We start from the raw sequence: 229,273 nt of genomic DNA, 5'->3' as shown, positions 1-229,273 counted from the left end.
CTCTCTCTCTGTCTCCCTCTCCGTGCCTGTTTCTCTGTGTGCAACATTTGGTGACTGTCTGCTGTTCTAATGCAAATCTTTGAAAACGTATTCTTCCTTGCACTGAACTCAGTAAAGATGGCGTCAGTTAAGAATACACTGTCACAGAAAACTGTAATTTGTACAGTAATTTTTGCAATATGTAACAATATGTAGCTTGCAATATGTAACCTGCAATATGTAACTTTTTGGGTGACCTGACCACATTAACATAGACATTTGAGTTATAGATCTGTCATTCTCATTGAAAGCAAGTCTAAGAAGCGGTAGATCTGTTCTATGTACGCTACTTTTGTGCTTCCCGTTCTTAAGTTTCATTCTTGCGTTTTTTACTTTCAGTTTTGTACACCGGCTTCAAATAGCTGAAAAAACAATATTTGGGGTTATTGAAAAGATATTTCAAATCAAATTTTATTGGTCACATACACATGGTCAGCAGATGTTATTGCGAGTGTAGTGAAATGCTTCAAGGTGTTTAGATGGTACAATGATTTTCTACACATTTAGGCAAACTATCACAATTTTAGCAACTAGGAAATGGAAGAGCGATTTCTGCATATTGCACCTTTAAATGTTTGAACATTTTGCCATGTCCTTTTGGTCTGTTTTGTTCTGTAGTCACTGCCAGTTTGGAAGCCTTTTTTAAGGCCTCTATAAGTGCAAGTGATATAAGACACAAATATTAATTAATATGCTGTAATGTGTAAACACTTTATCAAGCAGCCAACCTGCTTGCACCAATCCCTTGTAATTACAGTAAAATACTGTGAAATACAAACCTCTCCCCTCACTCATTCATTCATTCATATTTTAATTCCAATTACGGTAGCATTTACTTTTTTTTACAATATAACACAGTCAATTTTTACGGTGGTGTAAAATACTTTGATACCGTATTTACAGTGCCTTCAGAAAGTATTCATACCACTTGTCACGCCCTGACCTTAGTTATCTATYTTTTCTGTATTATTTTGGTCAGGTCAGGGTGTGACGAGGGTGGGTATGTGTGTTTTGTCTTGTCTAGGGTTTTTGTTTCTCTATGGGGATTTTGTATGTCTAGGTATTGTAGGTCTATGGTGGCCTGAATTTGTTCCCAATCAGAGGCAGCTGTTTATCGTTGTCTCTGATTGGGGATCCTATTTAGGTTGCCATTTGCCATTTTGGTTTTGTGGGTTCTTGTCTATGTGCAGTTGCCTGTCAGCACTCGGTTATTATAACGTCATGTTAGTTTGTTCTGTGTTCTTCGTTTAATTAAAGAAGAATGTATTCATATCACGCCGCACCTTGGTCTCCTCAATACGACGAACGTGACACCACTAAACTTATTCCACATTTTGTTGTGTTACAGCCTGAATTCAAAATGGATACCCCATAATGACAAAGTGAAAACATGTTTTTAGAAATGTAAGCAAATTTATTGAAAATGAAATACAGAAATATCTCATTTACATACATATTCACACATGTTAGAATCACATTTGGCAGTTATTACAGCCGTCAGTCTTTCTGGGCAAGTCTCTTAAGAGCTTTGCACACCTAGATTGTACAACAAAAAAATACATAAAACAATTATTTGATAAAATATTGCATTTGGCCTTTACTGCTATAGATCATCAAAATGCATTGAATAACACATTCATAAATGACCAAAAAAAAAAAAAAAAAATGAATCAATCATAAGGAATAAGGTTTTGAAGTGTCCGTCCAATATCTAGGAGATATACGAAAGCTCAGGAATTATTTTAGTATTTTTGGACACATATTTAACCCCTTATTTTTGTTGGCACAAACCTACCTCCATATTTCCATTCATTTGTATGGGTTACCTTCAGACGAGTCAGGTGGCACTTAAGGGGGTCGTAGAGCAAAACGGAGAACGTGTTCATGAGTCTCCCCTTTCAACAGTGTGGTCATAATAGTTTTTAGGCCAAACCGTTTGGACGCTACGTACGTTTTCGTGAGAAGACACATTTTCGGGATGTCTCATGGTCTAACAAGCACCACTGTAGCTCGCCCACCTTCCACCGCAGATGCGGATGTGGTGGATTGTAAAAAAAAAACGGACGGATTTTGATGGGGATTTTTTAAATAATGTTGCTTAGATTGACACACGGATTCGTCAATAGATTTGAATAACTTCACCATATTCAATGTCTGCTTTTTTTTTTGGTACCCATCTACCAATAGGTGCCCTTCTTTGTGAGGCATTGGAAAATCTCCCTGGTCGTTGTGGTTGAATCTGTGTTGTATGTGTGGAGTACAGAGAGAAGGTAGTCATCCAAAAATCATGTTAAACCCTATTATTGCACACAGAGTGAGTCCATGCAACTTATTATGTGACTTGTTAAGCACATTTTTACTCCTGAACGTATTTAGGCTTGCCATAACAAAGGGGGGGTTGAATACTTATTGGCTCAAGATATTTCAGCTTTTCATTTTTTTATTAATTTGAACAACATTCTTTTAACATAATTCCACTTTGACATTATGGGGTGTTGTGTGTAGGCCAGTTGAATCCATTTTAAATTCAAAATGTGGAAAGAGTCAAGGAGTGTGAATACTTTCTGAAGGCACTGTATATTACAGTTGGTGTACTGTACGCCACTGAGCCTCCTCTGTCTCTTGTCAAAATCATGGCAACCCCTTTACAGTGAACTTAATACCTTGACCGGGCTCTGCCGGTGTGTGACTGTGAGATAGTGAAAGAAAATGGGTACTACAGGCTGCAGGGTTAACACTAAGACAGGAAGCCTGATATTTAAGCAGGACAATGCCACCAGGGCAGAGTCCTTCATCTTACTAAAATAGACCAGTGGCAAAAGGCCACGTTGAGAACTGTATGTTGCTAGTGGGCGTTAGAGGGCTGTACGGCTCTGTGACTGAACCCGAGCTTTACTTTACGCACACACACACGCGCGCACAATCCTACATACAGACACACACACCTACACACATACACCTACACACTTATACACACTCCGCTACACTTGCAAGTGACATCACTGCGGGAAGGGTCTGATGTCAGGTCCCAGAGCACAACAATGTGAGGTGTTAAAGGATGTTAACATTTCAACAGCCGCCCCAAGGCCATCTCGCAGGGAGCATTAGCTCATGGTGTGTGTGTGTGTGTGTGTGTGTGTGTGTGTGTGTGTGTGTGTGTGTGTGTGTGTGTGTGTGTGTGTGTGTGTGTGTGTGTGTGGTTCTAGGGCCTGTGCCAAGTGTGTAGTGTATATGTAATGCAACAGGTTTATTTAATGGTACATGTCGTTTACAGGGCTATTTAGTTTGGATTGTTGCTTATATGACACTAGTTGGCTCGGTGTGTTAGCCAGTGGAATACGTGGGAGGGACTGATGTCGTGACAGAGTTGTGTTTATATGACTATGTAAACATACTTATAGAACAGTGTGTTTTTCGCAGGTTGATGTTTATTGTCATGAGTCTTGCACTGGAGGCAGAACTCATCTGTTTCCGCTAGATGGGCCAGGTGCAAAGTCAGTTGGCTATATTGTAAAAATTCATGAAAACAAACAATAACTTTTTGGTCTTCATTTAAGGTTAGGGTTAGGCATTATGGTTACCAGTGTGGTTAAGGCAAGGATTAAGGTTAGGGTTTTTGTATTACTTTGTGGCTGTGCCAGCTAGTGACCACTCTGCAGAGCTGCCTCCAGTACATGAGTCATCTCAATAAATGCCAACCTGCGCGTTCTTCATTACATTGGGTTGGAAAGATGAGTTTGGTCATCAGTTTAGCTCTCAATACAAAACAGATTTGTGTATTATTTTATGTGGACTGCCTGTGATGCAGACAGTTTTGACGGTCTCAACAGCTCTCTCAGACCTGACTGACCTACTCCCCAGACATGTCACTCTCATCAACATAATCCATATCCACCCCTCTCCATCTGCTCGCTCCCTCTTAAATGGAAAGTTTGGGAAGAATAATGTCATTGGTTTTGGCCAGGTCATGAGAACATTAAACACTTCAAAAGCATGAGTTATACTGAAACGGTCTAAGCCCAAGAGGGCTGGCTTCTGGCCAGGTCCATGCCTGATCAGGCACTTTCCTTCTCCCTCCTTTATCTCTCTCTTTCTCTCCCTCTTAATTATCGCTCTCTCCCTCTTTCTCTCCTCTCCCTACTCTCTTTCTCTCCTCTCTCTCCTCTCCCTTCTCCCTCCTCTCTCTTTTTCAATTACAATTCAATTCAATTCAAAGGACTTTATTGGCATGGGAAACATATGTTTACATTGCCAAAGCAAGTGAAATAGAAAATAAACAAAAGTGAAATAAACAATATAAAATGAACAGTAAACATTACAAACAAAAGTTACAAAGGAATAGAGACATTACAAATGTCATATTATATCTATATACAGTGTTAAAACGATGTGCAAATAGTTAAAGTACAAAAGAGAAAATAAATAAACATAAATATGGGTTATATTTACATTGGTGTTTGTTCTTCACTGGTTGCCTTTTTCTTGTGGCAACAGGTCACAAATATTGCTGCTGTGATGGCACACTGTGGTATTTCACCCAATAGATGTGGGAGTTTATCAAAATTGGATTTGTTTTCAAATTCTTTGTGGGTCTGTGTAATCTGAAGGGAATATGGTAGGAGGTTAGGAGGTTTCCACCTCATTTTGTGTGCAGTGTGCACATAGCCTGTCTCCTCTTGAGAACCAGGTCTGCCTACGGTGGCCTCTCTCAATAGCAAGGCTATGCTCACTGAGTCTGTACATAGTCAAAGCTTTCCTTCATTTTGGGTCAGTCACAGTGGTCAGGTATTCTGCCGCTGTGTACTCTCTGTTTAGGGCCAAATAGAATTCTAGTTTGATAAGTTTTTTTGTAGATTCCTTCCATTCTGTCAAGTAATTATCTTTTTGTTTTCTCATGATTTGGTTGGGTCTAATTCTGTTGCTGTCCTGGTGCTCTGTTTGTGTTTGTGAACAGAGCCCCAGGACCAGCTTGCTTAGGGGACTCTTCTCCAGGTTCATCTCTCTGTAGGTGATGGCTTTGTTATGGAAGGTTTGGGAATCGCTTCCTTTCAGGTGGTTGTAGATTTTAACAGCTCTTTTCTGGATTTTGATAATTAGCGGGTATCGGTCTAATTCTGCTCTGTGTGCATTATTTGTTGTTTTACGTTGTACATGGAGGAGTTTTGCAGAATTCTGTATGCAGAGTCTCAATTTGGTGTTTGTCCTAGTTTGTTAATTCATGGTTGGCCAGCGGACCACAGACTTCACAACCATGAAGGGCAATAGGTTCTATAACTGATTCAAGTATTTTTTGCCAGATCCTAATTGGTATGTCAAATGTAATGTTTCTTTTGATGGCATAGAAGGCCCATCTTGCATTGTGTCTCAGATCGTTCACAGCTTTGTGGAAGTTACCTGTGGTGCTGATGTTTAGGCCAAGGTATGTATAGTTTTGTGTGTTCTAGGGAAACCGTGTCTAGATGGAATTTGTATTTGTGGTCCTGGCAACTGGACATTTTTTGGAACACTGTTATTTTTGTCTTACTGAGGTTTTTTGACAGGGCCCAGGTCTGACAGAATATGTGCAGAAGATCTAGGTGCTGCCGCAGGCCCTCCTTGGTTGGGGACAGAAGCACCAGATCATCAGCAAACAGTAGACATTTTACTTCAAATTCTAGTAGAGTGAGGCTGGGTGCTACAGACTGTTCTAGTGCCCTCGCCAATTCATATACAGTGGGGAGAACAAGTATTTGATACACTGCCGATTTTGCAGGTTTTCCTACTTACAAAGCATATAGAGGTCTGTAATTTTTATCATAGGTACACTTCAACTGTGAGAGACGGAATCTAAAACAAAAATCCAGAAAATCACATTGTATGATTTTTAAGTAATTAATTAGCATTTTATTGCATGACATAAGTATTTGATACATCAGAAAAGCAGAACTTAATATTTGGTTACAGGAAAACCTTGTTTGCAATTACAGAGATCATACGTTCCTGTAGTTCTTGACCAGGTTTGTACACACTGCAGCAGGGATTTTGGCCCACTCCTCCATACAGACCTTCTCCAGATCCTTCAGGTTCGGGCTGTGCTGGCAATACGGACTTTCAGCTCCCTCCAAAGATTTTCTATTGGGTTCAGGTCTGGAGACTGGCTAGGCCACTCCGGGACCTTGAGATGCTTCTTACGGAGCCACTCCTTAGTTGCCCTGGCTGTGTGTTTCGGGTCGTTGTCATGCTGGAAGACCCAGCCATGACCCATCTTCAATGCTCTTAACTTAGGGAAGGAGGTTGTTGGCCAAGATCTCGCGATACATGGCCCCATCCATCATCCCCTCAATACGGTGCAGTCGTCCTGTCCCCTTTGCAAAAAGCATCCCAAAGAATGATGTTTCCACCTCCATGCTTCACGGTTGGGATGGTGTTCTTGGGGTTGTACTCATCCTTCTTCTTCCTCCAAACACGGCGAGTGAGTTTAGACCAAAAAACTCAATTTTTGTCTCATCAGACCACATGACCTTCTCCCATTCCTCCTCTGGATAATCCAGATGGTCATTGGCAAACTTCAGACGGTCCTGGACATGCGCTGGCTGAGCAGAGGGACCTTGCGTGCACTGCAGGATTTTAATCCATGACGGCGTAGTGTGTTACTATTGGTTTTCTTTGAGACATGTGGTCCCAGCTCTCTTCAGGTCATTGACCAGGGCCTGCCGTGTAGTTCTGGGCTGATCCCTCACCTTCCTCATGATCATTAGTGCCCCACGAGGTGAGATCTTGCATGGAGCCCCAGACCGAGGGTGATTGACCGTCATCTTGAACTTCTTCCATTTTCTAATAATTGCGCCAACAGGTGTTGCCTTCTCACCAAAGCTGCTTGCCTATTGTCCTGTAGCCCATCCAGCCTTGTGCAGGTCTACAATTTGTCCCTGATGTCCTTACACAGCTCTCTGGTCTTGGCCATTGGGAGAGGTTGGAGTCTGTTTGATTGAGTGTGTGACAGGTGCTTTTATACAGGTAACGAGTTCAAACAGGTGCAGTTAATACAGGTAATGAGTGGAGAACAGGAGGGCTCTTAAAGAAAAACGAACAGGTCTGTGAGAGCCGAATTCTACTGGTTGGTAGGTGATCAAATACTTATGTCATGCAATAAAATGCAAATTAATTACTTAAAAATCATACAATGTGATTTTCTGAATTTTTGTTTTAGATTCCGTCTCTCACAGTTGAAGTGTACCTATGATAAAAATTACAGACCTCTACATGCTTTGTAAGTAGGAAAACCTGCAAAATCGGCAGTGTATCAAATACTTGTTCTCCCGACTGTATATATATATATATGCACAGTTGAAGTTGGAAGTTTACATACACTGAGGTTGGGGTCATTAAAACTTGTTTTTCAACCACTCCACAAATCTCTTGTTAACAAACTATAGCGTTGGCAAGTCAGTTAGGACATCTTCTTTGTGCATGACACAAGTAATTTTTCCAACAATTGTTTACAGACAGATTATTTCACTTATAATTCACTGTATCACAATTCCAGTGGGTCAGAAGTTTCCATACACTAAGTTGACTGTGCCTTTAAACAGCTTGTAAAATTCCAGAAAATTATGTCATGGTTTTAGAAGCTCCAATTGGGTCAATTTGTGGATGTATTTCAAGGCCTACCTTCAAACTCAGTGCCTTTTTGCTTGACATCATGGGAAAATCAAAAGAAATCAGCCAAGACCTCAGGAGAAAAAAATTGACCTCCACAAGTCTGGTTCATCCTTGGGAGCAATTTCCAAACCCCTGAAGGTACCACGTTCATCTGTACAAACAATAGTACGCAAGTTTAAACACCATGGGACTACGCAGCCATCATACCGCTCAGGAAGGAGACGTGTTCTGTCTCCTAGAGATGAATGTACTTTGGTGCGAAAAGTGCAAATCAATCCCAGAACAACAGCAAAGGACCTTGTGAAGATGCTGGAGGAAACAGGTACAAAAGTATCTATATTCACAGTAAAACTAGTCCTATTTCGACATAACCTGAAAGGCCGCTCAGCAAGGAAGAAGCCACCGCTCCAAAACTGCCATAAAAAAGCTAGACTACGGTTTGCAACTGCACATGAAGACAAAGATGGAGAAATTTCCTCTGGTCTGATGAAACAAAAGTAGAATTGTTTGGCCATAATGACCATCATTATGTTTGGAGGAAAAAGGGGGAGGATTGCAAGCCGAAGAACACCATCCCAACCGTGACGGGGGTGGCATCATCATGTTGTGGGGGTGCTTTGCTGCAGGAGGGACTGGTGCACTTCATATAATAGATGGCATCATGAGGCAGGAAAATTATGTGGATATATTGAAGCAACATCTCAAGACATCAGACAGGAAGTGAAAGCTTGTTCGCAAATGGGTCTTCCAAATGGACAATGACCCCAAGAATACTTCCAAAGTTGTGGCAAAATGGCTTAAGGACAACAAAGTCAAGTTATTGGAGTGGCCATCACAATGCCCTGACCTCAATCCTATAGAAAATTTGTTGGCAGAACTGAAAAGGCGTGTGCGAGAAAGGAGGCCTACAAACCTGACTCAGTTACACCAGCTCTGTCAAGAGGAATGGGCCAAAATTCACCCAACTTATTGTGGGAAGCTTGTGGCAGGCTACCTGAAACATTTGACCCAAGTTAAACAATTTAAAGGCAATGCTACCAAATACTAATTGAGTGTATGTAAACTTCTGAGCCAATGGGAATGTGATGAAAGAAATAACAGCTGAAATAAATCATTCTCTCTACTATTATTCTGACATTTCACATTCTTAAAATAAAGTGGTGATCTTAACTGACCTAAGACAGGGAATTTTTACTAGGATTAAATGTCAGGAATTGTAAGAAACTGAGTTTAAATGTATTTGGCTAAGGTGTATGTAAACTTTCGACTTCAACTGTGTATATATATATATATATATATATTTTACCTTTATTTAACTCGGCAAGTCAGTTAAGAACAAATTCTTATTTACAATGACGGCCTAGGAACAGTAGGTTAACTGACTTGTTCAGGGGCAGAACGACAAATGTTTACCTTGTCAGCTCGTTGAAGAGAGTGGGGCTCAAACTGCATCCCTGTCTCACCCCACGGCCCTGTGGAAAGAAATGTGTGTGTTTGTGTACGTGGATTTTATAATGTCGTATGTTTTTCCCCCAACACCGCTCAGTACATTGTTTTCACTGAGGAAATGTACGAGTCTTCTGTTAATGATAATCTCTCTCTCTCTCCCTCCTAATTCTCTCTCTCTCTTTCTCCCTTTCTCACACGCCAGCGCTAAGGGACTAAACTGATTATACATAATGCAAGTCTCAGCCCTCTTCCTTTAAGACAGTTTTCTGTACTGTAGGTCAGCGTAACCATTGAAAACTGCAGCCACCCACTAATCTTTCCGTCACTCTGGCTGTCTGGCGCTCAAATGAAAGACTTGACGCCAGTTCTCTGACCAAGTGAGGAGAAACATACCGTAGGGGTGGTTTTCACTCTGCTGCACTCCCTCGCTCCCTCCTTCCGTTTTCCCCCTATCTACCGGAATCATTCTTCCTGATTATATGGTATCACCGGCCCCTTGCTCGCTGTCATTACTCATTTAGTTCTAAATGAATATCCACTGCAGCACCGCCACAAGTTAAACACTGCCTTAACCACCTCAGTGAACAACCTGGATGATTACTGTTACTGAGGACTGAGGAGGGGGAAGGAGGTATTGACTGACTGGCCATGTGGAACTATGCAGGGTTCTTTCCACTCTGTGTGATTACTGTGTTAATAGGCACGGCATGTATCTGCTACGGCATCTATAACTATATAATAAACCCCCGAGTTTTTTCCTGCTCACGTCGCAGGATTCGATACACAGTATGATGCCAATCACCTAGTAGCTCTTCTGCAATGTCTCATGCGTTTCCCGTGAAGATGAGTCTCAGTAGTACATTAGAATGGGCCTTGACTCAGGATGAATAGTACAGTAGGAGTCATAATACATTCCAGTAGGGCTTGTCATGAGTGGACCCTCAGTCATCAAGTTAAGACACCTTGGAAGAACAGGAAAGGAAAGGGAAACCGACGGACAGACAGAGTGCTGGGAAAGTTGTGTGGTGGATCCATCGTGACTGACTAAATCATCCCAAACAGGTTAACAAAGGATTTTTAAGCCTTGAGACAATTGAGACGTGGATTGTGTATGTGTGCCATTCAGAGGGTGAATGGGCAAGACAAAAGATTTAAGTGTCTTTGAGTATGGTAGTAGGTACCAGCGTGTCAAGAACTGCAACGCTGCTGGGTTTTTCACACGTAATTGTTTCCCATGTGTATCAAGAATGGTCCACCACCCAAAGGACATCCAGCCAACTTGACACAACTGTGGGAAGTATTAGAGTCAACATGGGCCAGCATCCCTGTGGAATGATTTCGACACCTTGTAGTCCATGCACAGACGAATTGAGTCTGTTCTGAGGGCAAAAGGAAGTGCAACTCAATAATAGGAAGGTGTTCTTAATGTTTTGTACACTCAGTGTATAGCGTAGATAGGATATACCTCACATTCATCCCAGGTTCCACCACACTGGCTTGCATCCTGTTGTTTCAAGATTATTTGAATGGACTGGGTCTATGTGAGACTATCACTCACTCTCTGTTGTGGAACTGCTTATCTCTGAGACACGTTGGCTCCCCTCTCCTTCCCTTATAGAGGGTACCTAACGGGCAGGATGCACGGCCACAGGACGTAGGGGTCAAAGGTGAGTCCAGTTCAACCAGGACAGGAAATGCTGATGTCGTTGTCTTGTAAAGTTAGGAACATGGGATACTGCTGTAAGCGAGGATTTAACTTTTTATTTAAGCACAAGGTTAGAGAGTTTTTACATCAAGGATTGACGTTGGATGTTGAACGGTATGTATAACAAAATGCATTTTGAATGAATCTTCTTTAGGGTTTAGTCAGAACTCCAGAGTCTGTCCAGGTTTTCCACTCGTGCTTCAGTTCGTTCACGTCCAATGTGTCAGCACACAACCGGTCTGAGAGTGATGTTTGGCCACTTTTCATATACTGCCTGACTGGCTTTGAACCATGTAGCCTTCAGCTCTAATTTAGAGAGACAGCGAGGGGGCCTTAACCATAACAACCAGAGACCTGGAAGTGCCGACCCTCAGAGCGACCCTACCTCACACACACAGTCTCCCGGGGTAGCTGTGTGTGTTGGAGGGCTGTTACATCATTCTGAGAGCCAGAGTGAGGCAGGGATCAGGTAACTGTAGATACAGCAACAGAAACGCGTGTGATTGGGTAAACAGGCTGTTATTTAGCTGCGTCATGTTATTAAAAGAAAGTGGAAATCTTCAAAATCCATCTCAGTGAAGAGCTGTTAAGACGTTCCTGAATGGTTGAGAGAGAGAGATGGTTCCACTGAGGTCATGGGAAGTAAAGCTGTGGCTTAATGTGAGTTAGGAGGCTCTCATCTGTTTCTGCCCCCTCCATCCCTCCATTCTATACTGAGGATGCATATAATCCTGCAATCTGACTTTCTCAGCACCTGGCGCAGAGCTCTCTCGCTCTCTCTCTCTCATACATACACTGTGTTGGCCAGTCTCTTTCATTCACATTCCCTTTCACTCTCTCTCCTTCTCCTTCCTCTCCCTTCTTTGATGTGAAGCAGCAGGATGGGGGTGGTTCCGCTGAAAGTATTTAATCACCATGGTAACCAGTAACTGTGTGTGTGTACCGCGTGGTTGGCGTGGGGATGTGTGTTCCGTGTAGTGGAACCGTCCATTTCTCACCGTGTCTCATCGCTGTTATAATGCACAGGAGAGCGTCAGGAGAGGGCTGGGCCCTGCAGGAGGAGAGCTGTTGGAATTTACTGGGCCTGCCGGGCTTGCTGAGTCACGGAGCGTACAAGTTCTCATTGCTCCCATCTGACACAGCAACACACAGCTGGGTCTCACTGTCAGACCTTTACAGCCCTTCACACTCACAGAACAACCTCAACCCTCAACCCAACCCTGAAGAAACTAGCAGGAGAATACAATTCCCCCGGCCTACAGCGTCTGCTCAGTAAATTAAACGGTTGCATAATGCTTTATCTCTTTAGGGAGGTCAACGTTGTTGTTAGGTGTTTCATCATCACCATCATCCTCTCACTTCCTTCGCTCAAACAGGATAATAGAACTCTCCCCCCCTTGTTTTCACTGGTTTTTAAGGGTTAATAATAATAATACTACTTAATAATAATGATGCTAGGTGTAGTTGTGTTTTTTTAAACTGCTGACACACTGTACATTGTTGCTGTATGTGCTCCAGGAAGTGAGGCAGAGAGACGGAAGCTTTTCATTTCCTAACTGTGTCCTCAGGTTACACTGCTGCCTACAGCTCCTTAATTAGCCCTCATTAGTGGAGKGACGGCATCTGATGTGATGCGGAGGAGAGAACATGCTCCCTGATAACGGATAACGGATCTCATTTACTGGGGAATTGGGATATTAGGCACCACAGTGGGAAAGTTGTTATTTCTTATCCAAAGGTTTATGCAGGCCTGGGGATTTAGGAGCTATGGGGATTGGTTGGTTCTGGGGGGTGCATTAGACTGTACTGACTTACCTGTGTGTCTGGTTGGAGGTCACAGTTCTAATTAAGAATCATATTTTTTAGATAGAAGGAACATGATGAAATGATGTATTACAATGGTGAGGTCTTAGAACAATGGAGAGGTCCTTGATGTCCTCTCCTCATGTCCTCGTGTAAACAGTCGTCCTGTCTCTGTGGGTTACAGCGAGGGAGGAGTGTGGTTCAGACGGGGAGGACGATGGCAGGACGGACGCTCTGGTGGAAGAGATGCTGCAGCAGGGAGACACGGCCGTCATTTACCCAGAAGCGCCGGAGGACGAGCCACGCCAAGGGACGCCCGAGGCCAGCGGACATGACGAGAACGGTTCGTACAAACACTCACACCACCTGTGCATCTACTCTCCACTGTTCGACGCTGTACAGGGCCAAAGTACTGGTTTTCTTTTCTCACTGGTAGTTAATTGATTGATACATCATTTAACTGATTAGCCAGAGGATTCCACTCACACACATAGCGTCCCAGGTCTGAACTAAGCACAGCAAGAGCAGTGCACAAAAAAAAAAACGTCACACTTTTCTACCCCTACCTCCCAAATGTGGACTCTACACAATAGCGCTTTACACACAACGCCTCCACCTCTGGGACTGCAGGTTTTATGCCTCCAGGAAAAACCTTGTGTTGTTCTGACTTCCGTCTCTTCCTCTGAAGGTGTTAACCCCCCCCCATCCATTAACACAAACACTCTCTCTGCTGTAAATGGACACACACTGGGCTCTTTATGAGTTAAGGGCTTTTGGCTGTTACCTGTCAGCCTCACAGGAGGAAAAACAGCAAATAGCAACACGTCTGTGTGAGTGATGAGTCACTAGTACCTACCTGGGTGATAATGTGTGTGTGTGTGTGTGTGTGTGTGTGTGTGTGGTGTGTGTTGTGGTGTGTGTGTGTGTGTGTGTGTGTGTGTGTGTGTGAGCGAGAATAATTGTGTGTGTGTGTGTTCACATCCTGAGAGGTTCACCTGGCCAGCAGGGAGGTTTAATACATCACCTGTTAACAGGTAATACTTTACCTGTGTGGGACCCAGTGGAGCATAACAACCCTGGGGACCTGGAGCTAGGTGTGCATGATGTCTTCTCACCGTGTTCTACCGTGTTTCCAGACGCCTTTTACCCAACGTCTGGGCATTCATTTGAAACCAATGGGTGTTTTTTTGTTTTTTTTAAGATATAGGCCTTGAATTGCAATATTGTAAAGACACAGACTAGTCATGTTACTCATGTAAACTAGGACCGTTGAGTGCACTTTTCCGACTCCGAGAGGAGGAGTGTTGTGACACCTGTTACGTTACTAATGAATAACCAACAGTATCCAGCCAGCAGGTGAGAGTATGTTGCAGCATCTGTCATGTAGTTAGTGTTTACAGACCCCTGTTAGTCTTAACAGAGGATCGGTCAGTACCGGGTGAAATAMGTGAAACAGCAGTCCAGAACTCCTGTGTCTGTCTGTCAATCAACCACATCAAAGAATCCTTACTCTATTGACCCTCTGATTAGTCTACAGACCTCTCCACACCCACTCACATGCTCCCTCCCCGTCTCTCTACTCCCCCCCACCAGGCACTCCGGATGCGTTCTCCCAGCTCCTCACCTGTCCCTACTGCTCCCGCGGCTACAAGCGCTACACGTCCCTGAAGGAGCACATCAAGCTGCGCCACGAGAAGAGCGAGGACAACTTCAGCTGCTCCCAGTGCAGCTACACTTTTGCCTACCGCACACAGCTGGAGAGACACATGACGGCCCACAAAGCTGGTAGAGACCAGGTACTTATAGACACAACCCTATACATAACACTTATAGATAGATACACAACTATACCTGCTGTTTGTTAACTACTAGCTACAGCACTGCGTAGTGTGTAGTAAAGATAATGTACACTCTAAAAAAAAAACGGTTGTTTTTACAGTAATTTACTGACAGACAGTTACCTGTAAGTTATGGTAAAAAAAAAAGTACATTGTTACCGTAAATTCCAAAGAAACTTACGGTAACATAATTCTTTACAGTAATTTAGGGGGCTCCCGAGTGGCGCAGGGGTCTAAGACACTGCATCTCAGTGCAAGAGGTGTCACTACAGTCCCTGGTTTGAATCCAGGCTGCATCACATCTGGCTGTGATTTTATTWAATTTTTTCCCCAACCTTTATTTAACCAGGTAGGCCAGTTGAGAACAAGTTCTCATTTACAACTGCGACCTGGCCAAGATAAAGCAAAGCATTGCGACAAAAACATTGGGATTGGGAGTCCCATAGGGCGGCGCACAATTGGCCAGCGTAGTCTGGGTTTGGCCGGGGTAGGCCGTCATTGTAAATAAGAATTTGTTCTTAACTAACTTGCCTAGTTAAATAAAGGTTAAATTAAACATTTGAAGAAAAAAAAAACTTACCGATTATTATGTTACCAATTGTATTTTTWATTTTTTACACTGTACACTCTTAGAAAAAAAGGTGCTATCTAGAACCTTAAAGGGTTATTCAGCTGTCCTCATAGGATAACCCTTTGAAGAACCCTTTTTGCTTCCAGCTAGAACCATGCTGGGTTCTATGTAGAACCCTTTCTATAGAAGGTTCTACAGGTTCTACATGGAACTCAAAAGGGTTCTACCTGGAACCAAAAAAGGGTTGTTTTTTCCATTGTTTTTAGCCATTGTTTAAAGCGGTTGTTTCATGAATTGAAAGTAGCACAAAGTGCCTGTTTCCATGAGTGTGTGACTGAAGTGAACTGACCATCCCCCTCACCCTCTCCCTTTGTCTGACAGAGGCACGTGACGCAGTCGGGGGGCAACCGCAAATTCAACTGCACCGAATGTGAAAAAGCATTTAAGTACAAGCACCACCTGAAGGAGCACCTACGCATCCACAGCGGTGAGTGGACCCCTCAGTGTGTGAGTGTGTGTCCACGTGTGTGTGTGTGTGCGCATGTGWGTTTGTGAACGTGCGTGTGTATTTTGTTATGTGGGAAAAAGGTTGGGGTAATTGTAGACGTGAGTTTCTATTGGCCACACCATCCGCACCGATGTTTCTGCCTCCATCCAACAAATATTTATGTTTAGTAACTCTGTGTATTCATGTGTCCTTGATTGTGTTTTGGAGCATTGTGCTTCGTCCTAATGTGACATAATTGTGTTTCTTTTGGCGGCTCCGGCCAACAACTAGAGAGTATTTCCCAATGGACCCATTATCCTCAGCCTTTAAGCGTCATTGAAATGCATTAGTCCCTTTTTCCCCGAGGAGATTGATTCATTTAGCTCTGTTCCTAATGGAGGTCATGTGTGTGTGCGTTGTCTGTGCATGGCCGTCTGCCTCTACAGGAGAGAAGCCGTACGAGTGCTCCAACTGTAAGAAGCGTTTCTCCCACTCGGGCTCCTACAGTTCCCACATCAGCAGTAAGAAGTGCATCAGCGTGATCTCGGCAGTCAACGGCCGCCCCCGGCCCAGCGCCAAGGCGTCCCAGTGCCCYTCCCCAGCCATGCCCGCRTCGCCCTCCTCCACCACACGCACACAGATCTGGGATAAACCTTTACAGGAGCAACTACCCCTCAATCAGATCAAGAGCGAGCCAGTTGACTATGAGTACAAGGCCATGGTGTTGTCTCCAGCAACGACGGGAGGAAATGGTCATGGAGGAGGGGTGTTAAACGGGGGTGCCGTGGCCCCCCTGCAGGGTGCGGTGCAGGCTGTGATGCTCCCCACCATGGGTCTGGTATCTCCCATCAGCATCAACCTGGCAGACCTGCAGAACATCTTGAAGGTGATTTGTAAACTTGTAATAGGACTAAAGTGTACTATGTATTTAATAATTTAATTGTAGTTCAAATGCAACTTTTTTTTTTAAGGGGGTAGATCAGCTTTAATATTGCAAATAGATTGTAGCTTCCATCAATGTAATTGTCTGCATCATCAGTTGAAATACAACTTACAATTCATGAAATACTTGTAAAGAGCTGCTTGTTGCTATTTGTACAATTATTTGTTGAACAATGAACAAACCATTATCATCTTCATCTTGAAGGTGGCGGTGGACGGTAACATGATCAGACAGATGTTGGAGAACAACGCCAAGGCAGCGGGGACCGGCACAGGGGCGACGGGTGTTCCTCACCAGCAGCTCATCTCAGCCATCAGTCTGCCCATCATCGGTCAGGACGGCAACGCCACCAAGATCATCATCAACTACAGCCTCGATCCCAGCCAGACCCAGCTCACTGCCCAGAACCTGAAGAAGGAACCTCAGACCCTGGCTACAATGCCAGGCCAGCCCCTGGCCGAGGCTGCCATAGAGCCCTGCAGCAAAGCCCAGCAGAGACTCCCAGAGGACCTGACACTCAGCAGGCCCCCCAGGAGCAAAGAGGAGAAGATGGAAGAGGAAAACGAGAAGGAGGAGGGGGAGGAGACCACTAAGACCTGTCTGCTCTGTGACGACTGCCCCGGTGGTCTGGACGTGCTCCACGCACTCGAGCACTGTAAGAAAGCCTCAGGCCTCAAGATCAATGGGGACAAATCAGAGTCGGCCATCGCCTCGTTACTGTCCGAGGGGGTCGGGAACCAGCCCAAGAACCTCCTGTCCCTCCTCAAGGCCTACTTCGCCTTAAACGCTGAGCCAACCAAYGAGGAGCTCAGCAAGATCTCAGATTCAGTCAGCCTGCCCACCGACGTGGTCAAGAAGTGGTTCGACAAGATGCAGAGCAGTCAGGTTTCACTAGGAGCTCCGACACCTCCGTCTGAGGAAGAGGGACCCTTGTCTGAGAGTCCTGGGGCCACAGTTGTGTCCCCTAAGGTAAGATCGGAGCAGGACACAGAGGGTCCCACCATGATGCAGTCCAGCCCAGCCGAGGCCACTCCGGCTGAGGTCAACGGCTCCATGCGCTCCCCAGCCTCCCCCACACCACTAAACCTGACCGCCGGGGGGCCCGTCCCAGCCAAACCCTCCTCCTCGGACAGCACTGATGGCCCTCTGGACCTGTCGCTACCAAAGCCCACCCGAGAGGAGGCCGCAGCCGCCGCCACTTACCACGCCGCTGTTTACTCCCATCAGGACGAACCCCTGAACTTGACGAAGACTTGCACAACAAAGAAAGAACTTCCGCTCGCCTGCGCCGCTGGCCACCACGTGACTGGTCAACCTGTGTCCCTGTACACCGCCAGCCCACAAAGTGCCAACCCCATCAGMATCATGACCACTCAGCTGCCCAGCGGGACCATTTATGCCATCACTGACCAGGGCCGTGCAGGCATGCCCTGCCTCCGGGCAGTTACCACCAGTAACAACCAGACTATCCTCATCCCACAGCTGGCCTATACCTATACCACTACAGCTACAGCCAACAGCCCTGCAGGGACAGAGACACAGGAGAAGACCACACTGCAGGTCAACGGCATCAAGGTTGGTTAATCAATTAATCATTCAAATGTATTTATATAGCCCTTTTTCACAGCAACAGTTGTCACGGTGTGCTTTTCAGTAACCCAGCCACAGGCGGCTGGTGGCACCTTAATGTGGGAGGATGGGCTCAAATAGGCTGGAATGGAATAAATGGAACGGTATCAAACACAGCCTCACGTTAGCCATTCCGACTCGCAAAAGCCAAGGCTTGTGTAAGGCCACTTACTTACTTTACTTATCAAACACAGCGTTTCCATGTTCTTGATACCGTTCCATTTACTCCATTCCAGACATTGTTATGAGCTGTCCTCCCCTCACCAGCCTACTGTGAACCCAGCCTGGACCCCCCAAGGTCAAATCAGCGGCACAGTTTACATTTACATTTTGGTCAATAACAAAGGCCTAGCAGATGCTCTTTTCAAGTCAGTTGCAAGAAAAGCATCTGCTGTGTCTGTATGACTACACATAGATAAAAGGGTTCCAAAAGGTTTCTTCGGCTGTCCCCATAGGAGAACCCTTTTTGATTCCAGGTAGAACCTTTTTGGTTCCAGGTAGAACCTTTTTGGTTCCAGGTAGAACCTTTTTGGTTCCAGGTAGAACTCTTTTGGGTTCCATGAAAAACCCTCTGTGTATAGGGTTCTACATGGAACTCAAAAGGGTTCTACCTGGAATCAAAAAGGGTTCTCCAAAGGGTTCTCCTATGGGGACAGCCGATGAACCCTTTTAGGTTCTAGATGGCACTTTTTTTCCCCCGAAGAGTGTACTATGGGAATTTGTTTTGCCAGTTAGAGAGAAAACTACATGAAAACAGTCTAGCATGATTGGTATTGCAGGTGCGGTACTGAGAATCATGTTTTCTTGCCTAGTCTCTCCGAACAGTATGTTGCTGTTTGTTCCTCTCTGACTGACTTGGCTCATGTTTAGTGAGGGACGAGGTACTGGAAGAATAGGAAGTTCTCAGTATAATCATTCCTCCTATATCTCATTCTACCTGTTTCATCTGCTTTGAGTAAAATAGCAAGGCCTAGAACAGATGCCTCCCTCAACACTTCAGCGTCTATAGCCCCTTTAGTGCTTCAGTTCTCTTGGATCTGGCCCACTGCAATTTAGCCATACTGAGAAGGTTAAGCTCCACCTATTGAGCTGGAGATATGGGAACTCTCCTCAGTCTCAGCTGAATGAGTTTCTCTCCTGTAGCTCTGGGTGGAGGCGGTGGTATTTTGGCATCGCTGTCTTTGTCTCCTGTGATGAACTGTTTAGCTTCAGCGCTGGGAGGAGGAGGGTTAAAGGTGGACCGGAGTACTCAAGGGAGGAGTTCTAGCGCTCCTCTCTTCCCTCGCTCTTGGTGAAAGACGGAGAGAGAGGTGGAATAAAATTAAATTGGGTTTCAAGCTATAGTATACTGCCAACACAGTTATTGCGGCTCATGATATGTGAATGTTCAAAATGTGAAATTAGTTAAAGTATTAGTGTCAAAATGTTTTTAAAATGTCTAACACATCCCGGATGCATTATATACAGAAAGTGCCATTCTGAATTCTGCCAAAAGACTCTCATGCAGTAGTATTAGAAGTAAGAGCCAGGCCACTTAATGATCCATAATGATGGATAGAAGAGCCATCACTCCCCCAGCCCAGCACTAAGCTGCTGCAGTCACCGAGCCAAAAGACATGAGGCAGCACTTACTGTAGAGACCTATTGATTGGTAGGAATCTGTTTAAAGGCCCAGCCTCCTGTCTCACCATTGATTTTTTGTTGTTGTATTATGCTTTCCTGTTAAGTGGACTGGCATAGAGCATGCCTTGTTAAAAGCCCTCGCTGTACGTATAGGTATTATATATCAGTTCCTTAACGATGTTGATGCTACTGTGCTGTACTTCCTCTCTCTCTCTCAGTGTCTCAGTGTTGAATACTCAGTTGTAGTATGCGTCCGGAATGGCACCTTATTCTCTATATTAGGGAGATGACGATACCTGACGAGTTTGGTCTGCTTCGTGTTGTCATTGTTGCCATGGGAAAATGATTATGATACTGGTATCATCCCGGCTCTACCTTTTGTGGTGCACTACTTTTGACCAGAGGTCACTATGGGCCCTGGTCAAAGGTAGTGCACTATAAAGGGAATAGGGTGCCATTTGGGACACATCCATATGCAACCTACACCCAGGAAGGGATGGGCGCAGTAAAGGGTGTTTCTGAGGGGTTTTTACTCACCATTGATGAGTCATGATGATGGGGTTGACTGGTTTTCAGGGTCAACACCAAGGTGGGATGATTTTCACTCAGCCAATAAAAAGTGTTACTAGCTGTTTGGTTCTGATGAGGTTATGGTACCTTGAGAGCTATAGAAAGAAGGTGGTATTAGTCAGCCTACACCATCACTTCATGACATGCCGTAGCACTCACGTCTGTAGCCATGAAGTGCTTTGAAAGGCTGCTCATGGCTCACATCAACACCATTATCCCAGAAACCTTAGACCCACTCCAATTTGCATACCGCCCCAACAGATCCACACATGACGCAATCTCTATTAGAGGTCGACCGATTATGATTTTTCAACGCCGATACCGATTATTGGAGGATCAAAAAAGCCGATACCGATTAATCGGCCGATTAAAAAAAAAATGTAATAATGACAATTACAAAAATACTGGAATAAACACTTATTTTAACTTAATATAATACATCAATAAAATCAATTTAGCCTCAAGTAAATAATGAAACATGTTCAATTTGTTTTAAATAATGCAAAAACAAAGTGTTGGAGAAGAAAGTAAAAGTYCAATATGTGCCATGTAAGAAAGCTAACGTTTCAGTMRCTTGCTCAGAACATGAGAACATATGAAKGCTGGTGGTTCKTTTTAACATGAGTCTTCAATATTCCCAGGTAAGAAGTTTTAGGTTGTAGTTATTATAGGAATTATAGGACTATTTCCCTCTATACCATTTGTATTTCATTAACCTTTGACTATTGGATGTTCTTATAGGCACTTTAGTATTGCAAGTGTAACAGTATAGCAGCTTCCGTCCCTCTCCTCGCTCCTCCCTGGGCTCGAACCAGCAACACAACGACAACAGCCACCATCGAAGCAGCGTTACCCGTGCAGAGCAAGGGGAACAACTACTAGAAGGCTCAGAGCGAGTGACGTTTGAAACGCTATTAGCGCACGCTAACTAGCTAGCCATTTCACTTCGGTTACACCAGCCTCATCTCGGGAGTTGATAGGCTTGAAGTCATAAACAGCGCAATGCTTGACGCACAACGAAGAGCTGCTGGCAAAACGCACGAAAGTGCTGTTTGAATGAACGTTTACGCGCCTGCTTCTGCCTACCACCGATCAGTCAGATACTTAGATACTTGTATGCTTGTATGCTCAGTCAGATTATATGCAACGCAGGACACGCTAGATAATAAGTAGTAATATCATCAACCATGTGTAGTTAACTAGTGGTTATGATTGATTGCTTTTTATAAGATAAGTTTAATGCTAGCTAGTAACTTACCTTGGCTTACTGCATTCGCGTAACAGGCAGTCTCCTTGTGGAGTGCAACGAGAGAGAGGCAGGTCATTATTGCGTTGGACTAGTTAACTGTAAGGTTGCAAGATTGGATCCCCCGAGCTGACAAGGTGAAAATCTGTCATTCTGCCCCTGAACAAGGCAGTTAACCCACCGTTCCTAGGCCGTCATTGAAAATAAAAATGTGTTCTTAACTGACTTGCCTAGTTAAATAAAGGTATATAAAAAAATATATAAAATAATTTTAAAATAATTTTTTWAAAATCGGCAAATCGGCGCACATAAATACCGATTTCCGATTGTTATGAAAACATGAAATCGGCCCTAATTAATCGGCCATTCCGATTAATCGGTCAACCTCTAATCTCTATTGCACTACACACTGCCCTTTCCCACCTGGACAAAAGGAACACCTATGTGAGAATGCTATTCATTGACTACAGCTCAGCGTTCAACAACATAGTGCCCTCAAAGCTCATCAATAAGCTAAGGACCCTGGGACTAAACACCTCCCTCTGCAACTGGATCCTGACATCCTGACGTGCCGCCCCAGGTGGTAAGGGTAGGCAACAACACATCTGCCACGCGATCCTCAACACAAGGGCCCCTCAGGGGTGCGTGCTCAGCCCCTCTTGTACTCCCTGTTCACTCATGACTGCACGGCCAGATACGACTCCAACACCATCATTAAGTTTGCTGATGACACAACAGTGGTAGGCTGGTCACCGACAAACGAGACAGCCTACAGGGAGGAGGTAAGAGACCTGGGCGTGTGGTGCAGGACAACAACCTCTCCCTCAATGTGATCAAGACAAAGGAGATGATTGTGGACTACAGGAAAAAGAGGACCGAGCACGCCCTCATTCTAATCAACGGGGCTGCAGTGGAGTAGGTTGAGAGCTTACAGTTCCTTGGACACGACAAAACCTATTCCCCTCAGGAGACTGGAAATATTGGCATGAGTCCTCAGATCCTCAAAAGGTTCTACAGCTGCACCATCACAAGCCTGGTATGGCAAACTGCTCGGCCCTCGAGCACAAGGCACTACAGAGGGTGTAGCGAACGGCCCAGTACATCACTGGGGCCAAGCTCCCTGCCATCCAGGACTTATACCAAGCGGTGTCAGAGAAGGCCCTAAAAATTGTCAAAGACTCCAGCCACCATAGTCATAGACTGTTCTCTCTGCTACAACAAGGCATGCGGTATCGGAGCGCCAAGTCTAGGTCCAAGAGCTTCTAAACAGCTTCTACCCAAGCCATAAGACTCCTGAAACCTATCAAATGACTACCAGACTATTTGCATTGCCCCCCCCCCTCTTTTAAACCACTGCTACTCTCTGTTGTTATCATCTATGCATAGTCACTTTAATAACTCTACCCACATGTACATATTGCCTCAACTAACCGGTGCCCCCGACATTGACTCTGTATCGGTAAACCTGTTATTAGTCTCGCTATTGTTATTTTACTGCTGCTCTTTAATTACTTGTTACTTTTATTTCTAATTCTTATCCGTATTTTAAAACGTTTTTTTTTTTTTTACTGCATTGTTGGTTAGGGGCTCGTAAGTAAGCATTTCACTGTACAGCCAGAAGAGGACTGGCCACCCCTCATAGCCTGGTTCCTCTCTAGGTTTCTTCCTAGGTTTTGGCCTTTCTAGGGAGTTTTTCCTAGCCACCGTGCTTCTACACATTTCTTGCTGTTTGGGGTTTTAGGCTGGGTTTCTGTACAGCACTTTGAGATATCAGCTGATGTACGAAGGGCTATATAAATAAATTTGATTTGATTTGATTTAAGGTCTACACCTGTTGTATTCGGCGCATGTGACAAATAACATTTGATTTGATTTGTTTTCCTTGAGAAACAGAATGACAAACCAAAAAAACACCTCCACCAAATCACTTCCATCTCTAAATTGCCTGTATTATTGTCTTGCACATATTGTTAACCGTTATAATCCAAGAATGACACTTCATGACACTTCTCCTGGCCTCTCTATAACTGTATTACTGTACTACTGTAACAATTGATACTTAAAAACAGTAAACATTATATTACATATATCCACACATATTAGATCTGACATAATACATTATAAATTATATAATTATATGTTCTCATGTATTGATATTTGTTGTTCAGGAGGAGCGTCAGGACACCAGCTCAGAGGGCGTGTCCACCATGGAAGAGCTGAACGACTCAGACTCTGCCCCTTCCAGGAAGAAAATGAGGAAAACGGAGAGTGGGATGTACGCCTGCGACCTGTGTGACAAGATCTTCCAGAAGAGCAGCTCTCTGCTCCGACATAAATACGAACACACAGGTACATCAGGGACTAGATCAATCAGACCTGGGTCATGTTCTTTAGGGTGCAACATGCAGCGAATCGCTTTGCAACTGAAAAATAAAATGCTCACATAGTACCTCCCCATTTTAGACGGTTTTCTTCCATTTCATACCTACTGAACATCAGCCTCACTGCACCTCCCCAGAGAGACCTCAGGAAAACATGAGGCGAAGTGAAACTGAAGGGGGAAATTTTCAGTATATTGCAGAAGGGCGGTAGACACCACCATTCCAGCAGCTATTACCCAATAAACACACACACACGCACTCCACCAGAACTCCCCCTGCCAACCACATTACCTTCCGGTATGAAATGTTGAAGGGATGTTGCATCAGAGCTCTGTTAGTAATTTTAAATGAGAACATGGGTAGTGTTGTGGCCAAGCACAGGTCAACCCACTCCGAGGCGTTCTGTCTTTACGACTTTGATAACTGCCGTAGAACCACCGTTTTTAAATCTAAATTCACTTTGTCCTGTTTTTTGTTGCGTTGTTTGCAATATTTACCATGGATACGTGATGATAAATAATATGGGTTTCACCGACCTTTGGCGCAATAATCCAAACCATTTCACGAGCACAACAGTCTGGGGAATTACAACAGTTTGACCTGTATTTTTCAAGGAGGGTGCAACCACTGTTACAAGCCCATACGGTGTTACTCTGTGATTTCACTCAACAATAATCCTGAGCCTGAATGTTTTATCACTCTGTTTCAGATACCTTTTTATTGACTGTTTATTTTCTCCCGTGCTACAGGCAAGCGACCCCACGAGTGCGGTATCTGCAGGAAGGCCTTCAAACACAAGCACCACTTGATAGAACACATGCGTCTCCACTCTGGAGAGAAGCCCTACCAGTGCGACAAGTGTGGCAAGCGCTTCTCTCACTCGGGCTCCTACTCCCAGCACATGAACCACCGTTACTCCTATTGCAAGAAAGAGGCGCAGGAAGGAAGTCAGGGAGGTATAGGGGAGGAGGTGCTGGAGGAGGAGATGGAGAGCCCTGTGGGGTTGGCCCTGGGCCTCGGAGGGGAGCAGCAGGAGCAGTCAGACAGCAGGCCCACCTCCTCCCACCTGGACTCTGACGAGCGAGGGAGCAGCACCAGGGAGGACGAGGAGGAGAGCGAGGAGGAGGGAGAGGAGGAGGACATGGAGACAGCGGCAGGGGAGGAGGTGGAGGGGGATCCGGACAGAGTTCTGGATATGGATGATATACAGGTGGTGCGGATAGGAGACGAGGGAGGGGACGAGGAGGACGAGGCGGAGGGGGAGAAGGAAGAAGACACTGGTCGAGAGGAGGGAGAGAATGAGGAAGAGCAGGGAGTGGAGAGAGTAGTGGTGGGGGGTGAAGGGGAGGAAGGAGAAGAAGAGGGAGTAGTGGGGGTTGAAGTAAAGGAGGAGCAGGAGGAAGAGGAGGTTACAGGGAAAAAGGCAGACACAAGGCAAGAGGAGGTACAGGAGAACAGGGAGAAAGAGGAGGAACATGAAGGTGAGAAGGAACAGGCTGAGGAGCAGGTGGAGGAGGAGCTGTCTGAGAAGGAGGAGCTGTCTGAGAAGGAGGAGACAATGGACACAGAGAAAGGATTGACCTCGGAGGACAAGGAAGAGTCAGGGTCGAGGGCGGCGGAGGAAAGCGAGGTCATGAAAGAGAATGAAGGTGAAACAAACAGGAACACTGTTTCAGAAGACAAGAACCAGACACCGACAGGAGAGAAAGGTGATCCGAATTAAAACAGGGAGATACCAGACCCGTGCTTCTTCCTTAATGAAATGGAAGGATCCTTTTTCCCCATGACATTGGGGGAGAGGATAGAGAGCTAAAGTTTGGATTGCTCTGACGGACGCTGCATTTCAGTTCACTACTGTGTATGAATCCAGGTGTGCCTGAAAAAATACTAGTGGCTTTTTCCACAGGAGGAGAAACATTTTCAGTGTTAGAAAATGTATTTGTAAAAAACTAAAACACAAATTTTAACAACAAAAAATGCATTATACGGACTTTGGAAGCTAGAGCCGACACGTTTTAGATAATGTTTTATTACTAAATCAACCTTGGGTCATTTCTTTTTATCAGTGTTACTAATTTTATCCCTCATATTTTAACCTTTAAAAACCTGTACAGTTAGGAGAGATTTCTATATCTTTTTATTGCCAATGAACAAAAAAAGATCAGTATTTTATTAAGTTGGAGGAAAAAAGATCCTGTGCACTACAAGTGGCTTGGTTTACTTACGGCACTAACAGTTGTGTTGTCTACCCTTCAGTGTTATGGCACTAGACTTACAGTATACATCATCAGCATGTTAGCTGGGGATGTTAGCATACCTTTTGTTGTACATGGATTGTGAGCCTTAAAGAAGAAAACGATTGTGAGATGAGTTCATCCATGATGATATTCCAGTAGTTGATTACCTTATAGATGAAGAAGAAGACAAGGGGGAGTATCGAAGGAGTCTGCATTGATACATTGTTCTAAAATGTTCTGTTCGTTCGTTTGTTCATTTCATCAATCTGTTATCATCAGTGTTACATGTACAGAATCAGATCAAYCAGAATAAGAAAGAAGAACAAATCGTCAGATCATTTGCCCCCTGAATCCTATTCCCACTCCCAGCCTTATGCAAAACAAGAAGACATGATGCGTATCAAAAGTGCCATTGAATACTGCTGTTTTTCCTTAGCAGCTGTTGTCAGGTTGTGTCGAGGCCCAGATTTGATAGCAGCTCAAACATGTCAACTCTTTCAGACGATATCCTGTTGATTTTGGCTCACTACCACTTGTCCTGATGTTGTAGATTATAGCGTTACCATGAATTATAATTTAGACATGAATTACATATTTGAGATAAAAGATCTGCCTCTTTTATAATCAGAGCAATCAAAGACTAAAAGGACTTACAATGTTTTAACGGAACGGCGAAACGTGATTTTGAAATATTTCCTGCCTTGAAATGTATAATTTCCCCCAGTCCAATTCCAGTGCACTTGTTTAACACTTGTGAAACGCTCGCGCTCTCTTCAGGTAACAAAAGTAGGCAAATATGATCCCATAATGGTTATTGAGACAATATTTTTTACCTGTCAGTATTATTTTGTTGTTTTGTTGTTGGATTGTTTTGTATGTTCATGTTAAAATGTGTGTACTGTATGTTTTCAGAAAAGGCAGTATTTTTCCCATTCCCAATGATATGGGTTATCTGTTTAGTTATAGAAACATTTTATATTTATGTCTTTTTTTTTATTTTATATTTCTTTATAGTTATTTATTACACAATGTAGTGTACAATACTGTAGTTTGTATTAATACAATAATATATTTTAGTATGAAAATCATTTCAAATGTAAGCTGACTACAACAAAGGTGGGAAAAGAAAAAAAAAGCTCTGGCATTTTGAAGTATGTTTTAGAACGAAAACACATGTAAAGTTGTCAACACACCCCACAAGCCTGAAATTGAAACATGTTACCTTTCTAAATCCATTCATTCTCATGTTAGTTTTTACCTTTTGCCCACTTTAATATGAAGCTACTGAAACTTTTTGAGAACTAACTGTATGTCTAATAGCATGAGTGTGCTGTTGTATTGAAGGATGACCCGTAACCATGAACCTGTCCTTTTGCCAAGCCAAAATAATATTGACATTTTTTGTGTTTTATTTGTGCCAATTTGTTACTTTGTATGTATACTACGTCAAGGCCACAACCTCTTTTATATGTACTTGTTTTAATCCATGATCATTTTTATAGTGATAGTTTTTGTTTGTTTTTTCTATGACTCCCCATCTCACAATAAAATACATCAACTACATCCCCCTGGTTTGATCATCTATTTTTTCATGTATTTGCTTGCATAATAAAGCTTTAGGCCAGCAATCAATCCGATCGRGTTTGGAGACAATGCGGCTGTTAAAGTTTGCGGAGATCGTATTTCAGGTAAACACTGCAGATGTCGGCTGAATTGGAAATTACCTTTAAATGTCAAATGCACTATAGTGCGGTTTCGGATTGAATCCCGCCCTTAGGGACATATGCAGAATTTACCGTGAATGCAGTCTCCGCAAACGGAGGAACAACACCTTTAAATTTCAATCTAGCAATAACGCGGATCTTCCTCAATACTTCTTGCGATACGGATTGAATCCAGCTCCTAATAAAACTCGCCGCCTGGAGAGATCAGTCAGATTCCCTTCTGGGGTGTATTCAGTGAGGTGAAACATTCAGACCGTTGCAAGCAGATAGAAATGTAATGAATAGAGCTAACATGATCCCCCTATTTAGCTGACATGTATGTTCTAAACAATACATTTCTATCTGAACGTTGTGTAACGATGTGTGACATTACACCCTGCTGAACAGAGCCCAGACCAGCCCAAGGTCATTTCTATTGATCCCGATCAGGTTTCCTTCAGGGAGAGGGAGGGTCTACCCTTAACATGAATTAGTAATGGTATGGACCCAAAATCTATAGTCTGATGAGGAGGTGAACATGATACAATACTCTAACATGTCTATTACTGTTACTCTTCTCTACCTCGGGACTGGAGAAGGGATACTTTCTGAAGGGATTTTGGTGATTTGGTCCATGTCTAGATCCTCTACATCTTTCTCCATGGTAAAAATTGAGAGCAGGTGTGGGTGTGTTTGTGTGGGAGGGGATTCAACAATTCGCCAAGCCTCTCTTTGTCTAGGTTGATAGTGGGTATGATGAATGTGGAAAAGAGAATGTGTGTGTGTGTGTGTGTGTGTGTGTGTGTGTGTGGTGTGTGTGTGTGTGTGTGTGTGTGTGTGTGTGTGTGTGTGTGTGTGTGTGTGTGTGTGGGTGTGTGTGGTGGTGTGTGTTGTGTGTGTGTGGTGTGTGTGTGTGTGTGTGTGTGTGTGTGTGTGTGTCAGAGAAAGTAATCTGTCATATTTGGCAGTGTTGATTGTGTTGAGTAGGTAGGGGAGGGAGGTGGAAGGCGTGATAATGTCTAATAGTACCACACTACCATAACATTATATACTAACCCTCACGATTTCACACGAAATTCCACCCTCAAAAAATATTTGAAACCATGTTTTTGAAACACAGATGTGATGACATTTCAAATGAAGTTTCACCTGGATTTTCACGTGATCACCTAACCTTTTACAAGTGGATTCTAATTTTCACACACGATTTCACAGATGATGCCTTGCAAACAAAAATGAGTCGTTAGGACACACACGCAAACAGTGTGTTTTCAGCGTACATATATATTTTTGGTACTTTTACCCCTTTTTCATGACATAAAATTGGTAGTTACAGTCTTGTCCCATCGCTGCATCTCCCATAAGGACTCAGGAGAGGGCCGAGAGAGCCACGTGTCCTCCGAAATACGACCCTGCCACTGCACGCTTCATTCAGAAGCCAGCCGCACCAATGTGTCAAAGGAAACACCGTACAACTGGCGACCGAAGTCAGCGTGCAGGCGCCCGGCCCGCCACAGGTGTCACTAGAGCGTGATGCGACAAGGAAATCCAGGCCGGCCAAACTCTCCCCTAACCCGGACGACGCTGGGCCAATTGTGCACAGCCTCATGGCTCTCCTGGACACAGCTGGCTCTGACACAGCCCGGGATCGAACCCATGTCTGTACTAACACCTCAAGCCCTGCAATGCAGTGCCTTAGGCTGCTGCACCACTCGGTAGGCTATTTTTGACACACATTAACATACATGATTACATTGTGTATGTTTATTTATACAGTAATTATTATTCAACGTGTCCTCACCTGGGATTTGAACTCACAACCTCTTGTTTCAGTGCAATGTTCCCTCTAAGCTGCGCGCATGCTCAGCCGTGTACCTCCACCAGGACTGCCGCACGGAAGAAATGCCAGGCAGCACAGCGATGCAAGAGATTGAACTTCACTGGGTTCGCCCAATTAGTTTGCACTATATAGATCAGCGCAACTTTCATTGGGGACAGGCGGGACATGTCCCCCCCACATTCTGAAATTGCATTTTTGTCGTCCCCCCAGTTTAATCCTTGGCATGTGATACAAAACAAGGCAACGGTGTGCTTTAGGACTATGCGGACACCTCATTACAGCTGTAGGCTGTAATGATAATTATGTCCCCCCCACTTCTAAAACCAAAGTTGCGCCCCTGATATAGATCAACCTGTTTTCTATGATCTAGTCAACATTGTATCCGCCCCTTTTCAATGCAACAAACCAGAACAAACAAACTTTGCAAGATTGAGTCTGTGATTTTGTTGTAGGCAGAGCCAGAGTGCAACTGAGTAGAATTKTATTGGTGGGGGGTAGCCCAGGAGCAGTCTTTCAATCACCTGTGAGTGAATGAGCTTTTCAGATCAGTTACAGATCAGAGCGCAGGGCCACGCATGTGCACGTTTGTACATATTCTTTGCTAGTTAGTGAGTTATTAGCCCAGTTATAAATAAGTATAGGTCAGCAATGTGGAGTTACTGCTTCCTACAAGAGCACAACATTTGTAGGCTACATTTCAAGCTGTCTTTGAAAAGCCAATCAGGTAAAAATCGTATCTCTTAATTTATGGGGCAGTGTTGTCTATTGAGACAGGCTTGAATATGGAAATAAGCTAATAGGCAGAGGGGTAGCCTACATTGTCTAATTATCTATATGGTAATACTAATGAATTGTATTTCGTTAAGTGGTTTCTTGCATCATACAACTTAAATACAATGCCATTTACTGTCACATTTGGCCCATGGTGTTACAGACCAAGTAAAAAAATCATTAATTAATGAATTAATCCCTTCATAATGTTTATTTTTATTTTTTAAGTCTCATGCAATGTAGGCCTGCATTGAACACCACGTGTAGGCTACTGTAGGCTATATCATAGAAATCAAAAGCTATTTCCATGTGAAAATGTTATGCGATTTGCTCCATTGGTTTTGTTGGTAGGCCTACATTATGCTCAAATAGCCACAATAGCCTATTGACTACTGTGCAAAACTGTAAGGGTACAGCCTCAGTGTTCACTGTTAACGCACGGCGGAAGTTGCACAAACTTCTCACAACATTCAAGTTTCTGCTCACTAGACCTAAAAAAAAGAACATTGGTTCACGACATTTTAATCTTCCTGCTACACCACCATGTGTGTCAATGACTGATTTCACCTGTATTCCTACACAAATCACATTTTCACATGTGAAACAGCCCAACAAAAAGTCACAAAAACTGACACGAGGTCAGTTGTTCACATGTGAAACCATACCGTATGTTTAAATGTATTAAACTGTATGAGATTTTTCGTTCACATGTTAACACCACCTTTTCACGTGAGGAGAATAACGTTTTGTTATGTGAAAATCGAATTTGCACTTTCACGTAAAAATCTCTCACGTGGAATTTCTTTTTCACATTTGGAAAACTTTCACATGTGAAAATCTCATTTMCACTCTCACACGTGAACAATTGTCACAGTGGAATTGCATTTGGACGTGAAAAAAAAGTTGAAATTATCAAGTTGCTTTTACATGTCACATTAACTTCACATAAAATCACATGATCACACGTGTTATCACGTGAAATTCATAGGTTTTTTCTGTAAGGGAACATATTATCACATCAAACTGCCTTCAGTAATTTAGACCATTTTGAATCAGTTTTACGATTTTGATATCAATAGCAAACATAAAATGTAAGCCAGTAAAATCACAAGGTATCAGATCAGGTTGTGCCGGGCCATTTCATAAAAGGATTTCAGTCATATCTGAGACTTACCAAGCTCAGGTATTGCCATAGGTCCAGTTCTGCTGGGCTCAAAGAAAATGTCATTTAAGAGCTATATCTGCATCCCAAATGGCCCCCTATCCCCTACATAGATCCCTATACACGTAGTGCACTATATAGGGAATAGGGTGCCATTTGGGACCCAGCCATTAGAACTGCTAAGAGGATATGGTGTGCTAAGGGCGGTAATGGAGCAAAAGCCTGATGAACTATCATAGCTGCTGAGTTTCTGACTTGGAGCCAAACCCAGACTGAGTCTCTGACATGGTGCCAAACCCAAGGTCCAGCGTCCCAGGGGAAATTTAAAGAGAAGCCAACAGGAGAGAAAAAATGGTGCTCAGGAAAAAGCACAAAAATATTATGTCCATTTACTCAACCACTACATACCGGAATGTACGGTATACAATGCCATGTGTGTGTGTGTGTGTGTGTGTGTCTGTGCGTGAGTTTAATCATAGTAAGTGCCACTGCTATAAGACGGGCAGATTTTTGATAGAAAATGAACATTTAAACTGTTGAAAAGGAATCAGCACAGTCAGACTACTATCTCACTGGCTTGGACTAAAGGTTGTATCCACTCCCTTCTCTACAATGTGGTCTGTCAATAGAGGGCATTTACATGTGTAATAAATTATAATGTACATTTACATGTACAGTGCCTTCAGAAAGTATTCACACTCCTTGATTTGTTCCACATTTTGTTGTGTTAAAAAGTGGGACTCAAATGCATTTAATTGTCTTTGTTTTTTGTCAATGATCTACACAAAATACTCTGTAATTTCAAAGTGGGGGGAAATTCTAACATTTGTAAAAAATTAAATATATATCACTAAGAGCTTTTCCACACCTGGATTGTACAACATTTCCCATTATTATTTTCATTCTTCAAGCTCTGTCAAATTGCTTGTTGATCATTGCTTGAATACCATTTTCAGGTCTTGCCATAGATGTTCAAGAAGACTTAAGTCAAAACTGTAACTCGGCCACTCAGGAACATTCACTGTCTTCTTGGTAAGCAACTCTAGTGTATATTTTGCCTAGTGTTTTAGGTTATTGTCCTGCTGAAAGGTGAATGAATCTCTCAGTGTCTGGTGTAAAGCAGACTGAACCAGGCTTTCCTCTAGGATTTTGCCCAAGCTTAGCCCCAATCCATTTATTTTTTATCCTAAAAAACTCCCCAGCACCCATAACATGATGCAGCCATCACTATGCTTGAAAATATGGAGAGTGGTACTCAGTAATGTGTTGAATTGGATTTGCCCCAAACATAATACTTTGTATTTAGGATAAAATGTTTTTTTGCAGTATTACTTTAGTGCCTTGTTGCAAATAGGATTCATGTTTTAGAATATTTTTATTCTGTGCAGGATTCCTTCTTTTCACTCTGTCAATTGGGTTATTATTGTGGAGTAACTATAATGTTGTTGATCCATCCTCAGTTTTCTCCATTTACAGCCATTCAACTCTGTAACTGTTTTAAAATCACCATTAGCCTCATGTTGAAGTCCCTAAGCAGTTTCCTTCCTCTCCAGCAACTAAGTTAGGAAGGGCGCCTGTAGGAAGGGCGCCTCTACAAAGGGCGCTTTGTAGTGACTGGGTGTACTGATACGCCATTCAAAGTGTAATTAATAACTTTAACATGCTCAAAGGGATATTCAATGTCTGCTTTTTACATTTTTACTCATCTACCAATAGGTGCCCTTCTTTGCGAACCATTGGAAAACATCCCTGGTCTTTGTGGTTGAATCTGTGTTTGAAATTCATTGTTCGACTGAGGGACTATACAGATAAATGTATGTGTGGGGTAGAGATGAGGTTCAATAGTCATTCAAAAATCATGTTAAACACTATTATTACACAGAGTCCATGCAACTTATTATGTGACTTGTTAAGCGAATTTGTATTCCTGAACTTAATTAGACTTGTCAGGCGGTGGGTAACTGGTGCAGTGAATCAGGCGCAGGAGAGCAGAGATGAGTGTACAAGGTATTTAATTCCACAACAGCACCAGAATACAGACAATACTCTAAGTGCGGAGAAATACCGGTCATTCGAAAATAACGGGCGTACATACATAACCCGGCAAACATAACCAGCCGACAAGAACCGACATGAACAATCAATAAACACGCACACTAACATGTGGGAAACAGAGGGTTAAATAATGAACATGTATTTGGGGAATTGAAACCAGGTGTGTAGAAKACAAAGACAAAACAAATGGAAAATGAAAAGTGGATTGGCGATGGCTAGAAGAACGGTGACGTCTACCGCCGAACGAACAAGGAGAYGGACCGACTTCGGCGGAAGTCGTGACAAGACTTGCCATAACAAAAGCACATTTTTACACCTGAACGTATTTAGGCTGGTTTTTATTTTTTATTTTTTTATTTAGGCATACCAAAAGGTTTGAATACTTATTGATTCAAGACATTTCAGCTTTTCATTTTTTATTAATTTGTAAACATTTCTAAAAACATAATTCCACTTTGACATTGGGGTATTGTGTGTAGATCAGTGACATAAAATGTCTATTTAATCCATATTAAATTCAGACATGGGGTGTGAATACTTTCTGAAGGCACTGTATGCACACAAGTAATATTTGTTTCATCGTAGCGGTCATTGTCTCATCAACAGAGGTGGCTATTTGAAGAGGACCTCTCTCTTCTAATATGTTGATGGAGATGAGGGCAATTGGATTGTCATTGTGCTGTGTTTAACTACTGACACCTGAAGGGCTCTCCCTCCCTCCCTCCCTCCCTCTCTCTCTCTCTCTCTCTCCCTCCCTCCCTCTACCTCCCTCCCTCTAACTCCCTCCAGGAATACATGGATTGTGTAGTAGAACAATCCATTGTTATTATGACTTTGTATCTATTAGATGATGTACAGTATACTGTCTGTACGCGTGTCCTTGTTGTAAGTGGTGCTCCCAGGAATCTGATATCACACACACACACACAATTATAGAGTTTGATAAGATCTGGTGAAATCTAGCAAAATGTAATTTACGCAGGGTTGTAGAAGGCTTTCTGCCCATGCTTGTCATTGCTCACTGGCAATATTCCTTTTATTATAGACCACATATTCCTTTATCTCTGCTACTTGCTAGCTAAGACATTTAAACAGCCACGGCCTCTCTTGCTCACCCGCTCTTTGGTAGTATGTATGAGAACAAGAGAAATTCAGTAATTGTATGTTTCTCTGTCTGTTTGGTGAGTGCCTGTAGTTTGCCTACCCTCCTGTATAGAATACTTTATAAAAGCCTTTATTGCACTTGAGAGGATGTTTGTCTTGCGCGTATGCAAAAGCGACTGTCAATAGACCACAGCGCACACAGATATGCATAGTATAAAGCACACCCAATACATGGGAACTCCAGGAGTAGCGTACAGACCAGACCGTCCTCCATACTCAGGGTCTGATAAATGATGCATTGAGTTTGGAGAGCTGTACGGTGACACTGATACACTCTCACTCTCCTCATCCATTACACTTACKCTCTTCACACGTGCTCCATCCATTTTGGGGCTCCAAACCAGAACTGGCATTTCACCACTTCCCCTGCAGTTACCAGTCAGGGACATTTAAACTGTTAGATAAACATTACAATTAACCACAACCACCCTGCAACCCTGACTGGCCTAGTGGTGTGAGGCCTCCAGAGTACATCCAGCCCACCCAGCTCTCCTCTCTCTACAGTGTGTGTGTGTGTGCCTGTTTGTATGTGTCTGTCTGGCTCCAGGTGTGTGTGTGTGCTAGGACTAGGACAACACAGCAGAGCGCTCAATCATGACTGGAATAATAAGGCACTGCAGCTCCGCAGAATTCAATTAAATGTTCTGCCCCTTTAAAGGGTTTACCGCCCACAGAAACACACACGGACGTAGAAACACACACACACACACACACACACACACCACACACACACACACACACACACCAACCACACACACACACACACACACACACACACACACAACCACACACACACACACAACACACACAACACACACACACACACACACACATCACATGGATTGCATCTGTCCTTTACTTGACATCACTTATTTCTTCATAACATATCCTCTGTTTAACCTATTGTGTTTTTCACCTCCAACCCCCTCCTCTTCCCTCTCCTCCTTCTCTCCCTCCTTCCCAATCCCATTCTTCCCTCTACCCCTTCCCCCTCTGTCTCCTCTCCCTTCCTCCCTTCCTCCTCCCCTCTCTCCTCCCTCTCCTCCTCCTCCTCAGGGATGCTAAGACCTTAGCATGTCATCTCTGTCCCTCCCAGCTTATTGGTGTGCTGTAGGTCAGGGGATAATACCATAAAAGGGCATGGCATGACAGCTATGTTCACTCCCACAATACCTCACTAACCCTCCTGTCCTCTGTTCAAATTGGACCCTATTCACTATAAAGTGCACTTCTTTTGACCAGGGTCAAAGAAATGCACTATATGGAATAGGGTGCGATTTTAGACGAACAAGGTAATGTACTCACTGGGCCAATAGGCCTGGAATGACACCAGATAATTGTCCTATTTTAACAGGGTCTGATAAGGCACAGCAGTGAGAACCATTCTGTCAGGTACTGTAGCCCTATCCCTAGCCCTAAACCTAGCTTCATGTCCACAATTTCCACAATACAATTTCAATTCAATGTGTTTAATGCAGGCCTGAGTCACTTCATTGAATATATATATTGTTCCCTGGATGGCAGATAGACGGCAGCATAGTGCAGCTGATGAACAGAATGGCCGAAATAGAACGCAACTGCTCAGCTACAGCGGCCGACACGCTACTAGCTAATTTTGCAGTCTGGTAGACTGGTAGATTTATTGTTAAAAAGAAACGTAAATCTATTGACAATGAAAATGATGGGGAAGAGCTGGAGAACAACGTGACAGCTATGAACAAACAACCACTGGAGAACCAGGAAAATTAGGAAGATGGAGGCGGGGAAATGCTGCTAGCTAACGTAGCTGACGTGGCAACGGTGGCTAAGAGAAGTATACGGTCGATTCAAGAAGAACACAGAAAGTTCCAAGAGAAATGGACAGACAAGTACTGCATGATGGGACTAGCTCACTTTGTCTTAGTTGCCAGAAGGCAGTCAATTGTTTTAATCGAGCAAATTTAGAGTGACATTTCCAGTCACACCGTGCCCACTTTGACAAAACATATCCGCCACAAAGCAACCTCAGAAACAACTAAATAGCGCAACTCAATGGACAGCATAAAGGACAACAACAAATGATGGACAGATCTATCACTGTTGCAGAGAAAACGACAGAGGCAACATATGAGATTGCTTGGATACTTGAGAGAAACAGACGCGGAGATTGTCAAATAATGTTTTTTTCTCAAACAAGGAAGCTATTTTAAAGCAAATTAAGGAACTGCAACTCTCAGAKTCGACCATAACAAGACACATAGAAGACATCYACGAGGACATCGGTGAGCAATTCATTACTGATATATCTGTGGCGCCGTGTTTTAGTATTGCGCTTGACGAAAGCCCTGGTGTAAGTGACATTGCCCAATTATGTGTTTGGGTCTACTTCCCTCAAAACGAGTCGTTCAGAGAGGAACTTTTATGTTTACTGCCCCTTCGGGGACAAACACGAGGAGAGGATATTCTGAAAGCCCTTGTTACATTCTTTGCTGAGGATAATATTGACTGGTCAGATCTGGCATCTGTGTGCACTGACGGCGCCCCAAACATGCGAGGGAAGGAGAAGGGACTCATAGGCCTGATAAGAAAGAGAGGATATTTCTGAATTTGCTATGTTTCATTGTATCATTCATCAGGAAGCACTTGTGGCTAAACTCAAAGACTGTGACTTACAGAATGTGATGCAGCAAGTCGTGTGCGTGGTGAACATTATTATTGCGAGGACACTGAATCACCGGCAATTCTGCAAGTTGCTGTGGGAATACCAGACAGAATACGGCGACTTGATATTTAACAATGAGGTGAGATGGCTGTCTCGTGGAAAAGTTTTGGAAAGATTTCTCTCCTCCCTCAACCCATGAATTTGTTGCAAGCAAGGTGCAAGAYGAGCCAGAGCTGGATGATCCACAGTGGATATTAAAGCTGGCTTTTTTAACCTCTTGACGCTAGGGGTCAGATTATTATTATTTAAAAAATAAAATAACRTTCCCAAGGTAAACGGACTATTTCMCAGGTCCAGATCGTAGAATATGCATATAATTTACAGATTAGGATAGAAAACACTCCAAAGTTTCCAAAACTGTCAAAATATTGTCTGTGAGTATAACAAAACTGATTCTGCAGGCGAAAACCTGAGAAGTGATTTTTTGAATTTTAAATCTGTGTTTCCTGGCCCGTCTTTCCTCCATTTAAAGGGGTATCAACCAGATTCCTTTTCCAATGGCTTCSTCAGGCTGTGACCAGGCTTTAGACATAGTTTCAGGCTTTTATTTTGAAAAATGAGCGAGATTTTTCAAAACTAGTCAGGTGTCCTCTGATTAGTACCTGCGCGCGAGAGAAARTCCATTTTCTTTCTCTCTTTTATTGAATAGGTTACGGTCCGGTTGAAATATTATCGATTATGTTTGTTAAAAACAACCTGAGGATTGATTATAAAAAACATTTTACATGTTTCTACGAACATTACAGATACTTTTTGGAATTTTCGTCGAACGGTACGAGGCTTTGGTTTTCTGAACATAACGCGCAACCCAAATGGCGTTTTTTTGTTATAAAAGTAATATTTATCGAACAAAAATAACATTTATTGTGTAACTGGGAGTCTCGTGAGTGCAAACATCCGAAGATTATCAAAGGTAAGCGATTCATTTTATTGCTTTTCTGACTTTCGTGACCATGCTAATTTGGGGCTAGCTGTTGTAGCATTGATTGATACACTCACAAAAGCTTGGATTGCTTTCGCTGCAAAGCATATTTTCAAAATATGACACGATAGGTGGATTAACAACAAGCTAAGCTGTGTTTTGGTATATTTCACTTGCGATTGCATGATTATAAATATTGTTAGTAAAATTTTGCGCCCTGCAATTCAGCGGTTGTTTAGGAAAATGATCCCGCTAAAGGGATCCGTAGCGCAGAGAAGTTAACTGACATCACCTGCCACCTGAACACGGTGAATCTCCAGCTCCAAAGGAAAGCTAAAACGCTGGGGGAAATACTGCGTGTGGTCACAGCATTTCAAAATAAAATCACCACACTGTTCATAACTGATAGACAGTTTGTTCATTTCCCAACACTCAGAGCAGTCACCACATCCAACCCAGACATACAGCAACATTTCAGCTATGATGCATTTGTACATGTGTTGGAAGAGTTGAAGTTGGAGATTGAGTCAAGATTCAAGGATATCAAAATCAAATCAAATTACCCATGGTTAGCAGATGTTATTGCGAGTGTAGCGAAATGCTTGTGCTTCTAGTTCCGACAGTGCAGTAATATCTAACAAGTACTCTAACAATTCCACAACCACTGTACCTTATACACACAAATCTAAGTAAAGGGATGAAATAAGAATATATACATATACATTTATGGATGAGCGATGACCGAGCGGCTTAGGCAAGATGCAATAGATAGTATAAAAATACAGTATATACATCTGAAGACTGAAGTTTACATACACGTAGAGTCATTAAAACTTGTTTTTCAACCACTCTACAAATTTCTTGTTAACAAACTATAGTTTTGGCAAGTCGGTTAGGACATCTACTTTGTGCATGACACAAGTAATTTTTCCAACAATTGTTTACAGACAGATTATTTCACTTATAAGTCACTGWATCACGATTCCAGTGGGTCAGAAGTTTACATACACTAAGTTGACTGTGCCTTTAAACAGCTTGGAAAATTCCAGAAAATGATGTCATGGCTTTAGAAGCTTCTGATAGGCTAATTGACATAATTGAGTCTATGAGGTGTACCTGTGATTATTTCAGCCTACCTTCAAACTCAGTGCTCTTTGCTAATCATGGGAAATCCAAGAAATCAGCCAAGACCTCAGAAAAAAATTGTGACCTCCACAATGTCTGGTCATCCTTGGGAGCAATTCCAACCACCTGAAGGTACCACTTCTCATCTGTACAAGCAATAGTCTGCAAGTAAAACACCCATGGGACCACGAGCACGTCAGTCCGCTCAGGGAAGGAGACGCGTTCTGTCTCGTCTAGAGATGAAACTCCTTTGGTCGAAAAGTGTAAATCATCCCAGAACAACAGCAAGGACCTTTGAGATGCTGGAGGAAACATGTCAAAATGTCCTATATCCACGTGAACGAGTCCTAATTCGACATAACCTGAAGGCACTCAGGCAGGAAGAAGCCATGCTCCAAAACCGCGCCATAACAAAAGCCAGACTAACGGCTTTGTAACGGCACATGGGACAGAAATCATCTTTTATGGAGAAATTCCTCTGTTGATGAAATAGAAATTGGAACTGTTTGGCCATAATAACCATCGTTATGTTTGGAGGAAAAAGGGGGAGGATTGCAAGCCGAAGAACACCATCCCAACCGTGAAGCACGGGGGTGGCAGCATCATGTTGTGGGGGTGCTTTGCTGCAGTAGGGACTGGAGCACTTCACAAAATAGATGGCATTATGAGAAAGGAAAATTATGTGGATATATTGAAGCAAAATCTCAAGACATCAGTCAGGAAGTTAAAGCTTGGTCGCAAATGGGTCTTCCAAATGGACAATGATACCAAGCATACTTCCAAAGTTGTGGCAAAATGGCTTAAGGAAAACAAAGTCAAGTTATTGGAGTGGCCATCACAAAGCCCTGACCTCAATCCTATAGAAAATGTGTGGGCAGAACTGAAAAAGCGTGTGAGAGCAAGGAGACCTACAAACCTGACTCAGTTACACCAGCTCTGTCAGGAGGAATGGGCCAAAATTCACCCAATTTATTGTGGGAAGCTTGTGGAAGGCTATCCGAAACGTTTGACCCAAGTTAAACAATTTCAAGACAATGCTACCAAATACTAATTGAGTGTATGTAAACTTCTGACCCACTGGGAATGTGATGAAAAAAATTAAAGCTGAAATAAATCATTCTCTCTACTATTATTCTGACATTTCACATTCATAAAATAAAGCGGTGATCCTAACTGACCTAAGACAGGGAATTTTTACCAGGATTAAATGTCATGAATTGTGAAAAACTGATTTTAAATGTATTTGGCTAAGGTGTATGTAAACTTCCGACTTCAACTGTACATATGAGATGAGTAATGCAAGATATGTAAACATTATTAAAGTGGCATTATTAAAGTGACTAGTAATCAATTTATTAAAGTCGCCAATGATTTCAAGTCTGTATGTAGGCAGCAGCCTCTCTGTGTTAGTGACAGCTGTTTAACAGTCTGATGGCCTTGAGATAGCTTCTATTTTTCAGTCTCTCAGTCCCAGCTTTGAGATGCACATGTTTTGACCTCACCTTCTGGACCCTCTGGAGAGCCCTGCTGTTGTGGGCGGTGCAGTTTCCGTYCCAGGCGGTGTTACAGCCCGACAGGATGCTCTCAATTGTGCATCTGTAAAAGTTTGTAAGGGTTTTAGGTGACCACCCAAATTTCTTCAGCCTCCTGGGGTTGAAGAGGCACTGTTGCGCCTTCTTCACCACACTGTCTGTGTGGGTGGACCATTTCAGGTTGTCTGTGATGTGTACACTGAGGAACTTTCCACCTTCTCCACTGCTGTCCCGTCAATGTGGATAGGGTGCTACCTCTGCTGTTTCCTGAAGTCCACGATCATCTCCTTTGTTTTGTTGACGTTGAGTGAGAGGTTGTTTTCCTGACACCACACTGAGTGCCCTCACCTTCTCCCTATAGGCTGTGTCGTCATTGTTGGTGATCAAGCCTACTACTGTTGTGTCGTCTGCAAACTTGATGATTGAGTTGGAGGCGTGCGTTGCCACGCAGTCATGGGTGAACAGGGAGTCCAGGAGGGGGCTGAGCARGCAACCTTGTGGGGCCCCAGTGTTGAGGATCAGCGAAGTGGAGATGTTGTTTCCTACCTTCACCACCTGGGGGTGGCCCGTCAGGAAGTCCAGGACTCATTTGCACAGGGCGGGGTTGAGACCCAGAGCCTCAAGCTTAATGATGACCTTGGAGGGTACTATGGTGTTGAATGTTGAGCTGTAGTCAATGAACAGCATTCTTACATAGGTATTCCTCTTGTCCAGATGGGATAGGGCAGTGTGCAGTGTAATTGCATCATCTGTGGACCTATTGGGGCAGTATGCAAATTGAAGTGGGTCTAGGGTGGCAGGTAAGGTGGAGGTAATATGGTCCTTGACTAGTCTCTCAAAGCATTTCATGATGACAGAAGTGAGTGCTACAGGGCGATAGTCATTTAGTTCAGTTACCTTTGCCTTCTTGGGTACAGGAACAATGGTGGCCATCTTGTAGCATGTGGGGACAGCAGACTGGGATAGGGAGAGATTGAATATGTCCGTAACCACACCAGCCAGCTGGTCTGCGCATGCTCTGAGGACGTGGCTAGGGATGCCGTCTGGGCCAGCAGTCTTGCGAGGGTTAACATGTTTAAATATCTTACTCACGTCGGCCACAGAGAAGGAGAGGGAGAGCCCGCAGTCCTTGGTAGCAGGCCGCGTTGGTGGCACTATATTATCCTCAAAGCGGGGAAAGAAGGTGTTTAGTTTGTCTGGAAGTAAGATGTTGGTGTCCGTGACATGGCTGTCTTTCTTTTTGTAGTCCGTGACTTCCTGCAGACCCTGCCACATACGTCTCGTGTCTGAGCTTTTGAGTTGCGACTCCACTTTGTCCCTATACCAACATTTTGCTTGTTTGATTGCCTTGCGGAGGGAATAGCTACACTGTTTGTATTCATCCATATTCCCAGTCATCTTTCCATGGTTAAATGCGATGGTTCGTGCTTTCAATTTGCGCGAATGCCGCCATTTCTCCACTGTTTCTGGTTAGGGTAGGTTTTAATAGTCACAGGGTGTACAACATCTCCAATGCACTTCCTTATAAACTGGAGTACAATGAGTTTTTCAACTTCATTGAGAACCTTTCATGTGCCAGTGTCATCTCTGACCCCAGTCATCACGGCCCTTTGTCCTGACCATGCTGGAATAGAAAGTGAGATAGTGGAGCTGCAGGAAAATGACACATTGCAAGGTAAAAGATCAGGTGTTACCCATTTCTGGAGCCTTGTGTCAGACACAGAGTATCCACTTCTGAAGTAGTGTGTGCAAAAGGTGACATCACGCCTCAGCCGGCTCGTCAGGCTCCCATGCCTCGGCCGGCTCCCATGCCTCGGCCGGCCTGTCAGGCTCGCCCAGGTGAGACACCGGATGGCGCCCCTAGAGAAGGGGTACTGTCACGCCTGCTCGTGCTCCCCCTCTCTGGCGCTCGAGGGCGCTAGGCTGTCCATCATTATGCACACCTGTCACCATCATTACGCGCATCAGCGCTTCATTGGACTCACCTGGACTCCTTCACTTCTTTTGATTGCCCCCTCTATATCTGTTTGTTCCTCAGTTTGATCCCCGTGTCAGCATTAATGCTGTTTTGTTTCCCCTGTCCAGATGTTGTCCGTATGTTGTTTCATGTCCGTTATTTATTAAATGTTCACTCCCTGTACTTGCTTCTCGTCTCCTAGCGTCTATCCTTCTACCAATAAACCACAAACAATTTACAAACAAAACCATCACCCGCAGAAAGGAGTACAATAGTCAGTCAGTCCCTTAAGGGATAGGTGGTACAGATTCACCCCAGCTACAGGCAGCCCCAGCCGGGCAGACAAACGTTGATACACCCCTGGCTGGATCTTACCCAGGCTCATGGGTAGGCCTGTGCTGACAGGCAGCASCGTGGGAACCATACTGCTTCTCTGTGTCAGCAGTTCATCAGGGACATTTAGGGATCCAAGGTGGCTCATCTATCACCAACGTTAGATTACATTTACCGTCCCATTTCTTCTGCCAAGTACACTTCGCCAAGACCTGCTCTTGTCTGTTGTTGTTCGGTATCATGTCATTTTGTATTTCTTTGTGGACCCCAGGAAGAGTAGCTGCTTCAGAGACAGCTAATGGCGATCCTAATAAAATACTAAATACTAATAAAACACAGCTTGATACATTTTGGGCCATTTGCATTTTACCCCAGGTAATATATGGATGTTCAACACAGGAAGCATGGAAAATAAAAAGGTAATACTGTGGGCCTTGGCTGAAAGTAGTACACCACATAGGGAATACTTTTCCAGACGCAGACCAAAATTAACCTCAGAAGAACCTGAGGCTCTGGAATCTGGTAGTTTTGTTTTGGGATTCAGCAGTAGCACTGGCAGACMGAGGAGCAGACCAGGGACCTCAGAGGTGGGAAATACCCCTAAAGATCTTCCAAAAACAGCCTTTCCTCCCGTTTCATAAATCTTTTGATCTTTCAAAGCGAAAGGCAGCTTTGATTCATCTGCCTGTACTGTACCTGTTTTAGTATGTCCCTCGTGTTGCCGACTACGTCTCCTTTCTCAAATTAGATTCAGAAGAACCTCTGCTTTATTCACAGTGGGATCGACTTCAATGCCTCGCTATCTCTTCCCGTGGCAGAAAGTACAGAGAGAGAGAGAGAGAGAGTAGAGATGAGAGATGAGGAGAGAATGAGAGCGAAGGGAGGAGAGAGAGAGAGAGAGAGAGAGAGAGAGAGAGAGAGAGAGAGAGGAGAAGAGAGGTGATGGAGAGAAAGAGGCCAGGCTGCTGCTTCCCTGCATTTGTCTCAGTATCGTACCTTTCAATACTGCCAATGGCCGGCCTGTCAGAAAGGTCTTCCCTGGATGTGCATCTTATTTCCGTCACACTGGTAGCTTACTATTCCCCTGAGTGCCTGGGTGTTTGATGGGATTTCCTGAATGAAATGTATATTTTATTACGTCATCGTAAAAGGCTTTCATCATGACATAAGTATAATATGTTTCTATATCACAGAAAGTTTGGGGGTTACAATATAACTCAATCAATTTGTTGCAGATTGGTTTCATTTATTGTACTGTACATCCATCTCCCAAATGGGAGAATATATCTGTGTTGGAGGTCTGTGCTGAGACCTCAAGGGATGCATCACAAACGGCACCCTATTCCACATATAGTGCACTACTTTTGACCAGTGCCCTTTATAGGGAATAGGGTGGCATTTGGGACATAACCAAGGTGTTGGTGATTGGAGATTATGGAGTGGAACCCTGAGGGGACATGTTGCATTTGTCTGCTGAAGGAGGTGAAGGAGGGATGGGGGTGAAGGAGGTATGGAGGTGATGGAGGTCATGGAGGCGAAGGAGGGGATGGAGGGCTCCATCTTTTCTCTCCTCACCTGATCAAATGGCCCTCGTCAGTCTGACAGCTCCTTGATTACTGCTCTTGATTCAAGCCTTTTGGGGAAAATTAGTGAGAGGGAGAGAGAGAGAGGGGGATGAGAGAGGAAAAAGAGGGATGAGAGCGAGAGGAGCGACAGAGTGGAAGGGTGGAGGGGACATGACACCTCTGTTGAATAATTAATAGCAGACCGCGAGCCGCAGGGAAGAGATGTCCTCTCACAAAACACTCCACCTTTCTGACGTCCCTCCCTTCCTTCATATAGCCCTCTCTTGCTCTCCTTCCTTCTCTCCCTCTGCCGGAGGAGAGGGGGTCAGAGTTCAGCCTGGGCGTTGTTTCTCAGGGGGACCAAAAGGACAGACACTCCTCAGAGAGAGAACAAGACGAGACACTATAACTCACTTAGCCGCCTGCCACCTCAAAAAAACGCTCCATCCCTCCTCTTCCCTCATCTCCTCTCAATACATCCATCCCTCTAATCTCCCCCTCCTCCTCTCAGGTGAAATTGATTATGCAGGTCCTTAGTCACCGGTCCTTCAGCAACTAGTCAGTCTGCCAGCAGCTCACCATTCATCTACAGTCACTGCTGTAATTTGCCACTCACTCACCTCACCTTCCCTGTGATTCATAGTTACACTGCTGCAGATGCTCAGTCCGGCTGTTTTTACTTCGCTCTCTCTGGGGAACAGGAATGTGTCATCACATCATCAACATCATTATCATCATCATCATCCTCATCTTTGTCGTCATCGTCATTCCAGGATATGCTCTTGTTTGGCATGTCAATGTGCCATATCTGGCCCTGGTTCACCATCCTGGTCACTGACTGTTGCTTTTTTTGACCAGCTCTAAAAATGTCTCCTGTTTTTTTCCTCATTCATGTGATACAGATCGTTGTTGCTTGACACTGATTGTTGCCCTGAGCTGGCTTTTGTAGAGACAATAAGCTCCCAAACAGGCAGCAGAAAAGTAAAGCCAACCAGTGCCAATGTTACATATTCATAGCTGGCATTCAAACAGGAGAAGATGGCTGAGAAACCTAACAATACAGCTGGTTACATTGACCTTGTCTTTGGAGTTGTTGAATGAGAACTCTGTGGTCGATTTATTCATTCTGTATCTGATTGTGGAAGAGACTGGAAGTCGTTGGCTGCAGCGGGCTGCTGGTTGGTTCCATGTAGCAGCATACACACACATGATCTGCTCACACACACACACACACACACACACACACACACACACAACACCAACACACAGAACACACACACGACTCTGCTCACGGGCACATTCTAAACTTCACACACAACACACACACACACACACAACACACACACACACACACACACACCCCCAACACCACCCCCACAGCACGATCTGTCACAGAGACACGACACATATCTGTGCACACACACGTCACAATCGTGCTCACACACACATGCACGCACAGCCTCCATCCATCTGTTGCCGCTTGTGAAAGAGAGCGATTGAAAACACATTTCTGTAATTTGGCGTGTTCTTTCAAATGGAAATAATCTGCAGTCCTGTTTTTCTTTCCAAAGGGAGGCACCCACCTCTATCGTCGGGCGGCTTTCAAGGTAAGATTAAGAGTTTTTTATTGCTCAGGTTTAGCTATTTTCCTGAGGTAATTCTTCTTCCCCTCTCAACTTGATTTTGAAATGTTCGGGGCACAATGCATTTATAAACCTCACTTCTGTCTGCTTAAGGCAACATTCATCACGCAACGCAGGGAGGGAGGGAGGGAATTTGCAAAACACTTTTCTGTCAGCCCTCCAGAACAACAGGATTACAATAGGGTAGAACAAGGCCCTAATCAAACAATAAATAATACATTCCTCTACTCCTCCCCTCCCTCCATCCATTTAGTAGTCCTTCCCTCCTCCTCCTATATAGACATAGAGGACGTCTGATCCAACCTCTACTGTGTGTGTGTACGTGTGTGTGTGTGTGTGTACGTGTGTGCGTGTGTGAGTGAGTGACTGGATTTACATTTAGTTACTAGCCAACCACACCTCAGTGACTCAAGAAAGGACAATGTCATGTCATGAATATTACAGTGAGGACATGACATCCCATTTGCTGACCCATAGCATTGACACATTGCAGAGGTCAAGTTTTCCCTGAAGAGAACACACTGGTGTAACTGTTTCCAGCAGTCTCTCCTCAATCAATCAATCAAATGTATTTATAAAGCCCTTTTTTATATCAGCAGATGTCAAAGAGCTATACAGAAACCCAGTCTAAAACCTCAATCTCTACTGAGGACACGGATGTCTTTTCTTTAAATGCAAGACATTGCATTCCACTATGTGTTCAAGCCTCGTCTGGGACAGGCTGACATTTAGAAGCAAACATGGCCGCTCGTGCTGTTCAACGTAGTACTGTTCAAGTACACACAATGGCAGACCCAAACACACAGATGGCTGAGAGCGAATATTAATGCCTCATATCGTCTAACACAACTCCATCACACACACACACTGAACACATCATCATAAAAACGCACAGCTCAGACTGTAGGTTCAAACTCACGCTAGAGTTGAGTTCTACCGAGGTCTGACTGGCAAAAGAGAGAGAACCCAGACTCCAGCCGGTTCTAATCATGGTGGAACCGATGTGAAACTGACAGAACCGTGTTGCTCCTGCTCTGTTCTGTGTTCCCTCTCATCCTCTCCTGTGTGTGTGGCACTCCGGACACTTTTTGGGGAAATGTAGGTAGTTAACCACCCTACTGTGAGCGTGCTATCCTGGCAGGTTAGCGTGTTGTCTGAAGCCCTCCTCCTCTAAAGGGTGGACAGGGGGACTGGCAGTGTCGGGCGGATATCCACTGAACATGATCATTTGGATAGCCACGCTAGCTTCACCCTCATGAGGGTCCTAGCAAGCTACCAATCATGCTAGGTACACTGCTAGGTATCAACAGCCAATCCAATAGGGTTCGGAAGCTATAGTGTGCTTCGATTGGTCAATAGCGATGCGATACCGCAGAGCTTTCCCCAACGTAGGTCCCGCCCTGTTCACGTCCCCCCGCCCACTTCATTACCCTCCATTGAAAATGAATGGGCTACCATTGTTTCATCACCCTATGGGCCCTGGTCAAAAGTAGTGCACTATAGGGGACAGGGTGCCATTTGGGACGAAGCCCTCGCTGTTATCCTGGTGGCTAGTCAGCCACGCAAATTGGCCAACACAGCAGAATTCTCCCTCACGTCTCTTCACATCATTTAGCCTGTAGCACTGTCCGACGGCTATCTGGGTTTTACAGCAAAAGCACTATTTTCTCATGTTCTCTCTGAGACTGAAGTGTGCGTGCGAATGTTCTCTGTGAGACTAAAGTACGTAGTACTGCTCTGTCGTCCCAGCATGCTAGCTGAGAGCAGGTCACCCTGGCTGTGAGAGAGTGTGTTTAGCACAGACAGCCCAGTGTGTGAATGTGTGTGTGTGTTTATTTGAGTCTGCAGGGCTCACGCCCATCACTGTCCTGTGGTGAGCACAGACAGGCCAACACTCCCTCTCATCACTCTCCTCTGCTGGGCGCTGTGTGTGTGAGAGGCAGAGAGGGAAAATGAGAGCAGAGAGGGTGAAAGAGAGGGAGCGAAGGAGAGGGATAGAGGGATAGAGAGAGGAATAGAGAGAGAGAGGGCATGTTAGAGCTAGCTGGTGGCATCTGAGTTTCTCTATTATGACACCGCCACCCCACACGGACATAGGAAACAAGTGACACACCAGGTAACGGCATTATACTGTGTAACAGTAACACAGTGGGTGGGAGCATTCTGGCATAGGTTAGCCCCTAGCTAGGGCTCCAGTCCTCGCCCACCGGAGACCTCTTACAGGGCAGTGCTTGYAAGGAGGTCGCTTTCTTTAAGGTGTACTTAAATAAAAGATGACGTTGTAGTGCAGCATGGCACGAGAACAGGTTCTACTATTTCCTTTTCTATGCCAGAGAAAATGGAATCAGTTTTTGTTGTAGCCCTTTGCACTCATACCTGTATACGGGTTGAAAATGGCAGAAGTTGCCCCCATCCCTCCTGCTAATTGGGCACATTTGTTGTTGATTGAATGTTGTACATTAAGGGGACTATGTATTTTGAAAGATGAGACGTTGAGGATTATAATAAATACCGCTTTGATGCCATACAAGCTAGCCAAACACCTGAGTCCAAATCTGCAATTCACATTTCCATATCATAAAACTCATGTCATGTASAGTGTCAACGTTTATGATCACTATGTGTGATGTACATGGCGTCAWACCCTGGGTTGTTCAGAACAGAATGAGCCTGTTTGTTTATTGTGAAGAAAATGTGCAGCACCCGAATGCACTCATGACTCCTTTCTATMTGCGAAAGGCTAACACTACAATATGTTTTACAACTGAGCTAGTCAAGCTTTCAAATGATGCCCACCAAACCCAGATTGCAATTTATAATGGTCCGTTTTTGGATTGCGTAACAGTAATTGTGTGATGGCGGGAATGCAAGGTTGTGTTCCAAACAAAACAACGACAAGTGCGCTTGCTGTGGTTCCTCAACGGCACAGCTAAGAGAGCAAAGAAAGTATGTTATTGTAAGGGGTCCGTACTGGCGGCAGGGAAGTCAGGCGCAGGAGAGCAAAAACTGGGTTACAACGGAGCAGTTTATTACACAAAACCACCGGRATCCAAAACAAACAATCAATGGGTACAAAACKKGTCYCACACCAGATAAACGTGCACAAGCACTTACAATAAACAATTCCGGACAAGGACATGGGGGGAACAGAGGGTTAAATACACAACATGTAATGTGGGAATTGAAACCAGGTGTGTGGGAAGACAAGACAAAACAAATGGAAAATGAAAAGTGGATCGATGATGGCTAGAAGACCGGCGACGCCGACCACCGCCCGAACAAGGAGAGGAACCGACTTCGGCGGAAGTCGTGACAGTTATAGTTGAAGACTCTTCTTTGAGTCTTAAAAGTGGATTGAAATTGTGTAGGAAATGGGCACACTTTGGACAGGTGTGGTGCCACTTGGAGATACTAGTTAGTCCTCTCACTCAAACCCTTGTCATGTTTTTGTCTTATGTTGAACCTACAGCACATTTTCCAGGAATATTTGTATCATGCTACTGAACGTATCCAGAGTATTTTCAGATTTCGTTCTCAACAAACACAGCAGAAGTACAGTACATGTGAAATGCACATAAAATCAACAGTGTAATGTTTGGATTCAGTCTTCAACTGATGTGTACTCACCATTGGTCTAATAATGTTCCCATCATCTCCAAACTGTTCCCTTTCAATTGTTACCACATGATGCATATGCTTTTGATATTTCTTCTGTGTAAGAAACATTTCAATTTAGCCCTATCCATAAAGGCCTATTCCCATGAYTGTAAAGGGTTAATGGTTATTACATTCCACTAAAAATACAGATAACGTTTGAGATTGCTTTGACCACTGAAATGATGCTTTGTGTTAATTTAGGTATGCTTTCTTTAGAACCACTGCTTTTTATAAAGCAATACACTTCCCCTGACATTATTCACTACTCCGTATTTATAGAAATTGACATATTGTGGAAATGAATTCCCTTGACTAAATATTTTAATAGTATTGATGTCACAGTATTTATATATAATCCGAGAGTTTTCTCTTGGGTCATGCATGATATATCTGTAATACAGTGGGGCAAAAAAGTATTTAGTCAGCCACCAATTGTGCAAGTTCTTCCTCTTAAAAAGATGAGAGAGGCCTGTCATTTTCATCATAGGTACACTTCAACTATGACAGACAAAATGAGGAAAAAAAATCCAGAAAATCATATTGTAGGATTTTTTTATTTTTTATTTTTATTATTTTTTTATCCCCTTTTCTCCCCAATTTTCGTGGTATCCAATCGCTAGTAATTACTATCTTGTCTCATCGCTACAACTCCCGTACGGGCTCGGGAGAGACGAAGGTCGAAAGCCACGCGTCCTCCGAAGCACAACCCAACCAAGCCACACTGCTTCTTAACACAGCGCGCCTCCAACCCGGAAGCCAGCCGCACCAATGTGTCGGAGGAAACACCGTGCACCTGGCCCCCTTGGTTAGCGCGCACTGTGCCCGGCCCGACACAGGAGTCGCTGGAGCGCGATGAGACAAGGATATCCCTACCGGCTAAACCCTACCTAACCCGGACGACGCTAGGCCAATTGTGCGTCGCCCCACGGACCTCCCGGTTGCGGCCGGCTGCGACAGAGCCTGGGCGCGAACCCAGAGACTCTGGTGGCGCAGCTAGCACTGCGATGCAGTGCCCTAGACCACTGCGCCACCCGGGAGGCCCACATTGTAGGATTTRTTATTAATTAATTTGCAAATTATGGTGGAAAATAAGTATTTGGTCAATAACAAAAGTTTCTCAATACTTTGTTATATACCCTTTGTTGGCAATGACAGAGGTCAAACGTTTTCTGTAAGTCTTCACAAGGTTTTCACACACTGTTGCTGGTATTTTGGCCCATTCCTCCATGCAGATCTCCTCTAGAGCAGTGATGTTTTGGGGCTGTTGCTGGGCAACACGGACTTTCAACTCCCTCCAAAGATTTTCTATGGGGTTGAGATCTGGAGACTGGCTAGGCCACTCCAGGACCTTGAAATGCTTCTTACGAAGCCACTCCTTCGTTGCCCGGGCGGTGTGTTTGGGATCATTGTCATGCTGAAAGACCCAGCCGCGTTTCATCTTCAATGCCCTTGCTGATGGAAGGAGGTTTTCACTCAAAATCTCACGATACATGGCCCCATTCATTATTTCCTTTACACGGATCAGTCGCCCTGGTCCCTTTGCAGAAAAACAGCCCCAAAGCATGATGTTTCCACCCCCATGCTTCACAGTAGGTATGGTGTTCTTTGGATGCAACTCAGCATTCTTTGTCCTCCAAACACGACGAGTTGAGTTTTTACCAAAAAGTTATATTTTGGTTTCATCTGACCATATGACATTCTKCCAATCTTCTTCTGGATCATCCAAATGCTCTCTAGCAAACTTCAGACAGAGGAGCTTCTTAAAGAAGTTACAGGTCTGTGAGAGCCAGAAATCTTGCTTGTTTGTAGGTGACCAAATACTTATTTTCCACCATAATTTGCAAATAAATTCATTAAAAATCCTACAATGTGATTTTCTGGATTTTTTTCCCTAATTTTGTCTGTCATAGTTGAAGTGTACCTATGATGAAATTTACAGGCCTCTCTCATCTTTTTAAGTGGGAGAACTTGCACAATTGGTGGCTGACCAAATACTTTTTTGCCCCACTGTACATGCATGATATGTGTAATACATGATTGCATTCTTTGAGAAGGATTGCATTATAGCCTGAATAAACAATTTTAACAATATCTATTATTATGGGTGTTTTCATCTGTTGAATCGAAAATATTCGAGTGATATTAAGTAAAAAAAATCCTGAGGACTGAAGAAAATGTTCTCCACATGACAAGAATCTTGTATATTTTGGCCAGTGGTGGACAGTAGAAGCACACCTGAGCCAGCACCAGTCTCTCCCAATTAACCATTCTGACACACACAGGCATTATAACCTCAGTACCATCTGAACCAACGAGGATCCGATTATTCTCCGCTTTTTTTTTCTCTTTTCCATCATGGTTTTCATTTCCTGAAACTGCAAAGAAAAAAAAGTCTGGACGAGACCATGGAACATCACATGTTTTTGGTTTACACAGGAAATCAGATGCAGTTGTGGGGAGGGCACAGATTTAGGAAAAATAGGTACTTTAATAATTTTTATAGGTAGTAGGAGTTTACTGCCTTTCTATATATTGATACTCTGGCCAGTGGTGTTGAGGATAAATCATACTGCAATGAGGCTATCAGGATGGAGGGAAGAGGAGAGAGGGAAGAGTGGCGAGGAGAGAGGGGATAGAGGCAAACGCCAGACTGCATAAGAACAGGAAAGGTAGGTTGCACAGTTAAGATAATGTTGGTAAAGTTTCATATTATCCTCAAATATTGACAAGAATGGGGACAAAAATAAGTCATCGTGATTTCCAGTATGATCACGCTGCTAGGCCCCCCTCCTCATCTTCCATTGGCTCATTTCATTTAAGAAACACGACCAGGCTGTTTTGAAGGTACGTCCTCGTTACCTTCCTTATTAGAGACTAATTAAGCATCAGACAGAGACCATCTGTTTAGCACTCCACCATGTGTGTGTGTGTGTGTGTGTGTGTGTGTGTGTGTGTGTGTGTGTGTGGTGTGTGTGTGTGGTGTGTGTGTGTGTGTGCGCGCTTCAGAGGGAAAAACAAGGCTTTCGTCACCTGGAGGTGAACTAGGCCATAACAGCAGTGGTAAATGTTAGCGGCTTGAGGGGGTTTTCCTCAATGCTTTTTACAACCAAATATTGAGTCACTCTCCTCATGGTGTGTTGACCACCAATGGAACGGAATAACAGGCATCAGTTTGAACTCAGGTTTTAAAATAAACAGCAGTGGTCGGTTGGACCTTAGGATCTAAAGTTGGGATAACGTTTTTGTTTCCTTGGCTCTGGGCTGTGTGAGAGAGAGGAGGGAGAAAGAGAGTGAGAAAGAGACAGGAAGAGCGAGAGGAGGATGAGGAATGATCTGGGCTGAGTCACTCTCTCTCCATGGTAACATAGCTCTGTGATTTAGTTTCTCCCTGTGCGTCCCTTATGTGCACCTGACTCCCTCCCCCTTCCTGAAAACACACCAAGAAATCTGTATTGTCAAGTTAATTTACGTTGTATATACACTGGTGAAATTATCAAGTTGTTCCTCCTCCTCTATGACCGACTGGCATATCTTAGAAGAAAAACACATTTGTCCAACTCTGAGATCATTCAACCTCTCCCCAGCCATCCATTAACATTAGGCCTGTTTGTTGTTGTTAATAAAATAAATCCATGTATCGTCCCACACACAGGATAGGTACAGTGGAATGTGTTGTTTTTCAGGGTCAGGCATAGTATGCCTCGGGAGCAAATTTGGGTTTGGTGCCTTGCTCAAGGCACTTCAATAGAGTTTTCAATTTGTTGGCACGGGTATTAGAACAGCAACCTTTCGGTTACTGGTCTAACGCGCTAAACGCTAGGCTGGAAGCAGAGTCTGTAATGATGCCAGGTGGCAGGCAGTGGGAGGGCAAAAGCTCTTGACTCAGGTCCAACTACTGAATTTACATCTCTGTGTGGCACAATACACACACACACACACACACACACACACACACACACACACACACACACACACACACACAAATCCCGCACACACACACACACACACACACACACACACACACACACACACACACACACACACACAGTGTAGGAAGGAGTTGATTGAGTAAATGATTAGATGGAGATCTCAGTACTGTCTTTCGTTGTGCCTGTGATGTAAGTTGACTGACCTGTAGTCACAAAGTATGCCTGCTAATTAGCCTAAAACCTTAGCCTAAGACCTACAAAACAAAATGGTGGAGGCTGAACTGAAGGACAAGGGTGTTGTCCCAACAACAGGGCCCCAGGTCAAAAAGTAGTGCACTACATAGGGAATAGGGTGCCATTTCAAATGCAACCCGAGTGCACTGTTCTGTTAGTCACAAAGGCAACTATAACAGGCAGGAAGGAGGCTCGTCTACACATCAGTCTCCATCCACTTGGCATAAATCCAGTCAGGCTTTATGTACTCGTCTAGGATAGCGACTACATCTGGGTGAATAAGGACAGCTCTCCACAAGGACTGACTGAGGACTAAGCTAGTTCCCATAAATCATTTTAGCTTTTCACCTCAAGGGTCTTTGATGTTGCTTTTCTTCAGTTGTATCCCAAATGGCACCCTTTTCCCTATAATGTGCATTCCTTTTTAGCAGAGCCCATGGCACTATATAGGGAATACGGTGCCATTTGAGACACACTTTTCAGTCCCTGGACAGGAAACTCTGGCTCCAAGAAGCGTTTTCTTCCCAACCAGAGAGTGAAGGAATGAGAGAAGGAGAGACACGAAACACAGCAGGAGAAAAGGAGAAGAGACAGGAGAGAAACATAGCTCTTTTGTGATGCGCGGACGAGCTCTGGAATAATCCCAAACATAAATAGAAACGTGAAAAACAAAACCGAAACAGAAGCACAGAAGAATACATGCTAAGCCTTATTACGCTTGTCATTGTTCTGAGTTTGTGGTCTTCTATGGATTCTGGAGAGAGGGATGCCATGAAGAGAGGGAGGAGAGGCAAAGAGTGTAAGAGAGAGAGGGAAGAAAGGGAAGAGGGAGAAGGAGGAGGCACCAGAAGGACAGGAGAGAGGAGGCTCCACACCAAATGCAAATATTGTGAAACAAAAGGTGCTAAACCTCAACTGTGCCACTTCGCACCTTAAGCTTGCTGTTGAATTAACACTTATCGTAAAACATTATGTTCCTGTGGAAAGGGCCTAAGCAACGACAGATGGTTGAGAGCATTAGGGAGATACCTTCCAAATCCTGGCTACGTCCCAAGTGGCACCCTATTCCCAAAATAATGCACTACTTTTGACCAGAGCTCTATGGGTCACGGTCAAAAGCAGTGGACTATAAAGGGAATAGGGTGCACAGTCTGGAACACAGCCCTTGGAACACAGCCCTTGTATGCACAGTCTGATAGAGACATACTTTGAGATAGAGACATACATACTTTGTAGCTTAGCCTACAGTATATACAATCACTGTACAGAGTATCCAGTGTCAATTCCACACATACAGTATTCTGTATTAGTCCTCAACTGGCTATGCCATCAATAGCAGCCACAGGGAGAACATGGACGGACGTGAAAACATCATCATAAGGCACTTTCTTTGGTAACACTTTATTTGGATAGTCTACAGACTATGAGTAACATTTCAACTATCTACTAACCCTTATTTTAACCGTAAGCAAGCAGTACCTATCCGGACTATCCAAATAAAGTGTGACCTGTTCTTAGGACCTTTTCTTCCTCATCTATTTGACCTTATCACATATAGTACTGTATGTAGACACTGGTATGGTGCTGGAGATAATAAATATAACGTTAAAAAGTGGTGGAATTTCAAAAGAGGATGCAAAGAGTGGAATCATTTGATCAACTTGAGGTAACGATAACGTACATTGCAGGCAGTTGCTCGGTTTTGTTCCATTCTACTGGTCTGATGTATAATTCACTCCAATTCCCTTACCGAGACAGACTCTTACCCTAAGCAGCTTGACATGACGTGAACCTTGATACCAAGACAGACTCCCTGGCTATGATACAAAAAGTCACTCATGCATAAGAGACCTGCATTAAYACGGATTGGATGAGCCACGATGCTACCCGCACCTGGGACTACATACAGCTCTTTTTTCCCTGTCTCTTTCTGTCTTTCGGCACAGTAGTATGGATTATGGATGGTACACAGGTAAACAGAGAAGAGATGGAGGGAGGAGAGTTGGGAGGAGGAGAGAGGGGTGAAGAGGAAGAGAGAGGAGAGAGAGGTGTAGAGGTAAAGAGAGAGGATAGAGAGAATCTTAGTGAGTGGGTGGTAGAGTGGGAGGTATGGAAAGTCGTGTATCAAAGCCCTTAGAAGGTAGACCTGGACAAGCTCAGTAGACTTCACAAACAGACTGGAGATTTGGAGCTGCTACAGTTCATCTAACAATGTGGCAGGCTAGTAGACACACAGTAGCGCTAACATTGTTGTATTCAGAACTGTGTGTGTGTTGGTGTTTGCGCATGCATGCATGTCTGAAGAGACAGCGAACTGTGCCACTGAATAAAACAATGCGAACTGAGGAGACATCGGTTTCTTTTTGGGGACGTTTCAAAGACAGAGACCGCATGAACTGAGAGACTTCCTGCCCTCCCAGTGAACACAACAGTATTGGATCCACAATGAGCAGAAACAGAGCCAGCAGTACTAACAGGTTTTGGTGCATGTTGTTCTGTGACTGTGTAACCAACTTCATATAGCCACCCAGAAGAAAGGTACACGGACACTCACACGTCAGGTTGTCTTGGTTTTTGGTTTTTATCTGCTCTCAGGATATCCCTCTCAGACTCAATGCACAAAGTGATCATATAGTATAAAAAAACAAAAATACAGTAAAACATACCTGCAGTAAAAGATATCAAACAGTGATGACAGGCATTGACAGGACGGTCACAGCAACTGGTTAGGTAGAACACAAGATATCTTTTAGATAGGAGCAACAGTAATGATACATGCCCTCAATGTGAAGTGACATTAATCCATAAATACAGAGCACAAGTACAACCCTTTTCATATACAACTTTTAAAGTTAGTAAGAAAATAAACATTCACTTAATATTTCAATAAATCACCTGCTAGCAATAGCTAGCGTGACATTACAGTGCATTGACTGACGGTGCTAGTTAGCTCGTCATTAGCACGGCTAGCTAAACCAGCAAAAACTTGGTTAACTTGCGGAAATAGGCTTGAAATACATTAACGGCAACATAAATATATACATAGTCACATTCGCTATTGACTTAGGGATATATGAACCAGTTGTGTTATACACTTTAATCAGTTTTTTTATGTCCAGAGGCAGGAGACACGAACCTGCTCTCAGGATATCTCTCTCAGACTGAAGAGCAGGCACACCAACTTTCCAAATAGGGGAGAAGCACTCAAAACTCACTAGCTGTTCTTTCAAGGAAAATAAGTCTGAAGACCTCTCGTATTGCCAACCTTACTAAAATGGAAGCAAATATTTTTATGAATTCGACAACACATAATAAAAGGAAACTTTATTTACATCACACCTTTTTTTGTAAGTGAATGGTTTTACTCACTACTCTGCCCGCAAACTGCGGTGTTCTTTGATATCTACATTGAGCGCAGTGCGGGTGAGGTTGATGGAAACATTTTCACTTTGTCACAACTGCACCAAACTTCATCTAATTGGCCCCCATTTCTCTTCCATCACACTCGCAGACATGCACCGGGTCGAGAAATGGTGACATGACAGTTCAGATCGTGACATCCAAAATAGAAACAAGCTTATTATTACATCGTCCATTTTACACACTGTCACTGTATTAACATTCAGCACCACTGACCTCACTAAACACAGCGGTGGTGTTCGAATAACGGTTAGCTTTAAAAACATGGACACGTTACCGGTAGAGCATTTCATGTGATAGGGAGAAGCAGCCACAGGAGTACCTGACCTTTAATAGCCATTAAAAGGATACATAAAAAATCCCTTGGCATATTGGGCCCTCATAGGGTAGTGGGTCCGAATCTCTGTGTGTGTGTGTCTGCATAAACAGAGCTCTGGGACTGATAATGACAAGGCCATGTGATGACATTCAGAAACATGGTCTAGTCTGGTCTGTATGCTTGCATGGCACTGAGTTGGAGTGATGAGACAATCATGATATACACTATATATACAAAAGTATGTGGACACCCTTTCAGATTAGTGGATTCGGCTATTTCAGCCACACCTGTTGCGGACAGGTGTATAAAATCGAGCACAAAGCAATGCAATCTCCATAGACAAACATTGGCAGTAGAATGGCCTTTCCAACACGTCAGTTCTCAAAATTTCTGCTCTGCTAGAGCTGCCCCAATCAGCTGAAAGTGCTGTTATTGTGAAGTGGAAATGTCTAAGAGTGGTGGGCCACACAAGTTCACAGAACAGGACCAACTCTCACTACAGGGTTCCAAACTCCCTCTGGAAGCAACGTCAGCACAAGAACTGTTGTTCAGGAGCTTCGTGAAATGGGTTTCCATGGCCGAGCAGCCTCACACAAGCCTAAAATCACCATGCGCAATGCCAAGCATCGGCTGGAGTGGTGTAAAGCTTGCCGCCATTGGACTCTCGAGCAGTGGAAACGTGTTCTCTGGAGTGATGAATCATGCTTCCATCTTCCATCTGGCAGTCCAACGGGTTTGGCGTTTGCCAGGAGAATCTACCTGCCGCAATGCTAGTGCCAACAATACAGTTTGGTGGAGGAGGAATAATGGCCTGGGGCTGTTTTTCATGGTTCGGGCCCCTTAGTTCCAGTGAAGGGAAATCTTACCGCTACAGCATACAATGACATTGTAGACGATTCTGTGCTTCCAACTTTGTGGCAACAGTTTGGGGAAGGCCCGTTCCTGTTTCAGCATGACAATATCCCCGTGCACAAAGAGAGGTCCATGAAGAAATGGTTTGTCGAGATCGYTGTGGAAGAACTTGACTGGCCTGCACAGAGCCCTGACCCCAACACCATCAAACACCTTTGGGATGAATTGGAACGCCAACTGCTAGCCAGGCTTAATCGCCCATCATCAGTGTCCGACCTCACTAATGCTCTTGTGGCTGAATGGAATCAAGAACCCGCAGCAATGTTCCATCATCTAATGGAAAAGCCTTCCCAGAAGAGTGGAAGCTGTTATAGCAGCAAAAGGGGACCAACTCCATATTAATGCCCATGATTTTGGAATGAGATGTTCGACGAGCAGGTACTTTTGGTCATGTAGTGTATGTAGTCTGGAATAATAATATTTAATACAGAACCTCAACTTCATAGTAGGTAATTGAGGGTGTACTCCTCAGACCGCACTTTACTCAGTAACATTAGTTACATGGGCGAGCAAACTGATCACGACAAAAAGCGCAACATTTTCAGCACCCTGACATGACTCAACAGCAACCCACGGATCCATCTGGGAGTTTCAGTAACACCCTCTACACTGTAGAGGTGACAAGAACAGACCTTATTATCAGTCTTTCAGCGCCCTCTGATGGAGGAAATGTGCAACATACCCTTAAATAAAGCATATCAACATATACAYAACAGAAACAGACGCAACATGGAACAATTCCAAATATTTGACTGAGTTACAGTTCATAAGGAAATCAGTCAATTTAAATAAAATAATTAGGCCCTAATCTATGGATTTCACATGACTGGACAGGGTAGCAGTCATTGGTTGGTGTGGGAGGGCATAGGCCCACCCACTGGAGAGCCAGGCTCAGCCAATCAAAATGAGTTTTGCATCACAAAAGGACTTTATTACAGAAAGAAATACTCCAGTTTCATCAGCTGTCTAGGAGGCTGGACTCAGATGATCCCACAGTTGAAGAAGCCAGAAGTGGAGGTCCTGGGCTGGCGTGGTTACACATGGTCTGCAGTTGTGAGACCGATTGGATGTACTGCCAAATTCTCTAAAACGTTGTTGGAGGCTGCTTCTAGTAGAGAACATTAAATTCTCTGGCAACAGCTCTGGTGGACATTCCTGCAGTCAGCATGCCAATTGTGCGCTCCCTCAAAACATCTGCGGTATTGTGTTGTGTGACAAAACTGCAAATGTTAGTGGCCTTTTGTCCCCAGCACAAGTGCACCTTTGTAATGATCATGCTGTTTAATCAGCTTCTTGATATGCCACACCTGTCAGGTGGCTGGATTATCTTGGCAAAGGGAGAAATGCTCACTAACAGGGATGTAAACACATTTGTGCACAACATTTGAGAGAAATAAGCTTTTTGTGCAAATGGAACATTTCTGGGATATTTTATTTCAGCTCATTAAACATGGGACTTACACTTTACAAGTTGCGTTTATATTTTTCTTCAGTATACATTTCATACAGGTACTGGATATACACACGCATAAACATACGTGTTATTTTATCTGAGAGAACAACATACCAGACTTACCTGTTTGCTGCATGTCATTTTCAGGGTTTAGGCATTGTATGGAAGCACGGTGTCCCCCCAAAATGGTACCCGATTTTGTGCACTACTTTTAAACAGGGCCCATAGGGTTCTCTACTCAAAAGCAGTGCATTATAAAAGGAAAAAGGTTACGATTTTGGGACATCCATTTAGACAAAATGTCCCATTTCAGGTGATAAAGAGGCGAAACAACTTCCTCAGATTTACTTTAAGTGTTTATTTCTCCAATATACTTTATATCACAAAGGGAGTCTTTATAACACAGACTACCGTCTTCCTGTATATAAAGTGTACATCAAAGCAAGGCACTATACATTGTTGAATTCAAATAGAAAGATCCTTCTCCTTCTCCTTTTATTTCTGTCAATTCATGCCCGTAAAATATAACACTTCTCTTCAATCTGAGCACCTGACCGATGCAGGACATCCTCATCGCAATAACAACAGATACAACAGAATGCACTAGATACAGGATTTCTTCAATAAAATGGCGACATGTACAGTCTCTGGGGGAAAGGAGCATTATTGTCCCACTACTTAACATATGACAACCTCAACATGAATAACACAAACATTTATTTCATTTCTTAGCTCACCGACTGAATACTCAAAAGGCTTTTTTATTCCTATTATATATGTCAATATAAATATAAATTATTTTTGGAAAGACAAACACACCAAAGAAACAGCTTACAGAAAGAGTCTGTTCGGAGTGTGTCGAGCAGAGTGGTTTTCCTGCTCCCAGAACAACTGGCAGACCCTGTATGGTTGATACTGTAAAGGCATGGTCACACACACACACACACACACACACACGGACAACCACACATACTGTGTAGATTTAACAAGCCGGGTGCTGACATTACATAAACATCCACTCAAGAGTCCATTCACTCACTCACACACACACACACACACATCTCTGAACTATCTCCATTTATAATTATAATACAAATCAACAATGGGAACCAACAATACAAATAAAAGAAAAAAAGACTACAAGAGGCTTGTACACCTCTGCTGATCTTTCACTCCCTCCACCCACTGCATCTCTCCTCCTTCCTCCCTCCATCGTGGAGAAGGGTACTCAGAAGAGCCTGTTTCCGAGCTCTCTCCAGTCCAGAAGTGAAGGCGTTCTTGGTCAAACTAAAGAGTTCTCAGTGGCGGGTCCTCGTTCCAATCGAACCCCGATGCACCTCAGCGACCGACCGTCGCTTGCTGATGATGATGCTGCTGTCCGGTGGTTAAGCGTTCTGTCCAACGTACTAAAACAATCCTTTGGCTTTCTTCACATTCACCTGCTTCCAGCCTGGCAACAGCTCGTACTCATCCCTTGACATCTCCAGCCCTTTCTGCGAACATTGTGAGCACACAATAAAGACGAAATCTACCAACCACCACAACAACTCCTGTGTGAGATCACTTCAATGTGTGAGCTGCAAAAAACAAATCCATCATTCATAGGCCACACCATGATCAGTGATCCAGTTCATCACTCCAGCAGCTTCCTGTATTGAAAATCCACACAGCTATTACTTTGCGAGTGGAAAGTGACCAAACCATGCAAGAGAGGTTCAGAGTGAGAGATTGTGTTGATCCACACACACAGTGAGGAGGGAGGTGAGACAGAAAGCAACACACACACACAGGATTATGATTCATCTAGTTCATCAGTCAAAGTGAGGATGCTGTGTACGTGTCTGGGGCCAGCTGTGCTCTCAATTTAAAGAACTCACCTTCCCATAAGCCCCTACACCCTGGAAGGTGAAGTGAACAGTTAAACACATGATGAGTCAGAGAGAGAGAGAGAGGACAGAGAGGGATGAAGGAGGATACATTTACATAAACAGACAAAGTTAGACTGAAAAAAGTTAGACTTTTATGGATTTTAGAGAGGTCCGTTTTAGACTCGTTTCCCTTGACTACCATTATACAAAACTCCATTGTGATCCATTGTCACCCACACATTGGAGAGGCTCATTATTGTCCGCAAACAACACAGAACCACAGACTAAGTGGACATATAACATGACGGAGCCAAGGCACACCTAGAGAGGAAGCCGTCATAATTCTCCAGGGAGTTGGTGGTAGGTGTGGGAGTGGCCTCACCTCAAAGTCATCATTGTCTAGGTAGATCTCCAGGCGTAAGGGGTCCACTCCCTCGGGTAGGGGCCGCGCCAGCAGGTCCGCCAGGGGGTAGGTGGTCTTACACAGCCGTGCCAACACGTCCTCTACCAGGATGATTTGGTTACACACCTCCGCCTCCTGGGACACACAGCGATATGAATAGAACGTCACGCTCAGTACACACACTTTCCAAATCAATCCCATTGGGGTTGGCAGTAGCCTCGAGGCAGGCCAGTACCCCGATGGTGGCCGGGTTCGAAACATAGGGCTGACCGGGGGACAATCTGTCTGAAATAAGCCATCAACAGGAGGAGTTGGTGTCAATGTAGAATCTAGTTCTAATGGCCATTGAGGTTTATTTAAGGTGGGTGTAATAGGTATGGGATGGGCGACAGCCAGGTGACCTACCCTTTCAGTGATCTCAGCGATGTCCTCTCTGTGTTCCCAGCAGGGGAACATGTTGGTGAAGGTTAGAGGTTCAAGTCCCGCATGGATCAGATATGACTTGGGAGGCTTCTTCTCATTCTTCTCTGTGTGTGTGTGTGTGTGGGGGGGGGGGGGTAGTATCAATGTAATGGTTAGTATCAATCAAACAATTCCACATTCCCCCCTCTAGAGGACATACCTAGAAACACTATGCCAACAGTAACACTATCTTATAAGGGCTTATTTGCTTTCTTTCGGCATCTTGTCCATAAAGCAGTGTAACTAACTACCACCTGACAGCTGTGGTGCCCAATACCTGTGCAGTACTGCAGCACCGTCTCCATGGCACACTTCCTGTCCGCGTCCCAGCGGATACGGGCAGAGCCGGGGCTCTCGCCATCCTGGGGCCACCAGCCCTGCCACAGGTACACCTCATGGTGGTTGTCTACCAGGAACAGGCCTTCATGAAGAGGAAGTGATGTCAAAACAGGGCTACAGGAAGTGACGCGGTGATATACACATACGGACAGAGGTCAAACCTATGTGGATTGTAGTAGTAGTCTCTAGTCATGCATACCTATGTGTGTGTGTGTGTGTGTATGGTACAGTACCTGGTTGTGAGGCATTGTAGAGGTCCTCCTGTAGGAAGGGCAGTGAGTTGACCGCCTCTGTTACTCTGGCTGGGTAGAAGAACTCCACAGCTACAAACTCTCCAGACGTGCTGCTCAGCTGGTAGAGACGAGGGGTGAAATTGAACTTCCCTGGATCTGGGGGTCAAAGGTTCATCAAATCACAACACTTTCCCATTCTAATAATGCTATTTCTATGAGAGAATATACAACAATCAAATTATTACAGTCTACTAGCAAACGAGTACATTGCAATTACACCATTGGAATTCAACATCAAAGACAGATTTATGAGTAAGCTCAGAATGAAGTCATAGGCCTTCCTGTGCGCGCGATTCCCACTAACCTTGTATCATGCAGTCGTAGGCCTTCCGATCTCTCCTCCCCAGAGCCTCCCAGAATCCCGTAGGCTCTGTCCCCTCGTCACACTCATGGATGGTCACCTTGCTGCTGCTGTGGAGCCCCGCCTCCAATGGACACCTGCAGACACACAGGCACATGGACCACTGCTATCATGCTGTTAGAAACACTTCTGACCCCATTCTGAACACTGACTCATACAGAACATTGTTAAACTTACTCAAATTGATCAGCAATAATACACATCTATACACTTCAAAACATTCCTAATCAATAATATCTGCCCTTATACTGACCCCTAAAATCAACTGGACAGCAACATATCTAGGACATAAACATGTCTTCTTATGCATCTAGTTATGAATGTGTCACCGCTCACTGCTCTTTGATCTTGTTGGCGGTGGTGCTCCCCACGTCGCGGGTGTGGAGCTGAGCCTTGCAGCCGTGCCACAAGTACATGGTTGCCTTGGAGACACTGAGCAGCACCATAGAGGTGCGGGAGCGCAGGCTGCTGCAGTGACACGCTACCTCCAGCAGGTGGCCCTCCACAGGGACCTCACCACGCACACAGTACAACCGCCAGTCATCTGATGGGGCAAGAGGGGTTAGAGGTCAGGTCAGGTCAGACAGATAACATTTCTCTCTATGAGGAGAGAACAGCAGGAAACAAATGGGACATAAATCATGCATTTGGAGAAAAACATGTTTTCATGGGATCCATTGGTGTTCCACACAGACACAGAGAGACAGAGAGACAGAGAGACAGAGAGACAGAGYYGGAAGAAAAGAGTTGGATGATGGCAGGAGAAAGGAGGATAGTATTGATGAGAAGGAGAGGTAAGGATGGTGAGAAAGTGGATGGTAAAGATTTACCATCTTAATTTGACCCTGCTTATCACAGCAGGACAATAACAGAAAAAGTTAATGATGTGGATTATATTGAATGGACATTTTTGTAGGGGTTGACACATACTTCGTTAAGGCAAATCAAGTCAGCGATTTTAAAGGGGAAATTACAAACTTTAGAAGCCTTTTTAAATCAATTGAATACACTCCAATTAGCACTTTCCAGCGCCGCAGGAAAATTCTGTGACAACAGAGTGATTAAATGATGATAGCAGATCTGTACGCAATAAGTATGGACAGTGCAGCTTACTCTGAGAGTTCTCCTCCTCCTCTTCTCTCTTCCCTGCATGGACCACCATCCCTCCATTAAAGCACTGCAGGAAACATGGAGGCTCTTTCCCCTGCTGCACCTGGACCTGTAGGAGCAGAGGAAGAGAGTGGTTACGCGCACACACACACACACACACACCACACACACACACCACACACACCACACGCGCACACACACACTACCTGCGCTCCTCTCTCCTCGTCCAGTTCGACAGTCATCAGAGCGGACGTTCCCTTCTCGTTGACGGTAGAATTCCGTCCCTGCCAGAAGAAATAGGAACACTTCTCCTTCCCAGCTCCTGCACTCCTCACCGCGTCCGGATTATGTCTCTTCCCAACTAAGGTCAGACAGACACACACACGGATTCACAAACGCCGATAAACAACTTTTCACATCATGAATAAACACCAGGGAGACCTATAAACAGCTGTGACACTTCTGTCAAACCAATAAATGATGGGGTTTAAAAAAAAAAAAATTAAAGGGCAAAAACAAAGCAGGGAGTTTTGSAGTATTTCCTGCCTGTCTGCCTGTATCGGTGTCTTATGTAAGGAAATGTGATACCCCATTGCTGTAATCAGCTATCCTCTTCTGCAGCCCATACATTGATACTCTGTGCAGAAGAAAAGTAGCCGTACTGCTGCTAACCAGTAGAACTCATCCCAGCTTCTCATCTCCACTTCTGTCCTACTAGTAATGACAGTTTGTTTGAAGTCTGAAAGAACATGGATTACTACAGCGAGCGAGGCTTTGGAACAGCACAGTCTGTGTCTATGAGTTTAGGTAATGGTTAATTATTACCCTAACGTAGCGAGGTAGGGGGGGGGGGGGCGGAAGAGAAGCGGGGAGGAAGGGTGATGGGGGCTCTCTCCTTACATGGTCTTCACATGGAGAAGATGGGTGTTTAAAATCAAGGAGGATATGTCCCTCTGCTAAATAACGTAAAATCCCTACCTAAAGCAGTGCAGGTGTGTCATCAAAGAGGGAATAAGCACGATGGAAAGAGTGATAGCAGCAAGAGAGAGTGAGCGATAGAGAGAGAGCACGCTTTGTGGTGTGTGACAGTGTTGAGATGTCGGTCAACGGTGGCTCGAAACTAACCTGCTGTGCTCACCATGTACTTCCATTTCACCACGTACGTGTCTTCCTCGTGGAACTGTCCGATACTCTGCTTGGGCAGCCGGCTGTAGGATAGAAGATAAACTTTATTTCACAGTAAACAAATTGACAACAGAATTTCAGCATGCTTATAGGGAAGGACACTCAACAAGCACAGCACTTACACAAATGACTGATGATTGGCTGAGAGAAATTGATGATAAAAAGATTGTGGGGGCTGTCTTGTTAGACTTCAGTGCAGCTCTTGACATTATCGATCATAGTCTGCTGCTGGAAAAACTTGTGTTATGGCTTTGCACCCCCTGCTATAATGCGGATAAAGAGTTACTTGTCTAACAGAACACAGAGGGTGTTCTTTAATGGAAGCCTCTCAAATATAATCCAGCTAGAATCAGGAATTCCCCAGGGCAGCTGTTTAGGCCACTTGCTTTTTTCAATTTTTACTAACGACATGCCACTGACTTAGCAAAGCCAGAGTGTCTATGTATGCGGATGACTCAACACTATACACGTCATCTACTACAGCGACTGAAATGACTGCAACACTCAACAAAGAGCTGCAGTTTCAGAGTGGGTGGCAAGGAATAAGTTAGCCCTAAATATTTCTAAAACTAAAAGCATTGTATTTGGAACAAAACACTCACTAAACTCTAAACCTCAACTAAATATTCTAATAAATCATGTGGAAACTGAGCAAGTTGAGAAGACTAAACTGCTTGTAGTAACCCTAGATTGTAAACTGTCATGGTCGAAACATATTGATGCAGTAGTAGCTAAGATGGGGAGAAGTCTGTCTATAATAAAGTAATGCTCTGCCTTCTTAACAGCACTATCAACAAGGCAGGTCCTACAGGCCCTAGTTTTGTTGCACCTGGACTACTGTTCAGTCATGTCGTCAGCAGTAAAATTAGATTGAAAAAAAACAGATTAAAAAAATACCTTATGGAACAGCGGGGACTGTGAAGCAACAAACATAGGCACAGACACATGCATACACACACACGATAACATACGCACTACACATACACATGGATTTAGTACTGTAGATATGTGGTAGTAGTGGAGTAGGGGCCTGAGGGCACACAGTGTGTTGGGAAATCTGTGAATGTATTGTAATGTTTTTTTAAATTGTATAAACTGCCTTAATTTTGCTGGACCCCAGGACGAGTAGCTGCTGCGGGATCCAGAATAAATACAAATACACTGAAATGTGTATTTTTCCTTTATCACAACCCCACCACAACACACACATAATATGCATCCCAAATGCATTGTATTCCCTATACAGTCCCTATAGGCCTTGGTCAAAAGTAATGTACTATGTAGGGAATAGGGTGCCATTTGTATAGGGTGCTACACACCCCCCCACCTGTAATCGAACTCCAGGATGTGCCATACGTCCACGGCAGTGGTACTGATCTCAAAGTGCCTGCGGTCGTCCCCCGCCACAGGGCCGTAGCCCCGACCCACGTCCACCCCATCCAGCACCGTGCGCACCGGGGTCTGGAGTAACGGCAGCATCAAGGACGCATCGTAGGACCGCGTCGTATTCTGTTCCGAGCTCTGTTGCTCCTGGAAAGGAGAGGAAAGCGACAAAACGGGTTGAGGAAGCCATCGGGACGTTGAGATGCGTGTGGTGGAGGAGAGGGAGTAGAGGGGGAGATGGGTAATGGGGTGTTGGAACAGAGTGAGGTTTTGTTCCCTGTTGTCTAATAGTGTATAATTTGGCAAGTCTTATATGGAATTCTTGAGAAGCTACAGGATAAACACTGAAGAGGAGATGAACAAAAAAACAAAACTATTAACAACTATTTGGCGCTGTACCTTGTGTTCGTTGAGGTGTTCGTGGCCGTTTTTGGTTGTGCCTTTCTTCTTGGAGTCTGTCCAGTCCAGGAACTTCTCCTTGAACAGGGTGGTCTCATTGTGTTGTGTCAACCTCCCAAATACAGCCCAGTCCGGACGGCCCTGGCCCTTCCTGCACACCACAGAGGGAGAGAGAGGAGAGGTAGAGAGGTAAGAGCTGTTTGGAGCCTTTTATATTTTATTAAACCTTTATTTTTCAAAGCAGCTCAGTTTAAAATTGTTTGCAATGACCATCTGGCAAGTCTGTTATTAAAGAAGCCTACAAACTGTCCATGGGCATAGAGGCAGGTTGTTTAGAGTAGAGCGGAGTGATGACATCCTGCCCATGTAAGGCTTGTGTTCTGCTGAGCCTGGCCTTCGAGTTGTTTACACATACTGTAGTGGAATACTTAGCTAGGCTCTCCATAGTAGAGAGGTATATGGTGTTGGCCCACCTGCGCTAACCGGAGCGGTTTTAATACGGACGGTTTGAAGTTACCTCGCAACTCAAGTAAAATCCTAACCCTCACAGGGTCGTGGAATRACACTCTCAACCATACATGAGAAATGTGTTACGTTCCAGTACGTGCAACCTACATATCAGGATTTATTGTCAATACTCTGTATGTGAATTGGCTAGCTCACTGTACGGTTTGGCTTAGTGTGTGTGTGAGAGAGAGAGTGAGACAGAATGTGTGTGAGCCACCCAGTACCTGGGTATGAGTGAGTTGCACTCTCCAGGGTCCAGGGGGTTGATGTCACAGCAGGTGTAGTCGAAGGTTCCGTTCCACAGGTGTTTAGCCAGCTGGAAGGCTACTTTCCTCTGGGCCAGAGTCACCTCCTTACCGTGCCAGACATACACCTCACTGCCAAAGTCCAACACCAACACCTACAGGCCAAGGGTCACAGAGAGGGGCAGTCAGCACCAGTACAATTATGTACTTTCACTTTCAGCTCAAAATGGTCATTTGAAAGTGAGGAACTCACAGGTTAGAGTAGTGTACCTGTCATTGTCTAAATCTTGACTTAGGAGATACAGCAGTCTGATCAACCAGGTTTCTTTTTCCATCTCGGTCTTAACTTGATCGGAATCCAGTCAGAATGAAAATCTATATCCTCATACCAAACAATGTTAGTAGTAATAGTAATGTCTAACCTGTTTGGGGCTGAGCAGGGTGCATCGGGGAACCTTCCCCCAGAAATCGTCATCGGGGACCAGTTTGTCATCCACTAGGCGGTAGATGCAGTTGGTTTCTACGATGGCGCTCTCATACAGCTCATCCTCGTCTGGCGTCCCCGCGGCTACAGGAAGTGTTCAAAACTGATGATGCATTCAAGGAATAACTGGGAATCATTTGTGGGTAACATTTCAGTTGAGGGGACCCATAACACATTCAAAATAAAATAAACTTACCTACATAGCCATGAATGTATCAAGCAAAAAGGGACCCCAAAACATGACTGATTGAAGTATGTTTGCCAAACTAACCGACAGTTTGCCGTACACCGGTAGCTGGTAGGTAAAATGTTAATTCCACAGTTATATTCCATTAACTACTTCATCCTTACACTGGTAGCTGCCCTGTCCGCCCAGAATCTTCCAAAACTCCTTGGCAGCATAGCTGTGTGTGTTGATGCCCTCCTCGATCAGCTCTACATAGTTGGCACGGCAACCCAGATCTCTCTTGGTCTGAACGAACTGGGCCAACTCAGCAGCCTGAGAAGGAAAGACAGAAAAGAAGCAAATGGTTAATTCTAGGCCCAAATCAAGTGCAATTCATTGTGCTACATAATTAATAGCTCAATGATTCTTGAAAGGGACAATCTTTTTTCCCACAAATATTTGTCTTAATATTAACATTTGAAGTATATATTTTGACAGTTTAAGCATATGTTGCAGAACATGGATTAAAATATTTCAGAATATTAATGACGGCGATACTCAAAAATACATTTTTGCCTCTAAAAATAAAAGATCAATACAAACATTTGTAAAATACGGAAAATTGTTCAATTTGAAAATCCCCAATAAAAACATAAGCATTCTAATCAGATCTTTCAACACTCTGACGGAGTGGACGTGGTATACGGTATATTCAAGTGGTATACACAGTAGCAATAYAGTTATTCCTTAGTTGATTTAACTCTAAGATCTAATTAAAATGAAACATATTTGAACCAAAATGCATATTCTATCAGGCATTTTTCAATCGAGTTGACAGATCACGGTTGTGACCATGGTGATTCCAATATCGTTTGTTTAAATCTATCAAAAGTAGAGAACTTTCCAGACCATCAGTGGTCTTGTTGGACTACATGTAATGAGGATATGAACAAGGGGTCCTTATGGTATAGCTGACCCTTTGCATTCCTGATTCATTTAGAATTTTAGACTAATCTCAGGACACATCTTTTAGGAATCACAGTTTTGGGAGAAATATTATTTAAAAGTCAGAGGGATAGTGCTACATAAGATTATTTTTCAGTTAATATCCCATTACRTTTTGGTGGAGTTTGAAATTGGGATCTTTTTCTCCGGACAAGGGCATTTCCAGGCATAGAAATTAATAATATTTTGAAAATTCCCAAAACAAATATTTTCCCTCATAAAATTCCCCTAATTGTAAATTTTAAGCTCAAATAATGCTACAAAATCATTTGTTTAAAAAAATTAAAAMAATTCCCTGCCGCACAAGGATTTTCCCGACTTTCAAGAATTCATGAGCTATTAAGAGTGAGGTGAATAGATGTCATCTTAAAAAGCATATCCTGAGATAGACCTCTTATGCAAGTGTTGTGAACAAACCCCCATTGGGTTTTAGTCTGAATTATCATGGTTTTTTTTGAGAGAGAATTTCAGAATCAGGTCAGTTTTCTTTCTGGTCAATCAGAGCTAGAGTCTGTTTGAAACAATAGCTGTAGGTCTGCGTTTGTCTCAGTGAGAGGCTTCCTGTTACGTCAGCTGTTCTCCCCTCACACACACACACCACTTCCTGTGTTGCTACGCCAACGCTACTTCCTGCACGTGACTTGAAGCAGCACACGCCTAATAATAACAGACCTTTAAAAACCCACTGACAGGGTTACACGCGTTCATCTGAGCATACCTACACAACGCTAACACTCTGTGGACAGCACTGCTTACAATTACATGTAACCTATGACAATGTGAGTGTATTTGATGCGTTTGTGATAGGTATGTATAGCTGCTGAACACAGCAACAAGATCAACAGACCTACCTTAGCCTTCTCGATGACGTTGGCGAACTCTCCAGTCCAGACAAAGCAGTGATGAGGAGTGATGAGCAGAAAGCAATCGCCGCTGTTCAGAGAGGACACTCTGGGCTCCACTAGTCTGGTCTGGACGTGCCGTCGGCCTGGTTAATATAACAGACGGACACGGATAGATGTGGTATATTAGTGGTTGTTTTGATTTTGAATGGCAGTTAAGAATACATAACTTTATACATGAAGAATGCATCCAAAATTGTTTATTGGATTTGGTTTGCCCAGGGTAGAGAGGTGACCTGGGTAACATGATTAAGCACCACAGCTGCATGGAAGTGGTGTGGAGGCCTAAAGGAACCAAAATAACTACAACAAACACCGTCTGTTTTTAAAATATCCTCTGAAAAGGAAAGGACACCCTGGAAGAGCATCCTTCGTGGCTTTGTGTAKAAATGTGGCTATTTTCCTCTGTGGACCTCGGCAGCACTAGGAAATGGGTTACTGTTGTTACAAATACTGCATGCCTGACCCACATGCAATAAGCAGCAAATAGGCACAATACACAACAGTTTCTTCCTTCCCCAGACAACAAAAACTGCCAGAACAAAATAATAAGCTAATTTAGACGATTAGCGTGCAGCAGTCAGACAACGGAAGCACAACCAATTCCCTACACAATGGACTACTTTTAACCAGGGCCCATAGGGCTCTGATGAAAAGTAGTGCACTATATAGGGAATGTTTTGCTGCTTARTGTTCTGGATGGTTAGCCTTAGCATGCTCGTTACAGTGTGTCTCCGCGATTCACGGAAGACGGAGGGCTTTCCTCGTCGGTCTATTCCAGGAGGCTGCTCTCAATATCTGTCTAATCTAGGCCATCCGGCATCCCAAAACGGCYCCCTATTTCCTACATAGTGCACTAGTCAAAAAGTAGTGCACTACATAGGGAATAGGGAGCGATTTGAGACACAGKCCAAGAAATTGGTCTCCTTAATGTGACAGTACGGTGAGAGAACGCCTTCGGTCTTTGTGAAGGTAAACCATCGTCAGTATGTTGCAGATAAATGAGTGTACTATTGGAAGCACTTGTTGTAAAATACTGTCAGAGAGACTGTTGAGTATAATGTATTTGGGATTCCAGCTTAGCGCTTAGCCTTTTAAACTGTTCCGTTTAGCATTGTTGATATGCATGTCTCTCCTAAGAACTACTAGCAGATGGTGGTGGGTGGTTAAAAGGTGAAAGCAGCATTCATGTCACCATCTAATCAACTCTTTTCAGAGGGAGGTGTGTGTTTGTGTGTGTGTGCGCGCGCGCAGCCAACCCCATTCTTTCCCTGGGTTTCTTATCATGACTGATCCCAGAGTTGACTTTTAGTGAGCCGAGAGGTCATCTGTCCGTCTCACCTTTGACCTGCATGAGCATGAGTTTCTTGTAGGGCACGGCGCTGTTGTTGGACATCTGCTCGGAGATGTTGACGCTCCGCAGGTTGACGCTGCTAAAATTCTCTTTACTGGCCAGCCCAGCCAGAGCCACCTCCGAGAATCCACTGTTCTTACTCACTGGAACAGAGACGGACCCGTCGGTTAGAGGAGTTATACACAGAAGACACAACTTTATGAACAGCGACAAAGACTGACCAGGTGAAAGCTATGGTCCCTTATTGATGTCAATCAGTGTAGATGAAGGGGAGGGGACAGGTTAATGAAGGATTGAGACAGTTGAGACATGAACTGTGCTTGTGTGCCATTCAGAGGGTGAATGGGCAAGACAAAATACTGAAGTTCCTTTGAACGGGTTATGGTAGTAGGTACCAGGCGCACCGGTTTGAGTGTGTCAAGACCTGCAACGGGTTTTTCCACGCTCATCAGTTTCCCCTGTGTATCAAGAATGGTCCACCACCCAAAGGACATCCAGCCAACTGTGGGAAGCATTGGAGTGAACATGGGCCAGCATGCCCTGACTAATTGAGGCTGTTCTGAGGGCTGTGGTTGCAGCTCAAAATGATGAAGATGTTCCTAATGTTTTGTACACAGTGTAACACACACACAGTGCCACCTCTGAGAAACCAGAGTTCCTATTCACTGGAATACAGAGAGACCGAGTAGGAGGAGATATATAGATGCATCATATACACAGTAGACTTATAAACACACATATTGTACATTACACACAGAGACCGACTGCACACACACACACACACACACACACTACAGTTGAAAACTTTATACATACTAAAATGTAATGAGATTAAAGGCAACACAATACTCTCGACCCTGAAATACAAGAGTGTTCCTAACTTTATTAGAACAACCCCCAGAACCTTTCAGGGCCACCGGTCTCATGGAGTGTTTTTATTATTCTCCTAAGAGACGGGAAGAGGAAGTTGCGAGTAACACGTATTTCAGTTTGTAGCTTTAGTGACGCTGTTATCCCCGACACAGCCCGCTGCAGAGGTTACCCTACTCACAATGGTAGAAAAACAACAGTGAACTCTTGAGGATTGCTTTGAACAATACCAGGAAACAAGGCTGCGTACCGAGGCAAGGCTGCGTACCAAATGTCTATGGGCCCTGGTCAAACGTAGTGCACTACGTAGGGAATAGGGTGCCATTTGGGATGCAGAGACAATGCGTTTAAATGTAGATCCCCTTTTACGTCTGCTATCCCAGGATTCATTGTGTTGAACTTATTTATAGAACAGAACTACAAGGCCTGATTTGAATCAGTTTAAGCAGTGTAGTTTAGGGAGGAGTTACGAATATAAACATTGAAAGTGTGCTCTGGAGAGCTGGCTGTCGTGGGACGTACAGGAGAACACTTTCCCATAGTGCTGTTGTGGTTGTGATAACGTGAGTGTCAGTCACGTATATTGTAGAACAGCCTCCCATAGCACTACAAAGTCCACAAGCCACCTCTGCATAGCCTGGTTTTAACTTAATTTACAACCGAAACGCCAGGCTTCTTTTTTTCCTCATCTTCACAGACAGCTGAACCTCTTGCCAACCCTGCTCTCATTCCAGGACCACTAGCATGACCTAGGCTACGGGTTGTTGTGCTGACTCACTCTTCTCCTCCTTCATCCTCTTGCTCTCCAGCAGGCCGATGTTGAGTCTCTGCTCCGTGTACTCTTGTCTGATGTCGTCTCTGGCCGCCAGCATCTTCAGAGGGTTCCTGGACGACTGAACGTTGCGCACCGGACGCACGGACCGCTTGTGTTGCACCATGGCGGAGGTCAGCCTAGGGAGGGGAAAGAAGAGCGGTCAGAGTTCAACAGGAAGCAGGTGCCGGGTTTTTACAGTGTTGACTCAACCCTGACCTCTGCACTGTGTGTGTGTGTGTGTGTGTGTGTGTGTGAGAGAGGGCGCGCGCACGGGCGTGCTTACTTGGGCATCTGTGTACCACCGAAAATGTCGTCAAAGTCATCGTTGATGTCCACCTTGCTGTTCATGTTCAGGGGCATCTCAGCCACTTGGCGGTAGAACTTATCAAACATCTCATCATCCAAGTTCATGACCTCTTTGACCGTCTTCTCCGTCACCGTGATGGTGGACTCCCGCAGGCCGCCCACTGACAGGGACAACACGGAAGACGGGTTATCTAAGGCCTCAAAAGAGAGCCAGTCGGTGCCAATTCGTGCTTCTCCCCCTTGGCCCTAACTCTTCCATGTTTGCAGATCTGAAGGGTCTGGATAGGTATGAGCAATGTAGAGGTGGAGCTTCCGCCATATTGCTTCCACCTTACAGATCTGCAAACATCACAGGGTTAGGGTCAAGGGGGAGGGGCGCGTATACTAGAACAAGACACTGACCTTTACTGTTCAACCTGCCCAGGAAAGACTCCAGCTTATCCAACTTCCTGTCTGACTCCAGGTTCATGTCCGGTTTTGCCTCGATCTCTGCAAAGCAACATAATAGCAGAGTGACAGATGTCTACACTTAGTCACTGTCCTAAATGGCACCCTATTCCCTACATAGTGCACAACCTTTGACCAGAGTGTGCATTTAAATGAATTTAGAAGAGATCCATCCATAGAAAAATGTCAATCACAAGCACCAGAAATGTGTCAACCTGGAAGTGTGTGTGTGTTGATTGCAATGAAGTTGAAATTTAACTCTCTCGTGCATAAATGCTTTTCAGTTAGTGAGGACAACCAAACACTATCCCAGGGTTTACATTCTATTAGACATTGGTTGCCAGACAGAATTACAACGATCACAGTCACACCAATAATTACTGTCGCTATAGTGATTACACGTGCCGTTTAGAAGATGTACCATGTATACAACAAAAGCAGCACAACAGCAAAATCATTTTGAAAACACCTTCAGTATCAGATATTTAATTAATTTCTCATAAAATGAAAATAAAGATGACTGATTATAACCGGCTGTCAACATCGGAAAAATGATTACGTTCTGTAGGTCAGTCCTACGTTAATTGGTACATACAGTAGTTTTGTAGTGATGGGATAAAGTTAAGTGCTATTGACTTTTCAATAACACGGATGGGATAAACAAGACTTCTACAGATTTCGTTCATGGTGTTTACATTGGGACGGCATGTGTCTAATGACAGTTAAGGACACAACCCAGTCACAACCGTTTACCCCAAACGACACAASCCAGTCACAACCGTTTACCCCACACAACAAGGTGACTCAGACCCTCCATGTCATGACTAGGGCCTAGTAAATGAATAAGGTGAGGCCTCACATGACGGCGAAAGAGAGACACAGCAGAGAGGAGAGAGAGGTTCTTGCAGAATTATGATTTTATCCCCTTCTCACTGTGAACTCGTTCAGTCCTCAAGAGTTTAAACGCTTGGACTGGTCTAATAAACATGCTAAACTATCTATCTTCACCAATCCGATGCTTTTAAATCAATCAGGACAAGTGAACGAGTGCACACAGCCACATTGGGCTACTGACCTTCTAGAGGCTTGGAGATGGCAGGAGCGGTGTTCTTGGGTTTGGAGAGGAGAGACATGACAGGGCTGTTGATGAGAGCTGAAGGAGAAGCCAGACCTGAAACAGACACATAATATAAATGGGATGTTCCACTACGTGAAACAGACGTAAATGAGGGCGTGACTGCGGACASGAAATACGTCTGTCTGACGGGTACCGCACCTAATGTAGGTCATACTGCTAATTGGATTATAGGGGGTCCATTAAAGAACTTCCTGCACGAGTGAAAAAAATAAGAAAATTCAAAAAAATAAAATGGTCATACAGTATACACCGGATAGGTGCAGTGAAATGTGTTTTACAACTGCCTGAGTGAAAAAAGGAACTGCAGGATTATATGGAATGGGTGTAACAGAAGTGGGAATTGACACCGTAGACCACTTTCTATCTACTGACTATACAAACCCTAGCTCTGTGGATGCGTGATCYTATGCACGCACGCGTGTCTCATACAGCATTAGATGAACCCTGACCTTTCTTGACCATGCGTGCGGCCACGGTGAACTGCGTGGAGTCGTTGGCAGCCCCGAGGCCCTTGGACTTCCAGGCCTCCTCTCGGGCCACGATCAGCTGCTTCCTCTCCAGGATAGACATGTCTATACGGCGGCTCTGGGTCTCCTCTCCTCCACCCATCCTCTGCTAGGAGAACACACGGGGTTAGGGGGAACCGGGGTGTATTCAGTGATGTGAAGCACTGGTTGTGTCCCAAATGGCTCCCTATTGTGCACTACTATTGATGGAKCCTGGTCTAAAGTAGTGCACTATAAAGGGAATAGGGTGCCATTCAGTGAGGTGAAATGTTCAGAACTTTGAAGATGGTACGACACCACAACCCCACAGATATTACTAACTAATAGATCATCTCCATTCCACTAACTGTAGCAAACCACTGAACAACATCAAACAACCCCCTTGGCTCAGAGTGGCCGACATACTCACATGCCTCCGCATTAAAATAAATGCCCGGTGTCTACAATCGCAGATCCACAGGCTACCCTTTAGAAAACGGGCTTCACCATCACATGAATGGACCGGTTTGACAGAGAGAAGTGAGAGAATGTAGATAGTGGATGGACGGCATGAATGCACAATACTCATTTACAGTTCATCTCCTGTAGGAGAACCCAATCACCACAGAAGCAGAACATGGGAGTTGGAAGACGTCACGACCAGCACAACAAAGAGTCACAGGCATGTCGAGCACACACACATTTTCACCTGTTAGAATTGTTTTTCAACCACACAAATGCTAACATCCGCAAAAAGATAATTTACCATATGTACACACACACACACACACACCCTCAAACAAGGGTCCCCTAGACACCAATATTCTGTAGCCAACATCCAAGTTCTGTATCTGTCCATACACTAGACCTACTGTATGTGTGKCCGTGCACAGCAGTCCTTTGCGTATGACCGCAGGTCTACCTGCGAGTGTGTGGTTGCGTCACAAATAGCACCCTATTCCCTACATAGTGCACTACTTTTAACCAGGGCACCTCACTCTGGTCAAAAGCAGTGCACTACATAGGGAATAAGGTTGCCATTTGGGATGTAGCCTGTGACTGTTGACTACTGGAGTGGGTGAATGTGTCACCTTCCGTCTCCAGGGGTGCCTCTCATCCCTAGCCATAGAGGGACTGGTCACTGTGGACGTGGGGGGGCTGAAGATGCTCGAGGTGGGGGGGCTGGTAGCCTTCATGTGACCGGGAAGATGGGTGATGGGAGGAGGAAAGGAAAAACAAGAGGAAGGAAAGAAGAGGGGGTGAAATGAGAGGAAAGAGTGGAGGACAGAGGATGCAGACTTTAAAAAAAAAATTGCTAGCCAGAAGCCTAGCCAAAAGGTGTGACATTTKATTTCGCCATCACCATGAAGCGTCAAAGCTATGAAGCGTCAACATCCCTACAACGCCTCCAGAAGCATGGCTGGCACTCTAGGAGTAAGAACAACTCTGGAGAGTCCTAGAACTTCAGGGTAGCGGATTTAACAGGAGAGTTGGAGCAGAAAACAGGCCGAGGCATTTTCTGGGAGAGTATACGGTGGATATTTTTCTATTTATTTATTTTATTTCTCCATTATTTTACCAGGTAAGTTGACTGAGAACACGTTCTCATTTACAGCAACGACCTGGGGAATAGTTACAGGGGAGAGGAACGGGGATGAATGAGCCAACTGTAAACTGGGGATTATTGTGAATATAGTGAACATGCGTTCATAAAGTAGATGAGCTCACCATGGTAAGACACTGTATGCCTACAGACGCATCATGATCTTTGGTATAGATACTTGGTAATAAGCACGTTATCGCGAACTAACACTAACTGCATAAAGCATAAAGGCTTTAACAGCTTAAAAAAACCAACAAAAACAGCTCAGACCAGCAGGCAGCTAGGTTGGCTATGCAAGCAGGTACAGTATGAAGGCCATTACACCGGATGCATGGTCTCACCTGGCTGTACTGATCGACACTTAGATCACCGTCAGGGAGATCAGGAGGAGGAGAGAAAGGGGTGGAAAAGACCGGCTCCTATTGAGGGAGGGCCAGGGAAGACAGACAGGTTCCCACAGATGGACAGAAAGGACATAATCAACAACAGAGGGTAATAAACAGCAGATGGGAAAAACAGTGATACCGCCAACCTTGTGTTTTACAGATGTGTAATTTGACAGTGGTTTGTAAAATGGGAATCGCCGTCATAGCTTGCACGCACACCTTCATCCAACACATTCAACGTCACGCAGTTTATACATTTGGGTTTAATGGCTGTATGGACAGGGAATACGAGCTGGTGAATTGGTTTCAGCATCAATCCACAATGAAATCACCACTACACACACGATGAGACAGCCTTGAGACTTGAAGCTACAGCATCAACCACAGTTAACACGACACCTGATGAGCGGCAGGACTGAATTAGAGCAGGCCACTCACACCACGGTATTAAATAGAAAAACTGATAGGGGAAATTTCCCCAAATTCCCAGGGTTTCAAGTAATCCCAGTTGGAAGATTCCCGGATTCAGGCAGGAATAAGCAGGAACCCCAGGAATCCTCCAAACCGGGATTTCAGGAAAAGCTGAGAACTTTGAGAAGTTACCGGAACGTTGCAACCCTTCACCCGTAAAGCACCACTAGTAGTGTATAACACGCCAGGGTGTGTGTTAGTGGGGAACCTKACACACCGGTCTTACCCAGAGCTGATCAGACACAGCCAACTCATCGATCATCATCATCCCTTCCTCCTATAGAAACACAGCAGGGAGAAAAAAAGGACAAGTGTTCTTTCCTGAGGTTGTCATCCGCATGGCTGACCCAGAACGTCAACCGCTCTCCCTCACCCTCTAAAACTGTCGCTGATATTTTGGATTACTGAGAGGTTGAATTTGAAATGCAAACTATATTCCAGCAGGTGTCATTCAAACAAAGTATGTAGGATCAACACTTTTTTCTCACTTTCAGTCCCTGAAGTTGCTTTTTTTAGCTGTACTTTTAAGCATTTTAAAGCAGTGACTCAGTGGAGCTCAAACTCTTAATAAGCATGGACCAATGACATCCCAGATTATAATCTCATAAAGGGGTTGTTTTTCCCTAATCTCTCCAATTCCTACTGTACTGTAGGCTACAGTACATCTCTTTTGATGTCGGAAGTGAGGTGGTCTTGATTGAGCTCACTGGCCAGGCTGAACGGGAGGATAAAACCATTTTTWAAAAAGAAATAAAAGAGCGAAAACAATAACATCCATCCTTCCTCTTGATTTCCTTTGAAGCCCTGAGCCTGGCCTGTTTTAGTTGATTCACTACTCGTTTCACTTCTATGCTTTGGTCTCAACTTTATACATTTAGTTTCGTCAGTGTTCTTAGTTCAATCTACAGAGGTAAAAGTTCAGGGTGGTTAACCAATGACGCATCTCAGAGTAAGAGAGCTYATCTAGGGTCAGGCCCCCCCCTGTCTATGTAATCTTATTCATTGTAATTTAAAAGGGAAAACTGATCCTACATCAAAACACTTCTACTTTGAGATACTTTATGAATACGGACGCAGGCATTAAAAACCTTTTGGTTTCATAATTATTATTTTTTTTTTTAAATATCCTTTAAGGGCGTAATGATTTGACAAGAGCAGTGTGCATTTTTTCTGGTCTAGTGTCGTCGCATGTGGAAAACCGGGAAATATTTTCATTCAGTTATAGTCAATAAACACTCGTGTTACGACAAAGCTGAAAAAACATGGATTGGTGAGCCAAAACATGGTTTGTCTGCTTGCATGGACGGAAAGGGGATAGATAAGGTTGTGAATAGTTCTAAAAAGAGAGGTATGTGGAAAAATCACCAACCCCCACCCTTTAAAAAACTCACACAACATAACTACAGTGCACATGCAGAGATTGAAATAGAGGTTTATTTTAGATGAAAAAAAGACATGCAAACATAAGGAAAGACAAATAGACAGAATAGGAGAAGTTKTATAGAACATGCATTGATTATAGTAGGCTAAAGACGAGACACACATGCAGGTCTGAAAGAAAACAGTAGACAAATTAAAGGTTTCAAATGACAGAATTCGATTCATAGCCTCGTGTTTGCCAAATAAATGTGCAAATCTAGAAAGCACATGTCTGTCATATCAACGAATACATTTCCTGATATTGCACAGGAAGTTCTCTTGGCTAGAAAACCTGATTTAGGGAAACTATACCAACCTTACATGTATAATCTGGTCTTCTAAGTACTACATTTACTTGGAAACAACCGTACAATGTCTTCAGTGACCTAGCAACTTAGGTGTTAATACAGTACTACATATACTATACCTGAGTAATCACCAATTACTATCATATTTGAGTGTAAGTGCAGTTGAAGATATGAAAGGCAGTTCTGGTACAATAAATTGCCTCGGGAAGCTCATCAGTGTCATAAGTAGCATGCTTTATAAGTGAAAGGACAGACACACATACACAACACCTCTGTTTAGAGACACCCACAGCTGTGACTTAATATCCATTTACAACAAGTTCATATTGAACTAATCATTCCACTTTATTTATGGTTCATTGAAACAAATGAAAAGGTGTCTGAAGGCGATAAGGGAAGGAAGCAACAAACTCTGCACATAGGATTCATTCATTTAGGCAAGTGTTTTTACAATTTGCCCTTTTGGATTCACTTGATTAGAAAAGCAGGCAACAAATTAAGGTTTGTGATTTCCCCAAAACGATGGCTGAAAAACAGCCTGTTTGACTTGTTTTAATCGCATCAGTGTCAGCCAAAAGGCTAAGCATGTGTAACGTCTATAGTAGAGGTATAGCTGTCTGACTGGATGTGTGGATAAAGGACAGCATATACAGTAGTAGTCAGGTTACCTTCTTGAAGCTCTGCTCCACCTCCCATAGCTGAGCGTGGCATTCTGACACGGCCACCTTCACCACGTCCTGCTTCTTATTAATCCTGTTCCTCCAGTCCTCCTCGCCACTCTTCTTCAATAGGGCCAGCCTGAGAGAGGGACAGCCACAGCATGTTAATATTGTACATCTCCAAAGTAAGCTTTGGCAATATGTACATTGTTACGTCATGCCAATAAAGCAAATAGAATTGACAGACAGACAAGAGACATACAGACAGAGAGACAGAGGCGTCCCGCACACAGCCACACACACAGAGACAGAGCCACACACACACAGAGCCAGAGCGCCACACACACACAGAGCCAGAGCGCCACACACACACACACACACACACAGAGCCAGGAGGCCACACACACACACAGAGCCAGAACGCCACACACACACACAGAGCCAGAGCGCAACAACACACACACAGAGCCAGAGCGCCACACACACACAAACAGAGCCAGACGCCACCACAACACACACAGAGCCAGAGCGCCACACACACCACAGAGCCAGAGCGCCACACACACACAGAGCCAGAGCGCCACACACACAGAGCCAGAGCGCCACAACACAGAGCCAGAGCCACACACACACACACACACACACAGACAGAGCCACACACACAGACAGAGCCATCAGTTTTGGTTCTGCCCGGGAACCATGGTTGTGCAACATACAAAAGACAGGTTACACAGCATGCAGTGGATCCTTTGACCCAGCTGTCCAGTAAAGGTCAACTGGAGAAATGACAACAGGCTGTGTGAGAGCTGAACTCTGCCTCATGGAGGGATGGATGGTAGAGTTGTAGGTCGCCATAGATGCCCCTATGGTCTCTGCTTAGTCATACATCTCCAGTCCAGAACATCTCCTTAGCCTAGACCAAGCCAGTCACTCTACAAACTAGGTCCATTATTTAGAATGAAGAATCTCAACAAGGAGCCAATCAGAGAGCGTGGATGCTCTGACACCATGTTTGGGCCCATAAAGCTCTGGTCACAATGTGTGCACTACATAAGGAATAGGGTGCCATTTGGGGCGCAGAGACAGAGGGATGCTGAGGCTAACCAGAGCAGGTCACACTGCAGGCTCACTGTCAGCCTCAGTCTGGACTATAGCTAAACACACTGATGACACCAACAGCACAYTCGGGCTAAAGCACACTTACTAGTGTCTGTCATGCTGAAACAAGAGTCGGGAGTCTGCTGCCAATGTCTGATTTAGTTTCACGTCAAATGTCCGAGCAGAAGGACCCTGAGGATAACGTTGTTATRATGGCCATCAAAATAGTCAAATGTACCACTGGCAATGGCTAGCATATGTACCCGAATGGAGGTATTAAATAGACTTCAGAGGTATTCAGGTAAATCAACAAACAGGCACATACTGTAACTTCTATATATACACACTGACTTGACACGGACAAGACAGATCCATATTTTACTGTTAGTTGAATCACAGATAAATKCAGATCAAGGCCACAGTGAGTACGTTTACACGCACAGTAACCATTCAATATATAACCGGATTATGGCAGTAGGCAGATTATGCAAGTGTTACGTAAAACACCTTCCTCTGCTCATCTTAAATCGGTTTACGGTAAAAATCCAAGTGAATTTACGGCAATTAAAACACCTGGTTTTCTGAGCACTCTCTCGAATGATTAGGACATGCAAACACCTCAATGGGCGTTCCAGCAGTGTATTTGATCTGTGTATGAGTCAGCACCAGCCGAGTGAGCCGCCCTCCTTTAGCGCGAATGAAGTGAGTTCAGAAAAACAACGTCGTTTTACATACAAACGTTATATGTCCGAACTCCGAATCCAATATGCCTCCCAGAAATAACATGTTCGCTGTAGTAGAATGTTTATTTTGAATTGACGATTTTCCACGTTTATCAGAGTGCCATCAGGTAGCCTGATTTCAGATGTGTCKACGGAAACAGGATTATTAGGGACATCGTTATTCTTGCAATGTAAACGTTTTAATTAAATTACAATATTAAATCTGACTAGCCACAACAATCGCATTATTGTGTGCATGTAACCATACTCATAGTCAGTCCCTCAGACTCAGACCGAAGAGCAGCAGCGTTTATCTCCAGCTTCAGACTATATGTAACGGCGAGGGCAGAGGGCGCTTTCTAGGAGACTCCGGTAAAATTGGGTGGACTATAAAGGGGACGCATTCCTCGTAGGAGACAGGCATAGTGGTCCTAAAGCCTGGGGCACTGGCGCCCTCTGCTCACAAACACTGCTCTGTGTCCAACCATGAGTGGACGTCCTGTTTTTGGGGGACTGATCAGAGAATGACGTCTGTAGAAATGGATAGGGGCACAGAGAGACATCTGCAGCTGTAGCTGAGAAGAAGTGCCGACCAACCAAACCACTGGGCACGCGTGCGCACACACACGACCTTGTTGAGGCAAGAGGTTCCCCAAACCGCTAAAGAATGTGACGCCAATGATAGATCCTTCATGGACTTCATGGAGGATTCAAAAGGACGCACACTCAACTTTGCAGATAGTTCTGAATAGAGGTGGATTTACACACACACACACACACACACACACACACACACACACACACACACACACACACACACACACACACACACACACTTTGGAAGTCATTGGAAGCACATGTTATTCCATTATGTCATCAATCAATTTAAAAGCCAATCCTAGCCTGGTGGGTTAACTAACAGCAACCACTCAATGGCCAGCTTGTTGACCAAACTGACACAAACTGACTGAAACAAGCTTATGTAATTACTTGATTGGATGTGTGAAACCACTGGTCTGTAATACTGTTGTATTGGAAACATTCCAATTCCCTAAAGTAGATTTCAATTAATACATCCACAGTCGGCATTCCCCAATTCCTCCAGAACACGACAAAACAACAACTGGCACCGACTACAATCGACAGCTACAGTAGTTCATAAAGAGACCAGCCATCTAGATCCACTTCTGAAAATGCTTTTCTGAATAACTGAAGTCAATGGAAACGCCTCCGTATATTGCTTAGCGATAGACCTAGTTCTAGAGGATGACGGTACATTTCGCGGAGACCGAATCTCGTCGATGAGGTTTAGAGACCTATTACGACAGAGATGACAGTAGAGCTAAATTCAAATCCAATTCAAACTCAATTTCTGCTGCCACTAGTWATATCCCTCCATAGAGGTGGCTAGCTACCGTGGCTATAGCAGGTTGATTTGCAGCAGCAGCGACAGGAGACAAGCTCACTTTCTCCCTCTAAAAGAGACTAGAGGAATGGGGTTTGTTAGTTAGAGCATCTCTCTCTCCATCTTTTTCTCTCGCCGACCTTCCTCCTGGGGTGCTCGGCACCAACCAACCAGCCAACCTAACGCCCAAAATAGATTCCTTGAACTCACGTCAAAACGAACCCAACGGTCCCTTGCTTGCTCTCGCTCTCTTTCCTTCCACCTCATTTGCAACCTACATTCCACAGTGAGAGTCAAGGTGAGGCTCTCACTCTCACCATCTCTCAAAATCAAAAAGCAGTCTTTTACAGTCCTCAGAACAAACGCCGATACAAGTRGACAAGCATGAACACACCGACTGAGTCACGAGTGTCAATATCCAACACAAGTCAACAACTCAAAACAAAAATGAATCACAGCATTCACAAAAACGACACAGCCCGTTCAGACAATGATGTAATTTGCTCTCACATGTGTACACAAAGAATGAGCAAAGTTGCCCCGCAAATAAGAATTACCCAAACAAGCTGCACGGAGACGACTACTGCCTAGAGGCTTTGCCTGGTCAACCCAGGGTTTCTTTGATGAGAAAGAGGGGCTCACCTGTCTTTGATGGACATCTGTCTAGCTGACATGGCTTCGGAGAGCTCCATGTCCTCCTGCTCCGACTGGACCAGGCTGTGTGTGTGTCCCAGACCACTGCTGCGGTCCGTGTGCGTGTCCGCTCCGCCCAGCTCCTGAGACAGCTGTGTGTGTGGAGTGAGAGACACACTCCTTAGTGGCCCTGCTGCTACTGCTGTTCTCAGCGATGACACACTGGGCTCCGGCAGGTCTGCACACACACACACACACACACACACACACACACAAAGGCATTAGGAGAGCTCCAAGCACAATCAATAACCAGCAGGGAGAGCAAAAGCCACATCAAACACACAATCATGTTGACATGAACGCACGCACGCACACACACCAAATCCACACTCACTTATCAAGAAGCTGGAAGGGGCTGATATAAAGCGGCCACTAAGTGTTAAAAGCCTCAACCTAGTTTCTCCTCTAGTTGTGTGAACACTAACAGAGAGCCTCCCTCTACAGAAGCCACAACGTAACACAGTCCACTAACCAGTAAGTGTTCCTCTCTCTCTTCAGCTAGTTCTCCCTCTGTGGCCCCCTGGACACTACTAGCCCTCCTCTCCCCGTCTTTCTCTCTATGCCTCTCTGCATCTAGCAACTGGCCTCTCCCTCCCTCTGTCTGTCTGTCTTGACATATTTCTTCTGACTGGTCCGTGCCCTAGCACACTGGGAGACAAGTCAAACGCTGATGCAGACTGATGAGACAAACAGGGGCGAGCCAGCTAGCGTCTACCCACTGTCAAATAAGGGAAAGCTTGAAGGGAAACCACAGCCAGTGTGTGTGAACATAATTTACAGACAACAGGAAATGTGTTTTTTTTAACYAGAGATCAAGCCTCTGGTACGTGAAGTGTGGTAGTATTAGCTATGTTGACATATGAGTAGTGTAGATGGATTTACTATACAACAGGAGCATAGAAGTGGGTGCACCAAGACACACACAGCTAACATGATCTGTCGGATGACCGGAATGGGAAATTAATTCATAAGACTCACACACACCGATGATCACTCATGAGGAGAGAAAGAATTTCTAAGAATTTGAAGTGGATTTTTAAAAAGTATGAGTGAACAAGAGGCAAAGTGAAAGAAACAGAAAAGACATCCTTCCTACGGTCAGGCTTGTTCCCCTAGAGGCTTATCTTACCAGTGCTGATGACCTTTGACCCAAGTCTGTCTGGGTCCTGCAGTTCTTGTGATAACGGTCTTAGATAGCCCCTCTGCTCCTGGTGCAGTCTCTGGTCCTGGCTCTCTGATCTCATCAACGAGCGCTGGGGCTCCACACCCTCACCTCTCCTGGCTACACGCTGCACCTCCTCCCACTCCGTCTCCCCAGACCAGGCCGGAGGCTGGGACAGGGGAGCCTGTCTGACAACTCCCTCTGGAGAGGGCAGCTTCCTCTTCCCTCCTCCCAGACCGTGCTCCTCTTCTTGGGGGAGGACTGTGGTCGTGTCAGCCTGGTGGCTTTGGAGATCCAGAGAGGCCTGGTGGTGGGGGCCGGGCACAGACTTCCAGACGGCACTGAAGGGTTCTGTGATCTGGGTGGGAGGACTGGTGTGGCGGGGGATGGAGCTCTCGTAGTACCCAGGGTTGGGTGCAGCGAGAGCGGCCTCGGCAGGGCTACCCCCGCAATCCCTGGCCAGGTGGATGTCCCCTGCGTGGTCTGTGGAGACCGTGGCCCCAGGTCTGAGAGCTGAMGAGGATAGCTGGTCGAACCTGGCTCCGGCTTGGATCTGTGTGGAGGGAAAAGAGGAGAGGGAGCGAGATAACAGAGAGAGCGAGTGATCAAAGAGCAGGGAGAAAGAGAGGAAAAAAACAAGGTCAGCTGGAGAGGACGAAAGTTCACTCAGCAGAGGCGCTCGTCCGCCCGGTAACAGAGGCAGCAAGGCTACCAGACAGACAATGGATCTCTAGATAATCACGCTGACTAATCAGAGTGACTCATTGCACTTCCTGCCCGTGTGGTTCAAAAGAAGTGCAGTCTGGCTAGCCAATCACAGCCCACATCACAAAGCCATGCCCGACCAGTCATGTCGCCCGCCACCCCACCCCCCTGACAACCACAAAGCACAATGAGTCCAGGGTCATATTCACTGGTAACCAAAAAAAAAGCAGACAAACAGGGAGTGACCTAAGAACCACTTGTTTTCATTTTTGGTTGCAAAACCTTTTGCTACAGTCTGCACTAATGAACAGAACCCAGATGCAGCCAACATTCTGAAGGGCAGGATGAGTTCAGCCATCCACTCTCGCTCTCTATTCACAGAATCATGCTCCAAGAATAACGCCGAATCAGTATTTTCAAGGACGAGGGGATACTGACGCAATCATCCATTCATTTAGCATTGATCCAGAAATGTCACTTCTCAACTGACAAAAATATGATAAAAATCAACAAAAATCAAAAAAAAAATCTGATGTTACTCAAAGCGAACACCTCAAGATGTTCCCTTTTAAGAATAGTCTCATCTTTGTGTTGACATCATTTCCACATCCTGTTGTGGTCTGAAGATGTCCTACACATGAGTAGTATTATGATTATTCAGTGGACAGCATCAAGTTCAAGGACATTCCTCATCTTCTAAGTCAAAGGACAGATTTCACTAATCACTTTTACGATGGACATAAAAACCAGACATAAAAACCCGTTTCCTCCGAGGTAAATCTGCTCAGATTACAACACTACATTTAAGAGACGAGTTTGTTTTGGAGAGGAAAGTAGTTGGACCTCAAAGCTCTGTCTGAACAAGCTGTACTCGTACCTTGAAACCCTTAAAGGAGTGAACAATGATAAAAGGTCCAATGGCAGCCGCTTTAATCGCAATATCAAATCACTACTGAGTACCGTACTGTGATCGTTTCTTTTTCAACATTTTGATTGAAAACAAAGATGGCTTCTTAGCAAGAGATGTTTCTCAAGCAAGTATTTTGCTAGGACTGTCGAATTGGGGAGGGGAAAACTGAAAAACGAGCTGTTACTGGCAGAGGTTTGGAAGTCTTTCTTGATTGGTCTTAGAACTAATTTGCCGCGTGGTGATGTCACCAGGCAGGCCAAAACTCCATCCCACCAAAACAGGCTGACATTTCAGGTGATCTTTTCAAACAGCTCTTACACATCATCATTTCCACAATTGAACACTATTATTCCAACCGCATAGTGTGGAGATATATTTAAAACACAGGAAAATCACGTTTTTGACTGCGCTGAACCTTTAAGAGTTACTGTGCTTCAACCCTATAATGTATGGCATACTAACCAGTCCAAGAAATCCATTCATTCGTCGCGCTCTTTCAGCCACAACAACCTTGTTTCTAACACAGTGACTGGTGGGAGATGAACCCTGGCTGACAAATACCTGCATTCAGTCCGTCCCTCCAGTCAGAGAATGAACCAGGGATCAACCCTTTGTTCTCCTCTCCTCCACCACAGAGGGTTCTTTCATGCCAAAGAGCAGCTCAGTGAAATATTGGGAATACGGTGCCATTTGGGACTAAGCCATTCCCAGCCTTCGTCCGCACATCACACAACAATGTCTTCGTCGCAGGCCAATGAAGAACTAGCAGCAGAACCCACGCGTGCGCATTGAAATCGGGTTTTCTTCAAAAGCTTCTAGGGCATGCAATGCCACTGTACTCCACCTTCATATGAAGCAGCCCCAGATTAATCAGAAGAGGATCTACACTCAAAACATTTCTCTAATGAAGCTGACGTTCTAATTTGGGTCAATGCACCAGTTCTGAGTGCAGTGGTTTCAAGAACCACATGAAACGGCCTCATGATAGACTGAAATGGGACGCTTGCTGCTTGCCCAGATAATGCTATTGCATGTTCTATAATTGTTCAACAAATCGACMGCAAGAAGCACACGGACGATGCTGAAGTGTTGCCAAGAGCCAAGCGTAACACCAGTTGCAGGTAAACGCAGAGACACTGGTGAGCCAAAATGGCCGCAGTGCCACGGTAGAGCCTTACTTGTGTAATGTCARTCTGGCCCCGAGGGACTTCTACTGGGCCCTCGTCACACAGCTCCTGTTCATCAAAAGTGTCTGTGTCTGAGGGGTCCTGTTCCAGAGATACATACAGTCTCACACACTTAGGAAAAAGGTGTGCGAGTTCGAGTGAAACATTTCTTTGAAACGATATTAAACAGGTTGCCACAAAAAACAATGGGTTGTGTTGAAAGTGGGATAAGAGGGTTGAATCAACGTTAGAATGAGATAAGGAACAGCCAGCTAAGGGTTATAGTAAATGATTACAGCAATGATCACATCACACAGATACAGATAGAACCCCTCCTACCCGCACCATTTACTGTAAATAAATACATCTCTCTTCCTACCGGCACCATTTACTGTAAATAAATACATCTCTCTTCCTACCGGCACCATTTACTGTAAATAAATACATCTCTCTTCCTACCGGCACCATTTACTGTAAATAAATACATCTCTCTTCCTACCTGCTCCATGTCTCCCAGGGTTATGGGCTGGGTCTGGTAGCGGGCGTTGGCCCTGCGCCCCCTGGTATCAGGCCTGGTCCGGGTCACCCTGGTAGCAGGCTGGGCCAGCCTGTTGAACAGAGCCATCTTCTCTGCCAGGCTGAGGGTGGACAGATCTGGCTCTGCGTCCCCATGACCCTGCTGGGTTTTTCATTCGTTTTACAATTTAAAAACAATTCAACCACACATGTCGATACAACACATTTKAAATCATTGAGGATAACACAAAAAAAACTTTCAAAACACATTTCCATTGTGGTCCTATCATTCATCAATACATACATGGTGCTGGGCCTGGGTCTCCTCGGGGGGAGAGGAGGTGGTCTGGAGGAGCATGGAGGTGGTGTGCTGCCCCTCCCTCTGGACCTCCAGGGCATCCTGGAGAAGAACAGGCCGTGCCTCCCTGGCCTGTTCTTTGGCCGCAGCGCTTCGCTGTGAGGACGCCTGCAGGCTGGGAGGAGGAACACCCACAGGAGGAGGAGACGGGGGGGACGGAGAAAAACATGAAGGCAGGCCGGAACATGCAGGCCAGAGAGCCATGCTACACACAGAGAGACCGGGTGTACAGTCCAGTGCATAGCCCACAGTGTGGACAAATACACTATCATTGTATTGCCCGGTTGACAAAGCACAATCTGTGCTACATCTTTTGAGAGGTTGAAAGAGATCTTGGATACCATGAATTTGACAACAGTGTAAGATCATAAAGGGTTAAGAAAAGAGAAAATTGAGAAATGTTTGCAACAGGTTAAACATGCAGGTTGTTCCCTCAAAATACACAAGGGGGCGCCACACATCCAAAGACTATTCCAGACCCGGTGAGAACAAATTTATAGTAACGAGTTCCACAAAACAAAGGTTAATATAACCAAACACAGACTCTGTTTGGACCAACTGCTAGTCCTCTTCCAAACACAACAACAACATTGAAAAACCAACCATGCATTCAACCAATGTAGCTGCTGTTAAATTGTAGACTAGTCCCAGATCTGTTTGTGCAGTCTTACCAACTCTGACCATTTGAGTTGGAAAGACTGCACAAAACAGATTTGGGCCCAAGCTAGTGAGATTAGTGCCTGGGCCAGGTCAGGATGACCCCTAATCTCTAAAACACCATGCACACGCGTGTGCTGACGTGCGTGTACCTGTACGGTGTCACAGTGCAGCTGACTAGTGTGGGGCTCGGTATGCGTGCTAGGGTCGTATCGACAGACACAGTTTGTGACGAGGGAGCCGGGACACTTTACAGTGACGGTACAGACAGGGACAGACAGAGGGGACAGAGAGAGTCACACGGGGACACAGGTGACAACAGGAAGAGAGAGAGCACAGAAGGAGAAGAAAATATCCAGAAAATTCTTTAAAAGGGCAAGGAAAACATAAAAATAATGGAATTCCTCTGTAAATGAAGATGGTAGACTTCACAATAGGACAGAGTATAGCGAGTATATTGTATAGTGGATATTTTCTATGGATCAGTGGCAAGCCCGGTGACTTGTTAGCCACTTTCTCCATCCTCCCAGTATTAACCAGCAGGCAAATCACATATCATGTTCTCAAATCAAAACACTGACTGTGGCAATCGATCAACAAAACGGCTCTGTCCCAAATGGCACCCTATTCCCTACACAGTGCACTACTTTTTGTTTTGACCAGGGCCCATATGGCGCTGATCAAAAGTAGTGCACTGTGTCGGGAAAAGGGTGCCATTTGGGACGCATAAAAGGTGGTATATCAAATAGGAGAGTTGGCCAACAGGCTAGGAATGTGAGAACAATATATTGGAACATACAGTATGCCAGAATTAACATAGCACCTGAATCACATTAACTGTGACTCAGAGAGCCAACAGTATCACCTCTCAGAACAGAGGGAGTGACACTTCCTAGAAAAAGGGCTTAGGTTTGAGGTTTGGGTTTTGACGGGTAACCCATAGCTATTGAGTCTGTTTCCTAACATGTTGACATCAAAGGTTGAGGTCACATTTGACATTTTACGGGTTCATGGATTGAGGTTTAAAACAACTAGCCCACACTCCTCTCCATCTCTTCCACCACACAGGCAGCTGAGAGAGAGGGGAGAGAGAAACGGCGGAACGGAAGGATGAAGGAATAAAGAGATGGAGGGAGAGGGAGGTGTACTTGGGACTTACGTGGCAGCAATGACCACCTCCTCAGTGGTGACTGGCTGGGTACGGGAGCGGTCCTGGATGCGTCTCAGTCGCCTCTCGATGGCCGAGTTCCGGGACTGGGGTTTGGGGGCGCCCCCGTCAGTGTTCCTCTCCAACTCCTGCGGAGGCCATGCACGGAGACCAAAGTAATGTGTCATAATTTCAACGCAAAGCTCAAACTATCAGTTAAGGGAACCCAATAGATCAAATATATATATATTCCAACATAATTCCAATACAGACTAAAGAAACATGTTCAGTTAACCAGAGCCTCTGGAGATGCCCAAGTACCTAATCAAAAGAGCGGAAGAATTGGTTGTTGCAAGGTTTGTTTTTGTAAATCTTAAGGAAGGCATTTGCATAGAGAGTGAATGTGGACTTTGTCTTAAAATATGAGGAAAGAGTTAATCATGATGTAGCATGAGACAGATTGAAAAGAAAGCACATGATCACTGTGCTTGACCTAGCCCGAGTGCCTGCAAAGACAGTCTATGTACTGACAAGATACTAACGTCTCCATTCTAACAAATGGAAATCAAGGTGTGCAAAGGCAGAAGGGGTCACCCGCGTCCACTTATATCAGTACATTCTTGCAAGCATTACAAAACGTATATTTGATCAAACAGGCCTCACATAGCAAATTAGCAATTAAATGTTATGTTGACCGAACTCTAAACTCTCATTGACTTCAATACAAAAAATACACACTTTTAAAACTTCACGCTACATTTTTGGGGCGGGTCAGCTCTCTCGCTTCGCCTCTTCCCCTCTTGTGCCAGTGTGCTCTCTTGCCAACTCCTTGTGGAATTGTCATGCCAAGGACAGCAATGGAGTTGGCAAGAGCACAAAGGCTTGACCCGCTCTGCTTGAGCAAACTATGACTTCAGTTAAAAAATATGCTGTCTCTGTGTTATTACTATGGACTTGGACAGCTATGCACTTCTTGACAGTATATTCCACATGCAAGTTGGCCAAAAGACGACTCCGTATGGAAAAGTAGACCGTTTCAATGCTTGTGTAGTTGATTAGTAGCATATTTCTCTCCGTTGGTATGTGTCAGGCCTAAATCAAGCTCAGAGTCAGCTGCTCCGCTCACAGCGATGTGTGGAGTAACTGAGTCACAGAGAAGTGTGTGTGTCTAAAAGCTCATGTCCACGCCTTGCTACCCCGGAGCAACGTAAACACAGGTGAGAGAAAACACCAAAGCAACATTGTGTTCTTTCGTACCCTGAAGAGAGACCGCTTGGCTGCAACACTCAACTTGGCCCTCTCATCCAACTTCTCTTCATCCGCTAGAGAGCGAGAGAGAGAAGAGACGGACAGAGAGAGAGAAACAGACAGAGAGGGGASGATGAGAGCAAAAATCCAAAGTGTCAAATAGAGCCAGATTCTGAGAATCTTGAAAACCAATTCCCATAATAAAACAGCTTGCTTGAATCATGAACAAAACAGTGACTTTAAATACCAGTCCAATGCCTAAAAATTGAAGTACTACAGGTCAAAGGTTCATAATCATCACCATCTGTAATGTGTATAAAACAAAGACAAGCTAAACCTGCACTGATGCAAGTGACCGCAGTGTGTTGAGGCAGACCGAGCAGCAGAGACAGACATACAGGTGTGATCTGAGAGGGGTACGGGGGGGGGGGCTACGTCCCAAATGGCACGCTATTCCCTATGTAGTTCGATACTTTTCACCAGAGCCCTAGTCTGAAAGTACTAAACTATATAGGGAATAGGGTACCATTTCAGACACACTGCAGGACAGTATGACATCACCTTGAAAGCATCCCCTTTGACTGATGCCGCACTACACTGCTGACTGACTGAGGGTGGGTATTAAACCGTGTGTGTGTGTGTGTTTATAGGAACCAGATGGATGAATAGTACTCTGCTCAGTAAAACCGTAGCCATGTTATGCTACTGTGAACACCAATAATGACTCTATAAAACTAGTTCAAATGTTTTTATTTTCGACTTTATAAAATCAGAAGTGTAATGACGAGCCTTGCGTCATTAAGCGGTTCTCATTAAAGGGAATCTTTCTAAAATGTTTACAGACCTGCGGAACGTAAACATATTAACTTTATTCGATGGCATGCACTTTCACTTTTCAAAGCTAAGCTACAAAAGTCCTTTTATCTTTTCCCAGTGAAGTTCAAAAGGAACTTACCTTCAGTGCTGGGTAGATCTGGGCCCAAACAAGACCTTCAGGAGACAAGGCAAAGAAAAGGAAAAAKCAGAACTGAAGCAGTGAAATTCACCAGGACTCACATATTATTAATCCATTATCAAGTGGTAAGAAATCGATGGTAAAGGACTGCTACCGTGAGTACAGCTACCAGAGAAGCAGTGGAGCGATTGAGAGCAGACAGAAAGCAGCAACCACAGGGGTAATGTGATGGGGTAGGTGGTGCTCAGAAAGTACACCGGCTAAGTCCCAAATGGCCCCCTATTCCCTATATAATGCACTACTACAATAGGCCTCTGGTCAAAAGTTGTGCACCATATAGGGAATAGGGTGCCATTTGAGACGCATGCACAGAAATCAGATTGCAACAGAGAGAGTTGTCCTGTCTAAGGCATTAGACAGCATTACAGAAATAAGTCTGCTGAGAGAGAGAGGACTGCTAGACCTTAAACAGTAAACAAAAGGAGTGATTCATCCGCCCGCGGGTCACATGAAATATCCACTGGCAGGATAGACTCAGCATGCAGGCGGCAGACCTTTGGGGTAAAAATCTGTTAACCCACTGTTCCCTGGGCGCCGAAGACATGGATGTCGATTAAGGCTGCCCTCCATACCTCTGATTCAGAGGGGTTAGGTTAAATGCGGAAGACACGTTTRAGTTTTAGTTGTACAACTGACTAGGTATCCCCCTTTCCATTTCTAATCACCTGTCTAACCGCCTGTCTAACCCGGCTGAAGAGCGCAGAGCCTCCGCACACTCCACTGGCTTCCGGTTGAAGCTCACATCCACTACAAGACCATGCATGGTACTTGCCTATGGACCAGCAAGAGGAACTGTCCCTTCCTACCTTCAGGCTACGCTCCAACCCTACCCTCCAAACCGAGCCCTCCGTTCTGCCAGCGCAGGTCTCTTGGCCCTCCCACCCCTACAGGAAGGACAGTTCCCACTTAGCCCAAGCTCTTCTCTGTCCTGGCACCCCAATGATGGAACCAGCTTCCCCCTGAAGCTAAGACAGCAAAGTCCTTTCCCATATTCCCGAAAAACATCTGAAACTGTACCTCTAACGAGCATCTTAAAATAATCCCCCCACCCCGTAAAAAAAAAGTATTTCCTGAACTAACATCGCACTTCACTTTTTTCACCTACTGATATACAAGTAGATAAAGTTGAGGAAAAGTGTACTTATTATGACTGAGATATGTGGTTGTCCCACCTAGCCATCTTAAAATGAATGCACTAACTAAGTCGCACTGGATAAGAGCATCTGCTAAATCAGGGTTTCCCAAACTCTGTTCTGGTGTCCACCTGGCTGCACGTTTTGATTTTTGCCCTGGATAAGCCTGTGTGCCTATGTACATGATATGTGAACACACAAACATGCTGTAGGCTAGTGTGTGATCCACGGTTGATTTAAGAAAACTCAGGGTTGCAAAGCTACCTGTAATTTACCAAAGTTACCAGAATGTTTAGTAATTTTGGTGATTAACAGAAAATCGAATTATACTTGAATAACAAACATTTTTATTCATATATAGTATACCTTTTTATATCCATGTCCATAAGTTTGTATTATATAGACTATATAGTTCAAGAAAWACTAGCCTAATTAATGAAGAAAAAAAACAACGCCATTATTTTCGGCTATTGCCTTTTTATGAAACTGCCACCAGTTTGAATACATGTGTTGAATAATTGTATATATTTGACATGTGATAAGGCCACACAGAGGGCCAGAAATAATTAGACACCTGCGATAACCTGAAGTAAAGTTTCCAGTAATGTACCCTCCCTTTGCAACCCTACTCATGTCTAAACTAACACTTCCTTATACGACCCTCTCTGTAGTATTTTCCTAAGGAAATAAGGACTATATTCGCCATGCATGAAAACACCCACACGACCTACAGTACATGCGGCCTGAGAGAGAATGCATAGGTTTCTGGATGAGCCTGTGAAGTGTGTTCCTTCACTGCAGACTACTAGCCACTCTCTCTAGTCTTCACCCATGGGAAGCGAGGAATAATTATGTTTGCGCCATGCGTTAAAAAAAACACAGTACACACACTGTACCTATCAGACAGCTGTCTCTCAGCCGAGGTGATGGGCTGGGTCCTAAACCTCTCGGAAGTCTTTCTACTCTCTCCAGGGGAGATGTAGAGTCTGGGCCTGCGCCCCCTGTCCCCCCTCCACGGGACATCCGTACTGTCCCGCTGCCCTCTCCAGGGGACCCCCGTACCCCCCGGGTACACCCAATCTACCTCTTCCTCCCTTCGGGGCGCAACGCAGACAGGGAGAAGGGGCGATGATGAAAGGAAAGAGAAAAATAGCAAGGTGAGGGAACYAAAGAAAGAGCAAGGAAAGATATGCAGTCATTTAACAGAGGCGAGCTTCCACACAAAATCCCAACCCCTGATTTTTACATTGGAGGAGCAGTGGAAGCCATTGGCATGCAAAGATTTGCTTGATTGGCGACTACGTCGTGTTACACACAACACACACCCCATATTGTCCATCAGCTAGTCCAGGCACTCAGCCCAAGAGAAAGCAGCAGTTACACKCCCCCCCCCCCCCCCGTGAAACGCTCTACTGCTAGCGTTAGTGATTGGATGAGTGTTTCTACTATGCGTTAGTAGAAGAAACCCTGTTCAGAATAATCACACCGATTATTTCAGTCAGGAGGAGGTTGGTGTTAGCTAGGCAGGGCAGGGCAGCGAGCGAGTTCCTGATAGAAGCCAGCAGCAGCTCCTAGCAGAATGGATTGTAGAACAGCACTGTACTACAGAACAGAACCACCTACAGCTTCGGTTTCCTGACGACTGGGGCAGTAGCAGTCGTAGCACCCTCCAGGTAGGAGTGGCGAAGCTTGGCCACAGATACACGAGCGTCCCTGGTCTCTGGTGGGCTCTGGTCTCCGTTACTGACCCCATCCTCACTGGCCCATTGTTGCAGGACTGCTGCCTCTCTGACCCACCCTGGCCCTGGTTCTTGGGTCTTGGGGATGGAGCCTCTAGGGGCCCCAGTGTCCGACGTGGGCCGCCTGGAGGAGACGGGAGCGTCTGTGGTCATGGCTCCTCCCCTGGTCTGGATGTAAATGGCGTCGTCATTCCACGGTTGTTGGCGCTCCTCTGAGGCTCTGACCTCTGCGGCCAGCAGGCGGGAGACGTGTTCCCCTGTAGGTCTGATTGGTTCAGGGTCTGTGTCTGGTTCCTCCAGTCTCATCCTGGTTCTCCCTCCTCCCATGCTTCCTCCTCTGGGCCCCTCCGGCTCAGCCTTCCTCCCGTGTCCTACTCCCTGGCCTTCTCGGGCCCTGCTGTAGCCAGCCTGCTCCTCCTCTCCCCTGCTGCCCCTCCTGGGGCCGCTGCCACGCGGGTCCTCTGTGCTCTTCTCCCTGCGTCTGATCTCCGATGGCAGCACAGCTTTCCTGCTCTTCAGTAGTCCCTCCGTCCTCACTTCCTGTCTGCCCTCCCTATGGGCGCCCCTCTCCTCATCCACCTGTCCCTCCATCTCCTCTTCCTCCTCTGGCTGAGGCTGCTGTGCCTTTGGACCGGGGCCGGTGTCCATGGACAGATAGCTGGGGTCATCAATCAGCCCAGAACGGGTGAGCTGAGGCTGGGGGTGAGAGTAGGCTGGCTGTGGGCCTGGAGGGTTGGTGGTGGTGTAGGGTGGAGCCTGGTGGTCATGGTGGTGGGCTGTGGGGCAGGTGGTGGCCCGGGGCTGGGGGTGTCTCCTGTACAGGGGGGCCTCAGCGACACGGTGGCCCAGCTCTGGACTCTGTCGGATTCCCTCCTCCCTGACGAGCCTCTCCCTAACTCTGATTCTTCAGGGAGAGACCGAGAGAGTTAACAACTCGCTGCAGTTTGTACTGAAACTCAGAGTGCAGCGAGAAAAGAGAAATAATGGTGAAAGCCCAATACATCCCTTTCCTCAGCCATAAATCATTCCCTTTCCCCTCTACCCCTCCTCCCTCTTATTAAAGTGCGTCTCCATTTATTTATTTATAGAAAACGGTCAAAATGTCATCAGTATCACAGATATCCCCAGAGAAAATACAGTCATATGAATGTACTGTAATACCATCTGACCAGTGAGATACTAATGCAAAATGCATGAAGAACTAAAACAAACAGGGAATCAATTGGCTGCAGAGCACAGTCAGACCACATGCTGAATGGTGGTGTGGGTTGGTTGGTAACATGCTAGGCTAGCTAGCAGCCGTTTCTCAGGTGGTGGCTAATGCAACGCTAACAGTAGCACTCGTATGTGATGGTTGTGGGGTTCTGGGAGTAGTCCCTCCCTCTCCTCTTCCTTCTCCCGCCACCCGTCTCTACTACTCAAGGTCAGGGAGGACTCTTCCACAACAGTCTTCCACAGCTGAGTAGGCCTGTGCCTGGATTCACAGAACACTTCATTTCTTATTTACTGCTATTTTGCCCTTACCTATAGACTTAAGAAGAAAGTTAAGCAAAGTTGCTATTACTTGTATTAGATTGTGTTTTGTGAATCTGGTGGGTAACAGGGCCTAGCACTGGCTGTGGAAGGTTAGCTCACTGCGTCTGCTTTTCTCCTCATCTTTGAACGACATTCCTTTATGACTAAATCCAGAAGTCCTCGCTAGAGGTTCAGCTGTTCTTCATTCTGTTAGGCTCATAATTCTAGACTGATATCTGATGTACTGCTGAGAATCAGACAATACGTGACTTTACTGGCATCACCCTCACTTGTGGCTTTTTTTGAAAGCCGTCTATTTACAACCCATTTGGGATTTGTGGCTGATAATAGGTTGATCTGGTCAGAAATGGATCGTATATCCTACCATAATAACAAAGCCCTGTCAATTCCATGAATAAGGATTGACATACACTCAGAATCTCTTTTGGACTGCTCTGTCGTACCCACAAGAGTACTACTGATCTGAGCCCAGTTTAGGGTTGCAAAATGGGCCGGTTTTCCAGGAATCCTGGTTGGAAGATTACTTGAGTTTACAAGGGAAAAAGCAAGAAATCAGAGAACCCTCGAACCAAAAGTTAACAGTAATTTTGCAACCCTAGCCAAGATCTAAGGAGATTTAGAGTAAATGTTTTGGGGTGAAATTGGAGCCAACTCAGCAATAATAATAATTGCAGCTCTAATTTCAAGTTCCTCTGACTGTGTAGGCCTGAGGGATATATAGACTGTACAAGATCTATTTGCTGAGTCAAGGCTGGGAAAGGATTGGGGGATGAGCCGCGACTAAAGGGTTTTCTCTCACGGTCCGACTCCCAGCATCATCCTTCATCCTCCCTTCTCCCTGAGACAGTCTGGCCTAGTCAGTAGAGAAACAAGAGGGAGACTCCTGCAATAGAGCACTTACTGTAAGTAACGCGACAACTCTATAAGGCATTGAGATAGAAACGGCTTTAGAGTCACTGGACAGCACGAACAGGGGCGGGGAGGAGGGGGGGTAATTTGGTCAGTGAAATGAAAACACAGCAACACACCCATTAATGTTGATGAGGAATGAGGTCTGATGTGACGGTGGCATAACGGGCTCGGTTAAAAGATGGGAATGTGGAGGGAAGGGAGGGGGGGGGTGGAGGGAAGGGAGTGTCAAACACCCTGTACCTGGAGGGCCAGTTGATAAGGGATTGGGTGTTGCCTTCTGAATCGGTCTGGAGGAACCAATTGCTGGTTAGTTTCACCTCCGGGCTGCACCAATGGGATGGGAGACGCAGTGAGTCAGCGACACTGGGGGCGGCATCCAAAATGTCGCCCTATTCCTTATGTAGTGCACTACTTTTGACCGGAGTCCTATGGAGCTCTGGTCAAAAGTTGTGCACTATTATAGGGAATAGGGTGTAATTTCGAACGCACCCTGGGTGAGTGAGTGGCTAGGCCGCCCCGAGCATTTCACTTGTAGCACAAACACAACTGACTTCACATTTAGCATGAACAGGAAACATCCATCCATCTGCCTTGTACTTCAGTGGATATCCCATTCTACTGGGAGCTCAGTTATCATTCTGGTATTTGGAGAGATGTCAAACTATGAAACAATAACTCCTATCCAGGAATGTTCATCGAAATGAACAATGAAGAGACATCAAATGGGGCTTGGGAAAATGATAGGACACAAAGACATGACGCACACAGCAGCATGTATCGCAATGCACAGTACCACACGTCTATGGAAACTTTGACCTGCAGTAGATAGTTTGTGTACCGATATGTAGGCTACGTATGCCTTTTTTAAAGTGATGTACTTCTGTCCTTGAAATGTTCTGGTCTATTAAATGTTCTGTATAATGTAATGTTTCATGTGGACCCCAGGAAGAGTAGCTGCTGCTTCAGCAACAGCTAATGGGGGTCCTAATAAAATACAAAATAGTAGACATTCAACTGATGTATTGTGTACAATGTGCAGCAGTAGTCCTGCGGATGAAAACAGCTCGTTGATGAGAGGTCGAAGGACAACGGCAAGATTCGTGCAAGCTAACAGGAGGGCCACAAACAGGCAAATAACGGCACATTGCAACAGTGGTGTGCCGAACACCATTTCGGATCGCATAACTCGTCGATCCTTGTCACAGATGTGCTATTGCTGCAGATAACCACACCGGGTTCCACTCCTATCAGCTAAAAACAAGTAGCGGCTCCAGTGGGCATGCGATCACCAACACTGGACAACTGAGGAGTGGAAAAATGTTGCTTGGTCTGACGAACCCCGGTTCTTGCGTCATGCTGATGGCAGTGTCCGGATTTGGCGTAAGCAGAATGAGCCAAATGGACCCAACCTGCATGGTGTCAACGGTACAGGCTGGTGGTGTACTAGTGTGGGGAATGTTTTCCTGGCACACGTTAGGTCCCTTGATACCAATTGAGCAACGACTGAACAACACAAAACTGGCCACTGAGTGCATGTCCTTCATCTGTCCTACCAGACATCCAGAGCCATGCCCTCACCCAGCAGAGGGCAACAGCATGTGACTCAGAGGGTTTTCTAAGAGAGCGAGCGAGAGCACGAGCGCTTGAACGAGAGAGAGAGAGAGCGCGCGAGAGCTGCTCCGTGTCTTAAACTCTAAACTCTTTCTCCAGGTGGGCGGCGTGYCCTTGCTGGCTTTCATCTGTGTCTCTGTATGTGCTCATAGTTCTGAGCGAGGAGTCACGGCGCGCCCCGTAACCCAACACCCATCCTGATGGCTAACGCAACACAGCCGCTGCCAAGTTTTGAAAGCGGAGAGAGAGAGGGCGGAGAGAGAGATAGAGATGCCTTGTGGGATGTGGAATGGAAGCATGTGTCTCTAATCGTTTCCCCTCAGTGAGTCAACGTTTAGCACCAGCAGGCTACAGCTAGCTGGCTGTTAAAATTAGCCTGAGGGACTGAGGAGAGAAAAAGTCCATGTCTCCAGACTAGACACAACACTGCATTGGACCATGAATCCCAAATAAAGTATCCCTTAACTAACATCTAATAGTGTCGTTGTTGGAATTGCATTGTATCAGCAGTCTCATAACCTGGGCTTTTGTTGACTTTATGACTTTGGCTCAAGTGTGTTGTGCAACTGTTCAGCGAAGCAACAAATAAAGTTGCTCCTTTAGTTTGATCAACTATATCCTACAAGTCGCTTTTCAACCACCTGAATATTCTGTCACAGAAAGGAAATACATGCAGTGCCTTCAGAAAGTATTCATACTCCTTGAATTATTGCACATTTTGTTGTGTTACAGCCTGAATTAAAAATGGWTTAAATATATTCTCACCCCCATCTACACAAAAATGTGAAAACTTAAGACGTTTTTGSAAATGTATTGAAAAATAAATCTCTCACCTAAGTATTCACACCCCCGAGTCAATACTTTGTAGAAGCACCTTTGGCAGCGAGTACAGTTGTAAGTCTCAGAGCTTTCCACACCTGGATTGTGCAACATTTGCCTATTATCTTCAAAATTCTTCAAGCTCTCTCAAATTGGTTGTTGATCATGCTAGACAACCGTTTTCAGGTCTTCCCATATATTTTCAAGTAGAGTTTTGACTTAAATAACTCGACACTGAGGAACATTCACTGTTTTCTTGTTGAGCAACTTCAGGGTAGATTTGGCCTTGTGTTTTAGGTTATTGTCCTGCTGAAAGGTGAATTCATCTCCCAGTGTCTGGTGGAAAGCAGACAGCCTGGTTTTCCTCTAGGATTTGCCTAACTCCATTCAGTTTCTTTTTTTATCCTGAAAACCTTCCCAYTCCTTAAAGATTACAAGCATACCCATTACATGACGCAGCCACCYCTATGCTTAAAAACTTGGAGTGGTACTCAGTAATGTGTTGTATTGGATTTGCCCTAAACATAACAATTTGTATTCAGTACAAAAAGTTAATTGCTTTGCCACATATTTTGCAGTATTACTTTAGTGCCTTGCTGCAAATAGGATGCATGTTTACGAATATTTTTATTCTGTACAGGCTTCCTTTTCACTATCAATTAGGTTAGTATTGTGGAGTAACTAGAATGTTGTTGATCCATCCTCAGTTTTTTCCCCCCATTAAATGGTGTAACTGTTTTAAAGTCACCATTGGCTTTAGTAGTTTCCTTCATCTCTGGCAACTGAGTTAGGAAGGACGCCTGTATTGTTGTAGTGACTGGGTGTATTGATACACCATCCAAAGTGTGATTAATAACTTCACCATGCTCAAATGGATATTTCATGTATTTTTTTTGTTCTCTCACCCATCTACCAAATAGGTGCCCTTCTTTGCYATGCAATGGAAAACCTCCCTGGTCTTTGTGGTGATGGAAAGTCACTGCTGGACTGAGGGACCTTACAGATAATTGTATGTGTGGGGTACAGAGATGTGGTAGTCATTTAAATATCATGTTAAACACTATTATTGTACACAGAGTACTTATTATGTAACATGTTGAGCACATTTTTACTCCTGAACTTWTTTAGGCTTGCCATAACAAAGAAGTTGAATACTTAATGACTAAAAGACARTTCAGCTTTTCATTTTTAATTTATTTCTAAATTAAAAACATAATTCCACTCGCATTGTGTGTAGGTCAATGACAAAAAAATCTGTAATTCATTTAAAATTCAGGCTGTAACAACAAAAAGGTGGGAAAAGTCAAGGGCTATGAATACTTTCTGAAGGCAATGTACATGCAGCAACATCAAACACGATGCAGCAACAACAAAAACTGGACCTGGGAGGACTTCAGCTGTGTGTAAACCCTGTTGGATTGACTGAGCCTGCTGCTGCATGCACAGATTGCTCTTCCTCTATGCTATAAATTATTGTGTGCATCCCAAATGGTACCCTGTYCCGTATTTACTGCACTACTTTTGACCTGGTCAAAAGAAGTGCACTATATAGGGAATAGGGTGCCATTTGGACGCAGATAATGTTCCTGCCAAGAGGACGACCTTGTGAGAGTTCTGTTAAAGGGATCAAGGAGACTGAGTGCGTGTGAGAGAGAGAGGGAGAGACCGATGATCCCTCTCCTTCTCTCCATCTGTTTTATTTACAGTAAGGGGAAAGATACTGTACAGAGAGAGAACCTTAACAATAGGAAGAGAAAGAGGACTAGACAGTGTAGTAGGTCGGTCCACTCACCCCTGTCTGCCGAGGATGTTGTGGGCCTGCTGCTCTATGAACAGGTCCCCAGGGGACACCCCCTGTTTGGGGGAGGGCAGCGAGGACTTCCGGGTCGTCTTGGGCGAGCTGGGGGGCACCCCTGTGATGGTGTAGTCGTTAGCGACGGGCACCTTGGCCGAGGTGGGCGACGATGACGTCACATCCATGTAGCTGGCTGAAGAGGGAAGCGGCGGCTCGAGGGCACTGATGTTCCTCTCCTGCTGCCCCGCCCTGCGCTGGTTCTCCAGGTTCATCACCCTCTCCCTCTCCGTGAACGAGTCCACCCTGGGTCGCCCCTGGCCAGGCTCACCGGAGCCTTGTGGCTGGGGGGCCACTCTCCCCACCCTGGAGCTGCCTGAGGTGTAGGAGGGTTCATCCCCCACAGACTCCGCCCTGGGGCGTGGCTTGATATTTGAGTAGCCCTGCTGCCTCACCGAAGAGGTGTCAGACTCCTTGCGACCACGGGCGGAGCCAGATCGGGAGGAGAAGTGATCGGTTGTGGCGTCTGGTTCCTGGTCCAGAGACATACCGTAGCGCTCGGCCAGCTGCCGACGCCGTTCCGCCTTGTAGCGAGCAATCCGATCTGCCTTGGAGTCCAGGTCGGTACCTGCGGAGTCAGAGCTGTAAATGGGTTCAGTTGGGACGGTCTGGCCCTCAGGCCGGCTCCGGGCTCTGGACTGCCTCTCTGGAGCAGTGACCTGCTGATGGGTCATCATCTCTGGACTCTCCAGGTCCTCCCTACTGTAACACTGCACTGTGGCAGGGGATAGACAGAGACAAAATCTTTAGACCAAATCTACACAAGTAATACACAGTGTACAAAATATTATGATAATACAATAGCTAGCAGCATTAGTTCAACACTTTCATATCTTGACAAATGTTGAATTGACAAATTTATGATGTTCTGAGGGCAAAAGGTGGCGCAACAATATTTGTAAGGTGTTCCTAATGTTTTGTACACTCAGTGTATATAATGCATGAATTCAATGCATGTCTTTCAAATGACCAAGCTCATATCCAAAAGCGTGGGTCGGGTTTGGATAATTTTATACTATATGGAGCTCTAGCAATGCTCAAGTTCTGTGATTGTGTGGGTCGTGCAAGTAGCTGAACACTAGGTACAATGTGTGCGGTTTAGTGATTCTCACCGACACAGGGGTCACAGGTGTCCGAGGCACGTGTGTAACGGGGTGTGTCTTCCTCTAGCAGCCGATTGGTCACTAGGCCGGGGCAGCTGGGTAATATGGCGGGCTGCACCTCACTTTCTATACCCTCCAACCGCCGGGCAATCCTCTCTTTCCTACACACAGAGTCAGACACACTGACTGACATGACAGAACACCCGTTTGAATGGCCACATGCTGAGGACACACACACGTTGTTATTCATCACAGTCACCACTACAATAACTGCTTGCTTCATTACATGGTTGAAGGAGCTGAATGTCGTAGTCGTACCTGTTCATTTCCCAGCTAGTGCTTGGGCTGATGCTTTCAAAACGCTTCCTCAATTCTGAAACTGGATGGATGAAAACAAAGTTAGGTACAAGGGAAAAATGTGAGAGTTATCAATCGAGTTTATCAATTCCCAATTCAGTAGTCATGATAGGAGAAAGGCATCACAGCAGATGAGGTTGGATAGTTTGAGCTCATTATCCAACAGAGTTGAATGTAGAGTTTAAACAGATCTGGGACCAGGCTACTTTCACATCTAGAGCAAGAATAGATCTGTTTGTTTGTGGGTCTTGTTTTTGAACTATAATGAGGTGACGATTCCTCCAGCTACTCTGTTCTCTACAACACAGTGACAAATCGCTGAGAGAGACATTCACAAGGAACTGACAAAATCTGCACCTCGCCTCAACAATAAAAGATATGAAGTCCAAACTGCAACTGACTAATTGACCGAGCATAGGAAGTGGTTATACATACATGCAGTTGAAGTCGGAAGTTTACATACACTTAGCTTGGAGTCGTTTTTCAACCACTCCACAAACTTCTTGTTAACAAACTTTAGTTTTGGCAAGTCGGTTAGGACATCTACCTTGTGCATGACAAGTACATTTTCCAACAATTGTTTACAGACAGATTAAACTTTTATAATTCACTGTATCACAATTCCAGTGGGTCAGAAGTTTACATACACTAAGTTGACTGTGCCTTTAAACAGCTTGGAAATTTCCAGAAAATTCCTCCCTAATCAGAAGACACCTACTCCTTTTCTCATACCCCATCACATCCCCTTTCCCTTGGTTTAAAAACCCTGTCAGTTGTTGAGCTCGATCTCTCTGTCATGCAATCTCTCTGTCAATGCCATCTCTCTCTAGATCTCTTGTGTTTTGCAACTACATGTCACTTTGTCCATTACCCTGTGAGTATTGTTATGGTGTTTGACTGTTTGTTTGATGGTGGGAAAAGGGGGTACCAAGACAAGTCGCCCATGGGCATACACTACCCATAGGAATACTTTGTCTAAGAACACTAGTTAGAACTGGGCGGACCACCCACTGTATTTTTGGTTAGTTAGTTAGCTGTTGTTGAAGCAGGTAGACTAGCTTAGGATGTTTTTTGGATATTTGTTTTTTCCTTGGGCCAGCTCAGCCCCTTTTCTTGCCCCCCCCCCCCCTTTACTGTGTTTACCAAATAAACCATGAGTGTTGACGTATTTAGTTGTCTGTGGTTATTTCGTTCTCACTGTTACTTTTTCACTACTATAATTGCATGAGTTATGTTACGGGTCTCGTACCAACCCTTAGACTGCCGGTCAAAAGGGTTCGTAACATTATGGCTTTAGAAGCTTCTGATAGGCTAATGACATCATTTGAGTCAATTGGAGGTGTACCTGTGGATGTATTTCAAGGGTCCTTCAAAACTCAGTGCCTCTTTGCGTGACATCATCGGAAAATCAAAAGAAATCAGTCAAGACCTCAGAAAAAAAAATTGTAGACCTCCACAAGTCTGGGTCATCCTTGGGAGCAATTTCCAAACGCGTGAAGGTACCACGTTCATCTGTACAAACAATAGCACGCAAGTTAAAACACCATGGGACCATGCAGCCGTCATAGCTCAGGAAGGAGACGCATTCTCTCTCCTAGAGATGAATGTGCTTTGGTGCGAAAAGTGCAAATCAATCCCAGAACAGCAAAGGCTTGTGAAGATGCTGGAGGAAACAGGTACGAAAGTATCTATATCCACAGTAAAGAGTCCTATATCGACATAACATAAAGGCCGCTCAGCAAGGAAGAAGCTACTGCTCCAAAACCTCCATAAAAAAGCCAGACTACGGTTTGCAACTGCACATGGGACAACAGATTGTACTTTTTGGAGAAATGTCCTCTGGTCTGATGAAACAAAAATAGAACTGTTTGGCCATAATGACCATCGTTATGTTTGGAGGAAAAAGGTGGAGGTTTGAAACATGAATACTCCTAGCTCCCATTCGAACAACTGACTGGAGAAATAAGCTCAACTGTGTCTGCAGCAGACGGGATACCCTCTGTCATGGCTTTGAAACGCCTGCTCAACAAAACTGCCGACACGGACTGTGGGGTTAAAACTTGCAAAAGTACTCTACAAGAGGTTGTGAACAAGCGAATCGGTGGCATTCTCTCTGAGCCTCTTTACTGTGGCGCCACCATGCTCAACGCTAGGTACAAGGACCACCTCTTCAATGCAGACAAGAAACAGGGTTTTACGTGAAATGTTAGACARAGCTGGACACGATGGAAACAGACAGTGACAGTGCGCACCGAGGAAGAGAGGCAATGGACAGACTGAGCTGAAACTTCACTGCTTGACATGCATGATGAAATCCTGGTAGAGAATGAAACCACTGAACTAGTTAACAACAAAACAGCACAGCAAGTAAGTGAAATAAATAGATTTTGATTACGTATGTCCCCATTACCAGTAAAACAAACGCCAACAAAATAACCTTTTGGTCAGTGTGTGTGTGTGTGTGTGTGTGTGTGTGTGTTTCAACTATTTAACTTTGCTAGAATGCTTAAAAAGGCTGCTAAAATTTTTAATAACGGTTATCGGTATCGGTTTTTCTGGCAAGGAAAATATTGGATATTGGTGTCGGCCAAAAATGTAATATCGGTGCATCCKTACTTTTACCAGAGGGTTACTGCTCCTGTCAAGAGTCTTCAAACTCCAGTTCCCCCATTTGAACCAAACACAAACACCACCCCCCAGGACTACACACACCATCCCCTCCTAGCCCTCACACACACACTGTTCCCGTAAAACCCCACAATATTACCTCTAACTGAACCTCATCAAGGCAACAAGTGCCATCAAACAAACCTTCCAACCAACACAGTCGCACAATAGAAACCACTTCCCTCAGCCCCATAACCCTGGGTAGTCTGTCAGAGAACGCATCCCAATGGCTCCGGATCAAAAGTACTGCACTATGAAAAGCAATAGGGTGCCATTTTGGATGCAGACTTTGTCAGATAGTCATGTGTTTCATGCAGCACAGCACGCTCAAACCACCGAGTCACCTTTGGGGAGTTTTGCCAAGAGCTTGACATCTATATCCTTGGTGTTCTTGGCTGGGTCGTCCTTCCCCTCGAACGAAAACTCTTTCTGGAAGCTGCAGAGGGGGCAGAAATAAAAACTGAATAACTCAGTCAGAACAGGTTACGTTTCAGTAAGGAGAAATGAACAATCTGATTATACTCTGGTGGCATCCCAGGAGACTGAAAAACAGCTTCTATCTCAAGGCCATCAGACTGTTAAACAGCCATCACTAACACAGAGAGGCTGCAGCCTACATACAGACTTGAAATCATTGGCCACTTTGATAAATTGATCACGAGTCACTTTAATAATGTTTACATATTTTGCATTACTCATATGTATATACCGTATTTTATACCATCTATTGCATCTTGCCTATGCCGCTCTGTCATTGCTTATCCATATATTTATTTGTACACTACCGTTCAAAAGTTTGGGGTCACTTACAAATGTCCTTGTTTTTGAAAGAAAAGCTCATTTTTGGTCTATTAAAATATCAAATTGATCAGAAATACAGTGTAGACATTGTTAATGTTGTAAATGACTTGTAGATATTCTGTAAAAAAAAATCTGTTCCCAGCTACATAGGCGTACAGAAGCACATCATCAGCAACCATCACTCCTGTGTTCCAATGGAACATTGTGTTAGCCAATCCAAGTTAAGCATTTTAAAAGGCTAATTGATTATTAGAAAACATTTTGCAATTATGTTAGCACAGCTGAAAACTTGTGCTAATTAAAGAAGCAATAAAACTGGCCTTTTTTAGACTAGTTGAGTATCTGGAGCATCAGCATTTGTGGGTTCGATTGCAGGCTCAAAATGGCCAGAAACCAATTATTTTCTTCTGAAACTCGTCAGCATATGCTTGTTCTGAGAAATGAAGGCTATTCCATGRGAGAAATTGCCAAGAAACTGAAGATCGCGTACAACGCTGTGTACTACTCCCTTTACAGAACAGCGCAAACTGGCTCTAACCAGTTAATGTTGTAAATGACTATTGTAGCTGGAAACAGAAGTGGGAGGCCCCGGTGCAGACCTGAGCAAGAGGACAAGTACATTAGAGTGTCTAGTTTGAGAAACAGACGCCTCACAAATCCTCAACTGGCAGCTTCATRAAATAGTACCCGCAAAAGACCAGTCTCAACGTCAACAGTGAAGAGGTGACTCTGGGATGCTGGCCTTCTAGGTAGAGTTGCACAGAAAAAGCCATCTCTCAGACTGGCCAATAAAAATAAAAGATTAAGATGGGCAAAAAGAACAGACACCGGACAGAGGAACATCCCGGAGTCGCCTCTTCACTGTTGACGTTGAGACTGGTYTTTTGCGGGTACTATTTAATGAAGCTGCCAGCTGAGGACTTGTGAGGCGTCAATTCCACCGCAATTGTCGCATAATCTATTTCAGACCAAAAAAAGGTAACATTGTTTAGTGCATTTTATTTCTTCAATATTGGGAAGCTTTACTGACAAATTTGCTTTCCATAAGGACTGTCGTGACTTTTTTTTATGCATCAGGTCATTCGTCCACATTAAATGGTTGGATGGAAACCTGATTAATACGTCTGCTTTTCTGATCATTAAATGGAAATAAATGTGCTGAAAACATGTTGGCTCACCATTTAAAAAAGACTGAGAACCATCTATAGGTCTAGGATGAAAAATACAGGAGGTTTGGCGCAGGTACAGGTTTGAAGCAGGTACAGGCGACTAGCGCTACCTAGCAAAAAAAGTCAAACTATCTATATAATAAGATTTCCGATATGCAACTAGCGATTTTCCCCCCCCATTCACTAATTCTCAGAGGTTATAAGGGGATCCAAATGTAAAAATGTTTAGCATCTTCGGAAGTGAGATTGTTTTGAAACATGTTTAAGAATCTAAATAGCGACCAGTGAATCCTGGTCCAAGTTACTATCAACTAAAATGAGAAATTCTTTATCAAAAGTTTGTGCATTCATTTTTATTATTATACTGAACAAAAATACATGCAACAATGTTGGTCCCATGTTTCATGAGCTGAAATAAAATATCACAAATGTTCCATATGCACAAAAATCATATCTCTCAAATGTTGTGCACAAATTTGTTTACATCCCTGTTAGTGAGCAATTCTCCTTTGCCAAGATAATTCATCCACCTGACAGGTGTGGCATATCAATAAGCTGATTAAACAGCATTATCATTACACCTTGTGCACCTTGTGCTGGGGACAATAAAAGCCCCTCTAAAATGTGCAGTTTTGTCATACAACACAATGCCACAGATATCAAGTTGAGGGAGAGTGCAATTGGCATGCTGACTACAGGAATGTTCACTAGAGCTGTTGCCAGATATGGTAGAGAAATGAACATTACATTAAGTTGCCTCCAACGTCATTTTAGACAATTTGACAGTACGTCCAAACAACGCYAAATCACGCCAGCCCAGGACCTCCACATCTGGCTTGTTCACCTGTGGGATCGTCAGACCAGCCACACGGACAGCTGATGAAACTGTGGGTTTGCACAAGCGAAGAATTTCTGCACAAACTGTCAAACTATCTCAGGGAAGCTCATCTGTGTGCTCATAATCCTCACCAGGGTCTTGACCTGACTGCAGTGGGAAAATGCTCACCTTCGATGGCCAAGCTGGAGAAGTATGGGGTCGTGTGGGCGAGTGGTTTGCTGATGTCAACATTGTGAACAGAGTGCCTCATGGTGGCGGTGGGGTTATGGTATGGGCAGGCATAAGCTACGGACAACAAACACAAGTGCATTTTATCATCTATGGCAATATAATGCACAGAGATACTTTTACGAGATCCCGAGGCCCATTGTCGTGCAATTTGTCTGCCGCCATCACCTCATGCTTCAGCATGATAATGKACGGCCCCAGGTCGCAAGGACCTGTACACAATTTCTGGAAGCTGAAATTGTCCCAGTTTTTTTCATGGCCTGTGTGATCCCCAGACAGCGTGTTCCAGTTTCCACCAATATCCAGCAACTTAGCACAGCCATTGAAGAGGAGTGGGACAACATTCCACAGGCCACATTCAATAGCCTGGTCAACTCGACGCGAAGGAGATGTGCCATGCTGCATGAGGCAAATGGTCACACCAGATACTGACTGGTTATCTGATCCACACCCCAGCTTTTTTTTGTGTTAAAGGTATCTGTAACCAACAGATGCATAGCTGTATTCCCAGTCATGTGAAARCCATAGATTAGGGCCTAATGAACTTAATTCAATTGACCGATTTTCTTATCTGTAACTCAGTAAAATATGTATATTTGTGTTCAGTGTAGAATAATCACATCAAGGTCGCAGAATCTGTTGGTCTATTCACAGATTCAAATCTACAATATGTCACACTAAGAGCTGTTAGCAAAGCATTACAGTGGGAAAAGAACATTCTTGAAAAATATCCTGAGGGCTGTTTAATGGAGTGGGTTGGACATCATCACCACAAACCAGTTCTGGTATGAAATATACCACTAGAGTATCTGAGGGAAGGGACCGTTGGGATCTAGCTTATTACAGGGCTAAGAACACACGACACACCCATTCTTAAGTAATTCATCATTTGAGTAAATTATGACAAATATACCTTATTTGGGGGTAGCCTACAATAGATCATTCCTTAACTATGAATTCAAATGGACAACTAAATCACCATCTTATACATAGAATGAGTAGACGTATAGAACTGTAAACGTATACTGTAAAAGTATACTGTACTCTCATACTGTAAAAATATACTGTACTCTCATACTGTAAACATATACTGTACTCATACTGTAAACGTATAGAACTACAAACATATACTGTACTCTCATACTGTAAACGTATAGAACTAAACATATACGCTTAAACATACTGTACTCCATACTGTAAACGTATAGAACTGTAAACATATACTGTACTCATACTGTAAACGTATAGGTCTGGATGGATGCTGTATGCAGAGCTGTGGAGTCATGAATGTTGGAGGGTGGAGTACTTGACACCAAGCCAAACGTTGACACAACGCAATCACACTAATGCTGCAGTGGCGTTCACACTAGTGACCTTATCCTTCACTTTCTCACTTCGTTTGGACACTGTCCCAACAGGCCTGCTGCAGTATAACACACACACCACACACACAACACACACACACACACACACAACACACACACACACACACACAACACAACACACACACACACACACACACACACACACACACACACACACACACACACACACACACACACACACACACACACACACACACACACACACACACACACACACACACACACACACACACACACACACACACGCTGAATGAGGACTAATAGAAGTGCAATGGTACCATACACAGAACAGATACAGTACACAAATACTGATGATATCTGTGACAAGAACATCTTACCCGAGAGCCGTCTTCTGTAGAAGTCTTGCGTTTCCAAGTTTGATGGGGGTCTCACTCCCAAGTCCTACAGAAGGAGAGAAACCACAAACACAATCTTCATCAGTTGCGTGAGAGAAGAGTTGACAGGCAATTTGGAATGACCAAACTAATTGCACAGTTTTTAAATGAACAAAAACACAGTGGAGTGTATGAGAAGCTTCTAAAAGGTCATCCGACAACATCTGAGGATGACTCGGCACGAAGCACATTAATCAAGTAGACTTACCGCACCACTGGGGATAGAAATTAATACATGTGAATAAATTGGAAAACAAAAACCTTTTATTGAATCATGTTGAACAATAAAAGATGTGCAGCCTTAAGGTTGTAACAGTGAGAACAATGTAACGGCGTGGGTCTCAAACGGCCCTTTATAGCGCACTACTTGGTGGCATTTGGAGGGAAGAATGGTGTTTATTTGAAGAAACCAGGTGACAGTTCAGACCGTGGTCTCACAGGACACACTGTAAATTGCACTATGGATCCATCTGAAGTGGCTTGTTGCTATGGAGCTCACAGCTCAAGGCAATAGAGGATTGATTGCGTTTCGTTGAGACGGACGCACGCTTTAAAGTCTGATCACACGTCAAGGTCGTCTGTGTGCATGTAGTGTGTGTTTAGTGTGTCTCTGCGCAAGTGCGCGCGTGTGTGGCAGCGCCAGTGAGGCCTACCAATTCCACCCAGTAGAAGCCTCTCTCGGAGAGGCAGAATACAGAGGAGCGATATAAGCAACTCTAAAATGTAAAAACACGGGTGACTAACCCTCACACACCGGTGACCGATGAGCCTTTTCTAGCTTGTCATCACACCACATTATGCTCAGCTAGCAGCGATGCGAAGACCGTTGTCAAGCTCTGCCCTAATAAAAAACACACAACCCTCAGAGTTCCTACGATGACAGCAGCAGACATGAATGTGTCCAACACAAAGTCTTAGGCATAGAAAACTGTTTAATGTCAATGTTGCAGTAGCACGGCCATCAAGACCGGTCGTGAATTTTCCTTGACATAAAACAGTGACCGTTACCGCCCATCTCCAGTCTATTAGCAGGCCGATTATAAAATGGGTAGCTATTGTGAAGTAAACGGCACACCATCCTCAGGAAAAACCAACCCTTATTACTGCAAAGTAAAAGCCTAATATAAAAGTGGGTGCTGGATGTTACCGTGCCCTTTTAAAGAGCGCTCAATGCTTTGTAGAGTTCTAGACCTCAGTGTGGTTGGTTATAGAGCAGCTGTTCACTAGGTTCAACACTGTGGAACGTTGCCGATAGAAAACGCCACAAATAGACCTGACATGGTTCATTAACATGTCAAGTAGAACAAACATGTGTCTCTAACATATCTGGATCTGAACGTTCCCACAACACTGTGCCCTGGGTCATATTCACTGGGTGAATCTGGAGGTGAAAGAAACGCACGCGTTTAGACGAAGTGCTGGCTAGCGGAGTAGAACACTTGAAAAATTAAAAAAAAGGAGAGCCTCACACTCCTGGAGCGCAGACGAAATCATTTAATAACCAACGTTTCGACAGACAAGCAGTCTTCATCAGGGTATATCAACGTTATTAGGTTATTCAATTATTGCATCTGAGCTCCTAGAGTGTGCGGCTCTCCTTTTCTCTTTCATATTCACTGGGTACCAAATGGAAGAAAACTGACTGAAACACTACCTGAACAATAAGAAATACTTGTTTTGTTTCCGTTGCACAAGGTTTTGCTTTATTGTGCCCTAATGAATATGACCCTACTGACCGCGGACTAGGGCTGGACTGACTGACTCCCTCCCTCACTCTGTGGGACAGAGAGAGAACACATGTGTTTCCACTTTGCCTGCCAGCCCCCACCCCTAACCCCCCGAAACCACCCGCCATTCCAGATCTGTTAGTCCATATTAAGGATATTTGGATGATGTTTAAAATCCCCCCGCTTTGGGAAAACATCATTTGAGAAGGGAGGAGAAGAGTCCCTACGCCTAGATGTGTTTTGGTACGAGACTAGTATTATTTCAGCTGGGGAGTATCCGGTAAACACATACTAGCTCAGGCCTTAGCCACCCTCCTTACATCGTAGCCTACAGGTCATCTTACCAGCTGATAAAGTGACAGGGATAGAGTGATAGAGAAGGAAAACAACAATTTATGTAGGTACACCTCCACTAATCTTGTCTATCAATGTAGGCAAGAGAATTCAAATGGACTAATGTAGATATTTGTCCTTACTGCCTACCACACAGTTAGCCTGGTTTCTGGTGTTCGTGCTGAATAGCCAACTCCTGCGGTCATTGACAAAGCTTGGTAACGACCATAGGAATGGGCAAGACGGCACAAACAGATCGGGGATTAGCCTTTGTAACCCAGTATCCCTGTAGCGCAAAACAACACGTAGCTGTTGAGGGCATAGTGCTAAAGGTGCTGGATGAGTCAACACGTTGAGCCCTACAGGGGGAATGGAGGACCATCCGATCAGAAGCAGCCCTACGCAATAGAGCAGAGGAACCCTTACAGAAAGGAGGGTGCWTCCTGCATTACACGTTCCACACACAGGCATAAAACCACTACAATGATCACAGATGTCCCAAACCCTTTGGTGTTAAAAGAACGTGAAACATTCTTCACACCGTCACACATGTAGACTGAGCTATTAAAAGCATGTGTCAAACACAAGGCCCGCGGGCCGAATCCGTGACACATTTCTATCCGTCCCGCACAATGATTTGGGTTCGTCAAGTCATTCTTGGCCCGCTTCCATACCGCCCACGATGCACTGCACTACACTACAAGTCACAGTAAGCACTGCCAACATTGCCACACATACCCCTCCTCCCAGACCCATCCAGTGCGCTGTATCATGTCATCACTAAATGGCATCTTCTACCGGACCGAAAGTTTAAACGTGTTGTAAGCGAAACGTCCATGCAAAGTTTGGGTTCCAATGGGTCATTGCTGTAGCCTACAGAAAATGTAATCTTGGTTGTCAATAAGTTAGAAGAGAAAGGATTTACGTGTGGGTATAAATTACTACTAAAGGACAATAGGACACACAAGCGAGTATAAATGAGTCAACAGCGGAGTCATTTACTTTATGAAGTTACAGCATGATGCATTTGTGTCGGTGAATTCAACATCAATTGCACTGCTTTCGTGTTACCAGGTAACTTGACAGAGCACCCTTATAGCAACGAACTGGGGAATAGTCACAGGGTATGAATGAGCCAATTGGAAGCTGGGGATGATTKGGTGGCCATGACYGGTATGAGAACCAGATTAGGAATSTAGCCACGACACCGGGTTTAACACCCCTACTCTTACGATAAGTGCCCTGGGATCTTCAGTGACCACAGAGAGTCAGGACACCCATTTAACATCCCATCTGAAAGACAGCACCCTACACAGGGCAATGTCCCTAATCACTGATTTTAGGCATTGGGATACATTCTTTTTAATAGAGGAAAAAGTGCGTCCTACTGGCCCTCCAACACAGCTTCCAGCAGCATCTGGTCTCCCKTCCAAAACTGCTTAGCTTCAGAGGCAAGTCAGCAGCGGGATGCAGGGTGGTATGCTGCTTTCATGTGTCCCATTTACAGCGCACAGCAGAGGGATAGTGTCCAGGCACATGCCACAGTCCTAGCCAGGCTACTAAAATGTTGCAGCCTGGTCTTCAGTTTCTAAAGCTTGCCAATGAATAACCAAAAAACAAAACCTGCAAAAAAAWTAAATAAATAAAACATATAAGCCTATTACAGCAACATTAGAGCAGTAGCCTAGGCCGACTACTCAACTAGGCCTAAGACATTGTGAGTGCACCATACAGCAATGCTGCAGTCCACCACAGTGGTGATCCACGCAATGCAAAGAAAAGAGGTTCCAACGTAGCTGTGTTTTTGTTATTTACAGTTATTAAAACACTTTTTGATTAGGGTGGACAAATGATTTATCTGGTTGTAATATGTTWAAATGCCATATAGAGCATCCTATGTACATAAGTGGACATTATAAAAAGGCCATCCCCCCCCCTCCCCTCTAATAAAACAGACAGTTTGAGCCAGCTGTACATAAGTGTTTTGTAAAAACAAACATAGGCCATGTCTGGCCCAAAAATGTGTTGTATTTTTTCAATATGGCCAGTGTGCTGATTGAGTTTGATGCCCCTGTCGTAAAGTGAAACATGGGGATCAAGTGCTTTCATTCATCAATGAAGGGGTCTAATCCTGGATGCTCTAGCAGTGGTTTGTTTCATGATAAACATACTGTATGTCACTATGAGGGCGAAATTACCTTTTACTGTTCCGAGTAAGTTACTACAGGTTCTATACACAAGTACTAATACTTGGAGAAGGCAATAAAACCACATGGGGCTGATCAATTAAGTGTGTGCAGAAATGACCATTCAAGAGCATATGTCCCTGTTTAGAGGGGATTACCCTGAGCAGAGCAGCCCCGAACTAGAGAGAGCCCAAAAAGAAATGTCACTAAAACAACGACGGGATCACTTACATCACAACTCTTACTACCCCCATCTTCTACCACACACACACACACACACACACACAGAGAGAGAGAGACAGACCTCCCCCAGCATCAGAGATAAAGTAAGGGAAGGGTTTACTTGAGATTTATAAATACTAGGAGCGGTAGCTAAGTCAGGTGAGCCTGAGCCAATCAAAGCCTTAAACCCCTTAGCCTACGGTAGATACTAATACTGTATGCCAATCAAGACAATAAATTGAACCTTTATTAGCCATGGTGGACTCGTTAGCGGTGCGCTAGTAGTCAAATGCTGATCAAATGACTGATGGCTAAGTATTGGTCTGGACACTGCTGTGTGTCAAAGTTATGCTAATAACACACACATCAACCCTCCAGACCCCAGTTGTGTCCCAAATGCACCCTATTCCCTACTGCTTTTGACCATAGGCCAAACGTGCACTATGCAGGGAATAGGGTGCCATTTGGGATACAGGATCTTCTACTGGGTTGTAATGGCTGGGAACCAATGGTGTTGGGGCACCAGGAACACCTGTTGTGAATTCTCAGCCAGTTAACCAAGCAGAACCACCACTCAACACCCAGTTCCACTCTCTGGACGGATTACTGAGAGTGGGAATTGTGTACAATTGTGAGAATGAGAAACATAGGCCACACACACACACTCGGAGTTCTTGTCACACAGTCTGACGCAAACACACTCAGGCATGTGCAACTAACTACACACAAGAAAACATAATATCTCTGACATAACTGTCCAAATAAACTGGAGACAGAAAGTAGAGCCCAGAAATAACTCTCCCTCCTCCTGCAGTCAGAGAGAGTCCCTTATCAACTGTTACGTCCTTGGAGGCTACAGCTGCAGACAGCGCAAGGACAACTGTAAACGGGGCCAGTTAAGAGACAATTTGCCTCACTTTCCTCAGCCTACAGCCCCATCCTCCTCCTATCCCCAGACCCAAAGCCCCATCCTCAGTCCCAGACCCAAAGCCCCATCCTCAGTCCCAGACCCAAAGCCACATCCTCAGTCCCAGACCCAAAGCCCTATCCTCAGCACCAGCTCCATCTTACCTTGTCTGCAGAACTTGACATGGCTCAGGTAGTTTGAGATCCACGGGTTTGCGTTCCGATACATTCTTGCAAGACCAGGTAGGTACAGAGGACAGATAGAAGAGAGGGATAGAGAAAGAGAGCTGGAAAGAGAGAAGCGCTGAGGTCCGACCCGCAGGCAGGCAACTGACTGCAAGGTGATGCAGAGAAACAAAAAACGCAGTCAGTCGGTGCCCCAGGACGAGCTGCCCTCAGCACAGAGAGAGAGAGAGGCAGAAGGAGAAGGGAGGGAGGACCCAGAGTCAGGTAGCGTTAGAGAAAGAGGGACAGGGAGAGAAAGAGGAGAGTGAGGGAGCTGATCCCCGATCAGCAGTAGTAGCGCGTGGTAGAGGCTGCAGTGCAGCGTTGGTTCTCTCTGTGCAGTCAGAGTGGAGCAGAGTCTCTAAACAGCTCCCCTCTAGTCTCCAGTAGTAACGCTAATAGCAAACTGGCTAACGGCTAATACTAAACAGACATCCCCTGCCTTCCTCCAGTGCAGCCTAACTAAAGCTGCTCAGTACCTGCTAATCTGATTACAGGCAAGAAATGAGCTAGGCCCCATGGCTATGCTCACAGATTGGACCCGAGAGGCTGGGTGTCCCTCTATCTCCTGCAGACAGACTCAGAGAAAGGTATATACTGTAGAGTGGAAGTACTGAGAATGTGCTGCTGTGTTCCCTTGGCCCAGTGACAAGGCAGCAGTGGGACGCTACAGAGCAAGGGGAGGGCGAGAGAGAGAGATGAGAAGACAAAATTACAGTCTCAGCTAGATGATAAATTCCACTCATCTCTCAGTGGTGACAAAACGAAAGAGCAGAGAGAGAGAGAGCTAGCGAGCGAGCAAAGGAAAGGGAGATGGAGAGGCTAAGAGAGAGAGACGGAAGGTGAGAGGGGCAGAGAGAATCTGAAATTGGCGATTATGGAGCTCCAGTCATGGGATTGTCCATCTGACTAACCGTATCATTATGGTAAAAACTATTGCCGTCCATCCCTAGAGAATCCAAAAGAGCAGTAGTGTGTGTGTGTGTGTGTGTGTGTGTGTGTGTGTGTGTGTGTGTGTGTGTGTGTGTGTGAGATCACAGAAAGTGAATGAGATCGTGTAGTCAGAGGGATAGAGAGGATACAAGTTCAGACATGCAGATTTACACCGAGGGTACACACACACAGGGAGACAGACAATTACTTTGATTCCTCAGCCAATAAATGATGTCACCAACCCAACACTGCAGTAGCAGTGTCCAAACACATCCTACTTGAACCCAGGTGTGACGTCAGATCAGTTTATTAGAGGTGGCAGGTTTGGACTCTTCCCTCGCCCTCCGTGGTGAGCTCATCTGGTCTGGGCACACCAACACACTCACTGCTAAGTAACACGGCAGGTGAGACAGCCATACGTTTGTCTGTAGTCTATTATACACTAATAACAGCATTAACCGCAATAAGAGATTCCATCTGACCAACACTACCTACCTTGGAGACCCAACGTGGGAATTTATTTTTAGATAATTATCAGTTATATTCTAATATGTAGATTGAAATACAAAGCATTGAAACCAATTAGTTGTGGAAATACTTAGAGAAACATGTCTCCTACACCCAATACAACAACACGCATTTTCTTGAATGGGTGAAACATTTTAGCTCTCTACTGTCCCTAGTGGCAGCAGGACGCCCCGGAAGCTCAGCCATAGGATAACCATAACCACCGCAGACCCATACTCACTCTTAACATTCATCCCCATATAGACAGAGGACTGGACTCTGTCACTGGAGGAATGCAGTGTTGAGTCTGGAGAGAAGCCTGGGGAGAAGCCGACATTGTGCTCTGCTCTGATGTTCATGCCTCTCCTGCTGGGTCCAGACCTGGGTTCTAATGTTACCGTTTACTTTCCAAAACGTTTAGTGTTTGATTGAGACTCTCTGGAGTGCCAGATAGGGCAGGGATTGCACTTTTGGGACTATACCATTGGTCCCATTACATCAGGTAATCTCAATCAAGTGCAGCTGAATTAATTCAAATAAAAAATCAAAACACTTTTTGAACACAGGTGTGGTTGGGTCACACAGAGGGGCTTGGTGGGGCTAACAGCCTAACAGAACAGGATACCAAAGCCTTTACACAGGCTGGAGGTGTGTTTTGTGTCATGGTCCTTTTGAAAAACAAATGATAGTGGGACTAAGCCCAAACCAGATGGGATGGGGTATCGCTGCAGAATGCTGTGGTAGCCATGCTGGTTATGTGTGCCTTGAATTTAAATCAATCACAGACAGCGTCACCAGCAAAGCACCCCCACACCTCCATCCTTCACGGTGGGAACACAACATGCAGAGATCATCCGTGCACCTACTCGGCGTCTCACAAAGACACTGCGGTTGGAACCAAAAATTTTACATTTGGACTCAGACAAAATAACAGATTTCCTCTGGTCTAATGTCCATTGCTTGTGTTTCTTGGCCCAAGCAAGTCTCTTCTTCTTATTGGTGTCCTTTAGTAGTGGTTTCATTGCAGCAATTCGACCATGAAGGCCTGATTCACACAGTCTCCTCTGAACAGTTGATGTTGAGATGTGTCTGTTATATGTCCACTATAACTATTTTGACAATTGGATTGGTCCCCTCTACCACACGGAACCACACTAATCTACCAACAAAAACGCACGGGGTGGCTAAAAACCGACCTCCATCTTCTGCTAGCTTGCTACCCATGGCTCGGCTAGTTGTCTGAATCGTCGTGACCCCAACCAACCTCACTACTATCTGGACCCTTATGATCACTTGGCTAAGCATGCCTCGCCTTAATGTAAATATGCCTTGTCCATTGCTGTTCTGGTTAGTGTTTATTGGCTTATTTCACTGTAGAACCTCTAGCCCTGCTCATTATACCTTATCCAACCTCTCAGTTCCACCACCCACACATGCATTGACATCACCTGGTTTCAATGACGTTTCTAGAGAAAATCTCTGTCATCATCACTCTATGCCTAGGTTTACCTCCACTGTATTCACATTCTACCATACCTTTGTCTGTACATTATGCCTTGAATCTATTTTATCGCCCCCAGAAACCTGCTCCTTTTACTCTGTTCCGGACGTCCTAGACGACCAATTCTCATAGCTTTTAGCCGTACCCTTATCCTTCTCCTCCTCTGTTCCTCTGGCGATGTAGAGGTGAATCCAGGACCTGCAGTGCCTAGCTCCACTCCTATTCCCCAGGCGCTCTTTTGATGTCTTCTGTAACCGTAAAAGCCTTGGTTTCATGCATGTTAACATTAGAAGCTTCCTCCCTAAGTTTGTTTTATTCACTGCTTTAGCACACTCTGCCAACACGGATGTCTTAGCCGTGTCTGAATCCTGGCTTAGGAAGACCACCAATAACTCTGAAATCTCCATCCCTAACTACAACATTTTCAGACAGGATAGAACAGCCAAAGGGAGCGGTGTTACAATCTACTGCAGAGATAGCCTGCAGAGTTCTGTCCTACTATCCAGGTCTGTACCCAAACAATTTGAACTTCTACTTTTAAAAATCCACCTCTCTGAAAACAAGTCTCTCACCGTTGCCGCTTGTTATAGACCCACCTCAGCTCACAGCTGTGCTCTGGATACCATATGTGAACTGATTGCCCCCCATCTATCTTCAGAGCTCGTGCTGCTAGGTGACCTAAACTGTGACATGCTTAACACCCCGGCCGTTCTACAATCTAAGCTAGATGCCCTCAATCTCACACAAATCATCAAGGAACCTACCAGGCACAACCCCAAATCCATAAACATGACCAACTCAGCAATCACTGCCTGCATCCGTAATGGGTCAGCGGTCAAACGACCTCCACTCATCACTYTCAAACGCTACCTGAAACACTTCAGTGAGCAGGCCTTTCTAATCGACCTGGCCCGGGTATCCTGGAAGGATATTGAGCTCATCCCGTCAGTAGAGGATGCCTGGTTATTTTTTTTAAATGCCTTCCTCACCATCTTAAATAAGCATGCCCCATTCAAGAAATTTAGAACCAGGAACAGATACAGCCCTTGGTTCTCTCCAGACCTGACTGCCCTCAACCAACACAAAAACATCCTGTGGCGTTCTGCATTAGCATCGAACAGCCTCCGTGAAATACTACTTTTCAGGGAAGTTAGAAACCAATATACACAGGCAGTTAGAAAAGCCAAGGCTAGCTTTTTCCAGCAGAAATGTGCGTCCTGCAACAAACTCAAAAAAGTTGTGGGAAATTGTAAAGTCCATGGAGAATAAGAGCACATCCTCCCAGCTGCCCACTGCACTGAGGATAGGAAACTGTCACCACCAATAAATCCACTTTAATTGAGAATTTCAATAAGCATTTTTCTACGGCTGGCCATGCTTTCCACCTGGCTACCCCTACCCCGGTCAACAGCACTGCACCCCCCCACAGCAACTCGCCCAAGCCTTCCCCATTTCTCCTTCTCCCAAATCCAGTCAGCTGATGTTCTGAAAGAGCTGCAAAATCTGGATCCCCAAAAATCAGCCGGGCTAGACAATCTGGACCCTTTCTAAAATTATCTGCCGAAATTGTTGCAACCCCTATTACTAGCCTGTTCAACCTCTCTTCCGTGTCGTCTGAGATTCCCAAAGATTGGAAAGCAGCTGCGGTCATCCCCCTCTTCAAAGGGGGGGGGACAATCTTGACCCAAACTGCTACAGACCTATATTTATCCTACCCTGCCTTTCTAAGGTCTTCGAAAGCCAAGTTAACAAACAGATCACCGACCATTTCGAATCCCACCGTACCTTCTCTATGAAATATGGTTTCAGAGCTGGTCATGGGTGCACCTCAGCCACGCTCAAGGTCCTAAACGATATCTTAACCGCCATCGATAAGAAACAATACTGTGCAGCCGTATTCATTGACCTGGCCAAGGCTTTCGAATCTGTCAATCACCACATCCTCATCGGCAGACTCAACAGCCTTGGTTTCTCAAATTATTGCCTCGCCTGGTTCACCAACTACTTCTCGATAGAGTTCAGTGTGTCAAATCTGAGGGCCTGTTGTCCGGGCCTCTGGCAGTCTCTATGGGGGTGCCACAGGGTTCAATTCTTGGGCCGACTCTTCTCTGTATACATCAATGATGTCGCTCTTGCTACTGGTGAGTCTCTGATCCACCTCTACGCAGACGAACCATTCTGTATACTTCTGGCCCTTCCTTGGACACTGTATTAACAACCCTCCAGATGAGCTTCAATGCCATACAACTCTCCTTCCGTGGCCTCCAACTGCTCTTAAATACAAGTAAAACTAAAATGCATGCTCTCAACCGATCGCTGCCTGCACCTGCCCGCTCTCATCACTACTCTGGACGGTTCTGACTTAGAATATGTGGACAACTACAAATACCTAGGTGTCTGGTTAGACTGTAAACTCTCCTTCCAGACTCACATAAAACATCTCCAATCCAAAGTTAAATCGAGAATTGGCTTCCTATTTCGCAATAAAGCATCCTTCACTCACGCTGCCAACATACCCTCGTAAAACTGACCATCTTACCGATCCTCGACTTCGGCGATGTCATTTACAAAATAGCCTCCAACACTCTACCCAACAAATTGGATGTAGTCTATCACAGTGCCAGTTTTGTCACCAAAGCCCCATATACTACCCACCACTGCGACCTGTACGCTCTCGTTGGCTGGCCCTCGCTTCATACTCATCGCCAAACCCACTGGCTCCAGGTCATCTACAAGACCCTGCTAGATAAAGTCCCGCCTTATCTCTGCTCGCTGGTCACCATAGCAGCACCCACCCGTAGCACGCGTTCCAGCAGGTATATCTCTCTGGTCACCCCAAAGCCAATTTCCTACTTTGGTCGCCTTTCCTTCCAGTTCTCTGCTGCCATTGATTGGAACGAACTACAAAAATCTCTGAAACTGGAAACACTTATCTCCCTCACTAGCTTTAAGCACCAGCTGTCAGAGCAGCTCACAGATAACTGCACCTGTACATAGCCCATCTATAAATAGCCCAAACAACTACCTCTTCCCTACTGTATTTATTTATTTAGCTCCTTTGCACCCCAGTATTTCTACTTTGCACACTCATCTACTGTCAAATCTACCATTCCAGAGTTTTAATTGCTATATGTATTTACTTCACCACCATGGCCTATTATTGCCTTACCTTCCTTATCACCTCATTTGCTCACATTGTATCTAGACTTATTTTTTCTACTGTATTATTGATGTATGTTTGTTTACTGCCCATGTGTAACTCTGTGTTGTTGTATGTGTCGAACTGCTTTGCTTTATCTTGGCCAGGTCGCAGTTGTAAATGAGAACTTGTTCTCAACTTGCTTACCTGGTTAAATAAAGGTGAAATAAAAATTAAAAAAAATATTTGAACTGAAGCATTTATTTGAGCTGCAATTTCTGAGGCTGGTAACTCTAATGACTTTCTCCTCTGCAGCAGAGAAAAATAAATCCCACAAATTAACTTCTAAGGCACACCTGTTAATTGGGTAGGGCGTCATCGTAAATATGAATTTGTTCTTAACTGACTTGACTAGTTAAATAAAGGGTAAATAAAATAAAAAAATTGAAATGAGTCTCATGAAGCTGATTGAGAAAACACCAAGAGTATGCAAAGCTGTCATCAAGACAAAGGGTGGCTACTTTGAAGAATCTCAAATGTGTTTAACACTTTTTGGTTACTACATGATTCCATATGTGTTATTTCATAGTTGTGATGTCTTCTACAATGTAGAAAATAGTACAAATAAAGAAAAACCCTTGAATGAGTAGGTGTGTCCAAACTTTTGACTGATACTATACAGTATATATATTTTTTAAACGTTATGAATATTGCTAGCAACAGAACAAACATGTTGAATTACATACAAATATTTTTTCTACTGTAGGTAATGTCAACTTTATTCCTCAACTCCTAATATTGAGCCAATGGTCGCGGTGCCCTGCTCAGACGTTGCATGCATCAACCAATGGTTGTGTGCCACGTCATCGACTGTGCCTTTCAGGAACCAGATTGCTATAACATATGCTGGTAGCTCATACATAAAATACCTATCCATGCGTTGTAAGATCTTGCATGCGTGAGCAACGCCTGGGCAACGCCTGGGCAGAGGAATGCCGCCATAGGCTTTAAAAAGGCATCCGCGTGTGCCGCTAGTTGCTGGTAAGCTTTGACTGAATGAATTTGCCAACCTTTATTTAGCTATTAGCAGAAACGTGTTCGAGTTAGCTTTTTATCTAATAGGCTACGTTAAAGTTCAGACTTCCTATTCTAAGGGTGACAGGTACCCTAGTGGCTAGAGTGTTGGGCCACTAACCAAAAGGTCGCTAGTTTGAATACCAAAGCCAACAAGGGGAGAAAAAAAAATATTGTCCCCATAAGCAAGGCACTTAAACCTAATTTGCTCTAGGGACGCTATACTACTACGGCATTTCACTGCACCTATCCAGATATGATGGGGGTCTCTGGGTCGCCGGTTTGCCTGGGAGGGGGTCCCTGGGCTAGAAGGTTGAAGGCCCCTGCTGTACTAGCTCTATGATTACAAATGTAGTTTGGAATCAGAGGCAGTCAACTAGCCCATTCCCAGATCTGTTTGTGCTGTTTAGTCACAACATGACAATGAATGAGCATAGGAATTGGCAAGACTGTACAAAACAGACCAAGCTAACACTTACCAGTATTTATGCACACACGCACAAGTATCTGGTAACCAGCCCTGTGGTCCAATGGAGAGGCACTAACTTGTAATTACATGCCTGGCTGCTGATATGGGGACAGTCAAACATTGTTGCACCGCATTAGGCAGGATTACACTCAAAAAGGTAACCAATCTGGCAACTGCATCTGCAAAACAAATCTTCAAGGTAAACCACTAGAGATTAATGTTATAACCTTTTCAGACATATGGAATGTGGTGCCTTGAAAGCGTCTCAGCTATGGCATGTTTGTTTGTCTGAAGAGTACACGAAGGCTTTTTAAATGCAAAACACGAAACCGTCTCTGGATATAGTGCCACTGAACGGGCATTTTATTTGTCTAAAAGGAATGCCGCTTCTGAAGCGGGACCATCGTCAATCACTAAGCAACCAGAACTGTCAATCAAATAATCTTGAGTTACCTGTGTGCAACCACTCTTTAATAAAAAAGTATATTCAAATTAATTTGTTGTTGTCAGGGAAACAATACCAAACATTCTATGCCGAAGCAGAATTCTACTGTCTGAAAAATGTAGAGTCGTATGATGGTGCACATTTTTTGTTGTTGTTGTCTGAAAGGTTATAATCCTCTCTAATAATATCTTCTAAAAAAAAAACATGTCATTTTGATCTTTGTTAGTACAGTTACTGATAAGGAGACGAGAGGGAGGAAGAGTTTGTAATACTAAACAAACACCAGTAATTTGACAAATTTTGAATTTGATCAGTACCAAAAAGCCAGCTCTGAGGCAATCCTAGCAAATCACTTTTTTTTGGATGTTGAACAAAAACAGGCCAACGATGAGACCTCGATCATCGTAACAGCAGCATGTCCACACCTCCCCACCAATTATACACAACACAGATGCCTGGGTGTCAGATTAATTCAACATAAGAATTGAATTACTGTATACAAACACTTAAGACATCCAGTGACCGCAATAGCACTTTAAATGACCCCAGCGTCTCTCCTCAAGCCCGTTGATAGAGTGTGTATGCGTGCGTGACGTGGAGAAGGAAAGCAGGAAACGTTAGCAGGTTTGTCTCAAAATCTGGGCCCAGAACTCAATCTCTCAACCTAGGCCTCCCCCTCAGAAATAAAGCCCAGATTTACTGTTTCTCCCACAGGAAATACTGTATATCCCTCTCTTCTGGCAAATTAACTATGGAGGGGTCCAGCACGTTTGGCCATGTTGTCTCTACAGACACATAGCAGTGCTCAGCCCAGAGTCCATCGCTCAAACAGAACCATAAACGTATACAGAAGGTAGGCATAGCATGAAGAGGTAAAGGTAGTGTTCCCCTTTAATTTAGCTGCCACTGCAAAAAATATATATTTTTCTGCTGAGACTGCTTTTAAAGGGATAGCGCAACATTTTTGTAATTATCCCACTTTCTGCTTTCATGGATTCCATTTTTAGTTCCCTGCATGCAATTTGAAGGAAGTTGCTAACTAGCATTAGCGCAATTGCTAACTAGGGTTACCATGCTAGCGGTTCTTGTAGACTTCCAGTTATTGCCTACCTTCAAGTTCATTCCAACTTGCACACAGAGAAAGAAAAATGGTAACCGTGAGTTGATCGGACTCTGGGTAAGAAGAAAAAGGGCTCGATTGCCAAAAGTTATCCACTTCATCGGGAATAGGGTGCCATTAGGGACAGTACACATGGGGAAGTATTTGGGAGTGCTACATTTCCTCTGACACTTGTAGAAGGACCAAAAGGTCTAAATTTACTGTCCCAGTTTGCTGTCATAACAGTCATTGGTCCTTGGACAGTCAGAGAACTGCACAAGGTCAGACACATTCCCTTCATAACACGCATGCACTCTGACACACTGGAAGATAGGTTGCCCTTGTTTGTAGCCAGCTCACTCTGTTCAATCTACCCTAATAAGGTGAGGTGTTAGCTGAGTGGCTGGGCAGCAGAGGTCACCAACTGGGTATTTACCGTCACAGTTCACTGGCTGGTACCCAGGCCTGGTCTGGACTTACCCATACCATCTCTATTGGGACCAAGGCCAGTAATACCCAAGAACAATGTGTATCAGTCCAAAAGACCAGACCATGGCAATGTCCAAGGCAGTACACACAAACTTCAAACTTTCCAAACAGATCCTGGCCTCAGCTTACTGTACAAGCCTTTTCTCAGATACAACTGCCACAAATAGGAGGACCAAGATAACTTAGTCCAACTCCATCCGTAAACACTAGCTAGCTCTGCCCTATTGCCCCACCCCTTGACAGACTTACCCAAGATAACTCAGATAAAAGCGTCCCTAAGAAGTGGCTCTCGATGGCTCAAGGTGGAATGCTCTTTAGAGATCACTAACAATGTGTGCCGACTACCCCCACAGTGTTGGTCAACAGCGTGCAGCTCGAGAGTTGAAACCCGCCATGAGATTTGAATTTACTGTAGACCCTGAGAGAAATATTTCCACAGAAAGAGAGGAAAAGGTGGAACGCAACCACCAGCAAAAGAATACTTCACCAAACCCATTTTTTATTATTATTTTTACGCCTGTTTTCCTCACCAATTTCGATCTCGTCTCGTCGCTGAGACTCCCCAACGGGCTCGGAAGGTCGAGTCATGCGTCTTCCAAAATGACCCGCCTAACCACGCTCTTAACACCCGCCCGCTTAACCCGGAAGCCAACCACACCAACGAAGCTGGGTCTGTACTGACACCTCTAGCATTGCGCCGCAGTGCCTTAGATCACTGCGCCACTCGGGAGGCCCCCACCGATCCCATTTGCCAAAGCATTCCTGGTGTTCTTCCCATTCCATTCCCACCCGGCAATCTTCCCAGGAACTGTCATCCCTTTTTGTTTAGTGTATGGGAAAAGCTGGGACTAGGACAGGTGCCGATTTTGGAACCCTTTACTTTTTCAGCCACTGGTCAGCCAGAATCAAGGCCATAACAGTCAAAAGGTATGCCAGCAGGTAGGAGGTTGTGCCATTTGAAGACAAATCGACTGAAACACCAGAAGATTCTGCTGGCCAAGACCGAGAAGCTGTACCTATTCCCAGAGAAATGACTGTGTGGAAACTCAATACACAAAAGGAAAGGTTTTAGGGTAGATGCCAGAATAGTACATATCCCCATGAACCTCTGACCGGTTACTTTGACACTATTTACTCAGCTCTCTTCCTATGGCGTTAAATAACCATTAAAAAAAGGGAAGGGCCATACTAATTCAATGGGATGTAGGGCACAATAAGTTAGACCAATTTAAATGGAGCTCAAATTAAGCTCCATTGGAACGTAGACATGTTCCCAATTCCAGTCCTCCTCTCCCTGTCTGTTCCTAGACCTTTCTCCCTTTTCTCTCCTCGTTTGTTTCTTGAATGAATCCCCCTTTAAAAGCCCTGTGCAGCTGGTGAAACTTAGATTTTTTTTATTTTTATAGAATCACACAGTACATTCCAAATGACTCTAAACAGTGCAGCCAGAACCCAATCAACACATATCTGGTAAGGGTCTGTTCCATTTATAAGCAGCAGGGCTGACAGTTCTGATGTTACTGTTAGTACTGGAATAAGTGCTACCAGACAGGAGGCTAAACCCCAGGGGATCCTGGATACAGAGATAGATCACGCACACTGGAAGGCACTTCCTCGGAGCTCTGCTCTCTCCCTCCACACCTGTAGGAAAATGTATCCTAGCTTCCCGAGACTGTCCAATCTCCCTCTCTGTGTGTATGGTGACTATCGGAGTCAGTTGTCTGTGCTATGACTTACATGCCATTTAAATCAGTCTACGACAATTGTGCGTGTGCACGCATGTGTGCCACAGCTGTTTATAGATCCCTCTATACATCATCGCTGCTGTCTACAAGAATACAGTATGACCGCTCCCCTCAGCTATTCTACACAGCGCAATGTTGACACTTCTGCTGTTCTACGCAACCTTACAGTCCAAATGTCACCAATATGTTTCAAATCACAACACACTCACATTGATATCTTAGATTACAAACAGCTCAGTGTAACAAGCACATATGAAGTGTGTTCTACCCTCTCGTGGCTTTGAGTCTCTGACTCTTGTCAAGGAGTGAAATGTAAGTTACAAGCAAAGGACTTTGCTGATAACTACGTTGAGGAAAATTGTACTTACTATGCCTGTGACATGTGGTTGTCCCACCTAGCTATCTTAAGATGAATACGTTAAGTCGCTCTGAATAAGAGTGTCTGCTGAATTACTAACATGTAAATGTAGGTCAGAAAGCACAAATAAGGTACAGGTAATTAGGTTTCATGCTATGGGAGGCTAAAAGTCAAAAATTGGTTAGAATAAATTATATACACACACATACAGTTGAAGTTGGAAGTTTACATACACCTTAGCCAAATACATTTAAAACTCAGTTTTTCACAATTCCTGATATTTAATCCTGGTAAAAATTCCTTGTTTTAGGTCAGTTAAGATCACCACTTTATTTTAAGAATGTGAAATGTCAGAATAATAGTAGAGAGAATTATTTATTATTTCAGCTTTTATTTCTTTCATCACATTCATAGTGGGTCAGAAGTTTACATACACTCAATTAGTATTTGGTAGCATTGCCTTTAAATTGTTTCACTTGGGTCAAATGTTTCGAGTAGCCTTCCACAATAAGTTGGGTGAATTTTGGCCCATTCCTCTTGACAGAGCTGGTGTAACTGAGAGAATGATTTATTTCAGCTTTTATTTCTTTCATCACATTCCCAGTGGGTCAGAAGTTTACATACTATTTGAGTGTATTTGGTAGCATTGCCTCATGAAGCTGGTTGAGAGAATGCCAAGGGTGTGCAAAGCTGTCATCAAGGCAAAGGGTGGCTACTTTGAAGAATCTCACATTTGTTTAACACTTTTTGGTTACTACATGATTCCAGAGGTGTTATTTCATAGTTTTGATGTCTTCACTATTTTTCTACAATGTAGAAAACTGTAAAAATAAATAAACTCTTGGATGACTAGGTGTCTAAACTTTTGACTGGTACTTTATGCATGCATGCACACACGCACACTGAACAACAAAAAATAATGCAACAATTTCCAATATTTTACTGAGTTACAGTTCATATATGTAGTGGTGGAAAAAGTACTCAATTGTCATACTTGAGTAAAAGTAAAGATAACGTAATAGAAAATGACTCAAGTAAAAGTCACCCAGTAAAATACTGCTTGGGTAAAGGTCTAAAAAATATTTGGTTGTAAATATACTTAAGAATCAAAAGTAAACGTATTAACCATTTCAAATTCCTTATATTAAGCAAACCAGACGGCACAATTTTCTTTTTTATTTATTGACGGATAGCCAGGGACACACTAACACTCCGCCAGATCAGAGGCTGTAGGGATGATCTCTTGATAAGTGTGTGAATTGGACCATTTCTGTCAAAATGTAACGAGTACTTTTGGGTGTCAGGGAAAATGTATGGAGTAAAAAGTCAGATATTTGAAATCAGTCTTGCCTACTTAAACTGCATACTGTGTACTAATCGTGCTACATACTACTTAGAACATATTGTATAGTAAAATCAAATGCAGTAAATAATATACCATGCTCATCCACATTGAGAACGCATCACCTATTGCACAATTGCATGGATTCCTGCTATTCGTTCATTTTGGTACAGCGCGTCACCATATCAGATTATCAGCTGTTGTCTTCCTCAATAGTGTGCAACGAATTGTACTAGATGAAAAGCCAAAATGAGTATAACATCCTGGCATACTTAAGATGCCTATCATTTAGTATCTAGTCATTTATTAGGCTCCCCATTTGCTGTTGCCAAGGCAGCAGCTACTCTTCCTGGGGTCCAAAACATTAAGTCATACAAATTTACATTGCACCATTATTACATTACAATTTTACAATACTAAGAATAATGTGTGGGTGTGTAATGTGTCCGTATTTATTCACAGTCCGCGTTGTGACGTGGGGTGTTTTGAGGTCATTTATTTATCTGATTTTATTGCTAGTTTGAGTTACCTGAGGTGGGAGAGCATTCTATGCAGTCATGGCTCTATATAGTACTGTGTGTTTCCTAGCCTCTGTCCCGGACTTGGGGACTGTGAAAAGACCCCTGGTAGCATGTCTTGAGGGGTAATGTATGGGTGTCTGAGATGTGTGCTAGTCGTTTGAACAGACAGTTTGGTACTTTGAATATACGTCAATACCACTCAAAGACCAGTAGTGATGCAGTCAGTCATTCTCTCTACTTTGAGCCAGGAGAGATTGACATGCATGTTTTTGATTTAAGCCCTCTGTGTACTTTTAAGGGCCAGATGTGCTGCTCTGTTCTGGGCCACTATACATTTGCCTATATCCTTATTTGTAGCACTTGACCATATATAGGGCAGTAATCTAGGTGTGAAAACTAGGGCCTGTAGGACTGGTTTGGTGGATTATGATGTCAAGAAAGCAGAGCTTTATTACAGACAGAACTCTCCCCATTTTAGCTACCGTTTAAATCAATATGCTTCGACTATGGCGGTTTACAATCTAGGGTTACACCAAGCAGTTTAATCTCAATTTGTTCAATCGACACATAATTCATTACTAGATTTAAATGAGGTTTAGCAAATGTTTTGTCCCAAAACAATTTATTTAATTTGATATATTTAAGATGAACCTATTACTAACCACCCATTCTAAAGAAGGCAAGTAGTCTGACATGGCCAACGACTTGCGTGGTCAGGCCAGACAGATATGTTAAGACTCTCCTCTGGCTTTGGTCTGAGGCTTCTTCCTGCATGACTGGCTCTGGCTCAGGTCCACCTCTGTGTCATGGACCATCAGGCTGTTGGGATGTTGGATGTGTCACTCAATAAGCTGACCCTTAACCTCAGGACGGCCATTAGAGATCCTACAGTACACAGTCAGGTAGGGCAGGATCCAATTCAATAGGGAGACAGACCCACGCTTGAAACCGAGTGAAACAGGGGAGGTCCAAGCAGAACAGATTTCCTATTGTAAAACATTTAGCTATTGTGTGCCACACTCAACACAACCCTGATCTGAACAGGAGGCCTCCCCAGTCCCAACCCATCTTAAATAACAAGTCAGACCAAAACAAATGTTGTCGGTTGCAACGGTTGGACGCTCTGTCGTCTCTGAACTTCATTTTAGGTTTGTTTTCTAACGTTTACACGCCTAACAGGTGATCTATTGCACATAGCAGTAGTTCTTGTTAGTCTCACATGTCCTTAAGACCAGGCGATTTGTTGTCAGTGCTCTTGAACATTCTGTTCTGCTGCCAGCCTTCTCTATGGACACCCATCGCTGGAGAGACCAAACAAGGCCGTCAAAACAAACCTCTTATTAATAACAGACCTATTGGAGTGTGTGATGACAAAGATATCACCAAGCTAAATGAAGAGAAGGTCAACAACATGTAGTACTCTCCTGTCCACAACAGTGTGTCTACTTCCTCACGTAGCTGAGAGATGCATGGTGATAGGACTCGCTCCTGTTCCTGGCAGGGCCGGAGTGAACAAGCTCTACATCCAGTCTACATCCCCATCCATCCTCAGATTGTATGGACACCGTTATTAACTGGAGAGAGATGCGACGGTCGTCATGTCAGCACTCAGTGCAGTGGGAGACTATTTGCAATCTTATTGTCACTAGTATAACACACAACACATCTAGTTCTTTCTCCATCTCAGAAGGATCCATTTAAATGGACTTCTCCCAGGGTCATCACATGAAGTGATCGGAGTGTGAAGAAACCGTCTCTGCCAAGACAACAGCTACAGTGTATAAGTGCTTCCAGTAAACGTCTGAAAAGATTGGATGGTCACGGAGGGTGAATCCCTGGGGCTCGGACTCTATTACAAACAGCTGATGGTAGATGCCATGGCAACAAAGTAAAAGTGGTGAAAGGCTTATTGGGGAGGGGGGGGGTGGGGGACTGAAACCATAGACTACGTGGACGGCATCAGGACTCTCCTTTCTCACACGCAAGCCTGAAGCCACCCGGAAATTAGATCACAGTTAGCCTATTAGATAACGCTTAAACTGGGTATTTACGGAACGGTGCTAAATAGACACTTAGCCAACAGTTGGCCCCATTTAAATGACACATGTGGAAACCGTGCACAAACATACACTTAGGTACACAGGATACTACACACACTTAAGAGGTGTCTTGTCCAGACCACAGGGGATATCCATCTGAGAGATGTTAAGTAAATAATGAAGCGCCCTCACAGGTGTTAAATCGGCCTCAAGATCACATTTCAACTTTGGATTTGTATACACAAAGCCATCTTAATGTGGTACTGATCTAGGATGAGATACTGCAGCTATAAAAATCTACATTACACAAATAAATGAATATTTTTTTGCCTCGGAAGCGTTAGTTGGCTGTACCTGCGCTAAAACTCGTGTATTTTTCATCCTATAGCTCGTTCTCCATCTTTTTAAATAGTGAGCCAACATGTTTTCAGCACAACATCAAATCACAAAATTACAGTATCGAATCGCAATACATACAGAAATATTGTGTAAGTATTGTGATAACGTCGTATCATGAGGTCCCTGGCAATTCCCAACCCTAGATTTGTTTGTGTTGCCATAGTCCTATGAGCAAGCATGCGCGCGTTCCTTGTCAGGGCAGTTGTGCTCTATTTCTGTCCTGTGTATTCTGATCCTGACCGAGAGAGAGCAGAACAGGTGCGGGACAATGTGCAGCTGTAGTGTCAGGTCATGACAGAGCTATGTCCCAGTCCTTTACGGTCTCACACACACACACACACACACACTCAGACAAACCAACTACACAAATCGCAATTTCACCTATTCTAAAGCTTTTCGCACTTCACCACATTCATCTGTGGTATAATCCATCTGAAGCAGTATACGAGCGTGGAAATATCAACAATATCTCACGAGAAAGTAGATCGGACATGTCATATGGCTGTCACTTTTTCAGAGCATTAAGAATCTTCATAAGGATTTTATAAAACGCTATACTGGTCAACAAAAGGTGGACAAAAGTTCAGCATCAAACTGACTATGGACATTTTCTGATTTAAGCTGGAAATCTGTGCATGTCGTCTACTGCTAACGGGTCTGGGAGGAAGAGTCCTGGACTAGGTTAGGTAGGTCAGTGGCTGTGCCGGTCCAAGTCAAACAGGCAGGCACCAGAATGAAATTGGGAATGTGAGGAGAGAACAAGAATGGGTTCCAACAAGGACTGTTCCATTCAACTAGAATGGGGATACGGACTATTCCAGAATACCATTGGGTTCAGCAACACCCCATTTCGTTGCAATCTCGCCCTTCCTCATTGTCCATCATCAAACCAGTTCACTTCGAATAGATAGGGGTCATCCAGCCAGCGATCATATCAAATCAGACCACCTCTTCACTGAACACGTCATAATATAAAATACCCAACGACAGCCCAGCTAGCATTCCATTCAAACCGTATAAAGGCTTTTAGAAGCCAGTCAGTATTTCAATCTTCTCCTCACAAAACCTTCCCCCAACATTTCCCCAACTCAACTCCTTACTTAAGTTTTCCTCTCAGATTAGATGTGACAGTGTATTGCCTGGGCTGGGGTAGGTCTTCTGGGGTAGGTGTTCCTGGGCTGGGGAAGGTCTTCTGTGGTAGGTTTTCCTGGGCTGGGGAAGGTCTGTTGGTAGTAGTGCCTAGGTTAGGGTAGGTCTTCTGGGGGCAAGTCCGTGGGGGTAGGTCTCTAGTGTGTTGGGTCTTTGGGGGCCGGATAGTTCCACAGTGGGTCTGGGAGAAGATCACAGCTAAGCACAGGAGGGCTAGTAGGACACGACTGACATGATGCACGAGTTGCCCGCACCGTTAGAACGACGGCCACCTCCCCCCTCTCGCTCCCCCCTCCCGCATGTGTGGCAGTTATATCTGCAGCAGGCATGATTCAGGGAGCTGACAAATTTAGAACGGTGCTTTCCCACTCAGGCTCGATCAATCAAACACAGAAGAGAGGAAAGGGTGAGCGAGAACATTTTGAAGCAATGACAAGGGGGTAAAGGGGTGGTTGAAGAGGCTGTTAGGGATGTGCATCTTTCCCTTTCAAGATGATTGGATACGCATCTAGATACATGGGCTCCGATACGGGAAAGATGCATTTTAGTTAGAAACGATTCGGTGCTATTCGGTTTGATTAGAGAAAGAATTGATGCAATAACATTTGTTGAATAAACACATTCACTTTCCATTCTAAATTAAAATCTGCTGCTGATGGAGCTCATGAGCTGGGCCTCTCTGAGCTGGATCTGTCTGAGCTGACGTGTGTGTAAATGTTGTATGTACTATGTAGGGACCTGAGCCATACGGGGCACACTAAGCATCTACCACCCCACTATCAGATTAAGGGGAGAAATGTAGCCTGTATCCCCCCACACTAATTCACTTGTCATTTTTGCAGATGAAGTGTTTGAGGTAGTAATGTATCCATATTCCTCAGCTGTTGAATATATAGCACAACTTCGGATCCCCCCCGCAACTCAAAATCAAAATGTTTTCAACCATTTGGAAATTTAGAGTGATTTTTTCATTCTCTCGCATCGGCCATGCAGTGACCCTCGCAAAAGTGATTGCTGTGTTCGTTATGAAATTAAAGTCAACTTTACATAAAAAAATGACCATCTACACTGATTGTTCAAAGCAAAACGACCCAAACTATTGCCGATGGTGTACCTAAACAATCAAAATAGAATCTATTGTAAGCCCCGTTCAGTAGGTATAGCCAGACTAGAGTTGTCTCTGGTAACTTACTTTTTAAATCAGGTAAAAACAATTTAACATCACATAGATAACAATAACCTAGCAAATTACACAGGTTGTCACTCAACTAATAAAGCCTAATATCATACAAGCCATTTTAGCAGTGGCTTGCGTGATCAGGAACAAGCCGCCTCCCTCGCGTTGGCCAGCAGGCGAAGCTGAGCACAGTGTGCAGTTTGACTAGGCTACTGATATTGCCTGGGGTTGTTCGGCATGCACAATGACATGTAGATCAATGATTGTCAACGCAGTTCGACACTGACGCATCAGTTGTCACATAAGACAAGGTATTTTCAAAAGGTAAAAATAATGTACTATGAGCAGAAACACCGATGCGCTTGAATATTAAACATTTTAAAAATCGGGGAGCGATGCGTCTCCGTTGATCCTTACATCCCTTGAGGCGATCTTGATTCTCGTCCCAGGTGTATGTCTACTCAGACCATCAACCAGTCACAATCTACAGATAGAAGCCACTTGATACAACACATGTACTAAGAGTACCAGTGTCAACCCACAGCATATACACCACACTAAAATAAAAGTTAATTTGATACAGGACGTGTAAAAATATTCAGTCAATGTGACCCCTTGACTTTAGGTGCCAGTCTGTCTTGGTATCCCGGCATTTCTATTTATCCCTGGATGTTTACCTGGCTGGGACAATACATTTACATTTGAGTCATTTAGCAGACACTCTGGACTTACAGTAGGGAGCACATACATTTTTGTACTGGTCCCCTGGGGAAAATCAAACCCAGAACCCTGGTGTTGCAAGCACCACACTAACAACTGAGCTACTTGGGACAATATGTATCATGCATGTCATATCTAGGATCAGTTTTCCCTTTTAGATCACAACAAATAAGATTACAAGGAGGGGGGAGGGTCAACCCTCCTATTCGAAGACGCTTGATACGGCCTGGCCTTAGACCTGACATGGCTGTGGGGGTCTGGAGAGGAGGTCCGAATTCCACCTCAGCGGAGGGTGGTAGCGTCCGCAGCCCAAAACCAGCAGGAGGTAACTGGAGACGCTGGCAGCCATTTATGGCCTCTTGGCTGGTGCTTTGATAGCACTCAATCTCCCAGAAATAGAAATTGACTTCACTCACTCTGTCTCTCTCAACTCACAGGGATCAAGTCAGCTGTCACAGGGAAACAATCCCCTCGGATACCTAACTACCTCGACACACGCAAACACTTTGCGCCAACTTTTCTAAAAAATAGCTGTAGCTAGGTAATATTCTCTCAATGTTGCTGGTTCCGTCATTAAATACTTGGTAATGTCGAAGGATAAGGCAGTCCCTTTGACATACATGTATTAATGACTCGTGGAAACTGACAGGGACATTCTCCAGAAGGTGTAGGGGTGACAAAATCATGGCAGTCAAGGTTTGACATGGAGCACTAGGCTATTCTAAGATGCTCATCATATCAACATACAGTATGAGTAACATATAGGAAATGTAGTATCGGGTTGATGTGGGGAGTTAAATCTGTCCTCTGTTTCGATGACAGGGTGAGGGAATGTTCTGGATGTAGGCCAGTAGAATGAACGCTTCTGTCCTGTCAACAGGGCAGCCAACGGGCCATCCTCCATGCTTTAGGCATGACATTCACATGACAGTACATATAGAGAGCAGTTAAACACCTTGTCACTCCCACTAACAGAGAGGGGGGGGGATTATCATCCCAATGCCATCATGTCTATATTTACTCTATTAGAATCAAGTGGATGAAGGTGATGAAATAAAAAGGAAAGATGAGCAACTGACGGTAACGAAAACTCAGTGAGGACGGCTGTTCGGTCTTCTGTGGACTCACACTGGGACAATACACCCATTGAATGAAAGACCTGTTGACCGTTATGGGTCCAAATCCCAGAAAAGATTGTCTTAAAATCAGCAAGCAACACAGAATAGTCACCAGGACACAGAGCTGAACTGATTCCCATCAACTGCCACGTAAAGAGCCTTTTTCTCAACAAACAGTACCCTCTAGTGTTCATCACCAGGTACTGACTTAGAATCTCCTATGGGAGTTGAGAAACTCACTTCAAACTCTCATTTATTTAGCCTTCTGCTCACTCAACAATAAAATGAATAAGCTGTATATCAAAACTGTATTAATTTGTTTACCCTGTGTTACAAAAGTAAACCGTGAAGCTGATAAACGTTTTGTCAGTTGGTTGGGACATGGGGTACTGGGCACGAGGCCAGAGCTTTGAGGTTGTTTAGCAGAGAGCGTTGAGGTGCTTTGTGCTTTCTTTCAGTGGATTAGCAACCGTTAACTTTGAAGACAGAGGAAAGGAGAAGAGAAGACCTGGTGACTCACAGGCTAATTAGCTGAGGGGAACCATTACCACTTTATCAGCCAACCAAAACTATGACATGGTAGAGAGAGGAGCAAATGTGATTTCAATTTAGCTTTGTTGTGTGGCAAGGCAGAATGTTTATTACAAACATACCGAGTCGACCACATTGAAACAGTCAGCACAACAGACAGAAATTGTGCAGACAAAGCAACTAGCTAGCTAACTACATTTCTGTTTTTCCATAAACACCAGCAAATACACCACAATGCCGGAGACGATGGAGGAAACGTGGACATATTTGCACTTGTAAAACCACTGCTACACTCCATGCAAAACCCTCCAGTGTGCGCTCTCCCACGCTTGTGTGACATACCGCTATAGGGTTAACAAAACCGCTCAATTAAAACGTTCCTCTTTGCAGGACCTGGATCTTCTTCACACCCGTCTGGTTGTTCCATTGTCCTTGGCCTCTTGGACCACAGGACCAAGCAAGCTGGATCCTCACCGCTCTCTCCCATACTCTCCTCAGCCTCACCAAGCGCAAAACACACTATCCATCACTACTGTACTTTAAATGTTCTACTCAATAATACAGGTTTCACTACATACATGAGTGGTAAGTCAGTACTGATAAAGTTGATTTCCTTACATGAACTGTAACTCAGTAAAAGCTATATTTTTGTTCAGTGTACATAATATTACATTGGCTTTAAATATCACTCAATTTTAGGTCCCACCGACTGTCCCAACATGACATGTAAGTGAATTCTGACAGTGTAAAATGTCCTTAGTTGACACCCTTAGCTGATTCTATACCCATTTGAAGATAAACAAGTTATTAATGTGTTTGATAAGATTAGAGACTATTTACATTTTAGGGGACCCCACAACCGCAAGTTTGGGAACCACTGTACTACTAACCTCTCTCCCTGCTTGCTTCAATGCTTCCTCTCCCTGTATCTCCTTTGCAGCCTGACTCACCACTGTCTGTCTCACTACTTTTTAATTTCACCTTTATTTAACTTGTTTGGGATAGGGGGCAGCATTTTCACGTTTGGATGAAAAGCGTGCCCAGAGTAAACTGCTTGTTACTCAGTCCCAGTTGCTAATATATGCATATTTTTAGTAGATTTGGATAGAAAACACTGAAGTTTCTAAAACTGTTTGAATGATGTCTGTGAATATATCAGAACTCATATGGCAGGCGAAAACTTGAAAAAAATCCAACCAGGAAGTGGTTTAAAAGTAGAAGCTCGAACTGTTTGGGCACAGACCTGGATAGTATGACAGAACTCTGCAGGCTATCTCTGCAGTAGATTGCAATTCCACCCCCTTTGGCAGTTCTGTCTTGATGGAAAATGTTGTAATTGGGGATGGAAATTTCAGAATTTTTGGTGGCCTTCCTATGCCAGGATTCAGACACGGCTAGGACATCAGGGTTGGCGGAGTGTGCTAAAGCAGTGAATAAAGCAAACTTAGGGAGGAGGCTTCTGATTTTAACATGCATGAACCCAAGGCTTTTACGGTTGCAGAAGTCAACAAATGAGAGGACACACAGGGCCTGGGTTAACCTCTACATCCTCAGAGGAACAGAGGAGGAGTAGGATGAGGGTACGGCTAAAGGCTATAAGAACGGGTCGTCTAGTGCTTTGGGAACAGAGAATAAAAGGAGCAGATTTCTGGGCTTGGTAGAAGAGATTCAGGGCATAGTGTACAGACAAGGGTATGGTAGGGTGCGAGTAGTGGGGGTAAACCTAGGATTTGAGTGACGATGAGAGGTTTCATCTCTGGAGGCGCCAGTTAAGCTAATGGCGGTCTCCGCATGTGTGGGGGGTGGGACAAGGGGGCTGAGGCATGTTGAGCAGGACTAGGGGCTCCGCAGTAAAATAAAACAATGAGAGCTGCCCTAAACAACAGTATACAAGGCATATTGACATTAGAGAAAGGCAAAAAGCAATCACATGTGTTGATTGGGAGAGCTAAGACAACAACGGGTGAGACAACAATGGGTAAACAGCTAGGTCAACAACAACGGGTAACTGGTGATGAATGGGCAGAGAGGGTCACAGTTAGCTACACACAGGCTACACAGAGTTCAAGGCTGGGGCCGACAGGTAAACAAAATGAAGTACTGTGTTAATGAACAGTCCAGCAGGCATCAGCTGAGTAGCCTTGTGATCATAGGGTCCAATGAGCAGCAAAGGTGAAACAGGGAGCCGTTCGGTAGTCGATTACTACATAAGGCGAGCGGGAGAGACGGTGTTCAGGAAGCTAGCAGGCCGGGGTTAGCAGATGGATCAACACCAGCATCCACGACGCGGAGGCCGGTTGAGCGCACATCGGCCGAATTACGTCAGCAGACCAGTACTCTCTATAAAGGAAAGGTATTATGTTATGAGAACTTATTGTAGCCCGTCTTTTTATTATAGCTAGCTTAATTTCAGTCAACTGCTCATGCTGAGATCAGGCCTCCGTTCAACGTTAGCTTCTAGCTTCATCCTTCTAGCTAGGTAGTTCTAGCTAGCTACCTGGCTAATAGCCAGAGCCCTTGAGCTACCTAGCTAGCTATCTGACTGAAACATCAGCGACTAATTTACCAGTTGTACACTCATTCTCCAAGACTCAGTGGCGGGTTTGTTTGGGGGATGTCTGTTGACACGGCAGGAGTTGAGGGATGTTAAAATAATTTCCACTGTCAGCGGGCTCTCTCTCTCTGCTACGTGCCACTGTAGGTCTGGGCTGAGCCGGTAGTTCGTTTCACCTCTCGGTACTTGAATTGAATTCAAGTACTTTAAGCACCTTGTGCAAGCCCTGCACAAAGCAGATGAACATGGCATCACACCAAATATCAATTCAACTTTAGGGATTGTTGGAGAATACTTCTCTAGCCTTGCTGGCTAAAGTTACTGTAACTAGCCTTCCGTGGTCATGGCTGGCCATGTGACTAGATAGTTAAATGTGGACTCGCACTAACTTATTGTGTTCATCTCATGTTCAGTGTATCTGTAGCTTCAGTTTTTAATTTTCAAAGTACGATTTAAGTGGCAATTACACAGACGACAGCTTGGCTCAGGTTACTTGCAACTCCTTCAAAATTTCATAAGAGCCCTCTCCACACCATGATTAGTCCACTTTTATTTGTATTTTTTTTACCCCTTTTTCTCCCCAATCTTGTCTCATCGCTGCAACTCCCGTACGGACTCGGGAGAGGCGAAGGTCGAGGCTTCTTGACACAATGCCCACTTAACCCGGAAGCCAGCCGCACCAATGTGTCGGAGTAAACACCGTACAATTTTGCGCCGCCTCATGGGTCTCCCGGTCGCATCCGGCTGCGACAGAACCTGGACTCGAACCCAGAATCTCTAGTGACACAGCCTTAGACCACTGTGCCATTTGGGAGGCCAGAGTCCACTTTCATAAACACTATACTGAACCTCCCATCTCAACCACAGTAACTCTTCACGTCAGTCTGTGTAAATTAACCAACAGAACAACCTAGAACTGGGCAATATGGCCTAAAACTCGTATCTACATTTTTTCTAACTTTTGGGCGAGTCACGCTACATCGATTCTTTTTATGGTTCTCTCTAAAGCTTTGTTGTGTAATTAAAAAAAAGTAAAATAGGCTTCATTTAAAACAGTCAGCAATAATCTAAATGAATTCAGAGCTTGTGAAATGAACCATAAGACCCACTAATAAATAGTTTTACCAGCTTTTTTTGTATTACTCACTGATCTGGGTTTCAGGTTTGTCTATAAAAATTATAAGTTTGTTACAAATTTAACCAGAACCATGCACATTCACTAATAACGCAGCAGGGATTATAGAAAATTAACACCGGTCGCATGAACAATCTCTCAAGCACAAGCCCACGTGCTAGTGAGTAGCCAGCTAATATTTATATTTCAAGTTTATCCAACTTGGATTGAGGTATAATTTCACAAAACTCTGAATTCAGTTAACAAGGCAAAACGGTTGAATTGTTATGCACACACCCTTCGATCCGTCTCCAACTGTTTGACCAGCATGCTAGCCTGTCCAATTTGTTCAGAGGATGAACTCAAGCGGCCTACCTTATTTCTCAGAATGGGAACAAGTTGTCAATTCCTTATATAAAAAGTTTTATGCTTATTGCAAATGTATAAAAATAAAAAAAAAGACTAAACAGCTAGTATAACAATCTTTGAATACCGCTAGCTATACGTAGTATCGTAATGCGTACGTGACAAACTGAGCATACATTTTCCAGAATGAATGTCCATTGCTACATTCGTTTTAGTAGTGTCTGCTCGAAATTTGAGGAGTTGAAACATAAACAGGGTATGGTTCGAAAGGTTACCTTCTCCTCTATTACATTACAATGATGTACCTGTGTGTTTCGGTGTCCATATGACCGATTCTGTTGGACCAAACCTCAAATGTAAATAGCGAGTTGAAAAAGTTTGTCAGAGAGGAAGAAGTGACCTCATCTGTTATTGTGAGTGGTAGGTGCTTGGGAGAAAGGTTTCACTCTCGACAAAATCTGTCCAAAAATAAGCCCAAAGCGTTTCTATGCGCTTATTTTGAACCTAAGCTTGGCCGCATGCCTTCCCGCCTTTGGGACAACGACTCCCATTGTTAGGGCGGAGACATGAGCATCTCGTCATTATATAAAGATCTCTGGTGTAAAAGGAAAGGTGCACATCACAGAAGTAGCGAACGAGACATTTACATTTTAGTTATTTGGCAGGCGCTCTTATACAGAGTGACTTACAGGAGCAATTAGGTTTAAGTGCCTTGCTCAAGGGTACATCTGCAGATTTTTCACCTAGTCAGCTCTGTGATTCGACACAGCAACCTTCCGGTTACTGGCCCAACGCTCTTAACTGCTAGGCTACCTGCATGAGAACAAGCGGCCATAAACGCTCATGAAAAACGAAAAATACCAACAAATAAAACGTGATATTGCGATACAGGCATTTGGAATATCACACAAAAACAAATGAATTCTATAAATCCCCCAAGCCTACGTCAACCCCAAATAAACAGACACCGAAGAGATAAGGCTTCAAAGAGTCTGGTGCTTACAAAGGGGGCAGAGAAAGGGAGAGAGAGTTTTCTGGAGCCATGCGTGTCAGAGCCCCTTATCTGAACAAGTTTCAATGCTGACAAGAGGCTCCAGGCATGACCTGGCTAGCTGCTGCGCTCTTTCCCCTCTCTCGTCGCTCTAATTTCCCTAGCCATCCCCCCCCCATCCCTGTACCCCTCTATCACCCACCACCCCTACCCCTCTCTGACCTAGTTACACAAACCAGATCCCCTTCCCATCCCACCCAGAGTCACCACAGCAAATAAATTAGGATTTACACTGCATTACCAAGCAGATATGTCAGTGCAGGATATGAATGAACAGTAGGAACAAGACAAAACACAGCAAAAGAGAGGAGGAAGGAGGCCCAAAGAGACTTGTGCCTGGCAATCCTACAGAGCCACTGAAGCCTACCTTTCATGATGCCCGCCCTCTTCTCTGAGTGAGCTCGTGACTGCACTAGTTCCTAGTTCCTCTGACAAACAGCCTCCACAGCCAGATGGGACCAGAGTGGGGCGAGAGAGGCAGGTAGGGTTGGAGTGGAACTAGTCACATGACTACCAGACTGGGGGAGACACTAACTGCCGGTTCTCAGTTCCTGGCTGCGTCCCAAGTGACACCCTATTCCCTATATAGCGCACTACTTACAGTGCACTAAGTCTTGACCAGGGCCCATAAAGGGAATAGGGTACTGTTTGGGACAACCTGTGGCAGCCAGGGCTCCCCACCAGTAACCACAGCCACCAGGACCCACGGGGCGGAGACTGGGTTTGGCGGTGACAGGAAAAAGGTTGGCCTATGGTCACCCGTTTGTACAACAGCCTGTTTGAGTCCCATATAGCACCGTATTCCCTATATAGTGAAAGGAGGGAGGAGGAATATGGGTCAACTGTAAGAGAAGAGCCAAACAGAGGGACAGTAAAAACAGGAAAACAATGTTCCCACATGGATGGATGCCAACACCTAACTGACAAACACAAATAGTCGACACTCACTATCCTGCAGACGGTCAGATGTGAACAAAGCTTTTCTTCCAGGTTAAAAGGTCAGAGGTTATGTTAGACAAAAATCGACCTTGCAATAAATTGCCTGAATTGATGAAATAAATATAATAAGTTTCTAACAATATGCAGCAGTTTATTATCCTTTAAACAACTAGTTGGATGGTTGTAGCCATCAATTGTCCCATTAACAAATCACCCATATAAGCAAACTTATTTTATTTCAAACTGCACATTTCTCTAGTATAGGCTACTTATCCTAATAAACTATAAGCAAAATGCCTGCAATAGGTGATCAGTATGGTCGGTGTTGATCATTTTTGGTTTACCGTACCAGCTCTACGCTCATATCTATCCATCTCATACACAAAGGTTTGGGGTCACTTAGAAATGTCCTTGTTTTTGAAAAGCAAATTTTTTGGTCCATTAAAATAACATCAAATTGATCAGAAATACAGTGCAGACATTGTTAATGTTGTAAATGACTATTGTAGCTGGAAACGGCAGATTTTATATGGAATATCTACATAGGCGTACAGAGGCCTATTATCAGCAACCATCACTCCTGTGTTCCAATGGCACGTAGTGTTAGCTAATCCAAGTTTATATCACTTTAAAAGGCTAATTATTATTAGAAAACCCTTTTGCAATTATGTTAGCACATCTGAAATCTGTTGTCCTGATTAAAGAAGCAATAAAACTGGCCTTCTTTAGACCAGTTGAGTATCTGGAGCATCAGCATTTGTGGGTTAGATTACAGCCTCAAAATGGCCAGAAACAAATAACTATTCTTGTTCTGAGAAATTAAGGCTATTCCATGCGAGAAATTGCCAAGAAGCAGAAGATCTGTACAACGCTGTGTACTTGTCCCTTCACAGAACAGCGCAAACTGAGGACAAGTACATTAGTGTCTAGTTTGAGAAAGACGCCTCACAAGTCCTCAACTGGCAGCTTCATTAAATAGTACCCGCAAAACACCCGTCTAAACGTCAACAGTGAAGAGGCGACTCCGGGATGCTGGCCTTCTAGGCAGAGTTGCAAAGAAAAAGCCATATCTCAGACGGGCAAATAAAAAGAAAAGATTAAGATGGGCAAAAGAACACAGATATATACAGTTGAAGTTGAAAGTTTACATACATCTTAGCCAAATACATTTAAACTCAGTTTCTCACAATTCCTGACATTTAATCCTAGTAAAAATTACCTGTCATAGGTCAGTTAAGATCACCACTTTATTTTAAGAATGTGAAATGTCAGAATAATAGTAGAGAGAATTATTTATTTCAGCTTTATTTCTTCCATCACATTCCCAGTGGGTCAGAAGTTTACATACACTCAATTAGTATTTGGTAGCATTGCCTTTAAATTGTGTAACTTGGGTCAAATGTTTCAGGTAGCCTTCCACAAGGTTAAAAATAAGGTGAATTTTGGCCCATTCCTCCTGACAGAGCTGGTGTAACCGAGTCAGGTTTATAGGCCTCCTTGCTCGCACATGCTTTTTCAGTTCTGTCCACAAAATTTCTCTAGGATTGAGGTCAGGGCTTTGTGATGGCCACTCCAATACCTTGACTTTGTTTTCCTTAAGCCATTTTTCCACAACTTTGGAAGTATGCTTGGGGTCATTGTCCATTTGGAAGACCCATTTGCGACCAAGCTTTAACTTCCTGACTGATGTCTTGAGATATTGCTTCAATATATCCACCTAATTTTCCTTTCTCATAATGCCATCTATTTTGTGAAGTGCACAAGTCCCTCCTGTAGCAAAGCACCCCCACAACATGATGATGCCAACCCCGTGCTTCACGGTTGGGATGGGGTTCTTCGGCTTACAAGCCTCCCCCTTTTTCCTCCAAACATAATGATGGTCATTATGGCCAAACAATTCTATTTTTGTTTCATCAGACCAGAGGACAGTTCTCCAAAAAGTACAATATTAGTCCCCATGTGCAGTTGCAAAAAGTAGACTGGCTTTTTTATGGCGGTTTTGGAGCAGTGGCTTCGTCCTTGCTGAGCGGCCTTTCAGATTGTCAATATAGGACTCGTTTTACTGTGGATCTACATACTTTTGTACCTGTTTCCTCCAGCATCTTCATAAGGTCCTTTGCTGTTGTTCTGGGATTGATTTGCACTTTTCGCACCAAAGTACGTCCAAAGTACGTGAGCGGTATGACGGCTGCGTGGTCCCATGGTGTTTATACTTGCGTGCTATTGTTTGTTCAGATGAACTTGGTACTTTCAGGCATTTGGAAATTGCTCCCAAGGATGAACCAGATTTGTGGAGGTCTACAATTGTTTTTCCTGAGGTCTTGGCTGATTTCTTTTGATTTTCCCATGATGTCAAGCAAAGAGGCACTGAGTTTGAAGGCAGGCCTTGAAATACATCCACAGGGACACCTCCAATTGACTCAAATTATGTCAATTAGCCTATCAGAATCTTCTAAAGCCATAACATCATTTTCTGGAATTTTCCAAGCTGTTTAAAGGCACAGTCAACTTAGTGTATGTAAACTTCTGACCCACTGGAATTGTGATACAGTGATTTATAAGTTAAATAATCTGTCTGTAAACAATTGTTGGAAAAACTACTTGTGTCATACACAAAGTAGATATCCTAACCGACTTGCCAAAACTATAGTTTATTAACAAGAAATGTGTGGAGTGGTTGAAAAACGAGTGAATGACTCCAACCTAAGTGTATGTAAACTTCCGACTTCAACTGTACACACGTCAAAAGGTGACGCCTCCTCATTCCAGGGTTTCTATTTTTTACACTGTAGAATAATAGTTAAGACATCAAAACTATAAAATATCACATATGGAATCTGGTAGTAACCACTATTAAAAAAAAAAAAATCTAAATATATTTTATATTTGAGACCATTATTCCTCATCCACCAAAGTTTAGTTGGCAATATGCAGTCAGGCAGGTAGTGTCGGACTGCCAGATGGTGAAGCGTGATTCATCTCTCCAGAGAACGCGTTTCCACTGCTCCAGAGTCCAATGGCGGCAAGCTTTACACCACTCCAGCCGACGTTTAGCATTGTGCATGGTGATCTTAGGCTTGTGTGCAGCTACTCGGCCACGGAAACCTATTTCATGAAGTTCCCGATAAACAGTTCTTGTGTTGACGTCGCTTCCAGAGGTAGTTTGGAACTCAATAGTTAGTGTTGCAATAGAGGACACAATTTTTGGGCGCAACGCTGTTCAGCACTAGACAGTTGTAATGGTGAGATGTCTTGGGGGTATGGTATTTGTGCTTCTAACTTTCTCACTCACTGTTCACGATTCATTCAGGACTATCCATAATCATTAAGGATGGAGTAAGAAGTCTACTTAAGTCACAGTAGAAATACCAGACCACTTGCTCTGTCTCACAAGCAGTGTTTGTCCCAAATGACATCCTTTTCCCCTTTATAGTGCACTACTTTTGACCAGAACACACTAAATAGGGAATAGGGTGCTATTTGGGACACAGAGGCTCGATCTGTAAAAAATATTTTTTTAAACAGTCCTCTCGTGCAGTAAGTAACAGTGTGGATAAACAAGCACGAAAACTGCATAAGCATCTAACACTGCACAGGACTTTGTGCTAATCTTCAGGCAACAGTTTGTCAAGGACAAAGTCTAAGCAGCAGACCAAAACATACAAACATTACCATGTATGGTTCTGTAAAATGGATTAAAAGTTCAGGAGTTTGGATTTGTTGTGTTAATGAAGCTTGGATAGGACTATGTCCTACAGCAACACATCATTCCCATGTGAGCAGGAGGCATGTATCAAAACACACACTCACATAAACAAACGCACACATCTGGTATCCCGATTATTCTGTGTGTGAATGCTTTTCTTTAAAAGGCAAACTGTTAGCTCAACGGTGGCAGGGAACCAAGGATAATGATGAGCAGGTGTGTGTGTGTGTGTGTGTGTGTGTGTGTGTGTGTGTGTGTGTGGCACGGCGCGTCTCAGCATGAGTTACTGCAGTATGCAGCTACTCAATCAAACAGGTATTCTGTGTGTCAGGTCAGTCAGACCTTAGTCACTAAAGCCTTGTTCACACTGCAGGCCTTAATGCTCAAATCGGTTTTGTTTTTCAAATCAGTTTTGGAATACTGACTGAACAAAGAGCAGGTTACACGTGACCAAATCGGATGTGTGTGTGTGTGTGTGTGTTCAGAGAGCAGTCATTTGGCTATGCTAGTTGTCATAGTAACATCAGGTGTGTGCCGGATGATTGGTGGTGGCGCTCGTGCTTCCCATCACTCAGAAGTTGTGTAGTAAGCTAAGGTGACAATGCCTGCCATGGCTGTTCCCCAGTCGCTTTGAATGTTCAAAATCAAAGTGTAAGAACACTAAAAGCCTAAAAGGATAAGATGATCCAACTTACAAAACAAGTCCTTTTCGGCTAGCCGCAGCAGTCAACTACCTGGCTGTTCAGCTTTCTAGCACATTCGCCAATTTGCTTGTAAACAATGAACAAGCGAGTTGCTACCACATGCTCTTGTCAAACTGTCAGAGTAGCTAGCTAGCAAGCAATAAGATATGGCAAAATAGTCTAAAAACCAATTAAGGGCAAATAAAACCGATTTGAAGGTTCAGACAAGTCGCATGGCCAGGAATCAGATTTGTATCCACCTTTCAACCACCTACGAAGGTGACTTTAAATATCTAATTCCATGTGCTATTTGGCTGGTCGGACTGCAGGGGGAAAAAAATAACAGATTCAGATACACCCCCCAAAAGGATTTCAGTCAATTCAAAAATTGCCAATGTGAACAAGGCTTAAGAGGCAAATTCTATATTCCTATAGAGGAATAAGTGTATTAAGTACAGTCTATAAATTATATTCATCCATCCTCAACAGTAGGCTAATGCCCTTCGAGAGGATCAAAACATTCTCGTGGAAGAACAAAATGTTTTTCGTAAATCCAGAGCCTGTAATTGATCATATCTTCCCGGTCTGTACAATAGTCAGAAATAAATTACACAAAGACAAGCCTACTTTTGCATGTTCCATTGATTTCCAGAAAACTTTTTGTAAATAGGGATCTTTTAGCCTGTAGTTTGTTAGAGACTGGGGTTGATGGGAAATGTAATCACGCAATCCAGCCTCTTTCCAAAGTACCAATTGCTTGTGTGCGTGTTAATGTTTCTGACACCCTCGGGTGTAAAACAAGGAGACACCTTATCACCGACTTTGTTTGAAATTAAACAGTTAAATACTGGTGTAAGATATGAAACAAAGTATCCTTTTGATGGCAGAAACTGAACAAGACCTGCAGAAAATCTTAGTTTACAGTCAATTGGTTCAAAAGATGCTAGTGATCAACCAGACAAAAACACACATACTGCATTTTAGAAAACCAGGTACGAGGAAAAGTGTTTCTCGTTTTGGTGGAGACATTCTTGAGTTTACTAGCAATTGTAAATATTTGGGTATTTTTATTGACGAACATATTACCTTTGTATACGGAACGTCAGCAAGAAGAGCTTTTGGGGGTTATAAGAACATTTTTAAAAACTCACGTGTGCCCTGTTCTGGACTATTCAGCAGGAGTGTGGGGTGCTAAGAGGTGTCTCAAAAACAAACATGTCCATAACAGAGCAGTACGTTACTTTTTAGGTGTCCACAAGTTTGCACCTACACACTTGCAATAACTGGGACATGGGCTGGGAAACCTGTGAGGTGAGATGGAAGGAGTTTATGGTGAGACTTCGGAATAGACTGTTGGGTATGCCAATTGCCAAAATAGCCAGTAAAGTTTTACAATGGTATCTATCCATAAGAGTCTGGACAACTGAAATGACAGACCTTCAACAGTGTGACTGAACATCTGTACAGAAACTAAATTAATGGAGACATGGATATTTAAAAAACTGATGCAATATAAAAAAATAAATGGGTGGAGGCGATTAATCATAAATTTGTGTATGAGAGATGTATCTTGTACAACCTACCTAAAAGCAAGAGATCCCTATGTGCACACTAAGATCAGGGATAATGAAACAGGTCGGTACTGTGGTGAAATGTAGCTATTATGACCTCTAAGAAATACAGAATGAAACTAATTTCATCCTCTATTGCCCTTTCTACCACGATATACGCTTGCACATATTCCAGAAAGCCCACCTGATATACCTTGGCATTATGTGGCTGAGCCATGAGGAGAAACTGAAAAATGTTTTTGTCCATTGTGTAGTTCCGTTTGCAGAATATTTAGATGAAGCCTGGAATAAAATAAAAAGGGCTACCTATAATTCTACAAATATTTAGCTTCTATGTGGCCAATGGCACGTGTGTATATAGATTATGTGTAGGCCTCTTCCCCACATGAATCTTATTTTTGCCAGACTGGGTTCAAAGGCCTTCTGTATTTATTGGTTGTACTTTTACCCCTTACCCCTTTTTCGTGGTATCCCAGTCTGCTGTTCCCACATGCTTCAAGAGGGCCACCATTGTTCCTGTTCCCAAGAAAGCTAAGGTAACTGAGCTGAACGACTACCGCCCCGTAGCACTCACTTCCGTCATCATGAAGTGCTTTGAGAGACTAGTCAAGGACCATATCACCTCCACCCTACCTGACACCCTAGACCCACTCCAATTTGCTTACCGCCCCAATAGGTCCACAGACGACGCAATCGCAACCACACTGCACACTGCCCTAACCCATCTGGACAAGAGGAATACCTATGTGAGAATGCTGTTCATTGACTACAGCTCAGCATTCAACACCATAGTACCATCCAAACTCGTCATCAAGCTCGAGACCCTGGGTCTCGACCCCGCCCTGTGCAACTGGGTACTGGACTTCCTGACGGGCAGCCCCCAGGTGGTGAGGGTAGGTAACAACATCTCCACACCACTGATCCTCAACACTGGAGCCCCACAAGGGTGCGTTCTGAGCCCTCTCCTGTACTCCCTGTTCACCCACGACTGCGTGGCCATGCACGCCTCCAACTCAATCATCAAGTTTGCAGACGAGACTACAGTGGTAGGCTTGATTACCAACAATGACGAGACGGCCTACAGGGAGGAGGTGAGGGCCCTCGGAGTGTGGTGTCAGGGAAATAACCTCACACTCAACAAAACGAGATGATTGTGGACTTCAGGAAACAGCAGAGGGAGCACCCCCCTATCCACATCGACGGGACAGTAGTGGAGAGGGTAGTAAGTTTTAAGTTCCTCGGCGTACACATCACGGACAAACTGAATTGGTTCACCCACACAGGCAGCGTTGTGAAGAAGCGCAGCAGCGCCTCTTCAACCTCAGGAGGCTGAAGAAACTCAGCTTGTCACCAAAAGCACTCACAAACTTCTACAGATCCACAATCGAGAGCATCCTGTCGGGCTGTATCACCGCCTGGTACGGCAACTGCTCCTCCCACAACCGGAAGGCTCTCCAGAGGGTAGTGAGGTCTGCACAACGCATCACTGGGGGCAAACTACCTGCCCTCCAGGACACCTACACCACCCGGTCACAGGAAGGTCATAAAGATCATCAAGGACAACAACCACCCGAGCCACTGCCTGTTCACCCCGCTATCATCCAGAAGGCGAGGTCAGTACAGGTGCATCAAAGCAGGGACCGAGAGACTGAAAAACAGCTTCTATCTCAAGGCCATCAGACTGTTAAACAGCCACCACTAACATTGAGTGGCTGCTGCCAACATACTGACTCAATTCCAGCTCACTTTAATAATGGAAATTGATGGGAATTGATCAAAAATGTATCACTAGCCACTTTAAACAATGCCACTTAATATAATGTATATGTATATACTGTACTCTATATCATCTACTGCATCTTGCCATCTTTATGTAATACATATATCACTAGCCACTTTAAACTATGCCACTTTTATGTTTACTCATCTCATATACTGTACTCGATACTATCTACTGCATCTTGCCTATGCCGTTCTGTACCATCACTTATTCATATATCTTTATGTACATATTCTTTATCCCTTTATACACACAAGTGTAAGGTAGTATTTGTGGAATTGTTAGGTTAGATTACTCGTTGGTTATTACTGCATTGACAGAACTAGAAGCACAAGCATTTCGCTACACTCGCATTAACATCTGCTAACCATGTGTATGTGACAAATAAAATTTGATTTGATTTAGTTAGTCTTGTCCCATCGCTGCAACTCCCCTACGGACTCGAGAGAAGCGAAGGTCGAGAGTCATACAACCTCTGAAACACGACCCTGACAAATCGCACTGCCCACTTAACCCGGAAGCCAGCCGCACCAATGTGTTGGAAGAAACACCATCCAGCTGGCGACCGAAGTCAGCTTGCACAAGGAATCGCTAGAGTGCGATGGGACAAAGAAATCCCAGCCAGCCAAACCCCCCCCTAACCCGTACAACGCTGAGACAAATTGTACGCCGCCTCATGGGTCTCCCAGTTATGGCTGCTGCACCACTCGGGAGGCCTCTTTTCTGTATTTATTCATCTTTGTAGTTTTTTTTTTACTGCTTTAAGGATATAATTGTTTGGATAACTTTATCGTTATCTTGATTTTTTGTTAAATATAAAATTACTCTTTATGCGATGCGCACTGCAGAGAACAGCAAAATAATGTATAGCTGTAAAACATGGTTAAAACTATCAGTTTGATATCATGATGGCCAGTCCTTGCATCCATAGCTCTAGGAATTTGAGAGTGGTTACATTTCTCCAGGCCAATCCCTCAGCTTTTTACCAAAACAGAGGAGTGTCGCCCGCTTTGTCATCGTTTCAATTAACTTTAAGTCAAATTGCAATTTAGTCAAGCATTGATGTCAATAGGAGACTAAGTGAAAATTAAACTTAAGATTTGCCTTGTACTCTCAGAGCACTGGTCATGAAGGAGGACTAGATCCATTCCCCATGCCACACTGATGGCTAAAATCAAACACACATCCATGTCTCCGGTCTTAGTGGGGAAGCACCGCATTTCAAAATCTCCTCAATAATACAAGCTAACCTACGTAGCTAACAGTTCAAAACACCTCCAGGGGACACAAATCACTAATACCACAAAATGATATGGCCCCAATCTGCTCCTCATTCAGCTGAGATGGGAGGAGAAGTGTTTATTTATCTATCCAGGATGTAAGCAAAGCAGGCTTGAATGGTCCTGATGATGGAACGGGTGGTTTGGGGAACTTGATGTTATGATTTGGGCAGGCAGACTTGCGGCTAGCTAAGCAGCGGGTGCCTGTGAGAATCTTGTCAGCAGATATCCCTCAAAGCTGTGTGGGTCTGCCCTCTGTGTCCCTCTCCTCTCATTTTTCAGCTTGATCCAATGGTTTTGGCAGTGTTGCGAGTGTAGGACAGCAAAAGTGTTCCAATAATGTTGTCATCTTCAAAAATTGGCAAACTCTAAACAATAAATAGGGTACAAAACTCCACTGAAACTTGGGATTGCGACTTGAGTGCATAGAGACAAAAGGAATCCATGTGCACAACTTAAAAAATTGTCAAGACAGTGCCTTCCGAGAGTATTCATACCCCTTGACATATTCCACATTGTTTTATTACAGCCAGAATTCAAAATGGATTAAATAGATTTCTCAACTATCTACACACAATACCGGTCAAAAGTTTAACACCCACTCATTCAAGTTTTTTATATTTACTATATTGTAGAATAATAATGAAAACATCAAAACTATGAAATAACACATGGGATCATGTAATGATAATGGTGCCAGAGGAGATGGTTGCCGTTTTACGATCTCCTAACCAATTGTGCTATTGTGTGTGTTTTCGCGTTATTTGTAACTTATTGTACATAATGTTTCTGCCACCGTGTCTTATGACCGAAAAGAGCTTCTAGCTATCAGGACAGCGATTACTCACCGCGTACTGGAGAAATACCTTTTATTTAACGAGTCGGATGGGAAGGATTTACTTCAGACGCCCAACAAAGCCCTCGTCCCCGTCATTCTTAGGAAAAAGAGAGAGATATCGGGGACAAAGATCATCGTCGGATCCTTACAAGGCACCCTGAGTGGGTGATCTGCCTTTACCGTCAGTCCTATTAGCCAACGTACAATCATTGGATAATGAAACAAGCTACAAGCACACGTATCCTAACAACGGGACATAAAAAATGTAAAATCTTATGTTGTTTCACCAATTCGTGGCTGAACGACGACATGAATAACATACAGCTGGCGGGTATTAAGCTTTTTCGGCAGGATAGAACAGCGGGCTCTGGTAAGGGGTGGCGGTCTATGTATATTTGTAAACCACTGCTGCACGTAAGTCTCAAGGTTTAGCTCGCCTGAGTTAGAGTATCGCATGATGCACAATTGAGAGCATCCTGTCGGACTGTATCACCGCCTGGTACGGCAACTGCACCGCCCACAACCGCAACGCTCTCAAGAGGGTGGTCCGGTCTCCACAACGCATCACCAAACTACCTGCCCTCCAGGATACCTACAGCACCCGATGTCACAGGAAGGCCAAAAAGATCATCAAGGACATCAACCACCCGAGCCACAGCCTGTTCACCCTGCTACTATCCAGAAGGCGAGGTCAGTACAGGTGCATCAAAGCTGGGACCGAGAGACTGAAAAACAGCTTCTATCTCAAGGCCATCAGACTGCTAAACAGCAATCATTGGCCACTTTAATAAATGGATCACTAGTCACTTGAATAATGTTTACATACTCATCTCATATGTATATACACTGTATTTTATACCATCTATTGCACCTTGCCTATACCGCTCGGTCATTCATATATTTATATGTACATATTCTTATTCCATCCCTTTAGATTTGTGTGTATTAGGTAGTTGTGGAATTGTTAGATTACTTGTTAGATATTACTGCACTGTCGGAACTAGAAGCACAAGCATTTTGCTACACTCGCAACCATGCTAACCATGTGTATGTGACCATGTCTATGTAGACCACACTATTTACCAAGAGAGTTTATCTATATTATTCTTAGCTGTCTATCTACCACCACAAACCAATGCTGCCACTAAGACCGCACTCAATGAGCTGTATACGGCCATAAGCAAACAGGAAAATGCTTACCCAGAGGTGGCGCTCCTAGTGGCCGGGGACTTTAATGCAGGCGAACTTAAATCCGTTTTACATAATTCGTACCAGTATGTTAAATGTACAACCAGAGGCGGAGAAAAAAAAAACCCATCTAGACCACCTTTACTCCACACACAGAGACGTTGTACAAAGCTCTCCCTCCATTTGGCAAATTTGACCATAATTCTATTCTCCTGATTCCTGCTTACAAGCAAAAACTAAAGCAGGAAGCACCAGTGACTCAGTCAATAAGAAAGTGGTCAGATGAAGCAGATGCTAAGCTGCAGGACTGTTTTGCTAGCACAAACTGGAATATGTTCTGTGATTCTTCATCAATAAGTGCATCGATGACGTCGTCCCCACAGTGACCGTACGTACATACCCCAACCAGAAGCCATGGATTACAGGTAACATCCACACTCAGCTAAAGGGTAGAGCTGCCTCTTTCAAGGAGCGAGACCAACTTATAAGAAATCCCGCATTGCACCCGACGAACCATCAAACAGGCAAAGCGTCAATACAGGTCTAAGATTGAATTATACTACACCGTCTCCGACACTTGTCGGATGTGGCAGGGCTTGCAAACTATTACAGACTACAAAAGGGAAGCACAGCCGCGAGCTGCCCAGTGACACGAGCCTACCAGACGAGCTAAACTACTTCTATGCTCACGTCAAGGCAAGTAACACTGAAGTCCTTTAAGCAGGGCCTCTGGGCCAGACGGCTTGCCAGGACGTCTACTCCGAGCATGCGCTGACCAACTGGCAAGTGTCTTCACTGACATTTTCAACCTGTCCCTGACGGAGTCTGTAATACCAACATGTTTCAAGCAGACCACCCTAGTCCCTGAGCCCAAGAACACTAAGGTAACCTGCCTAAATGACTACCAACCCTTAGCACTCATGTCTGTAGCCATGAAGTGCTTTGAAAGGCTAGTCATGGCTCACAACACCATTATCCCAGAAACCCTAGACCCACTCCAATTTGCATAACGCCCAAACAGATCCACAGATGATGCATTCTCTATTGCGCTCCACACTGCCCTTTCCCACCTGGACAAAAGGAACACCTACAGTGGGGAGAACAAGTATTTGATACACTGCCGATTTTGCAGGTTTTCCTACTTACAAAGCATGTAGAGGTCTGTAATTTTTATCATAGGTACACTTCAACTGTGAGAGACGGAATCTAAAACAAAAATACAGAAAATCACATTGTATGATTTTTAAGTAATTAATTTGCATTTTATTGCATGACATAAGTATTTGATACATCAGAAAAGCAGAACTTAATATTTGGTACAGAAACCTTTGTTTGCAATTAACAGAGATTACGTTTCCTGTAGTTCTTGACCAGGTTTGCACACACTGCAGCAGGAATTTTGGCCCACTCCTCCATACAGACCTTCTCCAGATCCTTCAGGTTTCGGGGCTGTCGCTGGGCAATACGGACTTTCAGCTCCCTCCAAAGATTTTCTATTGGGTTCAGGTCTGGAGACTGGCTAGGCCACTCCAGGACCTTGAGATGCTTCTTACGGAGCCACTCCTTAGTTGCCCTGGTGTGTGTTTCGGGTCGTTGTCATGCTGGAAGACCCAGCCACGACCATCTTCAATGCTCTTACTGAGGGAAGGAGGTTGTTGGCCAAGATCTCGCGATACATGGCCCCATCCATCCTCCCCTCAATACGGTGCAGTCGTCCTGTCCCCTTTGCAGAAAAGCATCCCCAAAGAATGATGTTCCACCTCCATGCTTCACGGTTGGGATGGTGTTCTTTGGGGTTGTACTCATCCTTCTTCTTCTCCAACACGGCGAGTGGAGTTTAGACCAAAAAGCTCTATTTTTGTCTCATCAGACCACATGACCTTCTCCCATTCCTCCTCTGGATCATCCAAATGGTCATTGGCAAACTTCAGACGGGCCTGGACATGCGCTGGCTTGACAGGGGGACCTTGCGTGTGCTGCAGGATTTTAATCATGACGGCGTAGTGTGGTACTAATGGTTTTCTTTGAGACTGTGGTCCCAGCTCTCTTCAGGTCATTGACCAGGTCCTGCCGTGTAGTTCTGGGCTGATCCCTCACCTTCCCCATGATCATTGATGCCCCACGAGGTGAGATCTTGATGGAGCCCAGACCGAGGGTGATTGACCGTCATCTTCAACTTCTTCCATTTTCTAATAATTGCGCCAACAGTTGTTGCCTTCTCACCAAGCTGCTTGCCTATTGTCCTGTAGCCCATCCCAGCTTGTTCAGGTCTACAATTTTATCCCTGATGTCCTTACACAGCTCTCTGGTCTTGGCCATTGTGGAGAGGTTGGAGTCTGTTTGATTGAGTGTGTGGACAGGTGTCTTTTATACAGGTACGAGTTCAAACAGGTGCAGTTAATACAGGTAATAAGTGGAGAACAGGAGGGCTTCTTAAGAAAAACTAACAGGTCTGTGAGAGCCGGAATTCTTACTGGTTGGTAGGTGATCAAATACTTATGTCATGCAATAAAATGCAAATTAATTACTTAAAAATCATACAATGTGATTTTCTGGATTTTTGTTTTAGATTCCGTCTCTCACAGTTGAAATGTACCTATGATAAAAAGTACAGACCTCTACATGCTTTGTAAGTAGGAAAACCTGCAAAATCGGCAGTGTATCAAATACTTGTTCTCCCCACTGTATATGAGAAGGCCATGCATTGACTACAGGTCAGCGTTCAACAAAAGTGCCCTCAAAGCTCATCACTAACCTAAGGACCCTGGGACTAACACCTCCCTCTGCAACTGGATCCTGGACTTCCTGACGGGCCGCCCCCAGGTGGTAAGGGTAGGTAACAACACATCCTCCAAGCTGATCCTCAACACGAGGGCCCCTCAGGGGTGCGTGCACAGTCCCCTCCTGTACTCCCTGTTCACTCATGACTGCACGGCCAGGCACGACTCCAACAACATCAAGTTTGCCGATGACAACAGTGGTAGGACTGATCACCAACAAGACCGTTTATATGGAGGAGGTCAGAGACCTGGCCGTGTGGTGCCAGGACAACAACCTCTGCCTCAACGTGATCAAGACAAAGGAGATGATTGTGGACTACAGGAAAAAGGTCAACAGGGCTGTAGTGAAGCAGGTTGAGAGCTTCATGTTCCTTGGTGTCCACATCACCAACAAACTATCATGGTCCAAACACACAAAGACAGTCGTGAAGAGGGCACGACGAAGCCTATTCCCCTTCAGGAGACTGAAAATATTTGGCATGGGTCCCCAGTACATCACTTGGGCCAAGCTTCCTGCCATCCAGGACCTCTATACCAGGTGGTGTCAGAGAAAGGCTCTAGAAATTGTCAAAGACTCCAGCCATCCTAGTCATAGACTGTTCTCTCTGCTACCGCACGGCAAGTGGTACCGGAGCGCAAAGTTTGGGTCCAAAAGGCTTCTGAACAGCTAATGAAAGGGCTACCCAGACCACTCTTTTACACTGCTGCTACTCTGTTTATTATCTATGCAGTCACTTTAACTCTACCTACATATTACCTCGACTAACCGGTACCACCCCCTGTATATAGCCTCGCTATTGTTAATTTACTGCTGTCGTTTAAATATTTGTTACTTTTATTTTCTACTTAACACTTTTTTCTTAAAACTTCTTAAAGCATTGTTGGTTAAGGGCTTGTAAGTAAGCATTTCACTGTAAGGTCACTGTTGTATTCTGCTCATGTGACAAATAACATTTGATTTGATTGTAACCAAGTGTTAATCAAATCAAAATATATTTTATATTTGAGATTCTTTAAAGTAGCCTCCCTTTGCCATGGTGACAGCTTTGCACACTATTGACATTCGCTCAACCAGCTTCATGAGGTAGTCACCTGGAATGCATTTCAATAAACAGGTGTGCCTGGTTAGAAGTTAATTTGTGAATTTCTTTCCTTCTTAATGCTTTTGAGCTAATCAGTTGTGTTGTGACAAGGTAGGGGTGGTATACAGAAGATAGGGCTATTTTGTCCATATAATGATTTCCCCCTAGGATTTTGCCTGTGCTTAGCTCGATTACAAGCATACCCATAACATGATGCAGCCACCACTATGCTTGAAAATATGAGGAGTGGTACTCAGTAATGTATTGGATTTGCCCCAAACTTAACACGTTGTATTCAGGACAAAAAGTGAATTGTTTTTCCACATTTTGTCAGTGTTGGAAAAACCAATTGTAACTAACTGTCATACTTGAGTAAAAGAAGATACTTTAGTAGAACGTTTCTCAAGTAATTGCTAAAATATACTTAAGTATCAAAAGTAAAAGTATAAATCATGTTGGAGTGTGGATAGCCAGGGGCACACTCCACCATAATTTACAAAAGATGCATGTGTTTAGTGAGTCCACCAGATCAGAGGCAGAAGGGATGACCATGTGTTTAGTGAGTCCACCAGATCAGAGGCAGAAGGGAGGACCATGTGTTGTCTTGATAAGTGCGTGAATTTGACCATTTTCCTGTCCTGCTAAGCATTCAAAATGCAGGTAATATGTATGGAGTAAAAAGTGCATTATTTTCTTTAGGAATGTAGTGAAGTAAAAAAGTTGTCAAAAATATAAATAGTAAGGTAAAAAATACCCCAAAAACTACATTAATATATTTTTACTTATGTACATTACACCACTGTAGGCAAAATCCTTGAGGAAACCTGGTTTAGTCTACTTTCCATCAGACACTGGGAGATGAATTCACCTTTCAGCAGGACAACCTAAAACAAGGTCAAATCTACACTGGAGTTGGTTACCAAGAAGACCGTGAACGTTCCAGACTGGCCAAATTATAGTTTTGACTTGAAAATCTATGACAAGACCTGAAAATAGTTGTCTAGTAATGATTAACAACCAATTGACAGAGGTTGAAGAATTTTGAAGATAATAAAAATACAAAATGGGTAATTGTTGCTCTTAGACTGTTTATCGCTGCCTACGGTGATTCTAACACTCAGGGGGTTGACTACTTATTTAATCAAGATAGCGTTTTATTTTTCGTACAAATGTCAGTAGTTTGTGTAGATAGTTGACAAAAATACAATTAAATATATTTTTATTCCACTTTGTAAAAACAAAATGTGGAAAAAGGTCAAGGAGTGTGAATAGTTTGAAGGCACTGTAAATCAAGCCCACTATTTGAAAGTGATGCTGTCAGCAGTAGATAAATATGGCTGAACCATTAACAGAGAGAGACAGAGTTGAGTCCATTAGTGTCTTCTCTCAGATCCTGTACACTCCTCTCTGTAGTCTCTCACTGACCGACAATTAGGCCAGTCACAGACGATCAAGTAGCTGTGTACAAACTAGTGTGTGTGTTCAGGACTGCAATAGAATATTGTGGACTGAGCAATACCGCTAGGCTCCAGTCAACATATAAAAAAATATTTATATATCAACTCCCAGAAATGTATTGGGTAAAACACCAACGTTTCGGCATCACTGTGCCTTCTTCAGGGTTAAATAGAATCCGTCAGATGGCTTAGATATTGCACCATAACAGTAATCAAATTTGGTCAGTTAAGTCTCCTGGGTATTTGTGTTGTCACTGAAGAAATAAGGGGCCAATTTTTCAACCTTGGGGGTCTCACTGAGGACGGGGTGGGTGTGCCAAGATCACTTCAGTCCAGGAGGGGGTAGAGAGAAAAAGAAAGAGTGAGAGAGAGAAAGAGTAAGGAAGAGAGAGAGCGAGGATGGAGGAGAGGACTGCCAATTACCACCAGTAAAAACAAGCATGCAGCCGTTTCCAGTTCCCTTCATGTTGTTAAAACTAACAGACATTCACTCAGCAGAAGGAGCGAGACAGAGTGAAATATGGATGGAAGTCTTTGGCAGCCCACCTCATGTCTGTGTCCCAAAGGACACCCTATACCCCATGTACTGCACTACTTTTGACCAGAACCTTTCTGGACTTTGATCTAAAGTAGTTAACTAAATAGGGGTAATTTGGGATACAGCCCGTCTTTGTCATGTAGTCCTGCCTGGCCCTACCTTCCTTTGAGGAGAGGAGCGGCCCTTCAAACACAAACAGTACACCGTCCACACAGTGCTGCCGGCTACTACTACACAGTTAGTGTGAGAGAGAGACCGAGAGAAAGAGGGAGCACAAGAGAAAACAAGAACTGACAATCTAGGGAAGGAGGGAAATAGTGAAACAGTCAAGGCGAATAGGAATGCGTGCATAGTTTCCTGCTAAAGCAATGATCCCCTGTTCCTAGGAGAGAATGTACAAAACAGGAACATAGATGGAGAGAAAACAGGGAATTCCCTAAACCCCCTCCCCTCCTTGTTCCAAATCCGATTAGGATGTGTCCGGAATGGCACCTTATTCCCTATATTGTGCACTACTTTTGTCCAGAGCCTATGGGGCTCTGGCCAAAAGTAATGCACTACATAGGGAATAGGTTGCCATTTTGGACACAGCCTACATCCAACTCACTCTTCTTCCACTTGCATTAGTCATTATGACAGACAGACAGACCAGTCCAGAATGAAACAACGTTCAATAACACAAACTAGACAGATTTATATCCCCTCTCATTTCCATCAATCACAAATCTCTAAGCCAACTCATTCCTCCAAGGTCTATGAGAGGGTGTGGGTATGCAAGAGTCATTTGAGGCATCGCTTCTGTCCAAGCCTTAAGCTGCAGTCCAGTGGATAGGTTTAGGTTGCATCCCAAGTTCTCTAGCTGTTACAAGTCAGATCGTCTAGTCATACAAAGGGTGGGTCACATCTGACTATAGGATAGGGGTTCAAACTGAGTCCAGATCCATCAAGTAAAGATTCAATAGGATATCCCCACCACATTCCCCATACATAGAATATGATATCCCATTCCCCACTGCATCCTATACATAAAACATGCCCAGATCCAGTTAAATCTGCAGGGGAAAAAGGTTAAATTAAGAAGGAGGTTAGTGAGTTAGGCTTTGTGTTTGTGGGGCGCATGTAGGTTTGGTCATGGACCAAAAAGAGCTCCATCAGACTTGGGAGGACACAGTAATTGAAAAATCATGTGGAGGTTCTGGGCTGGGCTCTAGGCGGAGGCTGACACACACACGCACGGCTCGTACAACCCTTCTGAACAGAGTCCCCAACCTCCACCCACACCTGACAAACAGCAGCGGTGGTTGCCATGGCGCAGGGGTAATGTTTAGAACCCTGATCCACATGGCTGAAGTCTGTTGTTGATCCACTGACTGCAATACCACGAAGACATGCCATGATGTCATTGACGAATGTAGTGACTGACTGACAGACATGAAACCGCGAAACTGGGCAACGGAGCTACACAGAGAGAGGCTTTCTACAGTTCAACCCAGCCGTGACCATAACAAGATGATTTAACCAATTCCTACTGTGTAGGGTGTTCACTCACTGCTGTGCAATGTAGAGAAAAAGAGGGCAATTCAAGAGGAAGCTACAAAATTAAATGTCAAAACATTCTTTACCCTATGTCATAAATTACATAGAATTATTCATTTGATTGTTCTCTACAATATTATAACCATAACATACCTGTACTGAACAGTGTTGATGAAATAAGAACGTCCATTAGCTGTGAGTGTCACCATTTCTATGGCGATTTAAAGGGAAAGACAATGAAAACAGGAACAGATTGAAATTCAATATCTACCCTCTGCGAAGACAATCTGCCAAGCTTTATAATAAATATACATTTAGTCCCTATGTGGTTTGGTATTCAGAGGATTTCTTTTCGAAAAGCGCATGTTTTCACTCACGAACCTGCAGCCACTAGTTAGCTTGTCAGTTGATGTTCAAAGTTAGCACCGTTAGCTCCCTTGAATGAGATGTTAGCTCCTCTAAATGCAGCAAAAGTCAAAATTTGACCAATTTAAAATCATTCTCCTTGTTTAAATATGCTTTACAGTGGAAAATAAAAGCTTCCAAATGAAACAAACCCCCAACTCTCATGGTTTAAACCATTTATTTATGTGGCAGCACTGTCCACTCAGTAGTGCAGAATCTCAGTTGAGCTCCTTTGTACTTGATAAAAATAGCCTTGCAATTAAGCATAGCCAGTTTAGAAGGGAAACCGGAGTGTTTGCGTCAGCTGACATCACACCAATTGTATTCACACTAATTACATGCAGTCTATTTATGTTGACCAGTTTTATACATGCTTCTACAACGCCGGATGTCACACGCTCGCATGCGCTGGTGTCTCTTGCTGCTGTAACCTGCTGTTACTCGTCATGATTGTGGTTTCTGATCATTCTCGCTAGTATTGTTTGAACCTTGCTCCTGTCGTTCAATATGTGACTCGTTTCAGGAAACTAGTCGTATGTCGCACGTCACAACTTCACAGGAGAGGCACTTCTGGAACATGTGAACTTTCATGAGCTTTAATAATGAACTTGTATGCCATCTGTAAATACAAATAAAATTGTTAAAATTAAGAGACTTGTTGGTATAGCCACAGTAAAAGGCAGGAACCTTCCCGCTAGCTATTACTGGCTGAGATAATGGATAGGCTGGACATGCCGAGAGAGGAGTTCGGATAGGTCTACCATGTAGCTCGCTTCTGTCTATAACAGGAGCTGCTTAGTATGTGTAAGTAATCCTACACATACAGCGTTAGATAGCTTTTTTGAAAGATATCACGAAGAACTGCAAAAGTGTTGCTAAGGCTCTCCATTTTCTGGAGGCCCGAGTTTTGAAATCCGTTGCATGCCCAGTAGAAGCAGAGTATGATAGCTAAGGAGATGGGTAAAATTCAGGCGTTTGATTGCAAACACAGAGGGAGTTGAAAAGAGAACATAGAAAGCAGTTGAATAAAACACATCTCCAGATTATATTTTCAAACTAAAAAGGCAACCATGGCATCCATGACAGAGTGGGAGAAGCGTTCATTCATGTATACGGGCAAGAGAGTCTAGCTACATTCAGATATAAGCTTCTAATTTTGTCAGAAAGTTGTTTTCATTGCAAGTTAAAGCTTACTGTTAGCATACATTGAAACTAGTTGGTTAGCTCTAGCTACCTGTAGATTCATGCAGTGTAGTAACGTTATAAGTTAGGATTATGGTTCATTGTTTAGCTAGCTAGGTCTAAACAAAAAGACTCCACTATGCAAGTAACCATTTCACTGTACCGTTTTTACCTTCTGTATCCTGTGCATGTGACAAATAAACGTCGATTTTATTTGATATACTGTGCGTTTACCAGAGACCGTAATGTGAAGAAAAAGAAATGACCTGCATCAAAGTCAAATTAGGATATAACTTTAGGCCAACGAGACAGTGTCCAAGTTCTAAAATCCTCCGGTAGAATCCCCTGCTTTTATTTCATCACTCACACAACAGTAAGCTATTTTCTGTAATTATACTGCACAAGAATATAAACGCAACAATTTCAAAAATGTTACTGAGTTACGGTTAATAAGGAAATCAGTCAATTGAAATAAATTCATTAGGCCCTAATCTAATCACATGATTGGGAATACAGATATGCATCTGATGGTCACAGATACATTTAAAAAGGTGGATCTCACAATGGCCTCAGGATCTCATCACGGTATCTGTGCATTTACATTGCTATTGATAGAAAAATTAACATTCAATCAACTGGCAACAGCTCTGGTGGACATTCCTGCAGTCAGCATGCCAATTGCATGCTCCCTCAACTTGAGACATCTGTGGCATTTTATTGTGTGACAAAACTGCACATTTTAGAGTGGCCTTTCACTGCCCCCGGCACAAGGTGCACCTGTATAATGATAATGCTGTTTAATCAGCTTCTTGATATGCCACAGCTGTCAGGTGGATGGATTATCTTGGCAAAGGAGAACTGCTCTCTACCAGGGATGTAAACAAATGTGTGCACAACATTTGAGAGAAATAAGCTTTTTGAGCGTATGGAACATTTCTGGGATCTTTTATTTCAGCTCATGAAACCTACACCTTTGATGTTGCATTTATATTTGTGTTTATTGTAGATTATTATTTACAAGTTTAATGGCAATCTTGTTGGGAGTTTATTTTCCTGTACTAATGAATACAAATGAACTAAAGTTAAGACTTTGTCAGCTATATAATATGGTCATTATTTGAAGTGGCTAGCCATCTACTGTAACAAGCTAGAAAGTTGCTTTTAGTTGCCTGGTTTAGATTTACATATAGTCATTTTAAAACGGATGGGTTTGTTGGTGTTAAAATATACCAGATATGCTATTTTGTACCACCAGGCAGCTGATGTCATGCTATACTTTTTCATAATGACATGTTTGATGTCAGACGACAACTATGTTCATGATGTCACTGCGACAACTGTATACAGACATGATAGATGTAGTATAAACCAGCCTTTAGTCTTGACATTTTTGGTTGTTTAGTACACTACCATACTCACTGTTTAGCACATGGCCTCATATGGCCTGTTTAGCACATGGCCTCCTTTAAGTGAATCCTTAAATAGATGGGTGGGGCTTAAGAGGGTGTGACCGATGCTGAATGGGTGTAGACAAAGAATAGTTCTCCAGTAGGTGTAACAAAACATTCAAGGGCCATTTTATCAAAACTGGGGCTACAAGTTTATTTACTTTCAAAGCAGAATTACTTTCCCATTGTTCCTCAACTGTACCGTATGATACAACATTTTATAGCCCTGAGTCCCTACTTTAATTCAATGTAAAAAAAAAAAAACAATTTCAAATGTTGCTGCATAACACCAAATCCAGCCGGTCGGTCACATTTGCTTATGTTGCCATGTTTGGCTGCTGCAGGGATGCCATTGATTGTGAGGATCAACCATGTTGCTGCTCTACCGATTACTGTCGTCAGTCAATAGCCAGCAACTAGTTAGCTCAGTACATTAGTCTCGGGAGTAATCTATTGTATTTGTTGTTCCTAATGCCAGCTTCGGTCAGTGTCTGCGCGCTCGGTTAACCTACAACCAATCACAGGTAATCATACAAGGAAGCCTACAGTACAGTATGCTTGGCTAGCGAGACAGACTATGCGTCCAGAATCATTGCTACTCACTACTTATCAAGACATGAGCAAGGAGATGGTGCTTATCGCGGTAAATCTATCCTATTTCGGTCTCTATGCGGCCGGTAATTTCTAAATCCAGCAAACTCGATAGTAGCCATCACTGCGTGTTGCGCAGCTCACGAGACAGATGCAAGGTTCACTATTAGCATACATTTTATGGCGTCATCTCAGTCAAATTAGTTCATGTGTCTTGCGAGGGAGACATCCTTTCAATTATCTGCCTTATGGTCATGTGTGAACGTTACTATTTACCGTTTTAGCTAGAAATGCATTCACTTTACGTGCATACTGGTGTGGATTAGTATGATTGTCTAGATACACCTTGATGCTTTCTGCTCTGAGCAACCAGAGTATTTGCAAGCTCATTAGTGCATACTGTGCAATGAGTCACCCTATTTTCATACATTTTAAAATGTCAGTTTTATTTCATCTTATCTGCAGCACTAGGTTAGGCTGATTATTAGCCATGGTTATATCATGCGTCATGCATTTGACATACGTAGTATTATTCTAGTGACCATCTAGTCATAGGCTATTGTCATGGTCACTTCATCCTAGTCATGTTTTAGCTCTTATTATTCATCTTCAGCTTGCATTTTGTCATCCTCATATCTTAAATTATAGTTCGTGTGTTTCACGCTGCAATTTCCTTTTACGTGTGGTGAATACTTGCACATTCAGGTGTTAGCTGATATATTTGCTTCATTATCTGCACACAGTTTTGCATTATGGCATGGCTGCTGATATTGCTTTTATGGGAACACGTGCCTGTTTAGACTCTATTCATCGCCTTGCCGAGGCTCGTGCCATTCGTGCATTTATGTCCTGTATCATCTGCACAGTCGTTATGGCATGGCGGCATTCTTGCCAAGAGCACAGTGAGGTCGTGGTGACAGGGGGAACACCAGCCACCTCTTGCTCAGCCTCTGCTGGAGCATCACCCTACGATAAATTCTACCCAGGTGCAAACAGGATGTTTCACAGTTCTTACCCACATACATCAGGCTTTACATGAACATCCATTTTACTTTATGACGATGTGCTGCTTTAGTGTCGGTGTGTCTTGGTGTTTTCAGTATTTATTGTGATGTATTATTGGCTGTTGCAATCAATTTCCTCCATGGGATTTATATTACCATCTTATTTACAATACATTATTGGGTTACTGTCATCCATAGCCGTCTATGCCAGATTGCCCTTTAAGGATAAAACGTGCATTCTTACAGTATATTAATTGGTTCGTCATCGTTCATTCACGCCGTAGTGATCATGAAACGTCAGATAAGGCATAGTTTAGGAGTATACTATACTACAATAGTAGTTAGCAAGTAGTGCATGATCATGCTTGACAGTGCATATGCAAGGCATTTTATACGCTGATGCAGCGCACTCTGCTACAGTCATTTAGCTGGGCGTGACATATCTACCGCCATCGTGCTGGCCCAAATGCTGGGGGCCGTTACAGTACATGTGCTGTCCAGCAGCGAGATATCTTGCGCAACTGGAATGGCATCAGTCTGTCTGGCTTAACGTTTCTGGTTCTTTTCATCATTAAGCATATATTCACAGAAGTACCAACCTTATTTTAAATTGATTACTACTGCTAATCCTAACCATCTCTAATAATTAGTTTTTTTCCCGTCAGATTTCAAATGATCACCTTGGACCTTAGTGAGGGAGCCGACGCTGTATCGCAGGGTGATGACTATTCAAGGCTCGAGAACTTCCAGTCACGTTGGATTGGGCGGTGATGCTAGTTTATTTAAAATAAAATAAATTCACGTGGAGGTTAGTCATTTGAGAAATAAACCCATAAGAGGACATGGATTTTCAAAATCTTTGACATTTAACAATACTCAAAAATACACAAAATTGTGAACATCACATTTACACATTTTGGTTAAATGGTCAATTGAAAAGAAACATCCAGATATCGTATTTCTGCATAAAAACATGTATAAAACGGGTTTAAAAAGTCAAACATAAATTTATGAAAATAAACCAACATGATTAGTAAACTAAAATATCAACTGTAGTAGCTCAAGAAATATGCATCCATTCAATGTGTATTAATTTCAACTTTATTTAACTAGGCAAGTCAGTTAAGAACAAGTTCTTACTTTCAATGACGGCCTAGGAATAGTGGGTTAACCTTGTGGGTTAACCTTGCCTTGATCAAAGACAGATTTTTACCTTGTCGGCTTGGGGATTCGATCTTGTAACCGGTTACTAGTCCAACGCTCTAACCACTAGGCTACCTGCCGCCTACTTGATAAAATATGAAAAATAAAATAAACAGAAAAATACAAAATTGCATATAAATGTTCTGACTTCACCGTTTCAATAGAGGCTTGCTAATTCAAAAAGTAGAGTACGGCAACATTTCAGAGAAATAGACTAGAAACTTTGGTAAACAGCAACAATTAGACCATCACAAGGTTACAGAGTTTGCCCTCTAGGATATTTATTTTCCTTCTATCTCGGTATGTGGTGGCTGGACCTGTGTAGGCTACCATCAGAGAACAGGAGTAGCAAGTCAAACATACAATCTGGACTATTAATAATATGACTCAGCACCTTTATAGTTCAGCATATTTGTAGAAATGGAATGGTATTAAAAATGTCAACATTAAAAGAGTAATTTCTAATCACAACAATATAAGAAAAATGCTCCACCCTATTACAAAGGAGAAAAATGAACATTGTCAACACTAGGACACACTACGAGCATGAAGAAATCTGGTGTGTTTGTCTTTACCTAGCATGCTGTGTGGGCTTGCTAAACACCCAAATGGACACCAGCTGTTGGCGATCAAGCATTCAGTACCTCTATTTGAACGTTCTGTTAGAGAACCTATTGCAGACACACATGTTTATTCTACTAATCTATGGGGTCTATTTCTCGTTGTTAAGGAGTCTTTTGGTTCTAGACTTGGAGCTCCGGTACCACTTGCAGAGAGAACCGTCTATGACTTGACTCAGGTCATCCATCTTCTCATGGTTTACCAGCATATAGCTCCAGCTCAGGTAGACTACATTGTAGGCCTAGGTTTTAGATTATCATGCCACTCACCGGCACGCTGGCATGCTGCAGATGTTCAGCTACTGCCGAGCTGTATTAGTGACATTAGGCTTTGGATAGCACAAGTGGTTTTAAATGTAGCTACTGTTTTAGTTGCGCTTGTTCGTATATACTCTTATACTATGTGATGGTACATGATGTCATAGCTGGGCAGTGGTGAGCTAGAGGAGTCATTGTCTGCTCTTTTCTCTGTAGGATGGCTGTTAATAACCATGTTGCATTTGCCTTCCTGAAATTTGTAATTTAAAGGGCAGCCTTCCTTATGGTCCGATAGCAGGGATTCAGTTAATCTCGGCTGTCAAGACCTTCGGAGTGTAGTCCGCTCAGGAATCCATCTGTTCGCTTGAGTTCAGTTAAGGTGATGTGTCAGGTTTACATTAACCTTAGCTAGAGGCTGTCTGTTTGATGGCTTCTTCAGTCTTAAATGCACTAAAATGTTCCATCCTTTAATCTTGCATGATAGCCATTCAATTGTATTATGGACACTTGCATGTTAACAGTATTTACGCACTCAGTAATGAACAATTAGCAATGGAACATCAGTCGTCATAACAAGAACTAACACTGCCTTGTCCTCTCATGCTGAGCACGGGCGGCACCTGGCTAACCTCTGTTCAACACTGATGCTGGCAACCAATTACAAGATCCTGGAACTCCTCACGGTTCTGGTTCCTTCGTCAGTGCTGCGGGTCAGCTCCGAGCTATGGGCCGCCCACTCCTGCATCGGCACTGCTTTTCAAAATCGTTCACGGCTTGACCCTCAAGATTATGGGCCATAATCCTCTACTGCCTACAATGTTACACTTGATTGGTATTCTGAGTGTGGAGTCCACATTAGTTTGGCAGTCTTGCTAATATGATCATAATTGTCAGCACTATGATCCAGTAACTGTGTGGTTTCTGTTCTGCATCGCATCTGATACAGTATATTACACTGTTAGCTACAGGTGGTTGGCTGGCACCTGGCAGTGCATCTATTGTGCAGGTGGTTGACTGGGCTCATAGATAGAATATTCTATGTACCAAGAGGACAACTCATCTTGCTCAGCAAGGCCACCCGGTGGTGCATCTATATTGCAGGTCAATGTAAATAGTCCAGGTGGCCATTTGATGAATTGTTCAGCAGTCTTATGGCTTGAGGGTAGAAGCTGTTAAGGAGTCTTTTGTTTCTAGACTTGGCGCTCCGGTACCACTTGCCGTGCGGTTGCAGAGAGAACCGTCTATGACTTGGGTGACAGGCGTCTGACAATTTTTTGGGACCTTCTGACACCACCTAGTATAAAGGTCCTGGATGGCAGGAAGCTTGGCCCCAGTGATGTACTGGGCCGTACACACCACCCTCTGCAGTGCCTTACGGTCCGATGCCGTGCAGTTGCCATACTAGGTGGTGATGCAACCGGTCCGGATGCGCTCGATGGTGCAGCTGTAGAACTTTGAGGATCTGGGGACCCATGCCAAATCTTTGCAGTCCCGAGGGGGAAATGGTTGTGTCGTGCCCTCTTCACGACTGCCTTGGTGTGCTTGGACCATGTTAGTTTGTTGGTGATGTGGACACCAAGGAACTTGAAGCTCTCAACCTGCTCCACTGCAGCCCCGTCGATGAGAATGGGGGCGTGTTCGGCCCTTCGTTTCCTGTAGTCCACGATCAGCTCCTTTGTCTTGCTCACATTGAGGGAGAGGTTGTTTTCCTGGCACCACACTGCCAGGTCACTGACCTTCTCCCTATAGGCTGTCTTGTCATTGTCGGTGATCAGGCCTACCACTGTAGTGTCATCAGCAAACTTAATGGTGTTGGTGTCGTGTTTGGCCACGGAGTTGTGGGTGAACAGGAAGGTACTAAGCACACACCCCTGAGGGGCCCCCAGTGTAGAGGATCAGCGTGGCAGATGTTGCCTACCCTTACCACCTGGGGCAGCCCGTCAAAGTTCAGGATCCAGTTGCAGAGGGAGGCGTTTAGTCCCAGGGTCCTTAGCTTAGTAACGAGATTTGTGGGCACTATGGTGTTGAACACTGAGCTGTAGTCAATGAACAGGCTTCTCACATATAAAACTTATGACCGGTAGTGTAACATCTACTCATTCTACACAAAGGGAATCTTTATTTATTTTTTATTTTTTTCTACATTGTAGAATAATAGTGATGAAATAACACATAGGGAATCATGTAGTAACCAAAAAAAGTGTTAAACAAATCAAAATATATTTTATATTTGAGATTCTTCAAATAGCCACCCTTTGCCTTGACAGCTTTGCACACTCTTGGATCAGTTGGTCCACGCATGCTTAGAGTACACGTCCTGGTAATCTGTCTGGCCCCGCGGCTTGGTGAATGTTAACCTGTTTAACAGGTCAGGCTCATATCGGCTATGGAGTGAGTGATTGATTACACAGTCGTCCAGAACAGCTGGTGCTCTCATGCATGCTTCAGGGTTGCTTAAAAAAGGCATTTAGCTCATCTGGTAGGCTCACGTCACTGGGCAGCTGATGCGGATGTTGCCTGTGATCTATGGCTTCTGGTTGGGATATGTACGTACGATCACTGTGGGGACGATGTCGCCGATGCACTCATTGATGAAGACGGTGACTGATGTGGTGTACTCCTCAATGCCATTGGAAGAATCCCGGAACATATTCCAGTCTGTGCTAGCAAAACAGTCCTGTAGTGTAGTATCCGTATAATTATGGTCTGATTTGCCAAATGGAGGGCGAGGGAGAGCTTTGTATGAGTCTCTGTGTGTGGAGTAAAGGTGGTCTAGACTTTCTCTCTGGTTGTACATGTGATATGCTGGTAGAAATTAGGTAAAACAGATCCTGCATTAAAGTCCCTCGCCACTAGGAGCGCCGCTTCTGGATGAGCATTTTCTTGTTTGTTTATGACCTTATATAGCTCGTTTAGTGCGTCTTAGTGCCAGCATCGGTTTGAGGTGGTAAATAGATGGCTACGGATAATATAGGTGAGAACTCTTGGTAGATAGAATACCCCATGATAAGCTGTAGACCACACAACCTGAGGCGAGCAATACCTCAAGACTTCTTTAATAGACATCACGCATAAGCTGTTTTTGACAGACACACACCCCTGCCCCTCGTCATACCAGACGTAGCTGCTCTACATGACTCGTTGGTAGGATAGCCCTAATCGTAGATCATCCAATTTATTTCCCAATGATTGCATGTTGGCCAATAGTACGGATGGTAGTGGAGGTTCTCACTCGCCTACGAATTCTCACAAGGCACACTGACCTCCGCCCCCTTTTCTCCACGCGAACGACCGGGATTTGGGCCTGGTCTCGAGAAAGCAGTATATCCTTTGCGTCGGACTCGTTAAAGGAAAAAACATTTTTTTGGTTCAGTTCCAGGTGAGTAATTGCTGTTCTGATGTCTAGAAACTCTTTTCGGTCATAGACGCTAGCAGCAACATTATGTACAAAATAAGTTAAACACAAATAAACTAACAAAATAGCACGGTTGATTAGGAGCCCGTAAAAAAACGGCAGTCATCCCCTCCGGCGCCATTACCATAACATCTTGCCTCCGAGGGCACCCGGCGGTGCGTCATGTTAAAGTAATACGGCTACATTAGCTCATGCTACATCGTTAGTATTCACACATTAGCTAGTAGTCAGTCATGTATGGTAGAAAGACCTTCGCTGGTCTATTGAGAGCTCTTAAAAATGGCGCATTCTGCTATACACATAGTTAATCGTCTGGCTTGGGGTTCTGCTGTTTTGGGGGATTTGATATAGCATGTCGTGCTCACTGCCTGTAGTTATATTATCATCTTCACATGATGCGTCGCTCTGGCAGTGAGCTACCCTGAAGGAGCAGAACCCTAATGCCAAAACGCGTTTACCGTACGTGTCCTGAAATTAAGCGTAGCCAGTTCAGAAGGGAAACCCGAGTGTGGCGGCATCAGTTGATTGCGTCAGCTGATATCGCGGCAATTACATGCAGTCTATTTAAGTTGACCAGTTTCATACATGCTTCCTGAATGCCACGCACTAGCATGTGCTGGTGTCTTGCTGCCGAAACTAGCTGTTATTTGCTGTTTCCCACCACCACCCCAGCCTACACCTGTCTGGGTTCTGGGTTTCTTCCTCCAGGGGATTTGACATAGCATAATTGTGCTCACTGCCTGTAGTTAGATTATCATCTTCATATGCACGTCGCTCTGGCAGTGAGCTACCCTGAAGGAGCACAGCCCTAACGCCAAAAGGAACATTATCTTGAATAAATGGTTAAACGTACACATGGTGTTCCCTTTCTGAATTATATTTGTCGATTTATCATTGTTTTGCTTCGCAGATGTGTGTGCGCGCGAGTACTGGTGTTCTCCTTGGCAGTCTATGGGCTACTACTGTCCACGGATGGCTAGTGGTTAGAGCTAGTTAAATAAAGGTAAAAATATATCTATCAGTACATTGTAGAATAATAGTGAAGACAAACTATGAAATAACACATGGAATCATGTGGTAACCCCCAAAAAGTTCAATCAAAAATATATTTTAGATTTTTGAAAGCCACCCTTGACAGCTTTGCACACTCCTGGCATTCTCTCAACCAGCTTCACCTGGAATGCTTTTCAACAGTCTTGAAGGAGGTCCCACATATGCTGAGCACTTGTTGGCTGCTTTTCCTTCACTCTATGGTCCAACTCATCCATGACTTGTTTCAGGAGAGCCATTTGAACGTTTTTTTTTTATTTTTTAATAAGAATGCCTTCTGGAACATGAACTTTCATGTCCCTTAAACTTGTATGCCATCTGTAAATTACGAGCCTAGTTGGTTAAGCTACAGAAAGACAGCAACCTTCCCACTAGCCATGATTGGCTAAGATAATGAGTGGGCTGGACATGCCGAGAGGGGAGTTCGGATTGGTCTGCCATATAGAAGGCTTTTGTCTATTTGAGCTGGCCAGTCTGTGTTGGTAATCCTGTCGAACGCGGCTTTTAAAAAATAATATTGTGTAGTGGAGCTGCATAAATGTTGATCTCCACTTTCTGGAGGTTCGAGTATTGAAATCAGTGGAATTAGAGTATGATAGCTAAAGAGATGGAGAAAACACCTGTCTCCGGATTACATCTTCAAACTAAGGGAAACAATGGCATGGCATCCGTGACACGTCCATCATGCATGATGATGTATACGGGTAACAGTCGAGCTTGCCACATTCAGATATTACACGTTTTTAATTTTGACAGAAAGTGGTTTAATTTCAAGCCAAAGTGTACTGTTAGCTAGCTAACGTTATCTGGCTGGCTCCCTAGCTAACGTTATATAATATTCGTATCCCAGAGCTGTTTGCTTGGCTAGTTAGAGCCTAATGTTAGCTAGCTAACATTGAACCTGGTTGGTTAGCTCCCAGAAGATTCATGCAGGGTAGTAATGACACGATTAGGCACCATGTTCATGGTTGTTTAACTAGCTAACATTGGCTGGCTCGCTAGCTAACGTTACGTGTATGATCCTACACATTGTTTACCTAGCTAGCTAGCTACAAGTCTTAACAAAAGACTCCTATGCAAGTAACCATTTCAGGTGCATTCATAAATTCAGTCTGAGTATGCCAGAGCGCAGAATAACTAATGAATTTACTAACGCACAACACATGTTGAATGGCCAGTGTCAGCAAAAAAGCATAAATGAAATTTGCCAGCAGTGCTGGTTAGGGCTGTTTTCATGTTATTCAGAGGTTAAAAAAATCAAATATATAAAAAATAAAGTTAGAGCGCCAGGTGTGCATTCTGAACGCTCCGAGAGCGAAACGAGATGGGTGAGGGTGTGAACGATGCTGAATAGGTGTAGACAAAGAGCTCTTCACTAGGTACCAAAACATTCATTGGCAATTTTTGCAAAAGTGAGTTTACAAGTTTATCAACATTCAAAGCAGAATTGCTTTCCCATTGTTCCTCAAAAATGCAGTGTATGATATACCATTTTGTAGCTGAGTCTCTACTTTTATCAAATGTAAAAAAACACATGTTGCTACATAAGACCGATTTGAGACGGTTGGTCACATCTCAATTGGGTTGAGGTTGGGTGACTGTCGAGGTCAGGTCATCTGACAAAGCACTCCATCACTCTCCTTGGTCAAATAGCCCTTACACAGCCTAGAGGGGTGTTGGGTCATTGTCCTGTTGAAAAACAAATGGATAGTACCACTAAGCGCAAACCAGATGGGATGGGTGTTGCTGCAGAATGCTGTGGTAGCCATACTGGTTAAGTGTGCATTGAATTTTAAAATAAATCAGAGCGTCAAAAGCAAAGCACCCCCACACCTCCTCCATGCTTCACGGTGGGAACCACACATGCGGAGATCATCCGTTCACCTACTCTGCGTCACAAAGTCATGGCAGTTGGAACCAAAAATCTCCAACTTGGACTCATTAGACCAAAGGACAGATTTCCACCGGTCTAATGTCCATTGCTCGTGCTTCTTGACCAAAGCAAGTCTTCTTATTGGTGTCCTTTAGTAGTGGTTTCTTTGCAGCAATTCGACCATGAAGGCCTGATTCACGCAGTCTCCGATGAACAGTTTATGTTGAGATGTGTCTTACTTGAACTCTGAAGCATTTATTTGGGCTGCAATTTCTGAGGCTGGTAACTAATGAACGTATCCTCTGCAGCAACTCTGGGTCTTCCTTTCCCGTGGCGAACCTCATGAGAGCCAGTATCAAAGCGCTTGATGGATTTTGCGACTGCACTTGAAGAAACGTTCAAAGTTCTTAATTCTCCAAATTGACCGACCTTCATGTCTTAAAGTAATGATGGACTGTCATTTCCTTTAGCTTATTTGAGCTGTTCTTGCCATAATATGAATTTGGTCTTTTACCAAGTAGGACCATCTTCTGAATACCACCCCTACCTTGTCACAACAACTGATTGGCTCAAACACATTAAGGAAAGAAATTCCACAAATTACCTTAAGGCACACCTGTTAATTGAAATGCATTCCAGGTGACTACCTCATGAAGCTGGTTGAGAGAATTCCAAGAGTGTGCAAAGCTGTTATCACGGCAAAAGGTGGCTATTTGAAGAATCTCAAATTTAAAATATATTTTGATTTGTTGAACACTTTTTTTGGTTACTGCATGATTCCGTGTGTTATTTCATAGTTGATGTCTTCACTATTATTCTACAATGTAGAAAATAGTAAAAATAAAGAAAACCCCTTGCATGAGTAGGTTTATCCAAACGTTTGACTGGTACTGTGTATATTACACACACGTATGCAGACACCCTTTCAAATTAGCAGAGTCGGCCATTTCAGCCACACCGTTGCTGACAGGCATATAAAATAGAGCCATCCAATCGCCATAAAACATACATTGGCAGTAGAATGCTCTTACTGAAGAGCTCAGTGACTTAACGTGGCACAGTCATAGGATGCTACCTTTCCAACAAGTCAGTTCGTGAAATGTCTGCCCTGGTAGAGCTGCCCCGGTCAACTGTAACTGCCGCTATTGTGAAGTGTAAACATCTAGGAGCAACAACAGCTCACCCGCGAAGTGGTAGGCCACACAAGCTCACAGAACGGGACCACCGAGTGCTGAAACACGTAGCATGTAATAATCATCTGTCCTCAGTTGCAACGTGCACTACCGAGTTCCAAACTGCCTCGAAGCAACTTCAGCACACAAACTGTTCGTCGGGAGCTTCATGAAATGGGTTTCCATGGCCGTGCAGCCGCACACAAGCCTAAGATCACCATGCGCAATGCCAAGCTTCAGCTGGAGTGGTCTAAAGCTCACCGCCATTGGACTCTGGAGCAGTGGAAACGCGTTCTCTGGAGCCTAATCAGTGCCCGACTTCACGAATGTTATTGTGGCTGAATGGAAGCAAGTCCCCGCAACAATGTTCCAGCATCTAGTGGAAAGCCTTCCCAGAAGAGTGGAGGCTGTTATAGCAGCAAAACGGGGGACCAACTCCATATTAATAACCATGATTTTGGAATGAGATGTTAGATGAGCAGGTGTCAACATACTTTTACTCAAGTATGACAATTGGATACTTTTTCCACCACTACCTTTTTGCCTCCGTGGATCAAAACTTTTTCTGCCTGTTCCCAAAATCATTTAGAGTGTAGGCCATTTGGCACAGGCACAGTTAGGCCCAAAATGATTAAGCACTAATGCCAGAGCCTAAAATAAAGAAAAACCTCAATCTAGACTATAAATATAAATTGCACAATAATTATACATTTATGTATAAGGAAAGTTATTGTTTTCCTTTTATTCACCCCATCTGACACCCACCGGCCCTTCATCCGCACAATATTTAATAACCCTAAACGCCCCACAGATATAACCGCAGGGTCTGTGGGTTATGATTCAACCCGCGCTTCACTAGTGTACCTGTTTTTCTCAGGACAGTCAGACACATTTTTGTGGTCGCGACTTTTCAGGCTACAAAAAAAAAGGTACATTTATGAACAAGACACATCAATTAATGTAGGCCAAATCAATGGCAATCGCTGAATGTCATTATGCACACTGTTGTTTTTGTAAAAGTCAATTTCTTCAAATGATGCGAGTATACATGCAGCTTGGATGCTGGAATTACTGAATAAAAATATAAAAACAACATTTTCAAAGATTTGACTGAGGCACATAAGGAAATGAGTCAATTGAAATAAATTATTTTGGACCTAATCTATGGATTTACTGGGAATACAGATATGCATCTGTTGGTCACAGATACCTTAAAAAAATATATATAAAAAATTGGGGTGTAGATCAGAAAACCAGTCAGTATCTGGTGTGACCACCATTTTCCTCATGCAGCATGACATCTTCGCATAGAGTTGATCAGGCTGTTGATTGTGGCCTATGGAATGTTATTCCACTCTTCAATAGCTGTGTGAAGTTACTGGATATTGGTGCGAACTGGAACACGCTGTCATGTGTGTTGATCTAGAGCATCCCAAACACGCTCAAATGGGTGACATGTCTAGTGAGTATACAAGCCATGGAAGAACTGGGACATTTTCACCTTCCGAGAATTGTGTACAGTTCCTTGCAACATGGGGCCATGCATTATCATGCTGAAACATGGCGGCGGATGAATGGCATGACAATTGGCCTCAGGATCTCGTCAAGATATCTCTGGCTTCAAATTGCCATAGATAAAATGCAATTGTGTTGGTTGTCCGTAGCGAATACCATAACCCCACCATGGGGCACTCTGTTCACAACGTTGACATCAGCAAACCGCTAACCCACACAACGCCATACACCCGGTACAGTTGAAACTGCGATTCATCTGTTAAGAGCACAGTTCTCCAGCATGCCAGTGGCCATCTAAGGAGAGCATTTGCCCACTGAAGTCGGTCCCGACACCGAACTGCAGTAAGATCAAGACCCCAGTGAGAACGACGAGCACGCAGATTAGCTTCGAGACATTTGACAGTTGAAGAAATTCTTTGTGCATATGGAAAATGTCTGGGATCTTTTATTTGAGCTCATGAAACCAACACTTTACATGTTGCGTTTATATTTTTGTTCAGTGTATTTTGGGGTAGACGAACATGCAGTTAGCCTACTTTCTGAAGTGATTTGTTTGACATCCAGGGGGAAATATCAGGACTGGTTGTGTTCATGCCACATTAAAAAGTAATACATTTTTACAGGTTAAATGACATCTTTGTTAGGCCCATAAAATGTTTTATGTCATGGTGTAATTCGCACTCTGCTTAAATGGCTAACTACTACTCTCCATCTGGCCATCCACAGATCTCTACCCACTCAGACAACTTATGCTCCTAAAACGATTATTGATTAGATGTATTACTCCATTACACTGATGTCCATTAGTGCTTAAACCCACCTCAACCACTCCAGTACCCCTGCACATTGAATAAGGTACTGGTAGGGCTTTGCGATTTACCGTATTTTACTATATACACACACACACACACACCGGTATTTATGCACGGACCGGTTTGGGTTTTTAACTTTACCTTCTATAACTATATTTTAATGTTTGGTTTGTTAAAATGTGATACGCTGTGTTTAACATCCATTTTTATTGTTTACTCAGCTACTGGAGTGATCCCTCCGCTCTCCATGCTGCTTTCCACACAGACCTAGTCCCACCTCCTGTCACTCAAGGAGCGCATTGGTTGCTGCTTGACCACCAGACACTTTCGTTCAGTCTGCATAGTCAATGCAGCACAATGTTGATGATAACGATGTTTCTACTTTGATCTTAATATAAATCCATAAGCATTCTACAATTACAATATTAGCTTGTATTTTCTTAGCAAGTTGAGCTAAATCGTGTTAGCCACTAATGCTAACCGCTAGTTAGCTGGCTAGCTAACTAGCTAATAAAAGTAGTGAGTCAGCGCAAACGTAGCTAGCTAATACATCCCGATACCAGTACTGGTGGAGGCTTAAATCAGCATGTTGTTTGTGCAACATCTAAAATCAAGGAGGAATATGTTGGCTATATGAATAAAGCTTTAATGTAGCCAAAGATGATAGGGTCCCTCAGGAAACACTTATCACGTGGTTCCTACCCTGTCACAATAACTCGTCCATGGCATTTTCATTAGTTGTCATGTCAAACACTATTCAAAGTGCCCACTATAGAATTATAACATTCTATTGACAATAATTCCAAAAATTCACTCGTGTTTTGATCTAAATCGCAATTGCAACATTTGGTAAAAAATAAGGCCTAGTATTTTTGCCCATATTGTGGCACTGTGGAATTGATCTCAAATGACTGCAGGAAATGTAGAAATGGATGAAAATGCAGAACATTTTAGGTTGAAGTTGAATTGAACAGTGTAAAACAATCCGAATGGAGAAAGACCCATTGAAATCACTTAGAATATATATGTGATGCCACCCTAGGGTCACACACTACTCAAAACAAATTCAGAAGTTTATTAATCAAAAACATAAAATACTGTCATCAATGTGAAAAATACCATGATATTTTGGCCATATCGCCCAGCATTCTCATGTTAAAAAAAAATAATAAAAAAAAAATCACATCGTTTTAACAATATTTTTTTTCTATCATTATCTATATTAACAATATCACTGCATTGTTGGGAAAGAGCTCTCAAGGTAAGACTTTTTTGCATCCCGTTTGCATCCTGTGCCCCTGGTGAATAAACCTTGAAAACTTTAAACACTGAAGCCTGCAGGCTATAGGCCTCAAGTCACTAACAATGTTTTGATGTTTAAATTCTGATGTAAGCACTTAATCAGATTTATGGAAACAGAGGCAGACACTACCACCCATTTATGCAGTGGGCATTAGGCATTACAACCCAAACATCTGAGAAGTGCCTGCCAGCCTGAGCCCAAGAACTGTTTAATTGCCTTTGTCCATCGCATTAGTGAACACTTAGTCTACTCTATCTTAGTGCAAACTCCAGATTGTTTGGGCTTGGGAGGGAATACGGCTTGCAAATCAATGGCATTTTATCCAATGATGTGAATACTGCACAAATGGATTGGCCTGGAATTAGGGCACTCGGGAATTTCCTGGATTTAAGAAAGTCTCCAATGAGATATACATTAAAACGTTTCCTTTGAATAATATTTTTTAAAATGAAACGTTGCACTTGGCACTCTACTGCACATCCCCGTCAATGCCACTGTTTGTTCAGTAGTTTCAGCAGATCAGGAAATCCCTCAGTTATCGCTCTAACATGTAATCTACTCTACTCCATGGAATCCCTCAACGTATAGTAATCTCACTATAAACCAAGTGAGTTCATGTGGTTGGTTTTATGTGGTAGCTTGGGTAGAACTGAGAATAATAGTTTCTATACATGGTTGTAAATCGGTTGGGGGCGATTTAGTTTCCATGCATTATACTTGTTTAATCAAGAAACCAACTGCAGGATTGATTTCAACATCAACTTCGGACCTGCTGTAGCATTGATCATAAATTATTTGGGATATCGTTGGACATTTGGAGAACACAGAGGTGCGATTGTTTGAGGGATTGCATTACATCTGTATCAATCAACAGTGTTTGAGACACGTTTTACTCGTGTCTCCATGGCAACAAAGCCAACCCAAAACATTATGTCCATCGCATCACACCATCATCAGAACCTAATAGTGAGGGGGCCCAGAGGGGCCACAGCACAAAGTGAGAATCAAAAAAGCACCCTATTCCATGTAGTACACTACTATTGACCAAGGCGCAATTTGGGACACACTCAGGCATCATCCAGCTCTGTATCAGGTGCATTACACGCAGGTGGAACCCCGCTTTACCACAAACACTGACTCTTCACAACAGGGAGACGGAGCAGCGCAAAACACCAACCTCAGCGCGTGCGCCCCCCCCCACCCCCCCCCATCTGCTTTCAATCCCCCCAAAGAGGGTTAGAGGCCCCCCAACTCTGGGCCCCTAACCCTGTGAACCCACTCCCCAAAACAATGTAACACCCAACAGACCTTATGTAACACCCAACAGACCTTATGTAACCACAGCAGGAGAGCATTTCTCACTCTGAAATATAGAGTTAGGAACTCTGGAAACACAGTGGGTAGGCAAACAGAGAGGCCACATCCCAAATTGTACCAGATGCGCTATAAAGTGCACTACTTTTGACCAGAGCTTTATGGGCCCTATTAAAAAGTAGCGACTACATATAGGAATATAGGAATAGGGTGTCATTGGGAACGCATCCACAGACAGAGGCCGAGCACTTATCAGACGCTGTTGGCTTGTCCTGGGGGGGGTTATAGATAATCATAGCCAGCTGTGAAAGGATAAGATCAGTCCAGGAAGCCAATTATGGGATGGATAGCCTGCGATGGTCCAAAAACTAGGAGAGGTTCGGTTGCCAAGGTGATACGATGGTCATACAACACAATAGCTGAGTCCCAAATGGTGCCTAACAATGGTTGTCATTTGGGACAGGCCCTTCAGCTCTCCTGTTGCTATCCATCATATCACAGACAATTAGCATGTTATCCAACACAGTGCTCACTATTCATTCATACCATGGCCAGTCCAGTCCAGTCATCGATTTCATCTAACACCCTACTGCTAATTTTCTGTTGTTCTTCAACTCAACAGGCAACCCTACAGATGTCAAGTCAAGGACAACACCAGCGGTTGATTTTAGTTGTGGAAAATGGTGCCAATCAACTTGTATATACTGTATGAGGAATAGAGAAGCCAACAGTTTGAGCAGTTTGGATTTGAATGTGAAGAAAATCTCTTTGGTAAGAACATGTGACTCATCCCCAACAGACTCACTTTTTTAATCTTTGAGAGACATTTTTCTTCATGTTTTTGCACTTTCAAATTTGAGCAATCATTTCTTCCATAAGGTTAAATAAATTCTGACAAAACAAGGTTCATTTTGTAATAGTCCAATTATTATACTTTTAAAAAATCATAATTTGTTCATTAGACAAATTGTACTGTACGACAAACACAATGCCAGTTTCATAATCCTCTGCAGACATCAGAACATGGAAATTCAGCGAGACAGATTAAGTTCGTATCCAAGATGGCGTAGCAGTCAGACATCTTTTGTCCTCGTCTTGTCACACACATATATATTATTATTATTTTTAAATAATTCTTAACCTCAACATCTCCTGCAATCCGCCTCACCCAATGTGGTATGGATCTGCTATTTTCTTTACTTTTGAACTGGAACCCCCAACAGAAGATAGCCAGCTATTAGTCAGCTAGCCATTGCTAGCGGTCATCAGCTACCTTTAGCCCGGACAACTCCCGCCAGTCTGCACAGCCCGATGCAACTCTGACTTATTTTTCTCCATATCTCCGGATTCCTACCGCAAGCTCTGAACCTTTTCACATGAATCATCGCAGATAGCTAGCTGCTATCCGAGTGGCCACTCCTGGCTAACGTCTCTGTCCCGAAGCAAGAACCAATTAGCCTGGAGCTAGCCTTTGCTAGGCCCATCAGCCACTCCTTGGGCTTCAATACCTATTTTGCCAATTGGCCTGGACCCCTTTTACTGCCGACACGGAGCCCCGCCGACCCAACACGACTGGACTACAGACATAAAACCCCCTCGGGCGAATTTCAACTGGCTTTTCCATCGCGACGTCCCCAGAATGCCCATCTGCTAGCCGCGGCCCACTAGCTGTCTAAAGCATATCGGACTGTTAGCTGAAGAGGCCCATCGGACAAATTCTTTGGCCACTATACCGATTTTGCCAATTGGCCTGGACCCTTTTCCAACACGGAGCCCTGCTGATCCATGACAACTGGTCTGCCGACGTAACAGCACAAGGGGGCTACAACAAACTTCTTCCGTCGAGTCGGCCCTCTAACGCCTTTCTGCTAGCCCCGGCCCGCTAGCTGTCTGAATCGCCGTGTCTCCGGCCCGCCGAGCTACACACTGGACCCCTATGATCACTCGGCTACGCATGCCTCTCACTAATGTCAATATGCCTTGTCCATTGCTGTTTGTTAGTAATTATTGCCTTATTTCACTGTAGAGCCTCTAGCCCTGCTCAATATGCCTTAGTTAACCCTTTAGTTCCATCTCCCACACAAGCGGTGACCTCACCTGGTTTGAATGATGTTTCTAGGAGACAATATCTCTCTCATCGCCACTCAATGCATAGGTTTACCTCCACTGTATTCACATCCTACCATACCTTTGTCTGTACATTATGTCTATTCTACCGTGCCCAGAAACCTGCTCCTTCTACTCTGTTCCGAACATACTAGACGACTAGTTCTTATAGCCTTTAGCCGTACCCTTATCCTACTCTGTTCCTCTGGTGATGTAGAGGTTAATCCAGGCCCTGCAGTGCCTAGCTCCACTCCCATTCCCCAGGCACTCTCATTTGTTGACTTCTGCAACCGTAAAAGCCTTGGTTTCATGCATGTTAACATTAGAAGCCTCCTCCCTAAGGTTGTTTTATTCACTGCTTTAGCACACTCTGCCAACCCGGATGTCCTAGCCGTGTCTGAATCCTGGTTTAAGAAGACCACCAAAAACCCTGAAATTTTCATCCCTAACTAACATTTTCCGCCAAGATAGAACTGCCAAAGGGGGCAGAGTTGCAATCTACTGCAGAGAAAGCTTGCAGAGTTCTGTCTTAATATCCAGGTCTGTGCACAAACAATTTGAGCTTCTACTTTTAAAAAATCCACCTTTCCAGAAAACAAGTCTCTCACCGTTGCTGCTTGCTATAGACCACCTTCTGCCCCCCAGCTGTGCCCTGGACACCATATGTGAATTGATTGCCCCCCATCTATCTTCAGAACTCGTGCTGTTAGGTGACCTACCTAAACTGGGACATGCTTAACACCCCGGCCATCCTACAATCTAAGCTTGATGCCCTCAATCTCACACAAATTATCAATGAACCTACCAGGTACAACCCTAAATCTGTAAACATAGGCAACCTCATAGATATCATCCTAACCAACCTGCTCTCCAAATACACCTATGCCGTCTTCAACTAGGATCTCAGCGATCACTGCCTCATTGCCTGCGTCCGTAATGGGTCTGCGGTCAAAAGACCACCCCTCATCTGTCAAACACTCCCTAAAACACTTCAGCGAGCAGGCCTTTCTAATCGACCTGGGTATCCTGGAAGGATATTGACCTCATTCCGTCAGAAGTGGATGCCTGGTTATTCTTTAAAAAGTGCTTTCCTCACCATCTTAAATAAGCATGCCCCATTCACAAATGTTACAACCAGGAACAGATATAGTCCTTGGTTCACTCCAGACCTGACTGCGCTRGACCAGCACAAAAACATCCTGTGGCGTACTGCATTAGCATCGAATAGCCCCCGCGATATTAAACTTTTCAGGGAAGTTAGGAACCAATATACACAGGCAGTTAGGAAAACAAGGGCTAGCTTTTTCAAGCAGAAATTTGCATCCTGTAGCACAAACTCCAAAAAGTTCTGGGACACTAAAGTCCATGGAGAATAAGAGCACCTCCTCCCAGCTGCCCACTGCACTGAGGATAGGAAACACTGTCACCACCGATAAATCAACGATAATTGAGAATTTCAATAAGCATTTTTCTACAGCATGCTTTCCACCTGGCTACCCATAGCCCAGTCAACAGCCCTGCACCTCCCACAGCGTCTTGCCCAAGCCTCCCCCATTTCTCCACCCAAATCCAGATAGCTGATGTTCTGAAAGAGCTGCAAAATCTGGACCCCTACAAATCAGCCGGGCTAGACAATCTGGACCCTCTCTTTCTAAAATTATCCGCCAAAATTGTTTTAACCCCCATTACTAGCCTGTTCAACCTCTCTTTCGTATCGTCTGAGATCCCCAAAGATTGGAAAGCTGCCGCGGTCATCCCCCTTTTCATAGGGGGAGACACTAGACCCAAACTGCTACAGACCTATATCTATCCTACCCTGCCTTTCTAAGGTCTTCGTAAGCCAAGTTATCAAACAGATCCCCGACCATTTCGAATCCCACCGTACCTTCTCCGCTATGCAATCTGGTTTCCGATTTGGCCATGGGTGCACCTCAGCCACGCTAAAGATCCTAAACGATATCATAACCCCCATCGATAAGAGACAATACTGTGCAGCTGTACTCATCGACTTGGCCAAGGCTTTCGACTCTGTCAATCACCACATTCTTACAGGCAGACTCAACAGCCTTGGTTTCCCAAATGACTGCCTCGCCTGGTTCACCAACTACTTCCCTGACAGAGTTCAGTGTGTCAAATCGGAGGGGCTGTTGTCCGGACCTCTGTCAGTCTCTATGGGTTGCCACAGGGTTCAATCCTCGGGCCGACTCTTTTCTCTGTATACATGGCTTTGCTGCTGGTGATTCTCCGATCCACCTCTACGCAGACAACACCATTCTGTATACATCTGGCCCTTCTTTGGACACTGTTAACCAACCTCCAGACAAGCTTCAATGCCGTACAACTCTCCTTCTGTGGCCTCCAACTGCTCTTAAAATGTAAGTAAAACTAAATGCATGCTCTTCAACCGATCGCTGCCCACACCTGCCCGCCCGACTAGCATCACTACTCTGGACGGTTAGGACTTAGAATATGTAGACAACTACAAATACCTAGGTGTCTGGTTAGACTGTAAACTCTCCTTCCAGACTCACATTAAGCATCTCCAATCCAAAATTAAATATAGAATTGGCTTCCTATTTCTCAAAGCCTCCTTCACTCATGCTGCCAAACATACCCTTGTAAAACTGACTATCCTACCGATCCTCGACTTCGGCGATGTAATTTACAAAATAGCATCCAACACTCTACTCAGCAAATTGGATGCAGTCTATCACAGTGCCATCTGTTTTGTCACAAAAGCCCCATATACCACCCACCACTGCGACCTGTATGCTCTCGTTGGCTGGCCCTCGCTTCATATTCGTCGCCAAATCCACTGGCTATTTCCACTGGCAAATCCACTGGCATATTTAGTTTTTTTGCTAGGTAGCGTTAGTCTACTGTACCTGCACCAAAACACCTGTATTTTTCATGTTTCCAGCACTTATTTCCATGACTGATCAAAACTCATTGTCCCTCGTCTCTCTGTAGCAGGCATATAGTGAACAATATGCTTGGAACGAATCGCAATACATATAGAATCTTGAGAATCGCAATACATACGGTATCAGCAGTTAAGTATCGATTTAATATCGTATTGCAAGGTCTCTGGCAATTCCCAGTCCTACCCACCACCCATTCCTTAGTAATACGATTACACAAAGGTAAATTCTTGTAATAGTTCGGCCCTCATCACCAAACCATCCATCCCATTCCCCTGCAATGTTCAAGAATAATGTTCTTCTCATCTCTGACTGAGGCAGATCTACTAGTTTCACTGCCTGCACTCAGTGAACACACACACGCACTGAGCGCACAAGAAATGATTATCCTTCAAGACCACTTCCAAGTGAGAGGTAATAGGGAGGAGGGAGTCTTCGTAATTAGGGTATGGAGCAGGTCTTTATTTGGCAGGTACTTGTATACCTACCCTACCTGCCAAATAAGGGAGGATTAACATAACACTAGTTTATTGGTCTTGGTGTTCTACCTTGAACCGACAACACTGTCTGAAATAGGTTATGAAAACAGGCCTAATGAGCATTTAGGCTAGTCCGCCGGCGCCATCTACAACAGACGGTCAGTTAACGACATGCTCAAAAGCCAGACAGAATGAGAACATGAGGTCAGGGACACTTACAGTAGATGGGGATGAGTCCCAAATGGCACCCTATTCCTCATATAGTGCACTACTTTTGACCAGGGCTCATAGGGCTTTGGTTAAAATGAGTGCCCTACAGTGTATATATGGAATAGGGTTCCATTTGGAGTCACGGACCGTGATCGCTCTGTATAGGCTGGCCATAAAGATGCTTCATAGGATTAAGATCCATGACAAATCCTACATGACAGACAGTAATCCGGCTACTTTACTTGGGTAATAGATGGGCATTAGACCCATGTATAGGCTACTCCATCCATAGGCATATCTTCTCTATTAGTCCTCTAATGAGATTTCAGCTTGACCATGAATCATTGTAGCCTGAATGTAGATTGTTTCAAGAGACTTGAAAAATACCAAAATAATCCTATATAAAGAACCCATACAGCAGAGCAAACACATTAAACAGTGGGTGGAGTGTGCTTTGGGGGTGATAAAAACAATGTTGTAGTACACTGACCGACATGGACAGGTGTGTGTGTGTTTACCACAGCCTCAAAAGAAAAGATCTGCCGACTACAGTATCGGGGCATTTACACTAGGAAGCTGCATCGCACGGTGAAACATCGGAAGCCGTTAAATTTTAATGAAGGAAAGCGAGAGAAGCGGATGGACAGTTGAGCGATGCGAGCATGGGCGAGGGAGCTGACAGGGCAGGACTAAAGTTGGGGAAAGCTGAACTTTATTCAAATCCTCCACGATATTGCAACGCGAGTGACCAATCAAAGCTCACCATAGCTTCCAACCCCTACATGATTGGCTGACAATGGCTGTTGATAGGTAGCACTACCTAGCTTGCTAAAACCCACATGAGGGTGAGGATAGTGACTAGGCGGCACCGAGGTCCAGTTTGTATGGATGCCTTTAGGTGTGGACCACAGCAACGAAAATCAAAAGTATAACATGCAGTATTCTCCCAAGTGATAAAGGCTACCATCCTATTGTTAGGCCCGTTCTCCTGGCCTCCTGTCCTGGATGTTGAGCTATTGGGTGACATGTTCTAAGGGTAATGTGATCTATCATTTAGTGATAAAGTATTCTGCCCTGGGCGCCAATGTGCTGGCCGGGCTCTCCAGTTTCATAACCTTAAAAAGGTCCCGCATAGTCAAAATTATATTATCCATGAAATTGGATGATATTTGGATGAAACGAGATCAAAGTATGAAAAATGTCCGTCGCTTCTTCATTGATAAGGTTTGATCATAAAGTTACTGGTCCCCTCCTGTGTCAAACATGTTAAATGTCATTTTGCAGACGCTCTTATCCAGAGCAACTCAGAGAGCAATTAGGGTTAAGTGCCTTGCTCAAGGGCACACTGACAGATTATTTTTATCTAGCGACCTTTCGGTTAGTGGTCCAAAACTCAAATTCTAGGCTACCTGCCACTCCATTTGGATTCAGGAGGCGGGAATATTATCGGGATTTTATGACATCACAAAATCCTCATTTTAATACGCCAATGATAACATCTTATTCTCTTAACCAATTTAAATAAGTACTGTGTACGCAGAGGGGCGTGTTTTGCATAGCTAGGTAGCTAGTCTACTGGTGCTAAATAGGTTTCCCCTATTCATCAAAAGCAAATATACTTACAGGATTCTGCGTTCATCCGTGTCTGGTTTTAGCTAGTAACTGTAGGTCTTCAGCCAGCTTTGAACAAAAAGTGGAGAAGGGTCGCCCAAAACTTTGACGCAGTTAACATGTTATTACATCAGACATGCCAAACGGAAGAATCATTCAAACTTCTTGACATCATTTATAGTCATGATATATATATTTTGTAATGAAAAGTAACCAGACCTCACCCTGTAAAGTTTCACCTGAAATTGACCAAGATGAGTACGCTAGCTTGATAAACATTGCTGACAATTCCATTTGGGCTAGCTAGCTATATTGATGTTGGTACAATAACCAAACAGTTGGATATAGGGCTGTGACGGTCTTTGAATTTGAGGTTATGGTAATTAGCCAGGCCAATGTACAGGTCACTGACGTAACCTTATACAAATTTAGAAATGTCAGATTGGAGACGATTGTCACAACTTAACACATAGGCAGGCTATCAGACGCAAAATAAATTTGCAATTTCACTATTGCATTAGGTTATTGGTTTTTCCTTTTTGTATGTGTCCATTTTGTTTACATGCATGTTACTGTTGTCTTAGCCCTATAAGGCCCTATGTAAAAAACAATTCTGTTTGTACACTTGTTCACAAGAATATGAGTCTTAAAACAAGCCTTTACACTTTGTTATTATCATGGCACTTCATCAGTCATCATTATTAAGGTTATTACTTAAAAATATAGATCTACAAATTATGAGATGCCAGGTTGGAGAGGACTCCATCGCATGTGTTGACAACATTAACGCATGATAAAGATATGCCTTCCTCGTCTGTTGGCTTTTCTGCAAATAAAATCAAATACCAATCCCACGTCGCCCCACATACATTGGCGTGTGAAAGTATTCACCACCCTTGGCATTTTTCTTATTTTGTTGCCTTACAACCTGGAATTAAAATAGATTTTTGGGGTGTTTTGTATCATTTGATTTACACAACATGCATACCACTTTAAAGATGCAAAATATTTTTGGTGAAACAATCAAGAAATAAGACCAAAAAAAAGAGAAAAAAACTAATCACCCCCCAAAAATCAATACTTTGTAGGGTTTTATCTTTTTAACAATACCTTTTGCAGCAATTGCAGCTGCAAGTCTCTTGGGGCATGTCTCTAGAAGCTTGGCACATCTAGCCACTGGGATTTTTGCCCATTCTTCAAGGCAAAACTGCTCCAGCTCCTTCAAGTTGGATGGGTTCCGCTGGTGTACAGCAATCTTTAAGTCATACCACAGATTCTCAATTGGATTGAGGTCTGGGCTTTGACTAGGCCATTCCAAGACATTTAGATGTTTCCCCGTAAACCACTCGAGTGTTGCTTTAGCAGTATGCTTAGGGTCATTGTCCTGTTGGAAGGTGAACCTCCGTCCCAGTCTCAAATCTCTGGAAGACTGAAGCAGGTGTCCCTCAAGAATTTCCCTGTATTTAGCACCATCCATCATTCCTTCAATTCTGACCAGTTTCCCAGTCCCTGCCGTTGAAAAACATCCCCACAGCATGATGCTACCACCACGCTTCACTGGGATGGTGTTCTCGGGTGATGAGAGGTGTTGGGTTTGCGCCAGAAGTAGCATTTTCCTTGATGGCCAAAAAGCTAAATTTTAGTCTCATCTAACCAGAGTACATTCTTCCATATGTTAGGGGAGTCTCCCACATGCCTTTTGGCAAAACCAAACATTTTTTCTTATTTTTTTCTTTAAGCAATGGCTTTTCTCTGTCCACTCTTCCATAAAGCCCAGCTCTGTGGAGTGTACGGCTTAAAGTGGACAGATGCTCCACAGCGGAGATTGGAGTTTTGCAGCTCCTTCAGGGTTATCTTTAGTCTCTTTGTTGCCTCTCTGATTAATGCCCTCCTTGCCTGGTGCGTGAGTTTTGGTGGACGCCCCTCTCTTGGCAGGTTTGTTGTGGTGCCATATTCTTTCCATTTTTGAATAATGGATTTAATGGTGCTCTGTGGGATGTTCAAAGTTTCAGAGATTTTTTTATAACCCAACCCTGATCTGTACTTCCCCCACAACTTTGTCCCTGACCTGTTTGGAGAGCTCCTTGGTCTTCATGGTGCTGCTTGCTTGGTTGTGCACCTTGCTTAGTGGTGTTGCAGACTCTGGGGTCTTTCAGAACAGGTGTGTATATATACACACACTAAGATCACGTGAAAGATCATGTGACACTTAAATAAAGTCCACCTGTGTGCAATCGTAGGAAAAACAACATAACATAGGAACAACTTCAAGGGGGATGAACACTTTTGCAAGGCACTGTATCTATTCACACGAACTCCAATGTTTTTTCCCAAATTTCCCAAACTATTAGCATAATGTCACAAACCCACTGCTGCGGTCATTTGATGGCAATGGTTTATGTTCTTCAAAGAGAGGACGCTGTAATGAGAAATAATGTAGTCTAAGCTACTGAAAATAGGCCTTCACAAGATTAAATCATGACAGGAGCATTCGATTCTTAAAGAGATGAGTTCTGACAGGCTACTTTAGGAAACTTTCTGAATGGACATAATTAAATAAAAGGTTAAATAAAATAATATAGGCCTATAGAGAGAATCAGCAAACTCCTACACACCCGTAAATGGACCAGTCAATAAAAGCGACCAGAGTATGTCAGACAACAGAAAATATTTATGCTTTCCTTAAAATAGAAACAAATACACATCCATAGCCTATTTATCAGTGTTGATTAGCCTATAAATGAAGAAAAGACTTATCATATTATACCATGCCAGTTTGGAGAGGAGTGGCGCATTGTCTGTTTGACACAATAATGGCGCATTATTAGGCCTCAGAGAGAACAACCTTGTCGACTACTGTTGAATAATTCATGAATAGTCAGACATATCCAACCTTCTTTAAAATGACCAATTTATTTATTTAGTAGCAAGCAATGAAAATGTGTATTGTATAAAAGAAAGTCCACACAAAGGCCATAGCCTATAGGCTTGTGCTTCTACAACACCTCACATCTAGCGGTTCAGCTGCTTGAGCATCAAACGATAGTTGGAGAGAGGAGATGTAGACGGTTTAATAGACTAAGTAAGCAAAACAATTGATTATAATCATTAGTAAATACTCCCGCTATTAGGTAAAGTTTATCTACATGAAAATAAAAAAGTTAACATGTTATTTTTCCAAAATGTCACCTAGGCCCATTTTAAACAGTTTTGACAGTTATTTTAATGACGGTCTTCATTCATTACAGTCAGTTACACGGTTATTCAATTACCATCACAGCCCTAGTTGGATAAACAAAATAATTTGTGAAACCATGATTTGATGCATGACAGGTTTTTGTTGTTGCATTGTGTATTAGCAAATTTGTTTGAGCATCTCACTGCAACACCGTCCATGCTTGACATGGGTGTTTTCAAAGAACTGTCAGTCAAGGTGAGCTCCCTTGACTGACCGTCTTTTCAGACTTCCTGGTTGTTTGACATGAGAAAACATTTTTCTAAATGCAAAAAAAAATATATATATATATATTTTTTTTATATTGTGGCTAATGTTTTAACAACTCAAAATGCAATTTTACATGGGAATCAGAATGACTGTTCGGTACTTTAAGTCCCAAATGGCACCCTATTCCCAACTCTGGTGAAAAATGTGCATTATATGGGTGCCATTTGAGACGTTACCAACCTCTCCAAAGGCGCAGGCGCTGTAAATGCGAACCTTTTACTTTAAACCTTATGTGCGGGGAATTAAGACCGTTTGATCAGATATACCAATGATATCATGTCAGTGGACTGTTATTTGAGAATGAAAGCAATAGGCTACGTGACAGTGATGGACTGCAAGGGATAATAGGCTACAATACGCAATCAATGGGGAGTAGGGCATGTTTGTTTTTTTTACACGCTGTGCAACGTTAATTGATTAATTGTTAGCACAGATTAACAAAATGAACATCCCAAAAAAGAATGCATTATAACGGGGAAGGAAATGTCGAAACATTTAAAATTAGTAATTTGGTGAGTGCAAAAACATGCAATGAAATGAACTTACCACTGGCACCCTTTGTTGAATTTTAAACGATATGACAATTAGCCTATGGATGACGTCTTCGAATATTCTGAGGGAAAAGTTCTTTGTCATTCGCTAATTCTTTAAGCAGTCATGTTTGCGAGAGAAATCAGACGATACGATGTTTGAACATCAATTTTCCGAAGTCTTTAGAATTTGTCAACTGTCCATACGTTCTGATGCTTAATTCTAAATCCTTAAATAATCGCCTAAGACACTGTTTATTTTACAAAAGTAAATAGGAACGCTGTCCGGAGAGAAACAAACGCCGCTGACAATTCCGAATGGGCTTGCTCAAGTGCAACCTCTCATTGTATGCATAGAAACGTACGCTCGCCTCCTTTGTAAACTTATCCGCAGTTGCCTTGTGCTAGTAGCTTCCGCACGACGTGAACCAATTCTTAAAGGACAAGACCCATCCGGGCATAGTCCAAAGTAGCCCTTGAGCATGACTTTAGGGCGCCTTTACGTACACTACATGGCCAAAAGTATGTGGACACCCCTTCAAATGAGTGGATTCGGCTATTTAAAGCCACAGCCGTTGCTTACAGGTGCATAACATCGAGCACACAGCCATGCATTCCCCATAGACAAACATTGGCAGTAGAATGGACAATACTAAAGAGCTCAGTGACTTTCAATGTCGCACGGTTATAGGATGCCACCTTTCCAACAAGTCCATTCTTCTAGAGCTGCCCCAGTCAACCTTAAGTGCTGTTATTGTATAGTGGAAACGTCTTGGAGCAACAACGGTCAACTGTAAGTGCTGTTATTGTATAGTGGAAACGTCTTGGAGCAACAACGGTCAGCTGCGAAATGGTAGGCCGCACAAGCTCACAGAAGTGGACCACCGAGTGCTGAAATGCGTAACGTGTAAAAATCATCTCTCCTTGGCTGCAACACTCACTACCGAGTTCCAAACTGCCTCTGGTAGCAATGTCAGCATTGTAGGGAGAAGGCAGGAATTCCACCTAGAGTTTGAGACCTAGGTCCAAAGTTGTGGACATTTTACAAAGGCACTCAAAACCACCTGTACAGATACACGCCTCTTAAACCAACAAACAGAATCATTCAGATTTGCCAGGTTGAAAAGCAGCCAACGTGTATACATTATCTATCCGTTATCTTTGTTATTCATACACAAACACACAGGACCAGCAGATGAGAGAGTGCCTGAAATGACTTATGGGGACAATGCTGATTCCAATATCCAATCAATTTCAGTCTTGAGTTAATGGGAATAGACCAAAGGTCCTCTGTCCATTACAATGACCATGAATACACTGAACAAAAATACAAACACAACAATTTCAAAGATTTGACTGAGGTACAGCTCATACGCTCTAAAAAGTAGGGGTTCAACAAGGGTTCTTCTAAGATCCTCAAAGTTCTTCGAAGAACCTTAGGCTTCTTGGCACTGGAAATTCCATCCAAAAGCTTCTTCCAAGAACCCCATAGGAGGTAGGGTTCACCGAGGAACCTCCTTAATTGGTGGGGGTTCTAGCAGGAACCTAACTGCCCAACTGAAACATTTGGATTTTAATTTGAAAGAACAGCAGGTGCAGGAACTTAACTGAAAAATGTAAAGATCTCTTGTATGATCTAAACTGATATTGTTTTATGATGATACCATCTATCTTTTAATATTTGTGGAAATATTTTTAAAATAGAAAATGGACCCAATTCAATAGATATCAATCAACAAAGAGGTAAGAATATGTTGAAGGCTAGCTGTATTGGGTGCAGATGACTGAACTGCTCACTTTTGTGTCTGTGTCTGCAGGTATACAGACGAGGATTCATACAAAGGTATTTCTATTGGTATTGGTATGTTATGCAGATCACATTTACCATCCTCCTCCCTTACCTCTTCAKTAWAAATCCCATAGGCCTCTACATTATGYACAAGGTATGTGTATGAAAACCATTATCAAAAGTGTTTTTCACATTTAACACAAAAACCAAGTTATGAATACTGTCGTGTGCATGTTTTGTTAATCATCTGTATAATTACTATTTTTTTTAATTCACAGACTTCACCCTCGCCAAACACCTGTTATGAATATAACAGGAAACCTGTTTGATCACCATGCACTGCAAAATCATTCTGGCTATGGATACGGAGAACATCAACCCATTAACATCAACACGTCAGAGGATATACATATTGGACTTGGGACTCTGCTGGGTTTTTACCTCATATTTAGATTTTTTTATTCTGCTTTGCCACTAAAATCATAATTAACACTGTCAACTAAAATATTGTGTTATTGTTATGTGTATTATTATTATTATTATTATTAATAATAATAATAGGGGAGGGGGGTAGTTAAATGAACCCCAAAAGGTTCTTCAAAAGGTTTTCAGAGGATCCATTAAGGGTTCATCGAAGAATTTATAGGGTTTCCCCCACAGTTTCAATTTGAAGATCCCCTAAAGGATACTCCAGGAACCTTTTTATTTTTAGACTGTATAACGAAATCTGTCAATTTAAATAAATTCATTAGGCTCTAATCTATGGATTTCACATGACTGGGAGTACATATATGCATCTGTTGGTCACAGATACCTTAAAAAAAAGTAGGGGCATGGATCATAAAACCAGTCAGTATGGGGTGACCACCATTTGCCTCATGCAGCTCGAAAACATCTCCCTGGTCAGGCTGTTGATTGTGGCCTGTTGAATGTCGTACACGTCAGTCCAGACAATCCCAAACATGCTCAATGGGTGACATGTCTGGTGAGTGTGCAGGCCATGGAAGATCTGGGACATTTTCAGCTTCCAGGAATTGTGTACAGATCCTTGCGACAAGGGGCAGTGCATTATCAAGCTGAAACATGAGGTGATGGTGGTGGAAGAATGGCACGACAATGGCCCTCAGGATCTTGTGCCTTGTCATGGTATCTCTGTATCTCATAGGACCATCCTCCTCAGTCAATTTCATAAAAATGTAACATTTAAAAAGTTATAATTTTTAGATAAAAATAATCACGTCACCAAATAATTTATTAAAACACACTATTTTGCAAAAGTCTATAATAGCCTCCACAGCACTCTGGTGTAGCCAGAGGACAGCTAGCTTCTGACCTCCTCTCGGTACATTTACTTCAATACAAAACCTAGGAGGCTCATGGTTCTTCCCACCTTCCATAGACTTACACAGTAATTACGACGTCCTCCAACCTATCAGAGCTCTTTCAGCATGAGCTGACATGTTGTCCACCCAATCAAAGGATCAGAGAATTAATCTATACCTGAAAAAATAAGCTACAGATAGCTTGCACTGTAGTGCAAAAAATGTGGTGAGAAGTTGACTCAAAGAGAGAGAAAGACAGTAGTTAAACAGTTTTGAACAAATTAATTTCCTCCAATATGAAGGAGAAGCAAAAGAGAAACAGAGAGAGAGAGAAATAAGGCCATGCTCATGAAATAATCTTAAACGGCACTGACCGCCACTGCTGTGCATTCAAATTGCCATCATTAAAATTAAATTGTGTTCGTTGTCCGTAACTTATGCCTGCCCATACCATAACCCCATCGCCACCATGGACACTCTGTTCACAACGTTGAGATCAGTAAACCACTCACCCACACTACGCCAAACACGCTGTCTGCCATCTGCCCTGTACAGTTGAAACCGTGATTCATCCATGAAGTGCACACTTCTCCAGCATGCCAGTGGCCATCAAAGGTGATAATCTGCCCACTGAGGTCGGTTACAACGCCAAACTGCAGTCAGGTCAAGACCCTGGGGAGGACGACGAACACGCAGATGAGCTTCCCTGAGACAGTTTCTGACAGTTTGTTTAGAAAATATTTGGTTGTGGAAACCCACAGTATCATCAGCTCTCTGGGTGGCTGGTCTCAGACGATCCCGCAGGTGAAGAAGCCGGATGTGGAGGTCCTGGGCTGGCATGTTTACACGTGGTCTGCGGTTGTGAGGTCGGTTGGACATACTGCGTTGGAAGCGGCTTATGGTAGAACAATTAACATTAAATTCTCTGCAACACCTCTGGTGGACATTCCTGCAGTCAGCATTCTAATTGCATGGTCCCAAAAACTTGAGACATTTGTGGCATTGTGTTGTGTGACAAACTGCACATTTTAGAGTGGCAAGTGCACCTGTGTAATGATCATGCTGTTTAATCAGCTTCTTGATATGCCACACCTGTCAGGTGGATGGATTATCTTGGCAAAGGAGAAATGCTCACTAACAGGGATGTAAACAAATTTGTGAACAGAATTTCAGAGATATAAGCTTTTAGTGCAAATGGAACATTTCTGGGATATTTTATTTCAGCTCATGAAACATGGGACCAACACTTTACATGTTGTGTTTATATTTTTGTTCAGTATACATTTATCAGACACTCTTATCCAATTTACAGGAGCAATTAAGGTTGTGCATTGCTCAAGGGCACATTGACTGATATTTCAGTCACTGGCCCAATGCTCTTAACCTCTGCAGTATACTTAGACACTGCCAGTCTGCCACATTCTTTAGATCTTCCTCTGTCTCTGTGCTATGTATGATGGTTTGGTATTACTGGCCTGTAAAATGCATGACTCTGGAAATAGACTAGATTGATTGTCCTGTCTTGTTGTAGCATAGAGTCCTATTTGCAACAAGCAAACATTGACACATCAAGACATCATACTAGTTTCAGCCATAACATGTTTCTGGAAACAATTTTTTTCATCCATTTTGTTTCCATCAGAGTGATTCGCATCAGACTGTTGTGAATAATGTCTGTCCACTCCACTCCCCTGGGCAGAGAGAGAGAGTTTCATTGTGGCTACTACAGGAGAGGGGGGTGTTGCTAGGAGCAACAAGCTGGTGGCAAACAAATTGAGTCCATTGTGAAGCCGGCACAGCATTGGCTAGGCTGGGGCCCTTGTCAGAGGGTAAGACTTTACTTTTAGGTATACTTTAATGTATTGACCTACATTAATGCAAATAGTCTGGGTAACAATTTGACTAGATGTTCAGGTCTTATTTCTTGGGGGTAGAAGCTGTTAGAAGCCTCTTGGACCTAGACTTGGCGCTCCAGTACCGCTTGCCGTGCGTTAGCAGAGAGAACAGTCTATGACTAGGGTGGCTGGGGTCATTGACAATTTTTAGGGCCTTCCTCTGACACCGCCTGGTATAGAGGTCCTGGATGGCAGGAAGCTTGGCCCCGGTGATGTACTGGGCCGTTCGCACTACCCTCTGTAGTGCCTTGCGGTCGGAGGCCGGGCAGTTGCCATACCAGGCAGTGATGCAACCAGTCAGGATGCTCTCGATGGTGCAGCTGTAGAACCTTTTGAGGATCTGAGGACCCATGCCAAATCTTTTCAGTCTCCTGATGGGGAATAGGTTTTGTCGTGCCCGCTTCACGACTGTCTTGGTGTGCTTGGACCATGTTAGTTTGTTGGTGATGAGGACACCAAGGAACTTGAAGCTCTCAACCTGCTCCTCTGCAGCCCTGTCGATGAGAATGGGGCGTGCTTGGTCCTCTTTTTCCTGTAGTCCACAATCATCTCCTTTGTCTCCCGTCAGGAATCCAGGATCTAGTTGCAGAGGGAGGTGTTAAGTGCCAGGGTCCTTAGCTTATTGAAGAGCTTTGAGGGCACTATGGTGTTGATCGCTGAGCTGTAGTCAATGAATAGCATTCTCACATAGGTGTTCCTTTTGTCCAGGTGGGAAAGGGCAGTGTGGAGTGCAATAGAGATTGCATCATCTGTGGATCTGTTGGGGTGGTATGCAAATTGGAATGTGTCTAGGGTTTCTGGGATGATGGTGTTGATGTGAGCTATGACCAGCCTTTCAAAGCACTTCATGGCTACATACGTGAGTGCTAGGGGTCGGTAGTCATTTAGGCAGGTTACCTTAGTGTTCTTGGGCACAGACACTATGGTGGTCTGCTTAAAACATAAAACCGGGTTAGAGTCCCGCTCCTTGAAAGCGGCAGCTCTAGCCTTTAGCTCAGTGCGGATGTTGCCTGTAATCCATGGCTTCTGGTTGGGGTATGTACGTACGGTCACTGTGGCGACGACGTCATCGATGCACTTATTGATGAAGCCAACGACTGATGTGGTGTACTCCTCAATGTCATCGGAGGAATCCCAGAACATATTCCAGTCTGTGCTAGCAAAACAGTCCCGTTCCTTAGCATCTGCTTCATCTGACCTTTTTTTATTGATCTAGTCACTGGTGCTTCCTGCTTGAATTTTTGCTTGTAAACAGGAATCAGGAGGATAGAATTGTGGTCAGATTAGTCAAATGGAGGGCGAGGGAGAGCTTTGTATTCGTCTCTGTGTGTGGAGTATAGGTGGTCCAGAGTAATTTTTCCTCTGGTTGCACATTTAACATGCTGATAGAAATGTGGTAAAATTTAAAATGTAAGATTTAAGTTTCCTTGCATTAAAGCCCCCTGCTACTAGTAGCGCCGCCTCTGGGTGAGAGTACCAGTGGGGGTACTTAGCTAAAGCATACAGTCAATTCATACACTGTAGTTTGGGAACTGATATTCCAAAGTTATGCATGGTTGTGGCTTTGACTGCATTCCTCATTCTGGGAATTCTATTATGTCGATGACATGATGGCATAGATAGAGAACCCTTTGTTTGCAGGGAATTCTAATTCTTAAAGAGAACATTGGTGCTAGAGTTACATGGCAAGGGCTATCAAAATGGCATGGCAATAAACAATAAGAGATCAAAGGAAAATTATACGTTGCTGATATAAAATATTCCTTGGCGTCCTGTAAGTATAAGGGGACCTGATGGACTGCCTATGTATGTGTGTGTCCACGGGTGCATTCGTGCACGCCCGTGTGTGTATTAGGAGCCCCATGGACTGCCTCAGGCCGTAAACTGAACCCTCAGGACCTATCTGTAATCCCACAGGATGTTACGAGCCAGACAAGGATTTCAGACACTGTCATCTATAGTTTAGTTTCCTTTGAGGTCTATCTTCTCTTCAGTGGTTTATGTCAGATGGTGTTACCTATGTTTTGCAGTTGTATTTACAACGTAATATACTTCCTCCATGTCGTATGGTTTTGTTTAAACTTCTAGGATACATTTTGTTTATCTAAGGTAATATCATAATGGGCAAGGTTAACTTTCTTTCGTAACTTTCCTTTCAGTCCTCCATTTAGCTGTGTGCATGTCTGCAAATGATTTGGCCCCAAAAGGCTTCTATAAGGGTCGTAATATTTATGTCCGTAAATCTTCCTTTGAGTAAAATAAATGATAATGACATTAAATAGTATTTTCTCAAATGCCACTTATCATAAGATCTATTCACTGTCTTTCTAAGTGAGAGTCCCAAATGCCACCGTATTCCCTATATAGTGCTCTACTTTTGATCAGCGCACATAGGGCTCTAGTCAAAAGTAGTGCACTATGTAGGGAATAGGGTGGCATTTGGGACTTTTCCTGTGTTTCTAAATCTGTAAGAAATACACTCAATTAGATGCCGTAAATAAGGTCAGCCTTCAAAGCTATGACTCTCATGCGGCTAAGTAGCGATTGGATAGCAATTCCATTTGGCATTTAATACACAAGAAACATATGTGTTCCACAAGCAATGGATTTGAGGTTTTCAGCTATGTAAGATGACGTTGCATGGATGGAACCCAAGCGGTCTGAGCATGAAGAGAAAAGGGAACCCGACAAGCTGAGACACTCCAAGATACTGTGAATGTTTTGGAACACCACATGTTATCACCACCTTTTCACATGTGAATTGCAGATTCATTTTCACATGTAAAAAACTTTCACATGTGAAAACCTAACTCTCACATGTGGAATTGTATCTTCACATGTGAAAACGTTTGCATTCCCATGTTGTTTATTTATTTCACAGATCCTTTTCACGTGCTCAAATTTCTAGTTTCACGGTATCACATGTTGAAATGTTGCATCACCATGTTGTCACATTTATTTTAAAAATTAAACACAAAAATTAAAGTGTTGGTCCCATGTTTCATGAGCTGAAATAAAATATCCCAGAAATGTTTAATTTGCAAATAAAAGCTTATTTCTCTGAAATGTTGTGCACAAAGTTGTTTACATCACTGTTAGTGAGCATTTCTCCTTCGCCAAGATAATCCATCCACCTGACAGGTGTGGCATATCAAGAAGCTGAGTAAACAGCATGATCATTATACAGGTGCACCTTGTGCTGGGGATAATACAAGGCCACTCCCAAATGTGCAGTTTTGTCACACAACACAATTCCACAGATATCTCAAGTTTTAAGGGAGCGTACAATTGGCATGCTGACTGCAGGAATGTCCACCAAAGCTGTTGCCAGAGAATTTAATGTCAATTTCTATACCATAAGCCGCCTCCAACGTTGTTTTAAAGAATTTGGCGGTACGTCCAACCGGCCTCACAACCGCAGACCACGTGTAACCATGCCATCCCAGGACCTCCACATCCGGCTTCTCCACCTGCGGGATTGTCTGAGACCAGCCACCCGGACAGCTGATGAAACTGAGGAGTATTTCTGTCTGTAAAAAGGCCCTTTTTGTGGGGGAAAACGAATTCTGACGGCTGGGCCTGGCTCCCAAGTGGGTGGGCCCATGCCCTCCAAGGTCCACCCATGGCTGCACCCCTGCCCAGTCATGTGAAATCCATAGATTAGGGCCTAATGAATTAATTTCAGTTGACTGATTGTCTTATATGAACTGTAACTCAGTCAAATCTGAGCAATTGTTGCACGTTGCATTAATATTTCTGTTCAGTATACATGAGATCATGTTTTCACATGTGTAGTTTCATGTTATCACATGTTGCTTTTACATGTTGTCACATGTTATCACATTAACTTCACATGTGATCACATTTAATTTGGGAGTGGGGAGTAGATCAGCTTTAATATTGCAAATAGATTGTGGCTTTTATCAATATAATTTTCTGCATTATTTCCAATCCCCCATATATATTTTTTGTAAGTATATAAAATGATTATATATTACTAGTCTGTCTGTCTCTCTGTCTGTCACCCTGAAGCTTTTCTGATGACCTCAGACCACTGTGTCTTATTAGAGTTTGTGCGAGTGTGATTTATTGGAGACCGGGCTCGAATAGCCCGGAGCCTCGGCTTCACAGTTCCAGATAAGAAAACAGAAGACGTCACACACAGGACTGCAAATTAGATCTGTTAGTCCCCATGGAACGCAACGGCTGTTTTCAGCATGTCTTAACCACCTCTGGGGGGGTAACACAACAGACATATAACTGTGTCCTTGTAAAGATTTAAAACAATAACACCTGAACAAGTCAACGTTGCATATTTAAAGACTATTGACTATGCTGTCTTTGAAGTGGTATTCTTAATATCTTGCTGTATTATAGGCTACTGACCAATAGAATCTCTGACCCCTAGCCATAGTTCATATTCAACTTTTCTTGCCCTCCCTCTTTTGTGTAAACTCGTCATCACATGTTGTACCAACTTGTGTAGGGTTTCATTTCTTTAATGGGTACGACTGTGTCATTTAGGAACCACAAAGTTTCAGAGAATTCAGGTCAGCAGCTGCATGGGATTGAGTGGGCAGCATAACTTGGCATGAGGCTCTCATGTCTAAAGAGGGCATTTATCAAAGCCTGTCCTCCTCCCTATTCGCTCTCTTTCTCTCACTTGTGTACATTTTAGTCATTTAGCAGACTTCTCGTTCTCTCTGTGTATGTATGCGTGCACGCGCGCTCTCCCTCCACATTCTGTTTCTCTCTGACTGACTGGTAAGCTCCAGTAAGGAAGTCTAGCTAGCAGTTCTGGCTACACTAACAACACCTCTTTCATTTCAGCAGTTCTACTACAGTATGTCAAGCAGTGAGCACTGTTATTATTTACCTCATATTACAGCCTCTTACGTTAATAGTACACATCTTATACAGAGCCATACATAGAGATATATCTCTGATCTAATCACTTGTTATCTCATACAAATGATGAAAGAAGAAGCCTACGAAGGGCTGGCAGTGGTAACGTCTGCTTCCTACTCACACCCTCAAACACGTAGATCCCCTGAACGCAGCTCACTTTCCAGCCCACTTTCCAGCTCACACTCTCAAACACCCAGATCCCCTGAAACGCAGCTCACTCTCCAAATCCCAATCACCTGAACTCTAATCACCTGTTCACACACCTGTATGTCATTATCACACACTATTTAGTTCAGTTGTTTGTTTTGTGACACACGTCTTTCTGAGTGCTGTGGTTCCCGTGATTTAATCCTCCCGTGTATGATACATTTTGCCTATCGGCTTTCCTGTTGTCTACCTATTGCCTGATCTCCCGGACTACGTTACTAGCCTTTTCCCTCCCTGTACTGTTGCCCTTTTTGACTCTCTGTGTATGACCTTCTGCCTGCCCCTGGACACAACTACCTGCCTCCTGTGGTCCTTTGCAATAAACACCTGCTGCGCCCTGCGCTTGAAACCAGCTCTCTGTCTCCCCTCGTTTTCATTACAGTAGTGATGGTGGTGATGTCATAGTTTGCATCCCCAATGGCACCCTATTCCCTATTTAGCACACTACTTTTGACCAGGGTCAACAGTAGTGCACTGAATAGGGTCATAGGGTTCTGGTCAAAAGTAATACACTATATAATGTAGGGAATAGGGTGCCTTTTGAGACACAACCATGGACTTCAACCATTACTTTACTAAATCGTGCTTAAACAAAGTTGAGAATCAATAAATATGTGTTCCTAATTCTCATCTTTCCCCTTTGTTGACAAAGACACGACCCAAACAAGATACGGGGGCCATTTATTTCCATAGTGTCACTGAACATTGTGATAAACAGTCTTTTGTTTTTCATGGCAAGTGAGAGGACTGAGGAGAGAAAAAGCAAATGGTGTGAAGCAAAGACATTGCTTCTGTGGAGAAAAGCCAGTTGGTAAAGTTTTAGGACACCCACCTCAACGTTTGAAATGCTAATGAAACACTTGTGCTTCCTCTCTAAACTCGAGAGCGGAATTTACTTTGCAGAGTGTTCAACAATACACTGCCCACTCAAGGGCCAGAGAAATATGCATCATCGATGTGTATCTTTTGTTTTATTTACATGAGCCGAAGAAAACAAAATGAGACGTGGTTTGGGGCCAATAAGGTACTGTGATGAGTATAATTCTGAATAAACCCAAACTGTAATTATACAGTAATTAAGATTGAACTTTGTCTTTCCATTGTGGTGTTATTCTGTCAGCCAGATGCTGTTCTTTTACATCAGTCACAGGATGAAGCAGTATTTGATCTCTGGTAAAAAAAAATCATATCCCCTGTTTATCACCAGGAATATTTGTAGCTCTGACTCTTCAGACCCATGACACTGCTGAGGGTAGTTGTCACTCTCCTTAGAGATTACGTCTCTCGTCTCTATTTTTGCTCTGCTGGCGCCCCTACTGCTTGATGGATCTGGACCTTGAGTGGACCTGACCTGAGTGTAGCTGGTGCTGTGGAAAGTTAAAGGGCACATTTGGACACATTGGTTGAGTCCTAAATGGCACCCTATTCTCTGGAGCCTTATGGGCCCTGGTCAGAAGTAGTCAACTTATAGGGAATAGGGTATCATATGGGACTTAGTCATTGAGTAGGGAAGTGGATGAGGCGTGCCGTGTGTTGACTATGACACAGGATGGATGGATGTGGGGCCTAACAATGTTCACTAATTACAAATAAAACTACATTCAGGGTATTTATTACAGTTAACTAAGACATAAACACGGTTGTAGCATAGTCCTATCAACTGTTACCACGTCATCACAAGTCTAACTTCCATCCAGAGTGTCACGACTTCCGCCGAAGTCGGCCCCTCTCCTTGTTCGGGCGGTGTTCGGCGGTCGACGTCACCGACCTTCTAGCCATCACTGATCCATTTTTCATTTTCCATTGGTTTTGTCTTGTCTTCTTTCACACCTGGTTCCAATCCCATCAATTACATGTTGTGTATTTAACCCTCTGTTTCCCCTCATGTCCTTGTCGGAGATTGTTTTGTTTGTATGTGATGTGCTATTCAGTGTTGGTGCGTGACGGGTTTTGTACCCACGTTGTTATTTTGGTTGTTTTGGAGTTTTGTAATCATTTATTATAAAACTCTGTTTATACCAAGTTCGTTCTCCTGCGCCTGACTTCCCTGCCACCAACACGCACCTCTTACACAGAGACCCCAGTAATTGCCTACATTCTTTCTGTATCCAGGTAACAAACAATATACTGTAGAAACCTTCACAGAGGAGACATTTTGTTGCCTGACAGATCTATTACATAATAATGAATTGGCTTGGTCTGACATGTGTATCCTATAGCCAGCGGCAACTTACTCACATCCTCGATTGATTGCGTCATCACTGATGCACTGTTGCTGTAACCTTCTCTAGCAGGATGGAAGTGACTGTTACCATAAGCGGTAATAGATTAGGTGGATGGTTCAATCCTGGGAAGGTGACCAAGCATTGTCTTATTAGATCATGATGATGACTCATGGTAGAACTATCTATCCTATGGCGTCTAACAGAAGGTTCATCTATCGCTTGATGTTATTCGTCCCCAAAATCCCATTTGAGAAGTGTTTGAGGCCATGGGTATGTAACCAACCACTGTCTCAGAATGTGTTTTCTTGTAGCTGTTCTACATTGTACTTATTGTGTGTTTGTGGCCGCAGACAGGCACCGTGGTCCCTCCATTACATCACTGAAAATAATGTCACTTTTTCAAACCAAAACTTTTAGACAGAATTAATGTGACCAAAAAAACAAATAGAAAAGTTGAACAATATTTTGGGAAAACTTCCACAGTGCAAAATTAACAATTATGACAAACATTATGAATAATTCCAAGGTTCTGAAGGCTCCAAACAATACACTCTCATAGAACAATGTGCTCAGTACAGACAACTCTGAGCTTGTCTGGAAGCAGAACAGATTGGGCTTAGGGCAGAGATGGAGAGAGAGAAGGAGACAACTAGAACAGACAAGGATGTGAGGAAATTGAGCTGAGAAAGACACTCGGCTGAGCCAATGATCAAAGCCAATAACACATGAGTGTGTATGTCTTTATTGACACGGATTTGTGTATGTACATACAGAAGTGTGTGTGTATGTGTGTTTGTGTCACAGTGTGTGCTCTATGTGTGTGCGCGCTCTCGTCATGTGTGTGTGCAGGGGGATAAGATAGGGGGTTAATGGGGTTGAAGAGATTCTGTCTGGCTCCACCACATTTGGGCTGTAAGTGTCACATCTTGTCTGCTAGCGTGCCCCTCGCTGCCTCATTGTGGTGTGGTGAGGTGCCAGGTCCAGGGTGGGCCAGACATCTCTCCCTGTCAGCACTTCACTGTTGTCAGGGGAATTAGGCAGATTTATGGGGGGGGGGGGAACCTTCAGGCCCTCTCCTCCTCCATCCCTATTGTATCTTCTCTCCTCACCCTCCTCCTCTCCTCTCTACTGTTCTCTCCTCTCTTCTCTACTGTCTCTCCTCTCTTCTCTACTGCTTCTCTCCTTTCTCTACTTGTTCTCTCCCTCTTCTTCTCTACTGTTTCTCTCTCTTCTCTACTGTTCTCTCCTCTCTTCTCTCGTTCTCTCCTCTCTTCTTCTATGTTCTCTTCCTCTCTCGTCACTGTTCTCTCCTCTCTTCTCTACTGTTCTCTCCTCTCTTCTCTACTGTTCTCTCCTCTTCTCTACTGTTCTCTCCTCTCTTCTCTACTGTTCTCTCCTCTCTTCTCTAATGTTCTCTCCTCTCTTCTCTACTGTTCTCTCCTCTCTTCTCTACTGTTCTCTCCTCTCTTCTTTTCCTTTTTTCTTCCTCCTGATCCTCCTCTATCCCCTCTTCTTCCTCCTCCTCTCCATCACCTCTCCTCCTCACCCCTTCTTTTGGCTATGGTATGCTGATTGCTTCCAGGAATACTCCAGTTGTGTCTGTACTTTAATGCCACTGATATAATGCCCTTTCCAATCAAGTCTGAAGGGCAAGAAATTCACATTGAAGGATTATGGTCTGTCTTTCAACCTCAAACAAACAATGTAATTATTGTAATGGCTGGCATTCAACTAGAAAGCATATGAGAAAATACTTTATTATCAGCAATCGTTAGTTCTATTAGTAATGTGGATTGTAGAAAATGTCCTCTTGAATTACAGTCTCCTCTGGTTGTTGGCATGGTATGGCATTTACAGTTTAGACTTTGATAGGGGCTGCTCAGAGTGAGTGGGCTCTTTGATGTGGACAAGGGGCCAACCAGGCTCCATTGGCTGTCCAGCATAGAAATAGAATTACTAGAATGGAAATCCTCATTCTGAAGGTCTTTTTCTCCATAATGTTTTTCTCCATTCTATTTCTATAACGGGGATCCTGCCTCAGAGTGAGCTGCTTGTGGGTGGTCACCCCCACTAAATGATCCTTATAACTTCTTCGGTGTGCGATTTTAAAATAATCCTTTGAAGGACATACATCTAGTGTATTACAAGCAATTATTGGTATCATGATTGTCTTTGAAATTTGTGTTTATTTACACAAAGATTGATCACGAAGATTGCCATTCTCCCGTTCACTATAATGGTAGTCTCGAAAACCTGACCCCAGGCAACAGTGACTTGGGTCTGGTTTCAATTATGGACTCTTTTGGCAACTAAAATAAGGGGGGGGAAAATCCATGTTGGGTTCTCTTCAGACAGACAATTCTCCCACCGAATCACGAGGCAGACATGCCAAAATGTCGCAATTCAAAGCCAAAGTTTGCAGGCAAAACCTTTGCAGTGGTTTTAGTGAAGGTCGTTGATGCAAACTAGCAGTTACGTAGCTTCTCTATGCTAAAAGAGTCCATCATTGAAACCAGACCCTAGTCACTGTTGCCTAGGGTCGTGTTTTCCAGACTAATATAATGAGGGATCCTGTTTTCTGCAAACAATGCCTGCAGTACAGCGTTCGGCCTTGAACTTCCGCGGCTTCAATGAGAGGGGGCAGTCGTTCTCCCCCGGGCCAGACCTGGGTGGACGGCTGACTCGAAACACTGACCGATTGGCTCGCTCACAGCACTAATGATCCACTCCTGCTGTTGACTGTCGTTACCATGGTAACACGGGCTGATCAGTTCATCTCAGTGCAAGGTGTGGTCTTTTTGGAACTCCTTTTATAAACAGTTCAGGTTTAGGAGAACTCGACGAGAAATAAGAACGGAAAGAGCTAAAGCAGCTTTCATAAACAGTACAAACTGATGACACCCATTACTCATATGAAAAGTTATTTGAGTGTTAACTTTTTTGCAATGGGAAGTCATTGCGACGGGCAATTTTAGATTTACTCCTAATTTCCTGAAGTAAAAGCCGGAGCAAAATAAATGCCATTTGGGATGCAGACGAAAACCCCTAAAATAGTCGACTTAGACAACATTCTCTGCAGGCACTGGATGAAGCAGCCAGTCAGATCATATAATACTTAATAAGACATTAAAAGGGTGAAAGGTGTGATATGGAATTGCTCTGAATGCTATAGTACATGGGTTGCTGGTGAAAGATGGTTGTAATATGGGGTCAAGGAAAGGCCGTCTTTTCCAACATTTTTTGCTTCTTGGTTTAAGAAAAATTGTGTATAATAGTTCAAGGTTCTGACATTACATGTCATATCTACTTACAGTACATACGCAACAGAAACCATGCAGTTATAGCAACAAAGCCTGGATTGTATCAAATCTAGAAACAAGACCAAAACATATTAACACGTACAGGGCCATTTCCAAACTTCAGTAGGGAAAGTTGTCAGGCTGGTTAGTCCCGTCAAACTGTATGGACTGAGTGATGGAGTTACACTCCACAGCAAATCACCTTTCCACCCATGAATCCCGTTCCTCTTGAACCTAACTGTGACATAGTCATCATACTGTAAGAATGGAACTTGTTATTGAGTTAAAGGGACTTATAGCTGAGTGAATGCACACATTTCCAATATGTGATCCCTTCTGGAATTGAACCCACGACCTTGATGTTGCCAGCGACACACTCTAACCAGCTGAGCCAAAGCGGACCACCACCATTGTCTCTGAGAGAAGTCTAAAGAGTGGTTGATGTTTCCAGGTCTCTGGGACAGGCCTCATCCATAATTCACTGTGTATAATCCTGTGGATGATGGATAGCCTGGGAGGCCTTGTACCGTACTGTACTGTTTGTGGCCTGTCGTTAGCACTGCTGAATAATTAAAATACTATTTATGGCTTATTGGCTTTTTCCGTCATACTTTATAGGCCTTCATTATCTGTCTACATATTTAATCACAGAAAGTTCTCAAAATAAACCAAAAAACGTAACGTACTAAATAAAGTAAACTAAACACATTCATAAGCAGTGTATGTCAACAAAGTTGTGGAATGTAACAGTCATTGTCTACTTTCATTTCTAGGCTTAAGCAGGATTGTTAAATACATATTTTAGTTCAATTAGTTTGTTTTGTGAACTATTTTCCACAGAAAATAGTCAAACAACCCTTTTCCTTCCATTCTTCTTTAGAATCAGACCATTACCATTTTACGAGAGAGAGAGCGAGAGAGAGAGAGAGAGAGAGATATCCCAGCTAACAACAAACATTCCCACAACTTTAGAGAATGTTCCCTTAAGAGTCTCATTCGGTCATTACCTAACGTTTTCATAGGAACGTTCTAGAGATGTGCAAGGACTGTTTCCAAGAGAACACTCTCTTAATGTCAAACATGGTTACCATGGTCTTAGAATATTCAATATTAATATTCTAGACACATTTCATTGGAACGTTGCAAGAATATTCCGGTGTCCAGTTTTCTGAGGAATATTCCATCAGCGTCACACCAAACATACACAGAACATAGTTGCCACGTTCCATCAACGTCACACCGAACATACACAGAACATAGTTGCCACGTTCCATCAACATCACATCAAACATACACAGAACATAGTTGCCACGTTCCATCAACATCACACCAAACATAAACAGAACATAGTTGCCACGTTCTATGAATATAACATATTCATGTTCTAGACACGTTTCATGGGACGTTGCAAGATCAGTAATAATCCTCTTTGCAAGGACGGCTTGAAAAACAAACACTTGAGAGCAGCTGATTTCTCATGGCCGCGAAAGGTCAGCTGGTACAAATTGAGCTGCCTGGTCCTATCAGCTTAAAGGTCATAAACACTTGATTGCTGTGTGTGAGAGAAGGAGAGGAAGAAAGAGGCAGAAAGAGGAGAGACAGAGAGAGAGGGGGGGCAGGCAAGAGAAAGAGGGGGGGGAGAGAGAGAGAGCAGAAATAGTTTCACTTAAAAATTAGGACTGATCTGACAGCTGCTGGTGTGGTGCCTGTGGCATTTGGCAAATTGACCTGCTGTACAAGCTATAAAGCTGGAGTAAACAGTCATGGTGCTGGGCCAATTACCCCACAAGAAAAAAGGGTTCCATCCCAAACGGCACCCTATTCCCTACATAGTGAACTACTTTTGACCAGAGTGTATGCCATTTGGGGCGCAGAAGGGATTTAAATATGCCAGTCCCCTGACACTGTAGAACAGGGAAACTAACTGTCTCTGTGCCAAACACATGGACGACAAATTAACTGTCTCTGGCTCCATGTCTTGTTTTCAGTCGTGAGAAAGTGAAAACAGCCACAGCTCAGTCGCTCAATGTCTCTAGGCCCTGCTTTATGCTGAGGTCATTCAAACACAAAGGATTGGGCTTTTTTTACTGTCTTTCCCAGACTAAATAAAAGATGGTGTGTACATTAATCAGATATGCCAGGCCAAGCAGAATATCGCACTTTTTTGTTGAAGTGAGATATTTTTCCATTTTTTAATATATATATATCTACACCAGTGGAGACAGATTCATCAGTGGGTGACGACTGGGTCTGGTAGGTAGACAGATTCCATGATGAGTGGGAAGTGGGCATCTCCCATGATCTGTAGCTTATACTTGGCACACACAGTAGGCTACAACGAGGGCTACCCATAATGCACCAGACCAGCCAGCACCTACACACAATGGCAATTTATTCCATCTGACCAATGGAAAAGACCCATTGAGCTAAAACCACGGAGGGAGAGGAGGCGGAACACTCCTGCTATAGACAGTGTGGACTGTGGTCCGTTCCACTACAGACTACAGTCCATACTATATAGTGCACTATATAGGGAATAGGGTGCCAGTTGTTACACAGGCCTGGTCCTGACCTCAGGCTGGGCCAGTCACAGCAGGGGACTGGAGGTACGAGGCTGGTGGGAGGAGCTATAGGAGGACGGGCTCGTCGTAATGGCTGAAATGGAACGGTATCAAACACATCAAACATATTGAAACCACAGGTTTGACTCCGTTTCATATATTCCATTCCAGCCATTACAACGAGCCTGTCCTCCTATAGCGCCTCCCACCAGCCTCCTCTGGTACTCTTGATCCCCTGTTACAGTGTTAGGGGTCATACTGTTACTGTTTAGCATGTCTGATCTGATTATACATTGGACCTTAGGCCAGTAGGTCCATAGCCCATCAAATCCAAAACAATGAGGATTTACTATGGAAAGTGTCAGGTACAGTACAGTACAGAGCAATACCCAGACAGAGAGGCCCATGTTAGGGTAGTATGACCCTGAAGAAGGCGCAGTGATGCCCAAATCGTTGGTGTTTTTTTACCCAATAAATGACTAGGAGGTTATATATACGGAGTGTGCGACTCTCTTTGTTTTTATAGCTTACAGTTTAACTAGATACTAAGCTAAACAAGATACTGAGATAATCTATTGCATTGTTTGTCAGCAGCAAAGTGTGTACGTGTGTGAATGTGTGTGTGGGAATGTGTGTGAGTGTGTGTGTTCCTGGTGTATGGGACCACTCAGTAGGAAGTACTTGCAGTACTATTGGTATTCCATTAAGCCTCTTCATTGATTTCTGAATGCACACTGCTGCACATTACAACTTTACAGTCCCCTGGAAAGCTTTGTTTCTGAGAAGGCACGCTGTAAAACACAACTGATACAGATAGGATATGCTAGGAAGTGGTATGTCCACATGAATGTACACTGCACAACAGTTCATTATTTAATGACCTTTTGAAGACAGGACAATCAGTTCATGGTTAGATGAACCAATCCCAGGGAGGGATACTGAATGAGAAGAGGAAACAACAAACATGATTGTTATCTGGGACGTTCAGATCCTGCTCATATGCTAATGAGGATAGCTTTGATCGTGGATGCGTCCCAAATAGCACCCTATGCACTATATAATGCACTGCTACTATTGGCCCTGGTCAAAAGTACTTCACTATATAGGGCGCCATTTAGGAGGTGGTACATGTGTTTTATATACACAGGAACATTCATGCAGAAACTCTTTCAGTCAGTATTATGCTGTGACCTACTTATGGTTTCCACCGTGGTACAGTACACTCCTACATCACTGATCCTATTTGAATGGACCTGTTGTTGTTCTACCAGACCAGTTATATACACTATATACACACAATTCAAAAGGCACTCGCACATCTGAGCACATCTTTGTTGCAGGTGCATGGTAACAGTTGAATGAAATGAGAAAAAATAAGAAACCTGCACACCGCTCCTGATAGTATCACTGATCTTTAATAAGATTTTGTATATATACACACTATATATACAAAAGTATGTGGCCACTTCTTGAAATTAGTGGATTCAGCTATTTCAGCCACACCTATTACTGACAGGTGTATAAAATTGAGCACACAGCCATGCAATCTCCGTAGACAAACATTGGCAGTAGAATGGCGTTACTGAAGAGGCACCCGAGTGGTGCAGTGATCTAAGGCACTGCTTCTTAGTGCTAGAGGCGTCACTATAGACCCTGGTTCAATTCCAGGCTGTATCCCAACCGGCCGTGATTGGGAGTCCCATGGGGCGGCGCACAATTGGCCCAGCGACGTTAGGGTTTGGCCGGGGTAGGCCGTCATTGTAAATAAGGTGTCCCTAACTGACTTGCCTAGTTAAATAAAGGTTAAATAAAAAAATAAAAGAGCTCAGTGACTTTCAACGTGGCACCGTCATAGGATGCCACCTTACCAACAAGTCAGTTTGCCAAATTTCTGCCCTCCTAGAGCTGCCCCGGTCAACTGTAAGCGCTGTTACTGTGAAGTGGAAACGTCTAGGAGCAACAATGGCTCAGCCGCAGGTTGCAACACTCACTGCCATGTTCCAAACTGCCTCTGGAAGCAACGTCAGCACAATAACTGTTGGTCAGGAGCTTCATGAAGTGGGTTTCCATGGCCGAGCAGCCGCACACAACCCTAAAATCGCAATGCCAAGCGTCGGCTGTAGTGGTGTAAAGCTCACCACCATTGGACTCTAGAGCGGTGGAAACACGGTCTCTGGAGTGATTAATAACGCTTCACCATCTGGCAGTTCGACGGAAGAATATGGGTTTAGCGGATGCCAGGAGAACTGTACCTGCCCGAATGCATAGTGCCAACTGTAAAGTTTGGAGGAGGAGGAATGGTGGTCTGGGGCTGTTTTTCATGGTTCGGGCTAGGCCCCTTAGTTCCAGTGAAGGGAAATCTTAACGCTACAGCATACAATGATATTCCAGACAATTCTGTACTGCCAACTTTGTGGCAACAGTTCAGGGAAGGCCCTTTCCTGTTTCAGCATGACAATGTCCCTGTGCATAAAGCTAGGTCCATAGAGACATGGTTTGTCGAGATAGGTGTGGAAGAACTTGACTGGCCTGCAGAGAGCCCTGACCTCAACCCCATTGAACACCTTTGGGATGAATTGGAACACCTACTGCGAGCCAGGCCTAATCGCCCAACATCAGTGCCCGACCTCACTAATGCTCGTGGCTGAATGGAAGCAAGTCCCTGCAGCAATGTTCCAACATCTAGCGGAAAGCCTTCCCAGAAGAGTGGAGGCTGTTATAACAGCAAAGGGGGGGACCAACTTCATATTAATGGCCATGATTTTGGAATGAGATGTTCGACGAGCAGGTGTCCACATACTTCTGGTAAGGTAGTGTACCTTGTCCAGCACTACGGACAGATTCAATAACATGAGACATGCATGGAACCATGGAAGATGTAGTGATCACAGCCAGAACAGTGTACTTTTGAATCTGTTAAATAGAACAGAGGCCATTTTAGTACTATCAATTCATCATAAATACATCGGTATGATTCACAGACTGCCTCTTTGGACTGAAACCAAATACACTGTACATCTAAATATTTCTCCAAAGTGATAATATAAAAAAAACTGAGGCATATCTTACATGCAAAGAGTTTATTTATGAATAATCTGCAATGTTATACAACACTAGCACACTGACTGTATGTATTCTCCTTTTTAATGATCATAACACGAATACAGACAAACATGTGGCTCCAAAAACAGAGTTCCCTTTTTACAATACTCAAAAAAATACCTTGCTTTCATTTTAAATACGTGGCGTACATTTTTGGAAATAAAATATGCATTATATGAAATATAACAGCTGCTTATTGGGTAGACTATAGTACCAAATGCGATTATATGCAAATACCTTTCTCTCCATAACACCTTCTTACGTATTTCATGCAATAACAAAAAGAAAATGGATGCCTGTATGCGCGTACAAAAAAAGCTGTACAGACTTTGTATGAAAATAGAAAACATCACAGCAAGATATGCAACGATAGTATCTATGTTACAAATAGCTTGCAGTACAAAAGGTCTATGAGAATGACCATTTAACGATAGTCCACCTGGAACCTAGCCTAGAGTTACAGGGCAAAGGGTTGGTAGTGTCAACCATAGAATTACAATGATTTGAAGTAGAATCATACTTAGAATTTCAATCATTCTAATTCTATGGTGTCAACATTATCCTGTGCTTGATATCAGGGCTACAGTATTACAAACTCAAAGCTCAAACTGACTTCCTGCTTATGCAACATCCATCCGTACCGCATAAGTTCAATCCCGGGGTAAAGATAATTGCAGTATGTTTGTAGCAAGCGGGGAGAAATAACATATTGAAGTCTTTATACATGGAAACCTGTTTTGGTTCAGAATTAGGCCTAGATCTTTCAACCAGTACTGGTTGATGACACACACTGCCTTGCATATAGTCTAATGTGATATGCAAGTCAGTTATTTGAGCAACAACATAAAGGTGTATAACAATTACAATTAAATCCTTAGTGAAGAGCATGTAAACATATGAATTGCTATGCTTTGCCAGCTTACAAGGCGTTTGATATGTTGAACGTTTACATTTATCAGGTTAATGAATTAACATTTTATATATCAAAGATATAGTTTTGATTTCCATAACATACATTTCATTATTATTGCCAAAATAACACAAAATGGTCTTATCCATATACAATTAACGATGAATTACAACACGTCCAGTTGAAATAAGAAAATGAGCTTAGTCATTAAAGTACACATACTGTATGTGTTAAACATAAAGAAACATTTGGTATGCCTCAAAATGGCAGCATATCCCCTATATCCCTCCAACTCAACTCTGGACCTTGAAGCCAGTTCCACTGCATTTTTTCATTGTTCCCTTCTAATCAGGGACTGATTTACACCTGGGACACCAGGTGGGTGCAATTAATAATCAGGTAGAACAGAAGGCCAGCCGGCTGCTGACCTCATAGGGTAAGAGTTGAGTACCCCTGCCCTACATAGTCCACTCATTTTGACTAGGGTCAATAGGGCTCTGGTCAAAAGCAGTGCAGTGTATAGGGCATAGGGTGCTATTTGGGACTCAGCCTACCACAGAAACAGAAGTGTGTACAAGGCACACTGAGATCCTTACATGTCTATCTATTGTTTCTTGCAAAAAAAAGCACTTTTGAAAAAATGTGATATATTCACGTGATATCTCAAAAATTGATTTATGTGAGCAAATGAAACTGCACGGTTAAATATAAACCTCTTTTACATTTGAAAATATACTTAAAATATACTTATTTTTTTGTACAGTATGAGGATTGATTAACAAAAATAAATACATTTTGCGAAATGAAATGCTGCGATTGCTGATGCTGAAAGAACAAAATCTGACCCCTGACACAGTCCTGGCACAGTCCTGGCACAGTCCTGACACAGTCCTGACACAGTCCTGACACAGTCCTGACACTAGAAATTAGACGAAACGGTCCTCGCATTCACCCGAGGAACACCTCCAACGGTGAACCACCAGCTCACAGACAGTTGACACAGGACCAGTGACGTTAGTGAACAGTGCCACCTCTGGTGCTCTCAGTAACAAATGTTAGAGATTTAACGCAACGATTTGTAATGAGATCAATGTCTTGGGCCCCATCTCAAATGTAGGTGTCTAGGGGGCAGTTGGGATTGGGCCTTACAGGACACAGGCTCTCGGCTGCTCTCTCAAAGCAGCCCCAAGAGAAGCCCTGTGTAACAACAGTATTGCTCTGAGTGACACTATAGTCAAACACCACAGTGTTTTATATCTAGCCTGATCCCAGATCTGTTTGTGCCGTCATGCCAACTGTCAAACCAATGACCATAGGAGTTGGCAGGACAGCAAAAACAGGACCAGGCTATTCTCAATCTGATCCAGCCTCATATAGAATTACATTCTCAGGCCTCACGGCCAAGCCACACACACAATAACAGAGAACAGGAAAGATGTATCCATTGGTAATAACATCTCAAGAGTATAGCTTTCAAAATTGGATTCTTCTTCGACATTTAAGTTCTCAACACAGGTAAGAAAATATACAGTTCAGCAACAAACCTCACAAAAGTATGTTGGAATAAAACCTTAAACCTCTATAATTATTATTTACATTTGGTGTGTGCGTAAGTAACACTGATTGTAATGCGAGACGTTTGTCTTTTTGTGGTTTCATCTCATAGTAACGGTTTGTGTTTGAAAAGCAGAAGCACTTCTTTACATTCATATTCCAACATCAGGCCTCTAGGAAGGAACCACAGTGCTGTTGTATTGGGATTTGGGAGACAGTTGATGACAGACATGCAATTCCAAGAAAACCCAGCTGACGTCCCAAATGGCACCCTATTTACTATTTACAGTGTACTACTTTTTACCAGAGCCCTAAGGGCCCTAGTCAAAAGTAGGACACTAATGACTGGAAGCGTCTGGAAGGAGAGGAGGATGGTGAAGAGGAGGAAGAGGAGGGTAAGTAGAAGTATGAAGGCCAGAGGACTGATGGGTCCAGGTGGTTCTCTTGTTTGGCAGTCGAGAGGCCATTGGAGCACCAGGAATCAGACAGACATTATAGACTGTTGCTGTTGCGTAAACAATGCTTGTATTGGTGAAAAGGGGGCACAGTGGTTGGGGGGGGGGGGGGGGGGTCATGGGGTGAGATGAAGTTTGTGTCCTAATTCCCTATATAGTGCACAACTTTTGAGTTCTGGTCAAAAGAAGTGCACTATATAGAGAATAGGGTGCTATTTGGGAGACACAAAGGCATTGACTGAAAAGTTGACGGACGGATGGGCGGACGGAGCGGTGACCAAAGCCAATTCCCCCCAGATGTCGAAGGTATTGATAGAGGTCGAGGTTACACTCTCTCCACTCGACTAGGATCATAGGAGTCTGAGGAGTAAAAGAGAGGACACCAATCACAACCCAGTCAGAGATTCACAATGATGATTCCATTAGCTAAAGGTTCATTCATACACAGTAATGAGAACACAGGGAAATCCAGGTCTGGGTGCCAGTCTGTTTGTGCTATCATGCCAACTCTTGGTCACTCATTGCAATGCCAAACTGGCAAGAACACAAACAGATCTGGGACCAGGCTAGGAAAATCCATCTTATCTAAAACAACTTGTTTCAGTGAGTCACAGTGGTCTCGGAGGACTCCCAGCTCTCTCTCACACACACACACACACCCTTCCACCCACACCCGCTAAACCAACCCAATAAACAGTTCTATCATACAGCTGGAATAACTGCTCGTTTCTGGAGTGGTTTTATGGCTGGGTTGTCCCACAGTTCTGCTATAAAAACACCTTATTGTCCATTTAGGTCAAACTGCCACTCAACCAACCAGAGCAAAGGCTGCATCCCTACTAGTTCATCTGAGAATGTTCTTAGTGTGTTTTCCAGCAGTATTAGTCTTTTGAATGTATTAAAACCAATTCTAAATGAAACTTCTATCACTCATATGCTAGGAAAATAGCTCCCTCTTGTGGCACACATGCCAAAACAAAACTCCCTTCCACTAATGAACGAGGCTGAAGGAAATGAACATCTTTCAAGATCAAACAAAATATATTTACAATGACGTGTTTAAAGCACTTTGAACTGTAGTATGAAAAGTGTTTTAAAATGGTTCTTATTTAAGGCATGCATGTGTCCATGTTCCTACCGTACCCGAGAGCATCTCGTCGTCCTCTAGGGTGGCAGAGGAGCCACAGGAAGACACATTGAAGCTCAGGGGGAGGGTGATCTCTCTCTTGGCCACCGTGCCGCAACGGGGTTTAGGGATGGGCTTGGGGAGGAGAGGAGGTTTCATAAGTCTGGAGACCGGCTCTGGCCTAACCTCCTGTTGGACATCTGGTTTTTCACTCCTCTCCACCTCCTGCCCCTCTCTTTTCTCATCTGGCTCTACCACTTCCTCCTTCTCCATCTCCTGCCCCTCTCTTGTCTTCTCCTCTCTTTTCGTCTTTGGCTCTTTCTCCTTGTCCTTCATCCCCTTGATTTTGATTTCCTCTTTCTTCTCCTCCTCCTGCACAACCTCTGGCTCATCTTCTATCTCTTCCCCCTCCGCCTTGGACTCAATCCTCAACTCCTCCATCTCCCCCCTCTCTCTCTTCTCCTCTGCCTGCCTCATCCCTTCCCCTGGGTTTGCGTCGTTCTCTCGCTCTGCCTCTACCACTACCCCGGTCTCTTGTTCTGGTTCTGCCTCTCCTGAACTCCTGACACGGATGCAGGAGACAGAGAATGGCTCATCCATGTGGGCCATGCTCTCCGTACAGCCAGGTGATATGGAGGAGGGGGACGAGGAGAGCCTGGGGGAGGCACCACCACTACCGTGTCCCTTCTTTCCTTGCCTCTCCCCACCCCCTCCCACACTCAGCACGCTGAGGGCCAGCTCCTCGTCTCGGGTCACGGGCAGAGACAGGGGCAGACTACTGGGAGGGAACTCCGGTAGCTCCAGCACCATGGAGGGGTGGCTCTGGCTCTCTCCACCTCCTCCAGCATGTCTGTCTTCATATACTGATAGGCTGTCATTCTTACTGGGTCCTCCTCCTTTCTCCTCTCCCAAGGTAACCACGGATACCTCTACCTCCATCACTTGCTCGTACTGTCTTCTCACAAGCTGTGTCTCCGTGTCTCTGTCCGGACTGTGCTTCTGGGTTTCTTCTTTGTGTTGTCTCTGATTCTCTGTGTTGTCTCCGTGCTCCTCCTCTTTCTGTTCGACCAGGCCCAGTGATTCCACAGCCTGTACTCCTTCTGGATGGAGTTCTGGTGTCCCTCCCCCAGTCCTTGTGTCATATTTGTTCTGCTGCTCTCTGTAAGGGCTGTGCGCCTGCGTTTCACCTATGCCAGTCTCTCCCTCCGCCCCCCCCTGCAGTGACTCCTCCTCTCTCTCCTGGACCCGGCCCTGCAGTGAATCCGGGGCTACGTCTATCCCCAGTATCCTGGCTGCTCTCTGCTCCATCGTCTCGTTCTCAGGGATCCCCTTGGCACACTTCACCTCATATAGATTACTCAGGTCCTCCGTGGGCCTGGTGTTCGCCTTCTCCTTGATCAGCAGGGTCTCCAGGTGTCTATCTGCCAACGTCGCCTCATTACGCCAACTCAGAGGATCGGAGCTGACGCTGTATCTGTAGTCGCCATACTTGAAGGCGAGCGCTGCCTCCCGGGTCAGCCTGCCGGGTCGTGGTGACCCCCGCAACCCTTCACCTCTTGGCGACCTGCTGTTCTCACTCCGTGCCCTGCGGATGTTCAGATTGGGCTCATGGCCTCTGAATCTGGGTGGCACAACGGGCACATTATCCGTCTTTACCTTCCTCTCCTCTTCCACTACTTTAGTGGGGCCCAGCTCGTCCTTATTACTGCCCTCACGGATGTGCGCAACCTCAACCTGGCTGCTTTTGGCTAGAGATGGTTCCTCTCCGCTCTCCCATAATAGCTGTACGTTCTGACATAGTTCCTCGTGGTCTAACGATGTGAGCGGTGTGAATGGGGGGCCACAGTGCTGGTCCTGCTCCCCAGGGGCCTCAGTGTAGACGGTGAGCCCCACGTCCCTCAGTAGAGACTCCTTGGCGACGTCCTGCTCCTGCCTATAGGTAAGCCTGGGGTCATAGGTTTCCCTGTGGTCACCCTGTTCATTGTGGAGTTTGTAGTCTCTGAAGCCAGTGGGCACCAGGTCCTCTCTCAATGGTCTGGGGATGCTGGTCCTGTTCTGGGGCTGGGGCCTGGAGAAGGCACTTCTCACCTCCCTATATTCTGGGTCTATAGAGGAACCAGGGCCCCAGCTGTCTAGTCTGGGCCTGATGGTAGGGATGTTGTTGTTGGGTTTGTTATTCAGGCGCTGGTCTGGAAGGCTAACTGTCTCCCGCTCAGAATCCAGAGGGGGAGGGGCTATGGGCTGATGTTGTTGTTGATGTTGTGTGTCTTCTCCGCTCAGCTCCATGATGTTCCTGTACACCTCGTCCAGGTCGTCCACACTGGGTCTCCTGGGCTGGACCTTCTGGATCTGGTCTAGTTCTACGCCTGCAGCCTTGTTGAAACACTCCAGCTCTTCGATGGCGTCCCACGGCCGCCGGCTTACCGGCTTCAGCAGGAACTGACCAAACGCCACCTGGCCCTGGCTGTTAGCGTTGACATCGTCTGGGGTTTTGGTAGTGGTGTTGGAGGTGGTGGTAGTAGCACCAGTCTTCCTGGATGTGGAGGTATGTTGGTCTCTCTCCTCCCCAGATCCAGAGGGTGGAGGCTGGGGTGGGAGTGATGGAAGTGACAGGGGCTGGGCCGGGCTGATACTGAGGCGGGAGAAGGCGCTGTTGCTGGACGGGTGGAGGTTCTTCTGGCCTTTCATGGGGTAGCCCACGCCGTAGGAGGCGGACACGGAGCTGCAGTCGGTGCCCACGCCGCTGTCTGTGGTTGTGTCTGAGGCCGGGTGGCCTGGCTCCTGACCCCCTTGTCCTCCAGGCTGACCTGCCCCCCCTGTACTCCCAGGACCCTTCACGGGGGAGCTGGTCTGGGTTTCCTGGTTCCTGTACTGGTCCCCGGGCCAGGAGCCGGCATAGCACAGCTCCTTGTCAGCACTGGCCTGGAGTGACCAGGCGTCTACTATCTCCTTCCTCAGAGGACCCTTCCTGGTGCTTCTCATAGAACTGAAGCTGCTGGTGTGGGAGGGGGGTTTGAGACCCATCTCTGATAACGACTTGCTACGGAGGCTTTGGCTGTTGTCTGATTGGACCACAGTGTTTTGGTTGTCTTCTGTGGCGAAGACGCTCACGATTGGCAGACTACTTGGCAGACTGTCAGGCATCTTCTCATTATTGTTCTGGTCCGCTGTGGAGACTGAGTCTTTATTGGTTTGTTGTTGCTGGATGTGTATGGGGACAGACACCAGGCAGAATATGGTCTCGCTGTGAGATTTCCTCTTAGAGTTTCTGTTGTTGTGGTCTACTCCTGAGTCTCCTGGAACTATCTTCTTCACCTGCGTGATGGTTGTTTCCGAGAATCCTTGGTCTGAGCTGGAGCTAAGAAGCACCGATGAGGCCGGGGCCGGGGCTGGGGCCGGGGCCGGGGGCTGGAAGGCAGAGAAACCACCTAGGTTGTTTTTGGGATTATACCTGTTACAGTTTTGGTCAGTTGCTGCTGGGAAGTTATCTAGTGAGTCAGTCTCTTTGTGCAAATCGCTGTGCTGCTGCTTCCACCGGTTATTCTTATTGTCATAGTCGCTAGAAGACTTCGGCGTTGTCGGACTGGCTGGATCTGACGTGCTGGCAAGTGGCGGCGGGGCCCCCGTGGAGGCGGGGGACAGGAAGGCACTGTCATCAGACGAGTGGTCTGACACGGTGACACTGGGAAGCTCAGAGGATGTGGAGTTACGGATGTGGCGGATGTTGTCGGTGTCCGTCATGGAGTTACCTCCGCCGCCTAGAGACGAGCTTCCTCCCCCAGAAATTTGTCGGACACGTGGGTCGTGGACGTAGTGGATGCCAGGACCCAGGCCCGGCTGGTGCTGCTGCTCGCTGTAGCCAGGGTAGAGCTGCTTCCGGTGGGGCACGCTCCTCTCTCGGAGGGACTCTCTCTGAGGCTCCGGCCAGGACCCTCCTCCACCGGTGTGTCTGCTACTGAACCAGGGGTCCGGGGTCCCACGCATCTGTTGCTGCTGGAACACCTGGTGGTACCTGATAATAACAAATGATATTGTATTTAACTTCTACATTGTATATTACATTAACGTTCATTTAGCAGATGCTTCTCAACAACAGAAAATAATCTCAAAGCGCTTCAAAAGCAAAGTAAACAAGCAATATAAAATCACGAGTAAGGCTTGCTACAACAACCATTACCTGTAGTTCACTGGGACCTCTCCATAGCCCCTGTGACCTCCATGGCCCCCTCTCATAAGCGGAGCTCTCTTGGGGGGATACGATGGGGGAGGGATATAACCCGGAGGATCCGTGCCAGACCCTCCATCCTGTGAATAATAGTCCAGCCTGGGGTCACCCATCCTGGGGTGGGGGAGGGGGGTTCTGTCCCTGGCCTGGGGCTGTGGAGTTGATGCTGCTGCTGGGTCTCCTGACAGCGTCTCAGAACTCCCCCGGGTCTGCTGGTGCACCTCGTAGGACGGAGGCCGCAGGGGACGGCTGAACCGGGTCTTTGGTACCAGAGAGCCCTGGCTAAGCTGGCTGGCCATACTAGCCTGACTGGAGGGTCTGCTGTCATTCTCAAACCACCTGTCCCTGTCCCCTGTCCCGGCCTGGTTGTGGTTATATCTTTTGTAAGGGTCGTGATGGGACACTGGGTGGCCGTTGACCTTCCTGTACACGTCCTGCCCAGACCCAACAGACCCAGACATGGCCACATATTGCAGGCTGTCCGGCGGCAGCATTCGGGGCAGAGACTGGGACTTCCCTTTGTTCCTGGGCCCCATTACAACCACAGCGCCATCTGGTGTCCGGAGGTGGCGCTGCTGCAGTTGCTGCTGCTCCTGAGCCCGAGCCCAACTATCGCCCTCGCTGTCCGAGAGCTGGCGGGCGAAGCTGACCACGGCGGGTCGCCACTCGTCCGTGCCCAGGCTCTGACACTTCCTCTCCACGGCAGCAGGCGTCCACTGCTGCAGCGCTGCCTCTCTCTGCTTGGAGCGGGACTGGGACTGGACTGCCCAACGCTGCCTCTCACGCTGCTGCCGCTGATCCTCTGGGGGCACCTAGACAGACAGAGGACCACAATGGAAAGCAGTCTTTGTACAGGTCTCAAATGACAACCACCTAGTCCCTATGTAGTGCCATACCTTTGACCAGGGCCTATGGGGAATAGGGTGCCATTTGGAACAGGCATTATTGTGTCATCCTCAGTGGTTTCACTTATCATTACACTATGTCTTTAAAAAAAGGTCAAATAAACAAATCCCAGATTTAAATCACCTCCTGTCTCTGCGGCTGCTGCACCCCCTCTGTCCTATAGCCTCCTCCTCGAGGTTCTCTGAAGTCAGCGTAATCCAGGAGAACACTGAAGTCCTGGCCTCTCCTCCTCCAGTAGGACACGTCGCGGTGGCCCCTGGACTCTGAATACACCCCTCTGGGCCCCTCACAGAACCTAGAACGCAGAGAAGACAGCACAGTATTAGAACCTAGAACACACAGAGCACAGTATTAGAACATAGAACACCGTATAAGAAGCTAAAACACAAGTATTAGAAACTAGAGCACAGTGTCATCAGAAAGTGTTCAGACCTCTTGACCTTTTCCACATTGTTACTTTACAGCCTTATTCTAAAATTGATGAAATTGTTTCCCCCCCTCATCAATCTACAGACTATACCCCATAATGACAAAGCAAAAACAGGTTTTTAGAAATGTTTGCTAAATTATTAAAAATAAATAACTGAAATATGGCATTTACAGCATCGAGTCTTCTTGGGTATGACGCTACAAGCTTGGCACACCTGTATTTGGGGAGTTTCTACAATTCTTCTCTGCAGATCCTCTCAAGCTCTCTCAAGTTGGATGGAGAGCGTTGCTGCACAGCTATTTTCAGGTCTCTCCAGAGATGTTAGAGCGGCTTCAAGTCCGGGCTCTGGCTGGAGCTCAAGGACATTCAGAGACTTGTCCGGAAGCCACTCCTGCATTGTCTTGCCTGTGTGTTCATTGTCCTGTTTGAAAGTGAACCTTCGCCCCAGTCTGAGGTCCTGAGCTGGTTTTCATCAAGGATCTCTCTGTACTTTGCTTCGTTCATCTTTGCCTTGACCCTGACTAATCTCCCAGTCCATGCTGCTGAAAAACATCCCGAAAGCATGATGCTGCCACCACCATGCTTCACCGTAGGGATGGTGCCAGGTTTCCTCCACATGTGACGCTTGGCATTCAGACCAAAGAGTTCAATCTTGGTTTTATCAGACCAGAGAATCTTGTTTCTCATGGTCAGAGTCATTTAGGTGCCTTTTGGCAAACTCCAAGCGGGCTATCATGTGACTTTTACTGAGGAGCGCTGTCTATCTGGCCACTCTACCATCAAGGTCTGATTGATTGGTGGAGAGCTGCAGAGATGCTTGTCCTTCTGGAAGGTTCTCCCATCTCTACAGAGGAACTCTAGAGCTCTGTCAGAGTGACCATCAGGTTCTTGGCCCTTCTCCCCCGATTGCTCAGTTTGGCCGGGTGGCCAGCTCTAGGAAGATTCTTCCATTTAAGAATGATGGAGGCCACTGTGTTCTTTCGGACCGTCAATGCTGCAGAAATGTTTTGGTACCCTTCCCCAGATCTGTGCCTCGACACAATCCTGTTTCGGAGATCTACGGACAATTCCTTCGAGCCCATGGCTTGATTTTTGCTCAGACATGCACTGTCAACTGTGGGATCTTATATTAGACAGGTGTGTGCCTTTCCAAATCATGTCCAATCAATTGAATTTACCACAGGTGGACTCCAATCAAGTTGTAGAAACATCAAGGATGATCAATGAAAACAGGATGCACCTGAGCTTAATTTTGAGTCTCATAGCAAAGGGTCTGAATACTTATGTAAATAGGTGTTTTTATTTTTAATAAATGTGCAAAGATTTCTGAAAACTTGTTTTTGCTTTGTCATGTGTAGATTGCTGAAAAAAAAATATTTAATACATTTTAGAATAAGGCTGTAACGTAACAAATATGGAAAAAGTCAAGGGGTCTGAATACTTTCCGAAGGCAATGTAACCCAGTATTAGAATGTAGAACACAGTATTAGAACCTAGAATACACAGAACACAGAGTATAAGAACCCAGAACACATAGAACACACTATTAGAACCTAGAACACACAGTAGTTGAACCTAGAACACACAGTAATAGAACACACAGAAATAGAACCTAGAAACCTAGAACACACACAGGACACATCAGGAATAATTCTACAGCAAGATGTCATTGAGGCCCTCATCCACTGGAGGGAGTCAGAACACTACTGGTAGAGGAGTAGAGACATCAGTGGTCTGTCTCTCCCCATCTCTAAAGGCTAATGTAGAATGGAAGGGTTGCTGCTGTGTGACCATTAGAGATACACACGCATAATGCAAGCCAACTCCCAGTCTCTGGATAGGATATAGGCCTAGTTACAGCTATTTCTGGATATTCCTACTGAACATGCAAACAAACATGACATGTGTGCACCCTACGGTCTGAGAGAAGCTGATTCTCCATGCCTTTTTCATGTTCTGTCAGTGTAGTCAGCCGTGAGAATTAGGTAAGTTCCACTGCATCCCATATCTTATATTACAGCCTAGTTAGCCAATAGTAAGTGGATAGCATCTGCACCTCCTAGTGGAAAGATGAGGTATATTCCATATTTACCTTCAAAAACTAAGCTAAAAACACCCCAGCAACAACCATTGTAAAAAGTGTCACGTATATGATTTTAATGCTTAGATTTTCTAATCAAAAGCACTGTTTGCACTTGAGGCAAGGTTAGGCTATGCAGGTTGAATTATATATGCCTAATATAATCAATGTTACCATTGTGTAATATTCAAGGTCAAATCCCTGTTCTATGAGCAAATCTCAAAAACAACAAATATAAATAAATTTATATAAAAAAATAAAAAAATATACATTTACTGAAATAGTATATAATTGAGTGTCATTGGGTACTGATATCATAGAATTACATAGAGAATGAATTCAGCTATAGGATGTCTATGACTGATGTAGGCTATTGAACGTCTTCGATCTACAGAGATATACAATACACAATCCTCCAGCACTGCTACTGCAACTAGGCTCCTCAAGCTGACAAGAAGAAAGGATAGACGAAAGAATGAGTGTCTCTGTAAAAATCCTACATTTTAACACCAAGGGACATTCCCCCGGAAAGGTTGCCATTGCATAACACCTTAACTGAACTAAGAATAGCAGGCAGCATCTCTTCTCCATATTTAAATGCTGCGTGCATTATTAATGTTGAATGCGTTATATAAGGAAGGTTCTATGTGAAGCGATGGAGAGAGGGGCTATCGATAGCCTACTACTGATCAGGGTTTTAAAACAGGCAGACGTCCCGATCTGTCTTTATGCGTCCCAAATGGCATCCTATTCCCTATATGGGTCATTCTACAGAAGTGGTGCAAATTCGGGGTTGGAAAAACATGAACATTTGTATCCTGTTTTTCACAAACGTCTTCCAACATATGTCAGGTAGACATATAGTTGAAGTCGGAAGTTTACATACACCTTAGCCAAATACATTTAAACTCAGTTTTTCACAATTCCTGACATTTAATACTGGTAAAAATTCCCTGTCTTAGGTCAGTTAGGATCACCACCTTATTTTAAGAATGTGAAATGTCAGAATAATAGTAGAGAGAATGATTTAGTTCAGCTTTATTTCTTTCATCACATTCCCAGTGGGTCAGAAGTTTACATACACTCAATTACTATTTGGTAGCATTGCCTTTAAATTGTTTAACTTGGGTCAAACGTTTATCTCTGGCTCGCTGGTCCACCAAGCAGCACCTATCTGTAGCACGCGCTCCGCATTATATCTCTCTAGTCACCCCCAAAACCACAATTCTTCCTTTTTGACGCCTCTCCTTCCAGTTTCTCTGCTGCCAATGGACTGGAACGAACTACACAAATCTCTTGAAATTGGAAACACATCTCCCTCACTAGCTGTAAGCACCAGCTGTCAGAGGCTCATAGATTACTGCACCTGTACAATAACCCATCTTACAATTTAGCCCCAAAACAACTACCTCTTACCTACTGTATGTTATTTAATTTACTTTTATTTTGCTCCTTAGCACCCCATTAATTTTTCTGTCTCTACTTTGCACTTTCTTCCGCCTGCAAACCAACCATCCAAGGTCTTTCTTAGTTTTATTTTAAACTTGCTGTTTTGTATTCCACTTTCACCTCCATGGCCTTTTATATTTTTATATATTTTCATTATTTTAATACATATATTGTTTTGCCTTCACCTCCCCTTCAATCTCACCTCACT

General features: G+C 44.1%; 3 protein-coding genes across 16 annotated transcripts in view; 1 reads left to right on the top strand and 2 right to left on the bottom strand.

The window, feature by feature from the left end:
* The window catches only part of LOC111973106 (zinc finger E-box-binding homeobox 1-like), an 89,466-nt gene extending 61,741 nt beyond the window's left edge, over positions 1 to 27,725 (top strand). Inside the window, 7 exon segments of the mRNA XM_024000339.2 lie at positions 12,822 to 12,980; positions 14,231 to 14,433; positions 15,428 to 15,533; positions 15,980 to 16,419; positions 16,681 to 18,051; positions 23,713 to 23,893; positions 24,675 to 27,725. Coding sequence (XP_023856107.2) covers positions 12,822 to 12,980; positions 14,231 to 14,433; positions 15,428 to 15,533; positions 15,980 to 16,419; positions 16,681 to 18,051; positions 23,713 to 23,893; positions 24,675 to 25,648 — 3,434 coding nt within the window. The 3' untranslated portion in view covers positions 25,649 to 27,725.
* A 33,174-nt stretch (positions 27,726 to 60,899) lies between these two features.
* Positions 60,900 to 195,078, bottom strand: svila (supervillin a). Of its 14 annotated transcripts, none has more exons than XM_024000325.2 (45): positions 194,639 to 195,078; positions 113,222 to 113,285; positions 108,807 to 108,898; positions 105,757 to 105,817; positions 105,448 to 105,599; positions 104,276 to 105,050; positions 100,294 to 100,377; positions 97,490 to 98,509; positions 96,763 to 96,960; positions 94,674 to 94,708; positions 93,728 to 93,792; positions 92,483 to 92,619; positions 91,476 to 91,571; positions 90,613 to 90,781; positions 90,292 to 90,471; positions 89,805 to 89,894; positions 86,979 to 87,564; positions 85,799 to 86,027; positions 81,941 to 82,070; positions 79,772 to 79,822; positions 79,030 to 79,107; positions 78,177 to 78,275; positions 77,050 to 77,215; positions 76,538 to 76,633; positions 75,418 to 75,504; positions 74,993 to 75,176; positions 74,674 to 74,846; positions 73,013 to 73,168; positions 71,621 to 71,757; positions 69,950 to 70,097; positions 69,537 to 69,682; positions 69,094 to 69,269; positions 68,363 to 68,513; positions 67,908 to 68,110; positions 66,521 to 66,603; positions 65,602 to 65,756; positions 65,399 to 65,504; positions 64,622 to 64,829; positions 64,229 to 64,362; positions 63,865 to 64,020; positions 63,570 to 63,713; positions 63,236 to 63,357; positions 62,810 to 62,965; positions 62,437 to 62,457; positions 60,900 to 62,052 (listed from the first exon to the last, which is right to left on the bottom strand). In XM_024000325.2, the coding sequence occupies exons 4-45, from the start codon at positions 105,762 to 105,764 to the stop codon at positions 61,966 to 61,968; spliced, it is 7,377 nt and encodes a 2,458-aa protein (XP_023856093.1). In that variant the 5' UTR covers positions 105,765 to 105,817; positions 108,807 to 108,898; positions 113,222 to 113,285; positions 194,639 to 195,078; the 3' UTR covers positions 60,900 to 61,965. The 14 variants fall into 14 exon arrangements, with proteins under 14 accessions (XP_023856093.1, XP_023856092.1, XP_023856094.1 ...); XM_024000324.2 differs by lacking the exon at positions 194,639 to 195,078 and adding an exon at positions 136,038 to 136,371; XM_024000326.2 differs by lacking the exon at positions 194,639 to 195,078 and adding an exon at positions 136,038 to 136,371 and having other exon boundaries at positions 77,050 to 77,212.
* Positions 195,079 to 215,893: 20,815 nt separating this feature from the next.
* The window catches only part of jcada (junctional cadherin 5 associated a), a 47,827-nt gene continuing 34,447 nt past the window's right edge, over positions 215,894 to 229,273 (bottom strand). The window contains exons 3-6 of the mRNA XM_024000376.3: positions 225,230 to 225,401; positions 224,153 to 225,012; positions 219,993 to 223,987; positions 215,894 to 219,209 (exon numbers count right to left, since the gene is read on the bottom strand). Coding sequence (XP_023856144.1) covers positions 219,175 to 219,209; positions 219,993 to 223,987; positions 224,153 to 225,012; positions 225,230 to 225,401 — 5,062 coding nt within the window. The 3' untranslated portion in view covers positions 215,894 to 219,174. The remainder of the gene's footprint in view (positions 219,210 to 219,992; positions 223,988 to 224,152; positions 225,013 to 225,229; positions 225,402 to 229,273) is intronic.

The sequence above is a fragment of the Salvelinus sp. IW2-2015 genome, linkage group LG14 (genome assembly GCF_002910315.2).
Source record: "Salvelinus sp. IW2-2015 linkage group LG14, ASM291031v2, whole genome shotgun sequence".
Classification (NCBI taxonomy): domain Eukaryota; kingdom Metazoa; phylum Chordata; class Actinopteri; order Salmoniformes; family Salmonidae; genus Salvelinus; species Salvelinus sp. IW2-2015.
Note: the sequence above shows the minus strand (reverse complement) of the source record. Positions and strands in the feature narration are given on the sequence as shown.